Below are 288,358 nucleotides of genomic sequence, written 5' to 3'. Positions count from 1 at the left end.
GTAAAAATTAGGTTTATTTAGCTCACCAGAACATTAAATGCTCAAATAGAGCTATTATGCTTGCCCATTGAATATCGACTGTCGTTAAAATTCCACTGTTTACAGTTAATACGTCACGTAATGAAACTTTTTAGAATGTTTTTCTTAATAAAATCTTGAAAGAGTTGGAACAGGTAAAATCGTGGAAAATCTTTGTTAACCTTGCTTTTACTTTAGGTCATTTCTACTTATCTGACTATATATGCAAAAAGAGGCCTAGAAATTGCCTTTGATGAGGTTTCTTTTTTGTTAATGCTTATTTATTCTCACACGTTTTATACAAATGTAATTCATTATTTCAGTGAATGAGCCTAATGCGTACTATTATAAAAACATTTTGTAATGTTGCGCGTTGATATATTTTTATCTTTTCTGGTTTTAAAATATGGCTAATATTCAGTGTCAAGATACAAACTACGTTTTTCAAAATGCAGGCAATGTCAGCCTGTTAGATCAGAAAATTGTTACGATCTGATTCAGTATTTAATTTCAGTTACAATTTTTGTCTTGAAAAGGAAAAGGGAGTGTTTAAATAAAGTCTAGAATTAACAGACCATTACTCAAAATTAGAGAATTTCTTTAATAAAAGCTTTCACTTTAATTAACCCATAGCCTGCTGGCGGCAAGTGATTCTGCCTTTGCGACCAATGCAGACCAAGATCCGTGCAGGCTGATCATGGTAAGCACCCCTTTTAACAGTTAATGGTACTGCCCATATTGAAAGATGGACAGGTTCATTACAGAAAATTAGCAGGGTAAGGGTTAAGGACCAGATATTACTTCACAACGTCGTTTTAAAATACAAGTGTATGCTGAGGAAATAATATGATCGGACTACAGAATTCAATATCTGGGCCTTTTTAACATTCTAGGCTTTTCAGCAACTGGCGCTTTTCACACCAAAACTCGCACAGAAATTGCCATGTAATTGTTTGAAAAAAAAAAGAATTGTTATATGAGCTTGTTGATTCACTAGTTGTTATGGTGAAAAGAAACAGACAGCCATTTTCAGTCATTTTATTATTTACAACAGGTATCAAAAGGCTTTATAACACGCTTAAATGTCACAAAATAGTTTTCTTCAGTTTTGAACTTTGAGTACAATGGATGCACGACACCTGATGATATAACCTGCAAAAGCTTTCGCGTTTCAGACCCGGTTTTCTTATCTCCCAGTGTACTTTTCAACTACATGTATACGCAGTAATGACTAACACGACTGACGTATTTGGCCAGAATTGATAAGTTCAATTCACGCCTCAAATTCCTTTAAGCGGGAGTTGGTAAAACAAGAGCGCGCTCAAATAATCAAAACGACATAACAGCACGAAATGTAGTAAAACATCGTTTGGATAACAAGTGTACGCAGGTTTGGATGACTTAATTGCTTTATACGTTTGAGGTCTGATCTTACAATTTTAACTGCTAATTTTAAGACAATAACGTTTGTTTCTGTGTGATGTTTCCATATTTCACATGGAAAGCTTTAGTTTAGTTTCCAGAATTTAGTGACACATATTCAAATTATACTTCCGACAAACAGAGAGCCTCAATAGCTCGGTAGCTCAATGGTAAAGTGACCGCTTTGAGTGCGGGAGGTCGGGGGTCGATTTCCGGCCGCATCATACAAAAGACGTCGAAAATGGTAATGTTTGCTCCCTTGCTTGGCACTTGGTATTTCAAGGATTGTACCAGGAGGTAAAATAAGCCCAGGTAAATAATTGTTACTGGACACCATGTTTGTCGCACAGAAGTTTTATAGCTGATCATATGAAACTTTAGATAAAGCTTATATTCACCGTAAGCATCAAGCACTCGTTAAATTAGTGTAAACCGTACTTTCAAAGATAAACTCTTATGAATGGCTAATTCAACCACTGTATTTCATTAAACCGATGTTACAACTGACAACTTGGAATCCAGTATTTTCAAGGATTTTTTAAATGGGTATAAATTGTATACATGTCCTTACTATTAATCTGAAACATTTTGTTAAAACTAAACAAATGTTCAATGTATGCCTATGTCAGATTAAGTTTTATAGACGAACACCCAACAGCTAATATTTGCGAGTGGGACAAGATCTGTAATGGGAATGGCCTGTCAGATATACCTTAAGCGATATGTTGACTATTAAGTGATGGCTCTCCTAATTTACTTTATCACCTTTCCTTATATGCTGCTAAGTTTGTACTCTCCAGTGGTGATTCTGCTAACAGTTCGACAGTTCTAAGGTTGTTTGTTTGTTTCTTCTACGTCGTTTGTCTTTGTACTTTGTGTATAGTTTTATAATATACACATCCAGACATTCGTTGAGGTTGGGTTTCGTTTCGTTTTGAAGATTTCACATGGGGTGGCCGTGATTAGAAAAGTTAAGTGGATCTTTATTTAAATCACCAAATGATGATTATTTTCGTTATTAATTTATTAGAATTGTAAGTTATTATTGCCCAGAGTTGACCGTATTATCTTTTATACACAATTCATCGTAGCCCCATAAAATTGTAATTATCGGATACTGTAGCAGATATTAGACTCTCCTGTAGATGTAAAATGAAACTCGAAAAGTGCTTATTAAGAACCTAAATAAACTACTACCTGACGACACCAATTAACGGTTAGGTTAAAAACAATGTATTGGCAAAGTATTTGAAGGGAAGTTTGTGAAATATATACCATTTATGGATACCAGGAGTTCAATTGCAAGACTGATCACTAACAAATCAAAAGAGAGCCTACGCATGGTTGTCACAAGGAGTCCAAATATAAATAGCACTAATTTTTCTTCCGTGCCCATCCTCAATAGCGTCGTATTTTATTTTCAGTATAATTGAAAGCATTGTATCGAAATCTGCATGCTCCTATCCATGCTAGATAAAAGCGGTGGTGAAAGAATTTTATGTCTCGAAAAAAACATTGAAAGAAGCGAAAACGAGTAAACTCTTGGGGTTGTATTTAATGCATTATAACTTTCTTATATAAAAGTAAACAGCGCCTTTTATAATAGCGATATAGTTCTTTATGGGAATATCAGTCTCTGAAAAGCTGATATTTTCGAAATAATGCTGTTAAGTAAGTAGATTTTATATGAAATAAAGAACAGCCGGTTTTAGTGGTGTTCAACCTACAATATATAACCATAGAGCTGCCCTCCGTACATGAAAATACAAACTACCCAATTGGCGGTAGAAAGATATAACTATAGGATGCACGGCGTTCAACCCAAAACAAACAAACAAACAAAACCGATCCGAGAATGATCGTTTAGTACTCAGATCCCATAGTAAGCATAAAACCCTAGCAGCCCCTTAGTTACTGAAGCCCTGTTATAAAACACTGCAGAGATGACAAGAAATAATCATTTATTTACTTTACATGTTCCGACTTAACATATTTAAGACAAGTGTGAAAAAGATCGGATTCTTCTGTTAAGGAAAAAGAACTTCAAAAGTATTTAAACCTGTATTCCAAGAAACAGAAATGAAAATGTACTTTTAGTTCCAAAGCATTTACAGATAACTTTGAACAGCATGTAATTGGTTGGGAAGATACTTCATTTAAAAGAGTTAAAGCTGAATAAAATGGATATGACCAACACAAATTATAATTTTACAAAAACAGCTATTTTCTAGGTAATCACATAAGTTGATCTTTTTATCATACCTATTGTTATGTATAAATGTGTACTGCACAGGATTGTGTAAGTGCTATGGAAAATTTAAAGTGCATACTGCAGCCGCCATACTTAAAAAGTTATATGAGATTTTTGCAGTGTTAAGGTTTAGGAGTATATCACCAAAACACAGAAATATTTTATAAACGAATAAGTGTTGAAATTTCACAAAACTAGGCGGAACACAGTTTCCAGCAATTGTTTATTTTTTATTTCTTTACAAATGGCATTCATTTTCAAAGGGGGACAACTTTTTCAGAATATTTTCAGTACGGGACAGTACGGCAGAACATGTAATGGTCAGGTAAAATATCGGTAACGATGTTGTTCGTTTATAAAATATTTTTGTGTTTTGGTGATATACTCCTAAACCTTAAAGTATATTGGTATACTAAAAGTATACACAACACTTAACAAAGTATAATATAAAACTATTTTGAATTAAAATAGTTAATTTTATTTTTGTAAGAAATACTGTAATATTGGCTATTCCGCTACATACCGATGGTTACGCAATCGGTTTTGGTTCCCGGTCTGTTATAGTATATTTAGGTTAAAAATTAATAGCTCGGGCACACGCGTAATGCTAATCCAGTTGAATTGCTACAAGACAGAAGTCAAGTGCGGCGATTTCAATTTTAACCCATCCGCCACATGCAAAACATATTGTTTAAATGTTGATTTTAACAGAAAATGTAAATAATTAATTTTCATTGTTGCCTGAACGAATTCACTGCTTTTTCAAAATAGCTTTTATGTTTGCGGAAAGGTGCTGTATAACTAAGATCAGAAGGAGAAAATGGCGGCACAGACATTTAAGTGACAATGTTGATGTATCACGTATACTTGTCGAAATGAATCAGATGTGCTGAGATGAACTTTGAGGGAACAAGCCTATTAACTAAGTAGGAGAGCAATTCAGCTTCCTTAAAAGCAATATGTATACGTGTCTTCATATTTTTCTGTACCGCGAAGTGATAATTATTTTGCGTATTTTCAAGTAACTGTATACACACATCTCTTGTGGAGCCTGACCAAAGACCTATGAATCAAGTCACTCATTAATTATTTATTTATATCTAAGCCGGAAAAACTGTGTCGGTGTGTGTTATATTTTTGTAAAGGGATCTGAAAATTATTAACTGCGTTGCTTCGCAGTATATAGTTAACCGCTCAAATAGCTGAATGTACTTCGCGTCAGTCAGACAGCTTAATTATGTCTCCTATTTAGACAGCGTACATGTATCAGTGAAGAAAGTATCCAGTCTCTTTTCGGTCGACGGAATTTCTAACAATCTGGCGGGACATCCCGTCAGATCACAACATGCCATTTTCACATTTGTGTCCATGGTTTTATAGATTTGGGTATTGTATAATGTATAATCCCTAAAATTCGAGGTATTGATTGAATAAATAACAAAAGAATGATACTTTTGGTTTTCATTCATTTATTTAGAGTTATAAAATAATAGTACACTAATGATATAAAATGAGCAAATAAATAATAATAATAATCATATATAATATATAATAATGATGAATAAATAAATAAATATATAAACTCGTGCACAATAGATATTACTTTATGAAAACAATGAGATAAGGGGAAATGTCATTGGATTTTCTAACAACAACAGCAACAAAATTGATATAAACAGTTGTGTACAGATCTTTTACCAATGATATATACACTTGACATTAATGTCGCTTGAAGATGAGTAGAAACTACTGAATGATCTGAAATGATTTTGACCAACCATTATTGGTCAACAACTTGCAACACATTCTAACAACGCTAATAGGGGGAGGGGGATAATCCACAGTACTATTCCATAAACATTCAGGTGCCTTCTTCAAACACTCTGTGAGTGCAAAACATCATAGGAATTCAAGAGAGGACATGAGCTTTCATGCTTTCACAGGTAATCACAGACAGGAATTCATAGCTAGAAAGTGGCTTAGAACTTGACAAATTATTATTCTGAAAACAGTTAGTGGCTTGTAATAGTTACACTTAAGCTGATGCTAAGGGACGTGATTGGTGTTGCATATTTCATTACCTATCATGAGCGGACTCGGTCGGGTCGGGTCTACTGTTATTTTGCTTGATGGCATTATGTGATTCCAAAGGATCTTCTTAAAGATTTTATTGGTAAATAAAGTGTGGAAGAATTAACTAAAATACCAGTCCTTAATTATGTTTTATCGCTTAAAATTCGATAATTCAAAGCAAAATAATAATAATAATAATACAAACATATTTATCTGATCAAAACAGGATGGTAAAGTAAAAGTTATTCTGAACCTGAAAGTTCACTAAAAACAAACAATTCCAAACATAATAATTAATTTCTATTTTTGTTCAGTTGGCCTCTTAGAAGCTTTCCTCTCGACCCCATTCAGATAATCCGTAGAAAGTTACTTTCACCTTTCCATTAAGCTTAGAAGTATCAATTCACATATTAAGTGAGGGGATCACCAAACATTTACCAAAGTTTACAAAATACTTAAGCCTATTTATACCACTTAAAGGTCACTAGGTTACAGAAATATTGCCTATATTGATGGCAATAATGTCTTCAAGACAGTACATGTATTACCGGATATAAGTGTAAACAACATAGAAGCAGCCACAGACACTCTAAGTTTAACCACACACCCTGCAAAATCAGTTTCATACCAGCAAAACTTTGTGTTTCTTGGTTTTCTTTTGTGCTCAGAAACTAAACTCTGTAAACACCAGTAAGACAGTTCACAGCTATTAGGAAAATTTGTAGCATCTGAACCAGGAGTGGAATATGCACCTTTATTTCACAAACCACAGGAGAATGTAGAAGATGAAAACATTAACTTGTATACTGAAACAGAGGTCATGATAAATTTACGAAAAATTTTAAAACAACACAACATGAATTATTATTCAGTTTCAGATAGCAAATGCCCTTACAGTAAGCTACAAACTGGTTCTTTAGGAATCACCCTCAATAGAAATCAATAAACAAAATCAAAGACACCAAAAGCGAAACTGGATCTAAAGCAGATGAACTTGCATTGCATTCATATTGCAAGAACATTGCAAATAATAATATTGGAATTTATATGGACTGTATTAAAACTTGTTAATAAAAATTGGTGGGAAATCAAAATAATTATGAAAATAATTGATGGGAAATGGCAATAGAAAGAAAAATATATTTGAGTGCATCGTATCTTGCAGGATCATTTGATTTTGGAGGAGACAAAATGTCTTGAAAAACAAATAAAGACCAAGAATAGTGCTAATACACATCAATATTCAGCGATAAGCTGAGAGAAAGTCTTTAGAAAGACACTGACATTTTTTCTTCAAGATGATATTATTATGTTCCACAATTGTCATTTCAGGCAGCTCTTGCTACTTGGTCAGAGGGGCTTTATCATATCTTTCCACCTTTCAGCTTACTGTCAACTTCAAAAACAAAAGATAAACAATATATATATAAATAAATAAATGAATAAATAGAAGCACTATTAGTGGTATCAGTTTTGGCCATATAAGCAAAGTGATCATCCTTTCTTTATCTGATAACCGGATCATTATTTAAACTTCTTTGTACCCTCCACACAGACTAGAAATATTACATCGAGTGATATTGACTGTTTTTCGATTATATAGGAAACCTCTTGAAAACCAAGGAATACCAAAGGAAACTGCAGATCATACGTAAAAACAGAAAATTGGAAACCATGGAGAAAGCAACTAAAGCAGTATGACATTAAACATGGGTCAGCTCTTGTGACTACCATAAAATTCCTTTAAAACCCCATGCAAATACTGTTCTAGCATTTTTTTAAATGGACAGTGACTGAGTAGTGCATTATAAACAGCCAGATTAAATAATTGTCTGAATATTTCCAAATATTCTGTCTGTTGTGATGTTGAGATTGTTTTGTGATACCTGACTCGAGTAAAGGTAAGTTCCCTCCTCAAAACTTTGTACTCGAGTTTCCATCGTTACAGCTTAGGGCTGTCACATTTTGTACTGTTTGGACGTGGGAACAGTATGTAATCATACAGAAGTCCTTTGCCAGGAAGAATAAAATCTTTCTATCACATCAATGAGTCGCAATCCAATCTATTTTAAAATGGATAAAACAAACATTGCTTGAAGCTGCTATAAGCAAGCACTATGGTGCACATAGTGCATTGCTGCAAAGCAAAAAGTTACCAATTTAAAGTGTGAACAAAACGGGGAGGGGGAGGGGGTGAAAACTATATCAACCAGCAAAGAACGAGACAGCGTTCACATCAAGATGAGATTCAGAGAAGAAGCATGGATGCATAAAGGCTGTGTACTGATATGAAAACTTTCTATTTATGTTTTTAACAATCTTTTAAGAAGCATGATGTATAAATTGAGTTGGAAATCCCACTTCAATTTCAATTCAGATATTATCTGTTTTTTGAATATAAATATTCATACAGAATCAACTCTAAAATCTCTTAGGTGTCCACCAAGAGAGCTATACAGTTGATAAAATGAATAGATTAAACGAGGATTACTTTCGTAGATGGGATGTTGAAGTCTGATCGAGATTTTATAAGCTGTAAACTTCCTTGTGGATCACACACCCTTACAGTGTCCCACCCATATACTTAAACTTTGATTCTGTATTCATATAGTAGATCCTTGTGATAAATAAATTTTCATTCACAAGCATCTTATAGTTAGCCCTAAAAACTGGCCTACTCGGCGATATATGACCATTTTGTGTCGATTCGCCGTAAAACCCAGCTCACTCACTAAAGACTGGTCTGATGCTGTGATAAGCTATGGTGTATCTGTGTGATCCCCAAGAAAGTTTATAGTTGGTAAAATCTCGATCAAACTTCAACATCCCTTCTACTAAGGTAAGTCTCGTTTAATCTATCCATCTGCAATGCTATTCTAATTGTAGACTGTATAGAATTGATATAGAATTAGTTGGTTGTTAAATTATTGATTTGTTTGGGTTTGTTTCCGAGAATCTTCTGTACTTGTGAGATTGTGCGCACAAATTACATAATTACTGGTAGTTTTGCTTAAAATGAATCCTTTTGCTTGTAGGCACTTACACTTCCCTTCCCCCTTCTTCATTACACATAACTGCCACATGTACCATCACGTGTCATACTTCTGCTGACCACTGCTCTCCTGTTAGCGTGACAAATGGAAAAGACAAATAGTCCCGCATCTTAAGAAATTTCTCGGATAGGGTATACTTTCCAACTGGATTTGATTATAATCACAGATTATTTTGCTCAATATTTAATTGCCAAAATGATCTAAATGCAACATCCTACTTGAAGGATTTTAAAGTTCATCCCAATCCAACCCTGCCGAACCTATTCATCATGCTTCTGGACCCATGTCTTTGCAGGGCCACCTTATTTAGATTCAGACGACGTAGAAAACCGATAAGAAATAAGAAATGATAAATAGAAAAAGTGGAAACTCCACAGGTCGCTCAACACAACAAAAACGAAAATGTTGCAGGCTCGGTTTGATTGAGCCTGTTCATGAACGGTAGTGGAAATGCATGCTACCGTCCACGCCCTCTAGCTCCGGGTTGAGTAGAACTCAACATTTACACATGTTAAAAGTACAAAAAACAATTTAGAGACATCCGCAGATGTGTTCATACGGCGGTGCACATGGAACCTTCAATGCTACACTAGTGTGTAATTCCATGAAAAGCGGCGTATGGCCCCCAGTTAAAATAATGGGTTTGCCCTAAACGAGAAAACAATGAGCAGAACTAAACAAACTGGAATTTAGAAAGGGGATCTGAGGTTATGGAGCCTGCATATCACAGAAACTGCCAAAAGACAAAATTAAAAAGCAGGCGCCATATCCAAGGGCTGATTATACAATACCCAAAGCTTAAGCGGAAGTTTCCTTTTGATAACCAAAAAAAAATAGTTAGTTGTTCGTTTAGCAAATAAACACAAATTATCCTTAATACCTCTTTGTCAATACCTCCCACAACGAATAGTACCTTTAAAAAATCGCTCATCATGGTAGATTTTGGCCAGTAAGTTTTCCCCTCTCTCTGTTAATTAAATGCCGAAATTTCATACAGAAACAAACTAAATGTTTGCGTCATTCAAGAGATAACATCAAGTTGAAAAAAGTTCGATACTGGTAAAGATGCAAGAAGAATGTAAATTTTCTGCATTATTTTAAAAGCGTTGCAACGGTTTACTACCTTCTGCACATTATTTTTGGTTATTTATAAGAATATCTTACAAAAATCTTTAAGTTTATACCATTAGTCACTATTACAGTACTCGCTTTTGTATGGATTTTTGAGAGAAATTATATTTCGTCTAAAATGTGTGGATTAGTCCATTTAAGTCTTGTTAGTACAAAAATACCTTCACGAATGCGTTACTCTTAGGGAGCATGTCGACAGGACTACAATTTCAAAATCCTCGGCTACATTTCTCTTTTTCTTAATTTATCACCGTGATAAAAATTGGCAATTTGGTCAATTTTATACACTTGTTCTGGCATATGATACTCTTGAAACTTCACATTATAATTATAAAATATAAATCCGTTGAACTTCTTCTATATGTTTACATAATCCACATTTGACATTTTCCATTATGTGTAAAGTTAATATTTACGTTATTAAAACTATTTTTTTAAATTTCAAAACTTAATGTAAAGTAATATGTTTTGATGTTGAGTAGGAATTTGTTCAGCAATGCAGATCTAGGTCGCCATTATGTAGTAGAACCTGATTAGTGGCAGTAGGTTTGAGGTTCGAACTTAGTGCAGGACACGTCTAAAGTTTGGTAAATACGTCGCACTGGTACTAATATTGTCGCTCAACTCTCAAGAGTGCTAGCACATGGAGGGGCCAGTCTAAAGCCAGTACACATTAAGTGATCCATCAATGAAAAGTCAAACAAATAAATACTACAAAACCTACGGTTTAATTTACAGTGTCCATCAATAACAAACAGTAGTATAAAGTCCAACAGATATCTACAACAAAATATTTGAGCCGCACCATGAGAATACCAACATAGTGGGTTTGCGACCAGCATGGATCCAGACCAGCCTGTGCATCCGCGCAGTCTGGTCAGGATCCATGCTGTTCGCTTTTAAAGCCTATTGGAATTGGAGAAACTGTTAGCAAACAGCATGGATCCTGACCAGACTGCGCGGTTGCGCAGGCTGGTCTGGATCCATGCTGGTCGCAAACCCACTATGTTGGTTTTCTCATGGCGCAGCTCAAAATTTTGAAATTCAAGATGTGTAGCAGGTTATGATAAACAATTTGCTACCTTACAATAAAACACAAAGGTGATCAAGCACTTCAGTACCTGATTCGATGATGCTAATATAAGATTTATAAGATTTTAAAACCAAAAAAAAAGTAAACTAAATTAATGGAATAATTCAAAATAGTAAACAAAAACTAAACAGAAACAATCCAATGAATAAGTTGATACCTGACAATAATATATGTAAATATTAAGGGAACTCTTACTTAAAGCCTGTTTTCAGGCTTGACTGGCTTAATGTACTGGACCCATAAATAAAATGATAATCAGCATTTTTCATTCGATTATGTATTCTCCGTAATACCCCGTGTTTTTTCGGAATTCTCCGGTTGTTAAGAAAAATAATTTTCTGTTATGGCCGAGTGATGCCAAAATCGCATAATGAAATTACGTAATCGCATGGAAAATAACCAATATATTGTCATGACCCGTAATGACAATCTGCAATTTATGTTCGATTACGTATTTCGCTATATGTTTTTGGCATTCTCCGGTTGTTGTGAAAAAAAAATTCTGATATAGCCGAAGGATGTCGAAATCGTATACGAAGTATATGTACATTGCACTGAAAAAGCCGATTGTCAGTACTGATCCACTTCCTAAAGGTCCACAAATAACTTGAAATAAGCAAGTTCTATATAACTGTGCTATTAAAATATATCAAATATTGATGCCTGGTAAGCTCATATAATTTTGGTATCATTTGAAAGTGCATTTGCTACTGAAAAAGAAATAATAAACCAGATGAGAAAATATGTTATAGAATTTTTTTTTTACTTTATAGTTTTCAATGATACTTCAACAGAAGTCCAGTTATAACAGTGTAAGATTTATCATTTTGCAGTCATGACTGTTATGATTTGTGCATATTACTATGGTCGTTTTATTTACTAATTCTTGTTCAGCAGACACGTACCAAAAGACATGGGATCACCAGGCATCGAAATGTTATCTATTTGTGGATCAGATATCTTAATAAGAAGCTACCAGAATTAACAGGAATTCTAAAACAGTTTATAAGAAAATAACAAAAAATCATAACCAGATAAGTGTTAAATGGCTGATACCAGTAAAACCAGTGCAATATCTTATTCAGAATAACCATATTCACCATTTTACACAAATATAATTCATTCAAATATCAAGCATAATTAAATATCACAAATATTTAATGATTATTATGTAATTATACAATCAGGTAAAACTACTTCTTTATTACCCTAAATAGTATCTAGTGTACATTTAAATTATATTTTGGATATTGCAACGCTCAGTCCTTATTTATATGACAAAAATGACCATGATTAACAACCTCATAGTTTAACAAATTATCTATACACCTATTGTCATATTGTTTTTTACGAAAAACATGTCTCCTGCCACTAACCATGCAGAAATGCCACAAATTAAGGGCCATAACTCCAAGGAAAATCACTGAACCATAACATTCCAATGAAGTACACAACTAGGCTTTGCATTGAAAAGTTTGGTGGAATTCCAACCAGTGGTATAGGAGAAGCAGCACAAATCTAAGACTTTGACAAATCAAGGGTCACGACCTGGCTGAAAATCATTAACAGAACATGACGATAATATGCACAACTACGCTTCACACTAATCACTCGTGAGGTTTGGTGAAATTCAGCCTAATTATATGTATATACAGCATATTTGGTAGTTTATATGTATATATAACGAATGTATCTAACATGTTATTGGTCATTCAATAAATGAATTATAAGATACATAAAATCATTGCACACTCATAGACTAATTACTATCATAAAAGTCAGATTACCATCGCTAACCTTTATTTAAAAACTGCCATAAAATAAGTACTACTAATTAAGACACCGAGATTTGAAAACCATGGCACTATATGCGCGTTATAAAAAATGTCTTAAAAAGCAAATATCATCCATGATCAGATCAAAGGTGAACTGGATAGCGATGATAATCTAAACTAAGATAAAAACTTTCATTTATATATTTCTGTAAAAGTGGTTGTTTACATCTAGATATACTAAAATTCTTATCAACTTAAAAAGAGTAATGTTTTAAATGGGTTTAACGTTGCACCGACACAATTTAGATCATATGGTGACTTTCCAGCTTTGATGGTGGAGGAAGTCCCAAGGTGCCCCTCCATTCATTATTTCATCACGGGCGGGTACCTGGGTGGAACCACCGACCTTCCGTAAGCTGGATGGCTTCCTGACATGAAGAATTCAACGCCCCAAGTGAGGCTCCAACCCACATCAGAGAGGAGCATGTGATTTGAAGTCAGCGACCTTAACCACTCAATCACGGAGGCCCCTGACAAATCAAAGGCCATAACTCTGAACATGCTGATAATATGTATAAATAGCTAGGCTTGGTACTGATATCCCCTGTAAGGTCTGGTGAAAATCTGCCCAATGGTGTAAGAGAAGCTGCCAAAATATCACACCATTTGACAATTATAGGGCCATAACTCCTCTAAAAATCACTGAATCAGAACATGCCGATATTATGGCACTGATCATTTCTGTAAGGTTTGGTTGAAATAGTATTTTGTATGCTAAAGAGTAATAAACTTTGTGTATCAGGGGCCATTACACTGCTGCAAATCATCGAATTAGAAAATACAGACGATATGCACAACTAGACTTTGCAATTATTATTCTTGTGAAGTTTGGTGTTAATCTATCCAGTGGTGTCGGAGGAGTTGCGACAAACTTTGCAACAGATTGACATACAGACGGACAGCACTAAATCAATGTCTCCCCCACATGTGGAGACATAGTAAGTTACATATACACCTAAAGTAACAACTTACTAAGTTATCTATATACCAGAGGTCATAGCTTAATAAGTTATCTATACACCTTCTATCACAGTTCAATAAGTTATCTTTACATCTACCATTATAGTTTGATAAGTTAAAACAGAGGGATGGCAAATCTGATTTAACTTACTTGTCTATTTTTTGCCAGGAGCTTTTTTCCACTTGTCTGTTTCACGGTGTGAAATTCTACTTGTCCATTTAGGCTCTGGGATAGGCTAGGAAATTAGGACAATTATTGATTTTGTTGCCTCTGGGCCCTAAAGTCATACTTGTAAGTTATCTATACACCTACTATCACAGTTTAATCAGCTAACTATACACACACTATCACAATTGTTTTTACACCTGCTATCACAGTTAAATAAGTTACCTATACACCTATCATCACAGTTTAATAAGTAAGGTACCTATACACCTATCATCATAGTTCAATAAGTTTTCTATACACCTACGTTCATAGTGTTATAACTTATCAATACACCTACTGTGTCTATGTCATAGTTTAATATGTACATATGGTCACAGAGTAATAACTCATCTTTACACATACCATTACAGTTAAAGAAAATACCTATACACCTACTATCATAGCTTAATGAGTTATCTATACACCAACAGTATTAATTCAATAAATCATCTATCAGTGTCAAAAAAACAAGAAAATAAGATATAATGCATACTGCATTATCTCTTCAGCGCAAAAAGTTGATAACTGTAGCTTTATATCAAAGTATTTTATCCCTCAACAATATGTTAATTAAAAAAATAGTAGTAAACATTTTTTGGATTCCAGTTATTGTCCATTTAAAACAACATGAGATAAATTTCAATGTCTGATTTTTTTCAGTCATCAAATGTATTGTCCGTTTCAAGCAGCATTTGTTGTTTTCACTGTACATTTTAAATTTTTTCAACCAATAATAATATTGTCCAATGTAAACAACAGTATGGTGTCTGTTTCAAAAAATATGAGTTTTTTTTCACTTGATTTTCTTCAACCGCAATATATTCTGTCCCTTTCAAACAATATTATTTCTTTTCACTGGAAGTTTGATTTTCTTCAACCACTATGTCTATGTCCAATCTGTTGTAGCGTTCTTTTAAAAGTAAAAGTACGGGTAAACACACAAATATTGCACCAATCAAGCACCAATTCTCCCACATAGTTCCTGCAACAATAAAAACTGCTGTTAACATACATGTATAGTTAAAACAAGCAAATTCGATGAATTGGTATCCCCCGACGAAAGGGTTTGTGGTGAGGAATGGCAAAAAGATATATCCGGCAAAAAGTTAAGGATGTTAATAAGAAGCAAATAATTTCATTAGTCAAAATCAATTTAACAGAAAACAAATGTTTAATTAAAGAGTACATAATAAATGTATGATACTTTGATCCTGACTAAAGAATTTATTTTGAATGGGATATGCTTACTGTAATAAGCTTAGCTTTTAAAATTAAATGCAGTTAATTGAAATGTGAGCTTGAAGTTTAACTGGAACGAAATATTGTCTTTGAGTGGTTTGGCACCAGGTGTTCCTGTTTAACATGTACATTTAAAAGAACAGATGTGGTAAGATATCTTGAACATGGCTGAGGGCAAGGTTTGTGCAGTCACAACTTAACATGTTGAAGGTTTGAACAAAAAAAAAGGAATGGAAATATATATATATATATATATATATATATATGTATATATTTATTTTTTTAGTGGGTAGGGGTGCAGGGGAACGGGAGAGGAAACAAAATTTCACATGTTGATTATAAATATTGATTGAAAATTAAAAATGAAAAAAAAAGGGGGTAAAAGGGTGAAGTTGGGGGGGAGCAGAGGATGCATGATCAGTGGTGGACATGACTGGGTGGAGAAGTGAGGTGGGGGAATGGTACAACTTGGAAGGTTTGAAAAAAAATCTAAAATAAGAAATGAAAAAAAAATTTCGGGCGAGGGGGAGGAGTGGGGTTTGGAGGGGGAGGGGGTGTGACCAAGGCAAGTGGGTGACCAGGTGTGGGTGCGCAACTTCACATGTTTATAATAAATGTTCACAGAAAAGAATGAAAGATATTTAATGAAATTCTGCCAAATGGTAAGTTTGTTATGTACAAATATGTGGATTTTTAGACAATTAAAGGGCAATAACTCTGAAATTACAAAAGAAATCCGTACAAAATTGTCTGTGCACAACCACATTATAGTGCTCTAAATTCTGTTAAAGTTTCATAGTTCTAAGTCAAATATATCAAAAGTTATGACGCAGAAATTGCCATATCTATAGATCTATAGTACCGTATATAGTTAACACTAGAAACTTCTAAGGGCCATAACTCTAGTGTTACTTGGGCAATCTGTCTGAAACTTGATGGGCCCCATAACCTCATAGTGGTGAACATGTATATGAAGTTTGTTTGAAAAAGATCTAAAATAAGGAATGTTGTTGTTGTTTTTTAGGGGGGGGTGTGTCGGGGATAGGGGGGGGGGGAGGTGTGCGATCAAGGTAAGGGGGTGACCAGGTGTGGGTACACAACTTCACATGTTTAAAATAAATGTTCATGGAAAAGAATGAAAGACATTTAATGAAATTCTACCAAATGGTAGGTTTGTTATGTACAAATATGTGGATTTTTATACAATTAAAGGGCAATAACTCTTAATTTACAAATAAATCCGAATGAAATTGTGTGTACACAACCACATTATGGTGATCTAAATTCTGTTAAAGTTTCATAGTTCTAGGTCAAATATATCAAAAGTTATGATGCAGAAATTGCCATATTTATAGTACCCTATACAGTTAACACTAGAAACTTCTAAGGGCCATAACTCTGGTGTTACTTGGGCAATCTGACTGAAACTTGACGGACCGGAAGAACTCATAGTGGTGAACACGTATATGAAGTTTTAAATAAATATTCCCAACCATTTCCTAGATATGGCTCCGGACGGACGGACGGACGGAAAGACAGACGGACAACGCCAAAACTATATCCCTCCGACTTTCGTCGGGGGATAACAAGAGGGCCAAAATGGCCCTAGGTCGCTCACCTGAGAAACATACCATAACAGTGTAAACATGTTTGGCCTAGTGATTTCATGGAAACAAATATTTTGGCCAATTTTCATTAGAATTGGACCAAAAATGTGGTTTCTTGAGTTTAAACAAGTATTTTGATCCCAGATGACCCATACTCGAACTCGACCTAAATTTCATCAAGGCAATCATTCTGACCAAACTTCATGAAGATCAATTGAAAAATACAGCCTCTATCGCATACACAAGGTTTTTCTATGATTTTACCTAATGACCTAGTTTTTGATCCCAGATGACCCATATTCGAACTCGACCTAGATTTCATCAAGGCAATCATTCTGACCAAATTTCATGAAGATCAATTGAAAAGTACAGCTTCTATCGCATACACAATGTTTTTCTTTGATTTGACTTACTTTTATACCCTAAGAAAACCTATATTCGAACTCAACATAGATTTCATCAAGGCAATCATTCTGACCAAATTTCATGAAGATCAATTGAAAAGAACAGCCTCTATCGAATACACATGGTTTTTCTTTGATTTAACCTAGTGACCTAGTTTTTGATCCCAGATGACCCATACTCGAACTCGACCTAGATTTCATCAAAGCAATCATTCTGACCAAATTTCATGAAGGTCAATTGAAAAATACAGCATCTATCGCATACACAAGGCTTCTTTTTGATCTGACCTAGTGACCTAGTTTTTGACCCAAGATGACCCATATTCAAACGCGACCTAGAATTCATCAAGGCAATCATTCTGACCAAATTTTATGAAGATCAATTGAAAAATACAGCCTCTATCGCATACACAAGCTAAATGCTGACAGACGACAGACAGACAGACGGACGCCGGACATTGAGCGATCACAAAAACAACACTTTTTTATGTGTATTTTAAGCCCTCCCTTCAAAGGGTGACGTTTAACTATTTATTCGTATCTTGTGATATCCTAAATTAATTTTGTGATATTATAGATTCTTTTTATGTTATCATTAAATGTACTTTGTGATATTTTAAAACGTAGTGTATTTAATGATGTCACTAATATAATTAAAGATATTATTTATTGTATTCTGTGATATCCTAAAATGATTAAGATATCACAAAATGGTTCAAGGATATAAAATGGAATATTTGATATCGGTTAACACAGATACCTTTATTTTATATTCTTAATTCAATTTAATAATGCTCTAAATTCTTTTCAGGATATCACATAATACATTTAATGATATCAGAAATAATTGATATCAAAAAATGACGGTGATATCCATAAATCAATTAACAATATCACAAAATGAATCTGTGATATTCATAAATGAATTTAAGTATATCTATAATCCATAAATGAATTTGTGATATATATAAATGAATAAAAGATATCACAATATGAATTTGTGATATCTTTTAATGAATAAGGATATTCATAAATAAATTTAGAATATCACAAAATAGTGTCTAATTAGTAAACCAGCATTCCCTCTGCTTTAACTTTCCACTCAAGTGTCCATTTGTGGATGGCCTGGTCTGCTCAGGGTTAGAACCTGCATTTCATGTGCTCAGTTAATCTTCATTCGAGCATCAGTTCTCATATATTGTCTCTAAATTATGGTTTAAGAACAGCGAAGTACATATTTATGTAAAATAACTAAATAAACAGAATGAGCGGCCATATAAACAAAGATACAAGTTCACCCAAGTATGAAAAATAAAAGAACAATTGTTAAATAACATTTCTGGAGTAGTATACTATAATGCATCTCATCCTCCTTTAAAGTTATTAAGGTTTAGGAGTATATTACCAAAACACAGAAATATTTCATAAACGAACAACATCGTTACTAATATTTTACCTGACCATTACATGTTCTGCCGTACTGAAAATATTCTGAAAAAGTTGTCCCCCTTTGAAAATGAATGTCATTTGTAAAGAAATAAAAATAAGCAATTGCTGAAAACTGTGTTCCACCTAGTTATGCGAAATTTCAACACTCGCACACTATTACAAATGCATCAAAACAAACATGTGTAACAGTTCCTTGAAAATGGTGAGTTTTTAAAGGCGCTTGACTGTCTGGAAGTGGGGCCTATTGAGACAGACCTTTTTTTGGAATTCAATGCTTATATCAGTATACTGACACTTGTTTTGTAGAGTAATATACACGCTTTTATTACAAAAACAACAAAACAAAAAAGTTTTCAGCAATTGTTTATTTTTATTTCTTTACAAATGGCATTCATTTTCAAAGGGGGACAACTTTTTCAGAATATTTTCAGTACGGGACAGTACGGCAGAACATGTAATTGTTAGGTAAAATATTGGTAACGATGTTTTTCGTATATAAAATATTTCTGTGTTTTGGTGATATACTCCTAAACCTTAACAGGTGCATTAAATTTAACAGATAATCTGCATTTGCATGTTATCATGCACAACACAAAACCAGTTTCTGAGGTAATGGAGGTAGAAGTATAGAGAAGGAATGTCCAGGACAAAATCACTTCAAACGTACACATTTAGGCACCGCGGCTTTGTTGTCTATAATCATATTAATGAAAATCAGTACAATTAGGCATACCATATTTACAGAGACCCGAGTACATTCGGGTTATCCGATATAGGGTTAGGGATGTTTTTGGACAACACTAGAAATCCAAGAAAATCTCATTTTGGTGTTTTACGGTCATGAAGGTCATTAATTCCAGGCTAAATATTGAACTTATAGTCAAATTTGGAAGGTTTTGTTCGCGTTTCTTAACAAAAACAATAAGCAGACAAAATAAAGTGTGCAACGATCAACCAGATTGTACGAAAGGACAAATCTGTATTTGATCAAAGAGCGATAATTAGACATCTTTAGCGGTATTCTATAGGATTATAGTAGGGAACTATGTACATGTGGTATAAGAAAAAATTAGCACCAATTATTTTTCGCACTCCATCTCTGTTTTAACATTTCGGAAAATGAACTCTTAAATGCACTGCATTACCTCAACATTGTAAGACAGCAACATAAATAAATAAAATTTTAGATATCAGGAAGCAATTGCTATATTTCTTAAGAAGGCTTTGAAACTTAGTTACTGACAGATTATATGTTACGGAATTACAAAATAGTTAGTCGTTTTACTGATTTTTCTATTTAAAATTGAAAAGCGTTTGTAACGGGATACTGAATGTAAATTGACTTAATTATGTAGGGATAACGCATGTTTTTTCGTGTTACAACATCTGCAGAATCCCGAGGGATTTGTTGGTACCCGAGCCCGTTAGGGCGAGGGTACCAACGATTCCCGAGGGATTCTGAAGATGTTATAACACGAAAAGATCATGCGCTAACGCTATTCTAGCATAAAACGCGTAAAAACCAGGTAAATGAATATATTGTCCCTCAACGTCATTATATTTCCATGAAATGCGCGGTAAAGTCTACGTTGTTTTTTCACGTTGACGTCATTTCCTTTTGAATTATCCGTTTTGGGGCCGTAATACGTTTACGCTTTGCCACGGAAGGAGCATATATAACAAGAGGGCCAAGATGGCCCTAGGTCGCTCACCTAAGAAACACACCATAACAGTGTAAAACATGTTTGACCTAGTGATATCATGGAAACAAATATTCTGACCAATTTTCATTAAGACTGGACCAAAAACCTGGTCTCTCGAGATTAAACAAGCATTTTCTTAGATATGACCTAGTGACCTAGTTTTTGACCCTAGATGACCCATACTCAAAATCGACCTAGATTTTATCAAGGCAATCATTCTGACCAAAATTCATGAAGATCAATTGAAAAATACAGCCTCTATCACATACACAAGTTTTTTCTTTGATTTGACCAAGTGACCTAGTTTCTGACCCCAGATGACCCATATTCAAATTCGACCTAGATTTCATTAAGGCAATCATCCTGGCCAAATTTCATAAAAATAAATTGAAAAATATAGTCTCTATCGCATACACAAGATTTTTCTTTAATTTGACCTAGTGATCTAGTTTTTGACCCTAGATGACCCATGTTCAAACTCAGCCTAGATTTTATCAAGGCAATCATTCTGACCAAATTTAATGAAGATCAATTGAAAAATACAGCATCTATCGCATACACAAGGTTTTTCTTTAATTTGACCTAGTGACCTAGTTTTTGACCGAAGATGACCCATATTCAAACTCGACGTAGATTTCATCAAGGCAAACATCCTGACCAAATTTCATAAAAATCAACTGAAAAACACAGCCTCTATCGCATACACAAGTTTTTTCTTTAATTTGACCTAGTGACCTATTTTTTGATCTCAGATAAACCATATTCAAACTCGACCTAGATTTCATCAAGGCAATCACTCTGACCAAATTTCATGAAGATCAATTGAAAAATACAGCCTCTATTGCATACACAATGTTTTTCTTCGATTTGACCTAGTGACCTAGTTTTGATCCTAGATGACCCATGTTCAAATTCAGCATAGATTTCATCAATGTAATCATTCTGACTAAATTTCATGAAGATCAGTTAAAAAATACAGCCTCTTTCGCATACACAAGGTTTTTCTTCGATTTGACCTAGTGACCTAGTTTTTGACCCCAGATGACCCATTTTCAAACTCGGCCTAGATTCCATCAAGGTAATCATTCTGACCAACATTCATGAAGCTCAATTGAAAAATACAGCCTCTATCGCATACACAAGGTTTTTCCTTGATTTGACCTAGTGACCTACTTTTTGACCCAAGATGACCCATTTTCAAACTTGGCCTCGATTTCATGAAGGTAACCATTCTGACCAAATTTCATGAAGATCAATTGAAAAATACAGCCTCTATCGCATACACAAGGTTTTTCCTTGATTTGATCTAGTGACCTAGTTTTTGACCCCAGATAACCCATTTTCGAACTCGGCCTAGATTTCATCAAGGTAATCATTCTGACCAAATTTCATGAAGATCAGTTGAAAAATACAGTTTCTATCGCATACACAAGCTAAATGTTGATGGACGACAGACGACAGACAGACGACAGACGACGGACATCGAGCGATCAGAAAAACTCACCTGAGTGAGCTAAAAAGGTGTTATAACAGCACGTAAGCGCGAGAATCTCTCTGTTAACATACGTTTTCTCTCCTGTTAAACACCCCCGAAAAGTGACATTCTAGCATAAAACTTCTGTTCTTGTCACTTTTCGGGGGTGTTTTAACAATAAAGAAAACGTGTGTTAACAGAGATTCTCGCGCTCACGTGCTGTTATAACACCTTTTTATATATGCGCGTTCCGTGGCAAAGCATAAACGCATAACGGCCCCAAAACGGATAATTAAAACGGAAATGACGTCAACGTAAAAAAACCACGCAGACGTTCCCGCGCGTTTCATGGAATAATGACGCTGAGGGAGAATGTATTCATTTATTAGTGTTTTCTTTCGCTTTTTATGCTATAATAGCGTTAGCGCATGTTCTTTTCGTGTTATAACATCTTCAGAATCCCTCGGGATTCTGCAGGCGTTATAACACGAAAAAACATGCGTCATCCCTATAATAACAGCATGCAGTTTTATGCTAGAATAAAGCTTTATTCTCCGCGCCCACAGGCGCGGAATATTTGTGATGGCCTTTTTTGAGTACAATGTATGTTGTAAATGACGAGTTGGTCCTTTCGATTTGCAAAATTTAAAATTTTTATTGTCTGGCCTGGCCCATAATATTGGCATGATATTAAAAAACACAAACGAGAAAAATAAGTTTCATAAGAAGAAAAGAAGCAGGACAGAAATCATGTCGCAATGGTGGAGCTGGCGAGAATTGTTTTTCGGTTACGAAAATATCAAAGCATTGCAAGACTTATAGACCCGCTTGTGGTTCAATACCGAGGTTTGTGAGATACATTTTGATCGTTTTGTAAGAAGCATCATTCATTTCCTTTTGTTTGCCTGCTGTACATGAGTTTTACAGGTGATTTTCTATGATCGAACGGTGAACGCCATCTTGTTAGACTACACGTTTTTGATGAAAAAGTACGAGTTTCGCATCTCATTGTGCAAAAACGGTTTATGACAGCAAGAAATGAGAATGTGTTTTATGGATATTTATATTTAAGCAGTGTGAGGGCGTATCAGCTGGTATTTTAACGTTACAAATGAGACTTTTACAGCAGCTGATAATGACCATATACCAAAATTGCCATTCTGACAGCTGGATCCCTTGTCTATAAATAGGGGTTACTATACCCTTGACAACCCCAGAACCTTTATGTGATTACCCCTGTGGTTTGAATAGACTGTTTAGAAACTCATGTTCTTATATTCATAATATGCCCAAACTTCAGTTTTAAAGAAAGATCATTTTAGCCAAAGTCTGGGGTCCAGTGCCATTAAGTATTAGTACTTTAATTGTCCAGATGAAAAACCCACAGTGCGGCACATTGTCGATGTTTTCTAATTTCAAGCTATGGTGTGTGTGTTTGGGTTTAACTTCTTTTTCAAGATTTTTTCAGTCATATAAATGACGGTGTCTACTTGTTTTTGGGGGGTTTTTTGTTGGGTTTAACGCCGCACCGACACAATTATAGGTCATATGGCGACTTTCCAGCTTTGATGGTGGGGGAAGACCCCAGGTGCCCCTCTGTGCATTATTTCATCACGGTCAGGTACCTGGGTAGAACCACCGACCTTCAGTAAGCCAGCTTGATGGCTTCATCACATGAAGAATTCAACGCCCCGAGTGAGGCTCGAACCCACATCGATGAGGGGCAAGTGATTGGAAGTCAGCGACCTTAACCACTCGGCCACGGAGCCCCCGTGTCTACTTGTAGCAGTGAGCACAATGCCCAACTTTACAGTGCTGCCTCACTGGAATATCATGTGTCTACCTAGTCACATTACACAGGATTCTGAACAACTCACAGTGTCACAAATTGACATACGGGCCTTATTTTATCTGTAGTGTAAATGCAGGTATTGCATCATCTTTTTGTAAATTTTGAGTTATTGAGGTAAAAGTCAGATTTCACGCATAAAATACCTCTCATGTTTTTCTGTATTTCATAACTTAAATTTCCATGTAAATTTCATTAAATTCGGTTCAGTAATAAGAAAGTTGATATTTTATAAACTTCAGTAATTTATGTTTTTATCCCCAAAACCACTATAATGGGCCTCAAATTGTCAATTTCAATCCGCGCCAAAGTAGTTAGATTCCCCGGCTATATCGTGAATCCCGTGGAAATACAAATAGTCAAGAGTTTACGCATAGGCCGTGAATCCCATGAAATTTAGTATTTGGCGGGACATCACCCTTTAAATAGACTGGACTAGATATGCCTTGTGCACACCACCTTCCGACATTATAGACGAATCTATGTCTGAATTATTTTCTTGCTAGTGTAGCAGTGTGTATATAATGTATATAATTAGTCTATGATATCAATTGTCCGATTAGCTCAGTTGGTAGAGCATCTGACTTGCAAGCAGAAGGTCGCAGGTTCGAGTCCTGTATCGGGCTGCACATTTTTCCGCTCCTATTACATTGGTGCCGTGAGTGTGGTGACTAGCCTTGGAATCCTAGAGCTAGGGTGAAGCAATGGCTGGGTTAGTCAAAAGAACCTGAGTTTGTCTTTGAAAAAAAAAGGAGGGAGGAATGTAGCAGTGTGTATATAATGTATATAATTAGTCTATGATATCCATTGTCCGATTAGCTCAGTTGGTAGAGCATCTGACTTGTAAGCAGAAGGTCGCAGGTTCGAGTCCTGTATCGGGCTGCACATTTTTCCGCTCCTATTACACTAGAAATTTATGCTCGATCGAGCTTCTTCCGCCAGACGATTTTCCTGGTGATGTCATAACCCGGAAGTTTGTTTGTTTGTTTTGGGTTTGACGCCGTTTTTCAACAGTATTTCAGTCATGTAACGGCGGGCAGTTAACCTAACCAGTTTTCCTGGATTCTGTACCAGTACAAATCTGTTCTCCGCAAGTAACTGCCAACTTCCCCACATGAATCAGAGGTGCATAACCCGGAAGTACAATGCCCGAGGTTCATTTGTCTTCACTCGCCTGGATGTGATATTCCCAGCGCAGAGCTTTCGTACCATGGTTGTGCCGTAAACCGCAAAGACGCTGATTTTTGTTATCCTCTGAAGTCAGCTCAGGGATGCATTCACCTACCACCATAGGGAGCCAATACGGACTCAACGTATTCACGGTTTAAAGGGACTTTATTTCAAGATACGTTTTGATATTGTTTGTGCTACTTAAAGTTAGCAATTTAATAAAAGAACTGTGACACGTCACTTTAGAATGGAACTGTAAGATCTTTTGTATCCGGAGATACTGAACTTTGATTTTTTTTCTTTCTTATAATCAGTTTTTTTTCATATCATCTATGCATTGTTAATAATCATCTTATGTAAATAAATTTGTAAATATTGTAAAGGGTGTTGATGTTTTGATGGTTACTGTCGCCGGTACGGCCTTTCCTGTCACACACAGCAGGGAACAGCGTGTGATTTGATAAATAATTAGCATCAATTATCAAGTCTGCAGTCCATCTATACACTACGGTCATCGACATATCAAGTACATTTTCTTTATCTATATTAATTAATGGTAAAAATAAGAAACATTTACAACAGCATGAACCCTAAGTAGATATTCAAATCTCAATGAATCAGGTGAAGACTGCAGATACCCGGTCTCTCCAAAATTAGTTTATCATAAAATAATGAATTTATATAAATTCTACATCAGACAAAGCCATTAGTTTAAGAATACTGTGGTTTAAATCAAACTTTATATTGTTTTTGGTAAAATGACGGATTGGTGAACTGATATGGAATATCTACCATAACCCAGGTATTTGGCTCTAATAAGCTAAACCAAGAAAATAAACACGCAACAAACAGTATGAAAAACGTTGAATAAAAGAATGTGAAGGCAAATGACAGAGAGATTGATCATGAGATGGATGAGTGTTACAGATCAAGTCCGATTAAAAAATGTAAAAAAGTTTTTTTGAAGATGCACTCTTCTCTTAACTTCTATCAATAACCTATGTGAAGTGAATGCCGATATGTATGTTAGATAAAGAGCTAATAACATAAAGCAGTACAGATAAATGCAGCAATCATGTGTACAACACATTGTTAAATAAAAAGTGTAATTCACAAAGTTAGCATTAAAGAGTGCTAGGTAATTTTAAAACACACAGTTGACTTAATTTTACTTACCTATTGGAAGAAGCTGTACAAGCAGGAACAGTAACCCTGCAATGTTATTCACCAAAGTAAGGACAAGATTTGTCACCCCTTCAGCTACCGGATATGTTACTTCACATGCCATTTCGAAGAACAATGGAGATGCAGTACCCAAAAAAACGTTAGCACTGATATAGCTGGTATATATGGCAGCTGAAATTTAGATTGAAACTAGAATGTGTCTGTAGGACACAGGGTGTGCCCCCCACTGGTACATTTGTCACAAATAAGGGGCAATAATTCAAATGTTTGCAGTCTTAAGGGGGTATAGCCTCAACAAACATTTTATGAAAAGGATTCATTATTCTAGGCCATATACTTTTGAGCTATGAGCATCACAAACAAAAAATCCACTATTTCGGCTAGTTCAAGGGCCATAACTCTGTAATAAGCATTAAGATTCTCAAGAAGAATGCCAAGTGTGCAAGGTCACATCATGATAAAGACTCAAGCAAGGTTTCATGAATTTACATCAAATATTTTTTGAGCTAGGCACATAATTAGGTGAAAATATGCATTTTTTTACTATTTCTGGGGCCATAACTTTAACAAGAGATCACAGAGTGATCTTGGCGCCCACCAATGTGCCATTTTTGAGTGTTCCAAATTTCTAGACTTGACCAGCTCAAGGTCAAATTTCATTTCCGTACACAACACTGTGCATGTGGTCCAAATTCGAAAGCTGTAGCTTGAGAAATGTGAAAGTAGGTCACTAGGTCAATGTCAAGGTCAAAGTTTGTTTCGGTACACAATCCTATGTATGTGGTCTAAATTTGAAGCCTGTAGCTACGGAAATGTGAAAGTAGGTCACTAGGTCAATCTTAAGGTCAACGTTTGTTTCGGTACACAAAACTATGCAAGTGGTCTAAATTTGAAGGCTGTAGCTTGAGAAATGTAAAAGTAGGTCACTAGGTCAGAATCAAGGTCAAATTTTATTTTGGAATAAAAACTATGCATGTGGTCCAAATTTGAAGCCTGTACCTTCAAAAATGTGAAAGTAGGTCACTAGGTCAATGTAAAGGTCAAAGTTTGTTTCGGTATACAAAACTATGCATGTGGTCCAAATTTGAAGGCTGTAGCTTGAAAATGTAAAAGTAGGTCACTAGGTCAAAATCAAGGTCAAATTTTTTTTGGAATACAAAACTATGCATGTGGTCTAAATTTGAAGCCTGTACCTTAAAAATGTGAAAGTAGGTCACTAGGTCAATGTAAAGGTCAAGTTCATTTCAGTACACAAAACTATGCAAGTGGTCCAAATTTGAAGGCTGTAGCTTGAGAAATGTGAAAGTAGGTCACTAGGCCAAAATCAAGGTCAAATTACACTTCAGAACACAAATCTATGCATGTGGTCCAAATTCAAAGCCTGTACCTTCAAAAATGTGAAAGTAGGTCACTAGGTCAATGTGAAGGTCAAAGTTTTTTTCAGTACACAAAACTATGCATGTGGTCCAAATTTGAAGGCTGTAGCTCGAGAAATGTGAAAGTAGGTCACTAGGTCAAAATCAATGTCAAATTTAATTTTGAAACACGGAACTATGCATATGGTCCAAATTTGACGCCTGTACCTTCAAAAATGTGAAAGTAGGTCACTAGGTCAAAATCAAGGTCAAAGTTTTTTCCAGTGCACAAAAACTATGAATGTGGCCCAAATTTGTAGGCTGTAGCTACAGAAATGTGAAAGTAGGACACTAGGTCAAAATCAAGGTCAACTCATGTCAAGGTTCATCTTACCACTCAAAAATATACATGTGGTCCAAATTTGAAGGCTGTAGCTACAGAAATGTGAAAGTAGGTCAAAATCAAGGTCAACTCATGTCAAGGTTCATCTTGCCACTTAAAAATATACATCTGGTCCAAATTTGAATGTTATAGTTATTGACAAGAACATTTTAAAAGCTTTTCCCTATATAAGTCTATATGAACCATGTGACCCCCGTGGCGGGACCATTTTTGACCCTAGGGGCATAATTTGAACAAACTTGGTAGAGAACCACTAGATGATGCTACATTACAAGTATCAAAGCCCTAGGCTTTGTGGTTTGGACAAGAAGATTTTCAAAGTTTTTCCCTATATAAGTCTATGTAAACCATATGACCCCCAGGGCGGGGCCATATTTGACCCTAGGGGTATAATTTGAACAATCTTAGTTGAAGACCACTAGATGATGTCACATACAAAATATCAAAGCCCTAGGCCCTGTGGTTTTGGACACGAGGTTATTCAAAGTTTTTCCCTATATAAGTCTATATAAACCATGTGACCCCCAGGGTGGGGCGATATTTGACCCCAGAGAAATAATTTGAATACTTTTGGTAGAGGACCACTAGATGATGCTTCAAACCAAATATCAAAGCCCTAGGCTCTGTGGTTTTGGACAAGAAGGTTTTCAAAGTTTTTCCCTATATAAATCTACGTAAAATATAGAAATAAACAAAGGGCCATAACTCACTCATAAATTGTTGAACCAGTCTGATTTTCAGGGGGACACAACTAGGGTACCAATACATCATTCTGACAAAGATTGGTCAAAATCCCCCCAGTAGTTTCTGAGGAGATGCGATAACGAGAAATTGTTAACGGAAGGACGGAAGGACGGACGTCAGACCACGGACGCAGAGTGATTTGAATAGCCCACCATCTGATGATGGTGGGCTAAAAATAGGGGGTGGAGCCAGCCAAAAAATAAGAGGTATGCAAGTTTATATCATGATAAAGACTCATGCAAGTTTTCATCCATTTATATCATATACTTTTTGAGCTAGGTGCGTCTCAAGGTGAAAATGTTTTTTACTATTTCAGGGGCCATAACTCTGAAAATAGGGGGCGCACCCAGATGAAAAATAGAAGGTGCCCAAGTTTATATCATGATAAAGACTCATGCAAGGTTTAATAAATTTACATTAAACACTTTTTGAGCTAGGCGCATCACAAGGTGAAAATGTGCATTTTTGACTATTTCAGGGGCCATAACTCTGAAAATTGGGGGCGGACCCAGTTGAAAAATAGGAGGTGTGCAAGTTCATATCATGATTAAGACTCAAGGTTTCATGAATCAATATCAAATACTTTTTAAGCTAGGCGTGTCACAAGGTGAAAATGTGCTTCTTTTACTATTTCAGGGGCCATAACTCTGGAAATAGGGGACGGAGCCAGACGAAAAATAGGAGGTGCGCAAGTTCATATCATGATAAAGACTCATGCAAGGTTTCATCAATTTATATCAAATACCTTTTGAGCTAGGCGCATCACGAACTTCGGACAGATGGACGCACGCACGCACGCACGGACAAGACCAAATCTATATGCCCCCACCACTCATGGGGGGGCACAACAATTCACAGTATGTGTTTAAATAGTAAACTGATTCCATACCATGCAGAAACAACAGTCAAGTAAAGATTTTACCTCTATAAAGGGGCCTCCCTGGCCAAGCGGTTAATGTCACTGGCTTAAATCACTTGCCCCTCACCGCTGCGTGTTGGAAATTTCACTTAGGCATAGAATTCTTACGTGTGAGAAAATCATCCATTTGGCTTACAGTAGATTGGTGGTTCTACCCAGGTGTCCAGCTGTGACTCAAACAATGCCCATAGGGGCACCTAGGGTCTTTCTCCGCCTATCATTGTGACGTTATTCATCAACCATGTATGAAAAGGTTTTACAGAAAGAAAAGCATGACAAAAAGCTTAGAAACTGACTTATAAATCATTTAAATAATAAGAAATATACAATGCTGTGACAATTTCATTTAACCTTGTACTACAAAAAAATTTGTTTCAATAATTGTTAATACAGTTGATTTTAAAGAATGACACCTTATACCCAGAAGTTATTTGAGCCGCGCCATGAGAAAACCAACATAGTGGGTTTGCGACCAGCATGGATCCAGACCAGCCTGCGCATCCGCGCAGTCTGGTCAGGATCCATGCTGTTCGCTAACAGTTTCTCCAATTCCAATAGGCTTTAAAAGCGAACAGCATGGAGCCTGACCAGACTGCGCGGATGCGCAGGCTGGTCTGGATCCATGCTGGTCGCAAACCCACTATGTTGGTTTTCTCATGGCACGGCTCATTTCATGGGTTCTTATTTGGTTTGTATGGCAGGGAAGTAAAAGTGTTTGTTGACACACACTGTAATAATACAAATACATGTCTTTAAAAAAGCTGGTTAGAAACCAAAGTTTCCAACCAAAATACATTTTTGTTGCTACATTGACAACAATTTCAGATGCAGCAAAAACAACACCACATCAAGTCTTTTTAAACAAGAGCTGCCAGAGGACAGCAACATTTGACTGTTTAGCAGCCTTAGTCAAGTGAAGAAATATGAAAGTCTTAAAATAGGTGTATTTTTATAAAACTGCAAAACAGAGTTACAGAACCTGTGCAATAAACATCAACTCATCACAGTAGACATGTGTATGAAGTTTCAATCCATTCCCATTAGTGAGTACCGAGATACCAGCTTACACACAAAAACAAAACCAAAAATTTCTTAGCTGAAAAGGGGTACAATTTTGTAAAAACAAAAATGTAAACTTAATTATGAAACCTGTGCACTGCATGTCAGATCAACACTGTGAACAAGCTTGTTTCAATCCATTCCCAGCTACCAGCTGAGATACCAGCTTTTATATACAAAAGCATTACTAAAAATTGCTAAGTAGAAAAAGAGGCATAATTTTGTGAAGATGTACAGCAGAGTTGGAACCTGTGCACTGCATGTCAGACCATCACAGTGAACAAGTGTGTGAAGTTTCAATCCATTCCCATCAGTAGGTACATACAAAAACTTTACCAAAAAAGAGCTGTCCGTAAGACAGCCAATGCTCGACTATTCAAATTTTTGTCCCAGAAGCAGGAATATTACCATAAATCTTGAAATATCTAGAGAGTTTCAATTCAGTATCTGCATTAGTTTTGGAGAGAGTAACTTGCATGCAAAACTTTAACCCGGATTTTCGAAGTTCAAAAGGGGGCATAATTTGGCCCAAATGCATGTTACAGTTATGGGACTTGATGCTTTCACTAGTTTTAAACCCCAAAGACACATGTGAAGTTTCAATTCAATACCTGCATTAGTTTTGGAGACAGTAACTTGCATGCAAAACTTTAACTAGGATTTTCTTAGTCCAAAAGGGGGCACAATTTGGCCAAAATACAAGTCAGAGTTATAGGACTTGACCCAATGAGGTTGTAAATTGACCCAGAAAAGAATAAATAAGTTTCACAGCTATATACCTTTAAGTAATAGCTATATGTACTTGCATGCAAAACCATAACCAGGATTTTCTAAGTCCTAAAGGGGGCATAATTTGGCCAAAATGCATGTCAGAGGTATGGGACTTGATGCTATCACCTAGTTTTATAACCCCGAAGACACATGTGAAGTTTCAATTCAATATCTGCATTAGTTTTGGAGATAGTAACTTGCATGCAAAACTTTAACCAGGATTTTCTAAGTCCAAAAGGGGGCATAATTTGGCCAAAATACATGTCAGAGTTATGGGACTTGACCTAGTGAGGCTGGTAATTGACCTAGAAAAGAATAAATAAGTTTCAAAGCTGTATGCCTTTAAATGATAGCCATAATGTACTTGCATGCAAAACTTCAACCAGGAATTTCTAAGTCCACAAGGGGCATAATTTGGCCAAAATGCATGTAGTAAAGGCCTTTTATGAAAATAGGGGAAAAAACTCGCAAAGAATTGATTTTTGGTGTAAGCATTCTAAAAGACGTATGTAACAACATACTAAAAGTATAGAAAAGTATCATGGTGCAAAATGTATTTTTTGGGGTAAAACGTTAAATATATAATTGAAACTATGAATTTCTGGAATCGGCCCATAATAATTCCATTGTTTTTATTAAGAAAGCGAAATTTTGCGTGTTAGTAGAGAATTATAACACAAAAAAATTTAAGCTCAAGATTATTTTTTAAAAAACCAAGATGGCCACCAAAATCCAAGATGGCCGCCATTAAATTTTCATTATACAGGAAAACCGTTTAAGTATTTCAAAAACTTCAAATAGTGTGAAAGATGACCAGCATCATAGAACATACATACATTTTATTTCAAAACGCACAAACTTCAGTCTTAAACAAATTCAAGATGGCTTCCCGATTCCAAAATGGCCGCCACAAGATCATTTAGGAATACATACACTGAATAGGAAAATGGCTCTAAAATGGTTCGACTGAAAATATTTTTCTTGCATCAAACATGATCCCCGCTTTTCTTCTGATTTTTATTCAGGACTGAGGATATTCTTCAAGAAAATGTAAGTTACAGACACTTAAAGTAGGTCCAGATGTGTTCTGCAGCCATTGGAAATATGACAATTTTATCTAGAGTAAAGAAGAACAGCTATTTAGTGTGCTGTAACATACAAGGGCATATTGGTAAAAAATGAAATCTGGCCACATGGGAAAGATTTTCTTTGACTAGAATTGATAGAAAATGACAAAATTATTGCAATTTTGCGTTAAATATTGATACAACACAAAAAATATCACATTTTTAATGTTTTGGTTGTACAGTATTGTTTCTCAAAAACTGCACATTGGTATCCTAAATATTACTGATTTCTAGTACTCAGAGGTACAACCAACATATTTAACAGTTACTGCTTAAATGTGTAATTTGTATACAGATCCCAGTAGAAAATTACAAAACAGGGCAAAAGTAGGCTACAGTTATGATAACTGATTGAAAATTATGTTGTGACAGCTATTTTTGCCAAAATTTGACGAGTTGTCATACGTTACTGAAATTACCATAAAACCTTAGACCCTGTTGGTATCAGACTATAACCTTGTGTTTTTTACATGCATCTGGGATGTTTGTACATTTCAAATGAAACTGGCACAATGTTAGAGAAACAAGTTTATCTTATAGATCTAGGCATAAAGACACTAAATAGGCAAATGGCGCGAAAAATGGTATTCGCATAATGGCGGATTCATATAGTCCTCGATTTTATTTTTTGCTCTGTAGAACTATTTTCCTTATTTTCTTTTCAGTTCTTGCTGAAATCACATGACAAATCTATGCTTGACATGTTGGTAGCATTTTCATAATGAAATGATAACACTACAGTACTTGTCATGTATACTTAGACCGTACACAACCCTCTACAATTTAAGGATCTCATTCTTTAGCTAATTTAAAAATTTGCAGTTTAAAAAAATGTGTGTTTGACTGAAAATATTTTTTCTGCATCAAACATGACTCATGCTTTTTTCTTTTTCTTTATATTTAGTATTTGACAATTTTCTGCAAAACAATGTGAGTTATAAAAATTTAAAATATGCCCTGATGTGTGCTACAGTCATTGGAAATATATCAATTTTGTAAAAAATAAAGAAGAACGGCTTTGAAGTGTGTTATAACCTTTACCAAGAACACAAATTGATAAAATTTTACTAAAATATGTTTTGCAAAAGCAAAGAAACCTATATCATAACAACACTTCCACGTAGCATATATATATCAATATTATGTATGTCAAATTAGGTTACAATGTCTCAGACTAACTGACAAACTATGTAGAATGTCCTTTGTTAAAACACGTAGAGCTAGTGAAACCATATACCTCGTATATTTTTTTTTCTCTGACTATCTCGCCTAAATGATTTGTGTTCCAATATTTTATAAATAATTGCAGTTATCAGGGATAAAAACTAGCTATTTTTATTTAGGGACCCAGACTGTCAAAAATAAATATTCAACATTAGGTATATAAGCATTTTCTCAAACAATTTAGGGACCCAGCCCAAAATCTATATAGCCATGGGCTACTGGGCCCCTGCTAATTTGTATCCCTGGTTATGAGCTAGATAATTTCAGGGATCAGGCAAAAATCACTCAATGTTTCAAACTAACAACCTTCAACTAATGATAATCAGCTCAAACTTCTATAGGCTGGGGATGCTATATTTGACAGGTCTTTTTGTTGAAGTTCCGGTCAGACAATGTCTTTGAATGGACAACATACAAAAATAGAAAAAAATAGAAACTCCACAGGTTGCTCAACACAACAAACATGAAAATGTTGCAGGCTCGGTTTGATTGAGCCTGTTCATGGACGGTAGTGAAAATGCATGCTACCGTCCACGCCCTCTAGCCCCGGGTGAGCAGAACTCAACATATACACATGCTAAAAGTACAAAAAATGATTCAGAGACATCCACAGATGTGTTTTCACATAGATGTTCAGCCGATGTTCTCTTACTTGAAGTTGCAACTCAGTATGATTGCCCTGATTCTTGGATGCTCAGTGTTTATATGCTATAACATATAGCATTAAACCACCATATTGGTATGAATGTTGAACCCCGTCTGTGAGCATGAACTCTCTTACTGACTCAGAAGATTACCAAACCAAACGTCTCTGTCTCAACTTTCCAATGCTCAGCCTGTATTTGCTATCGTCTATCCCGTAAAGGTTTAATTTCTATGTGCTGGCCCTACCCTTACAGAAGCAAGCCTCTGTGGCGTACATGCTGCGTATTTGCTGTGTATATGCCGCGAACACAGTAGTACGCCAGAGGAGTACATTTTACATACACCGCATGCCGCGTACATGCCGTGTACTATTTCGACGAGTACACAGCATGTACGCAGGAGGTCACTAGTACACTTCAAGTACGCAGCACAGACTCTGAAAATTTAAGGAGTACACTGCATGTACGCAGGAGGGACTTCTACAAGAAAATAGTACACTGCATGTACACTGCAGATACTTTGAAATTTGTGCAGTACACTTCATATACGCGGGAAAGACTTGTACAATTTCTTTTGGCATTTATACTGTTTTTTTTTATAAGTTAAAAGTCTGAAGTAAACTTCATATACGCGGGAGGGACTTCATGCAGGAAGGATTTGTACATTTTTTTTTTTTGGAAGCAAGAACTTGATTTCCGAGTAACTTTTATCTTAATAGCATAGAATAGTTCAGATTACCGGTATTCTGAACAATAAAAATTTGCCAAACTATTTGCAATGTTCATTTGTGAAGCTTACATCTTAGTGATTTCTGAGCTGCACCTTGCATGCAGTGTAAAAATATATTCTTTTTCATTTCGAATTAATCCTGGAGCTTTCTAACTTGGATAATTGAAAAGCCTTATTTGAACTTTGTTGCATTACATTTTGTAATACATGAAATAATTACCAAGATAATGCCTCAACAGCGCCCGAATGAGAAGAATTAATAGCTCTCACTGTTATTTGAATACTCTTAAGCAAAACACCACTCTATCATGTTTTATAAAGGCTTTAATGCTCATTATGTTAACTCATTAAGGCCTCACCAAATTAAAAAGTTGTTCATCGGATTTGCCGCTCGTATATTTTCAGAACGTTTTTGGCTAACTGCGCTTGCCCCATTGGAAAAAATCAATCCAAAATTTTTTGGTGCGCTACTTTTTACGGACGTAAAAGTGTATAAATGCTTATATAATTCCAGTCCTAGATTGTTCTCAGGTGGATTTTAATCAAAATAAATACATACTACGCACACATCGTCTATAATAAATCATAACACTTATATTTAGTTGCATTAAAGTTGTTTCCCCTTGATGCAGTTACGCCATTTTCTTCTAATGTTTACCAAATTACATGCTACAAAAATTGATTTATTTCATTGAAAAGTGGATGGAGAAAAGCATACTAATTTATTTGATAACATCAATCTACATTATTTTGGTAAGGGTAAATACTTATAAATGCATGTCACTTATCTTTTTTCTGTTTTTTTCTGTCCAAATGATCAGCATTTGCATACGAAAGTTGGTAGGGTAAGGAATTTACATTATCACAGCAGTTTCGCCACAAGAGTACAGAGCATGTATGCAGCAGGAGTACACAGCATGTACGCCGCAGGACTCGGGCCAGGAGTACACAGCATGTACGCCGCAGGAGTACACAGCATGTACACCGCAGGAGTACACAGCATGTACGCCGCAGGGGTAGTACACCGCAGGCTCATTTGCATGTGAAAAGTGTATGTGCCGCGTACATGCTGCGTACTATTTCTCGCATACTAAATTCCTCCAGCGTACATCCTGTGTACTATGTAGTCCACAGCATGTACGCAGCAAGTAGTACGCGGCAGAGCTCATTTGCATGTCAAAAGTGTACTACAAACGTACTATCGGTGTATGTGCGGTGTATATCCTGCGTACTATTGATTTCAGTACACATCATGTACGCATCATATACGCTGTATGTACACAGCAAGAGTACGCAGCAGGCCTTTTTCTTCTGTAAGGGTAAAGCTCGAAACCTAGTTACAATACTGCAACTCTTTTTTAGTCTCAAATCTTCTTTTATGTAATTTATCTGCCATTTCAGTGTAGCTGCAATAGCTCATTTAAGGTACTTGAATAAATTATAAGTTGAATCCTCAATGTGTTTACATCAATCGCTGGATAGAAAATGACTTCATTGTAATCTGTCTTATTAACTTACCTAGCAGAGGTGTATTTTAATTGCAGCTATAACTTGTTTCTGATAGGTCCAAATTTTAACATATTTTACAACAAGAACATGAGTACTTGCTGTAATAAATAGTTGGTTCCCTTTTACTATTGTATATAACATCACGTGTGATGATGAAATCAAGTTATCACTGTAATTAACCATATACAACACACTAAATAGCTGTTCTTCTTTATTCTATATAAAATTCACATATTTGCAATGGCCGCAGCACACACCAGGACCAATTTAAAATGTAAAATGTCTGTAACTTACATTTTCTTAAAGAATATTGTCAGTTCTGAATAAAGAAATATAAAAAGTCGAGGTTAGGTCTGATGTGGGAAAATATTTTCAGTCAAACACTCAAACTACAAAATTAGCTAACAACGATCGAGACTGCAGATTGTAGAGGTGGTGTATGATCTAAGTATACATGGCAAATTCTGTAATGTTATTATTTCATTATGAAAAGGCTACCTACAGATGAAGCATAGATCTGTCATGTGATTTCAGCAAGAATTGAAAAGAAAATAATGAAACAAAACCTGAGGACAATTTGAATCCGCCATTATGCAACTATCATCTATTTCGCGCCATTTTTCTATTTAGTGAAAACAGAACTGTAAACAATTTCAATGTAATTTTTCCCAAAAACATGATTATCAGATAGGAAATGATCCTACTAAGAAAAGATGGGAAATGATCCTACTAAGAAAACAAATACTTGTACTCATATATGTTTTGTTAATAAATAAGGAAGGACAATTTCTACTGCTGAATGACTCAAAAAATTTGTCTGTATACTTCACTATTGACCCGTATTAAATCTTCTGGCAGTATGTTTTCCATCTTAAGCTGAATATAACAATAATCAACTTATTGTATGTAAAAGCAATGATATGAGACAATTTGACATAAAATCAATGATAATTCTGGTTTAAATGTCGTTTTTTATGGCGGCCATATTGGATTTAGGACGCCATCTTGCTTTTTTCAAAATTTCTAATTAATCTACGTTTTGTACAATATAGTAATCTAATGTTGTGCCAAATTTGGATCTCTTAAGATGCATAATTCTGTTGCTATAGGTCGATTCCAGAAATCCACAGTTTCATTTATTTTTTTAACATTTTTACCCCAAAATAGACATTTTGCATCATGCTTCTTTCCTACACTTTTAATATGTTGTTACATACATCCTGTAAAATACTTACACAAAAAATCAATTCTTTGCGAGTTTTTTCTTTTATTTGGCATTTCGGCCATAAATGGCCTTTACTAATGTCAGAGGTATGGGACTTGATCTAGTGAGGTTGGTAATTGACCTAGAAAAGAATAAATAAGTTTCAAAGTTATATGCCTTAAAGTAATAGCTATATATACTTGCTTGCAAAACTTTAACCAGGATTTTCTAAGTCCAAAAGGGAGCATTATTTGGCCAAAATGCATGTCAGAGGTATGGGACCTGATGCCATCACCTAGTTTTATAACCCCAAAGTTTCAATTCAATATCTGCATTACTTTTGGAGATAGCAACTTGCATGCAAAACTTTAACCAGGATTTTCTAAGTCCAAAAGGGGGCATAATTTGGCCAAAATACATGCCAGAGTTATGGGACTTGACCCAGTGAGGTTGGTAATTGACCTAGAAAAAGAAAAAATAAGTTTCAAAGCTATATGCCTTTAAATGATAGCCATATGTACTTGCATGCAAAACTTTAACCAAGGTGTGACGCCGATGCCGACGCCAACGCAAGGGTAAGTAGAATAGCTAGACTATTCTTTGAAAAGTCAAGCTAAAAATAATTTTCAAAGCTAAATGCCTTTAAATGATAGCCATATGTACTTGCATGCAAAACTTTAACCAAGATGTGACGCGGACGCCAACGCCAGGGTGAGCAGAAGTGCTAGACTATTCTTCGAATAGTCGAGCTAAAAACAAATTGGCGAGTCAAATAGCTCTTCCTATTCTTGGAATAGTCAAGCTAAAAATGCAAACAACTAAACAAACCTTTCATGACTGAATGACAGAGAATGGTCTGATAAATGGGCATCATGGATAACGGAACATATTCTTTATACTGTCTTCTTCCTATGAGCCAGGTTTCATGAAAAACAATCTTCAGTACTAAAAAAGGTATCTCTTGATCCGTATTAAGTGACTTACTAACTGACGGATGGACACACAGACAGACAGTTGCACAAATGAATGAATATGAAAAAATAAATTGATGTAAATATTATGACAAACAGGCAACAATGTGTCTCACAAGACTTTGGGCTAATGGGGCATCATTTCCTTGCAGCACACATTCTGTGATAATACAATGAAATAAATGGGGTGCTGTCTCCTTGCAGCATATGTTTTGTGAGTTTGTTTACTAATAACACAATGATTTATCTCTAAGTGATTTAACAAAATGAATAAATTTGACTAGATAATCAAATAATTACCGTCAGTATCTGGTACAACAGAGATCAAAGCAAGTGCAAACACAATAAAACATCCACCACCAGCAATATAGAGAACAACCAAAAACCACTTCATATGCTTGGCAAAAATATCAGCACATCTGAAAAAAAAACATAATAGGGAATACTCTAAAGCAATTAATAAAAATCAAATTCATATGTAAGAAGAATAGCCTGCCCTCCCCCACCCTCCTCAAGCTTTCTCAAAATAATTTAAACTAGAGCTATCACAAAAGGTGATTAATAAACATAGATGCCACACTGATACATGGAAAGTAAAATGTCACAATCATGACCTTTGACCTTCGAATGTGATCTTGACTCTGAATCTAGTGTACACAAGCTAACAACTGATGCTAGTTTTATGAAAATCCTTGCAGTAGTTATGGAACTGACATAAATTTAAGCTATTTGACCTTTGACCCATTGATGCGACCTTAACCTTGTACCTAATGACCTGTGTTGTACACTCTGCATGACCTCGGGTGAGTTTAACAAGTGAAATTTCATTCTAGTGGTTTATAAGATAAGGAGTGGACACAAATTTAAGCTAGCTGATCTTCGACCTTTATGTGTGACAAAGAGTTTCAACTTAGTGACCTGGACCATTTGCTCTACCCATCATCTTCATGAGCGGAACAATTGGAGATGCTTTTATGAAAAGCGGTTTAGATGACACTGAGCGGACATTTGACCTTTGACCTTCAGGTGTGACCTTGACCTTGGACGTAGTAACCAGGGTTATGTGCTCTGCATGTTGTCCTGATGAAGTAAATAATTTAATAATTTTTTATAAAAAGATTCCCTGCATTTTAAAGGCCAGGAGATGACAAAATTTTCAGCCCTTTAACTTCTGGCCACCCGTTGTGAACTTTGGACTTAGTGGCCTTGGTTGTCGCTCCACATGTCATCTTGCTCATAACAAAAACTGATGCTAATGGTATGAAAGTCTTCTGTATAGTTAAGAAGATACAGGGCAGATAAAAATTAAGCTTTTTGACCTTTGTTTTAAGTGTGGCCTTGACCTTAGACCTAGTGACCTAGGTTGTGCACTCTGCAAGTCCTCTTGTTGAGGTTACCAAATGGTACAAATTTTATGGAAACCTTTCAAGAGGTAAAAAAGGTATGGACCGGACACTAAAGAAAACTAGAATGTGTCTGTAGGAAACAGGGTGTGCCCCCCACTGGTACATTTGTCACAAATAAGGGGAAATAATTCAAATGTTTGCAGTCTTAATGGGGTATAATCTCAACAAACATTTTATGAAAAGGATTCATTATTCTAGGCCATATACTTTTTAAGCACATCACAAACAAAAAATCCACTATTTTGGCTATTTCAAGGGCCATAACCCTGTAATAAATGCCAAGATTCTAAGGAAGAATGCTAAGTGTGCAATGACACATCATGATAAAGACTCAAGCAAGGTTTCATGAATTTATATCAAATACTTTTTGAGCTAGGCACATAATTATGTGAAAATGTGCATTTTTTTAGTATTTCAGGGGCCATAACTAAAAATAGGGAGTGGAGCCAGCCAAAAATAAGAGGTGTGCAAGTTTATATCATGATAAAGACTTATGCAAGTTTTCAACCATTATATTACATACTTTTTGGGCTAGGTGCATCACAAGGTGAAAATGTGCATTTTTGACTATTTCAGGGGCCATAACTCTGAAAATAGGGGGCGGACCAAAATGAAAAATAGAAGGTGCGCAAGTTCATATCATGATTAAGACTCATGCAAGGTTTCATGAATCTATATCCAATACTTTTTGAGCGCTAGGCCTGACTAAGTTGAAAATGTGCATTTTTGACTATTTCGGGGGCCATAACTCTGAAAATAGGGGGCAGAGCCAGACGAAAAATAAGAGGTGCGCAAGTTCATATCATGATAAAGACTCAAGCAAGGTTTCATCAATTTATATCAAATACTTTTAGAGCTAGGTGCATCACATGGTGAAAATGTGCATTTTTGACTATTTCAGGGGCCATAACTTTAAAAATAGAGGGTGGAGCCTGCCAAAAAACAAGAGTTGTGCAAGTTTATATCATGATAAAGACTTATGCAAGATTTCAACCATTTATATTAAATACTTTTTGAGCTAGGTGCATCACAAGGTGAAAATGTGCATTTTTGACTATTTCAGGGGCCATAACTCTGGAAACAGGGGGGGCGGACCAAAATGAAAAATAGAAGGTGCGCAAGTTCATATCATGATTAAGACTCATGCAAAGTTTCATGAATCTATATCAAATACTTTTGAGCTAGGCATGTCACAAGGTGAAAAAGGCATTTTTGACTATTTCAGGGGCCATAACTCTGAAAATAGGGGGGCGGAGCCAGACGAAAAATAGGAGGTGCGCAAGTTCATATCATGATGAAGACTCAAGCAAAGTTTCATCAATTTATATCAAATACTTTTTGAGCTAGGCGCGTCACGAACTTCGGACGGACAGACGGATGCACAGACAAGACCAAATCTATATGCCCCTACCACTCATGGGGGTGGGGGGGGGGGCACAAAAAGACATGTGTGACCCAAATATAACCCTCATATACTTTGTATCTGGAGGTATAATAATAAAATGAGGTTCCAACAATATTTCTGTAGGGTTCGAGTATCTGCACATGATGCTTGCAGTTCACTTTTAAATGGATATAGCCTCTGGCAAAGGATATCAAACACTGTGCTATCATAACATGTTGTAGATACTGACTAATAATGGGGCTGATTGTGACTTTGCTCTATAAGCATTACACAAAATTGCAATTTGACAAGAATTAATTCTTTAAAACATCTTTGCAGTAAGTAATAGTGCAGCAAAGAGTATGGGCCCGGCACTTAGTAATCAAAGCAATATGTTAATACATTTTTCTCAATTTCTGTCACAAGTCTAAAATAAGATGTCCAGACCAATATTAGAACAAACTACCTATGGACACCAGATACCATATTCAGAATGAATCACTGAAATCTTAAATCCATGTAAAACTATTTAGTTTACAGCTATCTTTCCATGTATCTCAAATGGCTTTCACAAAATGTATCTCCTGACAGAAATCTGATCTCTTGTCCATCTAAGAAATGTGCTTAGTCTATTTCTTTCTTTTTGACAATTACAATCTGCCCATATATCATACTTATCACATGATTTTTCAGTGAACTACCAAAATATTAGAGTGAAATTTATCTGGTATTTTCAGAGTGAAAAATATCAAATATATTTTTCACTGGTGTGAAACTATGAAATGGATAAATTTAGTCAAAACATGAAATAAAAAGAAAATGTTTGTTTTACATGTATGATCAAAATATCTTTCACTCATGAACACAATATCTTACATTTTCACTCCCGGCTATGCCACTCATGAAAATATTGCATCTGGTGTTCATGCTGCGTTCACAGGTGAAAGATATTTACAATGAAACCAAAAAATATCCGCTATATATAACACAAATCATACTTTCCCACAACAATACAGGCAATACATGTACCAATAACACCGTAGAAACCCAGCCATGCTGCTTCCGTCTGAAATATATAAACAAGAGCAACATATTATTGTCCATAAGTACTGACCTGGCACTCATTAATTTTCACCAATATTTTCAAAAGTTTTAGTTAAAGAGATATTTATATCCTGAAAACATCTTTATTACATACTCATTTCTATTCTCCATTAAGTTACACTGGAACCGGAAAGGTCAATATTTTTCCATACACTGACGCCTGAATTTCATATTGTGTGCGTGACGTAATTCCATGTGTGTTGTTGCACTATTTTTTTTTCTATTTTGTTCAGTGTTGTCAATCATTTTCAGGCTATTTGCAAATTTATGATATTCACATTATATTTATACTTGTGGATGCGTATGTAATAAAAAGGTTATTATCTTTGCATCGGAAAATATGCACTCGTTCTTCAGTGGAAGAATATTGCGCTCCTAAAGTCGCGCAATATTTCCACTGAAGAACTCATGCATATTTCCCGATGCAAAATTTATAACCTATAAATATTGCTAAAATAACCTATATAGTTGACCGACAACATGATGTCATAGTGGTAAGGTGTCCGACTTCCATGCATATTACTACAGACATGTTTAAAACCTCAGACTGACCATTTTCTTTTTATTTCAATGTAAAGTACTGTCATAGATATTTATGCTTAAACACATATTTCACAAATTTTGTTTTCTCTTGTAGAGCTAGTAATTATTTTCTGGAAATACTGGAGACAAGTAATTTGTAATAAGATACTTTTAAAGATGTTTTGTTCAATATTTTCTACAATGGTGTACTTGAATATAAGTGTATTTCTTTCAATAAATGAGCCATAAAAATCATGGGGCCAGACTCCACGTATGTGCAGTCTGATCTGCACTGTTTACCATTCAATCAGTATTTACTTTTTGGTAAACACCCCTTTTAACCGCTATGGTACTGTCAAAATTGAAATATGGTTTTTTCATTATTTGACCTACTGACCTACTTTTTGATGGCACGTGACCCAATTTCGAACCTGACCTAGATGTCATCAAGATGAACATTCTGACTAATTTTTATGGAGATCCATTCACAAGTATGGCCTCTAGAGAGGTCACAAGGTTTTTCTATTTTTAGACCTACTGACCTAGTTTTTGACCGCACATGACCCTGTTTCAAACTTAACCTAGATATTATCAAGATGAACATTCAGACCAACTTTCATACAGATCCCATGAAAAATATGGCCTTTAGAGAGGTCACAAGGTTTTTCTATTATTTGACCTACTGACCTAGTTTTTGATGGCACGTGACCCACTTTCAAACTTGACCTAGATATCATCAAGATGAACATTCAGACCAACTTTCATACAGATCACATGAAAGATATGGCCTCTAGAGAGGTCACAAGGTTTTTCTATTATTTGACCTACTGACCTAGTTTTTGATGGCACGTGACCCACTTTCGAATTTGACCTAGATATCATCAAGGTGAACATTCTGACCAATTTTCATAAGATCTCATGAAATATATGGCCTCTAGAGAGGTCACAAGGTTTTTCTATTTTTAGACCTACTGACCTAGTTTTTGACCGCACGTGACCCAGTTTCAAACTTGACCTAGATATCATCAATATGAACATTCAGACCAACTTTCATACAGATCCCATGAAAAATATGGCCTTTAGAGAGGTCACAAGGTTTTTCTATTATCTGACCTACTGACCTAGTTTTTGAAGGCACCTGACCCAATTTCGAACTTGACCTAGATATCATCAAGATGAACGTTCTGACCAATTTTCATGAAGATCTTGTGAAATATATGGCCTCTAGAGAGGTCACAAGGTTTTTCTATTTTTAGACCTACTGACCTAGTTTTTGACCGCACGTGACCCAGTTTCGAACTTGACCTAGATATCACCAAGTTGAACATTCTGACCAACTTTCATAAAGATCCCGTGAAAAATGTGACCTCTAGAGTGGTCACAAGCAAAAGTTTACGCACGCACGCACAGACGGCAGACGCTGCGTGATCACAAAAGCTCACCTTGTCACTATGTGACAGGTTAGCTGAAAAATGATAACATTCCTTTCATGCAGAAAAATGTATACCTGCAGAACCAACTTTATTCAAGCTTTGAAGACATTTGCTTGGTGTATTATTGACTAGCTGAAATTAGCTAGTACATTCCAAGCCCACTAGCTATTCTCAAATTCCACTAGCATTTAGCTTGTATGCTTGTCTAAATTTGAACCCTGGTAAGGATTCCTCATACCTGTGATATGTCATGATCTTTGAGATTTACATCTAACACACCATTAAAACAACCAAGTATGCCCATAGATAACCCATAAATAAAGCATATCAACCAAAACGTCCGGTTTCTGAAAATCAAAATTTTACAATGAATAACATCAAAAAACATACGCTTTACATAAAACTGCAAACTGTTATGGAAACTTTCACATTAAATGTATTATGCTTTATGAAAACACCTCCATCATTCAGAAACTGAGATTTTTGCTGGTTTTTTTTTTTCATTTTAGATAATAAATATAAACTGAATCAAGATAATCAAATTCTTTTTGTATCTTTGTTTTGCTGGATTTTAAACAATTTTTCTTGTCTTTTCATAAAATTGTTAAACAAATAAAAAAGAATCAAATTCACACACTTTACCTTGCTAACTTGATAACACCGACTTTAAAGTCGAGCCTGACCATGGATGCCGTGGGGCTTGGAGGTAACGGCGGTTTCGAGGGGAAATATGTGAAGAACAACAAAAAACATAATGCTGACACACCAAATGCTAAAAATAAAAAAAAAAATTACAAATATACTAGATGTGTGCATCCATATGCCACTGGTGACCCCAATTCCTGTCGCCATATTGTTATATTTACTTATTGACAATGAATAACTAAATAAACTTTCATATTACCTCGGTTTGTTATGGACGACGGGATATGAATGATACAAATCATCGTAAAAAAACACAAAATGAAAGAATCTGAAAGAGTGAAAAAATATTCTTTTGTTGGTTCAGAAGGTGAGGAGTGTAAATACAAAACATGAGCTGTCGGAGGACTGTGAGCAACACTCAACTTGGAACAGACTTGTCTATTGAATTAAAATGAAAGGTGAAAACAGGGCAAAATTCGGTAAAAATTCAAAAAAGAGTTATGGAACCTGTTACATGCATGTCAGCTCATCACAGTGAACAAGTGTGTTTCAATCCATTCCCATTAGTGGGTACTGAAAATTATATTACCAGCCTTACATACAAAAACTTAACCAAAAACTGCTATGTCAAAAAGGGGGCATAATTTTGTAAAACTGCAAAATAGAGTTATGGAACTTGTGCAATGCAAGGCAATGTATTACAGTGAATAAGTGTGCGACGCTTCAATCCATTCCCACAAGTGTTACTGAGATACTAGCTTACATACAAAAACTTAACCAAAATGGGACGCTAACGCATGGGTGAGTCCCATTGCTTAACTATTCATTGAACAGTCAAGCTTATAAAATGCCAGGTGCACAACTTCATAAGCTGAACAACATTCAAACTGTTTTTCTGCAATAGTCTCAATTTCATTTGTATAGTACCAGTAACATATTTGCATGAAAAATACCAAGTTTCAGCTTGATTAGATTAGTTTTCAAGCTTTTATGGCATTTTCAGTAATGCGGGTCCCTGCGCCAATTTTCCTTCAAAATTGATGTTGCAACATATTCTTTAACCAGTTCTTCTAGCCAGAGGTGGTTTTTGCCCTATATCATAAATTTTCACTATAATTTGCATGCAAATTACACACTAACACTTTGAAATATACCAAATGTCTCCTCTAAAAGGTATATATAGGCAAAATTTAGAGTGTAAATGTGCATTTTTTTTTTTTTAAATACACCAAAAACAGTGAAAATGTGATTTTTTTGGTTTTTAGCATTTTTTGCAGCAAAATTTCAATGAAATGCTCATTTTTTAACAAAATCTGACAAACTAGTCCATTTATATCAATATCTGGACAAATCTCAATTTTTGCCCACATTTTCTTATAGGTCACAACCAGTTAAATAGTTTTCCCTATATATTCTATATAAAACCGACACTTTTTAAAGAGCTACCAAACATAGCTAGACCCATTTCAGAGAACAAATCCTTACCTCATTTTAAAGAGTTATGATAAAACTGATATAAAATGAAGAGAAAAGTAGGGTTAATGTATCTTCTAAGAGAGATTTCTCTAGTCACATTTGCTTACTGTAAACTGACATCAAAATCACACTGCTGTGACCTGGAAGTACTACTCATACTACAATTGAGATTCACTTCACCAAATACAACCTGCTCTCCCATCTTTCCTACCAAAATGTCACAAATACATCCACAATGAAATTTAAACAGAAACTAGCTTTAATTTAGACCTCTGTTGCCATGCCAAGTGAAAAATTAGTGTTCAAATACCTGGCAGCCATTACGCGACTAGACCAGATGGCTCCCAAGCTGGTTCCTTTAGTTTAGTTAGGCCAATAAAGTTTCACGACTGGATGAAATACTTTTCAAGATATGTGTGACACAAACTTTCAGACCCATTATGTATCTTTCTGACTAAGTCAAGGGACATACTTTGGCTTGCTGACTATATTCACAAACAAAACCCAGGTGCAAAACTTCATATCCTGAAAAATTATCTTATATGTTTTATGACTCTAGTTAAAATACTTTTTGAGACAAGTGCAACACAAACTTTTAAATCCTTTATGCATATTTTACCAAGTCAAGGGCCATAACTCTGGTCTGTCTGAGTGAAATTCCAGCAAAAATACCAGATTAACAGCTTCGTGAGCTATATAACAATTTTCTAATGTACTGTGAAATCATGTAATTTCGTCGGCACGAAATTTCGTGGTTTTGACCAAAACGGCTGTTTCGTGGGGACGTAAATTCGTGGATTTTCGTTTTTTTGAAAAAGAAAAAATCATAATTTCCACAGGAATAGATCTACTAGTACTTCTGCCCTTACAGGTGAAACCTACACGTGTCAAACAGCGCTACCATGGTTACCGAATTTGCAATCAACGCCGCGGGAATTTAGCGAGTGATCATGTGCCAATTAAAGACTGCGTTATCTATATTTATACGACCCCTAATTTGCAAAACTTTTTAAAACTGTGAAATATTCAATGAGAAAAGTTGGCGCCAATTAAAAAGTGTCAAAACCGTAGCACCTTGCACAATTAGCATTCATAATCGAAACAACATCTGATCGTGTTTTAAACAAGAACTATTTATTATACTGCAAATCAAAACACACCATTATAGATTTAAATAATGTAGTGCTAGTATAACCATAATAATTCTTACATAAACTATTATAAACTGGTCCGACTTTTTTTTTGGCAAAATGAATGCGCGTCTGCATCTAAAATTACAAGCTGTTGAACTTGTGCATGTGTTATTTCCTGCAGAGAAACGTGTAATGTGAATTAGGTATTAATGCACTGGATACAAATCTTACAATTAATTTGTAATATTTAATAGTTCCAAAGTCGTAGTTTTTTACTACATGTCAGCAAAAATAAAGGCTAGTGTATAAACATTGCATAGCGGGGCCGAAAAAAATCATATAACAGCCGTATTATAGTGTAGTTGGCACGTGGCGCTACGTCAAACTTCTATATTTAGTATCTACTTTCACTTTGACAAACATGTCATAAACAAACCACGGGTACATTTCTAAATGAAATAGTCGGTTTTGTTTCCACGCATACTTCTGTTTATCGTTGATGGAGTCTCCATAAACTACACGAAAGCTGCAGGTTAGTACTACCGCATGCATACAACTACGAATCAGATCGAATGGCTATGGTGTCTTTTTTGGCGACTTTGCGTACAATTAAAAATTATCGTGGGCATAATTTGTTCGTTGGGACTTAAATTTGTGGTTGAACTCAACCACGAAATCCACAAAAATTAATCCACCACGAATAATAATGATTTCACAGTATCAGGATTTCAGGTCAAATACTTTAGGTATCCTCAACACTTACTCAGATACTGTAAAAGCAGAAATTTCTATGGCGATTTAAATTTCGCTATATATGCGAGACCCTACATCTCGGAAAAATTAATCCTCACGTAAATATTCACCAAAACTATAATTCAAATTCAAGCAGGATACCAGTTTTACAATATCATGAATATTAAACCGCGCAAACTTGCAAATTTCTGACCCAGCGAAAATATGTGCTTTTACAGTCGATTGATGGACAGGACAAATGGACAAGGGTAAGTCTCTGGAAAAGTGCAAACATCAATAATTCAATACTTAGTTCTATATTTTTGCATTGTGTCTAAACAATAACATCGAGCTAGATAGACCATTAAAATGGCTGAAGAATTGATGTAAGTTGGTAAGTTTCAATAAACCGCATATCACTTACATTTTTGAAAAACTATTGAAATTCCTCTAAAGATGTTCAAAAGAACTGGATACATGCATTCTCATACCTAACACAGTCACATGACCCATTAAAGCACAAATTTTGCTGTCATGGAGGTTCTAAATTGTCACATAACTTTTAGGACAACCTCAGACTTCTTAAAATACGAAAGAACAAACAAAATATTTAAGCTTCTCATATGATATTTCAATAATAGTTCCCTATTTTATTTTCTTAACAAGAGCTGTCACTAATGGTGACAAATGCCCCCGCAGCGCCTTGACCTTTGACCTGGTGACCTTGACCTTTGACCTGGTGACCCCAAAGTCAATAGGGGTCGTGTACTCAATAAGTACTATCAGTATGTGAAGTCTGAAGGTCCCGGGTGCAGTGGTTCGCGAGTAAAGTGCCTTCATGCAAAAAGTTAACATTGTGACGAACGAACGAATGGATGGACAGTTGAAAACTAACATGCTTCCCTTCGGGGGCATAAACAAGAGGACCATGATGGTCCTGAATCGCTCACCTATCCCCACATGACCCAGTGTTGAACTGAGTATGACGTCGTTATTTCTATTATTTGACATAGTGACCTAGTTTTTGAGCACAAGTGACCTAGATATCATCAAGATAAAAAATTCTGACCAATTTTCATGAAGATCCATTGAAAAATATGGCCTCTAGAGAGGTTACAAGGTTTTTCTATTATTTGACCTAATGACCTAGTTTTTGGAGGCACGTGACCCACTTTTAAATTTGACCTAGATATCATCAAGCTGAACATTCTCACCAATTTTCATGAAGATCTCGTGAAAAATATGGCCTCTAGAGAGGTCACAAGGTTTTTCTATTTTTGACTACTGACTATTTCTTACCCATGACCCAGTTTCGAACTTGACCTAGATATCATCAAGTGAACATCTACCATTTTCTGAATCCATTGAAAAAGGCCTCTAAGAGGTCACAAGGTTTTCTATTTTCAGACCTACTGACCTAGTTTTGACCCACTGACCAGTTTCGAACTGACCTAGATATCATCAATGAACATTCTGACCAATTTCATGAGATCATGAAAATATGGCCTCTAGAGAGGTCACAAGGTTTTTCTATTTTTAGACCTACTGACCTAGTTTTTGACCCACGTGACCCAGTTTCGAACTTGACCTAGATATCATCAAGGTGAACATTCTGACCAATTTTCATGAAGATCCATTGAAAAATATGGCCTCTAGAGAGGTCACAAGGTTTTTCTATTTTTAGACCTACTGACCTAGTTTTTGACCGAAACGTGACCCAGTTTCGAACTTGACCTAGATATCATCAAGGTGAACATTCTGACCAATTTCATGAAGATCCATTGAAAAATATGGCCTCTAGAGAGGTCACAAGGTTTTCTATTTTTAGACCTACTGACCTAGTTTTTGACCGCACATGACCCAGTTTCGAACTTGACCTAGATATCATCAAGCTGAACATTCTGACCAATTTTCATGAAGATCCATTGAAAATATGGCCTCTAGAGAGGTCACAAGGTTTTTCTATTTTTAGACCTACTGACCTAGTTTTTGACCGCACTGACCCAGTTTCGAACTTGACCTAGATATCATCAAGTGAACATTCTGACCAATTTCATGAAGATCCATGAAAAATGGCCTCTAGAGTGGGTTTTCATTAACAGAAGTTTTTGACGACGTGACCCATCAACTTGACGATATCATCGTGACATTCTGACCCGAGTCTGATTGCTCAAAGTCACAAGTTTTCTATTTTGTGACCAGTTGAGCACATGACCCATTTCAACTGACCAGATATCATCAAGGTGAACATCTGACCAACTTTCATAAAGATCCCATGAAAATGGAGGCCTCTAGAGGGTCACGAAAGGTTTTCGACGGTACGACGGGACAGGACGTGCGAACAGGACCTGATCATCAAAGGGAATTCACTTGTCACTTAATACAGTGACTCAAAAGAAAGTCACAGATGGGAACACAGTACAAGAGGACAAGGATCAGCGGACACAAGGTACTACTTTACATAAATAGGAACGGGGAACAAGACAAAGAAAAGTGAATCAATCCTTACACACAGACCCAAAAAAACACAAAGGGAACTAGGTAAAAAGCAGAAAAACATTACAACTTAGGATCAGCCAACAAGTTATCAAACGTAGGGCACACTCCAAAACAAACCACTACTCAAAAACAGAAACAATCAACAATGGAACAACTGGATGGGCAACCAAAATAAGGGAGGCAGAAATACTTAGAAAGACGAGAAAGGGGATGCTAAACAAGGGATAAGCAATGGGAGGGGGCAATAGGGGGAGTGAGGAGAAAGAGGAAAGAGATGCTAACAATAAGCAAGACAACATATGCAACACAAATAACACGACAGAAAGCAAGTCCTAATACTCGAAAAATATCAAACGAAATATTGGCTATTTCAAACACAGCATAACCTCTTAACCTATAAATTCATCACTGGAAACACAGAAATGTTTTGTTCAAGAATTCATTTGTTTTGGGATAAAGCATCATTAAATTTTAGGAGCAGTATTTCAGTAAATATAATGGCAGACAGTGAATCTAACCAGTGTCCCTGGATTCTGTAACGGTGCTTATCTGTTCTTCGCAAGTATCTGCAAACATGACGGTCCTACTCAATCAAACTGTGAAAATATTCAACGTCACAGTTACTGATGGCAAACTGTGAATGTAAAGAGTCATAAACTAAAGGATGCATGGAAAAACAAACATGCAAGGATGGTCTGTCCCCACCGATAATATTTCACGTTTGTCATGAGACATAACCACGTGAATAACCATGTGAAAAGTAACAAGACTCAGTGATTTCACAAACTGTTTAAGAAAATTCTATGCACATATACTGATCAAAACTTAATTGTAAGGAGAGTCTTAAACTAAAGGATGCATGAAAATACAAACTCCAAAGATGTCTCCCCACCTTTGGATACATAATTTGCATGTTGGGGGTCATGAGGCCATAACCACGGAATAACATTCATGAAAATTTTAAACAATCATTTTTCCAATACTAAAGATTAAAAGAACAACTTCATCACTATAACAATTTTTATTAGAAATTATTTGTACGAGGAGATAGATGTTGTTAATTTATATAAAATTGAACATACAATTTTACAAATCTCATAACTGTCTCCCCTGACATATTTAGAGAAAATAACAACATAAATTTAGTGTTAGGAAGCAATCACTGACTCATATGGAAACAAAAAACATATTTTATGAAAATAAACAATTTCATTATTCTAATATACAAAAATAAAAAAACATTCTGGAACAACACTTCAAAGACGTTTGATTTTGAATTTTGATTGGGGAACATCAGAAGCTAATTTTCATTAAAATTCATTCAAGAGTAATGTTTCTGACTGAATTTTGCTGGAGCACACAAAATTCTAGAGAAAAAAACAAATCAATTGTAAGGAGGCTAAGGAACAATGAACCAAAAGAACAGACTCAATTAAGAAACAAACAAATAATAATATTGAAAGAAAAAATCAACGTATATTCTAGGACCAGAGCTAAAAGGGTACCGATAGGGTACGGACCATGAGAACCAATTTTTCCATTCCTCATGTTATAATAGCTAAAAACATGCTAAAAAAGAAGTTCAGGTGAGCCTAAAACCAAGACATACCATCACATAGCTCATTAAAAAAAGTTCTGGTCACAAAGAAGAGTGACTCATACCCCCACCATACGGTCTTGTCACAGAAGAATGGCAACCATAAGGAATCTTAAAAATACTTTGGAGTATTTCATCCTGGGCTTCCACATATAAGTAATACTAGTATAATACTAGTATAGTAATACTAGTAAATATATTAAATCTCTAATATTAGAGATACACTAAAAGTGAATACAAAAAAGTGTCTTACCGACCCATGTTACCACGGAAAAATGTTTTTACTTTTTACATAGGACTTATAATAAAAAAGTTAGAAAAATACCTGAAATATTGAAAATCTAAAAATAGGATTTCTAAAAATAGACTAATTCCTGGAATTTAAGGGGAAGAAACTCAGTACAAAGGTTAAAAAAAGGTTACTTCCCTTTGGCTCTAAGCCAATCAGAATAAGATATAGTGAAAATACATCAAAATTAACCTTAAATTCTAGGTAAAAGGGGACACAATTCAAGAAAAATAGTGTCAGAGTTATGCACCTTGTGTCACATGATGTGGGTGATGAGGTGGAACATCTATTTTAAGTCTGAATCAAATCCATTCAGTAGTAATTGAGATATAGTGAAAATACATCAAAATTAACCTTAAATTCTAAGTAAAAAGGGGCATAATTCATGAAAAATTGGTGTCAGAGTTATGCACCTTGTGTCACATGATGTGGGTGATGAGGTGGAACATCTATTTTAAGTTTGAATCAAATCCTTTTAGTAATAATTGAGATATAGTGAAAATACATCAAAATCAACCTTAAATTTAAAGTAAAAGGGGACATAATTCATAAAACATTTACGTCAGAGTTAAGCATCTTATGTCACATCATCTGGGTGATGAGGTGGAACAACTATTTTAAGTTTGAATCAAATCCATTTAGTAATAACTGAGATATAGTGAAAATACAACAAAATTAACCTTAAATTCTAAGTAAAAGGGGACATAATTCATGAAAACTTGGTGTCAGAGTTATGCACCTTGTGTCACATGATGTGGGCACATGATGTGGGTGATGAGGTGGAACATCTATTTTAAGTTTGAATCAAATCCTTTTAGTAGTAACTGAGATAAAGTGAAAATACATCAAAATCAACCTTAAATTCTTAGTAAAAAAGGGCATAATTCATAAAAAAAATGGTGTCAGAGTTATGCACCTTATGTCACATGATGTGGGTGATGAGGTGGAACATCTATTTTAAGTTTGAATCAAATCCATTTAGTAATAACTGAGATATAGTGAAAATACAACAAAATTAACCTTAAATTCTAAGTAAAAGGGGACATAATTCATGAAAACTTGGTGTCAAGAGTTATGCACCTTGTGTCACATGATGTGGGTGATAAGGTGGAACATGTATTTTAAGTTTGAATCAAATCCATTTGGTAATAACTGAGATAATAGATTTCGGGACGGGACGGGACGCGACGCGACGGGACGCGACAAAACTGACTCCTATATACCCCCCTCAAACATGTTTGGTGGGGGTATAAATATCATATTCTAGAAACAAGTAATAAATAATTATTCCCTGTGCAAAGAAACAAACGTTATCTCATAGGCTTTCAAAAGCATATTGCTTTTATGCTGACAAAGATATCTTAACAGTTTTTAGGAATCTGACAACACATTTTTGTTACTGTGGTAATTTATTTTTTCTTTATAAAGTATTCAATATGGTAAAAATTTACAACATAATTTATAAACAGATGTTTTGATAAATGCCACCTTCTGTAGAATGATTCTCTATGTCTAGTATGGCCCCAAACAGATGATTCAAAAAGAAATGAAGTCAGAGTGATAAAATAACACTCAGACATTCACCCGCATTTCATGGAAATTTAATGACATTGAGGAACAATATATTCATTTATTGGCTTTTACGACTTTTATGCTAGAATAGCATTAGCACATTTTCATTTCATTTTAAAACATCATCAGCATCCTTTGAGTTACTTTGGTACCCCTGAACTACTGGACTCGGGCACAAACCAATCTTTCAGGATTCGACAGATTTTAAAACATGAAAAAACATGCATAATCTCTATACTTCAGAATTATGACACAAACTCAATAATTATTATGAAAATTGAAGGTCATTATTGAAAAACATTGATATTTAAGCTTCCATTATAGCCTTACAGTCTTTATAATTGAGCATGTAAATGTAATAATAAATCAGCTATTATTTTAAAGCAAAAACAGCCATAACAGTATGCCATTTTAACACAGAAAGTATGAATCATTTCAGATATTCATTTGCGATATATAACTAATTTATAATTACCTGCGGATGAACTGTTTGATGAGTTTGATGCTGATGATAAACTTTCACCAATACTGAAAATCTGTAGACTGAAAATTAAAAACATTACAAAATTTATGCAATGTAAGAATGGAAAGGGTCATTAAAAGTAAATTTGTTAGTTATAGCTACAAATAGTTTTTTCTGAACACATTGCTATAAACTTTATTTATATTTGTATAAAATGTTTACAATCATTTCTTTCACTCCAAAAGAAGCAAAATTGAAAAACAAAAATGCAAGTTAACTTTGACATTATTCCATTTCTTTTTCATAAAATTTTGTGGTTTTGGCAAACTGCCTAATGTGTGGTGAAATGAATTAGTGAATTTCATATTTTATAGAAAAAGATAAAATCTATTATGGCATTTTGTACAGTTAATTTAATTCATGCGTTTGGTACAACATCATATTTGTGACTTTAAATAAATGGTTCCCCCATGAATATTAATACTTTAAGAAGGAACAAAAGCCAATTACAGTATACCTAGAATTCAGTGCCACTGTGTTATTCTTGTGTAGCTTCTGTACAGGTACAAGGTAAGGACCTGTAAAGAAAAGTTTTCTTCTTTAATCCTTAATTCTGCAAGTGCATGCTTACCACAAATAAATAAGTTGTAAGTTGTCCTATTTTTAGTAACACTGACTTTGACTTAAAGTGACCTTGACTCTAGAGGCCAAAAAAACAATAACCCATCCTTTCTTTCCTATTAAGCAAAGTAAATTCATAGTTCCATTGCAATATCTCATTCCTAACTATTGAGCGGAAATATTTTTTCTATTTCTAGTAACAGCAACCCCAAATACAATCTAAAGCTAATTCTGACAGCATATCAATTGTAAATAAAGTCATAAACCGGAAACAACTTTTCTGATGTCTCAAGCTAAAAAAGCTATTTTTAGTAACTAAGAAGTTGACCCGATGGCATCTAAATGGTTCCTGTTTTTTTAATTATCAAAAAAACAAACAAGAGGACCATGATGGTCCTGAATCGCTCACCTCTTCCCACATGACCCAGTTTTGAGTATGACGTCGTTTTTTCTATTATTTGACTTAGTGACCTAGTTTTTGAGCTCATGTGACCCAGTTTTGAACTTGACCTAGATATTATCATGATAAAAGTTCTGACCAATTTTCATGAAGATCCATTGAAAAATATGGTCTCTGGTAGAGAGGTCACAAGGTTTTTCTATTATTTGACCTATTTACCTAGTTTTCGAAGGTCATGACCTTGTTTTGAACTTAAGCTAGATATCATCAAGGTGAACATTCTCACTAATTTTCATGAAGATCTCATGAAAAGTATGGCCTCTAGAGAGGTCACAAGGTTTTTCTATTTTTATACCTACTGGCCTAGTTTTGAAACTGACCTAGATATCATCAAGGTGAACATTAAGATCAATTTTCATGAAGATCCATTGAAAAATATGGCCTCTAGAGAGGTCAAAAGATTTTTCTAATTTTAGACCTACTGACCTAGTTTGTGACCTCAGTTGACCGAGTTTCAAACTTGACCTAGATATCATCTTGATAAACATTCAGACCAACTTTCATACAGATCCCATGAAAAGTATGGCCTCTAGAGAGGTCACAAGGTTTTTTTATTATTTGACCTACTGACCTAGTTTTTTAGGGCACGTGACCCAGTTTCAAACTTGACCTAGATATCATCAAGGTGAACATTCTTACCAATTTTCATGAAGATCTATTCAAGGGTATGGCCTCTAGAGAGGTCACAAGGTTTCTCTATTTCAAGACCTACTGACCTAGTTTTTGATTGCAGTTGACCCAGTTTCAAACTTGACCTATATATCATCAAGATAAACATTCAGACTAACTATCATACAGATCACATGAAAAAATGGCCTCTAGAGAGGTCACAACGTTTTTTCATTATTTGACCTACTGACCTACTTTTTGAAGGCACGTGACCCACTTTCGAACTTGACCTAGATATCATCAAGATGAACACTCTCACCAATTTTTATGGAGATCCATTCACAAGTATGGCCTCTAGAGAGGTCACAAGGTTTCTCTATTTTTAGAACTACTGACCTAGTTTTTGACCGCACATGACCCTGTTTCAAACCTGACCTAGATATCATCAAGATGAACATTCAGACCAACTTTCATACAGATCCCACGAAAAATATGGCCTTTAGAGAGGTCACAAGGTTTTTCTATTATTTGACCTACTGACCTAGTTTTTGATGGCACGTGACCCACTTTCGAACTTGACCTAGATATCATCAAGATGAACATTCAGACCAACTTTCATACAGACCCCATGAAAAATATGGCCTCTAGAGAGGTCACAAGGTTTTTCCATTATTTGACCTACTGACCTAGTTTTTGAAGGCACATGATCCACTTTCGAACTTGACCTAGATATCATCAAGGTGAACATTCTCACCAATTTTCATGAAGATCTCATGAAATATATGGCCTCTAGAGAGGTCACAAGGTTTTTCTATTTTTAGACCTACTGACCTAGTTTTTGATCGCACGTGACCCAGTTTCGAACTTGACCTAGATATCATCAAGATGAACATTCAGACCAACTTTCATACAGATTCCGTGAAAAGTATGGCCTTTAGAGAGGTCACAAGGTTTTTCTATTATCTGACCTACTTACCTAGTTTTTGAAGGCACGTGACCCCGTTTCGAACTTGACCTAGATATCATCAAGATGAACATTCAGACCAACTTTCATACAGACCCCATGAAAAATATGGCCTCTAGAGAGGTCACAAGGTTTTTCTATTATTTGACCTACTGACCTAGTTTTTGAAGGCACATGACCCACATTCGAACTTGACCTAGATATCATCAAGGTGAACATTCTCACCAATTTTCATGAAGATCTCATGAAATATATGGCCTCTAGAGAGGTCACAAGGTTTTTCTATTTTTAGACCTACTGACCTAGTTTTTGATCGCACGTGACCCAGTTTCAAACTTGACCTAGATATCATCAAGATGAACATTCAGACCAACTTTCATACAGATTCCGTGAAAAGTATGGCCTTTAGAGAGGTCACAAGGTTTTTCTATTATCTGACCTACTGACCTAGTTTTTGAAGGCACGTGACCCAGTTTCGAACTTGACCTAGATATCATCAAGGTGAACTTTCTGACCAATTTTCATGAAGATCTTGTGAAATATATGGCCTCTAGAGAGGTCACAAGGTTTTTCTATTTTTAGACCTATTGACCTAGTTTTTGACGGCATGTGACCCAGTTTCGAACTTGACCTAGATATCATCAAGGTGAACTTCTGGCCAATTTTCATGAAGATCTTTTGAAATATATGGCTCTAGAGAGGTCACAAGGTTTTTCTATTTTTAGACCTACTGACCTAGTTTTTGATGGCATGTGACCCAGTTTCGAACTTGACCTAGATATCATCAAGGTGAACGTTCTGACCAATTTTCATGAAGATCTTGTGAAATATATGGCCTCTAGAGAGGTCACAAGGTTTTTCTATTTTTAGACCTACTGACCTAGTTTTTGACGGCATGTGACCCAGTTTCGAACTTGACCTAGATATCATCAAGGTGAACTTCTGGCCAATTTTCATGAAGATCTTTTGAAATATATGGCCTCTAGAGAGGTCACAAGGTTTTTCTATTTTTAGACCTACTGACCTAGTTTTTGATGGCACGTGACCCAGTTTCGAACTTGACCTAGATATCATCAAGATAAACATTTTGACCAACTTTCATAAAGATCCCACAAAAAATGTGACCTCTAGAGTGGTCACAAAAATGTTTACGGACGGACGCACGGACGGACGCACGGACGACGGACACTGCGCGATCACAAAAGCTCACCTTGTCACTTTGTGACAGGTGAGCTAAAAAACAAGAGCTGTCACTGATAGTGACAAATGCCCTCCACAGCACCTTGACCTTTGACCTGGTGACCTGGTGACCCCAAAGTCAGTAGGGGTCGTGTACTTAATAAGTACTATCAGCAAGTGAAGTTCGAAGGTCCTGGGTGCAGTGGTTTGTGTGTAAAGTGCCTTCATGCAAAAAGTTAACGTTGTGAAGAACGAACGAATGGACGGAGAGCTGAAAACTATAATATGCATAAAAAAAGAATCAAAAACAATAAAGTTCTGACCAGGACTAGAACCACTTCTTATATGTCACATTCCAAAATTACCATTGGTATACTACAAAAGGTACAATAGCCCAATGCCTTAGACCACTGTGCCACCATGGAATTTTCAAAGTATGCTTATTAGATAAGTTATGCTGACCTTGAACTTGATCTCACCTACCCCATATTTAATCCCAACCTTGGTTTTTCTATATGCCATGTTTGATTTCAACACATCAATCCAAACAAAAGTAATTGAGGGGAAACTGTTTTTTTTTTGTATTTTAAGTATCAGTCACTTTAACCCTGACTCCACTGACCCCAAATACAATCCCAACCTTGGGCTTACTATAAGCTACCTATAAGTCAAATTTCATTAGAATAATTCAACCCAAACCAAAGTTACTGAAAAGACATCAAACTTTGATGAATCCCGCATAAAATGAAAATGTATTTTTTAGTACAGTGAAACACCGCTCACTCGAGCATCGATGACTCGAGCACCCGGGCTCGCTCGAGCAATTCATGTGGTCCCGGCCGATTTCCTTCTATTTTCTATGTGAAATTACCATGGCTGGGTCGAGCATCGATAACTCGATCGCTCGTGCATGACACCTGGTCCCTGTGTATTAATTTACTCTTTGTTGCTTATGGCAAACTCGAGCAGAGGTGTCAAAAATTTTCACATCTTCGGCGGTCAGAATGTATCGGTTAATTTAAAACTTTCCCACGTCGTGAGAATTGCATGGTCTATTCCCGGACTATCTTAAATGTTTGTTTGTCGGTATATTTGATCTGATAATGAATTTAATTATTGATGAAAGGTGGAAGAAAAATTTTATTGATCAAAATTGTTATTAATTATTACTTTTTTCTGCGGGATCGAGAAGATCATTATGAGATCTTAATATTTTAATCATGCAAATACAGGAAATAAGATAGCCTTTTTATAAAATTGAGACGATAAAATGAGATCTTAATTTGGAGAAGAAAATTGCGAATTCGATTACAGTATTTCAAATAAAAAAAAATGTCTTAGCTGTTTCTTACGATCTATCATAAATAACGTTTGTAATAAGTTTTTTTTTAAATGTCACGAGTGTGTTATTATTATGCATCACCGTTTCCTCTGCAAATGGTCTCGATGACAATTCGTAAAACAAACTTCAACTTTCTTCGTATGTTGGTCAATGTTTGGGTCGCTCGAAACCATGGATAACTCGAGCATTTTGCTCATCCCCTTGCGACCTCGAGCGAGCGGTGTTTCACTGTAACTGTGACCTTGATCTTGACCCTTAAACGTGTAAATGGTTCTTTTTATTACCAAGAGAAAAAAGTTAAAGCTGGACTGGGATTAAAATCGCTACATGTCTATCACACTCCAAAATTACTACTGTAACATTACAAAAAGTTCAATGGTCCAACACCTTAGGTCACTGTGCCACAGTGGAATTTTCGAAATATGCATATTAAATCATGTATACTGACCTTGAACTTGACCCCACTGACACTATATGCAATCCCAGCCTTGGTTTTTCTGTAAGTTATTTTAATGTCATGTTTAACTTCAATAATTATTATATCAGTTGAAATTTAAGTTTCTATTTTTAGTGACCTTGCCCTTCACCCCACTGAACAAAAATTAAATCCCTATAGGTAGGCCTCTCATTTCAATTTTCATTTCAACATCTCAACCCAAACTAAATTTGAATGGAAACCAAATCTATCCACCCAACAACATCAATCTAATAACTAGGTTTTGAACTTTGCAAAACCTTGTTAAGAATGTTATCTGCAGTAACAAAAAACAGCAGATACTCACTTTGTAATAATTTGGTCTGAATATACACATATGTATAATATTAGCGGTATCCAAAAATAGTCATCCATCTCTACAGAAACAGTTGCAGAACATTTTATTCAGTTAACTGGTTAACAAAATTTAACAGTTGACTGGTAATTAAAATAACCAAGTATCAACATCCTTTATTTTCTTGTATTAGCAAAGAAAGAAAATCTTCAAACTTGTAAAAAAATGTAACCTTTTTCACCTTATCAGACAAAATTTGGTAAATCTGCCGACAATTTCAATTCCTGCATGTTTCTGTTTCGGTTTTGTTTAATGTTTTGTTTTGGTATATGAAATGACCTGTAAATGAAATGGCCTTAATATGAAATGGCCTGTATATGAAATGGCCTGTATATGAAATGTGTAATACCCAGTAAGAATGAGACAGCAAGGCCAAGAGTATTGGTTACAGTTGCTATGGCCGTGGCAGTTGTCCTCTGTTCCGGTGGAAACCATTCTGCCGACAGTGCTGGAGGTGCTCCCATTGCAATAGGTCCTGCCAAACCATTTAAAAACTGACCAAAATGGATCAATCTGTAAATAATCATAGAAAACATATAACCTTTCAATAATATTTAAATATCTACAAACTAATTTACTGACAATTCTTCAATTTTTTATTCGAGCCCAAACTGTTCTTAGTTGTTTTTTCACCATTTATATCAAACCTACTTATACTTGTTTAACTTAATAACATATTAGTTGTATTGTGTTCAATAGTTGCATTAAAGAAGCAATAAATCAGATATTGCATGTACATCAGTTAATATTCATTCAAATATGATTAAATTCAAAGTAGAAACTTAGTAGTGATTTAAGAAAGAACTAAAAGTTTCCAAAACTTTGGGCAATGATGGGTGGTGTACAACTTTAGATCACTCTGTCAAATCATCAGGTAATAGATTTTTGGTTGTGGGTTTACCCACTACCAAAGTTACAAGTGTAATTCTGACAATCATATAGCATCTTTATTTTATTCCAAATCACTTCCAAAAGATCTTCATGTGCTACACAAAATAGTTCCATTCATGAACAATGCGGATGAATTATCAATGATCAAGCAGTTCTGATTCAACCTGTATCCATTCACACTGACCATTTGAATTACATAAGATCTATCAATGATAAGGTTTTCCAGCCCATGGTTACATCACAAGCTAAGTCAGGCAGAGTTCATCTTAGATATGAGGCACATGTGTATATTTGATTCTCATTCATGTATATTTATAGACTGGAATTTAACCCTTAGCCTGCTGCAGGCGAATTTAACAGCCTTTGCAAACAGCTTGGAACCAGATCAGACGCCGATTAAATCGGCGTCTGATCAGGTTCCAAGCTGTTTGCTACTCTGATAATATTTCTTCCAATTTTGGAGCAAATTGAATGAACTTTACAATTTTAGCAGACGACATTTCCAGCAGACGACAATTTATCTAGCATGCTAAAGGTTAAACAGAAAATAAATTTAACAACACCCGCAACCACCATACATCTCAAGGCTTTGATTATTTGTTAGGTTTAACATCACACAAACACAAATACAAGTCATACGCTGGCTTTCCAGCTTTTGATGGTGGAGAAAGACCCCAGGTGTCTCCCAAGGCATTATTTATAAATCATAGGCCTGCATCTGGGTAGAACCTCCTACCTTCCATAAGACAGCTGGATGGCTCACTCACATGAAGATTTTATGCCCAAAATGAGAGATTGAGAGACATTAATATTATACCATTCAAAAATATATTACATACGGAGTTGCAACAGAAGATTTTGATGTGATACATCTTAAACCTGTTCCAGCCGCTACCAAAAATGCACTCAAAACACATGCTGGCCGTAAACCTGTGTAAAATGTAATTTATTATTAAAACAGAACTTTGAAAAAGGTACAATGTTCTCGGAATTTATTCAATTAAATCATCAATATTCGTGGCAGACTCATTTTTGTGGATATCGTGGTTGCATCAATCCACAAAATTAAATCACGTGGAACAATTAAAATTCCTATTCATTTTATATAAAAAAAAAGTTGAAAACAACAAACTTATATCCCCTTAAAAGAGCATTTTTTTGCCAAGACCACGAAGTTACATGCCCATAGAATTAAATATTTCACAGTATTTTGGTGCAAACTGAAAAGACTGGCTTTAATTTGACTTCTTTCCATAACTTACAGTCTGAATAAATAGCTTTTTTTCAAATGAATTAGTAATACTTTAAACACTCCATAAATCACGTAAATTGCAGCTCTTTATATACAATCGATAAACAGAAGTCCTTTATCACAATCAAAACATCTGATAAAAACAATACTGAACTGAACTGCTTTACGGCTCACTGTCACAAGGCTGTCAGTGACCAAACTTTGTAACCATTTATGAACTGAAAAATTACCTTTAAATGCATTACCATAGTAACAGTTGTCAACCTGAGTGAAGAAATCAAGTCTTGAAGAAATATATCTATCCTAATTTAATCTTTAGCCTGCTGGCAGCAAGTGATTTTCCCTTTGCGACCATTGCAGACCAAGATCATGGTCATGACCATATAATGAGTGCATCACTACCACAATTAACACTGAAAATCCTTGGACATTGACAAAATGTGTGAAAACGTTTTTCTTACCTTTTACATCAAGAAGCCATGAAAATGCGAATGTTCCAAGAAGGTATGCTATAGGCCCCCAGTTTGTGAGCAAGGACAGACCAGCAGTGTCCCAGCCAAATACTCTCTCGCCCACAGCAGAGATAGGACTGAATGTGTTCCACACAGCACACTGAGTCATTGCAAACATGCCATACACAAACAGTATATACCATCTTCTCTTATATACCTGGTCATGAAATGTCTATTATTACATTCTAGTTTATTAAACTTCGTTAAGTTTCAATGGAAATTAAAACGTCAATATTTTCCCATATTGACTTTCAAATTTCACATTGGGTGTGTGACATCATTTGTGACATCAGTTTAATGTATCTCATCACATTTAAAAGTTTTTCAAAGATGATATTTTCAGTTTTACCCAGGCTTAAGAACAAATTTATATCTGCAATTGAGAAATATGCACTCGTTCTTTCGTGGAATAACATTTACACTACTAAAGTCGTGCAATACTTTATATGTGTAGTGGGAGACATAATTACTTTCAGGAATTTTTATTTTAAAAACAATATATGTGGCCTTAAAATCTATGTTGTATAAAAATATATATACTGATCTGATACAACAAAGCCACAATGACAAAAAAAACAACATCACTAAACAAGGAGAATATAAATGATAATCTACCTTGATGTTAAGATCTTTCTGCTGTATCTGCTGGGCCTGACTGTACAGATCATCAGAGCTGCCATCTTGAGTCTCCTGTACTGTTCCATATTTCGTCTGCTTCTTGGTCACAATCAGTGCCTCTTCACTCTCTGTGAGCGTCATTTCAGAATGTTTTTTGCAGTTCTAGGTATGTGACTGACAAAAGATAAAAAGTATCCACATATTGTAAAATCATAATAATTTGTTGGGCACTAATTCTGCAAATTGCAGTCAAACTTCGTTCACTTGAACTCATCAGAACCAACAAACTTTGTTCCAACAACGGTAATTCCAGCTATCAAACAATATACATTTATATAAGGATTTTGCTGGGACCTGATGATGAGTTTGAGCAAAGATTGGTGTATGAATTTTCCAAGTTTGAGCTATCAAAGTTCGACTGTACATGCTTGTGCAAATCCATGAAATTAAATCCAGACAAACAAGAGCACCGCCTTGCGGGTGCTGACGCTCATCTGATTTTTTTTGTGTAATAGAAATATTGTCCTACCCATGATTTTCTAAGACTAAAAAGGGCCATCATTCTTGCAAAAAGCACGATAGAGTTATGTTTCTTGATGTACAGTGTCCACTTGTGATGGTGAAAAACTGTTGCAAGTTTTAAAGCAATAGCTTTGATAGTTTATGAGAAAAGTTGACTTAAACATAATACTCAACCAAGAAAATGATTTTCTAAGTCCAAAAGGGGCAATAATTATTGCAAAAAGCAGGATGGAGTTATGTTGCTTGCTGTACAGGGTCAGCTTATGATGGTGAACAAGTGTTGCAAGTTTCAAAGCAATAGCTTTGATAGTTTAAGAGAAAAAGTTGACCTAAACATAAAACTTAACCAAGAAATCTGATATTTTCTAAGTCCAAAAGGGGCCATAAATCTTGCAAAAAGCAGGACGGAGTTATGTTTCTTGCTATACAGGGTCAACTTATGATGGTGAACAAGTGTTGCAAGTTTTAAAGCAATAGCTTTGATAGTTTAGGATAAAAGCTGACCTAAACATAAAACTTAACCAAGAAAACTGATTTTCTAAGTCCAAAAGGGGCAATAAATCTTGCAAAAAGCAAGATGGAGTTATGTTTCTTGATGTACAGGGTCTGCTTATGATGGTGAACAAGTATTCCAAGTTTCAAAGCAATAGCTTTGATAGTTTAGGAGAAAAGTTGACCTAAACATAAAACTTAACCAAGAAATCTGATATTTTCTAAGTACAAAAGGGGCCATAAATCTTGCAAAAAGCAAGATGGAGTTATGTTTCTTGCTATACAGGGTCAGCTTATGATGGTGAACAAGTATTCCAAGTTTCAAAGCAATAGCTTTGATAGTTTAGGAGAAAAGCTGACCTAAACATAAAACTTAACCAGGCAACGCCGACGCAGACGCAGACGCCGACGCCGACAACCGCTCAAGTGATGACAATAACTCATCATTTTTTTTTCAAAAAATCAGATGAGCTAATAAAAACTACTTACATTTTGTACTTAAACCAAGAAATCCACATGTGATCACTAAATACTAAATAGCCTTTTTGGCCATACAGGTTCAAAACATAATTTTTAGATTGTTGCACTTCTCACAAATGACACATATGAAAGGTCTGTCTATTGATTACTTTAAACAGTGGCTGAGTGGCGCTGTGGGTTCAAGTGAGGAAGCCATCCAGCTGGCTTACGGAGGGTCGGTGGTTCTATCCAGGAGCCTGCCCATGATTAGATATTGCACAGAGGGGCACCTTGCGATTTCCTCCACAAACAAAGCTGGAAAGTTACCATATGACCTATAACTGGGTCAGTACAACAAAGAAAAAGAAAGAAAAAACTATGCGAAAGTTAAAACTATTCTATAATAAAACAAGTGTAGAAAACTTACATGATGGGTACAATGGACAGTCTCTCAAAACAACACTAGGAATTTAAGTGATTGGTATACACAAAATGTAGGTTCTACGGTGGAATATGATTGGTCTGTACAGATCTATCATGGGAAACCATTCTTAAAGGAAGTAGCTACAGGATGGAAGGAGACTGGCTACATATCAGTGAACCTGGAACATATCACAGAAGTTTCATGGAGACTGCTTTACAAAATATCAACATGAATACAAATTTTCAAAATTTCTTTATTTCCCCATATTTACCTGTAATGAAAATGCAATAAAACAGTAAAAAATATCATCATATGGTGTAAATGGTCAAATTCAAACCTCACCCTTACAATGAACCTAAACTATAGAATAATTCCTCGTTCACGCACATAATACAACTCAAATTATATTTTTCTTAGAACAATCAATTTGTGAAATACCCTTCCAACTAATGTGTTGTATCATGTACTTTTGATTATCTTCATGATCGTCACATGTGAATGCATGATATTAAATTTACCCACTCTCTGTAAAATGTTAGCAGTCTTCAGTAAATCTTAGAACTATACATGCTATAGCAATAAAAGTTTAAATGTTCTGTTATAATCCTCCCTCTATGGCAAGTACGATTCTGTGCATCTCAATTAAAGACATACGAAAATAAAACACTCTGTATAATAATAGTCAAGCTCCAGTCTTAGTTTATTTGCTGAGCTAGCTGCTGGCTACTTAAGCACCTCTTATTAAGGTATTGCTTTTAATTTTCAATTTAGCTGCTTATTTCTACCATGTCTGTTTCATATTTGGTTAGACCCTGTGTGAAATAGAAATGCTTTCATTGTCTGAAATCAATGTAAAGACTGCTTTAGATTTAATGTTGAAATTAATGGTAATTGATATGCCAGAAAATGTTTAAATTCCCCACCCCAATTCCCTGTAGGACAAAAGTGGAACTTTTACTTATTGTTTTGATGAGTTATTTGCCAAAAGTCTAAAGATGAGATATAAATATATCAAACAGAGTAAAAGTTAACCTTTAGCCTGCTAAATTTCTAAAATGGACTGGTCCATCATTCAATTTGGGCAGTATATATCATTCATAATTTCATTACTTGAAGGGGTGTTCACTGAAAATTTACTGACTAAATGGCCAACAGTGCGGACCAAGATCAGCCTGCACTTGGTCTGCACTGGTCGCAAAGGCAGAATCTGATGACGAGTTATACATACAAGTTTTAAATAGGTACCACTGTCTGTAATATTTTGTCAACCATTGCAGTTGTGATATATTCCAAACAAAAAAATACCCAATAAACACTGTCAATAAACACCATCCAAACCATGTTCCACAAGCAGGTTGTTAGTCCAATAAACACCATCAAAACCATGTTCCAATTTCACATGCAAATGAGCTAATGGATCTCTAAATAGTTTACAAATTAATATATCATTTAACAACACACTAATGGAGGGCAAATTAAACCGCTAATTTAATGGATCGCATGCCATAGCAGATTGTTAATTAATGGAATGCATTGCGGACCTCTTTAAATGGAACACGTAATAGATCACTTAATGGAATACACAATAAATTGCTTACTGGAATGCATAATAGATCTTTTCATGGATCACTTATTTATGGAACACATAATAGATTGCTTAATGGAAAGCATAATAGATCGCTCAATGTTTAATCATATTTTATTGCTTATTTATACATGTACATACAGAAACAAACATTTACGATACATTATTTATATTTCTTTGTCCTACAGCTTTTTCAATGTTGAAAGCATAAAAAACTAATAAGCTAGCTTACTCCTTGTCGAACTATTATCCGACACAATCATACGTATACAGTTTGTTTTATATTGTGACGGTCAAACTGTGGTGACTGCAAATGTCAGAAAATTAAAAAGCAGCCACTCAGCGACACAGTAAGCTTGTCTAGCTAGCTCTCATTGAAGTCAGGGGGTAACATGGTTTACTGGTTCTGATGATAAACCCAGACAGATGATGAAGTCAACCACCTGCGAATTATTCGATTGCAATCGGTTATATATTTATATAATTGAACACACCATCTAATAGTAACTACTTACAACACCAACTGGTGTAAACAAAAACAAAACTGGTAAATATTCTGTATAAATAAATGACTTACATTTATCTGTATAACAAAATATTTATCCAAAATTACTGGGGAAGGAAGTGTTTTTATATGCATGCTCACTGTCAACACATAAGGCCTGACAATGGGTTACTTTTCATTATTTGATCTGGAATGACTGTTGCAGCATTTTTGGGAAAGTTTCAATATAATATTCTATGAGGAAAATGTTGTAAATGACAATTAATTAATGGCAGTGGCTAGGATTATGGTACCGTAATCCTAGCCTCTGAGTCTAGGATTACGGAAGTTCCATATTTCTGGACAACCCTACGAGGATAGGCTAGGATTACGGATGTATTTAAGAGGCATCAAATATATTTTAGAACATGTATAAATTATGTTGTAAACATACTTTTTTCACTTAAAATAGCAATTTTTCATGCCTGTCATACTATTTTGTGTTATCATCGATCCGTTATTTTGGGTTACGATATATTAATGGTGGCGACTACAGACCCATTTTTTACAATTCCCTTACAGAAGCAAGCCTCTGTGGCGTACATGCTGCGTATTTGCTGTGTATATGCCGCGAACACAGTAGTACGCCAGAGGAGTACATTTTACATACACCGCATGCCGCGTACATGCCGTGTACTATTTCGACGAGTACACAGCATGTACGCAGGAGGTCACTAGTACACTTCAAGTACGCAGCACAGACTCTGAAAATTTAAGGAGTACACTGCATGTACGCAGGAGGGACTTGTACAAGAAAATAGTACACTGCATGTACACCGCAGATACTTTGAAATTTGTGCAGTACACTTCATATACGCGGGAAAGACTTGTACAATTTCTTTTGGCATTTATACTTAGTTTTTTTTTTATAAGTTAAAGTCTGAAGTAAACTTCATATACGCGGGAGGGACTTCATGCAGGAAGGATTTGTACATTTTTTTTTTTTTTGGAAGCAAGAACTTGATTTCCGAGTAACTTTTATCTTAATAGCATAGAATAGTTCAGATTACCGGTATTCTGAACAATAAAATTTGCCAAACTATTTGCAATGTTCATTTGTGAAGCTTACATCTTAGTGATTTCTGAGCTGCACCTTGCATGCAGTGTAAAAATATATTCTTTTTCGTTTTGAATTAATCCTGGAGCTTTCTAACTTGGATAATTGAAAAGCCTTATTTGAACTTCGTTGCATTACATTTTGTAATACATGAAATAATTACCAAGATAATGCCTCAACAGCGCCCAAATGAGAAGAATTAATAGCTCTCACTTTTATTTGAATACTCTTAAGCAAAACACCATTCTATCATGTTTTATAAAGGCTTTAATGCTCATTATGTTAACTCATTAAGGCCTCACGCACACATCGTCTATAATAAATCATAACACTTATATTTAGTTGCATTAAAGTTGTTTCCCCTTGATGCAGTTACGCCATTTTCTTCAAATGTTTACCAAATTACATGCTACAAAAACTGATTTATTTCATTGAAAAGTGGATGGAGAAAAGCATACTAATTTATTTGATAACATCAATCTACATTATTTTGGTAAGGGTAAATACTTATTGATGCATGTCACTTATCTTTTTTCTGTTTTTTTCTGTCCAAATGATCAGCATTTGCATACGAAAGTTGGTGGGGTAAGGAATTTACATTATCACAGCAGTTTCGCCACAAGAGTACACAGCATGTATGCAGCAGGAGTACACAGCATGTACGCCGCAGGACTCGGGCCAGGAGTACACAGCATGTACGCCGCAGGAGTACACAGCATGTACACCGCAGGAGTACACAGCATGTACGCCGCAGGGGTAGTACACCGCAGGCTCATTTGCATGTGAAAAGTGTATGTGCCGCGTACATGCTGCGTACTATTTCTCACATACTAAATTCCTCCAGCGTACATCCTGTGTACTATGTAGTCCACAGCATGTACGCAGCAAGTAGTACGCGGCAGAGCTCATTTGCATGTCAAAAGTGTACTACAAACGTACTATCGGTGTATGTGCGGTGTATATCCTGCGTACTATTGATTTCAGTACACATCATGTACGCATCATATACGCTGTATGTACACAGCAAGAGTACGCAGCAGGCCTTTTTCTTCTGTAAGGGTTTCCATAAAAAATGTTTGGTTTTTTTTGTTTTGTTTTTTTTGTGTGTGTGTGTTATAATTTTGCTTTTTTGTTAAAAGTATGTTATTATTTCTTATTAATGATTTTGCATTTTTTTCTTTCATTTTCATTGTTTCTTTTCGGGTACGCCTATAGTGCGCAATGGAGATAAAGCGCGCAATGGTGCGAAATGGAAGTAAAGTGCGCAATGGAGTCTTTTTTTTTTTAAGATTTTTCACGACAATTCCATTATTTCAAACAAGTTTACACAATAATAATCGTTCCTATACAACGACTATACAATAAAATTGATTGAATTTTTTTTAAGTCGGCAGTTATATAAGGGTTATTATTAATGATAGATATAATTATAATTATGATACATCTATCATTTTATTGCAATAGCATTTACCGAGAGTAAATAAAATCTTTCAAACAATTTTAAACAGACAACTGTGAGTATTTTCTAAATATTTGAACATCCAATTATCGCTCCTAAAAAGGTTCTTTGCACACTTCACCTCCATTGCGCACAATTTGAATTAGCACAAATATATGCTGCTTGTGTGCCATTTTCATTTCTTGGCATTTAACAACGTTTCCATTAACTATAGCCAGCTAGTTTACCCAATAATCGACTCTATAAAAAAAAATTGACTCCATTGCGCACTTTACCTCCATTTCGCACCACTGCGCACTTTACTCCCATTGCGCACTATAGGCGTACCGTTTCTTTTCTATTTTTTCTTTATTTTTTCTTTCTTTTCTTCTTTTTTATTGTTTTTTTCCATTCTTTTTTGGTGTCTGGACCCTTCTTTTAACATTTGACTACAGATTTTTAACAGCTGTTACTCTGTTTATACACCCGATAGCGATTGCTGCCATTAATATATCGTTAATCCTAGGCTAATTTAATGGCAGATCATGAACACGATACGACAAGCATGAAAAATCGCTATTTTAAGGGAAAAAAAGTAAGTCTAACATCATCATTTATGCATGTCCTAACATAGTTTTGATGCCTCTTAAATACTTCCGTAATCCTAGCCTATCCTCATAGGGTTGTCTAGGAATACGGAACTTCCGTAATCCTAGCCACTGCCTTAATTAATTAAAGTGGTCGAATTTATCATCAGTCAATGTTCGTACAGTCGGCAGACATCCCAACTCTCCCGATCCGATCGGGTTTCTCCCGATTCTGGTTGTAAAACCCGATCACCCCGATCAGAAGTCTCAATCTCCCGATTAAAAAAAAACAACATAAACACACAAAAATTATGAAATAATCCGCTTCTTTGCGCCTATCTGATACTGTATCACTACTGACGAGTCTGTAAACAACAGCTTTCGGATATTTTCGCACCTTATTCTACCCGTGCTAATTATTGTTTATTACACGATTTAACAAAGCCAGGAGTTGATTAATGTGTCACAGTTGAAATTAAAATCCAGACATTAGATATCTAATTAAATTCAATCAAATTTAGATTAGAAATTATACTGGCTTTACCTTTTTCTGTAACTTTTTGAAATCGAAAGTAGATGGTCGCCGAGTCAACCTGCTAGGTTTTAAAAAACATTTCTCTTAAAATCATTTTGATAAGAGGAAATGTCATGGTAAATTTTAATATCACTTACTATTAAATTATGTTAAACTGTCTTTGCATCATAACAATTTGTCAAACACATCCTTTTAACTGGAGATTTAGGCAAATCTACGAAAGTGTAACAATACCCGGACATTCAATTTTGGATAACAGGATTTTGATCAATAAAAGTATTTGAGCCAGGGGTTTTAAATACTGGTTGACAGGGATGAGAATCAAACAGGAAATTTTCTATTGCTTGAACTTTTATTCTTTTAGCTATACACATTTTGTTTTTACAGTTCTAACAGCTGTACTGTTTGTCATGTAAAATTCACCTGGGGAGTCTTCTTTCCAACAAAAGTGCAGGTTTAATTCTCAGTGGTGTTTTGAATTTAAACATAGTGCTTAAAGTGCCATAACTATTTAATTTTGCACAGAAGGCTTCATGTATTATTGTTCCAAAACATTAAAAATGCATGAATAATAAGATATAGACAAGTGAATTTTTTTAAGACTAGTGATTTTATAAGGGCAAATAAGTTTATATTATCATTAGATTTGTTAAAAGCTTCGTTATCATGAACATTATTACCGCAGTAAAATATCTCCCACTTGAACACCTCAATCTCCCACTTTGGAAAGCAAAAACTCCCACTTGGCATTCAGAAAAAGTTGGGATGTCTGCAGTCCCCATTTTACATACTTCTTTCAGGGCCTCACTAAATATAAATTTGAATTATGTAAAGTTTTCAGCAAACGTTAAGTTTTATTTTGATACCAACCATTGATAACAATTTGCAGAAATAAAAAAGTTACAGGTAAAAAAACTCATTTTCTGTCTGGGTTTATCATCAGTACCAGTAGAATACCCAATTCATTTTAGCCAATACCCAATTAATACAACCAAAATGACGTGTTAATAACCAATTCAATCTGAAAGCTTATCTGTCGCTCTGAATCTCTAATCTGTAGAACTTTTGGGAAAAAATTAATACCAAAACATTCGTCTACCATTTTGAAGTCATGTGACAGTCTTCATAAGTCACGTGAAAAAATGTAATTTGATTGGATAAATAATATTTTACGCATGCGCAGTATGAACTAGACGTAACTTCCGTAAACAGAACCAGGAAATAAAATTCGCATGGTTTTTATGAGGTGTATTTCATTATGTATGCGTTGACATTTAAAATGACGTATTTCTTAACAAATTGTTGATGATTTTCAATATGGCGGCGGACATCGATATGTCAGAAGATTGTGCTTTACCATCGAAATACGGCCACATCCCTCTGGAAGCATTGAATGCAAGTTGCAGGAGACAGCTAGCCTTGCATTTAAATTTAGAAGGATCTTTTAATGAAGACATTAACTTGATGAATGACTACAGGGGACTGGCAGAAATGGCTGGGTTTGGTTATTTAGAAATCAAAAACTTTGAAAGGGAGAGAAGCCCAACAGAGCAGCTGCTTGCTGACTGGACAGGGCGAGCAGATTTGACGCCTACTGTAGGGAATTTATGGAAACATTTGTTGACATTGGAAAGATTTGATGTTCTCACAGATACTAAAAACCTCATAGGTAATATGCAATAAAATATGACGGGGTTCTTTTAGCACAGCAGTTGGATATTAAAATCAAATTTTGTACTTAATTGATATTGTGTTTAGATGTGCTGACAGCTCCAGCTTTGTCAGACACATGTTGAGGTTTTGTCAGGTGTGACAATTTATATCAGCTTAGGTGTTTATGACACGTGATATCAGCAGTTTAGAGAATTTTTGACCTAGGTTTAATAAATTGATAACAAAGTTTACCGTTATAACATGTACATATTTGTTATGAAAAATACTTTGAATGTGACTGGCTCATTCTGTTAATTTTTTGAAATTATTGAGATTTTAAAGCTCTAAAATTTACAAATTTTCGGTTAAGCCATATACAGATGGATTTTTCTGTATTAGAAAACCAATCCACAGTAGGAAAATAAAGTTTTGGCATTATTTTAAATACATTTCTGAACGGCTTGTCTTACTGTAGTAACAGTTACAATATCCTCTTAACTAGAACACACTTGAATCTGTCAACATCATTGAAACATTATTTTGCAAAACAATATTGTCTCTAAAGTTCAAACAATTCTTAAAAAGAAAATTACTTTCACACAGATTTTAAGAGATCTGCGCACAATCAGCATTACAAAAATGACATAGTACATGGTTAATAGGCACTATGTTTGATGTAACATTTCATTTTAAAGTAATTAGATTTCCAAAAATATTATTGAAGAGTTGTATAAAACATAATTACAGAGTTGTTTTCTGTAATGAAATATATGTTGTTAATAATAAAATGTCATTTCTGTAATGACAACATTATTGGAATGACAGTTTCGGAAATGACAAATTGTTTAAAAGTTTGTCACATCACTGCTTCATTTACTTTAAATAAGTATTTTAAAAATACTTATTTAATAAATTCAAGGTGTGGGACAATGTATGCAAAATTTATTAGTGGGTGTTTTGCTCTTAAATCTAGATACAGTAATTTGGCTATAATAAGTGTTATGATAATGACAAATAAAAAGTATACCCACTAAAAATAGAACAGGTTAACCATCAACATGTGACTTTCCATATTGAATTTATCAAACTTGTTGAATAAAATTGATAAAATACTCTGCAGAGCCTCGCATTTTATTATTTTATTCAACTCTTCTAATAAAATTATAAATTCAATATGAATAGACACTCCTGTAATATCCTCTATTCTTGTCATTAAAATATAAAAAATATACTTTAAATGTTGGGGGACAGAGGTTTCTAAAACAAGTAAAACTTAGATGAGCCAGATATGGTGTAGTTTTGACATGTTTGTATTGTCTGGTAGGAAGTCAATTTTAATCTTACCAACATAGCTTTTGATTTGCACATACATGTACATGAAATAGATACTGATAGTAATGATATTTTTGCAGAGAGAGATTGTAACAAATATCTTGAGAACAAAGCAAGATTTCAAACAAGTCAAAAGCCAATTCAGGATAACACAGGTATGTTTGAACATTAGATAGCCCACAAATTGTGTTAAGAGTATTTAACTTTAAACATTACTATTTGCAGTAATTGTGAACACTACTATTTGCAGTAATTGTGAACACTACTATTTATTTTACAGTAAATGTGAACATTAATATTTGCAATAACTGTGAACAGAATTATTTGCAGTAATTGTATTCTATTAATGGCAAAGGATTTTTTTTCAAATAAACATAACTCCTATTTTAAATTACATCATTTGTAGAAAAACTTTTACTTACCTTTATAACTTAAAGTCTGTTTTTCATATCTACACTGGGAGTCATAAAAACAGCCAGCAAATTTTGCTGTCACTTGGATTTGGACTGCACCAAGAATTGTTTTTGCTATTATTTTAAGAAAATATATAAAAAATTACTGAAACAATAACATACATTGCTCCTGTACATATAAATAGTCTATATACATATAACTTAATATTTCACGCCCAAAAGGCTCATAAGTCTGCTCTGTTTGTCTGTTATTATGATGTGTAAATTGTATGTAATGTTTTTTCAGTGTCACAAACATTAGATCATAACGTGGATGAATCTGTTATCGTATCTGTGGATGACGGTATGTAAATTTTAGGAAACTGTACACATTAACCTTCACCCTGCTATATTTCTAAAATGGACTGTTCCATCATTCAGTCTGGACAGTATCACTATTTATTCAAAGGGGTGTTCACCATGATCATCCAGCACAGACTTGCAGGCTGATGTTAGTCTGCACTGGTAGCAAAGGTAAAATCACTTGCCTCCAGCAGGCTAAAGGTTAATGAATTGCACAGCTCAAATTTCTTGGGAAAATTAGCAGCTTGGACAAAGTGATACGTGTTTGTCTGAAAGCTTGTGAATATGTGATTTAACTCAGTAGATGAGACCCCATTCTTGTAAGAAGATCATTTGGTATATATTGCATTTGCCTCAGCAATATCAGTGCATGTACATTTTTATGCCCCCGAAGGGAGGCATATTAGTTTTCAACTGTCCGTCCATTCGTTTGTTCGTTAGTTCGTTCGTTCGTTAGTCACAACGTTAACTTTTTGCATGAAGGCACTTTACTCGCGAACCACTGCACCCAGGACCTTCAAACTTCACATGCTGATAGTACTTATTGAGTATACCACCCCTACTGACTTTGGGGTCACCAGGTCAAAGGTCATGGTCACAGGGGCCAACGTTAACTTTTTGCATGAAGGCACTTTACTCGCGAACCATTGCACCCAGGACCTTCAAACTTCACATGCTGATAGTACTTATTGAGTACACCACTCCTACTGACTTTGGGTTCACCAGGTCAAAGGTCAAGGTCACAGGGGCCAACATTAACTTTTTGCATGAAGGCACTTTACTCGCTAACCACTTCACCAAGGACCTTCAAACTCTACTTGCTGATAGTACTTTATGAGTCCACCAACCCTACTGACTTTGGGGTCACCAGGTCAAAGGTCAAGGTCACAGGGGCCAACGTTAACTTTTTGCATGAAGGCACTTTACATGCGAACCACTTCACCCAGGACCTTCAACCTTCACATGCTGATAGTACTTATTGAGTACACCACCCCTACTGACTTTGGGGTCACCAGGTCAAAGGTCAAGATGCTGCGGGGGCATTTGTCACCATTAGTGACAGCTCTTGTTGTACTTATCCAATGAGTCTATATTTGCTTGTTTGTGCCATCTTCCATAAAATACTTGTTTTACATTATACATTGTATAGAAAAATCCCTAAAATACTTATATTTACTTGGCCTCAGATATACAGCCTTGAACTTCAGTTGTTAAAGCATCAACTGCAAATGAAAGGTAGTCTTATTTGCAGTCCTGAGGTTATGAGACACATGATATTTACTTACTTGACAACAGTGATTGCTTGGATGGACTGAAACTTTTGATTATGAGAGCATTTTGGTTTTAGCATTTTCAAAATGTATGCTCTAGAAATTTATTTTATTGTCTCATTCACTTTTAGTGGAAGCGAGACTAAGCTATCCAAATCTGCTGTCGCCGGCATCTGGTGTAAGGCGAAAATACAATAATTGGAAATAACTCAAAAACCCTTACGCATATTTCTTTTAAACCTTGAAGGATGTTTTAGAAACTAATTTTACAACCCCTGATAGTCAGTAGTGACATTGACCTTGAAGACATTAGCGATTTTAGCTTATCTGATTTTTTAAAAAAAGATGATGAGTTATTGTCATCACTTGATCGGTGTCAGCGTCGGCGTTGCCTGGTTAAGTTTTATGTTTAGGTCAGCTTTTCTCCTAAACTATCAAAGCTATTGCTTTGAAACTTGGAACACTTGTTCACCATCATAAGCTGACCCTGTACAGCAAGAAACATAACTCCATCCTGCTTTTTGCAAGATTTATGGCCCCTTTTGTACTTAGAAAATATCAGATTTCTTGGTTAAGTTTTATGTTTAGGCCAACTTTTCTCCTAACCTATCAAAGCTATTGCTTTGAAACTTGCAACACTTGTTCACCATCATAAGCTGACCCTGTACCTCAAGAAACATAACTCCATCCTGCTTTTTGCAAGAATTATTGCCCCTTTTGGACTTAGAAAATCAGTTTTCTTGGTTAAGTTTTATGTTTAGGTCAGCTTTTCTCCTAAACTATCAAAGCTATTGCTTTAAAACTTGCACCACTTGTTCACCATCATAAGCTGACCCTGTACAGCAAGAAACATAACTCCATCCTGCTTTTTGCAAGATTTATGGCCCTTTTTGGACTTAGAAAATATCAGATTTCTTGGTTAAGTTTTATGTTAAGGTCAACTTTTTCTCTTAAACTATCAGAGCTATTGCTTTTTGAAACTTGCAACACTTGTTCAACATCATAAGCTGACCCTGTACATCAAGAAACATAACTCCATCATGCTTTTTGATGGGTGTGTGCGGTCCATATCTTTGTCATTCATGCATGGATTTTAAAATTATTGGGCATGAATGTGTACCACAGTAAGACGACGTGTCGCGCGCAAGACCCAGGTCCGTAGCTCAAAAGTCAAGGTCACACTTAGACGTTAAAGGTCATATTTCATGATAATGCAATGATGGGCATGTCCGGTCCATATCTTTGTCATTCATGCATGGATTTTAAAATAACTACGCATGAATGTGTGGCACAGTAAGACACCGTGTCGAGCGCAAGACCCAGGTCCGTAGGTCAAAGGTCCTAAACTCTAACATCGGCCATAACTATTCATTCAAAGTGCCATCGGGGGCATGTGTCATCCTATGGAGACAGCTCTTATTTGTTTTTTTTTGGATTTTTTGATGTCTGAAAATTCATAAAAATGACAATTTCTCAAAAAAAATTTCATTTATTACTTTGAAACCTTGTAGGATGGTTCGAAAATTCTTTTTACACCCCCATAGTGAGTCCTGGTGACTTAGTGACCTTGACCTTGAAGAAATTAGCATTTTTAGCTCATCTGATTTTTTGAAAAAAAATGATGAGTTATTGTCATCACTTGAGCGGTTGTCGGCGTCGGCGTCTGCGTCGGCGTTGCCTGGTTAAGTTTTATGTTTAGGTCAGCTTTTCTCCTAAACTATCAAAGCTATTGCTTTGAAACTTGGAATACTTGTTCACCATCATAAGCTGACCCTGTATAGCAAGAAACATAACTCCATCTTGCTTTTTGCAAGATTTATGGCCCCTTTTGTACTTAGAAATTATCAGATTTCTTGGTTAAGTTTTATGTTTAGGTCAACTTTTCTCCCAAACTGTCAAAGCTATTGCTTTGAAACTTGGAATACTTGTTCACCATCATAAGCTGACCCTGTACAGCAAGAAACATAACTCCATCTTGCTTTTTGCAAGATTTATTGCCCCTTTTGGACTTAGAAAATCAGTTTTCTTGGTTAAGTTTTATGTTTAGGTCAGCTTTTATCCTAAACTATCAAAACTATTGCTTTAAAACTTGCAACACTTGTTCACCATCATAAGTTGACCCTGTACAGCAAGAAACATAAGTCCATCCTGCTTTTTGCAAGATTTATGGCCCCTTTTGGACTTAGAAAATATCAGATTTCTTGGTTAAGTTTTATGTTTAGGTCAACTTTTTCTCTTAAACTATCAAAGCTATTGCTTTGAAACTTGCAACACTTGTTCACCATCATAAGCTGACCCTGTACAGCAAGCAGCGTAACTCCATCCTGATTTTTGCAATAATTATTGCCCCTTTTGGACTTAGAAAATCATTTTCTTGGTTGAGTATTATGTTTAAGTCAACTTTTCTCATAAACTATCAAAGCTATTGCTTTAAAACTTGCAACAGTTTTTCACCATCATAAGTGGACACTGTACATCAAGAAACATAACTCTATCCTGCTTTTTGCAAGAATGATGGCCCTTTTTAGACTTAGAAAATCATGGGTAGGACAATATTTCTATTACACAAAAAAAATCAGATGAGCGTCAGCACCCGCAAGGCGGTGCTCTTGTTTTAGATTTTTTTGACACCTTTGAAAATTCACAAAATGACAATTTCTCTGTACACATTAACCTTCGCCTTGCTACATTTCTAAAATGGACTGTTCCATCATTCAGTCTGGACAGTATCACTATTTATTCAAAGGGGTGTTCACTGAAAATTTTCTGACTGAATAGGGAACAGTGCAGACCATGATCATCCAGCACAGACTTGCAGGCTGATATTAGTCTGCACTGGTAGCAAAGGTAAAATCACTTGCCTCCAGCAGGCTAAAGGTTAATGAATTGCACAGCTCAAATTTCTTGGGAAAATTAGCAGCTTGGACAAAATGATACGTGTTTGTCTGAAAGCTTGTGAATATGTGATTTAACTCAGTAGATGAGACCCCATTCTTGTAAGAAGATCATTTGGTATATATTGCATATGCCTCAGCAATATCAGTGCATGTACATTTTTAGCTCACCTGTCACAAAGTGACAAGGTGAGCTTTTGTGATCGCGCGGTGTCCGTCGTCCGTCGTCAGTCCGTCCGTACGTCCGTCCGTCCGTAAACTTTTGCTTGTGACCACTCTAGAGGTCACATTTTTCATGGGATCTTTATGAAAGTTGGTCAGAATGTTCACCTTGATGATATCTAGGTCAAGTTCGAAACTGGGTCACGTGCCATCAAAAACTAGGTCAGTAGGTCTAAAAATAGAAAAACCTTGTGACCTCTCTAGAGGCCATAATTTTAAATGGATCTTCATGAAAATTGGTCAGAATGTTCATCTTGATGATATCTAGGTCAAGTTCGAAACTGGGTCACGTGCGGTCAAAAACTAGGTCAGTAGGTCTAAAAATAGAAAAACCTTGTGACCTCTCTAGAGGCCATATATTTCACAAGATCTTCATGAAAATTGGTCAGAACGTTCACCTTAATGATATCTAGGTCAAGTTCGAAACTGGATCACATGCCCTCAAAAACTAGGTCAGTAGGTCAAATAATAGAAAAACCTTGTGACCTCTCTAAAGGCCATATTTTTCATGGGATCTGTATGAAAGTTGGTCTGAATGTTCATCTTGATGATATCTAGGTCAAGTTCGAAACTGGGTCACATGCGGTCAAAAACTAGGTCAGTAGGTCTAAAAATAGAAAAACCTTGTGACCTATCTAGAGGCCATATATTTCACAAGATCTTCATGAAAATTGGTCAGAACGTTCACCTTGATGATATCTAGGTCAAGTTTGAAACTGGGTCACGTGCCTTCAAAAACTAGGTCAGTAGGTCAAATAATAGAAAAACCTTGTGACCTCTCTAAAGGCCATATTTTTCATGGGATCTGTATGAAAGTTGGTCAGAATGTTCATCTTGATGATATCTAGGTCAAGTTCGAAACTGGGTCACGTGCGTTCAAAAACTAGGTCAGTAGGTCTAAAAATAGAAAAACCTTGTGACCTCTCTAGAGGCCATATATTTCATGAAATCTTCATGAAAATTTGTCAGAATGTTCACCTTGATGATATCTAAGTCAAGTTCGAAAGTAGCTCACGTGCCGTCAAAAACTAGGTCAGTAGGTCAAATAATAGAAAAACCTTGTGACCTCCCTAGAGGCCATATTTTCCATGGGATCTGTATGAAAGTTGGTCTGAATGTTCATCTTGATGATATCTAGGTCAAGTTTGAAAGTGGGTCACGTGCCATCAAAAACTAGGTCAGTAGGTCAAATAATAGAAAAACCTTGTGACCTCTCTAAAGGCCATATTTTTCAATGGATCTTCATGAAAGTTGGTCTGAATGTTCATCTTGATGATATCTAGGTCAAGTTTGAAACAGGGTCATGTGCGGTCAAAAACTAGGTCAGTAGGTCTAAAAATAGAAAAACCTTGTGACCTCTCTAGAGGCCATAATTGTGAATGGATCTCCATAAAAATTGGTCAGAATGTTCATCTTGATGACATCTAGGTCAAGTTCGAAAGTGGGTCATGTGCCATCAAAAAGTAGGTCAGTAGGTCAAATAATGAAAAAACGTTGTGACCTCTCTAGAGGCCATATTTTTCATGGGATCTGTATGAAAGTTGGTCCTAATGTTTATCTTGATGATATCTAGGTCAAGTTTGAAACTGGGTCAACTGTGATCAAAAACTAGGTCAGTAGGTCTTGAAATAGAAAAACCTTGTGACCTCTCTAGAGGCCATACCCTTGAATGGATCTTCATGAAAATTGGTCAGAATGTTCACCTTGATGATATCTAGGTCAAGTTTGAAACTGGGTCACGTGCCTTAAAAAATTAGGTCAATAGGTCAAATAATAGAAAAACCTTGTGACCTCTCTAGAGACCATATTTTTCAATGGATCTTCATGAAAATTGGTCAGAATTTTTATCTTGATAATATCTAGGTCAAGTTCAAAACTGGGTCACATGAGCTCAAAAACTAGGTCACTATGTCAAATAATAGAAAAAAACGACGTCATACTCAAAATTGGATCATGTGGGAAGAGGTGAGCGATTCAGGACCATCATGGTCCTCTTGTTGTACTTATCCAACGAGTCTATATTTGCTTGTTTTGTGCCATCTTCCATAAAATACTTGTTTTACATTATACATTGTATAGAAAAATCCCTAAAATACTTATATTTACTTGGCCTCAGATATACAGCCTTGAACTTCATTTGTTAAAGCATCAGCTGCAAATGAAAGGTAGTCTTATTTGCAGTCCTGAGGTTATGAGACACATGATATTTACTTACTTGACAACAGTGATTGCTTGGATGGACTGAAACTTTTGATTATGAGAGCATTTTGGTTTTAGCATTTTCAAAATGTGTGCTCTAGAAAGTTATTTTATTGTCTCATTCACTTTTAGTGGAAGCAAGACTAAGCGATCCAAATCTGCTGCCGCCGGCATCTGGTGTAAGGCAAAAATACAATAATTGGAAATAACTCAAAAACCCTTACGCGTATTTCTTTTAAACCTTGAAGGATGTTTTAGAAACTAATTTTACAACCCCTGATAGTCAGTAGTGACATTGACCTTGAAGACATTAGCGATTTTAGCTCATCTGATTTTTTTTTTAAAAAAATGATGAGTTATTGTCATCACTTGATCAGCATCGGTGTCAGCGTCGGCGTTGCCTGGTTAAGTTTTATGTTTAGGTCAGCTTTTCTCCTAAACTATCAAAGCTATTGCTTTGAAACTTGGAACACTTGTTCACCATCATAAGCTGACCCTGTACAGCAAGAAACATAACTCCATCCTGCTTTTTGCAAGATTTATGGCCCCTTTTGTACTTAGAAAATATCAGATTTCTTGGTTAAGTTTTATGTTTAGGTCAACTTTTCTCCTAAACTATCAAAGCTATTGCTTTGAAACTTGCAACACCTGTTCACCATCATAAGCTGACCCTGTACATCAAGAAACATAACTCCATCCTGCTTTTTGCAAGAATTATTGCCCCTTTTGGACTTAGAAAATCAGTTTTCTTGGTTAAGTTTTATGTTTAGGTCAGCTTTTCTCCTAAACTATCAAAGCTATTGCTTTAAAACTTGCAACACTTGTTCACCATCATAAGCTGACCCTGTACAGCAAGAAACATAACTCCATCCTGCTTTTTGCAAGATTTATGGCCCTTTTTGGACTTAGAAAATATCAGATTTCTTGGTTAAGTTTTATGTTTAGGTCAACTTTTCTCCTAAACTATCAAAGCTATTGCTTTGAAACTTGCAACACCTGTTCACCATCATAAGCTGACCCTGTACATCAAGAAACATAACTCCATCCTGCTTTTTGCAAGAATTATTGCCCCTTTTGGACTTAGAAAATCAGTTTTCTTGGTTAAGTTTTATGTTTAGGTCAGCTTTTCTCCTAAACTATCAAAGCTATTGCTTTAAAACTTGCAACTCTTGTTCACCATCATAAGCTGACCCTGTACAGCAAGAAACATAACTCCATCCTGCTTTTTGCAAGATTTATGGCCCTTTTTGGACTTAGAAAATATCAGATTTCTTGGTTAAGTTTTATGTTAAGGTCAACTTTTTCTCTTAAACTATCAGAGCTATTGCTTTTTGAAACTTGCAACACTTGTTCAACATCATAAGCTGACCCTGTACATCAAGAAACATAACTCCATCATGCTTTTTGATGGGTGTGTGCGGTCCATATCTTTGTCATTCATGCATGGATTTTAAAATTATTGGGCATGAATGTGTACCACAGTAAGACGACGTGTAGTGCGCAAGACCCAGGTCCGTAGCTCAAAAGTCAAGGTCACACTTAGACGTTAAAGGTCATATTTCATGATAGTGCAATGATGGGCATGTCCGTCCCATATCTTTGTCATTCATGCATGGATTTTAAAATAACTACGCATGAATGTGTGGCACAGTAAGACGACGTGTCGCGCGCAAGACCCAGGTCCGTAGGTCAAAGGTCCTAAACTCTAACATTGGCCATAACTATTCATTCAAAGTGCCATCAGGGGCATGTGTCATCCTATGGAGACAGCTCTTGTTTTGTTTTTTTGTTTGATTTTTTGATGTCTGAAAATTCATAAAAATGACAATTTCTCAAAAAAAAATTCATTCATTAATTTGAAACCTTGTAGGATGGTTAGAAAATTCTTTTTACACCCCCATAGTGAGTCCTGGTGACCAAGTGACCTTGACCTTGAAGAAATTAGCATTTTTTTTTAGATTTTTTTGACACCTTTGAAAATTCACAAAATGACAATTTCTCGAAAAACATCACATATATTGCTTTGAACCCTTATGGGATGGTTCAAAAACTCATTTTACACCACCGTGGTGAGTCCTGGCCCCCTAGTGTCCTGGACCTTGAAGAAATCAGCCCTTGAAAGTTCACAAGAATTACAATTTTTCAAAACTTGTTACAGTTATAGCTTTGAAACTTTGGAAGATGGTTTTAAAACTCATTTTGCTCCTATTTCGTGAGTCAAAGCTCCTGTGGGCAAGACACTCAGGCGATAGCCTTGTTTTGTGATATGGAATAAGTTTTTGTGTCATAACACTGTATTTATTTCTGCAGTTATAAATGGAATCCCTACCATATATGATGCATTTATCTGCTACAACCCAGAAGGCGAGGACTTGGCATTTGTCCGTCAGCTAATTGAGATACTGGAGGTGGAAAACGGTCTCAAACTCTTTGTTCCGTGGAGGGATGATCTACCTGGTGCTTCACATAACACAGTTTGTGCAAAACTTATTGAACACAGGTACATGTAATTATGTAGGGATGGATTGCTAGAATATTGTTAAAGCTACTCTCCCACAGATGGGGTTGGAATTTCTCAGTATGATCATTTCCATCAAGTTGTCATAGAATATAAATATGACACTGAAAAATGATATTTCACAAACATTACAAGGGTTTTAAACTTTATTCTATTATGTACATTATTTTTGGTAGTTTCTCAGAATATTAAAGTTTGTAGCGCTAGTCACATTCACATGGCCCTGATTTTATTGATTTTTGAGAGGGAAAAACCTGAATGTAGAGGAAAATGTTGACATGTTTTTAAGAATAATACAACACACATTAAAATGACGTCATATACCTGGTTTCGAATTTAGATGTCGCTATGAAAAAAATATTGATGTTTCTTGTCCCATTGTAACTTAACAGATAGTTAAAACGGGTATGTTATATGTGTGTCTTTACTTTCAGATGTAAGAGGATGATAATAGTTATATCCCCTAGCTATCTAACTAGCCCAGCATGTGATTTCCAGACAAAATTTGCCCATGGCCTTTCACCAGGTTAGTAATGTTGTATATTAACCTTTAGCCTGCTGGCAACGAGTGGTTATGCCTTTGCAACCAGTGGAGACCAAGATTAGTCTGCACATCTGTGTAGGCTGATTATTGTCTGCACTGTTCGCAATTCAGTCAGTAAATTTTCAGTGACACCCCTTTGAATAATTAATGGTACTGCCCAAAATGAATGATGGAGTCCATTACAGAAATTTAGCAGGCTAAAGGTTAAATGTAGAGGTTCTGTAGATGCTTTAACAGGAAACAGACGTGCGTTGACACTGTTCTAAGATGAAACTTACGAAGCTGAATTAAATGAATACATGTATTACATGTTTATCAATAAGCTTTTATTTTATGGAAGACATTGTTTTTGTGTACACTGTCTGCCTGCCCTAATCTAACTTGTCTGTGCATCTTCTCTTATACCCCTGGACGGATTTCAGTGAAATGTCACAGGAGTGCTTTGGTATAAAATTTAGTTGTGCATGTCATTTGCATCTGCCAGTTGGATATTTTTATTGAGTTATGGCCCCTTAATGGTCAGTTTTTAAATACATATGTCTAGACTACACCTGTACTACTCAATACAACTGTCAGGGTTTAATTGAAAGTTCAAGGTCTGGAATGATCATTGTCAGGCCTATGGTTGAATGATTTCTTTTTCTGAGTTATTGGCCTTTGATTATTATATATGAAGTCATTGTAGAGATTCTTGTTCAAGCTTCATCTCCAAAACATCTGTCTAGATTTCAGTGAAACTTCAGAGTGATTGGTAAGAAGCCAGGTTGTGCATATCATCTGCATATTTAATGAAACATGTCATAATGATAGGTGACAATGAAAGGGACTATAGAGCAAAAGAACCATAACTCTGTCTTGAACAGTTTGAATCATAGCCCTTTAGGACAATTACTTAAAACTTAAAACTGCTGAAGGGAATATCATGTAACATGACATAATGATATATGGCAATGAGGGGTAGAGTGCAGATTTGATATAAAAACACAACGGCAGGCCGTAAGGCTATCTCTGTCTCTTGTTACTATTTCAAGGAAGTACTTTATCATAAAACTGATGGTAAAATATACTTTGCCATATTTCATTTACAAAATTATTCATATTGTATCCCAAAATGCAACAACTCAAAGTTCTTTTAATGCAAAGGTTTCTATTGCCTGTCAAATTCCTTTTCACTTAATATATGCATGTATGGTTTAATGCCCGGTAGAAAGCCTATTTCTGTCTATTATTGCCATCCAAACATTTAGCCCTTAATGCTTGTTATAATAATTATTTAATTCATCCATTTGATTTTCTTTGTTTCAATTCTTTCTTTCAAGTTTGTTGTTAAAACTCATATCTATTTTAGTAAGACTGTAGTATTTTATGTTTTGCTACACTTTTTATCATGTACAAATTAATTTTTCAGGCTCTCGAAATAAAAAGCTCATACCCGTGTTGATAGAAGATTGTACTATACCTGAAATACTACGCCATGTCACATGCTGCAATTACACCAAGAAGGAGCTACTTGAATGGTTTTGGAAAAGACTTGTCCATTCACTGAAGGCACCTCTAAATCCTGCAGAATGCCGGTTCCGCAATCAAAGCGAACTGAACCGGTTAAGTCTTGACACTTCATCGTCCGTGTCGTGCTGGTCAGGTTCCAGTTCAAGCTCTGGTGCAACATCATCAAGCTCTGGTTCAAGTTTATCAAGTACAGGATCCTCTACCCAACCGTCAGGTTCTGCACCTGAAACAAGAGGCAGTGATTATCTGCAGCCGACGGCAGCATACCCTACTTACCTGGAACTTTTGTCAGCTTCTCCACCGTTGCCAAGGCGATCTAACGATTATGAGCACATCAGTAATATTCGCCGCGCAAATAATAACACTTCAAATGGAACAGCTGTTGCTGGGCAGAATGCACATCATTACACACAGCCTATAGCTTCGCAAAACAGAAGTCAGTCGCCTAGCAACATGTCAAACAGGGGTAATGAAACATTGCAGAATAACAGCTCAATGCAAATAAATGGACAATATCAGCAGCTTATTTCCCCACTGGCCAGACAGGACCAGTCATCAAGGGGAAGTTCCCCAGCTATAAACAGGAGGCCCGTGCCACCAATCCCAACAGAAACTTCTACACAACAAAAAGAACAGAAAGAATATTTCTGCTGAAAGTAACATTACTTTCATTACATATATGGCATATCATGATACTGTAATGTGTTTACACATTCAGATTTAATATTCTAATATTACAATGCTCAAGTTTAATGCTGCATACTAACAAAGATGTCACAATGTTCTACTTGTAGCAAATAAGGAGTAAGTGCAGCAGCATTTGACTTACTATTTTGCTGTTTAAGACGGACAATAACTTATAGATAATTATATATCAGAAAGACATTTTATTTGGGTAAAACACTAATTATAAATTCCTTATGCAGTACAAAATTTTCCTTGTATGTGTGACAATAACCCTCCTTGTTGTGTTAGTAAGTTAAAACCTGTTGCGCTATATAGGATAATGTTTCAGAAGACTTATTTTCGAACTCAGAAGGTGAAAAGTAGAAAATATTTTACACTTTGTTATTTTGACTTTGTTTCATCTCCGACACATGATCATGTTGTTTGTCATGTCGTATCCTTTACAAGATGCGCATCATTTCTAATGCTCAGGGTGGCCAACCCACATGACTTTTGGATAAGAAAATGTCTTGATTTACGTAGCATTTTGCCTATATTTTCCTTATTACTTGACTTATTTTCATAAAGTGCGTCAAAGACAGCAAAACTCAGTACTTTTCTCCACACAAAGTGTCTGCCATCAGCTGTCAGTACTTTTCTAAAATACTTCTCCCAACAGCTTTTCATGGACTAACTATGTTGATAACATATACATTTCCACAGTTGAATGAAGTGTTTGAAAAACTAATGAGAATTGATTGCAGACATTTAGTAGAGAGGAAAGCACTCATTTTGCTGTTTTCGACGCGCATTATCCTTTGAAAATCCAGTAAGCAGTAAGGAAAATATAGGCAAAATGTCACCTTAAATGGAACATTTTCTGCATTTGAACAGTATCCAAAAGTCACCCTGAATGTTGGGAATAGATGAAATTGACTAGACAGTACAAAAATAGTTTGATTGTTGATACAGACCTACTTGGAAAATTTTATTCAAACAGCTAATGTTTTTAAAGTATGGGAAGTAAAAATGATTTTCAGCTGTTCTGCTTATTTCTCGCATTTCTGCCAAGTTAGAGAATTGGAGGGTCTGTGATCTGAACTGCTATATCATTTCAAATTTAGCTTACAAGTATGTGAGGGCATTGTAAAGAGATCGGAATGCATCAGATGAGGCCTAAAAAAATGCTTTGTTTCCAGTAACATGCTCAAGAAAATTAGTGTAGGTAGGTCGGAAAATGGTTCTATTTTTGGAATTTGTTTTTATTAAGTGAGACTTTTCGAAAATTATTTTTGTGTCAAAAAATGAATACAAATAAGGGGGTTATGCCTTTAGAGCATCAGTAAGTTGATTTCTAATATCACTGACCATGTTTAAAGCATAAAAAGTGCAGTTTTGCAACTTTTTATTAAGAAGTTGAAAAAAAAATTCTCCAAGGCCATAAAAACATTTAGGGTCTGGCCAAAAATTTAGGGTAGGTCGGGATACGGGAAACAAACAGTTCTTTTTTTTTAGCTCACCTGTCACATAGTGACAAGGTGAGCTTTTGTGATCACGCAGCATCCGTCGTCCGTGCGTTAGTCCGTCCGTCCGTTCGTAAACTTTTGCTTGTGACCACTCTAGAGGTCACATTTTTTGTGGGATCTTTATGAAAGTTGGTCAGAATGTTCATCTTGATGATATCTAGGTCAAGTTCGAAAGTGGGTCACGTGCCATCAAAAACTAGGTCAGTAGGTCTAAAAATAGAAAAACCTTGTGACCTCTCTAGAGGCCATATATTTCACAAAATCTTCATGAAAATTGGTCAGAATGTTCATCTTGATGATATCTAGGTCAAGTTCGAAACTGGGTCACATGCCATCAAAAACTAGGTCAATAGGTCTAAAAATAGAAAAACCTTGTGACCTCTCTACAGGCCATATATTACACAAGATCTTCATGAAAATTGGTCAGAACGTTCACCTTGATGATATCTAGACCAAGTTCGAAACTGGGTGACATGCCTTCAAAAACTAGGTCAGTAGATCTAAAAATAGAAAAACCTTGTGACCTCTCTAGAGGCCATATATTTCATGAGATCTTCATGAAAATTGGTCAGAATGTTCACCTTGATGATGTTAAGGTCAAGTTTGAAAGTGGGTCACGTGCCGTCAAAAACTAGGTCAGTAGGTCAAATAATAGAAAAACCTTGTGACCTCTCTAGAGGCCATATTTTTCATGGGATCTGTATGAAAATTGGTCAGAATGTTCACCTTGACGATATCTAGGTCAAGTTCGAAAGTGGGTCACGTGCCATCAAAAACTAGGTCAGTAGGTCAAATAATAGAAAAACCTTGTGACCTCTCTAGAGGCCATATTTTTCATGGGATCTGTATGAAAGTTGGTCTGAATGTTCATCTTGATGATATCTAGGTCAAGTTCGAAACAGGGTCATGTGCGGTCAAAAACTAGGTCAGTAGGTCTAAAAATAGAAAAACCTTGTTACCTCTCTAGAGGCCATACTTATGAATGGATCTCCATAAAAATTGGTCAGAATGTTCATCTTGATGATATGTAGGTCAAGTTCGAAAGTGGGTCACGTGCCTTCAAAAAGTAGGTCAGTAGGTGAAATAATGAAAAAACGTTGTGACCTCTCTAGAGGCCATATTTTTCATGGGATCTGTATGAAAGTTGGTCTGAATGTTAATCTTGATGATGTATAGGTCAAGTTTGAAACTGGGTCAACTGCGATCAAAAACTAGGTCAGTAGGTCTTGAAATAGAAAAACCTTGCGACCTCTCTAGAGGCCATACCCTTGAATGGATCTTCATGAAAATTGGTCAGAGTGTTCACCTTTATGATATCTAGGTCAAGTTTGAAACTTGGTCACGTGCCTTAAAAGCTAGGTCAGTAGGTCAAATAATAAAAAAACCTTGTGACCTCTCTAGAGGCCATACTTTTCATGGGATCTGCATGAAAGTTGATCTGAATGTTCATCTTGATGATATCTTGGTCAAGTTTGAAACTGGGTCAACTGCGGTCAAAAACTAGGTCAGTAGGTCTAAAATTATTAAAATCTTTTGACCTCTCTAGAGGCCATATTTTTCAATGGATCTTCATGAAAATTGATCTGAATGTTCACCTTGATGATATCTAGGTCAGTTTCAGAACTGGGTCACGTGCGATCAAAAACTAGGCCAGTAGATATAAAAATAGAAAAACCTTGTGACCTCTCTAAAGGCCATATTTTTCACGAGATCTTCATGAAAATTTGTGAGAATAATCACCTTGATGATATCTAGGTAAAGTTCAAAACAGGGTCACGTATCTTCGAAAACTAGGTCAATAGGTCAAATAATAGAAAAACCTTGTGACCTCTCTAGAGACCATATTTTTCAATGGATCTTCATGAAAATTGGTCAGAATTTGTATCTTGATAATATCTAGGTCAAGTTCAAAACTGGGTCATATGAGCTCAAAAACTAGGTCACTATGTCAAATAATAGAAAAAACGACGTCATACTCAAAACTGGGTCATGTGGGAAGAGGTGAGCGATTCAGGACCATCGTGGTCCTCTTGTTGTTTACACCTGATTACTTTTGTCAATATTCACATCATGTGTGCTGAATGTTTTATCGCACAAACATTCTTTCTGAACATACAATTACATGATCAAACTGTGGATATTTTTGTTGTACTTTCATGAATATTTTTTTCATTCTCGTAAATGTTATGTTTAATGATTTTTTACCAAATTTTGAATGTATAGATTGTTAAAATTGATAACTTTTGACTGTATTTTTGAAGTACTTCCCTGATTGGGACAAGTGCAGTTTCAGTTAATTGTTTAGCTCAACTATTTTAAGTTATTTTTTAAATAAAAAGCTATTGTCACACAATGGACCTCTGCATCACAGAAGCTTTGCATGTATGCATGTTTCTCTAAAATTACTGGGGAAAATGCTTTCAAATTTAACACAAATAATTGGCATCTTGAGTTCACCTCTTTTGACAATATACATAACTCTAAAGTTTTTATTTTTGTCAAAATTTTGCCCACTGATAATTAAAAAAATTCAGTCAGTTTTGCATGTAAGCAGATCTGTCAAAATTTTCAAGGTCAAATGCTTTCGAACTGTGTACATGTCTTTGACATCACAAGTTGACCTTACAAGGCGTGTTACATAATTCTTGCTTTATTTCTTTTTAAATTATGCCTTGTTTAAACTTAGAAAGTTCTGCATGTGAACAGGTTTCTTTGAAAGTATACTAGGCCAAATGCTTTCAAACTCTACACAAGTCTTTGACGTCATAAGATGACCTTACAGGGCAAGGGATATAACTATACCTTTATTTTGTTGAAATTATGCCCCATTTTAAGCAGTGGAAAGTGTGTATAAGCATTTTTATCAAGATCAAAAGAAGTGATTTTTATAGGTGCTATTTTCAATTAGTCCTGTTCTTTACAAGGAACAGCATCTTACTTTGTTTTATGCTGTATATAGGATAGATCTGTATATTTTGATTGTGAGTTTTTATACTGCCTTTACAAGGAACAGCATCTTACTTTGTTTTATACTGTATATAGGTTAGATCTGTATATTTTGATTGTGAGTTTTTATACTGCCTTTACAAGGAACAGCATCTTACTTTGTTTTATACTGTATATAGGTTAGATCTGTATATTTTGATTGTGAGTTTTTATACTGCCTTTACAAGGAACAGCATCTTACTTTGTTTTATACTGTATATAGGTTAGATCTGTATATTTTGATTGTGAGTTTTTATACTGGCTTTGTTCTTGTAATTCCGTCTTTTCATAAAGGCAGATGGTATTTCTCTTAGAGTCGCTTGATGTGTTTTTAGCTCACCTGTCACATAGTGACAGGGTGAGCCGTGATAGCCCTTTGTCCATTGTCCATCGTCCGTCCGTCCGTCCGTCCACAATTTCTTGTGAACACGATAGAGACCACATTTTGCAATCGATTTTAATAAATCTTGCACACAACTTGTATTGGCATAATATTTTGGTTGCTTTCGAAAACTGGCCAAATTCCTTCATGGGTTCCAGAGTTATGGCCCCTTAAAGGGCCAAAATTTGCTGTTTTTGGCTTGTGAACATGACAGAGACCACCGTTTGCAGTTGAATTAATAAAACTTGCACACAACTTGTATTGGCATGATATCTCGGTTCCTTTCGAAAACTGGCCAGATCCCATCATGTGTTCTAGAGTTATGGCCCCTTAAATGGCCAAAATTTGCTATTTTTGGCTTGTGAACACGATAGAGACCACATTTTGCAAATGATTTTAATTGAACTTGCAGAACTTGTATTGGTATAATATCACAGTTACTTTTGAAAACTGGCCACATCACATCATGGGTTCTAGAGTTGTGGCCCCTGAAAGGGCCAAAAATTGCTATTTTGGCTTTTGCAGCCATATAAAGACTTCAGTTATGGTTTTATTTGATACAAACTTGCAAAATACCTTTATCAACAATAGATCTTGGATTCCATGATGAATCCAGCAGATCCAATCATAGGTTCCAGAGTTACGGCCCCTTATTGACCCCTGAAAGAGCCAAAATTTGTTAATTTTACCTTGTGAATATTTTACCTAGGATTTTAACTACACTTACAACTTAAGTCACAATAATATCTTGGTTCCTTTCGAAAACCGGCTAGATTCTGTCATGGATTCTAGAGTTACTGCCGCTAAAAGGGGAAAACTTTCTGTATTGGCGCTTTCAGCCATATAGAGGTTTCATTTATGCTTTGATTTGAAATCAAAGAATAAGCTTGTTTTACACTCTAGGGGGCACATTTTTTATTCTATCTTCATAAAACTTGGTCAGAATGTTTGTTATCATAAAGTCTTGGATGATTTCAAATCTGGGTCACGTGGGGTCAAAAACTAGGTCACTAGTTCAAATCAAAGGAAAAGCTTGTATACATTTCTAGAGGGCATATTTATTACCCTATCTTCATGAAACTTGGTAAGAATGTTTATCTTGATGAATCCTAGGCCAAGTTCGAAACTGGGTCATGTGGGGTCAATTTTCCCTAAACTTTGTCAGGCTGTTTGTTTTCATGAAATCTTGGACAAGTTTGAATCTGGGTCATGTTGGGTAAAAAATTAGGTCACTAGGCCAAATCAAAGAAAATGCTTGTGTACACTCAAGAGGCCACATATTTGGTCCAATCTTGATGAAAATTGGTCAGAATATTTGTCTCCATGAAATCACTTGGTAAAACATGATTACACTGTTATGGTGTGTAACTCTGGTGAGCGACCTAGGGTCATCTTGGCCCTCTTGTATTGGTTTTTTTTTGGAGCATTTGATTCAGTTTTGTTTATGATTTGATCAGTCTTTAAATGGTTGAAAATCTACTTAACTTAGATTGAATGATAGTTATTGTGATCATCAATACGTAAAGTAGACAAAAGTTGTTGTTTTTTTTGTCTGTTTAAACCAAGGGTTCAGGGTGAGCTACTAGTGTAGGTGGCTGCAAGGCACTTGACCCCTTTTAGGGGCAAATAGAGCTAAAGATGGAAATACCTTTTAACAACTTCTCATGAACTTCTTGATGGAAAATCATCAAACTTGGTCTATGGCATCATTCTAAGGTCTTCTCTCAAATCTGTTCAGTTTGGGGTGCTCGGCCCCTTTCAGGAGCCACTAAAGCTACAAATATAAAATCTTATTAAATGAACACTTCTTATAAACCACTTGATGGATCTTCATCAAATTTTGTATGTAGAATCATTTTAAGTTACTCAGATTTGTTCTAAAGGGGGCACTTGACCTGTTTTATTTTTTGTATGCTAAACACGGGCTATACCATTAATGATTCAGTGTATCATACATATATTCAAGGTCAAATAGTCAAGGTCAGGCAAGTTATTTATTACTTACTTGCTTCAGCCAGCTTGTATAAACTACAGTTGCACTGTACTTTATGTTTGTGTAAGAATCTCTCAAAATGATCTCTCATTTGAAGGGAAACATTTACTTCTCTTAGGTCGCTTACAGCTGTTGATTTTTATGTTTATTTTTGAGGCACCAACATTTTTTGTGGAGGTGGGGAGTCAGAGTTGCCCTTGTCTGTCAGTCTGTCTGAATTTATGTCAGGCATGTCTGACCCAGAGTCATCAAACCTAACAGGGTTGTCGTTAAGTATGTGAAGTTGTGCACCATGTGTTTTAATTGAGTTTTCGCCAAACCAGCCCAGAGTTATAGCCCTTGACTTAGTCAAAAATATGCAAAAAAATGGCCTAAAAATTTTTTGTGGCATGTATCTCAAAAAGTATTTGACCTAGAATCATGAAACATTATAGAAATATTCTTCCTTCAGCTTATGAAGTTGTGCACCTAGGGTTTTGTTTGAGATTTCACTCAGCCAGACCAGACTTATGGACCTTGACTTAGTCAAGAATATGCATAAAAGGCATAAAAGTTGTGTCGAATGCATCTCAAAAAATATTTAGCTTAGAGTTGTAAAGCATTACAGGATTGTTATATAGCATGTGAAGTTGTGCACATGGTGTTCAGTTTTGGATTTCACTCAGCCAGACCAGAGTTATGGCCCTTGACTTAGTGAAAAATACACATTAAGTGTTTAAAATTTTGTGTTGCATGTGTCTTAAAAAGGTTTTGTCATTGAGTCATGAAACCATGAAGGAATGTTCTTCAGCATGTGAATTTAAGTGCATCTTTAGATTTTGGATTTCACGCAGTATGTAATGGTTGTTGACTTAGTCAAAAATAAGTATTTAGAGCATAAAAAATTTTGTCGCCTGCATCTCAAAATATATTTGACCTGGAGTCATAAAACATTAAAGGATTGTTGTATAGACTGTGAAGTTGTGCACTTGATGTACTGTTTTGGATCTCACTCAGCCAGACCAGAGTTATAGTTCTTGACTTACTTAAAAATATACATGAAGTACTTAAAAGTTCTAAGTTGCAGGTATCTTAAAAAGCATTTCATCTAGAGTCATACTGACTTTGGGATATTTTCGTCATGGTTAATTTTTCGCCTATTTCGCCACCCATATGAAGTGGCAAAAATATAAAGCTCAAAAATATACCTATGTCCAAAATTTGACACCATATAAACGTTAACACTGCAATACCTGTTTACATTGATTATCGATTGCAAATACCTTACATCGAGTATAAAAGGATAATTCCTTTTGTTTTACCTGTATTGTTACAAAAACAAGAAACCCGAGATTTTCTCACCTTGACCAATTTTTATTAAATCTATTGAATACGTGTAGTTGATAATTAATGTTAAAATTTTGATACACTTACTGTACATGGTTGTCACAGTGTGAAAACAAACATGTCTATTCTCAGATATTTTCAACAAAACATTTTAACGAATTTTATTGCTTTTGTTTTAATTCAATTCACAATTTTTTTATGTATATACCAGATATAATAAAGTCACATGTACGCAGTTTGTGTTGTGGATAATTGCAGAAAAGTAACCTAACATGGCAACTTTTCAAAAATGCGGGTAATGTTGTTGGATTTTGATGAAATTTTTGGGCAAATTTTCACCACCTATGTAAGAAGGCAAAAAATACACATGCCAAAATAAAAACACTACATTTTGGGTTGAAAGGGCGAAAATTTGCTGACACGAAAATATCCCAAAGTATGGTAATACCATGTAGAAAGACAGGATGGGGGCCCCAGTGTCCTATAGATACACATCTTGTCTCTTATTTTATCTATGAAATCATGTATGTGGAAAACTGGATGGCTGTTTTGTGTCACTTTGTACTTGAATTTGGTTTTTCTTATGTAATCTGGAGTATACTTTGAAAAGGGCATGTAAGTTGAAACATAAATGAAATAAGGCTCAAAGCAATTCTTGATATGAAGGTTTTATGCACAGCACCAACAAGTTCTTTTATAATATAGTTTGTCCACAATACCTCTCTATACTGTTGGCAAAATCCGAATGCAGTTAGTAAACATTTGGCACAAATATACCAGTATGTAGTTATGGCCCTTTGATTTTTATACATAAAGTCAACATAGTAATTTCATCTTGGAGTCAAAAATCTTGTTGCTGCATCACCTTGTAAACCACTGTTCAGATTACTAAAATAAATTTAACAGCAGTGAATGGTATGAACTGCATACTATCGAAACATCCTGTTAGAGTAGTTACTTCAGGGGTATGGCCCTTAGAAAGGACCTTTCGTAATAAAATTTATCTGGACTTCTTCTCCAGAACAGTATCTAGGCCTGTAATTTTTCAGGACAGTTCCTGATTTCAAGTTTTCGACTGCCATAATTTCCTCTATACAACTATTGAAAAAGGACATTACAGACTTTAGAATGTAGATTTTCAAGTCTTCTATTTTTGACTGAATCCCAGGCCCGAATGTAACTGGTGGTTTAACCTTTAGCCTGCTGGCAGCAAGTGATTCTGCCTTTGTGACCTTCGCTGTTCAGTTAGTAAATTTTCAGTGAACACCCCTTCGAATAATAAGTGGTACTGCTCAAATTGAATGATGGAACAGTTCATTTTAGGAATTTAGCAGGGTAAAGGTTAAAATAAAACTTCATACACATGATCAGTACAAGGTCTAGTTTGGCTTTATGGATTTTAGATCTGGATGATTTTATATGGAGTAATGACACTTTAATATTAAATTCTTACCGATTTTTTTTTCAAAAACAACCATCTAGGTCCTCATTTTAGTTCTTCGCCAGTTTTAACCGAATTTATATATCTTATGTAAAAAAAAGTCAGATCTTATATTTTTATGACCTTTTATCGAAAATTCTTTTCTCACCAATTTTACACCTGAATAGTATTGAATTTTCTTTGTATATCGTGGCAAAATGAATTAATTCTTTTTTTTTTTTTTGTAAATAAATTTAAATATTATCTTTACATGCATGTTGATCATAGTTTGAATTGTATAGTGTAAATTTATAGTTTTATATTTAAATGTGTTTGAGACATTGTTTTCTGCTCTATCTTGACCAGGAAATAAAAATATTAATATATTAGTCTTTTTTTTTTTGTTTGTGTGTGAATTATAGAAATGGAGAGATAAAATTTACCCAGTGAACATACAATCTCCCAGTGAAATTTTCACCAACATATACACCAGTGACATTTTAGTATTTTTAGCTCATCTGTACCATAGGTTCAGGGTGAGCTGTGTGATAAGGCTGCACCAGTCTTTTCTGTCATTCCTGGTCTGTCATCTGACTTAATTCTTTCCATGAACCGCTTGATGGATGATCAGTAAACTTGGTCTGTGGCATCCTTGTATGGTCTTCTTTCATATTTGTTTAAATGGTTCTGCTTGACTGATTTTAGTGGCCGCCAGAGCTGAATATTGAAAAACCTTTTTTAAAGGTTTCTGTTGACTGCTACAGCTCAAAGTAAAAATCTTTAACCCCTATCATGCTGGACACAAGTGATTCTGCCTTTGCGACCAGTGTAGATCATGGTCTGCACTGTTTGCCATTCAGTCAGTATTTTTTGGTAAGCTCCCCCTTTTAACAGTTAATGATACCGTTCAAATTGGAAGATGGACAAGTTCATTATAGAAATTTAGCAGGGTAAGGGTTAAACGAGGTGGGCAGTGGTCAAGTTGTAACACTGTCTGACTACTTAACCAGGGGTCATCAGTTTGATCGCCCACTCCCCTAACTAAAATTAACATTCGGTTAAGAGTCCCATTTACGGGTGTTTTACACCTGGCACGCTAAAGAACGGTCAACCAGGGAACCTGGACTGTATCTTGCACGATCCTCCAACTGAAAATTACTAATCTTCTGTAGGAGAAGCCCATCTGGTTGAACGGTGGCAGGTGTAAATGAGTCATGCACGCACGCACGCACATAAACACGCATAAAGCTGGTGTCGTTAAGGTAGATAAATAAAGAATATACGAGTATAAAGAAGATGCTGGAGCCGTATTTATGTATCAGATAACAGCGAATGTCGTTTGCGGGAAGTGTCGCATGTCTTATTTAAAGTTGCCATGGAAACAAAATGACTACCATTTTTAGCTCGACTATTCGAAGAATAAGTAGAGCTATCCTACTCACCACGGCGTCGGCGTCGGCGTCGGCGTCACACCTTGGGTTAAGTTTTTCGTACCAGTCCACATTTTGACAAAGTCTTTTGAGATAAAGCTTTGAAACTTTCAACACTTGTTTACCATCATCATGGCCAGTTATAGGCAAGAGCACATAACTCAGTCAAGGATTTTGGCTGAATTATGGCCCCTTTTGACTTAGAAATCATGGTTAAGTTTTTCGTACCAGTTCATATTTTGACAAAGTCTTTTGAGATAAAGCTTTGAAACTTTCAATATTTGTTTACCATCACCATGTCCAGTTATAGGCAAGAGCACATAACTCCATCAAGGATTTTGGCTGAATTATGGCCCTTTTTGACTTAGAAATCTGGGTTAATATTTCGTACCAGTTCATATTTTGACAGTCTTTTGAGATAAAGCTTTGAAACTTTCAACACCTGTTTACCATCACCATGTCCAGTTATAGGCAAGAGTACATAACTCCATCAAGGATTTTGGCTGGATTATGGCCCCTTTTGTCTTAGAAATCATGGTTAAGTTTTTCGTACCAGTTCATTTTTGACAAAGTCTTTTGAGATAAAGCTTTGAAACTTTCAATACTTGTTTACCATCACCATGTCCAGTTATAGGCAAGAGTACATAACTCCATCAAGGATTTTGGCTGAATTATGGCCCTTTTTGACTTAGAAATCTGGGTTAATATTTCGTACCAGTTCATATTTTGACAAAGTCTTTTGAGATAAAGCTTTGAAACTTTCAGCACCTGTTTACCATCACCATGTCCAGTTATAGGCAAGAGTACATAACTCCATCAAAGATTTTGGCTGAATTATGGCCCATTTTGACTTAGAAATCTTTGTTAAGTTTTTCTTACCAGTTCATATTTTTTGTAAAGTGTTTGACATGTGGCTTTGAAACTTTTATCACTTATTTAGTATAATAGTCTCTATCTGGAGGAAAGAGAACATAACTCTGTCATCTATTTTGGCTGAATTATAGTCCTTTTTGGATTTTGAAATTGGTTCTGTTTTCATACAAGTCCATGTTTTGTCAAAACTATTTGACATATGGCTTTTAAACTTTGAACACTTGTTTATCATTATGATTTCCATCTGTAGGCAAGAGATCATAACTATTTTGACTGAATTATGGCCCTTTTTGGACTTTGAAATTGGCTCATATATTGCCATTTAGTGCAAGACTAACCAAAATCAAAGTAATACAGGAACATTGTTTGTCTAATTTATTTATTCCTTTTGTCTGAATATCCGTGGAAATATTTTGACCCCATTCTTCAATCAATTCTTCGAATAGTCGAGCGCGCTGTCATCAGACAGCTCTTGTTATAAAGTGGCTGTCACAGTTTATGTTATCTGCATAAAATATGTTTATTTCTTACTGAATCCTATTTGCGGTAATTGTTTCTCATATATTTTCCAAAGGTATGATGTAGACAAATAATACTGAATCCATTTTTATGATTGCCTCCCCCAGTTACTCTAACTCGGGCTTCAAAAATTTATATTGCAGTTTCTGTTGCGTTATTTTTATTTGAATAACATACTGCAAAAAATAAAATACATTTGGTAATTTGAATTGCGAACTGATTTTGTATTTGAAATTCAAGAAATCCGAACGCTTAGCCCGATAGCGCAGATCTCGGAATCTCGGGATCGTTAGTTCGGTCAACGGGCGAGGAGTATCTTCTTGGAAACGATACGAAATTGTGTCTCAAAGAATTCGTCATCCAACTTTGATTCATGTGGGTATTTTGGAGTTACTTACGGAGACGGCTTATTACTTGAAATTTGAATTAAAAACTTCAAAATATTTTGCATTGCGCGATTTGAACTGCAATGAGTTTTTGCTTTGCAATTCAAAAACACATTGTACGGTGGCATAAAGGTGACACGTGAACGTTTTTTGTAAGAAAAAATCGCGATAACAAGGTGTTCTTTTCCTTTTTTTATAAAACATTGCGAATTGACTAAGTTAGCATTCTTTCGCGATTTTATTTTTAAGTAAAAAATGCGAAACTACGGTACCAAAGTGATGTGCAAATTTTCTTTCTTTATTTATTTTTTAGTAAAATAAAAAAAAAAACATGTCTTTACCACAGTATTCAAGTATGGAAGAATATTAGTACCAGTTGATGATATTTATGAAATACAATCTCGAAATTTAGACTTACTTTATTTGAAATTTAGGCTTACTTACTACCATATGGGCCCTGGCCAGGATCAAGTGCCTTGGGTAGCTATAGAGGGTCATGACTGGTGAACGGTCAGTTTTCACATTTACTAAATATAGCTATTTCGACCATGATTATGTCTGAAATGATTTCAGCCTGGTTCGAACCCTATGACAAGGAGTCCTAGGACCTTGCTACATTCCAGAGCAAAATCGGGAACCTCGGAAATCTCTACAGGCGAATGCAATTCATAGAAGTTGGTCGGATAGTGTTCGAACTTATTCGAGTATTTCATCATTTTGACCGTACCTGAAATGTTTACGACCTTGTTCCAAGAGACGATATAGTCATACTATACATGGATATATAGGTACTAGTATTCGTCCTGGCTACAATTTAAGATCTGTTATATGAAGAAGCTCTAGATGCCAGGACAACTTACACATGGATGTATGATAGGGTCATTTTAAGTATATGTAGACGCTATATTATGCTTTGACCCTTGTTCGAGTCCGTGCATGCTGGGTACCAACAAGTACCATTTATGAATGTGTAGTCAGGTGTATCCTCTATATAATTTTACTATTTAAGTGTCAATAAAATGTTTTCCAAGCTCAGAAATTTAGTATAAGTAGCCGAAACAAACTTATTCATTAACCATTTCATTTCGACATTTGACAGTCGAGCGGAAGCTCAAAATTTGAGGATAAGGATCGAGGCAATGTACAAAGTTGTAAATTCGAGTAAGTCGAAATTTCGAGGTAGCATACCAAAATTTCGCGTTTATAAAACACCCACATGGCACTCTTTCATACATGAGTACTGTAGTAAAGACATGACAATCTAGGGCTACTCAAGGTACCTGATCCAGGGCCTATGCATATACGTCTATCTATGGTAGTAAGCTGAAATTTCGAATAAAGTCGAAATTTTGAGATATCAAGCCTAAATTTCAAGACTGCATATCAAAATTTCGATTTAATAAATGACAACTAACTGGCACTAATACTCTCCCATACTTTAGTACTGTAGTAAAGACATGTGATGCTTTTTTACTTTGGTACTTAGGCCACACCAAATTAATTTCTTGGTCATTGGATTTTTCAAAAAAAAAATAGGAGCGGGCAAGCGAAATAAAAGTAAAAGTTGTTTTTTTTTGGATTTCACCTATTTTTGGAGCGGGCGAGGAGCGATTTGAAGAAAAAAAAAAAAAACTCGTCACAAGAATCAACCAGCACTGCCAAAACATATCAAAACGGCTTGAAAATACATAAAAGAACCAAAGAAGGCAGACCAACGGGAGAAACACCATTAAAGCCCGACGAAACGGGACAGAAGTCAGAGCAATAAGAAAAACATGATAAAGGGCCCGAGAAAAAAAGGACAAAAGGCAGATTAACGAGAAAAACAGCTTTAATTGCATAGCAACAGAAGAAACACCACTGAGGACCCTACGAAACGGGACAGAAGGCATAGCAACAGGACAAACACCATTAAAGGCCTATGAAACGGGACAGAAGGCAAACCAACAGGACAAACACCATTAAAGGCCTATGAAACGGGACAGAAGGCAAAGCAACAGGAGAAACACCATTAAAGGCCCGACCAAACGGAACAGAAGGCATAGCAACAGGAGAAACACCATAAAGGGTCCGACGGAACGGGACAGGAAGAAATACAAATTAAAGGCCCGAGGAAACAGGACAGGAGACAGAGCAACAGGAAAAAAGACTATTAAGGGCCCGACGAAACAGAACAGAAGGCTGAGCAACAGAAGAAACACCATTAAATGCCCGGCGAAACGGGACAGAAGGAAGAGCTACAGACGAAACACCATAAAGGCCCGACGAAACAGGACAGAATGCTGAGCAACAGGAGAAACACCATTAAAGGCCCGGCGAAACGGGACAGAAGGAAGAGCTACAGACGAAACACCATAAAGGCCCGACGCAACAGGACAGAAGGCTGAGCAACAGGAGAAACACCATTAATGCCAAACGAAACAGGACAGAAGGCAGAGCAACAAAAGAAACACCATTAATGCCAAACAAAACAGAACAGAAGGCTGAGCAACAGAAGAAACACCATAAAAGACCAGACGAAACAGGACAGAAGGCAGAGCGACAAAAGAAACATCATAAAGGACCAGAAGAAACAGGACAGAAGGCAGAGCAACAGAAGAAATACAATAAAGGACCAGACGAAACAGGACAGAAGGCAGCAGAGGAACAGAAGAAACACAATAAAGGACCAACCGTCTGCCAGACATTCTTAATACTTTCTCAAACACTTCGGTTCAAGGTTTTTTTCACAGACCAAATGTGTAGATATATCCAGTACAAACTGGGATTTGGGCGAAGTGTTTGAAGAAAGTATTGAGACTGTGAAGCAGACGCTTTTTTGCCGAGGAAAACACTCATTTTTCCGCTCTTTTTATCTTATTAAAGTCCAATTTAGGTCATGTGGTGACTTTCCCCCGCTTTTAATGGTGAAGGAAGACCACAGGTGCCCCTCCGGGTATTATTGGTAGAACCTCCTTCGGTAAGCAAGCTGGATGGTTTCCATAGTTGAAGAGTTCTAATTAAGGGGTGCAGTGGTCTAGTGGTCTAAGGTGTCGGCCGTTCTACCCTGGGGTCGTGGTTTAAAGCCCCACTAGGGCTACGACCATATCTTCTCACATGTTAACAGTAAACATGCAACAAATGAATTCTGTGCAGTGTATTTGTTTCCAGTCGTATCACGTCTTCATGTAATAAAGCTGCCGTCTCAATGGCACAGTTAATTGATTTTCTTTACTGATCAATAACTTAACTCTTTGTCTTAAAAGACCGCGATAAATACTTTATGTCCAATTTAAACTACTAGTATATATCTAATTTTGTTAATGCAGTTGAATATGTACATTTATTAAAGCATAACCAGGTCATTGTATTGGAATGTAATTAGCAAGAAGTTACACCTTTCAAAATGAGACACTGCGACATATCAATTGGCGTAAAAAAAAATGTTACTCCATTGACAATAAAATGAATATTTTTACACCGGATAATCTGCCTATTGAATTGTGATAACGGACACACAAAGCCGTTTTTAATATCATGCAATCACAGTTAAAATATATTCGACAAATATCATAGAAAATACCAGTTTTAAACTGGAATGTTATTCCAAACAGACCGAAACAATTTTAATTTTGCATGGTCATTATTTACTCTCATGCAGCTATCAATGTATTTTATGATTTGATTTTATCATATAAACTCAAAATTAACCGTTGTATTGTACACAAGTAATATTATTATGGGATAATCGCAGCTAATCTTTCGTGTAAACAACCTGAAATGATTGTTAAGTAAATAGAAATAATAACAAGGCAAGTACAATTCAGAAAAAAAAACACTATGGAAGTATAAAAATTTGTATTTTTTTTATGTTTATCTATCTGATTATACAATGTGTCCGTGATTTTATTCACCCTGTGTAACGTGCACTGACTTTCGTCCATGACGTTGCACGGCAGTATTGAACCGTGTTCCGATTTGACCTAGGCGCCCAGTAGCCTAACCAGACGTAATCGCATGTTACGCCTGCGTTGGACGCGGCGTTATTTACGCTAGACGCTTGCGCTGTGGGACCAGAGTGCATTTTAGCGATGAATCTCGCTTCAGTTTAAAATTTACAGATCTTACGATTCGTGTTTACCGTAAAATGGGGGAAATATTTGCTAATATGTGTCTTCTTTAACGTTACCGTTTTGGTGTTCAGAGTATCATGGTCTGGGATGGAATTATGGGAGGAAGAAAAACTTACCTTGTTGTCATCAGTGGGGTTTCAAAGTTCAACGTTATGTGTCCTGTGGTTCTTGCAGGACTAACGTTCATGTTTCGCGGTAGTCCACATATTCCCCAAATTGTAATCCCATAGAACATATCTGGCACCTTTTGGGAAGGAAAGTCAGAAAGAAAACACGTTTTGAATAACCCCGAGACGTTAAGTCAGGTCAGTGCGATCTCGTTTATTGGTAGTTATTTGTCGAAAACACTAGATAAATTATGAGCTAGTTTAGAAGAAAAACGCTGTATTGAAGTTATCCTACAGTTTTTCTAATTAATACTTTCTTTTTGAAATAAACCCTACCTTTATAAATCACTGATAAAATTCACATTTTTCTGAAAACACATACACAGAAAAAAATGATGCCATCATATGGACCATGAATTAACCTTTTATTCGATGCAAACTATGCGTATGTGTCAGCTATTTGTCGGAGCAAATTTTCGTCAAAGAGCCAGTAGATCTAGTCAACTGGTAGGCGTTCATGTATTATTTCATTGGATACAGTAAGCATTTCAAAACATTGGCAGTCAATAATTTCCATGTAGTGATATAATCGGACGTTAATTTATTGTGTAGGTCTACCCGTTCACGTACACGTCTCTTTATATACCTTATATTATATAGACTTTTAATCTGTACAATATGGTGTCTCTGTGGAACCGAAAAAAGTCTGCTGGTAATAAAGTCGAAACAATATTGATGAGAAATCCATGTAGTTTGTTTTATTATATAGAGGGACATAGTGAGATAAAGCTAAAGAACAGATAGAGATACAGATATGCAGATACAGGCTTGTCTAGCTCTTTGCGAATAGACTGGTTCTTTAACGTACCCGGTGTTTAGCACCGATACACGTGACGCCGTCTGGGAAGAACCAATACAGGCCTCTTAGTTAGATGGGCCTCTTAGTTAGATGAGAGAAACTCAAGAGCATCTCAGAAATTTCCAGTGGCTGGACCGGGATTCGAACCCCGGACCTCTGGATTGGCAGTCAAGAGTGTTACCCACCTATAATCGTTGAATGAATAATGGATACTAGACTTAAGTGATAATTATAATTATTATAGGATACAAAAATATTGAGTAAAGTACGCCAAAATGTAATGAAATGTTTATGACGTCATATGTATCATAACGTCATTTAACGCTTAACGCACATGAATAATATTTAGCCGAGGAAGAACACGTTGTAGTTGTAAAAAGGAATTCTTCAATAAACTTTAGATATTCAAATATTTTACAGGTACGTGCAGTTAACACTACAACTTATGGTGAGCACTCCTACAGATATGCTGCTCCTGTGTTGTGGAACTCTCTCCCAGATGAAGGCTACTAACTTTAGTCAGTTTAAAAATCTTATTCAGTCATGGAATGGTTCAAATTATAAAATAATATTCCTCCTGCTCCTTTGGGGGTGGGGGGGGGGGGAGGGAGGATACATAACACAGGCATAGCATAAAAGTTAAGTGCATGTTTGGCATATAGTAGATTTCTGTATTCTCAAGCATAAGTTTGCTTTTTGTTTCTTTTCATTTTATTTTGTTCTGATGCTTTATATAGCTACAAGCTATTGATTTTGCTTTTGTAAGTCTGTTTATTGCTGTTGTGTTTGCTTATTTACTTTAGCTGAATGTTGAGTCTATTTAACACCTGCCAGGATTAGCATGTTTCTCATGGATTTTATGTTGTAAATTATCATTTCTTATTTGTAGCCTATTTACTTTTTGTTAACCTTTGTTATGTAGTCGGTTAAAAAAGCTCTTCAGAGCTTATGTTACTTGTAATTGTCCTGCCGACTCAAAATAAATCTTATCTTAATATAATGAAATAATGAATTTCAAAATTTACTATAGTTCCAATGTTTCAGCTACATGCCTTCTTCAGGGAATAATAATAATAATAAACAACGGAAATAACGTCATACATAGTACGTTACGTTACTCTAAAATAGCGGGAAACAGACGACAGTAAAAATGTGACGGACGTCACATGTATGACTTGTAACGTCTTATAATGAAAAAATACATGTACTTGTAAATAATTGATACCTACAGTATAATTAAGTAAATAAATACGTATAGCAGCAATAATGCAGATAAATTATCATCGGATCTAAAAGATAAACATGTTCCTATAAAGAATTTGAAAAAAATAGCTTAATATGAAACTCCTAGATAATATGTTCTCGAATATTTGACGTCTTCAAGATCTTCTCAGGCCAGAGAGTCGTCGTGTTACCAAGTTGAGACCATCTACCGGCCAATACTAATATCAGTGTAGCGTATACACAAGAGTGGATATACCCGATTTTAATTATTTTATAGGTGATATACACAGCGGGCGGACATACCACTTTTTCTCTGAACGTACCTGAACGTGGAAAAGGTTGTGGGAGGAACATGTGTTTTAAAGTCAACTGTGAAAATTGTAACAAGCCAACATGGAAAGGTAAGCGTATTTTATTTTTGATTATCAGTAATTTTGGGTCATATCACGACATATGCCATGTTGTCATTCATTATTGCTCTCGCACGATAATTTAAACGACAGCATGTTTATGTTATTGTTTGATTGTTATGGTTCTCGTGCATTGTTGAACTCAAAAAGGTTGTCAATGATAGAAGTTATGTGCCTACTGTAATGTTATACAAAAATATTTTCTGCATTGAAACGTTTTAATGCAGAAAAATCATAATTATTAAACATGTTATCGTTTGAGTTATCGTGCGGGATTTATACATGCATATATTATCGGTTATCATTTTACGTATATCATACGCTAGCATTTTAGAAACTCTAGGCGTAGGTCGGATGTAGACATCTTGTACTTTTAAAATGGTTAATACCTACGTATATTAATGGTTCTACATTATAATTAAATACAATTTACGTACGTTTATATTTAATGGTTTCAAGGATCAGTAAACAAAAAATGAACTGTTCAATATCAATCGAAGTATTTATAAATATTACACCTACAAATCTATTCTCACGTAACTTTAAAAGTACAGTATAATCAAAATAATTCGACGGTCAGATTGTTTTAGATTTGTGACGGGCAATCTTACGAGTGGAGATATTGCCCATAAGAAAAATAACTCAATATTTTCTAGGATCGCATCAAATTTGTACTGTAATAAGCTGAATCAATGTGAATTATATGTCCGTGTGGCCGGATGTTCTCGAATTCATGTCTTTCACTCGTGAATTTTCTTTTAATTTTAATTTTTATGAAGCGTATATCTTTACGCCTTTGTGGGTAGTTATATACTTATGTCTCTTTATTGATGTATATTTTATATCTTTATTTATGTATATTTGGAAAGACTTTCCGATTATTCATATTTCAAAATATTCGCGTTCAAGAGTAGTGTTCCATAACAGTGAAAATCACACTGAAACAGTGAATACACCCTTAAAGGTGGATAATCAGATTTTGGCCATGTAACGGATTTGTTCGAAACTTTAGCATCTGATCATTTACACTCATTTATGTTCACTTAACACTTAATACAAATTAGATTTTTACTGAAGGTATTTTTAAAATTTCATTTTCCTATCCTGGTTGCCCAACCAAGATAGAGTTATTTTATCATAAGTATAAATTTGATAAACATACTTTGCCATAGGATATGTATAAATATTAGACATATTGTAATATATTTGTAAAATATTTGCATTAAAAATTATGTATTTAGATGGAATTCATTAGAAACGCAAGTTTGAAAAATTATTATTAACTCCCTTTGCCTATCTTGGTTGCGCAACCAAGATAGATTGGAAATAAATGAATTCAGAAGCTACACACAGCTTTAAAACTTGCATTTTGGTTCAGATTGTTCAATAGTTGATATGTCTATCAAACGCAAATGTAAAACTAGACATTGTATCGAAATAAAAAGAAATACCCAGCTTTTTATATACTTTCATATTAAAGGGGAGTAATTACAAAATTTTATAAAAATAATAAAAAATACATTTCAAATAGGAATCTAACTCTATGTAATCGGTCTTTTTGTTCCTTAAATAATTCTCTACCAGAATATACAAAAAGTAAAAAATGTCATTAAATGTTGTTTAAATGTGATTGACCACCTTTAAATTCCAATAAACAGCCGAAAATTATAAATATAAATGTCTGCAATTATTATGTGCATAAACAGAAGTCAGTATAAGACTTACTACATGCAAGCACATATCTTTTCATTTCTTCAATGAACAGTGCATGTGCTTTTTCCCGTTTAAGGATGTAGAATACCTTGTCACCTGGGTAGATTCAAATGTAACGAGCAATTACCTCTGTCCCTTCAGGTAAAGCTTTATGACCATCTAAAGACATTTTATGTTGAAAGAAGAAGGAAAACTTATCCGTAGAAATCAGCGTTGTTGATGATTTTGTTAACTCGACTATTAGAAGAATTTGGTGGAGCTGTTGCACTAACCCGTTTTTCGGCGTCGGCTTCTTCGTTCCGATTTGGTTAAGTGTTGTATGTAAGATCCGGCAGAGACAGACAGATAACTTTAATTTCACCCAACGAATTATGCAAATTTAAGAGGATATGTAGATATGTTTAGTTAAAGCCAAAGCAAGTTCCGATAGGAATCAGCTAACAGAGAATTTTTATAATCAACGATGTATATGTATCAAGGGGAAAATCGTTTAGTCCTGTAACAATTCAAAATTGTAACAAATGCAAGAAAATAAGTAAAAAAAAAAACCCACTAAAGATATGTACTCCAACTTGTGGGAAAGGATTGAAATTTCACACTCTTGTCCAGCGTGATAAGCTGACATGCAATGTTTAATAACTATTTTGGATTTTTACAAAGTTATGCACCTTTACCGACTTAGCAATTTTTGATTTGGTTTTTTTAAAAAGTTATACCCTTTTATCGTCTTTGCAAGTGTTTGGTTCAGTTTTTATGTGAGCTGGTATCTCGGTATCCACCAATGGGAATGGATTGAAACTTTACACATTTGTTCACTGTGATGATCTGATATGCAATGCACATGTTTCATAACTCTATTTTGCTTTTCACAAAGTTATGCTTCTTCCTTTACTGTTGTAATATGAAATGTGATAAGCTTCATTAGAGTGTAAAGTTTTACAACTCAAAACTGACTGAATGGTGTTACGCAACTATTTGCAGGTGCAAATCGAGCGACATCATGTACACGTTTTGTTTTTCTATGACAGATTTACTGAACCTTTTTGCAAACAGAAAATCACATTTCACATTTAATTCGACTCGTTGACAAATTTGATTTCCGTGCATAACAATAACACTTTAATAGGCGCAATAACATCGGTCAAACAAACTTAATGTTATCCTGTTAACTGCATCATTTTACAACTGAACGAAAATCTAAAACGTTTTATATATGTTCTATAACTATCGTTATTCTTTTTCAGTCGAAACAAAATTCTATTCGCCATTGATCATAGCAAGTAGTTGTCTCATTAATTAGACATCATAACTGAATAAAACATCGCACTCTACCACTCTTATCTGTTGTTACATTTTATTGTATAGGTTGTGGCGCGCATATCGAGCAGGTTTTGAAAGATGTACCAGAGGCGGACAGATGCAAATGTCCCCGGAGCTAGGCTCGTCCTGTTGTAGTCAGGTAACTTAAATGCTATAATTGATAAAATAAACGTTAGTTTCGTTTTTAGTGCGGAGAAGTCATTTCTACTGTGGTAAAAAGTTGGCATGCGTTTTTTTGTTGTTTTTTTTTTTGTTTTGGTTAAAAAAATTCGCGAAACGCTGACTTGTGAATTTCTGTTTGGCGTTTTTATTGCTTAAAATGCGAAACAAACCAATGTGTCAATTTGTTTTTGTAAGAAATAAAAAATCAAAAATCAAATCTTTATTACTCTCTACTAGAGCATTAGTGTCAGGTGGATGTTATCTATTAACTCGGAATTTCAAATACTTACTCAGTATTTCGACTGTTTTACTTCGACTTACTATCAGCAAATTTCGACTTACTGGAAATTTCGACTTACTATCTTGCCTCTGGATTTTCTGTCTGTCAAATGTCAAAAAAGATTAATTAATAAGTTTGTCATGGCTACTTCTTCTTAACGCATCGGGGGCCTCCGTGGCTGAGTGGTTAAGGCTGCTGACTTCAAATCACTTGCCCCTCATCGATGCGGATTCGAGCCTCTCTCAGGGCGTTGAATTCTTCATGTGAGGAAGCCATCCAGCTGGCTTACGGAAGGTCGGTGGTTCTACCCAGGTGCCCGCTCGTGATGAAATAATGCACGGAGGGGCACCTGGGGTCTTCCTCCACCATCAAAGCTGGAAAGTCGCCATATGACCTATAATTGTGTCGGTGCGACGTTAAACCCAACAAAATATACAAATAAATCTTAACGCATATATATACTTGTAGGTGTGCAGTGTGTAGGACTCGAACAAGAGTCAAAGCGCAACACATTACCTATATATACTTAAATCACCCTACCATACATGTATATTTGATATACCCACTCCAGGTAACGGTCTTTGTTTTAAACTCTAGCTAGAACCCATACCTTTATGTTCATTTGAAGTATGGTTATTTCTTCTGGTCGAAGGGGCTTTTTTCTTTTTATGAAATCTAGTAGCCTCTAGAACTACCCAGGGTACCTGATCTTGACCATAACCTATACATATACTTCCATATATAGTAGTTAGTAGGTCGAAATTTCAGGTAACGTACGTCGAAATTTCGAGAAAGTAAGTCGAAATTTCAAGATAATATATATCGAGATTTTAAGTTCATTAATAACACCCACCTGACACTAGTAGATCTTTTTTTTTTTTTACTTAAAAATATCACACACCACTTTAGGGAATTTTCTAGACTTTTTTTACAAAATAGAATTGATGAAAATAAGTGTAGAATAAATAAAAAATCACATGTCAGCGTTTTGCGATTTTTAAACAACAACAACAAAAAAAAAGACATGCATCGATCAATATTTCATGAAGCTAATCTAAAATTCTGCGCATGCCCTGTGATACAAAAAACACACGTCTACATGTTTAATAGTTTTACTCTAGATAAACTATCAAACACTAGCTACTAGTAAAACAGATTTTAACGATTACCAATAATCCATGTTACTTGATGCTTTGTCATATCACAGGTGCTTGAAGCTTAATCAATAAAATATACAGTCAGACCTGCTTAAGAGACCACCTGTATTAAGCAAAAACCTGTGTTATAAGACCATTTATTTTAGGTCCCTCTATAGTAAATTTCATATAGATTGAATCTGTATTAAAAGACCACCTGTCTTACGAGACCACTTTTTGGCTCTCCCTTAAGTGATCTCTAAAAACGGGTTTCACTGTATATGCAGGTTAGATCTCTTGAAGAGTATATTAAGTGGGTTGGTGTAATTATGCATTATTTTATATTAACAGAGCTTCAAGCGCCAGTGGTCATATACGTATACATGTTTTTTTTCCTGCTGCAACTGACTTAAGGACGTATGCTAGAATTTGGTGCGAAAATTTTCCCAATAACAGAATTTCTTCAAACTTTGGATTTTGAAGGACAATCATCTAAGAAACAAAAATATGCAATAAAAATCATAGGTCACCGGTATCGAAAAAGAGTTATCTGCCCTTGAAAACGGCATTTCCCCCAAAAAATGACGTTTTCAAGGGCAGATAACTCTTTTTCGAATCCGGTGACCTATGATTTTTATTGCAATTCTTTGTTTCTTAGATGATTGGCCTTCAATATCCAAAGTTTAAAGAAATTCTGTTATTGGGAAAATTTTCGCGCATCCCATATACAGGGAATTCTAGCGTACGCCTTTAAGCCTTACTACTTTAGTGACTTATACAGTGTATATTTATTTTATAGGTCCAGTATTGGCGGACATTCTAAAGAGAGCGGATCATTTTCGATTCGGACAATGTTGTAAATAGTGTTGTTCTTTCATTTCTTGCTCAAATGTGTTTTTTTTTTCTATTTATTCATATGATGTTTGAACTGATTTTCGAGCAATATTTATTTTCTCAATGATTATCATTATCAAAATAAAAGTGTGTGTATAAACACTTTATTGTTTTCTTTTTATATGTCTATAAATTCAGCAATTTAATCAACATGTGAATTTGCGTTAATCATTGAGATCCACAATAATATTCCTGTTTTACTAAGTCCATCAAGGAGGGTCGTTTTCCTATGGATGTCCCTTTTATACAGGTAACTTGGTTTTAGTCAGAAATGAAATCCAATTTCAATTGATTGTTGTTAAATCCTTTTTACCATAAACTATTATTGTATGAATCGAATGATTTTAAGGAGCAATATTTTTTCATTGACACGTATTTAGTATAGGATAGTGTTTATTTATGTGTATTTACAAAGTTTAATCAGCTATGAGTTTTGTAAATACTAACACTAACTACTTGTGTTTGAAATTATTTTTGTTTCCGGATGACGTCAGAGCGAATAAACCCTTCTATATATACACACTGAATACATGGCAGCAACTCAACACCTGACTCCAATATTTCTTTTTGTTTACCGGGACGCACTACATTGTTATATTTACAAACATTGAGAGATGTAAACAAGCTGAAAGGACAGCAGGCAGAGATACAAGAAAATCTGGCAATTTAACCGTATTTGTAGTGTAAAGAACTAATGTGTTGGCTAAGTTTGTATCCTAGGCAAACCAGTGCCCTAGCCAAATAAACAAAGGGTTTCTCCTTGGATTTTATCTCATTACATAAGAATAAGAAAGCTGTTACTCTCATATAGTGTATAACAGAAATCATTATATATATATATATATATGGAAAACACTGCAATCACCTCAACAGTACATTAGGTACCCATGATCATGATGCAATTTCGCCTGATGCCAGGAAATCCATCATCCACTGATGACCCAATTCACTTGTAAATTCAATGACTAATTTTTCAGTTTCTGTTGCTATTTGTTTTAACATTTAACTTTGGCAGAAAAGGAAAGACATACTAATGATGCTTTTGATGCAATTCATAACAATAAATGACTTGAAAATAATAAAAAAAAAGTAAGCCTTTAATGCATGTTTTCTTGGATTGAGAGTTTGTAAGCTCTTTAGGATTTTGCCTTAATTAAGTTCCATGTGTGTACCCCTTCTCCGCTGGAACATTGTGTTCATTTTACATAGCTGATATAAGCTATATAACATTTCTTAAAATCAAAGTTATGTCAACAATACTTTATTTCTTACAAGTTATGAGGGTAAACAATAGGACAAACATAAAATATTTTATGCCTCTGGCTCTGCATAACTTTTGGATTAGGTGAATGTGCGGATGTCAAAGGCTTGAACCCTAAATAAACTCAAAAGCATGTATTTTACAAATGTCACATAGTATTACACAAACACATGCATGTAGGTCCATTGCCCTTACTATATTTGTCCTAAAAATGCACAAACAGACTAGGCAACAGACTTGTTCAATTTTTATCACGTTTTTACCCATTTTTGGTCTCAAGGTAAGGTATTCACATCATGGATTCATCGTGGACTGGGTAGGTTAGAGAACTTAATTCTTCCGTGTATACAAAAAGTATTAAAATTGCCGAAATTGAAATCCGCTCGAAACCATAATATAATTTTGATGGGCAATCTGATCAACATTTTAGAATGAAAAAAAAACATGTGAGGATATTTAGAAACTGTACTTGATACGAGTCTTTTTTACGACTAAGAGATATAGCGAAATTTGCAGTTTGTAAACAATACCTACTGCCTTCTTGCTGAAGGGCTCAAGGGATAATGTGTAATCACAACAAATTTCTGCTGATAAAATCATTATTACTATAGCTGCCTGAAACAATTACAGCAAACTGTTGTACCACACATACAGAATTTGATAGCAGTTAAATTATATATAGGCGGTATAATTCAATTTGGACTACATATCCAGTGTTACATCATGTATATATGCATTTTAAGGATCGCAGCAAAACTTTTGTTCTTATCACCAATAATCATTTGACGACACTGTTTTAAATAAATGAGATGTTGATGTTCATCTCATCTTGAGAAGAAAATGACTCGCGAAAACTCTTCCTAAAGACCATTCCCAGGTTTATTTACACAATCTAACTGTCATATCGGCTGTCAATTTTGCATACTGGTGCATTGTTGAGACAAATACAGAGGCTGAAACATGTTCCCTTGGTGTTTTAATGGGCAATTATGATTAAAAGTATTAAATTCTATGAATTCCTGTCGCTACACAGTGAAAAAAAAGGCCCCTACACAGTGAAAAAAGGCCCGCTCTGAAATTTTGAAATGAGTCTGCAAAAATTGAAGCGAGTGGAAGCTGATTTTCCAAAAAAAAAAAAAATTTTAATTATTCTGAAAAACAATGGAGCGGGAAATCCGTTGACCAAGTAATTAATCTGGCGTGGCCTTAGGTATTTAGTTTCATGCAAAGGAGACTGAAATGTTCAATTCTGAAGCCTGAAATGATACCATCTTTTTGAGAACCTGCATAACTGAAATTCTGATAATTTTTGCAGACCTGTGTTCACAAAGAATGACAACTACATGTAATGCCTCAGGCTTAGAAGTGTATACGAGGCAAAAGTTGTCATTCTTTGTTTTCATTTTAAGTGCAAGAGAAGTAAACTAATAGACATTATATAATTAACTTCCCGCAGCGATTACTTCCCCTTACGGTACATTCAACGCAAGGAAAGGTAACCGCTGTGAGGAGCTTGATAAAATTATATTTTTAGTTTACTTCCCTTTCACTTAAAATGACAGTTCCAAACATGACGTCATAATTTATTTCGCGACAAATGGTAATTAGGATGATTTAGGGAATGTTTCTCATTGCAGAGTTGGTGCAGCCGTTCTGCGCATGCGCGGAATTATTATCAAATGGCACGCACGGCAAAAATACTCATTTTTTGCATGTCTGCACGCATTTAGTGTATAATATGCATAATATACTGACTAAAGGTTAGGGTTAGAATCACCATGGTTACAAAATATATACATTTAAGATATTTTTGTTCAAATTTAGTAAATCCGGTATATACCGGAGTTTGTAATATATCACAGGCGCACCAACTCTGTATTTAGTCACAGCCTGATTTAGGCCTACTCTTACCACACAGCTTCAGATGTGATGTTTGTTTTATATGGGAAAAAACATTTTACAATTTTATAGCAAAATGAAGTATCATTCAGTATTTTCTAGTGAATATACTCCAATTTTTGCTTGAAACAAAATGATACGATTATGAAGAGGTGTGCTAATAGAATCTATATGAAAGGTAGATTTACTAAAGATATAATTATATTGTTATGTATCAATATTGATAAGTTATTAATTTGTAGTGCAGTTGCTACTGAACAATGTACAGCAAGTAGCATTCATAGTGCAATGAACACTAACAGCTGAGCAATGTTCAGCAAGAAGCTTTCATAGTGCAATGAACACTAGCAACTGAGCAATGTACAGTAAATGGCATTCACAGTGCAACAAACACTAACAACTGAGCAATGTACAGTAAGTAGCATTTACAGTGCAACGAACATTAGAAACTGAACAATGTACAGCAAGTAGCATTCACAGTGCAACGAACACTAGCAACTGAACAATGTTCAGCAAGTAGCATTCACAGTGCTATGAACACTAGCAACTGAGCAATGTACAGCAAGTAACATTCACAGTGCAACGAACACTAGCAACTGAGCAATGTTCAGCAAGTAACATTCACAGTGCAAGTAACACTAGCAGCTGAGCAATGTTCAGCAAGTAGCTTTCACAGTGCAATGAACACTAGCAACTGAACAATGTACAGCAAGTAGCTTTCACAGTGCAACGAACACTAGCAACTGAGCAATGTTCGGCAAGTAGCATTCACAGTGCAACGAACACTAGCAGCTCAGCAATGTTAAACAAGAAGCTTTCACAGAGCAACGAACAATAGCAACTGAACAATATTCGGCAAGTAGCTTTCACAGTGCAACGAACACTAGCAGCTGAGCAATGTACAGCAAGTAGCATTCAAAGTGCAACGAAAACTAGCAGCTGAGCAATGTTCAGCAAGAAGCTTTCACAGTGCAATGAACACTAGCAACTGAACAATGTTCAGCAAGTAGCTTTCCCAATGCAATGAACACTAGCAACATAACAATGTTCAGCAGGTAGCTTTCGCAGTGCGTACATTGAACACTAGCAGCTGAGCAATATTCAGCAAGTAGCATTCACAGTGCAATGAACACTAGCAACTGAGTAATGTACAGCATGTAGCCTTCACAGTGCAATGAACTCTAGCAACTGAGCAATGTACAGCAATTAGCTTTCACAGTGCAATGAACACTAGCAGCTGAGCAATGTTCAGCAAAAAGCTTTCACAGTGCAATGAACACTAGCAGCTGAGCAATGTACAGCAAGTAGCTTTCCCAGTGCAATGAACACTAGCAACTGAGCAATGTTTAGCAAGTAGCATCCAGTTTCAAAGAACACTAGCAACTGAGCAATGTACAGGAAATGACATTCACAGTGCAACGAACCCCTAACAATGGCAATGTACAGCAAGTAGCATTCACAGTGCAATGAACACTAGAAACTGAACAATGTTCAGCAATTAGTGTTCACAGTGCTATGAACACTAGCAACTGAACAATGTACAGCAAGTAGCTTTCACAGTGCAATGAACACTAGCAACTGAGCAATGTACAGTAAATGGCATTCACAGTGCAAAGAACACTAGCAGCTGAGCAATGTTCAGCAAGTAGCTTTCACAGTGCAATGAACACTAACAACTGAGCAATGTACAGTAAATGGCATTCACAGTGCAACAAACACTAACAACTGATCAATGTACAGTAAGTAGCATTCACAGTGCAACGGAAACTAGCAACTGAACAATGTACAGCAAGCAGCATTCACAGTGCAATGAACACTAGCAACTGAACAATGTTCAGCAAGTAGCATTCACAGTGCTACGAACACTAGCAACTGAGCAATGTTCAGCAAGTAGCATTCACAGTGCTACGAACACTAGCAACTGAGCAATGTTCAGCAAGTAGCATTCACAGTGCTACGAACACTAGCATCTGAGCAATGTACAGCAAGTAGCATTCACAGTGCAACGACCACTAGCAACTGAGCAATGTTCAGCAAGTAGCATTCACAGTGCTATGAACACTAGCAACTGAACAATGTACAGCAAGTAGCATTCACAATGCTATGAACACTAGCAACTGAGCAATGTTCAGAAAGTGGCATTCACAGTGCAAGAACACTAGCAACTGAGCAATGTACAGCAAGTAGCATTCACAGTGCAATGAACACTAGCAACTGAGCAGTGTTCAGCAAGTAGCATTTACAGTGCAACGAATACTAGCAAATGAGCAATATACAGTAAGAAGCATTCACAGTGCAATGAACACTAGCAGCTGAGCAATGTACAGCACGTAGCTTTCACAGTGCAATGAACACTAGCAACTGAACAATGTTCATCAAGTTGCTTTCACAGTGCAATGAACACTAGCAACTGATCAATGTTCAGCAAGTAGCTTTCGCAGTGCAATGAACACTAGCAACTGAACAATGTTACAGTAGCATTTTACAGTGCAATGAATCACTAGCAATGAGCAATTTACAGTAAGAGGCATTCACAGTGCAAGAACACTAGCAACTGAGCAATGTACACAGTAAGCTTTCACAGTGCAACGAACACTAGCAACTGACAATGTTCAGACAAGTAGCTTCCACAGTGCAATGAACACTAGCAACTGATCAATGTTCAGGAAGTAGCTTTCCCCAGTGCAATGAACACTAGCAACGAACAATGTTCAACAAATAGCATTTTGCAGTGCAACGAAAAACTAGCAACTGAACAATGTTCAGCAAGTAGCTTTCGCAGTGCAATGAACAGTAGCAAATGAACAATGTTCAGCAAGTAGCTTTCGCAGTGCAATGAACACTAGCACTGAGCAATGTTCAGCAAGTAGCTTTCACAGTGCAATGAACACTAGCAACTGAAGCATGTACAGTAAAATGGTATTCACAGTGCAACAAAAATAACAACTGAGCATTGTACAGCAAGTAGCATTCACGTGCTAATGAACACTAAAAACTGACAATGTTCAGCAAGAAGCATTCAAAGTGCAATGAACACTAGAAGCTGAGCAATGTTCAGCAAGTAGCTTTCACGGTGCAATGAACACTAGCAACTGAGCAATGTACAGTAAATGGCATTCACAGTGCATACGACACACTAGCAACTGAGCAATGTACTAAATGGCATTCAAGTGCAACGAACACTAAGCAACTGAGCAATGTACAGCAAGTACATTACAGTGCAACAAACTAGCAACTGAGCAATGTTCACAAGTAGCATTCACAGTGCAACGAACACTAGCAACTGAACAATGTTCAGCAAGTAGCATTCACAGTGCTACGAACACTAGCAACGGAACAATGTTCAGCAAGTAGCATTCACAGTGCTACGAACACTAGCAACTGAGCAATGTTCGGCAAGTAGCATTCACAGTGCTATGAACACTAGCATCTGAGCAATGTACGGCAAGTAGCATTCACAGTGCAACGACCACTAGCAACTGAGCAATGTTCAGCAAGTAGCATTCACAGTGCTATAAACACTAGCAACTGAACAATGTACAGCAAGTAGCATTCACAATGCTATGAACACTAGCAACTGAGCAATGTTCAGAAAGTATCATTCACAGTGCTATGAATACTAGCAACTGAGCAATGTACAGCAAGTAGCATTCACAGTGCAATGAACACTAGCAACTGAGCAATGTTCAGCAAGTATCATTCACTGTGCTATGAACACTAGCAACTGAGCAATGTACAGACAGTGCAATGAACATAAGCAACTGAGCAATGTTCAGCAAGTAGCATTCACAGTGCAACGAACACTAGCAAATGAGCAATATACAGTAAGTAGCATTCACAGTGCAATGAACACTAGCAGCTGAGCAATGTACAGCAAGTAGCTTTCACAGTGCAATGAACACTAGCAACTGAACAATGTTCATCAAGTTGCTTTCACAGTGCAATGAACACTAGCAACTGATCAATGTTCAGCAAGCAGCTTTCGCAGTGCAATGAACACTAGCAACTGAACAATGTTCAACAAGTAGCTTTCGCAGTGCAAGGAACACTAGCAACTGAACAATGTTCAGCAAGTAGCTTTCATAGTGCAATGAACAGTAGCAAATGAACAATGTTCAGCAAGTAGCTTTCGCAGTGCCATGAACACTAGCAGCTGAGCAATGTTCAGCAAGTAGCTTTCACAGTGCATTGAACACTAGCAACTGAGCAATGTACAGTAAATGATATTCACAGTGCAACAAACACTAGCAACTGAGCAATGTTCAGCAAGTAGCATTCACTGTGCTATGAACACTAGCAACTGAGCAATGTACAGACAGTGCAATGAACATAAGCAACTGAGCAATGTTCAGCAAGTAGCATTCACAGTGCAACGAATACTAGCAAATGAGCAATATACAGTAAGAACCATTCACAGTGCAATGAACACTAGCAGTTGAGCAATGTACAGCATGTAGCATTCACAGTGCTATGAACACATGCAAATGAGCAATGAACAGTTAGTAGCATTCACAGTGCAATGAACACTAGCAACTGAGCAATGTTCAGCAAGTAGCATTCACAGTGCAACAAACACTAGCAACTGAGCAATGTACAGTAAGTAGCATTCACAGTGCAATGAACACTAGCAGCTGAGCGATGTTTAGCAAGTAGCATTCACAGTGCATTGAACACTAGCAACAGAGCAATGTACAGTAAATGACATTCACAGTGCAACAAACACTAACAACTGAGCAATGCACAGTAAGTAGCATTCACAGTTCAATGAACACTAGAAACTGAGCAATGTTCAGCAAGTAGCATTACAGTTATGAACACAGCAGATGAGCATGAACAGACATTCACAGTGCAATGAACATAGCAACTGAGCAATGTTCAGCAAGTAGCATTCACAGTGCAATGAACACTAGCAGCTGAGCAATGTTCAGCAAGTAGCTTTCACAGTGCAATGAACACTAGCAACTGAGCAATGTACAGTAAGTAGCATTCACAGTGCTATGAACACTAGCAGCTGAGCAATGTACAGTAAAAAGCATTCACAGTGCTATCAACACTAGCAACTGAGCAATGTACAGCAAGTAGCATTCACTGTGCTATGAACACTAACAACTGAGCAATGTTTAGCATGTAGCATTCACAGTGCTATGATCACTAGCAAATGAGCAATGAACAGTAAGTAGCATTCACAGTGCAATGAACATTAGCAACACATTAGCAACTGAGCAATATACAATAAGTGGCATTCACAGTGCAATGAACACTAGCAACTGACAAATATACAGTAAGTAGCATTCGCAATGCAATGAACACTAGCAACTGAGCAATGTTCAGCAAGTAGCATTCACAGTGCAACGAACACTAGCAACTGAGCAATGTACAGTAAGTAGCATTCACAGTGCAATGAACACTAGCAACTGAGCAATGTTTAGCATGTAGCATTCACAGTGCAATGAACACTAGCAACTGAGCAATGTACAGGAATGACATTCACAGTGCAATGAACACTAACAACTGAGCAATGTACAGCAAGTAGCATTCACAGTGCAATGAACACTAGAAAACTGAACAATGTTTCAGCAATAAGTTTCCAGTGTATGACACTAGAGCTTAACATGTACAGCAAGTACTTTCACAGCAATGAACAAGCTCTGAGCAATGTACAGTAAATAGCTTTCACAGTGCAATGAACACTAGCAACTGAGCAATGTCAGCAATGTAGCTTTCACAGTGCAAGAACAGACATAGCAGTGAGCAATGTTCAGTAAAGTAGCATTCACAGTGCAAACTGAACACTAACAACTGAGCAATGTACAGTAAGTAACATTCACAGTGCAACGGAAACTAGCAACTGAACAATGTACAGCAAGCAGCATTCACAGTGCAATGGACACTAGCAACTGGACAATGTTCAGCAAGTAGCATTCACAGTGCTACGAACACTAGCAACTGAGCAATGTTCGGCAAGTAGCATTCACAGTGCTACGAACACTAGCAACTGAGCAATGTTCGGCAAGTAGCATTCACAGTGCTATGAACACTTGCATCTGAGCAATGTACGGCAAGTAGCATTCACAGTGCTATAAACACTAGCAACTGAACAATGTACAGCAAGTAGCATTCACAATGCTATGAACACTAGCAACTGAGCAATGTTCAGCAAGTAGCATTCACAGTGCTATGAACACTAGCAACTGAGCAATGTACAAAGTATCATTCACAGTGCTATGAATACTAGCAACTGAGCAATGTACAGCAAGTAGCATTCACAGTGCAATGAACACTAGCAACTGAGCAATGTTCAGCAAGTAGCATTCACTGTGCTATGAACACTAGCAACTGAGCAATGTACAGACAGTGCAATGAACATAAGCAACTGAGCAATGTTCAGCAAGTAGCATTCACAGTGCAACGAACACTAGCAAATGAGCAATATACAATAAGAAGCATTCACAGTGCAATGAACACTAGCAGCTGAGCAATGTACAGCACGTAGCTTTCACAGTGCAATGAACACTAGCAACTGAACAATGTTCATCAAGTTGCTTTCACAGTGCAATGAACACTAGCAACTGATCAATGTTCAGCAAGCAGCTTTCGCAGTGCAATGAACACTAGCAACTGAACAATGTTCAACAAGTAGCTTTCGCAGTGCAAGGAACACTAGCAACTGAACAGTGTTCAGCAAGTAGCTTTCACAGTGCAATGAACAGTAGCAAATGAACAATGTTCAGCAAGTAGCTTTCGCAGTGCCATGAACACTAGCAGCTGAGCAATGTTCAGCAAGTAGCTTTCACAGTGCATTGAACACTAGCAACTGAGCAATGTACAGTAAATGATATTCACAGTGCAACAAACACTAACAACTGAGCAATGTACAGTAAGTAGCATTCACTGTGCTATGAACACTAGCAACTGAGCAATGTCAGATTACAGTGCAATGAACATAAGCAACTGAGCAATGTTCAGCAAGTAGCATTCACAGTGCAACGAACACTAGCAACTGAGCAATGTACAGTAAGAACATTCACAGTGCAACGAACACTAGCAATTGAGCAATGTACAGCAGTAGCATTCACAGTGCTAGAACACTAGCAAATGGAGCAATGAACAGTAGTAGCATTCACAGTGCAAAGAAACACTAGCAACTGAACAATGTTCAGCAAGTAGCATTCACAGTGCAACAAACACTAACAACTGAGAACAATGTACAGCAAGTAGCATTCACAGTGACAATGACACTAGCACGACATGTTCAGCAGTGCTTTCGCAGGTACGAACATAGCAACTGAACAATGTCGCAAGTGCTTTCACAGTGCATCTGAACACTAGCAACTAGAGCAATGTACGCAAGTAAGCATTCACAGTGCAACAACACTAACAACTGAGCAATGAACAGTTGCAAGTAGCATTCACAGTGCAAGACACTAGCAACTGAGCAATGTTCAGCAAGTAGCATTCACAGTGCAAGAAACATAGCAACTGAGCAATGTTCAGCAAGTTAGCATTCACAGTGCAATGAACACTAGCAACTGGCAATGTACAGCAAGTAGCATTCACAGTGCTAGAACACTAGCAGACTGAGCAATGTTCGCAATAGCATTCACGTGCTATCAACACTAGCAACTGAGCAATGTACAGCAAGTTAGCATTCCAAACAGGTGCTATGAACTACTAGCAACTGAGCAATGTACGCAGTAGCATTCACAGTGCAATGACACTAACAAATGAGCAATGAACAGTAAGTAGCATTCACAGTGCATATGAACACTGCAACTGGCAATACAGCATGTAGCAAACTGAGCAATATACAATAAGTCATTCACAGTGCAATGAACACTAGCAACTGACAATATACAGTAAGTAGCATTCACAGTGCAATGAACACTAGCAAACTGAGCAATGTTCAGCAAGTAGCTATTCACAGTGCAATGAAACACTAGCAACTGAGCAATGTACAGTAATAGCATTCACAGTGCAATGAACACTAGCAACTGAGCAATGTTCAGCATGTAGCATTCACAGTGCAATGAACACTAGCAACTGAGCAATGTACAGGAAGTAGCATTCACAGTGCAATGAACACTAACAACTGAGCAATGTACAGCAAGTAGCATTCACAGTGCAATGAACACTAGAAACTGAACAATGTTCAGCAATAAGTGTTCACAGTGCTATGAACACTAGCAACTTAACAATGTACAGCAAGTAGCTTTCACAGTGCAATGAACACTAGCATCTGAGCAATGTACAGTAAATGGCATTCACAGTGCAAAGAACACTAGCAGCTGAGCAATGTTCAGCAAGTAGCTTTCACAGTGCAATGAACACTAACAACTGAGCAATGTACAGTAAGTAACATTCACAGTGCAACGGAAACTAGCAAGCTGAACAATGTTCAGCAAGCAGCATTTCACAGTGCAATGACACTAGCAACTGGACAATGTCAGAAAGTACATTCACAGTGCACAACACTAGCAACTGAGAATGTTCGGAAGTAGCATTTCACAGTGCAACAGAACACTAGCAACTGAACAATGTTCAGCAAGTAGCATTCACAGTGCTATGAACACTTGCACTTGAGCAATGTTCAGCAAGTAGCATTTCACAGTGCTATGAACACATAGCAACTGACAATGTACAGCAAAGTAGCATTCACAGTGCTACGAACACTAGCAACTGAGCAATTGTCAGAAAGTGCATTCACAGTGCTATGAACACTAGCAACTGAGCAATGTACAGCAAGTAGCATTCACAGTGCAACAGAACACTAGCAACTGAGCAATGTTCAGCAAGTAGCATTCACTAGTGCTATGAACACTAGCAACTGGCAATGTACAGACAGTGCAATGAAATATCAAACTGACTAATGTTCAGCAAGTAGCATTCACAGTGCTACGAACACTAGCAAATGAGCATTACAGAAGAGCATTCACAGTGCATGAAACTAGGCTGAGCAATGTACAGCAGTAGCTTTCACAGTGCAATGAACCACTAGCAACTGAACAATGTTCACAAGTGCTTTCACAGTGCAATGAACACTAGCAAACTGATCAAATGTTCAGCAAGAGCTTTCCAGTGCAATGAACACTAGCAACTGACAATGTTCACAGTAGCTTTCGCAGTGCAAGGAACACTAGCAACTGAACAATGTTCAGCAAGTAGCTTTCACAGTGCAATGAACAGTAGCAAATGAACAATGTTCAGCAAGTAGCTTTCGCAGTGCTATGAACACTAGCAGCTGAGCAATGTTCAGCAAGTAGCTTTCACAGTGAACTGAGCAATGTACAGTAAATGGTATTCACAGTGCAACAAACACTAACAACTGAGCAATGTACAGTAAGTAGCATTAACAGTGCAATGAACACTAGAAACTGAACAATGTTCAGCAAGTAGCGTTCACAGTGCAATGAACACTAGCAGCTGAGCAATGTTCAGCAAGTAGTTTTCACGGTGCAATGAACACTAGCAACTGAGCAATGTACAGTAAATGGCATTCACAGTGCAACGAACACTAGCAACTGAGCAATGTACAGTAAATGGCATTCACAGTGCAACAAACACTAGCAACTGAGCAATGTACAGCAAGTAGCATTCACAGTGCAACAAACACTAGCAACTGAACAATGTACAGCAAGTAGCATTCACAGTGCTACGAACACTAGCAACGGAACAATGTTCAGCAAGTAGCATTCGCAGTGCTACGAACACTAGCAACGGAACAATGTTCAGCAAGTAGCATTCGCAGTGCTACGAACACTAGCAACGGAACAATGTACAGCAAGTAGCTTTCGCAGTGCTACGACCACTAGCAACTGAATAGTGTTCAGCAAGTAGCTTTCGCAGTGCAACGAACACTAGCAACTGAACAGTGTTCAGCAAGTAGCTTTCGCAGTGCAACGAACACTAGCAACTGAACAGCTTTCGCAGTGCAACGAACACTAGCAACTGAACAGTGTTCAGCAAGTAGCTTTCGCAGTGCAACGAACACTAGCAACTGAACAGTGTTCAGCAAGTAGCTTTCGCAGTGCAACGAACACTATCAACTGAACAGTGTTCAGCAAGTAGCTTTCGCAGTGCAACGAACACTAGCAACTGAAGTGTTCAGCAAGTAGCTTTCGCAGTGCAACGAACACTAGCAACTGAACAGTGTTCAGCAAGTAGCTTTCGCAGTGCAATGAACAGTAGCAACTGAACAATGTTCAGCAAGTAGCTTTCGCAGTGCAACGAACACTAGCAGCTGAGCAATGTTCAGCAAGTAGCTTTCACAGTGCAACGAACACTAGCAACTGAACAATGTACAGCAAGTAGCATTCACAGTGCAATGAACACTAGCAGCTGAGCAATGTTCAGCAATGTACAGTAAATGGCATTCACAGTGCAACAAACACTAACAACTGAATGAACAGTAGAAGCTGGGCAATAGTTTACAAGTGGCATTCAGAGTGAAACGAACATTAGCAACTGAGCAATGTTCAGCAAGTAGCATTCATAGTGCTGTGAACACTAGCAACTGAGCAATGTACAGTAAGTAGCATTCACAGTGCTATGAACACTAGCAACTGAGCAATGTTCAGCAAGTAGCATTCACAGTGCTATGAACACTAGCAACTGAGCAATGTACAGCAAGTAGCATTCACAGTGCTATGAACACTAGCAACTGAGCAATGTTCAGCAAGTAGCATTCACAGTGCTATGAACACTAGCAACTGAGCAATGTTCAGCAAGTAGCATTCAGAATGTTATGAACACTAGCAACTGAGCAATGTACAGACAGTGCAATGAACATAAGCAACTGAGCAATGTTCAGCAAGTAGCATTCACAGTGCAACGAATACTAGCAAATGAGCAATATACAGTAAGTAGCATTCACAGTGCAATGAACACTAGCAGCTGAGCAAACTTGTCGGACATGCAACGGGCAGACAATAAAACTAAAACTGTCTTTGGGGTCTCCGTTGCCGAGAGGTTAAGGTCGCTGACTTCAAATCACTTGCCCCTTACCAATGCGGGTTCGAGCCTCACTCGGTGCGTTGAATTCTTCATGTGAGGAAGCCATCCAGCTGGCTTACGGAAGGTCGGTGGTTCTACCCAGGTACCCGCTCGTGATGAAATAATTCACGGAGGGGTACATGGGGTCTTTCCCTACCATAAGAGCTGGAAAGTCACCATATGACATATAATTGTGTCGGTGCGACGTTAAACCCAACAAATATATATACAAAAAACTGTCTTTTGCATTTTCACAAAGTTATGCCCCTTTTTGTACGTAGAAAAGTTTGGTTAAGTCTTTGCTTGCAAGCTGGTATCCCTGTAATCACTTGTTGGAATGAACTGAAACTTCACACATTTCTGTTCTGTAATGATACAGGTGCGATACATAGATTTCACAACTCTAGTTTGCTTTCTCACAAAGTTATGCCCCTTTTTAAGCAAATTTTGTTTAAGCTTTTGAATAACTAGTGTTGCAGGCACGGTTTGATTGAGCCTGTTCATGGACGGTAGAGAAAATGCAAGCTACCGCCCACGCCATCTAGCACAAAGCTGAACAGAACTCAACATTTACAAATGTTATAAGTACCAAAATATAATTTAAAGACACCCGCAGATGTATTCATACGGCGATGCACATGGAACCTTCAATAATACACAAAGTGCAATATTCCATGAAAAACGGCGCATGTTCCCCTTGTTTTGGGCATTTTTTGTTCGTGTGAAGAAGCCATCCAGCTAGCTAATATAAAGGTAAGTGGGCCTAGGTCTGGAAAGGGACAACTAAAAAGGGACCACTGACTTCAAATCACTTGGCCAAATTGCTTTAGGTTGTAAACATTGTTTGGAATATACTAGTATAATCTTTTCATATCATGAAGACATCCAGCTTGTGACATATGTGTAGACACATCTCAGACTTGTTTATGTGTATATGTCTGTCGTTTCCACATATATATACATACGATGCTGTGGGGTTTTGGTTTGGAGTTCTGTTATTCCTGTTAGATTCATGTCATAGTTTTTACGGAAGGTCATTGGTTTAACCCAGGTGTATTTCCATGCCTTAAATAATTACAGGAGGGGCACTTGGTTTCGTGGCGTTAAACCCAACAAAAACAAGTAGACAACTAGGGGAAGAGATTCCAACGACACATACAGTCATATAGGTAAATCAACGCTAGAAACTTATCTATTATTATTAAAGATTGCTTTATACGTCACTGACAATAAAATTTATATAAAAAAAAACATCTTCTGGAAGCATAGAACGCATCAAAGAAAAATAATTGCAAACTCGGTTTCAATGAATATGTTCAAGAGGGGTAAACTACAAACTACTAATTTTGCATGGACTCCATGATCTGAAGAAATCATGCATTATAACAACATTGAGTCACGGTAATATATATATATATTATATATATATATATATTATATATGGTATAATTATAGTTTGATTCGTTGCTGCGTTCGTACTCTAATAAGAAGCACTCTAAAATGTTACATTAAAATAAGGCCTGGAAATAGAATGTAGTAAGTAGTTGGACAACAGGTCATTGTAATGAATTTATAAAGCTTGACACGAAAGAAGTAAGAACGTTTGATTCATTGCTGGGGTTGAATTATAATATGAAGTACTCTAAAATGTAACTTTAGAGTAAGGCCCGTAAACTACATGTAGTAAGTAATTGGTCAACAGGTCATTGTAATGAATTTATAAGGCTTTAATTAAAGTATTAAGTTCCTATTTTAGTTGTTATTCTTATCTTTTTGACATAAATAATCACCTTTGTTAAATTAGATCTATAGAGTCATTGTTGAGTGGAGATTTTAATACAGTTTTATTGTTGGAAATGTATTTATTAGGTAAGTTTGTTGTAAAATGTTTATTTTCGGGTATTTTAATGGATGAAATAATCTTTAAATCTTCAATGCTTGTCGAATGGTGTCTCAATTTCACAAATAAAGGCTTTTCGGCTTATCTCTTATATCACGAATAGTAAGATAGGCCCTTTCCTGCAGTACCTACGAGTCATACTATTATTTAAACAACCTTTTGAGCATCAGATGGTGTCTGTATCATAAATAGTAAAATAGGATTGTCGAATGGTGCCCCTATGTCACATATATTCAAATAAGTAAAATAGACTTTTCGTATGGTGTTTATTACAAATAGTGACATAGCCATGTCGGATGGTGTCTCTGTGTAACAAATAGTAAAACTGGTTTGTTGGAGATGCCTCTATGTCACATACACAATGTGTCGGATGGTGTCTCTATGTCACATACACAATGTGTCGGATGGTGTCTCTATGTCACATACACAATGTGTCGTATGGTGTCTCTATGTCACATACACAATGTGTCGGATGGTGTCTCTATGTCACATACACAATGTGTCGGATGGTGTCTCTATGTCACATACACAATGTGTCGGATGGTGTCTCTATGTCACATACACAATGTGTCGGATGGTGTCTCTATGTCACATACACAATGTGTCGTACTAGTATGGTGTTTCTATGTCACATACACATACACAGTGTGTCGTATGCTGACTCTGTGTCACATACACAATGTGTCGTATGATGACTCTATGTCACATACACAATATGTCGTATGGTGTCTATATGTCACATACACAATGTGTCGTATGGTGTCTCTATGTCACATACACAATGTGTCGTATGGTGACTCTATGTCACATACACAATGTGTCGTATGGTGTCTCTGTGTCACATACACAATGTGTCGTATGGTGTCTCTATGTCACATACACAATATGTCGGATGGTGTCTCTATGTCACATATATAATGTGTAACATATACAAAGTGTCTTATGGTGTCTCTATGTCACATATAAAATGTGTCGTATGGTGTCTCTATGTCACATACACAATGTGACGTATGGTGTCTCTATGTCACATATAAAATGTGTTGTATGGTGTCTCTATGTCACATACACAATGTGTCGTATGGTGTCTCTGTGTCACATACACAATGTGTCGTATGGTGTCTCTGTGTCACATACAAAATGTGTCGTATGGTGTCTCTGTGTTACATATAAAATGTGTCGTATGGTGTTTCTATGTCACGTACACAATGTGTCGTATGGTTTTTCTATATCACATACACAGTGTGTCGTGTGGTGTTTCTATGTCACAACAGTATAATAGTCGCGTTGGATGGTGTCTTTATATCACAAATAATAAAAATACGATTACTGCGAACCTAAATATTAATGTTATCTTGCTTCTTTGCTATCAAAAAGAAAAAGAAAGGAAAAAGAGAACAACGGAAATAGTAAATTATTATTTGTTTAAGTGAATATCGAAATTGCTGAGATAATACTTTTCAATTATTTCTGGGGATACTTTTGGACAGAAAGCGGGTGAATAACAGATGGAATATTTACACGTGTGACGTGGACACGTGGGGAAATATGTAACCTTGAGTTCATGCGTTAAAGTTCTTTATATCATGGCTACCTTTGTTTCAATATAATTATTTCGTTCATAATAATATAAGCATAATTTTATTTCCTGAAAAATTAGGTAACAGGGCGTGGTTAATTTGAGTGCTCTAACTTATAGCGCGAGTTTTCAATTCTGTGCTCTCTATGGATTTAATTTGAGATCGCCTTGTCAGTAACGACTATACATGCCTTCGTCTTTTTTTATGTCTTACCAATTGATTATGAATGGTTTTGTTATAAAATAGATAGCAAAATACAAACACCTAGGTATCTGATGTAATATGTTCTCGCTTTCAAATCAGTGTAGTTCCGTACCAGTAAAATCATATTTGACTATATCAATGTAAAACTATCAGATTTATCCATCGTTATATTTCAAAAATGCACTATAAATTTGTAAACAAGATATTTTTTAAATCATAACAATGTGAACAATATTTTTTTTCTGATTTCAGTTATTGTCAGCAATGTGGTTCTGCTGAGTGCAGCCGCCAATGAAAACGGTATCATTCTTTTATAACCTTTTAACATTTACCCTGCTAACTTGTCCATCTTCCAATTTGGACAGTACCATTAATAGTTAAAAGGGGTGCTTACCAAAAAGATACTGGCTGAATGGCGAACTGTAAAGTGCATAAACAATCATTCAATGACAGTAAAACGCTTTTCAACTAATTAAAGTCGACAATCTACGAATAGATACAATCTTTATTTCTCAACAGCAGAAACTGCACTAAGCAGTACTGATTGTTTTTGTTTTGTTGCATTTGGCAGCGCATCGTTCCAAACACTATCCAGATCGTCAACACAACTTTTATTACATTTTAAATCTAGTATATTAATAACATAAATACACATTTTAGTTATAACACAGAGTATGACATCAATGCCAACAAACGGACAATCAAGTGAAATGCCAACAAGCGGGCAATTCAGTGAAATGTCAACAACAAGGCAATCCAGTAAAATGCCAACAAACGGGCAATTCAGTGAAATCCCAACAACAGAGCAATCCAGCGAGAAATCGAGTATTTTGCCTACAAGTTGTCCAAGTGGGTTTGTTCAATGTGTCGATGGTAAATGTGAACCATTTGAAGCTCTCTGTGGAGAAGGAGGTACTGTAATTGAATTCACATTAAATCTGGCATCTCATGTCCGTGAAATTTATAAAAAGATAAAATATTCGAAAGAGACAAATCCTCCGATTATAAAGTGAAAGGATATGGTGCCAGTCACATTTATATGTCCTTTTTATACACATTTGATTTCGAAACGACCAAACACCGTGCAAATACAATAATAAACTCAATTTTAGATATAAATTTCCAAGTACAGATTGCTTTTTTGTTAATTATCTTATTTTCTTTATTGTCCGAGGAATTCAACCCGGAAATGACTGTAGTATTCAACATAGAACATGTCTACAGAGCAATCTGCGTATCCGCTGTAATATAGTGAAATAAACCGTGGTTTGGTAGTTGGTGTGTTAGAGGGTGTGAAGGTGCATTTCATATCAAAATTTAATAAAAAAAAATATGTTCCTTTATATCCATGAATATGATTTAGTTACTTGAGTATTTATGTAATGTAGTATATCATTACTAGTATTGACAATTGTTCATGTTGTTTGTTTTTGTTTTTGTATGTGCTCGTTAATCATGTTTTGCTAATGGTATGCTAATGCAGTTTGCTAAGTATATGCCCTGGAAAACACTTGTTTATGTATCAGTTTAGTTCCAGTAAACAACTTGTATTTGTATTAATAAACTACAAGTTTTTTATTCTTTCACATCGTTTTCATTAATCAGAAGTCGATTTTTGACGTTCTATGTCTCTTAAATGTCAGAATAGTCATCTAGCGGTCGCTGCTGGAATAGCAAAAAATCTAATACCGCATCACAACGCACGCTTTCTGTGGGTAATGTCAGTTAAATATGTACGTATCTTAAGTGACGGCGTGGCATATGTAAACAATCGCAGTTATTTCTTGATTGCTCTGCTGTTCAGTTACATGATGGACATACCAATTCATAAGAAACTCTACGATACCATGATTGTATTACAATGTAGAAGCAATTCAAAATCTATTAATGTAACATAATAGAACATATGTGGTGGATATTTATTTTTGCTAGGTGTAGTGACTGTGTCTTTTCCACTTGAGGCAACAACGGAAATGGCACTTAGCAGCTCTGCAAGACCTTCAGCCACCATTGGTATAAACACTAATATTGTATCAAAACTTTAACTGCATTTTGTTCGGCCGCAGCACAAGGGATGGTAACGGCTTCAGCAAGGCCGTTTATAATACAAAAACGCAAGTAGCCTAAGGACTTTACGAACATTATTAAATAGCATGAAGATGTTCTAAACTTTAATGCCCAGTAGATAATACTTTACTATATTTTCCTAGTTTGGTCATACTTGGGCAAATATGCTATAATGTAATAGGCTACAAACTTTATATCAAAACAAACGATTCAATACAATAACTTACGTGCTTTAGCAAAAGATATAGATAAAGGTAGATTTCTCGGAAACATAGAACACCGCAAACACTGTCCCAGAGGCACGCATTTACAGCTCGTTGAAATGGGTCAACCGTGTTGTTGCACTTATAAAATGGAATGGCCCGGTTTATATGTTGGTCAGGGCTTCGGATATGCATTGTACTTTGCCATCGAAATATTTCTATAAAAGGCTTCTTCCCCTTCCGTTTGGATCCGTTCATGTTGACAAACACGTTTGTTTATTTTATGGATTGTACAAAGTAGGCACACAACAACAACAAAAGCTGTAACGGAAAAATAACTATTCCAGTTACTCTGTGTTCAGTCATATAAGACCGGCAGATCGAGTACATGTACTTTCGCATTTTCCAGACAGTTCAGGAGAGTCTGCTGTTGTCACAATAACAAACACACTGGCTGCAACAACACCGACAGTTTCTGTTACAACAACACCTGTTATCATAGCAACAGACAGCAGTAGGCAGCCATTTTTACTTTTTTATATTAAAACTTTTCATTCAAGCATTTGATAAAATCATTTTTATTTAAAACAGAAAAATATATAATGTTCCAGAAATACAATAACTTCATGCAGGTCTGAAAATAAATTGCTATGCAAGACAACCTGTATAATTACTTCAATAATACTGAAAAGTTTAGTAACGTAGATGGTTATTTCAGATGGACAGGAAATTTGTTTAGACGGCTGGGAGTTGTGTCTGGATGGAACATGTGAACCTTTCCACTGGCTCTGTGCGGAACATGACGGCTCCGCAAATTTCACAAGTTAGTTCTTAAACTATTCATCACATGAATCCTTAACATTTGTACAGCAGTAACACCAAGTTTTTTTGTTTTTTTTTAAAGTCATTGGATAATAGATAGGCACAGCAGTTGAATCGATGAATGCATTTCAAGAATAAAATCTGTTCTGTTTCTTAAAATTTTAACATAGATCAAACTACAAGCCAGTTACTTACGTATCCGGACCACAACTGTATGGTCTTAAAATATTACACAATTGTTTTCTCTGTTTCTATGATTCATGTAGCTATAAAAACAACACAGGCACCATCAACGAAAGCTGTTGAGACGACCCCTCCGATAGTAACAGAAACCATGATAAAAACGACAGGTAGGTCAAGTGGTAAAGTTAGTTCAAGAATAACCTAGGCAAAAGAAAGTTGTATTTGCAAATTTAGTTTACTCTTATATCTCCCATATTGCCAGAGCTTGTTGACCGAAGTTGTCAGGGTGGTGGTGTGTAGGATTGGACGTGGAATGTAAGTACTTCAAGAATATTCGATTATTTTTTTTCCAATATACAATGTAATTTAATTCGTGGCGTTTCTTACAACCAGAATATTTGATCTTTTTGTACATTATTCATTACAGCGAATAAACATTGTGCCTGCATCCATGCTCTCGTGATTTAATGATACATTATATAGAGGATATTACATGAGTGTCTTTTCATATTGAATTTATTAAACAAGTTGAATAAAATAATAAAATACCAGGCTCTGTCGAGTTTTTATCAATTTTATTCAACGAGTTTAATAAATTCAATGTGGAAAGTCACAATGTAATATTCTTTTTATCACATGTAAGCTTTTCCTGTCGAAACATAAAAAATTCTACTTTCCTTCACTATATAAACAAGTCAATTTGACCAACGTCTCCTATACTATAAACGACGTCGACGTCAAAGCTTTATTACACTAATTAGTGAGTAGTATAGGCGTCACTTTGTGTCTAAACAATCGGGCGCCATCTTGGATGACCTAGTTACTATAATTAGTAACTCATTTGCATATAAGAATTCGTAATAAGTGCGCGTGTGCGGCGGCCATTTTGAATTCTAATGACGTATTTATGAAAATGCTTAGGAATGTTTTGTATACTTATCTAGGGCGTGTTCGCGCATATCGAGGGTCAGCCCTACAGGTCACAATAGCCTAAATAGTTTTCCCTATATATTCTATATAAAACTGACTTTTTTCAAAGAGCTAGCAAACAGAGCTAGACCCATTTCAGAGAACAAATCCTTTCCTCATTTTAAAGAGTTATGATAAAACTGATATAAAATGAAGAGAAAAGTAGGGGTCATGTATCTTCTAAGAGAGATTTCTCTGGTCACATTACTGTAAACTGACATCAAAATCACACTTCTGTGACCCAGAAGTACTACTCATTCTAAAATTGAGCTTGACTTCACCGAATACGACCTGCTCTCCCACGTTTCCTACCAAAATGTCAACAATACATCCGAAGTGGAATTTAAACAAAAACTAGCCTCAATTTAGACCTCTGTTAAGTGAAAAATTAGTATTCAAATACTTGACAGCCATTACGCGACTAGACCAGATGGCTCACACGCTGGTTCCTTTTAGTTTAATAAGGCCCGGAGATAACACGAAAACAAAGCTATACGCATGCGTTATAAAGAACCTCTAGTATAAAAATCATTCGAAAGAAAATGTATAATATAATTACGTACTGCTGACCAGTCATTAAAACTATACGAGAATACCTACTTATAAAATGAAATTAAAAGACAAACTATTACGCACTCAACGGATGTAAACCCGTCGATATCCCACGCTAAAATGAACCAACACTTTTAGAATACAGATTAATACCGTCGTTTCTAAACATAAAATAGCCAATCAGAAGGCAGGGAAACGAACCAATAAAACATCTCCAATAAAGTCGTTTTGACCAATGAAAACGTCGAAATTTTAACCAATCAATCCTCTCCCTCCTCCACTCCTCCTCCTCCTCCTCCTCCACTTCACTCCTCCTCCTCCTCTACTCCTCCTCCTCCTCCTCCTCCTCTTCCACTCCTCCTCCTCCTCCTCCACTCCTCCTCCTCCTCCTCTTCCTCCTCCACTCCTCCTCCTCCTCCTCCTCCTCTTCTTCCTCCTCCTCCTCCTCCTCCACTCCTCCTCCTCCTCCTCTTCCTCCTCCTCCTCCTCCTCCTCCTCCACGCCTCTCCTCCACTCCTCCTCCTCCTCCACTCCTCCTCCTCCTCCACTCCCCCTCCTCCTCCTCCTCCTCTCCTCCTCCTCCTCCTCCTCCTCCTCCTCCTCCTCCTCCTCCTCCTCCTCCACGCCTCTCCTCCACCTCCTCCACTCCTCCTCCACTCCTCCTCCTCCTCCACTCCCCCTCCTCCACTCCTCCTCCTCTACTCCTCCTTCACTCCTCCTCCACTTCACTCCTCCTCCTCCACTTCACTCCTCCTCCTCCTCCACTCCTCCTCCTCTTGTCCTCCTCCTCCACTCCTCCTCCTCCTCCTCCTCCCCTTCTTTCTCCTCTGCCCCAAGAAAGCGTAAGAATGGTAAACAGAATAAAGCAGTGTCTTTTTGATAAAAGATACTTACATCGATTTCACAAATGCATCAGTGTCCTGTTTGCCATCAGTCTTTCTCTAGGATCGACAACATGCGGAGACATCAACGTTATGTCCACGGAAATGACGAAGCCACTGACAGTTTTTCACCGCCATTACAAGCATGGGACATCTCAAGAGAGATCACGTTTCAACATCCATTTTCTATGGTCGTTTCAGGACCAAGTGGTAGTGGAAAAACTGAATGGACAAGAAAACTGTTATCATCAAATCTTGTAAGACCTCAGCCTCAGCGTATCATATGGTGTTTTGGACAATGGCAACCATTGTATGATGAACTTCGGCGCGAAATTTCCGGGGTCGAATTTGTACACGGTATTCCAGACTACCTAAACGATTCCCAATATATAAATGTTAATCGAAGGAACCTGCTGGTCTTTGACGACTTGATGACTGAAGCTAAATGTGATCAAAGAATTGCTGATCTCTTTACTAAGGGCAGTCACCACAGGAACATCTCTGTCGTATATCTCACCCAAAATTTGTTCCCTCAAGGTAAAGCTTGTAGAGATATCGCTTTGAATACGCAGTATCTGGTGCTATTTAATAATCCTATTGACAGACAACAAATTGCTACATTGGCGAGAAGAATTTACCCTTCGTCTAGTAACATCTTTATGAAACGGTTTGAACGAGCGACATCAAGACCGCACGGTTATTTGGTAATAGACTTAAAATCGAGCACCCCAGAACAACACCGTTTACGCGATAACATTTTCGAGGCGAACAATCCAGAAAAGAGAAAACGAACGGATGATGAAAATAAACAAGAAGACTATTTCAATGGAGAAGGATACTTACCTGACAAAAATGATGACAAGGATGAAGATGAGGAGGAGGATTATGATGACCATGATGATGATAGTGATAATGAAACAGAAAATAGAAATAATGACACAAGCTTTGTAAAGAAACGATCTTTGATCAAGGGACCTCCCGGTAAACGTAGAAAAGTTGAGATTATAGAAGAGCGATCACGCCGTGAGATATGGCATAAGCGTTTTCAGGATCCTCTCAGACAATCTATTAAAGAACAATTCAGAGCTAAAGTTAACAATTATACGGAACAAGGTCTCTCTTTTGAAGAAGCTTACCGTCACACCGCTAATGACGTGCTGCCTGAACTAAGAAAGAAACTGAGACAAAATTATGCCCGATTTCTAATCGACTTTTATGAGCTACAAAACGACCCTACTCAGCAGCAGATTATACAGTCGGCTAAGAAACTTAAAAATCAGCACGGGATGACTGTCAAAGAATCTATTCGGCAAGCCATTGCCCTTAGAAAAGACCTTTTTGTTGAGTTGTGGCCCGATCATAAAACCAAAGAAGACTATTCAATGGAGGATAATAATAAAGAAAGTGATGACGATCAAGAATCGGATGATGATGAATGAACGTTGTAAGAAGGATTGGCGTGCTTTAACTTTCACCGTGTCAAAATGGGTTCCATAGAAGTGTACGATTATAAACAAGAACAATGGGTCCCGGATAAACCGGACCCTGAAAAATGGATACAACATTTCAAAGACCTGAGGGACGGATACGTACGGCCTGATCATATGGGCCGTTACTTTGTAGGAAGCGGTGCATATCGAAGAAAAATGGCCGAATTAAAAGAGGAACGAGAAAGAGAAGCACAAGAACAAAAAGGGGAAGATCTCCCCGTAGTAAAACTTGTGACACCCGTAGCCCAAGCGGTTGATATTGCTAGGTCGGAAATAAGACAGTAAGAAAGCATAGTGATCTGAAGCGACATAGGTATAAAATGGACACACCTTTGAGTCGTGATTTAGACAGCCCAAGACGTAAGAAATATCGCGAAAGCATGACCCAAGATACTATAGATTGGAACACCTATACATTTTAAAATGAATAACTACGAACTCGAGGAAATGTTACAAGAGTACCCTGTGACAATATGCGCCGCGGACCAACTTCAAATACGTAGAGGACAATACGTCATTTCGAATACAGACACGAGCCAGGGATCAGGAAAACATTGGGTGGTCTTTTACTTTCCAAAAAGAGGGCCCGACGAATTTTTCGATTCACTAGGTAATAGACCGGAGCACTACAAAGTTCATTTTGAGCAAGCGTTAAAGAAGCGTTATTGGATGAACTTCAGTCAAATACAGGATACGGATTCAAACATATGCGGGCTGTATTGCGTATATTATATTATGAACCGATGTTCCGGACGAAAAATGAAGGACATTTTAAAACCGTTTGATGCGTATCGCAAGAAGTCGAATGATGAATTTATTGTTTCTTATTTTAGTTGATACATGTAGCCTGTTTTAGTAATACAAGCTTTGGCAATAAAAAATTAAAAGAACAATATGTCTTTGTTATTTTTAACCTATAAATTCGAATATGATTTGACGGAAAAGATTAGGCGTCGGTAGGTGTACTAAAATAAAACGACATATTCCTTTATTGTATTTTATTTCGTTTCACAAATCCATATTATGCTTTTTAATAAGCGTCTCTCGCAGTTCTAAATGAAGAACTACATCAATGATATCTACAGTAAAATAAAATCATGTTTATTATTCTTCTCTCGAACTGGAAACCAATCGTATTGAAATTCTTGGCCACCCCCTCGTATCACATCGTTGACATGAAGCGCTATTTCCTCGTTCTCAGGAATATAAGTCATCCAGTCACTTTCGCCCCAATATTGAAATTCATCTGATGAAAACGACGATCAAAGTGTCTTTAAAAGATATGCTCTTTTGCTTTAACCACTGTTTAATGCATAGGTTGGAAAATTTTTGTGTCGTTATTTTACTAAGAGCCATTCTATACGGCTCATAGTCCAACATGTAACATAACGATATATACGGTCTTTCTACACAGCCAGAAAATAGTTTTCTACAGAGATCCGATGGTAACACATCCATCATTTACACTATTTAAAACTGCCTCTTTAGCCTGTCTTTCATACAAATTTCGTGTAACTGATCAATACAATTCAGCAACTAGTTCAACGCTTTAAAATGCTCTTTTCTACCAATTTCTGTTTGCATGATGATCACAGAGCATAGTTAGTACATCTATGTAGATATTTCCGGGTCCTTCGGGTTCCGTGCTGATGTTACAGGGGCAATAGGAATTTGGTTGCAAGCTATGTTCGCACCACTTGAGTTCTATTTTCGGATGATATTTGCTCATGTATTGTCGGAGCATATATACCCATGTAGAGTAATTCATATCGAACTCTATTCTCGTTTTTGTTATGTCCTTGTACTTAACATAGAGACACCCCTTCGCTTCCAGAAAGTCGCGTAAAGCACACTCTATGTCTACCAAATAATGTTCGTCAGGCAAATTAATCTCCATGTCCGTATACGGATCACCAGTGTGGATGATGGAGAAGTCTACATTCAAATTCGTCCTGTTTCTTATATAGCTTGTCAATAATTCTACCCAAATGTCTTCCGAAAACCCAAAATGTACTTTACTGTAATGCACTTCGTAAAGCCATACTTTGTGATGTACCGGACACACTTCCTTTAGGTCCGCAGCGAAGGAATTCATCATATTCTCGAATACTCCCGAGCTAATTTCCATGATTTGACTTCTGAATGATTTTGTCTGATGAAAGCGCTATTATATGCTCGCCACAAAGCCTCGATTTCAAAAGGAGGCTTGTATTTTTAGTAAGAACGTCATTTATCTCAATTCTGATTGGTCAATTAAAATAGTAATACTGGATTAAACCGGTAAAAACCAGATAAGAGGCACTTATTTTCAATAATTCTTATTTAAAGGACAAATATTAAACTTTCCCTGCGGTTTTATCTCAGTATTGGAAAACAAAGTCGATCCGTGTTATCGCTTGTCAAAATTCTGCTTCCTGATTGGTTGTAGGTAGCGAAGTGTTATATACTGGAGTTCTACAGGTAAATATCATTCGATTCGAGGATCTCAGGTAGAGCGCACATCACGGTTTATGCTGTATGAACGATTATAAATTAGGTATTTCTATTTCATTTTTCGTATCGGGTTTATTAAAGTCATTTTGCTATAATCATTTCTATACTTATGTATAAAGCGTTAACGCGTTGTTTAAAATCGATAAATATGTAGCGCGGAGTAGACGTAAAGCGATACGTGTCTTAACCTGTCTAGTGTATTGGGAAAATGTTACCGCTTGTCAAAATACTGCATTCCGATTGGCTGATGGTAGTGATGTGTTATATACTGGAGTTCTACAGGTAATATCATTCGATTAGAGGATCTAGTAAAGCGCACATCACGGTTTATGCTGTATGAACGATTAAATTAGGTATTTCTATTTCATTTTTCGTATCGGGTTTATTAAAGACATTTTGCTATAATCATTTCTATAATTATGTATGAAGCGTTAACGCGCTGTTTAAAATCGATATATGTGTAGCGTGGAGTAGACGCAAAGCGATACGGGTCTTAACCTGTCAGGTGTATTGGAAAAACGCTACCGCTTGTCAAAATACTGCATTCCGATTGGCTGTTGTTAGTTAAACGATATTTCTATTCAACCATCTAAAGATTTGATTCATTAGGCGAATTTATCCGGACAGGTAAGTTGTATGAACGATTAAATTAGGTATTTCTGTTTCATTTTTTCGTATCGGGTTTATTAAAGACATTTTGCTATAATCATTTCTATAATTATGTATAAAGCGTTAACGGCGCTCTTTAAAATCAATATATGTGTAGCGTGGAGTAGACGTAAAGCGATACGTGTCTCAACCTGTATTGGAAAAACGTTACCGCTTGTCAAAATACTGCATTCCGATCGGCTGTTGGTAGTGAAACGATATTTCTATTCAACCATTGATTCATTAGGCGAATTTATCCGGACTGGTAAGTTGTATGAATAATTTAGTGAATTATTTCTATTGTATTTCGTATCGGGTTTATTAGAGAAATTGTAATCATTATATTAATGCGCTCATAAATCGCGCTATGTAAAAATCATCGTATTTGTACGTTATAGAACAGGTTTAACGGTAAAGTTTTCCGTGTCACCCGTATGAATTCCAGTGGATGACGGCTGTGCACTCTCTTATATACGATTCGCTTTCTGAATTCGCGATGTCATTCGTTAATAATATTGAGCGTTGATTGGTTAAAATTTCGACGTTTTCATTGGTCAAAACGACTTTATTGGAGATGTTACATTGGTTCGTTTTCCTGCCTTCTGATTGGCTATTTTATGTTTAGAAACGACGGTATTAATCTGTATTCTAAAAGTGTTGGTTCATTTTAGCGTGGGATATCGACGGGTTTACATCCGTTGAGTGCGTAATAGTTTGTCCTTTAATTTCATTTTATAAATAGGTATTCTCGTATAGTTTTAATGACTGGTCAGCAGTACGTAATTATATTATACATTTTCTTTCGAATGAATTTTATACTAGAGGTTCTTTATAACGCATGCGTATAGCTTTGTTTTCGTGTTATCTCCGGGCCTAACTAAACTAAAAGGAACCAGCGTGTGAGCTATCTGGTCTAGTCGCGTAATGGCTGTCAAGTATTTGAATACTAATTTTTCGCTTAACAGAGGTCTAAACTGAGGCTAGTTTTTGTTTAAATTTCACTGTGGATGTATTGTTGACATTTTGGTAGGAAACGTGGGAAAGCAGGTTGTAGTCGGTGAAGTCAAGCTCAATTTTAGTATGAGTAGTACTTCTGGGTCACAGAAGTGTGATTTTGATGTCAGTTTACAGTAATGTGACCAGAGACATCTCTCTTAGAAGATACATGACCCCTACTTTTCTCTTCATTTTATATCAGTTTTATCATAACTCTTTAAAATGAGGAAAGGATTTGTTCTCTGAAATGGGTCAAGCTATGTTTGCTAGCTCTTTGAAAAAAAAATCAGTTTTATATAGAATATATAGGGAAACTATTTAGGCTATTGTGACCTGTAGGGCTGACCCTCGATATGCGCGAACACGCCCTAGATAAGTATACAAGACATTCCTAAGCATTTTCATAAATACGTCATTAGAATTCAAAATGGCCGCCGCACACGCGCACTTATTACGAATTCTTATATGCAAATGAGTTACTAATTATAGTAACTAGGTCATCCAAGATGGCGCCCGATTGTTTAGACACAAAGTGACGCCTATACTACTTTAGTGTATTACCATTTTTAAATAATGGCTTTATTACACTCCCGCGACGTCAAACGTGATAATTACTGATGAGATATACAAACACATTTATTCTATCGATTATCGCAAAAAAGCACCATCTGTCAAACTACATTTTACATTCGGTCCAAACCACATCCTAATGGCCCGCAGCCATCTACAAATGTTTAAAAGAAGTTGACAATACACACCATGAAATGACAATACTTGTGATGCCGTAACTAAATTGAATATTCTAACACGATCCGATTCATTTTTCTATTAAACAAAGAAGGCAGAAAACAGTGAATTATTATACAACAAATCACTGCTCTGACGTCACAGTTATTACGTCAAGGCGTCAAACGGCATAGCGGCGCGCTGGAAAAGAAACCGATTGAAAACGGGCAAGTATTTAATGAATGTCATTAAGGATGTACTTAAAATCCTTGGTAACGTGTTAGAATCGAAATAATATATCTCATTTAGTGATTTGCTCTTGAATAAATCATTGTTTGTGGTTCAGATGCGTATTATTATATCACTCGGGCTGCACCCTCGTGATATAATTCCTTCGCATCTGAACTCCAAACAATGATTTATTCAACGACAAATCACTGGATGAGATATATTATTTCTTAAATAAAACATATATCAATACAATTATAATATCAAGGTTATCAATTCTTTTAACAAAAGCAGATTTCATGGAAGAAAATAATTCACTTACTTTTCAAAAACATCGAATGAATAAATATATCTAAAATTTTACCAGAATATCTGCCTAAGACACCGAACAAGGTATGCATGTTCTTAAATTCAACCCTTTTTATAACAACATTTGAACATACGATTTGCCTTATCCATTCAAGTGTACTTACCTAGGCTAAGTCAGTTTCAAGGTAGTGTCACCATAACTAAAGAATAATTCTAATAATGTCTAAGTAAGGTGAATACCAACAAGAAATATCTTTAAAAATGATGGTCGGCGAATTGTAATAAGGAAAGAAGTTTATGAATTTTTCATCTAACATTCATCATTTTTCAAATTGCAAAACTAAACACCGCACTTTAACAATTTAAATGGTTCTCTTTTAATTTTTCTTAAAGGTTTCGTAGGGTTGCAATTTTGTTTCGTTTATCCTTAGACGAATAATTCAACAGTAGTTTGATGAAGATTCATGAAGCGGTTCATGAGAAGAGGTCATTAAACGTGTTTATATTTTAGCTAAATTGGTCCCTATCCCCATTTGTAACAAAATAGCAGGAGACCTTACGATATTGTTACACATCGAGTTTGATAAATATCCATTACATTTTAGTGGTTAATGCGAAGAAAGGCATATCTACTTTTAGCTATAGTGGTCCTTAATAGGGCCTAAGTTCCTATATAAATAAATTTGGAAGAGGACCTTATAATGATGCTCCAGACCAAGTATGACAAAGATCCACCAAGCTGTTCATGAGACGTTGTATAAAAGCATTTCTAGTTTTACCTCTAGCAACCCCTAAAAGGGGTCAAATGTCCCAGCTGAACAAAGTTGGCTGCGGGCCTAATAAAGATGCTACAAATCAAGTTTGATTAGAATACATGAGAAAAAATCAATTAAAGAATTTTTTTATTAATTATTTTTATTTATTTCTAAAATAGGCCAACTGATCCCGCTTTAACAAATTCATGAATCTTTGGACAATGACGTCACACCTATAAAAAAGTGAAGGTCAAGCAAAACATACAATTATAATTATTTCAATATTTCTGTTTCATAAGCAAAGTTTGACCGTAGTCATATCACATAGATAAACTGTATGCAGCGTACCTTCATTTCAGTGTAATGAGATTCATTCATTATATAGCATATATATAATAAAACAGATTTCAGCTGAGTTCAATATTTGCATACCACACTAAAGAAAAATATTCATATATAATAAATCAGTTAAATAATTTATAACAAATATATCAAAGCAAACAAGTACTCATTTTAATATGCAATCTGAATAAGTCACACAAGCAAGAAACCTTTTCATATACAGACGACAACTTTAACAAGGAAAATCTTTTAAAAAGCACTTCTCTATATAAAAGACTCTTATCACACCCTTATTCATGTGATACGCAGACAGTATTCAGCTCTTTCTTTAATTTGATATAAGTTGGTATTTGAACAGGTTTTTATCATATTTGTTAAACTTACTTATCATTTTGAGATATATCAATATTCTTGCTAAATATACTGAGCCAAAGTTAGCTTTAAAACTGTGAACAGCGTCGTTTAGGATAAACGCTTTGTCTACATTCCACTCAGCGTAGCATAATCAACAGAGTGAAAGAAATTGACACTCTCGTCCAATCAGGCAGAGTGTTGCATAAATCTTCCATTTTGATAAATTATCTATAATGCGTTATCAAGTAGTTTGATTTGCAAACTGAAGTCACGTGGCATAGGTAACGAAAACGAATTTAGACGGCGTCGCCGAAAAATTACATCTAACTCAAATTAGACACGTCATTACCCCTATACCCAGTTATATCAGTTAAGTTGACATTATATAAATACCATATGGCAGCGTGTGTGACATTGATATTGTCAACCCGAGGGCAGAATGTCACCCGAGGCGATAGCCGAGTGGTGACATTCTGTTCCGAGGGTTGACAATATCAATGTCACACACGCTGCCATATGGTATTTATTTTATTATACCGAACAAAACTAAACACATAAAAAAAGTTTTAAAAATGTTTCTGGTTCATTTAATTCAACAGTTTCATCTTTAGCGCGGTAATCAGTTGTGTACACACTGAATAGCGACGTCATTACAATATGACACTGTGTACAAGGGAGGCAATCATATGGCTAAAAACCTGAAGCAGTTATTTGCCCTTATATGACATTCAAAATATCAGCGCGGTCACATGACCTGACAGTCACTTTCGCTTGGTCACGTGTCAAAAAGACTGAAAATGTTTCTGATAGTCAAAATATCTCCTTTTCGGGTAATGGGATTTTACCATTGTAGACAGAAGTGAGGTATAATAATGTTTTCTGTTCAAGCCATAGAAGTTGTTGCATCGACATTATCGCCCAGATTTACTCAAAATATCAAATTGCACTGTAAAAACATATTTTTTAAACATTTTTCAAATCGCCAAAATATGGTATAAATAATCCAGTCCTGGATTTGATGAGCAGGTAATTTTAGTTCATCCTAATACGACCCTGTATATTTCCGTCTTAAACAAAGGAGACATTATGCAACACATGCACTGTTTACAAGTACGTCACAGCTATAACGTCATGGCGTCATACGTCATATTAATGGCGGCGCGCTTGAAAATCAGGCTAATATTTGGTGAATATTTTCGAAGAACTAGAAAGTTATCTTTAATAACGTATTGGAATCGATATAATATGTCTCGGACCGTGATTTGCTCTTGAATAAAATAAATCTTTGTCGTACAGATGCACCCTCGTGTTTTATTCAACGGCAAATTACTGGTTGGGATATTAAACAGTTATTGCCTTTTGGCGAGGTCGATATGTGGATATGTGGATTTATCGACCTGATAAAAGCGATATCAACCTCGGGTGTCGATATTTGGATTTATCGACCTCATAAAAGCGATATCGACTGAGGGCGCAGTGATATCGACCGAACCTAAAAGGCAACAATTGTTTCATTATTAAATCCAGCCTACTTGTAAGTATAAAGAAATACAAATATCTACAGCCTTTGGTCAATGTTTTAGTAAATTGTGTACGACGTCGCATCATTTTGACGTCAAACCGTGATAACGTCACAGTTTGAGGTCAATACGTGTTTTTGGCCCCGCCTTTGAGTCAATACGTACGACTTTTTGTCATGTAACTACACTTAGACCAATGGAAAGGACTATAAGTATGGATTTGATAATAAATTATTTACAAACATTGCTCGATTTGATTTCCAGTTAAAAGAAGAAGGATATCAAGCGATAAACTACAGTTGACGCGTGGACCAGTAAGAAAGTATAATGACGTCAATTATGACGTCAAATTGCCACATGACGTCCGGTTCATTACTCCTCGGGTATATGCATAATGTATCTATTTATTGAAATATTTCAATGAGCATGTCAGAATGAAGATTGTGATTTATCGTCTAATTCACCACGGTTTCATCGTTCGGATGCTTAGGTATTTAGCGCTAACGTCCTCGTCGTTCAATTCCTACGCATCTGAACTCTGAACCCTGGTAAATTAGACGACAAACCACTCGAAGGCCTTGATTATTTGTTAATTAAAACATATGACACTCAGTAGTTACTTTTGCTAGTTTTAGTGCCTGTTGGTTTCCCAACTGACGCAACAACGGAGATTGCACTTAGCAGCTCTGCAAGACCTTTAGTCAGCGGATCCGCCATTGGTATAAACATTTATATTTTATTTAAACTATAATTGAAAACTATACTCTGTTCAAATTTTCCCAATTATGAGTAATTCAAGGGTCATCACTCCAGAAAGACTTAGAGGATCCAGCTGGTATATGGATGATTTATTATGTGGATAAACGGTTTGATGAACATTGGATGAGAAATGCTCAAGTTAGAGAGCGTACACAGTCAGCTTTCACGAGTTTGAGTAACTCAAAGACCATATCTCTAGAGAGACTTTCAAGAGCTGGCTGGTTATCGAATGTTGTCGAGGTATTGTGCCTATATACATTGCAACAAAGTTTGGTGAACATTGGATCAAAACTGCTTTGTCAACGAGCCGACAATTTTTTTAATCGTCTCCATATCTTAGTTAATTAGTTAGATAATAAGGATATTAGGACGTATTTGTGGCTCCGAACATGAGTCAGTGCGACGTCTGATTCAGTGCGGCGTTTTATCAGTACTGTGTGGCTATGATTTTTAAAAATGTTCTTTTGCTAGACACTGAAATAGTCTGGATATAATGTAATATAATGGAAGAGAGAAAGACCTGTAAGAATGATATATGTGTTGTTTCAGTCCAAAATAAAATCTGAAAAGTAGATCCCAAGTCATATATTAAAGGCTTGGTATTACTACGCCCTTAAAACGTAGTAAAACGCAGACAATACGCGTAGTTAAACGTGTAACATGAAAAAGATAGTCACATCTTACACACGTGTATGCAAACATATCAACTGATGATTATCCTGACGTTTCAGTTCCACAAGAAATAACCACATCGTTTCCATCTGGTGTAACTAGCGTATCAGGAACATGTCCAAGTGGTTTTGTTCTATGTGTCGATGGTACTTGTGAACCATTCGAAGCATTGTGTGGAGAAGGAGGTGAACGTCTAATTATCTTTTCAATTTTTGTTATTTGAATTTGTAAATTATTTTATTTGTATGCTCAGTACATCTAAAAACGCAACGTTTTTACCCTCGATTTTTTCAATCTTTCCTTGTACATGTATATTTGAAATTTGTGTAGAAGTATTGTAAAATCGTGTAGAAACCTGACCATCATCCAAAACCAAAAGCAGAAAAACAATCGAGCAAGTGCAGTTTTCTTGTCAATTATCAGGTTAAAAAATATTGACCGTAGAACAAGTGTTGCGTTTCTAGATGTAAACAGTATCTTTGGGAAATTATTAGTAAACTTACAGATCCAGAACTGGAAAGACTGAATAGGTTATCTGGCTGTTAAAATATTATAGACTTGGCTTGCAAGCAGTACCATCTGTTTGACTCATTTCTTTATTCGAACTTATTTTGTTGCCTGTAATAGATTATATTGAAGGGGTGCTTAGTGAATTTCAGGTTCTGTATGCAGAGTATTAAAGTAAACTGCATGTTTGTATATTTTGAATCATATTTGCAGGAGTTGTAACTGTTACATTTCCAACAGATTTGACAACAAAAGGAACGGTACCTTCAGCCTCAGGAAGCCCTATACCAACGATGTCAACATCCGGTAATGTATATGTTTCAACTCGCTAGATGTACATTTTCATGTGACTTTGCTTTGCATTTTCAAATGAATGTGTTTTTCTTGGTTTTTCTTGGTTTTATTTTGACGTGTGTTGATGACTTGATAGACCCATGTCTCAAACTTAGCATATAAATTATATTTATGAAACTAACTCCGTAACTGAGTGGTTATGGTCTCTGATTTCAAATCACTTGCCCCGGACCGATGTTCGACCGAAAACTCGCTTAGACTGTAAAAATTTTAATGTGAGGAAGCAATACAGCTGGATTGCGGAATGTCGGTGGTTCTACCCAGGTCACCGCCCATGTTTAAATAAGGTCCGATAGGGCTCTACCATCAAAACCTGGAAAAGTGGCCGTTCATCCTAAATTATATCAGTGAAACTCAAAATCCAACAAAAGTCTGTATTGTATATATTAATTTAAAATTTGCTTATTTACAAAGGGATAAATCTAAAGGTCTGTATAAATGCACCATAGCACAGATACATACATGGACTAAGCTTGCCTAAATTTTCAGTTGCTTTAAACACTTGGATCTGTTACTAATTACTAATTACTGCTATCTTATTCATTTTTTTTTTTGTTGGGTTTATCGTCGCACCGACACAATTACAGGTCATTTCGCTACTTTCACGCTTTGATGATGGAGGAAGACCCCAAATGCACTTCCGTGCTAATTCATCACGAGCGGGCGCCTGTGTAGAACCACCGATCTTCTGTAAGCCAGCTGGATGGCTTCCTCACATGAATAACTCAATGCGTCTAGTGAGCCTCAAACCCACATCGATGAGGGGCAAGTGGTTTCAAGTCAGCGCTCTTAACCACTCTGCCACGAACGTCTCTAAGATTTAGGAATAAAAGATAGTAATATGTCTGTCTTAGTGATATTACTAAGAATTGTCAGTGACATCCTTAATGACATTTGCCTAATTTTAGTGGTTTTCTTTTCCAGTGCGCAGCTCTGACGTTTGACGCTGTGACGTATAAGATCTAGCAGTGATTTTGTTTTAGAAACAGTATATCTCAAACAGTGATTTGTCGTTGAATAAAGTCATTATTTGGAGTTTAGATGCGAAGGAATTATATCATGAGGACGCAGCGTGAGCGATGCAATAATACGCATCTGGGGTAAGACGACAAACAATGCTTTTATTCAAGAGCAAATCACTGTTTGTGATATAATATTTCAATTCTATTATTATTCTTGAAGATATCCACCAAATATATACCCGTTTAGTGCAATTTTCTTTTCCTGCGCGCCGCCGTAACGTTTGGCGCTGTGACGTAATACTTGCGCCGTACAATCAGTGAATGTGTTACATAATAACAAACAGTTTTAATCTTCTGAAATAAATCGCGTCACGCTAGGATTGAAATAAAGATCACCAAAATATATCTAGTGCGTATATATAAATGATACAATCAGTCAAGGATTTCATCAAGTTGACTTTTTTCAGTTCGAGCCTTCAGATCATATGCACAAGCATTTTTGCTCAGTTTTACCCGAACCTTTATAGATTTATTACTCTGTAAAACCAATTATCCGACATTTTAATGGCAAAATATGTTTCAATTAAGGCCACAGGGAACTAACTGGATTTCTATAGGCACAAATTGTAGTGCTTTTGATAATATTTAGTCCTTTCCTAACATTTAAACTTAAATGCCACCTACTCAAGATAAAAGAACTATGCAAGGCATCATGAAAGTGCAAAGAATTTAGCTGCTGACCATCACTTTTGGGCACTTTTTCTCCTTGATTTTGGTAACCCGCATTCCGGCAGTGATTGTTTTTATCATCATGAACATGCTGTTTCGGTAAAACATGTAGTTTTATCACACAATTTGTATCAGTCTATATATTTTGGCCAGTAATTCATGGATTAGAATTTAAATCTATGAAATAAAATAGTTATCGAAAACACCGAACATATTTTACACCAATGATAGAAAATTTTACGTGGTAAATATACACCGTGGAATACCCTATATAACATGATTCAAGCTGATCTAAATCGCAAATCTAACCAACAACATCTTACCGTCGTGAACGTAAGAAAAAGCCTCCAACCCAACCACGCAAAAAACAAAACAAAAACAAAACTATATATCTTGTTTTGTAGCAATTTTATCTGGAGTATGAGTACGTTAAGTTAGCAAACAGCACCCATTTTACATTTGATATAAAAATTCTGTTCTTTTATGTTTTTTCTTTTAAATACATTAAACATATTTTTCAGAGAGTTTAGCTCCTTCCACAACGGTTCCGACCACGACAACAACGTTTGCAGTACCAACAGATAGTAGTAAGTTAGATAGAGCTAACCTTTTTCTTTTTAAATTTGTATCCGAGTATCTAATGTTTCATTTTTAAGGCCAGTATTGTATATATAAGCATGGCTTTAAAAAGATAAATCGGTTTTCAAGAAAGCAACACTGCTCCCTTATGAGCTATTCTTAATGTCCTAAACATAATTAGATCTGTGTGTTCACAGTTATTAGCTAAAAACAATTTGATTGTATTGATGGAACAGAAAATAGAAGATATCTTTAAAATTTCTTGTTTATTCTAATTCTGGTAGAGACACCTAAGGCCAATATTGTGCATATTCTCGTCCTGAAAATGTATGAAAGTTTTAAGTTAGGACTACTGGGTTCCAAAATCTAAAATGCATTCAGTTTAAAGCTCAATGGCTTTTGCCAACTTAAGTTGAATTCCATGAAGAAAAGATACAAAGCCAAGAAGAAAAAACTAGTATCCACTTTGGGGTCCTTTTGTTCAAAAGGTCGGTAAAATTCAAGAATATGCCTCCATTTAAATTTAGTTTGTTTCTAAAACGTTTTATTCCAGGAGACAAAAAGTAGGTACATAAAAAAATAAGTTGCATAAGAGAAGTTATGGAACTCCACTGAGTTAACAAACACTCGAAGTGGTTTAAATCCACTTCCTCACAGCTTTTCACACCATAAACAAGGGCGATAGAGCTTTTGGTCACAATTATGATAATCGAGCAAACATCTTTTAATCAAACATCAAACTGTCAAAAAAAATGCATCTGTAGCTGCTGTAGCTACTGTACTATGACGTCCTTGATTTAGTTTAGTTTACTTGTTTGCATTCTGTATTCTTCATATTGTAGTTTCCGATATTTTATGAATGATATAATTAAATGCATATACTCAACACGTGCAAAGCAAATTGCCGCGAACTTCCCGCGAACAAGTAGCTGTGAACTTCCCGCGAACAAGTTGCTGCGAACATGCCGCGAACTAGCTGAAAACCATTATTACAGAAATTGTGTACAAAAAAGCATTTACAGAAAAAGTGCAAAAACAAATAAATTAATAGGAATCAGGGAGGATATAAATTTATTGAATAAACTTGAATATTGAGGTTGTAACAAATTCAAATTGTCAATGTCTGAACAGCATTTTGTGTTTTAATGATAAAATATGTTTGAATTCTAACTCTTAATTGTCATTTCAATAACAGTGTCTGAGTGCATGTATTCATTTCATCCCAATGTTTTTTCTTCACACTGCTTATAAGTTATATGTATCACTACAAATCTGTCATAGTTTTACATCAGTGAATCATCAGACTTATGAAGCTTAGAAATTGTCAAAATAAGCTAGTTTTATATTTCTGTTTAGATATCTGATACAGCTCTGCAAAAATTTAAGCATATCTATTTCATTTTCAAAATTCCTTATATTTATTGAGATATATGAGTATAGATATTAAACATAAATTTTCTGACTTACCACAAAAAAGCATATATTCCTATCAGCCTCTAAGAATCACTTATGAAAACTGTCTGTAATACACAGATTTCCTTCTAAACATGTCCAGAATATCTAGTTGTAATTAACTTATCAGACTCATACTGTGACCTTACAGATAACCTTACAAATAATTTGATCTACAGTTACCTGCTCTTATAAAAGCTCTTCATTAACAGTTTACCAAAAGATTATAATCTTCTAAGTTCTTCTCGCGAACATGCAGCGATCATTGGTCTTCCTGCGAATATCATGCGAACTAGTATCAAATCAATCGCGGCATGATCGCGGTAGCAGCGAATATCCCGCGAATACTTCCTGCGAATAGGTATGTTCGCGGCATGTTCGCAACATGTTCGCGGCATGTTCGCAGCTTTTTGGCCATTTCGTAAGGGTATGTTAAACCTAACCCTAACCTTTAGTCAGTATAATGTCCAGTCAAAACGTGCGTACAACCAATAGGGGCGATTTAATGTTGACCCGAAAATAGTCGCCATCTAACTCGAATGAAGTCCAACGAAACAAACACCGACGAACACAGACTTTTATTATAATTTCAGGCGGGAAAGAGGTTTGTGCTGATGGCTGGGAGCAATGCAAGGATGGCACGTGCGAACCTTTCCATTGGCTGTGTACAGAACATGACGGCAGTGCGCCAATTATCGGTTAATTGAAAATTTATTGATAAATCGATTGTTGTTTTTTAATTACATAAATGAAGATTGGAAATCATCTTGCTATTTTGTGAACAAAACAAAAACATCATAGTCCTAAAATGAAAATTGACTGTAAGAACACATTTGAAAGTTGCAAACCCCAAAGTATATTAAATTAATATTTTAAAGCAGATTTAAGAGTAGAAAACATTGGGAAATATAAATAAACAATATCAAAGTGTTTTTATTCACATATCTGTCTTTAATCGTGGGCCGAAAGCGAAACTACGGTAACTGTACATAAAGAAAGACAAGATACAATAGTTTCACGCTTAGCCCCCAAAATGAGTCTTAAGTGTAATGTTTAAACAACTAATACACATCACAACTGCACATCATGGTTGTTTTCTTCACATTTTGCTGAGTAAATGTGTGGGGTGTTTTGTAATTAATACTGTCTAAGATATACTGAATATCACAGCAAAGTGCTTTCTAAATTAAGAAGTATTAGTTCCTTGCTGCTTTAATTGTTACCGCTGAAATGCTGAAATTTAGTGTTAGAAAGCCATCTTAATGACACTAAAACTATTTCTGACAAATCAATTTATGGTTCAATATTTGGACACATTGGAAGCATGAAGCCAAAGACTAATGGTAACATGCTGTCAAGCTCAGCTAATTTATACTACAATCTTCCTGATACTCGATACACATCAATATATCCAGTACATTTCAGAAAATGAGACAATTGCGTGCCGGCATGTTTTATCCATTACCCTAGTTCCTCCGATAAGAATAAATCGGGTCACAAAAAAAAAGGAAAAAAAAACATTGGAAAATAAAATAAAAGAGTTAAAATCACAAAGATCTATATAATGTCTTCCTTACAGGAGAATCAATGTAAACATTGTATCAATTGTGTTATATTGTTATTGTATCCACATTTTTTCTTTACGATATTGGTGCAACTTTATTTCTGTTGGACTTTCCAAACTCCCGAATGAGACAAACTGTCAGTATCCACAGCACAATCTGAAATAATATCAACATTCATTTTTTAATAACTGTATACAAACAGCATAGAGCAGTATACACACAACTCAGTGATATAAATGTGTTGACTGTCGCTCGCCAAAACGTGTTGGTCATATTGTGTGTAGCCGATGTTCATGTCGTGTTCTGAAGGGGTTTTTTCCGCTTTATTTTAGTCATATTTCTTGCGCAAACGACTGGCGCTTAAGAAAGTAGCTAAACTATCAAATACAAGTTGAAAAGCAATGAAAAGCGGACTGGGTGTTCATTGATTTTTGCTTTGTTTGTGTATACAATAGAGGTACTTGAAATGATTTTAGGCTAAAAGGGAAAGGCAACGTTTTTCTAAAGTTTGTTTCGTCTGCTGGGATTTCTTAAATCATTTAAAGAAGTGAAAGAATTTTCAAAATCGAAGTAAAATTGAGAAAGTTATGAGCATTTAGATATTTGGTCAAATAGGTGGTCATTTTGTTTCCATGGCAACAAAAACAAAATAGCGGATTTATTAAACTTTTAGATACACATTTAAACTGTATTTACTGATTTCTGTAAAATAATTTTTCTACTTTTTCCAGCTATAGTGTAAGAAGTTATAATGTTTTACACCTTACACTCGAGAAACTTATGAAATTTAATCAAATTAAAAGGTTGTTTAATAAATAAAGAATTCAGCAGTGTGACGTCATAAACACACTAAAATGGCTGCCTCCTTGATCAGCCATTTTCTTAAATTTCAAACTGCCATATCTTTTTCAATAGTGGTCCGATTTAAGAAAAAAATATTTTAGCTTTATGAAAGGCTTGATGATGGCTTTCATAATAGAATTAACTTATTGTTAGGATTTCCTTACCCTTTAAGTTAACATGGATTCATATACTAATATTGTCTATTAAATATTTAGGCTTTTAGCCAATACATGTGAAAGCCATGGAAAGCTTTTAAAGTTTAAGTTAACATGTTTTCATTCCTCTTGTCTCTGAACCTTTTTGTAATGCAGCAATTAAAGTAAGTCTCACCCGTTTTCAACTTTTTGAGTGGCGTCTTACCATAAACACTATGACAGGTTTTCCAGATCAGAAAATAAATATGTGATAATAGAAACATTTCAGAGTGGTTGAAAATTTTTACAAAGTCTAGATCATACAAAACATTTTCATCACTAACTGGACTTTTCTCTGAAAGCCTTATCAGGAAGCTCAAAAAGGACTGCAATATGCAAAGAGGGTGGACTTAAGGTTTGAATTTCCTAACTAATACAATTTAGACTGTCCCTAATCATTTCAAGAAATTCTACGGAAGCCGATAGATGTCCGACTTTAATGCAAGTATATTTTTAACTATTGATAATTCATTTATCCGAAAACCAGAAGACACTTGATATGAAAGATTATAACGGTCAGCTTAGTTTTATCAAATAAATATCCTTTACTTACGACATTAAACATTCCAGTGTTTCTAGCGATCTAAAAAGATATAATGACGAAAATGTCGAAAGTGTAAATGCCTTATACCCGTCTTACGATTATATTTCTTTACTTACTTTGTGGATTTGTGTAAAATAAATCCTGCATTACCTGAAAAGCCCCTAAACCGGCAAATATACCAATAGCAATTCCTTGGTGTCTTTCAATTTCTGTCCAAATGGCTTCGTAACAACCGATCTACAACAAGATGACTATCTTTTGATATCACAATATATCATCTCAACACTGAGACACATGTACAACGAGTATTTGTACATATATATTATTTACATATATAATATATTATATTTTCGTAATAAGTTACTTGTTTTTAAGTACCGGAACAGACAATTTATTTTAGAAGTTGTCCACCAATTGAACTGATAATGTTATATATTTAGCAGTCTTCATTTTTGAATTTTATTTTTCAGACGCATGCATCATTCCTTTTTGTTAATTTGTGGCAATATTATAACTGCATTGGACATAGTTATGGTACAGACTGATTCATCTTACAATTAATAGACTTGTTGATATCATATCGCGTTTTAGAATATTTAAAGAATGTTTCTGGATGTGTTCACATTTGAACCCAGTTTATACTTCATTAAATGCGTAACAAAACATCTTTGTTTACAAATTCTTCTTAAGAATCTACAAATATTTACCTGAATGTATTTCACACTTGACGCCCCGTTATTCAAAATAGTCTGTATGGCCGCTGCCTTATCCTTGGTACACACAACTGGTGCAGCGATAGTTACTGGTGTTACAATACCTGCCGATGCTACCTGATTTGGAAATTCGTTAGGATCAAGCTTGTGGTTCCAGACTTTCGCTTTCTTGAAATCGTCTGGTCCGTCCACCCCACAACATCCAAGCTAACAACACATTAGAAGAAACTGCACTTAAAAACAACTAGATAAAGATCTCGTCAACACAGTTTATTCCAGTCTGAATATACATGTATTAAATACCTGAATGTACAATATACATTAAAATTGCACTGAATGCATTAAATTTACAAGAGGCTTATGTCTTATTAAATTTAATCTGTCATTGAAACGCGATTTCAGAATTTGAAACAAGATGTTGCTGCTAAAGCGTGATCAAAATCCCAGCATCTGTTATCTCCCTTAGCGCTTCATTATTTGTTGTGGACCGTGAAAATCACATGACCATTGGACAGGAAAAAGAATTTCAAATAGAGCTTTGTTATTTCCGACTTTATCTTTTCCTTCATCACATTGCCCTTAGAAAATCTGAACAAAATATTGAAACGATTTCAGTAACTATAAACCCGAATTTACTGTAAGGGGACACTACTGCGTAGGAGATTAAATCGTGATACTAAAATTATAAAGGATAGATCTGAAAACTGTCGTAACTCAAAAAAAAAAAAGAAAAAAGAAGTTACAACAGCTTTTCATTCAACCCTCGAAATGTGAGCTAATATTTCTAGGATGAAGAGCATATAACGCTCCACTAAAATATATGTTGATATCGCCTCAGTTCAAATACAGCTAATCTTATTAGCGAATGGCTCTTTCCCTCCTTATTATACAAAATTAAAGAACATATTTAAACAATGTTTGAATCTCATTTACACAGATAAAACATTCTTTATTTCAAAACTGGTAATTAATCTTAGAAACCTGAAACAATTGAGAAATATTTCAGTTTATCCAAATATGAAAATGTAAAAAAAAAAATACAATCAGGATCGACTTTTACTGCTTTTTAATGGTTAAATGGTATATCAGCGCACAAACTGCAGTTTAAAAAGAAAGAAGAAGATTTTCTGACTCTATGTTACTGCAAAACATTCTAAAGCCATGTTCTCATACCTGTTTATTTCAGTAACAACAGCGTTGTTACATTATAATTTGACAAAGGAATTTTATGCTAAATCTTAAGTCACAAACCTGTTTTAGCAACGAAAAAATCAGTTTAGCCCACAGTGCTATTACTTTGTTTATTTGAGATGGTGGTGTATTTAAAAAGACGAATCAAAAGCAACAAATACATGCCCACTGCAATACTAAATGTGGTTTCCAGACAATATTACCACCAGTGCGGCACTTTCAAACACAGGTATATATTATAAAGATTATAAAGAAAAATGCTCAGTGAGACATAAAAACCTTAAAAATCTCTTGAGGTGTTAACTTATATATAGATATAAAAAGTCAACTTTACAAACCAGTCCCATAAGTGCATTCCAAGCTAACGAAATGGCGCTGTTGGATGTACTTCCTTCATACAGATCTAAAGAATCTAAAAGCGGCTGTTTAATCTTCTCGTCTATCTGAAATGTCATGAAATTCTTCTTTTGGTAAAAGACATTGCTACAGGCATTTTAAAATCCTACTGTCAAAATAAAAGGGGTCTCTGCGGCCGAGTAGTTATGGTCATTGCCTCTCACCGATGTGGATGTGAAACATCGCTTGGAGTGTTGAGTGTTGAATACTTCCATGTAAGGACGCTGGCTTTAGAAGGTCGATGGTCAACCTAGGTGCCCGCCCGTGCCCTAAATAATGCTTGAACGGACACTTGACGTCTTCCTCCACCATCAAAATCTGCCGTATGATCTATAATTATGTCAGAGCTGTTATATTTCGATCACTTCAGATCGTTTATAACGACATTTATGTTGTGTTAGAGTACTTTTTGAATTTTTCAGCTCGAATAATTCGGCTTGGGTGGTTCTAATACTCTTGCTTTAATAGCTTTGGGTATTGTTTAATCACCCGTTGGATAAGGTGCCTGCTTTTTAATTTTGACATTTGGCAGTGTCTGTGATATGCAGGTTACGTAACGTCAAATCCCATCTCTAAATTCCAGTTTGTTTAATTCTACCGATTGTTTTCTCATATAGGGTAAAACCATTATTTCAACTGGGGACCACACGCCGCATTTCATGGAATTGCACTTGTGTTTATTATTGAAGGTTCCGTGTGCACCGCCATATGAATACTACTGCGGGAGTCTTTAAATTATATTCTGGTACTTGTAACATGTGTACATGTTGAGTTCTGCTCAACCTGAAACTACAGAGCGTGGACGCTAGCTGACATTCCCACTACTGTCAAGGAACAGGCTCAAACAAACCGATCCTGTAACATTTTCGTTTATGCCGTGTGTGGCTATCTGTGGTTTTTCACTTTTTCTGTTTCAATATAATATTAAACCTTACCTACTGTCACAAATATACATTCCTTCCTGGTTTCGCTATCAGGACAAGGACGTTGGGCACTATTTTCTAACAGAGTTCAGGACGAAGATGCTGCATTTTCCAGTACCTTTCATGGGTACCCAGGGTCAATAAAAGCTATATCTGCTAATCAATATTTTCTTCTTCCCAATGATCTTCAGACAGTATTTTTAACAAAATTAAACATATATTTGAAACTCGAGGCCAAGTCAGTTTGTTTATAAAAAAATGAAACACTAAACTTAAAGAGTCATCCATCTCTATAATGCTTAATTTGGAATCAAGGCCTCGGTCTTTTAGAACTGAGTTAATTATGTCGAGTTGTAAATAGACTATAAATGTGGACATTTTGCATGCTTTTCCACTGACAGTCAGTAGGTGGTGTGTGTAGAGGTGGTGGTGGAACCATTAGTAACTTACCTGTCTACAGTATCTTCTATCAATTTAAGGGTAGAACTTTTTATACAGGCAACTCACCATACTCCTATTTGTTGCGAACAAAATGGCAACCGTGGCTTCGCCAATAATTATCGCTGTAAGGAGAGCCGCATACTGCAAAAACATTTCATACGCATACAGTTTTGCCACAATATAAAAATCAAAATGTCAATAGAGATCGGTATTGCGATAAGTTTTTGTTTGAAAAACAAATAAATAGGCCGAAGTTTTTTAGTCTAATGGAGACCTTTTACTTTGCTTCTGTGCGAGCAATTGCAAATGCACTGACAAATGCATTGGCAAGCTGAGAACCAGGTAAGTCAATATATAAGCCCAAAGAGACTCTTTCTAAATCAGAGTTGTTTCCTTTTATGTAACTTGTCGTTGGTATACCAGGATATGTACTTCACAAATCCCTCAGTCTCAGTTATGTTGAACATTTGCATGATAAACGCTTGTAGAAAAGGCTAATCTTTTTTTCCGGTGTGTAGAACTTGTTTCCCGATTCAGCTTTGTCAATATAAGATTATGAGATTTATATTAAAAAAGTATTAAATGTCTAAAATAAGGATATGATATCAATATTCTAGTTTAACCTTACAACTATAAGCATCCACTTTGACTGGCAGCAAATTCCGCAGTAAGCCCAGACAACCAGAGTCAGAACCGCCACGCCCACAATGATAAATGCCGTAGATGCTCCTCCCACAAACTCGGAAATCTTTACATTCTAAAATGAATTATCGACGGGGATAATATCCACATATAATGGCAACAGATTGTTAAGTTTGCTGCTCTACCACCAATTTCGAGACAAATATATCTTTACACCTTAGGAAGAACGGCTATCAGGTCCTAAAATATATTTAATGCCAACTAAACCCATATAATAATTACTGTTATTATAAATCCATAAATAACTTGCGGCATTGTATGTACTACTTTCATTTTAATACAAATATAAACTGACAAAATAAAAATCTGTATCAAACAAATAGAAAACCGCGTATCACGCATTTGTCTAGACTCTTTTTTGTAAAATTCTTGAACCTTTCCTGCAAGAAGTTAAAAAATGCATAATAATAAATGTCACGATATGGCCTTCCTGGCTTAAAATTACAAAATGCTATTCTAGTTCGTTTAAGCATTTTGTTACGTTTTTCGATCGCGGGAATCCATCAATGTTACATCATTAGATCATAACGTTTCAACAGTGTGCGTACTTGATCTGGAATTTTGTATTCGGCTCTCGTCGATCCATGTCTGGTAATATCCACTCTGTTATAAAACATCGCAGATAATAACAAGTCGAAAGATTTCGTTATACAAACCAGAAGTTGTTTTAGAGGGGTGATTTAATGTCCGTGCTTTAATTGTTCCGGTTGTTGCTAGGCATTGCTAAATATTATTATTATTACCTCATTGTTTTCCGAAAATCACGTTAAACTGAAAGCATACCCAAAATACCAGGTCGCAAGAGGGTAATAAACATTGTCATATTGGACATGACTATATAACGTTAGGAAGGTGTTCTCTTTTGTGAGATATTTCAACGGGAATCGTCGAGGAGTGGAGAGAGTGGTAGTGTAGTCGAAGAGATACTACATGTAATACATTATATAGGATCATCGATCGATATCCTTTTAAAGTATTCTCGTTTCACAAGACTTTTCAACGGGTATCGTTGCGGGGCGCGGAAGGGTATAGATTGTAACCCTTAAAACAGTGGATGAGATACTTTTAGCAATATATTAAACGGGACCATCGATTCATGTCCTTATGTCCTTATCTACCAGGTCACAGTAATACGTGTGTTCGAATACCTATAGAGTTAGTATAGTTTAGACTAAGTTTTATTAACATTTACCCTGCTAAATTTCTAAAATGGACTTGTCTCATGATCATTCAATTTGGGCAGTGCCACTTCTTATTCAAAGAGGTGTTTATTGAAAATATACTGACGAATAGCGAACAGTGCTTGCACGGAGATGCAGGCTGATCTTGGTCTGCACTGGTCACAAAGGCAAAATTACTTGCCGCCAGCAGGCTAAATGTTAAGGATAGCTTTTGTAAAATAAAGTCCATCTTAATACTAGTAGAAAAGGAAACGTTAAATCGAACCTCTAATTTATCTCCAATTGCTGCTGGAAGTTTGTCTTGAAATTTTGAAATTAGCTCCTTTCCATATTTGTCGACATAATCAGTTGCATACTTCACAAAGAATCCAGCAACGAGCAATACAAGACCAATCACCTGAAATACAAAAAAAAAAGAACACTAAACACCCCAAAAAATTGAACACAACGATACAAACACAGTTTTCATCTTTGTTAACTTGAGGAAATATTTTCATTCACAGCCCGGAGGTTTCGAAATCAGGTTACCCGTACTAGTATCACCCGTTCATTGAACCAAAGTAAGAAATATCTCATGCCGTGACCACAAGACGAACCATCCGTTAAAAGTAAGATTGTTTCTAAGTATACTACAAAAAAATGAAAGTGTTTCTTGAACATCTTGTATTATAAAGATAAAACATACGGCTATTAGTGTCAAGCTTTGTTGAAAAGTGCTACAGTTTCCGCTGTAAATATTCGATTTAAGAAATATTCTCAGCACTATCTCAGGTGCGAAATTCAACAGCATGCAGGTGAATTACGTCGAACATGCTTGAAAGAGCATGAAATGAGGAAAAAGTCTAAAAGATTAATAAATTTTGAAACTGAGAGAAAAACGTACAAAGATCACATATAGTACAATTTACATTGATACATTACCGAATAAGATCAGAATAATTATTCAGAGTTATTAATGATGCAAATTTAAATAAAACCGTGCCAGGTGATACAATATTATTCTCATAAGAACTTCCTAGAAATGATGGCACAGAATGCACCAAAAGCAAAGGAACTCTAGCACATAAATTAGATATTTTTTTTCAGTTGGATGACTTACTCCAAAAAATGTATTTAGAAGAACAATAATAGGTGATCCATACTTCTTGGCGGCACCCATTGCTAACTCGCAGAAACGGTCTTTTATGACAACGATGTATTTTATGTCGATACCATTTATCTCAGTGGTCCAAGCTTGTTGTTGAATATTTACTCACTACATGACAAATATATCAAAGTAATCTTTGAGGGCAATATGTTTCGTTTTTATCTCGCAAAATATACTGAAGCAGCATCCAAATATTATTTAAATGTTTTGTTGAAGCCTTGAGCGTATCTACCATTTTTGTGAAAATCTGTTTAAAACTTGCCTTTAAAATGTGTTTTAAGTCTGCATAATATTTTTATCAAATCGCGTAGTTACATAAGGATTATAAATATTGAAAGTATCGGCTGCTAAAATGAAAAAATCTAGTATATTTGTAATAAAAATAAACACTTTTAGCATATTTGATAAGAACATTTCCCTGAAAATGTTACATTCATAAATATGTATTGCATAAACACAAAGTCTTGCCAAACAAAAATCTACTTATACTAATTACTCCTTAATTAATCCTCGTTTTAGCTTTTTCACCTTATATATCTGAACTAAATATAAAATTATGCTCGTTTATGAAAAAAGCAAAACTTAAACTACATATTGTCTTCTGTGACTATGAAAAAATCAAAATCTTGACTAATCGTGAAATTGATATGTCATATCAAAAAAAAAATTGATTTCCAGTAAGCTTTTCTCTTGTTTTATTGATTTAAACAAAGCCTTTTATCCCATCTGTCTGAAATTTGGGAATATCTCTAATCCGGCATCAAAATGATACGTAGGTATTCCTGCACTGCAGGATGTTTTAAAATAAACATAAGCTATCAAGTTAGGCTATGAAATTACGATACAGGTATATGTGATAATGTTGTTTAAAGACTCGGTAAAATTAAATAACGTTGAATTGCAGACTTAATTATGTTAAGTAGTTGTTGTTGTTTTCCATATGCGATCGATTAAATGGTTTAACTGGAACAGATTCAGAAGCAAACTAATAAAAATAATGCTCATTTGACGGTATTGTTGCGATGACCTTAAGATAACATTCAGGTACAAATCTCTGTCAATGGTACAATCGTGTGTTAGCAAGGAGACCAAACGCTATTAATTCAAACACATATTTTTATATGTTGTATATGAGTGACCCACAACAAAACACAAGCATATATCATAATCAAGACAAAATATCTTTTTAGCATTCAATGCTAGGCAATCATGAACACATAATTGTTTTCTGTTATGACATCCGCAGAATCCCGAGAAAAGCTAGACAAAAGCTGAATAAATACACTGGGTAGGTTGGCTGCGCGGAATAGAAGTGGTTGGAGGCGAGATTGCTTCATTTCTATTACCAGTGTGCGCATATGCAGAAAAGACTGAATATGACTTAGTGCCATTCCACTTTACACAGCCTTTGTGTCCAAAATCTTCAGTTTTATCAACCTTTATTCTGCTGGCGGCATGTGTTTCTGCCTTTGAGGCAACGCAACAAAGATCAGCCTGCACTCCATGCAGGCACTGTTCACTATCCAGTCAGTATATTTTCAGTGAACATGCCTTAGAATAATAAATGGTATTGCCCAAGTTGAATAATGGACCGACCAGTCCATTTTAGAAATAAATTTAGCAGGCTAAATGTTAAGAATCACTGCGAACAGCACATGTAACCGTTGCTATGTTAGGGAAACACAATTCTCGTGCCAAAACAATTTCAATTCACATAACCTTTTACAGATTACTTCATTATTACTGGTTGGAATTTCATGAAACGAAGGTGACAAAAAAAGTCCACCTCCGTAAAAAGATGTATCATTTGCACAAAATAATTTACTTATGTATTTCTTCAGAAAGTGCAACCGCGCAAAGGGAACAGAAATCAAAGCACACAAAACGCCGTCTTTTTTAATGAAAATTCAACTGTGTGGTTTCAGTCATTATTATAATGTTTATATCTTTTTACTTTCACACATAAAATGTATTGAAAGCTAACATTATGAGTTTTCATCCATCTACTATGGACTTCATCAGCCAACTGATTTTCTTTACATTGACTGGGCATTAAGATTAACACCACCCGAGGGCGTGAGTGATGTTAATGCTTTGTCCCATATGTGGGAGAGCTGAAAACGACCCCAGATTCGATCACTTTAAGACTCAGTGATGATGATTTAAAAACAACAGTATTTCGGAAACCAACACATACTGATCAGTATCTTGATTTTAACCCAGCGCACCCAGAAGAACACAAACTTGGAGTTATAAGAACTTTACACCAAAGAGCGGAAGTGGTGACCTCAGATCTTATAGATCTAAAGGCTGAAATAAAACATGTGAATAAAGCCCTAAATGTGTACAATTACCCAAGATGGTCAATTTACAAAGTTAAAAAACATCTGTTGAAGAAGAAAGAAGACAGTAAAGGAGAACATCGGATAGTAAAGTTGCAAAGGGAAGTGTCATCCCCCCGGCCCCTCTCCCCCATAAATGAAAGGTAAGAGTGAACATCTGAAGTGAATTTTCAATAAACACAAGATAAATGTGTGCTTTAAACCACAGCTCACTCCTGGACAAATTCTTGTAAAACAAAAAGAATAAAACAAGTAAACAATAAATCAGCGTCCCAATTTACCATATAAAATGTGAAGGACATGAAAAGTTACAATGTAACAATATCTACATAGGTGAAACGGAACGAACACTGAGAGCAAGAGTCATGGAACATATACGACCTCATTCTAGTAGTAGCAAGGAACCACGCCACAAACATCAAGACAGCCCAGGTCACGCTGTCTCGTTGGAATCCGTGCGTATCCTTGACCGGGAACCCTCTTGGTTTGAAAGGGGGTCAAGGAAGCGGTGTACATAAATAATTATAATTATTGTAACGTAGAAGATAGATGTAGGGTATGGATTTGGGCATAGCTGACTTGCTGTTTCTCATAAAACCTCGTTGATATAGACATATATAATATATACAAGTACCTTTGATTCGAATATGTCGAATTAAGTATGCAGTGAGTGCGGTAAAATCCTGAACACGAGTTAGTGGAATTGCACTCTGTGTATCATTGAAGGTTCAATGTGCACCGCCGTTTGAATCCATCAGCGGGTGTCTTTAAATTATGTTTCAGTACTTATAACGTTTGTGAATGTGAAGCCCTGTTCAACCTGGGGCTAGAGGGCGGGGACGGTAGCTTGCAATTCCGCTAAAGGTCAACGAACAGACTCAATCAAACCGAGCCTACAACATTTTCATTTATGTCGTGTTGGGTGACCTTTGATGTTCCACTTTGTTCTATTTTATTTTCAAAACAGAGTTCTATTATCAAAACAGAGTTGTTTATGTAAAAGCTCTCCCCGTGCCTTCGGTCAGAGCTGTTATATTTCAATCTCTTCATATCGTTCAGTACGACATTTATGTTGTGTTAAGTATACTGTTTAATATTTCAGCTAAACCGTTAAGGCTGGGTGGTTCAATACTCCCGCTTTAACAGCTTTGGGTATTGTTTATTCACCACTTGGGTATAGTGTCTGTTTTTAATTTTGTCTGTTGGCAATTTCTGTGATATGCAGGCTCCATAACATCTAAGTCACACTCTAATAGTTAGTTTATTTATATAATCCGCCCATTGTTTTCTGGTTTAGGGCAAGGCCATTATTTTATCTGGGGACCAAACTCCGCATTTCATGGCATTGCACCCTGTTTATCATTGAAGGGTCCATTTACGCTGCCGTATGATACATCTGCAGATGTCTCTAAATTATATATCCGTACTTATAACTGGTAAATGTTGAGCTCTGCTCAACCTGGAGCCAGAAGACGTGAATAGTAGCTTGCATTTCCACTAACCTAACGTCCATGAACAGGTTAAATCGTTCAACCGGGCATATTTTGTGTTGGGCGACCTGTGATATTCCTTTTTATATTTTATTTTAGATTGTTGTCTGAAAACAGGGGCGTTATTTTGTTTTGGCAAGGCTTAACAGGAATCATACCACTTAGAGCACATAGAGCTTCAAAACACGGTGGTCCAAAACCTGTGTCTATACAAAATGTGGAAAAGACTTCATTAGTAAGGATACTCTAAAAAAGGGAGAAATGAGGTTTTGAGAAATATGAAGTTTGTAAGTTTAATGCCAACAAAAGCCGTGCTATGAAATGTGCGACAAAGTTTATAAACGCAAAAGTAGCGTTTCTTTACTTATAATCGTTAGGCACTGTTGAAAAAAAATGGCATCGTCTGTATACTAGTATGATGAGATTTGGAGTTGTTATAATTTCATTACAATATTGACGTTCCGCAGCGTTAAAGAAATAAGTGATACGAAATGTGTTCAACTTAGAGGGTTAAATATACATTGGTCGATTGGTTACCTCTCCTCCTCTGCAGTCTGGTCAGGATCCATGCTGTTCACTAACGGTTTCTCTAATTGCAAAAGGCTTTGAAAGCGAACAGCATAGATCCTGGCAAGACTGCGCGGATGCGCAGGCTGGTCTGGATCCATGCTGGTCGCAAACGCACTATATTTGTATTTTCATGGTGCGGTTCAATAAACGGTGATGTCTAAGAAATGCAATTAAGTTTTATATTGGCGTAATTTCTAATTACAGATCTTATCCTTTGTTGTATAAAGTAATTATTGTTTTGCTTTGGTTGTTACAAAATGTTAATTTGTTTATTGCATACTTCATTAAATGTAAAACGCTTGCGTCCACATACCCCGCCCTCCATATTAGTACATATAGTTTTGCTGAAAGTCTTCAAAACTCGTAATCAGTTACAAAGAAGTATTATCATCATGTATTCAAACAATTCTCTGTCATTTTTCCGTTTCCCCATTCCACCATGGTGGAGTGTTCTGTCCTCTATGACAGCTCTTGTTATGAAATCACAATTACAGTTGACCTACTACCAGAGGATTATTATTAATTTACGCCCATTTGACTTTTCTGCACTGGATAGGCTCGCTTGAATAACAAAGCTAATGTATAATGACTTTTTTGCACTGCCTCAAAATCACCCTGTATCTCTATTACACGTATATGCAGTTGTTTTGTTGATATCAATAAAGGAAAGAAAAGATTATGATTATATACGCCTTCAGGCATACAGACACTAAATAGCATAATGGCGGATACAAATAGTCTTCATATGTTTGCTCTGTAGAGCTATTTTCCTTATTTTCTTTGCATTTTATTTTTGCTAAAATCACATGACAGATCTATGCTTGACATGTAGGTAGCATTTTCATAATGAAATAACAACATGACAAAATTTTTCATTGAAACTTAGATCATATACCACTAGTATAATTTGGGGTCTCATTTTTAGCTGATTTTGCAGTTTGTTTGTTTGACTGAAATTATTTTTCTTGCTCCAAACATGACCCCCACATTTCTTTTGATTTATATTTAGCACAAACAATACTCTTTGAGAAAAAGTAGGTTACAGACATTTAAAATGGGTCCTGATGTGTGCTGCGGTCATTGGAAATAAGTCAATTTTATAAAGAATAGAGAACAACAACTATTTAGTGTGTTATAACCTTCAAAGTATTAAAGAACCAGTTCCAGAGATTATTGAAGTGTGCTTTTCAGTCCGTCCTGCATTCATTCATCATGTCATCCATTTTCGCTTTGTCCGTCATTCTGTCTTTCATGTCTAAATCTTTAATCTGCTCCTCTTCTATGCAAAAATGTAAAGATATATTTTATTACATTCCTTGTAAGGTCACTTCATTTATATCTCATGGAAAACAGACTTCATGATTTTGTGCTGAGATAACACTTCACGAATTTGTGCGACCTGTTTTGCTATTCTATGTAAAACAGGTACGCTTTGCATGAACATGATGAAAAGAATGAAAAGACACAAGATACAATTAATTAAACTTTAGCCTGCTGTCGGCAAGTGATTCTGCCTTTGCGAACAGTGCAGACTAAGATCAACCTGCACATTTGGCAGGCTGATTATCGTCTGCACTGATCGTTATTCAGTCAGTAAATTTTCTGTTAACACCTCTTCAAATAATATTGCTGGACAAGTCCATTTTGTAACTGTAGCAGGCAAAGGTTATAAAGATTAAAAAATATACGAGTGCTATTCGAACAAGACATACATACATACGAAGAGTTTCAGGGAAAACAGTTCTATATTAGCTTGAATATACTTACCCCCTCCCCACACCCCCCCCTCCCCGCCCCGCGTATAATATGACGGAATATACTGCACTTCTGTCTCGAGAGTATGCGTTACAAACCAGTAAAAATATATTTCCGTTAAATAGTTATTTACTTTTTTATATTGCAGACATTTTTAGTTAAACTCATTAAGTATTTCATAATTCATTGTTAAAATTAAACTCGAAAACTCACTTTTTTTTTAACTCGAATCTCACTTTTTTAAAATTTAACTCGAAACTCACTTTTTTAACTCGAAACTCACTTTTTTTAACTCGAAACACACTTCTTTAACTCGAAACTCACTTTTTAAAGTTTAACTCGAAACTCACTTTTTTTTAACTCGAAACTCACTTTTCCAACTCGAAACTCACTCGAAACTTTTTAACTCGAAACTCACTACTCGAAAAAAAGAAATCCTCGTTATTATGTCATCACAATACTACGTACGTTCCACACAGTGATAAAGAACTAAGGGATACCAGATGTGTTTCGCTTAGAGGGTTAAAATATACATTGGTCGATTGGTTACATCCTCCCTCCCAACCCCAACCCCCCAGAAAATGAAAGTTTTGACGCCTAAAAGAAATCGTTGTTTCCAGTAACATGCTCAAAAATTTTAGGGTAGGTAGGTCGGAAACCTTTTTGGAGGAATTTCTTTATTAAGTGAGACTTTTCGGAAATTAATTTATGTCAAAAAATGAATACAAATAAGGGGTTATGCTTTTAGAGCATCGGTAAGATGATTTCTAACATCAATGGCCATGTTTAAAGCATAAAAGGTGCAATTTTGCAACTGTTTTGTTAAAAAGTTGAAAAGAATATTCTCCAAGGCCATAAAACATTTATGGTCGGGCCAAAAATTTAGAATAGGTCGAGATATCGGAAACAAACAATTTTTACGCCTAACCCAGAAAACCGGCAAAGTTTGTGCTATATCAGTGTTTTACTATCCTTCAAGCAACTTAAAAGGGTGGATATCAGTCTGAGCAACATGGCAGTAAAAATCAACGATGATATAAACGTTGATGTCTGAGAAATGTAATTAAGTTTTATATTGGCGTGACTTTTAATTACAGATCTTATCTTTTGTTGTATAAAGTAATTTTAAATGTTTTGCTTTGGTTGTTACAAAATGCTACTTTGTTTATTGCATACTTAATAAAATGAGCCGTGCCATGAGAAAACCAACATAGTGGGTTTGCGACCAGCATGGATCCAGACCAGCCTGCGCATCCGCGCAGTCTGGTCAGGCTCCATGCTGTTCGCTTTTAAAGCCTATTGGAATTGGAGAAACTGTTAGCGAACAGCATGGATCCTGACCAGACTGCGCGGATGCTGGTCGCACACCCACTATGTTGGTTTTCCCATGGCACGGCTCATATTGTTTTTTTTGAAAGTCTTCAAAAGATATTAGGTAAAACTCGTAATCAGTTACAAAGAAGTAATATCATCGCGTGTTTTTCCAATACAGAAAACAAAAGTAAGTAATTTTAACTAAAAAATCAATTATAATTGTATCCTAAAGCAAGTCGGTATAAACCATAGTTCGCATTTCATTTCCATGCTATTTGCATACCGAAATAATAATAATAAAATAAACTCCACAGGTTGCCTAACACGACAAAAACTGAGCTCATACCAGAGGTTTACCATGGTTTCCTAGTTGAACTCTCGGGATTTTGACGAACTTCTGATGGATGAGAATGGATTGAGCCCGTTTATGGAGAAGGCATGGTAACGTTCACGACCTCTAACCCCGAACTGAGCAGAACTCAATTGCATATATTAAATGTACCAAAATACAATTTAGAGACATCAGTAAATATGTTCATAAGGTGGGGTACATAGAACCTTCAGTGATATACAAGAGCACAATACTACGAAGAGCGGCATATGGTACCCAGTTAAAATAATGAACTAAAAGACTTATTTTCCACTAGTTGGTAAGAAATTATGGAAAGTGTGTAAACGTTGATACAAGCACAGAACTTTGAAAATTAGGTACAATAGTACTAGCTATGTAAGCAAGCAGCACTTCCTGGCTAATCGTACAATGGTCGGAAAGAAAGAATCCCCCATTTTCCTCCAGTTAAAGTTGCATTTTCATGTTTTATGTAAGCCAGATCCTGTTTCTATTTCATTATGGACCTATACTTGACATTTTGGTAACATTTTCAAGGAGATTTTATTTGCTTTTATAGAAATGTAAACAAACATACTTACACATGTGTTCGTACCAATATTCTACTATGAGCTGTCAGTTAGGAAGATATTCCGTAGTGTTGAATTGTCAGACAAAAAAACTCTCTTAGAAGATACACGACCCCTACTTTCTTGGTGTTCTTTTATGGTGTGTATGTCATTATTTTAGTTATATTTTATTGTACATATATACAGAAACACAAACAAAAATCACATACATCACATATGTCATATATACAAATGGGTTGGGCCAAAAGGTATGACAACATTATCGAGGGCCCTTCCCAGATGTATGTCATTTAAGACCATAGGGCTAGTAATCCTTTTTACAATAGGCCTGGCTATGTGTTGCAGCTCTCAGAATATTGCTAATTTTATATAGAACATATAGCAAATTTATTTACTACTATATACCCATAACATAGCCAGTCCTCGAGTACATCAAAAGGGAAGCAAAATCTAAAAGTGTAAATATTCAGTCACGATGGCGGTAATTTAAAACTGGCTTCCTGAAATTTATCAAAAACTATTATAAATACACATGATCGAGCTGGTTACACAAACTGAGAATATCAAAATTAAGATGGCCACTATTTCAAAATGTCTGCCTTAAATTCTATCAAATACGAATAGTTCAAAGAGGTGAAGCTGTATAACGGAAATCATTCCTGAAAATACGTTTAAAATATATTATCTAAATGCTGCTTTTTTATTTATTTCCAAAAAAGCTGAACGTATTTTTTTTCAAGTTTTATTCATAAGTTTTTTAATATAATAAATATTTATTTTACTGAAACATGTTTTACTTTAAGTTATGTATGTTTCTGTACCTTAATGAAGCTGTCTATATATATATATATATATTCTGTGGGAAAGAAAAGCAGTATTTGCAATATTCGTGTACATAAAAAATTACGTCAGTAACTTTGAACCCACCCAAACAAATTTTTTTTCTAATAAACACTATAAAAACACTTTATAAACACTGTCAAAACCGCTTTTTTGGTGTTTGTTAGTGCGTTCCATTAGTGATCCATTGAAACAATCAAGAAATGGTTGCAGTGGATCGCTAACGGAACGTGTTCCATTAAATGGATCGTGATTTTGAAGCGAGTTATTAACTTTACAGAGCCATTCAGGAGGCGTTCTCCTCTTTTATCAGGAAACATATGGTTTAAATCCATCCAAGGTACCGTAACAGCAGATCTTCTAGTTGCTATGGTTATGTTATGTAATCTCATCTAAGGTATAATATAGAGGGACAGAAATTAGTGCATTTTGTAGGTTGTAAGTGAAGGGGTTGGAGATACGGATTTACTGAAGAGAAAATGGTGGTTGTTATTTCATTTAATTTCTATGATTTACAACTAAAGGTATTTTCTTAATACATGTACTTAAAATTCAGTATAAATAAATGCAAGTTAACATTGTGATTCGATCTTTATAGAGATTTCATTGTATGTTAGAATTCAAAGATTTATCAAATGCATAACACATTCGTTTTTGAAATGCTGATTCTAATGACCTGTATATTACTTTCTTATATTGAAACTAGTTAATAAATATATGTTTCTCTTTGTCTATATCCATATTTCACAAAATTTAAGATGGAATTTCTGTTAGCTGCAGGATTTATCAAATGATTTGTATATAACTGCATCCAAATGATCATGAAAATGTTGAATGATTGCTATATACATTATTTAACAAATTACCGTAATATTTGAATAATTTTAACAGAAAAATCTTTTCAACAGTTGCTGCATATCTCTGCAAATCCAGGCTATATTATATACCCATTCACATAAACGATTTGCCAAAATTGAATGCATCAGGTTTTTTTTTGTTTGGGCATAGACCGATAATGTCAGTAAAAAATAGAATTTGACCTGCTACTGCTAGGCAGATATCTTAGGAATTTTTTAGAAGCAACAAGTTACATAGCCTTACTTATTTGGCTTATTTTACGATCTGTTATTTTATAGTTTTCATCCCTCTAAGCGACTGTCAGAGGTTATCACGCTGTCCCAAAACTTATCATTTGGCATACAAATTAGATCTAAAGTACATTTCCTATGAAATATCAAAACACAAACACATTGAAATACAAGAGCTGCTGTCATTAAGCTGCCAGTGTACATTGCCCTTGCTTTAAACGTTCTGCGTAATTTTGGAATGTGCATCAGCTGAGACAAACAATTTTCGTTCCATTCAGTCCGGTAAAGCCGTACCGTACGTGACGTGTTTTATTGCAGACCTTTAGTAGGTCAGCATGTCACGGTCAAGACGACACTGTTATGGTTAATAAATTACGGATAAATGTGGATTTATTTATTCATAGATGGTATGTCAGCCTTTACTTTGGTAAAAAAATATGTATTTTACCATGCGAAAACTGTCATGTTGAGAATTTCCTGTTTTGTGAATGGTTTGAATGTTCAGATCAAAGCTTTTACGTGGATTGTTGTTAAAAGTGCACCTGTATTCGGACTTGTATAGTTTTTCTTCTTCCAGTAAAGTGCACATCGTCACGTGAGCACAAAAAATGCTTCTTTTATGTCTATGCACTTGTCCAAGTTTTGCAATATCAGTTTGCAGTTTTGTCAGCAAATTGGCCGATAAAGTTATGATCGTGAATTAGATAGAATTTGTTGTTGATAATTTTGGCAGGGCCAGGTATCTGTAAGCGTAACTAAACCTAGAGGTCTGGTTACTGGACTTCTAGAAGGCCTGTATAAGATAATACCGAAACTGGTATTTGAATGGAGAAGTATATGTTTAACAGATGATTTTGAAAATCCAAGTTTCAAATAAGGCAGGAACCAGTTCCCTAGACAGCAAACTTATAAGTATATGTGCATAGGCTAGGGAACCAGAAGTTTATTTCTATGCATAAAGTAGTCAAAATAATCTGATGTTTAGATTGTTTTATATTTGTGATCTGCATTATCTAAATGCTGCATTATCTAAATGCTTGTGCGTACAGCGTATAGAAATGGTTAACATCAATCTTGTACTGTACATACATAGGTTTAAATCACCAGAAAATTTGTATCTTTGGAAATTATTTGTTAATTTTTATATAAATTAATGAGAATTGAATCCCCTTTGATACAACATAAGTTTTATTTGAATTTATCTCGTATTTGCAACAAAATCAGCATTTAAACCCCCATATCGGCAGTGATGAAAATTTCATTGGAATTTTCCTCCACTACTTTGATCTTTCGAGTGTTAGACGGGAGTGGAGATATTGCCCGTAAGAAAAAATAACTTAATATTTCCTAGGATTGTGTCAGATTAGGTAGACTATGCATAAGCTGCCGAAATTCACATTGGTTCTTTTAGTAAGTATCATGCATATTACTAAACTTGATTAATTTTACCATTTCAGCAAGTCATGCCCTCGCATAAATTTATCTGGCGTGTTTATCATGTCATCAAAGTGTCATCAGCGCATACTATAAAATTTATAATTTGTCAAATTCACGACCATATTTTTCTTGGGTTTAAAGGATTATAAATAGATCTACTTCTGCAAATTATTTGAAGGCAGTGGCTAGAGAACTGGAACCAGTTCTCAAGACAGCAAACTTATTCGTCTGGAATCTGGTTAAAGTAAATTTCAGTGATCTACAAAATGTATTTTATGTTGAACATGTTGAAAGATAAACTTGTAAATATCTATTCTGATGAGCTATAGGTGTCAAATTGAAATTTTATTAAAGACATAGATGGTATACCTGGTGCATAAAATTGAAATCAAGGTTTGACAATAAAAAATGCTCTCTTTAAAATTTTAAAAAGCTCGAAATGCAACAGGATACATAGCAATAAAAGTGCAGATCTGTTTTTTAAGTCTATGGTATTAACCGGGTATATGCAATATAGGAGCTGATCTTGAAGATTCATTTTAACCTTAAGCCTGCTAAATTTTTAGAATGGACTGGTCCATCATACAATTAGGGCCAGTACCATTTATTATCTGAAGGGGTGTTCACTGAAAATATCTGACTGAGTAGCGAACAGTGCAGACAATGATCAGCCTGCACTGATTGCAAAGGCAGAATCACTTGCCGCCAGCAGGCTAAATGTTAAAAAAATTCAACAGTGGATTTAGTTTTGCGGGGGTACTGTGACTCAACTTTAGATATGATCATATTGAAAATGGTTTAAAATTTTGCAAATTTGACTTGAGCCGCGTCATGAGAAAATCAACATAGTGGCTTTGCGACTAGCAGTCCGCGCAGTCTGGTCAGGATCCATGCTGTTCGCTAAGTTTCTCTAATTCCAATAGGCTTTGAAAGCGAACAGCATGGATCCTGACCAGACTGTGCAGATGTGCAGGCTGGTCTGGATCCATGCTGGTCACAAAGCCACTGTTGATTTTCTCATGGCACGGCTCACTTGTTCTGGTACCAGGAAGGGAGATTAGACAAAAAATGCATGGAGTACTATGTACATTCTCACTTCTGTTTAATTATTAATTTCCCAGTAGACATGATAAACATCAGATCTTTTTAGCAATAAACAGTAGAGATGTACAACAATCATGGCAGAGGTTTCATTAATTATTGAAGTAGCAAGTGGAAGTAGCAAAGTACAAAATGTAATGTGTGGGTCCTTTCATTTAGAACTTGACTTACTACAGGAGAAGTCTCCAGGAACTGACTAAGAAATATTTAATTCAATTTCAGCTGGAAAAGGCAATGAAAATAAGGCCTGTATTCCAGGCCTTGTTTTGCTTTTCCTACATGTCCTACAGTCCTAGGCAACAAAAATGTAGCTCATGAATAAGTTACGACTGGTCATCAAATGTCTATTAAATAACTGTCTTATATAGAACTTTGGCTAAGTGCATCAGGGTTATCAAGCGCTGTTTCCTTTGAATTTGACTCTTATGTATTTATACCCCCACCAGGGCTCGTCTGTCATTTGCCAATGTAGCCAAATGCTACAAATTCAAAGAACTGGCTACAGATTTTTGAAAGTGGCAGCTTTAGAATTTGATTAAAATCTGGCCAAATTTTAGCATTTCAGTTTCAATTTGGCAGTTCTCTTAAAAAAAAAGTGGCTACAACTTTCTGAGGCGACAGTGGGGGCCCTGCCCCACCAAACATGTTTTGGGGAGCTATATAGGAGTCAGTTTGGCATGTCCCGTTGCGTTGCGTCCTGTCCCGAAATCTATATGCCTGGAAGGATTTTAATTTAATTTCACATTATTATTCCTCAAGACCAGATGACGTGTAACTGTTGAACACATCATCTATGCCTGATGGTCAAAGGTCAAGGTCACAATTCAATGTCAAAGGTTAGGTGTTTGGTTTTTGCTCCATAACTTCTATGTGCCTGGAAGGGTTTTATTACTAGATGGATTTGATTCAAACTTAAAATAGTTGTTCAGCATCATCACCCATATCATATGACACAAGGGCCATAACTCTTGCACCGATATTTCTTAAATGATGCCCCCCTTTTTACTTAGAATTTCAGGTTAATGTTTTGATACACTTTCACTTTATCTCAGTTATTACTAAATGGATTTGATTCAAATTTAAAATAGATGTTCCACCTTATCACCCCCATCATGTGACTCAAGGTGCATAACTCTGACACCAATTTTTCATGAATTATGCCCTCTTTACTTAGAATTTCAGGTTAATTTTGATGCATTTTCACTATATCTCATTTATTATGAAATGGCAGAAATGTATTTGATTCAAACTTAAAGTAGTTGTTCCACATCATCACCCTAATCATATGACACAAGGTGCATAACTCTTGCACCAATATTTCCTGAATTATGCCCCCTTTTTGCTTAGAATTATACTTATATAGTGTTTTGATACACTTTATCTGTACCTCTTTTATTATTTGATATTTTTTAGCACAGACTCAAGCTATTGTGCAATATTCATCCACCATGGATAGTTTGAGATTGGCTACAAACCACTAATTTTTATGCCCCCAAAGGGAGGCATATTAGTTTTCAACTGTCCGTCCGTTCGTTAGTTTGTTTGTTCGTTCGTCACAACGTTAACTTCTTGCATGAAGGCACTTTACTCACGAACCAATGCACCCAGGACCTTCAAACTTCACATGCTGATAGTACTTATTGAGTACACCACCCCTACTGACTTTGGGGTCACCAGGTCAAAGGTCAAGGTGCTGCAGGGGCATTTGTCACAATTAGTGACAGCTCTTGTTTTATGCAGTTATGGCCCCTTTCCAACTTAAAATTTGCTAAACTCATGGTTCCTGGACAATAACTCAGTGAAAGGCTTGACAGATTTAGATAAATTTTGGTACATAGGTTTAACAACATAAAATGTAGGTCAAATTAGATATAAATTGCATCTTCTTGTGACCATGTCTTTCTTATGGTTGCCATTCATCTGTGACAAGACTGTAATGTGGTGGTATTCACTACTCCTGTGACAGTTCTACTTTTTCTTGTTTTATAGCTTTGGAGTCATTGTTTATGTACTTAACAGGAATATTTTGAAAAACAAAATAAATATGTTAATGAAATACTTTGGCCTATTTTACAAAATACTACAAGTACAATATATAAACACATGAAGAGATGACTTCATATTTGCAATAAAGATGCGAACAGTCCAATTCAACAGGCCAACCATTTACATGTAGCTCAGCTTAGCTTAGGAAGAGCCCAGATTTGCGGATCATAGGGCCATGAGTTCAGTCCTGGGATAAGACGTTGTAGTCCATGATGTTTTGGTAAAGACATTGTATCTGAAATCATTCATCCTCCTCTTCAGATTCATGTGGAGAAGTTGGCAGTTACTTGCTGTGATCGGGTTAGTACTGGTACAGAATCCAGCAACACTCTTAAACTTACTTCCACTGTAAAGCATACCTGAAAACTGTTGAAAAATGGTGCTATAAACCCGAAGCAAACAAACAAATTTATCAACATGTGACAGAATAAATCTGATAGAGTGGAACTCATGAAACCTAACTCAAATAAAAGGATGTTTACAGACATTGCTGAGACAACCTGATATATTTTAATTGTCACTGTCCTGTCTCATCCTATAGAGGGGTAGCAACTATGAAATATCAGATCAGAATATAAGGCATCCCGATAATCCTAAGCCAAATGAGTAAGCTACTGGAAACCAATCTACATCACATTGTATTAACCCTTGTCATGCTGAACATGACTGATTCTGCCTTTGTGACCAGTGTACATCATGATCAGCCTACACATCCATGCAGTCTGATCAAGATCTGCACTGTTCGCCATTCAGTCAGTATCTTTTTGGTAAGCGACCCTTTTAATAGTTAATGGTACTGTCCAAATTGAAAGATTATAGAAATTTAGCAGAGTAAGGGTTAATCAGTTTCTGCCACCAACAAACTATCATAATGTATATTGAATACTGGCCTAGTACAATGTATGAATTTGTTTTCTTTAAATTTACCAAATGTTTGTATTATTACAGAGCTTAAGGGCAATTAGAAGGTCATAATCGTTTAATGATTAATCCATTTATCGGTACTATAAGGTCATATGGTCAGTTCTTTGAAAGGGAAATTTAATTCATGCCATTTAGGTGTATAAATTTCAGAAGACAAGTTTGTCTTGATTTGGATTTTAACATAATATCTTTAGGCTTTTGGATAACATCTAGACTTGCCTGTTTCTCTGAAACTACTAGTATTGAACATATTTCAGCAAAATTTATTATCATAGGTCAGTACCTAGCTATCAGCATTTTGTGGTTACTTGTCTCTTTGTCTGTCTGTGTATGCAGAGTTTCCTTTGGGTCAATTTCACTTTGTGCCAAAAGATTCGCCAATCACAAAAAGTTTGCACCAGTGGCTCCAAAGTGGGAGCCAATAGACGTAGTCTGTGAGAGGCGACATACCACTTTTGTTCGATATAATAATAATTACAGGCATTCAGAAACAAACATGTATTTATAGTTATTAAAACTGATTTCAATCATTTAGATACCAGTTAACTGTGTTGGCTTCATCACGAGTGACATTTCTTTTCATTGTTTTAACTTCGCTACAAACAACATTAACCAACACCTGGTACCGTAATTATCTAATCAGCTGGGTAATTAAACTTGTCATTTAATCCAATAATACAATTAATTTTACCCAACACAATGTCACTAGCTACTCAAAACACTTTTTTCAAGTGTTATACAGGTGAAATTTATAAACAAAACATCATCTATAACTGATCACATGCGACCTTTACCTTGCATCCCCGATATCTGGTCTGTGAGAAAGATCAGATCGCTTTTTTTTTGCTTTTTTGTGGGCGCCACTAATTTTTAGCACCAGAATTTATTTTTGTCGCATTTTGTGTCATTGGCGACCAACAGCAGGAATCCTGTGTCTGTTATGGTGTCTGGTCTGGTCTGGTCTCAGTCTTGACCCTTGACATGTGTTTTCATGAGGCTCGACAAATCAAATCTTTTGTTCATAAAATTCATGAGCAGAAGTCAGCTGCAGGCAAGTGTGATTTCTGAACAAAATATAGTAAGTTCAATAAAAATGTAGCCAGATAGCTAAACGACCTAAAACACAACTCTTAAATCTGCTCCTCACAGTTATGGTATCACATTAGAGTCACTTTAGCTAGATGCTTGATAGTGCAGAACCAGATTCCAGTATGTGCCAATTTTAATGGACTTAAAAATAGACGCTATTTTGTAAAAGTTGTTTTTCCTAGTTAATTGCAGGATTCAGACCATGTAGCAGGACAAGTGAACATTCTAGGAGGCCTAGACTAGCTACTAGTCTGATAATAAGTTTTTTTTATATACTAATGTATTTCCTTGTCAGATATCTTTCATTTATAGACAGCTCCCTGTTATAGACTGCTCCCTTTTGAATATCTGGCTGTATTATCATTACATTCGGCAGCAAGAAAAGGTAACCATGTTATAACTATGAAGGGAAGTAATTTAACATAAAATATGAGAAGAGACTATGACTGGCAAATGTAAGGACTGAGACCAGTCTATAGGAGGCCCACCTTTGAGGATGAGTTGTGTTTTTAAAGACCCGCCACAACATAGTGACCTACTTTTTTCTTCCACATATATAATGCAGCAATATTACACGATGTCAGGTGGACAATTTAGGCCCTCCCTGAATAATTGTGTTTACAAAACTTCATCTGCAAACTTATTCATTCATTCTCTTTTCAGTATAGTTTTATAAACATAGAATAATAACTGTCTTACACTGTAGAAACAATGTGGCCTAAAGTCACCTTAATACATCAAGTACTGTGCATAATATTACATTAATTTAACAATATATTGAGACATTAAACACATTGTCTTGGCCTTATATAATATTATGTTACTGTCAATTTATAACTAGATACTTTCTTCATGCAAAGCATGTATATTTAGTTTAAAAATTACCATCATGGAAATACAAAATCTGTGGCGTGTCTTTAAGAATTTGTCAGCCCTGCTTTGTCTTAAATGTCTGCCCTTGGTGTTTATCTTGTCTTGTCTAGGTATAACTGACTTGTACTGCAGATTGAATTTCAGCCACAATTGATATAAAGTTTCAATTCGAGTATAATTTTGCAAATCATCAAAGTGATATATTGTACAGTGTTCTAGTATTTTGATATTCGCAGACTGATCAAAGGAATCTTTTGAAGGAAGTAAACTAACAGTAGAACAAGGAAGTTAAAATTATAGTCTCTGCTGTAACAGAATAGAAAGATAATGATGATATGAGCTGCGCCATGAGAAAACTAACATAGTGCATTTGCGACCAGCATGGATCCAGACCAGCCTGCACATCCGCTCAGTCTGGTCAGGATCCATGCTGTTCGCTTTCAAAGCCTATTGTAATTTGAGAAACCGTTAAACAGCATGGATCCTGACCAGACTGCACGGATGTTGGTTTGCTCATGGCGCGGCTCATATGTAAATCATGTTTCTGTTTCAAATAGCTCAGGTGCTGGTTCCATTTTTCAATAAAGTCTGTAAATGATTGAAATTCATGTAATATGTGTGATTTATGCCTCTATAAATACATGATAGGCAGGTGTTTTATGTAATAAAGGAAGACAGTATTTTATCTAAATAATAATTAATGTACTATGAAATGGACCTGATGTCTGTATACAATCCTAAACCATGTGCATTCATCAGATCTGTAGGGTTTGCAGTTGCATAAGAGAAAGCATTTTACTTTTTAAAGTTATGGAAATGATTGTCTGTGTGTGATTGGAAAAAAGCAACGCTGTAAGAACACTTTTCAGGGGTTATCAAGAGGGGAAAGGGCCCAAGTCTGTGATTTGGGCGGAAAAATAACTCAATATTTGGGCAAAGGGGAATAAAACACCTAATGTAAAGTCAGTTTGGGGGGAAAACTGCATGATTTTAAAGAAATTTTCTGAGGGGACAGCCCCTATTATAGAAGAGGAAAAAAAACCTGCTTTTATATAATCTGGCCCTATATTCAATTTATCTCTTTATGTTATATTCCAATAATTATAATTGCACATTTATTATAAAATATTGTATATAAATTAAGAAATAATTTATAGCAAAAGAGTGTTTTGACTATTTATGCACGATGGGTTGTTATACGTTGGGCGTAATAATATCACGAGGGCACAGTCCAAGTGAAATTATTAGTATGACGTATTACCGCCTGAGTGTATAAATAGAGTTAAAACACAGTTTTGCTAAAAATTATTTCGATTCTAATGTGCCCTTAATCTAAAACAGTAGATAAAATGTAGAACCTATACTGTGTTGGTGCGCCATAAAACCCAAATAAATAAATAAATAAAATGCAGAAGCGCTCTTTCTTTGTCGCAACAAAAGGTTTGACGTCATCGCACGTTAACATGACATCATTCTAGGATTAGAGTGTTTTAACAGAGACAGGCATATTAGAATATAAGGTTATGGTCTCTTTTACTGTTATGACCTTTTATATTAATATGATACTAGCAGAAAATTATTTGTCAATAAAATTAAATTAAAATCAAGTTTAATTCTTGAACAAATAGAAAGATGTAGAGAGTTATTTGATATATGCATTTTTGGAAACAATTGCTATTCATTGTACGCTGATCATGCTGATATAATGTCTCGGTAACTATTGCAGTCATGTTTTGGATTGAAACTACACAAGACATCCAGGCATCAAATATACTTACAGAAGTTAACGAAGTATGATAACTCTTATTTCAATTTAATGGAAATTTTGGCCCATTTTCAAGAGATAAGATTTGGTAAAAAGCGGTAAAAGTAAAATTTGCTAGAAATTGACTGTCAAGTTGTATCATGAAACTACACACACAGCTTCTTACACATTAACTTAAATTTACATGGCTAAATTTCTAAAATGGACTGGCATATCATAGAATTTGGGCAGTACCATTTATTATTCAAAGGGGTGTTCACTGAAAATTTACTGACTGAACAGTAAACAGCGCAGATCAATATGAGCCAGTGCAGATCTCGGTCTGCACTGACCGCAAAGGCAGAATCACTTGCCACCAGCAGACTGTCAAAAGGTTAAACAAAATTATTCATAATATCGAGGGGTGAATGGGAAAGAGTTCTAAGTGCATATAAATAAAGAAGCACTTAGAACTTTTTCGCATTCACCCCTCGATATGTATACTTGCATTTCCAAGTTATTCTTGAATCAGATAGTTTCCTTCTGCATCTAATACAAGTGACAGACTGTTATGATACAGATAGGTAAATATAACCTGACATGAAATCTACTAGTAGTCAGCATTAATATAACTCTTTCTTTTCACAGTGCACTTTTATGTCAGAACTACACAAAAAGATGCTACTGGCTGAGTAGCGAGCCTTTTTTTTTTTTTATCATTTTGAGGCTACTACCAACGCTGGTAATATTGGGAAAATACCTCTTTAAATTGTCCAAATTGAGAAAAATGGAAACTTTATAAAGTATAATTGATGTCTTTTTGAGTAACATGTTAAAATGTGTAATGGTATTTTAATAACTGATTACTAAACCTTATTGAGTTTAAAAAAAGCAAAACAACAAAAAAAAAACTAGGTTATAACAATGTGGTGGGGAGTTACAGGCATGGTCCCCGCCCATCCTTCTGTCCGTCCATAACAAGTGTCTGCTCCATATAACTTAAACCCCTTGAAGGGTTTTCATGAAACTTGGGGTAAATGATCACCTCATCAAGATGATGTGCAGAACTCATGAGTCAGCCATGTAGGTGCAAGGTCAAGGCTGCAACTCAAGGTCAAAGGTTTGAGCCTTCCATTTTGAGTCTGCTCTGTATCTCCGTCATACATGGACTATAAAGTATACTTAACAGCATCAATGCTTTCATCCAATACATGTATCATCAACCCTTTCACTATCTTTAACAGGGGCTGGGGATATAACTGTTTTTCAGACTGCCTTGTTGGTTTGGGATTGTCTCCCTATACATGTGATAGCTTTGTAGGGAAAAAAGCCCGGAGTAGACATTTTGTGACTGGTCGTATTGTAGACATTTTTTCAAAAAGGTCAGCCTTAGCAACAGTATGGTAGAGGTCGTCATAGCAGAAATAACGCTGTTCTGTTTGATGAGATTTTGGCCACTGGTTCAAGCTTGGCTAGTTCCTCATTTTTAGCTTGACTATTCGAAGAATAGGGGAGCTATCCTACTCGCCCCGGCGTTAGCATGAGCGTCACACAAATGTTAAAGTTTACGTACCACCCCAAATATTTTCAAAGTCCATTGAGATATTGCTTTCATATTTTGCAAACTTGTCTACCATCATGACCTCAGTCTGTAAACAGGAGCAGACAACTCTATCAAGCATTTTGACTGAATTATGGCCCCTTTTCGACTAAGAATATGCTTATTGTAATGTTAAAGTTTGCGTACCACCCCAAATATTTTCCAAGTCCATTGAGATATTGCTTTCATTTGCATACTTGTTTACCATCATGACCCCAGTCTGTAGACAGGAGCAGACAACTCTATCAAGCATTTTGACTGAATTATAATTTGAACAACCTTGGTAGAGGGTGACATAAGGACCATATGTGTGGAATTATTTCAAAATCGGACAATTGGTTTAGGAGGAGCTTTGGTAGAGGACCACCCAAGAAACATCATGGCCAAGTTTCATCAAAATCCATTCAGTGGTTTTGGAGGAGATGTTGTTTAAACACAAATGTTGACGACGGACGTTTTTGACGTACGGATGCATACACAGACGATGGACAATGCATGATCACAATACCTCACCATGAGCACTTTGTGCTCAGGTGAGCTTACAAGAGCTGTCAGTTGATAGCGCGCTCAACTGTTCTCAGTGCTTGGTAGTATAATATAAGCTATGAGTAAAACTTTATCATTACAATAAGCATATTCTAAGTCGAAAAGGGGCCATAATTCAGTCAAAATGCTTGACAGAGTTGCCTCCTCCTTTTTACAGACTGCGGTCATGATGGTAAACAAGTATGCAAAATATGAAAGCAATATCTCAATGGACTTTGAAAATATTTGGGGTGGTACGCAAACTTTAACATTACAATAAGCATATTCTAAGTCGAAAAGGGGCCATAATTCAGTCAAAATGCTTGATAGAGTTGTCTGCTCCTGTCTACAGACTGGGGTCATGATGGTAAACAAGTATGCAGTTCGACATGTTCAAACTGTACTGTGGTCACAAACAGGAACATTTGAACATTTTATTTCCGTAATAAGCCATTTCTGGCCCATGAACATTTACAAAACATGTTTACAATAAATACTAGTATGACATGCAGGTCAGATGGCGAACAGAAACACATACAAAACACTACTAAGCATCAGAACATTACAGGTAAATAGTTTTCCCTATATTTTCTATATAAAACTAACATTTTTTAAAGAGCTACCAAACTTAGCTAGATCCATTTCAGAGAACAAATCCTTACCTCATTTTAAAGAGTTATGATAAAACTGATATAAAATGAAGAGAAAAGTAGGGGTCATGTATCTTCTAAGAGAGATTTCTCTGGTCACATTTGTATACTGTAAAATTACATCAAAATCACACTGCTGTGACCTGGAAGTACTACTCATATTAAAATTGAGCTTCATTTCACCAAATACAACCAAGCACTGAGAACAGTTGAGCGCGCTATCAACTGACAGCTCTTGTTAGCTCACCTGAGCACAAAGTGCTCATGGTGAGGTATTGTGATCATGCATTGTCCGTCGTCTGTGTATGCATCCGTACGTCAAAAACGTCCGTCGTCAACATTTATGTTTAAACAACATCTCCTCCAAAACCACTGAATGGATTTTGATGAAACTTGGCCATGATGTTTCTTGGGTGGTCCTCTACCAAAGCTCCTCCTAAACCGATGGTCCGATTTTGAAATAATTCCACACATATGGTCCTTATGTCACCCTCTACCAAGGTTGTTCAAATTATACCGATTCGTCAAAAAACATGGCCGCTAGAGGGCTTGGTCACTTTTCCCTATATAGTAGAAACTAGTTTCTGTTTAAATTTCATTGTGGATATATTTTTGACATTTTGGTAGGAACAATGGGAGAGCTGGTTGTATTTGGTGAAATGAAGCTCAATTTTAATATGAGTAGTACTTCCAGGTCACAGCAGTGTGATTTTGATGTAATTTTACAGTATACAAATGTGACCAGAGAAATCTCTCTTAGAAGATACATGACCCCTACTTTTCTCTTCATTTTATATCAGTTTTATCATAACTCTTTAAAATGAGGTAAGGATTTGTTCTCTGAAATGGATCTAGCTATGTTTGGTAGCTCTTTAAAAAATGTTAGTTTTATATAGAAAATATAGGGAAAACTATTTACCTGTAATGTTCTGATGCTAAGTAGTGTTTTGTATGTGTTTCTGTTCGCCATCTGACCTGCATGTCATACTAGTATTTATTGTAAACATGTTTTGTAAATGTTCATGGGCCAGAAATGGCTTATTACGGAAATAAAATGTTCAAATGTTCCTGTTTGTGACCACAGTACAGTTTGAACATGTCGAACTAAACTGCCTGAAAATTGTAATGTTCAGAAAGGTTAATAATGTACATGTAGGATCTCTGAATATCTGGTAGTTCTACAGTAATGTTCGCTTTATTTCCCTTAGCCAGTTAATATTTTATTGCATATTGACACCATTTTAAGACATAATAAAAGACACCTGTGACCTGGCTATCACAACAGCTATCTTGAATACATCATTGCTCTGCTAAATGATTCAGGCCATGAAAATATTAATATTTTCCAGGAAAAGATTTTGTGGTTCCCAGTGTCAGTCCAGAAAAAACAAATTTGTTTGTTTTGTTTTCGGTTTAATGCTGTTTTTCAACAGTATTTCAGGTATATACATGTAGTTACGGGCAGTTAACCTATTAACCAGTGTTTCTGGATTCTGTACCAGTACAAACCTGTTCTCCGCAAATGCCAACTTCCTCACATGAATCAGAGGTGGGGGACAAATGATTTCAGACACAATGTCTTTTATCAAATTCTCAGGGAGAATTTACCATACGCCTCGCCCAGGGCTCGAACTCCTGACCCCTCGATCCATCGATCTGCACTTTTTCTATTGAGCTAAGCGGGATGGCTGCGAATTTATGTATCTCAAGGTCCCTGAACACAGGCAATCATTAGACCCTTGTGTTAAGTTATTGATCTGGAACCAGAATAATGGTCTACAGACAAACATACAGACAGACTTGAGCAAAACCTTTATTACACTTGGCAGTATAAGAAAAGATTATAAAAAGACCCTAATACAAAATGTTATGTACTTCTTGATGACGGCCACCTTGCTCTTAAGACACTGGGTTTCATTTCCGATTTTGAAATTAACGGTGGTTAATTAGTTTTTGGTCAAATAATTTATTTATTTGAAACTCTACAACTGAACATTTACATATTATTATGTTCACTGAGTGCTGATTAAATTCATTAGTGGTGGATCATTTAGGTACCGGTATATATTATTAATTAATCAAGGTTGCCGGCTTAAAGTTTTATTAATTAATCAAGGCTTAAAGTTTCTTACATGCCAGACTGGAATGAAGGAAACTGAAATAATAAGATGATAATGTGTTTACTTTCAACCATTGTGAAGTTTTTTGATAAATATGTTTGCATTTAAGTTACCTTCCACGAAATTGCAAGCATTTATATCTTTATTTATGATTTCCGACTATGCAGATAGCAATTGTTACATTTAAATTCCATTTTGTTAACTTGTAATCATGAAGTACCGAAACCCTATGTTTAGAACGTGAAATTGAAAGTATAGTATTTTTATCGGTTTTCCCATACGGCAGAAAAACAAAACTCCCTGGATGTAAACTAATATGAAATAAGGCAATGCCTCAATCAGGAATGGTTACAGTCCATCAGCTTGACCAGAAATATTCGTTTGTATCAATTTAAAGGTAGATTTTGGAATAAAAAACAATACTGCCCATATTTGTACTGATGTGCGAGATGTGGTTCGGACAAGTTATGTGGACGCTTATTACGCTTATTATGTACTAATCCAAAGCCAGACACTCTGTGCACATGCCGGAAGACCACGTTTTTTAATTCAATAGTATAATATCTCATTCGGTATATATCGCATGTTACCATAGAGGGATTGAACCCAATTTTCGTCGCAAAGAAAATCGATAGGATCAATTCCCTACCAACAAAGCAGAACTTGCCAGAAGTTCTGAGATTTCGGTGAGATTTGCCCGTAACTCGTATGCATTGGTTTACAAAGTGCTCATAATTTTTACCTCACCTGAGTCTGTCAGAGCTTTTGTGATCACCCTGTGTCCGTCGTCCATCCATTAGTCCATCCGTCGTCAACAGTTTGACTGTTAACACTCTAGAGGTCACAATTTTGACCTAATCTTAATGAAACTTGGTCAGAATGTTATCCTCAATAAAATCTTGGACGAGTTCAATATTGGGTCATCTGGGGTCAAAAACTAGGTCACCAGGTCAAATCAAAGGAAAAGCTTGTTAACACTCTAGAGGTCACAATTTTGACCCAATCTTAATGAAACTTGGTCAGAATGTTACCCTCAATAAAATCTTGGACGAGTTCAATATTGGGTCATCTGGGGTCAAAAACTAGGTCACCAGGTCAGATCAAAGGAAAAGCTTGTTAACACTCTAGAGGTCACAATTTTGGCCCAATCTTAATGAAACTTGGTCAGAATGTTACCCTCAATAAAATCTTGGACGAGTTCGATATTGGGTCATCTGGGGTCAAAAACTAGGTCACCAGGTCAAATCAAAGGAAAAACTTGTTAACACTGTAGAGGTCACATTTATGACTGTATCTTCATGAATTTGGTCGAATTGTAATCTTGTATGATCTCAAGTGCTCAATTTTGAAATCTGGTTGATGTAGGATCAACCCTAGTCACTATGTAGATCAAAGGCAAAGTTAGTTAACACCTAGAGGCCACATTTATGACCCAATCTTAATGAAACTTGGTCAGAATGTTACATCTGTGATCCATGGTCAAGTTCAAATTGGGTCAGGTGGGGTCAAAAACTAGGTCATCAGGTTAAATCAAAGGAAAAGCTTGTTAGCATTCTAGAGGTCACAATTTTGGCCCAATCTTAATGAAACTTGGTCAGAATGTTACCCTCAATAAAATCTTGGACGAGTTCAATATTGGGTCATCTGGGGTCAAAAACTAGGTCACCAGGTCAAATCAAAGGAAAGCTTTTTAACACTGTAGAGGTCACATTTATGACTATATCTTCATGAAACTTGGTCAGAATGTTAATCTTGATAATCTCAAGGTCCAGTTTGAATCAGGGTCATGTAGGGTCAAAAACTAGGTCACTAGATCAAATCAAACGAAAAGCTAGTTAACACTCTAGAGGCCACATTTATGACCATATCTAAATGAAACTTGGTCAGAAAGTTAATCTTGATGATCCATAGGTCAAGTTCAAATCTGGGTCAGGTGGGATCAAAAACTAGGCCACCAGGTTAAATCAAAGGAAAAGCTTGTTAACACTCTAGAGGTCACAGTTTTTGCCCAATCTTGATGAAACTTGGTCGGAATGTTACCCTCAATAAAATCTTGGACGAGTTTGATATTGGGTCATCTGGGGTCAAAAACTAGGTCACCAGGTCAAATCAAAGGAAAAGCTTTTTAACACTGTATAGGCCACATTTATGACCATATCGTAATGAAACTTAGTCAGAATGTTTCTCTTGATGATCTATAGGTCCATTTTAAATCTAGGTCAGGTGGGGGTCAAAAACTAGGTCAGTAGGTCAAATCAAAGGAAAAGCTTGTTAACACTGTAGAGGCCACATTTATGACTGTATCTTCATGAAACTTAATCAGAATGTTAATCTTGATGATCTTTAGGTCAATAGGTCAGGTGAGCGATACAGGGCCTTCATGGCCCTCTTGTTTATCATTTTTGTCTTTTTTACATTGGAAATTAGATGTCTGGTCATGCCCCAAAATTAATTGTTTATTTTTAAGTGCCATGGACGACAGTTAGTGATTTGGTGGTATTTCCAATTGAAATCATAGAAGTATACGTAAAATTTAACAGTTTTCACTGCTTCAGTAGTGCAACTGAAAACAAAATTGTTTGATCATGTACAAGTACAACAATTCTTTTCTGTAACGAAATTTAATTGTTCTGTGGAAAGTAGCATCGAAAATAGATTTCAAACCAAATTGTGCACAGGGTGAATTTGCTTTTGTTGCTTCACATAACAAAAATACAGCCATTGCAATATTTAGGTTGTTGGAGCAGAGGTCAGAAAACCTCAGAGAAATATCTGGGTTTCAGATGCAAAGGGTTACTACTGTAAAAGCAGAAATGTTTGCGAGAGTTTAATTTTCGCTATATTAGCGAGGTCCCGTATCTCGCGAACATTAATCCTCGTGTAAATATTTACTATAAGTGTAATACAAAGGAAGCAAACCTCATCACTACACAAACCTTCCCCAGTGTGTCATATTTACAAAAATTGGCTATGTATATTGTTTCTGTATAATGTTAAGACAGACAGAATAAACCATATGCATGTTGCCATTAAATTTAGAACGAAATGGTAATTTTTGTTTGCAGTGTATTTAAAGCCCTGACTCGCGGCTATTCAAGTTCTGTGGTGTGTATGCAACCCATGATTACAATAGGTAACAGTTAACGACCATGCTCCACACTTTAGCAAGCAGAAACACAGGTATTTTATGTAGAATTTTATGTAAAATAGACTCTTGTTTGACAGTTGTCACTATTCATTGTTAAGATTTTCATGCTTTTTCAGTGACAATTTAAGGTTAAAGGGTAGGACTGGAGCAGGTCTTTAATTAGACGAACATTGATATCTTTGTCCCTGGATATAGATTACATGTAAAGCCTATAGCCTATAATGTAAATACTTACTAAAGACCTGCTCCAGTCCTACCTTTTAACCTTAAATTGTCACTGAAAAAGCATGAAAATCCTGACTATGAACAGTGACGCCTGTCAAAGCAGAGTCTATTTATGTAAACTTCTATATGAAATACCTCTGGCTTTGCGTGCTAAAGTATGGCGCGTGGCCGTTAACTGTTACCTATGGTAACACAATAGAATTTGAATAGCTGGGCTTTAAAAAGCTGAAACCACAGCAGATTTACTTTTTAGCACACCAAAGCACAAAGTGCTCAAGGTGAGCTATTGTGACCGATCATTGTTCGCGTCGTCTGTCAACATTTGCCTTGTGAACACTCTAGAGGCCACATTTGTGACCCAATCTTTATGAAACTTGGTCAGAATGTAAGTCTCGATGATCTCTAAGTCAGATTCGAAACTGGGTCATGTGGGATCAAAAACTAGGTCACTAGGCCAGATCAAAGGAAAAGCTTGTGAACACTCTATAGGTCACAGTTGTGACCCAATCTTTATGAAACTTGATCAGAATGTTTGTCTTGATGATCTCTAGGTCCAGTTTCAATCTGGGTCATGTGGGGTCAAAAACTAGGTCACATGGTCAAATCAAAGGAAAAGTTTGTGAACACTCTAAAGGCAACAGTTTTGACTCAATCTATATGAAACTTGGTCAGAATGTTTGTCTTGATGATCTTTAGATTAAATATGAAACTGGGTCATGTGGGATCAGAAACTAGGTCAGTAGACCAGATCAACTCTGGTGAGCAATATAGGGCCATCATGGCCCACTTGTTTTACAATTTCGCAGTTACAAAACTTCGCTTACATACTTAATATTTCAAATGAATTTGAGAACTTTTGACCCAGCAAAAATATGTGCTTTTACAATAGCTGAAAAAATTCACTAAGTGCAATATCTGGGTTACAGCAGTAGAGGTCCACAAGCTGTTAAAATACACCCAGTGCAGGAGCAGAGGTTATCTAGGTTCAAAAATACACCCAAAGATTCTATTTTGTAATGTAACCATGTTGCATAATATTAAAATTTATAATAACTTAATCAGAACATAAATATAAATATATTTGCTTTGTACGCCTTTGTCATTGTATGTTTCACTTGAATGGGTTTCTAAAATGCTATAAATAAGGACATTTCTTACATGTTATTTATTAGTACATTAATTAAATATAATAGAGAAATGTATCTTTTTTCATATTGACAAAAATATCATGTATTTGCTCACTGGTACAGAACTTGCATTTAGGAAGAATGTGAATTTGTATGATATAGTTAATTATGTCTCCCACCAGACATGTTCTTCAGTCTGTCTGTCCGTCACACTTCATTTCCGATCAATAACTGGAAAACCATTTCAGCTAGAACCAATCACTTGAGAACCACTTGACCCAGAATGTTGAAACTTCATAGAATGATTGTGTGCAGAGTAGATGACCGTTATTGATTTTGGGGTCACTCCATAAAAGGTCAAGTTCACAGGGGCCAGAGTCTGTCACACTTTATTTCTGATCAATAACTGGAGAACCATTTGACCTAGAACCTTCAAAGTTTGTAGGATGGTAGGGCTTTTGGATTAGATAACCCTTAATGTTTTTTTGAGTGACTCCATTCAAGGTCAATGTCACAGGGGCTTCAACATGGAAAACGCTTTTTGATCAATAACTTGAGAACCACCTTACCCAGAATGTTTAAACTTCATCAGTATGATGACTGGACATGCAGAGTAGATGACCCCTATTGATTTTGGGTTCACTTGATCAAAGGTCAAGGTCACAGGGGCCAGAACATGAAAAATCATTTCTGATCAATAACTTGACAACCATTTAACCCAGAACCTTCAAAATTCATAAGGTAATAGGACTTGTAGAGTAGATGACCCCTTTTGTTGTTGTGGTCACTTGATCAAAGGTCAAGGTCATAGGGGCTTGGTATGGAAAACTGTTTCTGATCAATATCTTGAGAACCGCTTGACCTAGAACATTGAAACTTTATAGGATGATTTGATATACAGAATAGTTGACCTCTATTGATTTTGGTTTCAATTGATCTAAGGTCAAGGTCACAGGAGCCAGAACATTGAAAGCTTGTGGGATGATTGGACATGCTGAGTAGATGATTCCTGTTGCATTTCAGTCAATAAGCCAACTATCAGCGTCTCTTTGATTTTTGCTCCTGTCCCTTATTGACATCTTGCTTGTTACTACTGTGCTTTAGGGGAGACATGCGCTTTTCTACAAAAGCATCTTATACTTTAAAATATTTTTATTTCAATAAAATGATATCCATAATCTATGACAAGAACATGAAAATATTTGTGCCTTCGTGACATCCTTGTGTCTAACAGAACTATTTTTAAAGGCATTGTCCTAGAGATTGTTTGACAACAAAATAGAAGAGAAAAAAATTGGTATCAGGAGGTTAATACAATATTTCTTAGGAAAGCATTGAAATTTGATTGCTGACAGAATATTTATTATGGAAACACATGAGAATTAGTTGTTTTTACTAACTTTAGCATTGAAAATCGAAAAGCGTTTGTAACGCTTTGCTCGGTGGTAAACTGCCTTAATTTTAAACATATCTGTATTTAGCGCACTTAATAAATAGTCCTCTGTGGCTGTACTGGTAAAGGCAGCAAAGTTTTAATTGCCATAGAGGGCCAAGTTTGATTCCCAACATGAGCATCTTTTTTTTTTTATTTGGCATTTTTAGGTCACTTGTCAGGTAATGTGAGGGTGAGCTTTTCTGGTCATCTGTATGTCATCCATCTGTCCGCAATTTCTTGTAAACACAGTAGAGACTGTATTTTGCAATCAATTTTAATAAAACTTGCACACAACTTGTATTGGCATGATATCTCAGTTCCTTTAGAAAACTGGCCAGATCCCATCATGGGTTCAAGAGTTATGGTACCTTAACTCATTCTGCCCGCACGACGCATTAATGCGTCGGCCAATTGTTATCTGAATACCGCGTGACGCTTCTAGGCGGTCTTGTTATCTACATCTGGAAACCGCACGCCGCGTACATGCGTCTTTACAGTAACAGCTCTGAATTCCGCATGACGCATTCAGTCGTCACATTTCAATTGGTCTTAAATAAAATCTTTTAGTTCTTTCTAACAAGTTGGACCAATCAAATTTTTTGTTGCCTAACATTTTCAAAACATAAATAAAATCGGCTTAGCGAGCGTCGTTCGAGTTAAAATTTGTGATTTCTCGAAGCCTGGAAATTACGGATGATTCTTTATATGATCGAAACATAAAAAAATGAATGAATAAATAAATAGATACCAACAAATATTCTTTCATAAATGACAGTTGAAATAATGCAACCCAAAAGTATATACTTTTTCGCTCGTCGCTATGAGGAAAATAATGCCATCTGCGGGATCAAACAATTTTACGGATAAATGAGTTTTATTCTCATTATTATCATTCTTACGTTTTATTACAATAAAATCATCATTAAAATTGTGCCAGAATTTTATTTAAATCTGTCCAAATCTAGCAGAGATAAGTATAAAATCCCAGCTATGGAGCTAGAAAAGGTGTTGAGTATATTCTTCATAAGTACGGTTCTAAACATTTGAGTGCGGAAAAAAATTGAATTTTATTATAAATGATCGGGTATTGTTATAAAAATACACGTCAGTAATGACAGACGTACGATATAACAATGCTCATGCGTGTATGAAAAAGTAAAAACATCTTCGTTGGTATCTATTTATTTATTTATTTATTCATCTATTTATTTTGTTGTTAAACTTCGAGACTGCCTCTTGATCTATAGAATGAAGTGTTAATAATAACTCAATTATTTCGACAGTTTGTTTGTGATACTTTAGAAACTCCACAAAATTGTTTCAAAATTCAAATTTTCATAAAGTACATGTACATGTTTTCTGAAAATTAGCCCAAAATAATCTCATTTTTAGTACAATAATTTCCGTCTAAAATAGCTAAAATATTTATTTTATTACATCTTCATACTAAACACATACGCTATTTTTTATGAGAAATAATTTTATTTGGATGCGGTTTGATAGCCTGGATGCGTATAAATGAGTAAAATCAGTGTTAGAAAATGACAATAATATGTATTTAAAATTATTTTTAAGAGTTGTTCATATTTGTTGTTTAAATATGTGCATGATAAAATTTAGCATTTTATAAATGTTGTTTAGCCAAAACAAAATCTGATGAGAGAGTACGGTCATTTGTTTTGTGTCTTTAATTCAACAGTCTGTTGAAATGATTGTACTACAAAGCTGCATGAAATTAACTTTGTTGCGTAGCTACTTAATTTACTTACAAAGAGTGCAAATTCCATATCTATTAGCACATATTTTATGTCATATGTCACTAATTAACAACACTATCCCAAACAAAAAACTACAAAATCTATGTTATCTCTCAAAACATCTCTCGGTATTCAGGGTAGATTGGCTTATCAGCCTCCTAGGTGGCTGAAAGATAAATATCAGCAGGGTAGAAGTGGAGATAACGCTTTAGGGCAGAATGAGTTAAAGGGTCAAAATTTGCTATTTTTGGCTTTTGAACACGATAGAGACCACATCTTGCAATTGATTTTAATAAAACTTGCACACAACTTGTATTGGCATAATATCTTGATTTCTTTCAAAAACTGACCAGTCCCTACATGGGTTTCAGGGTTATGGCCCCTTAAAGGGCCAAAATTTGCTATTTTTTTAGCTTGTGAACACCATAGAGGCCAATAGAATTTTGAAGGCCATTGAAACGACAAGAAATAAAAGAAACTTTGTTGGTTTTATATTTGAGATCAAAATAAAATGATATAAGATTTGTTAAAGTACATATCTAGCTAAATATTGTAGGATCATTGAGCCATTCACCTTTAAATATTAAAAAAATCCTATGGCCTTGGGTTTGTATTTCCAAGGTAAGGTTGAAACACAGAATTTATTGAAACAATTTATAGGCCTTGGGGCCCATGGTTGCCAGTATGCCTGCCCTTACCTGCTTAAGTGTCAGGTCAACAGTTGTGGTCTCTGATCTGGAGAAAACCTGTTATTAGAGAATGATTGGATCTGTGGAATTCAAACTTCAAGGAATGACTGTCTTTTGTCAGGAATTCACTTAAACTGTAAAGATTGATTGTCTGAATTAAATAGCAACCTGTTGTCAGAAGATAACCTAGTCTGCATAGACTGATTGCCTGTGCCAGTGGATATCCCAGTCTGCAACAATGATTTCCTGATGTTAATAGATGACCCAGTCTACATAGAATGAATGCCTGTTGTTTTTGGATATCACAATTTGCATCAGTGAGTTCCCGTTGTTAGTAGATGACCCAGTCTACATAGAATGAATACCTGTTGTCAGAAGCTGACCCAGTCTACATAGAATGATTGCCTGTTGTCAGTGTATATCCCAGTCTGCATCAGTGAGTTCCTGTTATAAGTAGATGACCCAGTCTACATAGAATGAATGCCTGTTGTCAGAAAATGACCCAGTCCACATAGAATGATTGCCTGTTGTCAGTGGATATCCAATTGTACATAGAATTATTACCTGTTGTGAGCAGATATCTCAGTCTGCATCAGCGAATTGCTGTTGTCAGTACATGTAGATGATCCACTCTGCATAGAATGATTGCCTGTTGTTACTGTTGTTAGTAGCTGACCCAATCTGCATAGAATGGTTGCCTGTTGTTAGTAGGTGACCCAATCTGCATAGAAAGGTTGTCTGTTGTTAGTAGGTGACCCAATCTGCATAGAATAATTGTCTGTTGTTGGTAGCTGCCTCAATCTGCATAGAAGATTGTCTGTTGTTAGTAGGCGACCCAATCTGCATAAAATGGTTGCCTGTTGTTAGTAGGTGACCCAATCTGCATAGAATGGTTGCCTGTTGTTAGTAGATGACCCAATCTGCATAGAATGATTGCCTGTTGTTAGTAGATGACCCAATCTGCATAGAATGGTTGTCTGTTGTTAGTAGATGACCCAGTCTTCATAGAATGGTTGTCTGTTGTTAGTAGATGACCCAATCTGCATAGAATGGTTGCCTGTTGTTAGTAGATGACCCAATCTGCATCGAATGGTTGCCTGTTGTTAGAAGATGACCCAGTCTGCATAAAATGATTTCCTGTTATCTTATGACCCATTCTGCATAGAATGGTTGCCTGTTGTTAGAAGATGACCCAGTCTGCATAAAATGATTTCCTGTTAGAAGATGACCCATTCTGCATAGAATGGTTGCATGTTGTTAGTGTATGATCCATTCTACATACACGTACATTGATTGTCTGTTGTCAGCAGATGGCCCGTAGAATTATCGCCATGTTGTTTGTAGGTGGCTCAAAGGTCCAATAGCAGTCAAGCTTCATTATTTGCTTATGGTCAGTAGGTAACCTTTATTGTTTTGGAGATCAGTTGGGGGTAACGATACACAATACGCATCGGGATACTGATGCAACGATATGGTACATATCACTATACAAATTGAGTACCACAAGGAAGCATTCATGTGACAAAGTGAAAAAAAAAATCAATGTTCCTACTAGGAGTGCATACCGGTTCTTGATACATGTATGTATTGAATACCAGTATTCAGGGTTCGATTGATACATCAGATCAAACGTTCCTGTATCGAGCAGAATATCAATCAAAAACAAACTAACTATAATGGTAAATCGCCTCAGTAATAGTTATCCTCCAATTATTAGCGTAATTGTTTACTACAGAAATGCTTTTTTATGACGTCACACCTGACGGCCAATCAGCGTTCACCAGCATCAGAAAAATGTAAGTATACGGTACCCAGAACAGTACTCTTCCCGTAAGAGATGCATTTTGCGATGATTATGTTTTCGTCTGCAAATTCTTAAGCATACTGTACAAATTAAGAATAAATTTCCATCATAAGCATGCTGCTACCAAAAAGTAAAGTCTGGTAGTACTTTGATAAAACTAACAGAGGGGCAGACTGCAAGTTATGCATCAAAAATGATGTTAGCAAGGGTGGAAACACTAGAAATCCTGGCACACTTGGGAAGAGCGCACAAAATTAAATGTATGCCTCATCCATCTGGGCCAAGTTAGAAAATGGGTCATCTGGGGTCAAGAACTAGATCACTAGGTCAAATCAAAGAAAAACCTTGTGTATGTGATAGAGGCTGTATTTTTCAATTGATCTTCCATGAATTTTGGTCAGAATGATAACCCTGATGAAATCTAGGCCAAGATTGAAAATGGGTCACCTAGGGTCAAAAACTAGGTCCATAGGCCAAATCAAAGAAAAACCTTGTGTATGCGATAGAGGCTTTATTTTCAACTGATCTTCATGAAATTTTGTCTGAATGATTGCCTTGCTGAAATCTAGGATAATTTTGAAAATGGGTCATCTGAAGTCAAAAAGTAGGTCACTAGGTCAAATCAAAGAAAACCCTTGTGTGTGCAATAGAGGTTGTATTTTTCAATTGGTCTTCATGAAATTTGGTCGGAATGATTGCCTTGATGAAATCTAGGCCGAGATTTAATATAGGTCATCTGAGATTAAAAACTAGGCCACTAGGTCAAATTATAGAAAAGACTTGTGTATGCGATAGAGGCTGTATTTTTCAGTTGATTTCCATGAAATTTGGTCAGAATGATTGCCTTGAAGAAAACTAGATTGAATTTGAATATGGGTCATCCGGGGGTCAAAAAGTAGGTCACTAGGTCAAATCAAAGAAAAACCTTGTGTATGCGATAGAGTCTGTATTTTTCAATTGATCTTCATGAAATTTGGTCAGAATAATTGCCTTGATTGAATCTAGGCCAGGTTCGAATATGGATCATCTGGATCAGAAACTAGGTCACTAGGTCGAGTCAAAGAAAAACATTTTGTATTTGATAGAGGCTATATTTTTCAAATGGTCTTCAAGAAATTTTATCAGAATGATTGCCTTGATGAAATCTAGGTCAAGTTTGAATATGGGTCATCTTGGGTAAAAAACTAGGTCACTAGGTCAAATCAAAGAAAAACCTTGTGTATGTGATCGAGACTGTATTTTTCAATTGATCTTCATGAAATTTGGTCAGAATGATGCCTTGATAAAATCTAGGTCAAGTTTAAAAATGAGTTATCTGGGATCAAAAACTAGGTCACTATAACAGACCACATTTTTGGTCCAATCTTAATGAAAATTGGCCAGAATATTTGTTTCCATAAGTCACTAGGTCAAACATTTTTACACTGTTATGGTGTGTTTTTCAGGTGAGTGACCGAGGGCCATCTTGGCCGTCTTGTTATTCTGTCTTCATAAAACTTGGTTTGTTATCATAAAGTCTGTGATGATTTCACATCTGGTCATGTGGGGTCAAAAACTAGGTCACTAGGTCAAATCTAAAAAAAATTTTATTTACACTCAAGAGACCACAAATTTGGTCCAATCTTAATGAAAATTGGTCAGAATATTTGTCTCCATGAAATCCCTAGGTCAAACATGTTTACATTGTTATGGTGTATTATACCCCAGTCACATATATAGCGCAGATAGCTACGTCTAACCACGGATAGAAACGCAGTAATCTGTATTGATCCGTACCGGAGGCGTACAGATTGATACGGATTACTACTTTAAGGTACGCTCCGGTACGGATCGATACGGATTACTATGTTTCTATCCGTGGTTAGACGTAGCTATCCACGCTGTATGTGTGACTGGGGTATTACTCAGGTGAGCGACCTAAGGCAGTCTTGGTCCTCTTGTTTTAAATCTTGGGATGGGGGGTGGGGGGCATGGTTTTAAAGGGTTTTTTTAGTATAAATTATGAATAGGCTTAACATGTTATTATTATTGATATTATTATTATCATGCATATATATTGTTTTAATTTAGTGCTCAAATATTGGCAATATTAAACAAGAGCTTATACACGAAAATAGAAATGCAGGAGAGACTGGAAAATTTCACACAAAGTAATGTTGTAGGGATATTTTGTAAAGTAATATAATTATATATCTTTACACCCCCACCCCACACAAAAAATAATGAATTTTGTACTCTATGGAAGGTAACCAATCATAAAACTTGTCTATGGTTTTCAGCCAGGCAGTTAAATGAACTTCTTTAATTAATAACTCATTGATACAGGTTTTTTTGTATTAATGGTAGCTATGGGAAGTATCTTTTAAGATGATCTTTCGATTAACATTGTTTGTAATTACATGTGTTCTTGCTGAGAATGACTTTCTGACAAGAAAGTAGGTCATAAAATAAAACATAATTGATTTGGCAGTTAACCTAATTGTTTCCTCTACAGCTGTTACAGATAAGGCTTGAAACTTGATGAGAAAATCGCCATAACCTTCATTCTGGACACCATTGATTCTGCCTTTGCGACCAGTGTAGATCATGATCAGCCTGCACATCCTTGCAATCTGATCAAGATCTGCACTGTTTGCCATTCAGTCAGTATCTTTTTAGCTCACCTGTCACAAAGTGACAAGGTGAGCTTTTGTGATTGCGTGTCGTCCGTTGTCCGTCCGTCAGTCTGTAAACTTTTGCTTGTGACCACTCTAGAGGTCACATTTTTCATGGGATCTTTATGTAAGTTGGTCAGAATGTTAATCTTGATGATATCTAGGTCAAGTTTGAAACTGGGTCAGCTGCGGTCAAAAACTAGGTCAGTAGGTCTAAAAATAGAAAAACCTTGTGACCTCTCTAGAGGCCATACTTTTCAATGGATCTTCATGAAAATAGGTCAGAATGTTCACCTTGATAAGTTCGAAACTGGGTCACATGCTGTCAAAAACTAGGTCAGTAGGTCAAATAATAGAAAAACCTTGTGACCTCTCTAGAGGTCATACTTTTCATGGGATCTGTATGAAAGTTGGTCTGAATGTTCATCTTGATGATATCTAGGTCAAGTTCGAAACTGGGTCAACTGCGGTCAAAAACTAGGTCAGTAGGTCTAAAAATAGAAAAACCTTGTGACCTCTCTAGAGGCCATACTTTTCAATGGATCTTCATGAAAATTGTTTCGAATGTTCATCTTGATGATATCTAGGTCAAGTTTGAAACTGGGTCACGTGCTTCAAAAACTAGGCCAGTAGGTCAAATAATAAAAAAGCCTTGTGTCCTCTCTAGAGGCCATATTTTTCACGGGATCTGTATGAAAGTTGGTCTGAATATTCATCTTGATGATATCTAGGTCAAGTTTGAAACTGGGTCAACTGCGGTCAAAAACTAGGTCAGTAGGTCTAAAAATAGAAAAACCTTTTGACCACTCTAGAGGCCATATTTTTCAATGGATCTTCATGAAAATTTGTCTGAATGTTCACCTTGATGATATCTAGATAAAGTTTGAAACTGGGTCACGTGTGGTCAAAACTAGGTCAGTAGGTATAAAAATAGAAAATCCTTGTGACCTCTCTAGAGGCCATACTCTTCATGAGATCTTTGAAAATTGGTGAGAATGTTCACCTTGATAATATCTAGGTCAAGTTCAAAACTGGGTCATGTGCTCTCAAAAACTAGGTCATTAGGTCAAATAATAGAAAAACCTTGTGACCTCTCTAGAAGCCATATTTTTCAATGGATCTTCATGAAAATTGGGTCATGTGGAGACAGGTGAGCGATTCAGGACCATGGTCCTCTTGTTTGGTAAGCAACCCTTTTAACAGTTAATAGTACTGTCTGTCAAAACTGAAGGATGGACAAGTTCATTATGGAAATTTAGCAGGGTAAGGGTTAAGGACATTTCTGATATAAATCATGTCCTAAAACCTTATGCATAAAGATCTTACCATGTATGTACATGGGCGTAGGAGCGAGTTTAACTTTGGGGGGGCCAAACCTTTTCGACTGGCGGTTTGTGTGTGGGAAGTGGGGGGGGGGAGGGGGGGGGGTTAGCGGCAAGGTATCCTCAGTACATTATTCGTGACAAAGCCTCAAAGCCTTGTACAGGGATTAATTGGGCCATAGGCCCCTCAAACCTTTATGTTTTAGCAATCATTGACTTATTCTGATGATACACATACAACTAGGCACTGAACTGTCATAATCAGTCATATTATGTGTTGTTCTAATTAAGTGTGCCATTTTTTTTACATTCTTCTGTTGAAGCCCTGGACATACAATGAATTAGCACTGCATTTGTCTAATTGTGGTATAAAGTTGTGGAAATATCATTTCCCTTGAATGAACAATGAAAAACAAAAAAATACATAATGTTTACATGCGTAAACAGGCTTAATAGTTAGGCCTACATTGATTTTGCAGACGCTCAAACCGGAACTGTAGTGATTGCGCTCAATGATATATTATTTTTATAAAATGTAAACAATTCTTGGCGTGGCGCGTACAGATTTCCGTACTCACACTACGGAAAGAGACATTTTTAGTCAGAATACAAGGGAAGGCCAAATGCAAATCAGAAATCGGGTTGAAAAGAATTATATGATGCTAAGTAAATGTTATATTAGACTGCAATTTATATCTCTTTTCCAAAATATTCGGGGGGCCAAACTATACTTTGGCCCCCCCTCTCCTAGCTTTGGGGGGGGCCTGGCCCCCGCTGGTCCCCCCCTGCTCCTACGCCTATGATGTATACATTCTTAGACTCAAATTGCACCTTAGAGAAGAATATAAGAATCTTTCACTGGTTGCAGGTAAAGATGGGAATATCCGGCAAGAGGGTAACTTTTTAGACGGTAACGAGGCTCCTGCCGATGCCGGATATTCCCATCTTTACCCCCTGCCAGTGATTGATTCTTTTTCTTACATGCCTTATTCTTCAGTTTGTAGAAGAAGGCACTATTTTGTTACTGTAGCGTATGAATTTACGCATTCATTCATAAATTATAGCACAAGAGTCATCTTACACCCCTTGGTTTTTCTAGCACCGGAAAAGCTCCGGGAAAATCCTGTCCGGCATAGAAGAGGATATATTATTGCTGTCAGATGTCAGTTGATATGTCAGTTTGTCTTTCTGCCTGTCTAGCCATTGGTTTCTGATCAATATCTCACCATTGATCTATGACTGTCAGTACTCATAGGATCACTCAGGTCAGCATTATAACCAACATGTCAGTAAGTCAAACAAGTAACCTGGAGTCCTACAGTTTTTCATTGTATATGGTTATGTGTAATGTGCCATCACCATTTTGTTCAGAAACATTTTGATAGAATCTAGTACAATAATTTGCGGGATTGGGTTGGGGGGTGCTGATAATTAAAAAAAGTTTATGGTGCCATTTTGTATTAACCCAGTAACTTATGTTTTTCAATATATCTCTGTATGTAATTCAGCTTGACTACTCAAAGAGTAGTCAAGCTATTTCTAATTACACAGGCATCACACCTTGGTTAAAGTTTTGCATGCAAGTTCTTATAGCTATTACTAAAAGGCATATAGCTTTAAAACTTTTTTCCTTCTTTCTCAAGGTCAATTACGAACCACACTCAGTTAAATCCCATAACTCTGATATGTATTTTGGGCAAATTATGCCACCTCTTGGACTTAGAAGTTTTACATGCAAGTTTAACTATCTCCTAGAATAATGCAGTTATTGAACTGAAACTTCCTATGTATCTTCGGGGTTATAAAACTAGGTGATAGCATCAAGTCCCATAACTCTGACTTGCATTTTGGCCAAATTATGCTCCCTTTTGAACTTAGAAAATCCTGGTTAAAGTTTTGCATGCAAGTACATATTGCTATTACTTAAAGGCATATAGCTTTGAAACATATTTTTTTCTTTTTTTTTAGGTCAATTACTAAGGTTACTGGGTCAGGTCCATTAACTCTGACATATATTTTGGACAAATTATGCCCCCTTTTGGACATAGAAAATCCTGTTTAAGTTTTGCGTGCAAGTTTAACTATCTCCAAAACAAATGTAAGTATTGAATTGAAACTTCAAAGTGTCCTCAGTGTTATAAAACTAGATGATATCATCAAGGCCCATCACTCTGACATGCATTTTGGCCAAGTGTATCCCCCTTTTGAACTTAAAACTTCTGGTTAACAGGGGTGTAAAATTCTTTTTCACACCACTCGCCCTGCAGGACTAGTAGCTAGTAAAATCTACTCGCCCTTAGTGAACAGTCACTCGCCCTAATAATTGACATTTTTAATACGGTCACTTTTTATACGTTTTATTGAATTAGTATTATACAACAAGCAAATTTCAAATATAACACATAGCTCGTACACTACGCTTACTTTTTGTCCTAAAAACAAGTATGGACACAATAATCATCATCCACCTACCCATCTTGAAAGCAAAAAAAAAAAGTTGACAATCATCGGTAATTATTCTGTTGATAAACTAAGTAATTGTCCTTGTTTTCATCATCAATTAACATCCTCTCAAAGAGCTAAAAGAAGTGTGTTGGTATCATGACATCTGAAGTGGAGATCAAAGCGGTATTGTCGCACGAGATTGTCATGGCATTACGTCACAGTTACAGTTTTCACGCCATGTGACACATCACTGTCTGATCGTACCGCCTCGATTCTTTAAATTGATGAGAAGCAGAAGTCAATAAAAAAATTTCTTCCTTAATTTGTTATTAAAAGCGAATGTGCAATATCGCGTATAAACTGACAAGTAAATGTCTCGAATGATAATAGTGCAAATCCTACCTCTGTGACCTGTTTGCCTTCAAAGAATTTACATTATCGTTTGAGAAGAATATTTTATCAAAAAGTACATGTACAAAGCTAACAGAAACCGTTTTGCCAAAAAAATCGTTTTACTCAATGTATTTAAATTACTGCAGCTTTTTCATTATTTAAGATTTTTTTATTCTGTTTTTTGTTCTTTCTGGTCAAAAGTCTGAATTTTATGCCCATAGTATGTATCACTTATTTTCTCTTAGAAAGAAATAAGTAATTAAGATCGCGCTGTTTGAAATTTAGCAAATGATTATATGAAAATTCAACCGTTTTTATACAAATTTACCTACATTTCCGTCGATATTTTATTGAAATCTTAATAGAATTCAAATTGTATTACTTCTCAAGCGGTGTTGAAAAATTGAAGTGATAATGTTAAAAAATGAATGCACTAATTGTGTTCGTGTCGATAAACAAAAGTAACGGCGATGTAAATTAGATATTACGATAGGTAGCACGTGCTCTCGGAATGGAAAATTACCGGCATGACGTTTTGATATCTTTACGATTCGCGGGTAAATTTCAGTCAATCAAAGTAGCAACTGAACCATCTCAAAGTTTGTTGACGTTTTTCGAGGTGTACCGTATTTTCCCGAATTAAGGCCCCCCCTCTAATTAACGCCCCCCACCCATTTTGGAGGGGGAAAAAAGTCAACAAGAACGGGAAAAAATCACCTACCTCATTTTTATAAGTCCACATAATAAGTAATTTACAGTACTAAAGTCCAATGTATTAAAAATTAAACACACTTTTAAACAGTCCATGTACCGTAAGTCCAAAACATTTGTACTAAGTACGGTACGTAACAGAAAATTAAACGGTAAATACATTTTTGATTTGTTTTTACACCACTCGCGCACACGCTTCCTGCCGACTTTAAACAAACTTGCAGCAATGTGTTTACGATATACCCTTTTCTTCGGCAGTTTTAAGAACTTTTAATTTAAAAGCAGGCACAGCAGCGTGTCAAACCATTGACATTGTGTATTGCGCAATTAGCTACCCGCATGTACTAAGGAAAATGTTATCGGAGTACACAGCTGTTAAATGCATAAAAGACACACTGCATTAAATTGGATGCCAAATAATTACGTTTTGGGGGGATTAAACAACACAGAAACACTTTACAGCTAGTTTGAACGATGTTTTTAAGTTTTGTAAAGAATTTCATTTTTTTATTTTTTTACCTCAAATAAACGCCCCCTCTTTGGAAAATGTAAAGCCCCCGGGGGCGTTAATACGGGAAAATACGGTAATTTCTGAATTTCATTAAAGCTACGACGTAAAAACCACTCGCCCGATCGGTCGAGTATACAGCGAGGTCCACTCGTCCTATCCAAACTGTAACTCGCCAATGCGAGCGGGCGAGTGGAATTTTACACCCCTGCTTAAAGTTTTGCATGCAAGTTACTATCTCCAAAACTAATGAAGATACTGGATTTAAACTCTATAGATATTTTAACATTTAGGGTAATATTCCTGTTTCTGGGACAACAGTTCGAATAGTCAGGCATAATGGCTGTCTTACGGACAGCTCTTGTTTCAGTTGTGTGCCGCAGTGGCTGCCAAGTGGTTAAGGTCACTGACTTTGAATCACTTGCCCCTCACCGGTGTTGTTAGTTAGCTAGAAACATCACTTGCCCCTCACCGGTGTTGTTAGTTAGCTAGAAACATCACTTGCCCCTCACATGTGTTGTTAGTTAGCTAGAAACATCACTTGCCCCACACCGGTGTTGTTAGTTAGCTAGAAACATCACTTGCCCCACACTGGTGTTGTTAGTCAGCTAGAAACATCACTTGCCCCACACCGGTGTTGTTAGTTAGCTAGAAACATCACTTGCCCCTCACCGGTGTTGTTAGTCAGCTAGAAACATCACTTGCCCCACACCGGTGTTGTTAGTCAGCTAGAAACATCACTTGCCCCTCACCCGTGTTGTTAGTTAGCTAGAAACATCACTTGGGGTGTACAATTCTTCATGTGCCTGCCTGTGTTGAAACAATGTCTGGAGAGTCACCTTATGTCTTCCTTCATCATGATAAGCTGGAAAAGTTGCAATATGACCTAAATAGGGTTGGTATGTCACTCTTAACCACAAAAGCAAAAACAAAATTATAAGTTGAATGGTCTGTTTTGCTGAGCAGTTAAAGTTTCTGATTTAATAATCTTCCTCTCACTGACTGCTGTACAAAACCCTACTATTCAGTGTTAAATGCAGTTTATTGATGTGAGGATTGGTAATAGGTACTTAGGTGTTGATCCATCTAAAGTTGCTCTTTACTAGGTCTGCCTCCCCAATGGTAACTTAAACAAGTTGTCATGATGACATGAAATGACCTGATTTCTAATAAGATGAAGCACTTCGCATATATACCGCAAAAAGCACGATAATTGCAAAATAATTATTGTAAATGGATCTTAATGTCTTATCTAATTTTTTACTGATTTATACAGCCAGAAGATATAAGACAATAATGTATTGTAAAATATACGTCACAAGAAATTATTGATTGTATAGCTAGAACAGTCTGTTCTTAAGCAAGTGTTGCTCTGCTCTATGCCAATTTAGCATGATTTTACCTTGGATTATGAAATGTGTTTATCTGTAGAAAAAGTGACAGGAAAAAACACAACATGGATTTACTAGAGAGCAGTATTAGTTTTCATGGAAAGCTGCATATAAAAGTAGGCTTGAAAGTATCTTGATAGATGTAATTTATATTTTAAATATGCCATTGAGAAAATACGTGGAGATGATTTTAAAGTGTCTCGTCTGCAGATTTGAAGGAATTTGTTTAATTATATGCTTGAATATAATAGATAATAATTGTTATTATTATTTTATCAAGGTGAAGTAGTAGGGATGTACTACATGAATCCTAGCAGATTTTTTACTATTGAAGCTTGTATTACACCAATTTCTATTCAGAAATTAAGAGATTTAGTTGTCCGAAATGAAATAATGACTAGCTCCTAGACTATGATATATATATTTTTTAGCTCACTTGAGCATGAAGTGCTCAAGGTGAGCTATTGTCCAGCACCCATCAGCGTGCGTCATGCGTCATCTGTCAACATTTGCCTTGTGAACACTCTAGAGGCCACAGTTGTGAACCAGTCTTTATGGAATTTGGTCAGGATGTTTGTCTTGATGATCTCTAGGTCTAGTTTGAATCTGGGTCATGTGGGGTCAAAAACTAGGTCAGTAAATCAGATCAAAAGAAAAGCTTGTGAAACCTCTAGAGGCCACAGTTGTGACCCAATATTTATGGAACTTGGCCAGAATGTTTATCTTGATGATTTCTAGTTCAAATTTGAAACTGGGTCATGTGGTTCAAAAACTAGGTCAGTAGGCCAGATCAAAGGAAAAGCTTGTGAACACTCTGTAAGCCACAGTTGTGACTCAATCTTTATGAAACTTTGTCAGAATGTTTTTCTTGATGATCTCTAGGTCCAGTTTTATTTTGGGTCATTTGGGATCAAAAACTATGTCATATGGTCAAATCAAAGGAAAAGTTAGGCAACAGTTGTGACTCAATCTATATGAAACTTGGTCAGAATGTTTGTCTTGATGATCTTTAGGTTAAATTCAAAACTGGGTCATATGGGGTCAAAAACTAGGTCAGTATGCCAGATCAACTCTGTTGAGGGATATAGGGCCATCATCATCATGGCCCTCTTGTTTTAACAAAGGCATTATGAGACTTTAAACTAAAGGACACTTTGAGGAATGGATGTTAAGCTGACTGATTGAGGTCAGAAACAAATTCAAAAATTGTGCTGGCCTGATTGTAAAATAATTTCACACAAATGGTCCTTGTGCGACTCTGTACCAGTGTATTTAAAAATATTACGATTCATAAAAAATATGGTCGTCAGCAGGCGTTGTCATTTTCCCCTATAAGGTGGAAACTTTAAAAAATGTTCTTGTTTGAAACTGTGCTGCTTGGCCTGATTTTAAAATAACTTCACACAAATGGTATTTGAATGACCCTCTACCAATTAAGATTGTTCAAATAATTTCAGTTTGTCAAAAAACTTGGCCCCTGGGGAGCATGGTCATTTTTATGCCCCCGAAGGGAGGCATATTAGTTTTCAACTGTCCGTTTGTTCGTTAGTCACAACGTTAACTTTTTGCATGAAGGCACTTTACTCGCGAACCACTGCACACAGGACCTTCAAACTTCACATGCTGATAGTACTTATTGAGTATACCACCCCTACTGACTTTGGGGTCACCAGGTCAAAGGTCAAGGTCATGGGCCAACGTTATCTTTTTGTATGAAGGCCTTTTACTTGCGAACCACTGCACCTAGGACCTTCAAACTTCACATGCTGATAGTACTTATTGAGTACACCATATCTACTGACTTTGGGGTCACCAGGTCAAAGGTCAAGGTCACAGGGGCCAACGTTAACTTTTTGCATGAAGGCACTTTACTCGCGAACCACTGCACCCAGGACCTTCAAACTTCACATGCTGATAGTATTTATTATATTGAGTGCACCACCCCTACTGACTTTGGGATCACCAGGTCAAAGGTCAAGGTCACAGGGGCCAACGTTAACTTTTTGCATGAAGGCACTTTACTCGCGAACCACTTCACCCAGGACCTTCAAACTTCACATGCTGATAGTACTTATTGAGTACACCACCCCTACTGACTTTGGGGTCCCCAAGTCAAAGGTCAAGGTCACAGGGGCCAACGTTAACTTTTTGCATGAAGGCACTTTACTCGCGAACCACTTCACCCAGGACCTTCAAACTTCACATGCTGATAGTACTTATTGAGTACACCAACCCTATTGACTTTGGGGTCACCAGGTCAAAGGTCAAGGTCACAGGGGCCAACGTTAACTTTTTGCATGAAGGCACTTTACTCGCGAACCACTTCACCCAGGACCTTCAAACTTTACATGCTGATAGTACTTTATGAGTACACCAACCCTACTGACTTTGGGGTCACCAGGTCAAAGGTCAAGGTGCTGTGGGAGCATTTGTCACCATTAGTGACAGCTCTTGTTCCCTATATGTATGTATTGGAAACTTTAAAGCTCTTCTTGTGGGAAACATTAGGCCCAACTTTGAAATAATTTTACACAAAACTTATGTAATCATGTAAATTAAAATTATTCAAAACAGCTATTCGAATAGATGATTTTTTTTTTCAAGGTAAAAGCTGAGATTTAATATTGTCAGTGGCCAATATTATCACTCTCATAAATGGATGTGTAAATGCATAATTATTTTGGTCAGGTTTAGAAATAAGGATGATATTACATTCTGGACAGATATTTTTCATTTGCATGTCTTTGTTATCAAGCATGAAGGATCCTATTATGTTAAATCATGTCTTAGTTACTTTAATTGACAGACCAGAATAATGATTGAGAGGTTATAGGACTTAGTTCAGATGTCCTTAAACTGGATTATTTTATACATGGAATTTTTTTTTCAAAGTGAGTCCAAGAGTTGTGGGTTTATGTGCAAGTGGACAAATGTGTGTAGATTATTGGTACATATAAACTTTGATCACTGTGAAGTGTAGATGTGGCAGACTTTTTCCACATTCATTGCTGAAGTAAGAGCCTTTAGACTCACAAATATGTATACCGGCATCATTTGTGCACACTTCTGCCACAGTTCTAAAACTGATTTCAATGAAACTTCATTATGCAAGGTAACCATGAATTACAGATTTGGTTGACATTATATTGTTTGGGTTAGTTGAGGAATTGCAGGGTTAAACACCCTTGAACTTTATAGTGCAATATTGTACAAACTTATGTGACATTATTTCATGGATTTCAATAAAACTTGGTACACGGAATATCCATGAAATGTTGATGTGCTGCTGGAGTTCTTTTTCTATTCCTCTTACAATCTGACTAAAGTACTTGATCTTCTAAATGATGATGACATATTCACATTCATCTTTCTGTATATTTGGATTTCTGATATTGCTATTTTTATTTTCGCAAATCTATTTTTATTTGAACCAGTCAGACAACTTGTTTCAACAAGAAATTGGCTGAACCATCAAAATAGCGTAGAATGTTACAGGGTCAGAAAAATGTGCAGTCAGTCTGGTGCTCGGACCCCGGACCCCTCGCTTACAGGGCGAGTGCTCTACCGACTGAGCTAACCGGCTGCCTGACACATATTTTCACCTTACGTGACCAAATCTGAACCATGACATATGATACCTCTCAAAACACGAGGGCGCAGTCATGATATTTTTAAATTCATTTTACTTCAAAATGTGAAAGCACGATTGGTACAGAAGGCGTCAGTCAGAATCAGTAGTCTATCAATACAATCTAGTCCAAAGTTCGTTTAATGTAACTGATTGTGAAGAACTGTCAATGTTATCAGATCATGCATCTCATTACAAAGAGGTATTCAGAGGTGAACTATTCTTTAGTATAGCTCTGTATCCTCTTACAAAGAGGTATTGCGAGAGTAACTAATCTCTTTGAGTGATAGCTCTAGTTTTTGTTTGTAATGCTTGAAATAACTACAACTGAAATTACTATTGTAATATATTATTCTTATCAGTTAAAGGTTATAGTGTGCAAAAAAGACAACAACCAGAACCAAGGGATATATAAAGAAGCAGATGGAACAATAAAGGCACTGACCTCCAGATTTGGCTAAAAATAATCTTTCCTTCAATTTGAAGTTTCAGGTCATATTATGAACATTAGAATATGAGTTTTAATTTTTAAAATACTTTAAAAATTCCAAATCAAGAAAAAAGAAGACCATGTCAGGAATTGAACCCCAGACCGTCGCGACAATAAAGACAATTTCCCATCGTCGTAACCAATAGTTCTATAGCGAAAGTAGTGAATTATGACTTTAAAATGTAGATATTTATAACGGAGACAGTTTACCAGGAGTAAAGCGTTACAAACACTTCTTGATTTTCATCATAAAAAGAAGTAAAAACAGCAAATTCTCATGTGTTTCCGGATTCGTAACTTATAGTTTGTCTGTAATTAAGTTTTAAAGCCTTCTTAAGAAATATAGCATTTATTTCAAAATATCTAAAAACAGATATAATTTTTTTTTGTTGTCAAACAATCTGGAGGCCAAACCCTTTTACTGATTTTGCAAAAACTGGCATTATTTAAGGTTTTAGAATCCCACTTTGTTGGAAGAAGCCGGATATTATGTTTAATAGCTTTTATAAAAATACAGATTTCTGCTACATTTATCAAAGAATTTTGAACTTAGGTGACTTTTCTCTGTTTGATAAATTATTTAACGAAATAATTCCTGAGCATTGTTTGTTATGTATTTGGGTGCTCAATAATTCATGTAATCATTTGTAGTTGCCATGAGCTTAGCTGTTGGTACTATGTGCAGATGTTTCATTTCATATTTGGGCCTGATTTTGCAATGACCAGTCAGTTTTACATGGAACTTAGTCTGTTGTATAATTTTTGCGCTTAGTATTCTTAGAGAGAAACTAGGTCAGTCAGTCTGTAAGATGATAAAAGAAAGTATTTTCATCAACCACTTTAGATCACTGGAATGAGAGATCACAAATTGCACGCATTTTGATAATTTTTAGCTATTCGAAGAATAGTCCAAGCTTTTTTACTCACCCTGTTGTCCGCATTGCCATTGGCATAGGCGTCAAACCTTGACTAAAGTTTTGCATACATGTAATATGTAAAGCTTTTGTTTAAAGGCATCTTATTTTTTCTTTTTCTAGGTCAATAACCAACCTCACAGGATCATTGGTCCCATAACTCTGACATTTATTTTGGCCATATTATGCCCCCCTTTGGACTTAAAATATCCTGGTTAAAGTTTTACTTGCTTAAAGTTACTATCTCCAAAACTAACGCAGGTACTGGATTGGAACTCTATAGGTATTTTAACATTTAGGGTAATATTCCTGCTTCTGGGACAACAATTCGAATAGTCGAGCATTGGCTATCACTACCACCTGCTATTTAAACAGTTTCATATAACTGCATAAGGTAGCACCTAGCTGATATAAACAGGCTAATTTTGATTGTCTTCATCAGAATTTGCAATGTAAAGTTATGTTAGTTGACACTGTCTGAGGTTTCAGACATGTTTGAATTTTGTTCAAGCCTTTCTTGCAATATAATCTTTAGGAGGGAAATCTAGGACCATCATCATGATGCTGTTAAGTGTTTTTGAAGGCCAGCTCATGCAAATATTATGTGAAATTGATGCTGTGATACCAGTATTTCTGGGGGACTTCTTTCTTTAGATTTTTGTTGATGCCTCAGTCTGATGTAATTTTAATGAAAAAGTTATAAATAATTTATTCTTTTAAATCCACTTATTCATGTCCATGTGGCGAAGAATTAAAAATTTACGAGTATTACAAAAATTGTTCTAACAAAATTCATTCATGTACGCTACAGCAAGGCATCAGTTTTCCCAGTTAAATCTCACTGGAGCTTCCAGTAAAGATTAGTTTAATATTTAAATCAAAATAATGAAATTTTAAATTTGTTTTAGATATATATTTGGTGGCTGCTAGCTGCCACCAGTGTCAAAAAGAATACTCCGTTTGAAAAATCTTGTCAGTTCTTAAGACCATCCTAACAACACAACCAAAAATAGTTCCAAGCTTTCTAGGTAAACAGTTATCTACACAACGTGCATAATTTGAAAAGCTACAATATATGCCTTAATACCATTTTTAATGTAAATTCGGCAACTAAAATCAATACAAACTGAGGTAAACGTTTTAATTAAAACAACGTGTATGAATACAAATATGCAAATTTATGGTCACATGAATAAACGATGACCTCATGTCACCTGAACTGGAGCGATGATATTGTTTAGCTATTGCATAGTACTGCCCCAGAGGTCACGTAGCTTATAACGTTGAAAAAGGTAGCTTATGTATAAAGAAACCTAGCCTTGGAATCCAGACTGACAATTCAAAAATGTTTCCTAACCGCAGTGTCACATGTATAACTTCCGAAATTTAAGGCTTTATTTGATAAAGAACAATGACTTCTGATAGCAATAATCTGCAGCTAAAAATAGAAACGAAATTTCAACGGAAAAGTTTCAAAACATTTCCGGTCCATAGACAATACCAGTTTGTACTGCTGATAGCTTTTCCAGCAAGTTGTAATACTTTTCAATTATGCCAGAACAAACTTAAATTTCGTCATAGCTATCAAATTGTAAGATATTATATTAATGCAACCCTAGTGATCTAAAAATGTTACTGAATTTTCGCTGCATTGTCTCGTTTTCGTTTCAAGCACGCAAAATATGACCGCATGTTGATTAGGCTATTATAGAAAATCGATAATCAGCGTGATATGGATTTCCTCAGGCGTGATACTGCCAATTAACACTAATTAGCGCAAATTTAGTGAGATGATTTATGAACAGAACAGTACTTTATTGATATAACTTGAACATGTTCAGTTCATCGTTATATCAAGAACAAAATATACTGAAACATGCTTACAATACGAGAGTGAACAAAAATGAAAGAACATTCAGTTAAAATTCATTCGATATTGTTTGCAATGTGACCTGCCGTGAGAATCAAAGACATGTATGTTTTTAGCTCACCTGTCACAAAGTGACAAGGTGAGCTTTTGTGATCGCGCGGTGTCCGTCGTCCGTCCGTGCGTCCGTGCGTCCGTAAACTTTTGCTTGTGACCACTCTAGAGGTCACATTTTTCATGGGATCTTTATGAAAATTGGTCAGAATGTTCATCTTGATGATATCTAGGTCAAGTTCGAAACTGGGTCACGTGCCATCAAAAACTAGGTCAGTAGGTCTAAAAATAGAAAAACCTTGTGACCTCTCTAGAGGCCATATATTTCACAAGATCTTCATGAAAATTGGTCAGAATGTTCACCTTGATGATATCTAGGTCAGGTTCGAAACTGGGTCACGTGGGGTCAAAAACTAGGTCGTAGGTCTAAAATAGAAAAACCTTGTGACCTCTCTAGAGGCATATTTTTCATGAGATCTTCATGAGTATTGGTCAGAATGTTTATCTTGATGATATCTAGGTCAAGTTCGAAACTGGGTCACGTAGGGTCAAAAACTAGGTCATTAGTTAAAAATAGAAAAACTTGTGTCCTCTCAGAGGCCTATTTCTCAATGACATCTTCATGAAAATTGGTCAGAATGTCATCTTGATGATATCTAGGTCAGGTTCGCACTGGGTCACGTGGGGTTAAAAAAACTAGGTCAGTAGGTCTAAAAATAGGAAACCTGTGACCTCCTTAGAGGCATATTTTTCATGCGATCTTCAGGAATATTGGTCTGAATGTTTATCTTGATGATATCTAGGTCAAGGTCGAACTGGGTCACGTAGGGTCAAAAAACTAGGTGCAATTAGGTTCTAAAAATAGAAAAACTTGTGACCTCTCTAGAGGCCATATTTCTCAATGCAATCTTCATTGAAAATTGGTCAGAATGTTCTTCTTGTTGATATCTAGGTTAAAGTTCGAAACTGGGTTCTCGTGGGGTTAAAAAACTTAGGTCAGTAGATCTAAAAATAGAAACCTTGTGACCTCTCTAGAGGCGATATTTTTCATGAGATATTCATGAATATTGGTCCTGAATGTTCTCCTTGAGATATTAGTCAAGTTCGAAATGGGTCATGTGGGTTCAAAAACTAGGTCAGTAGATCTAAAATTAGAAAAACTTGTGACCTCTCTAGTGCCATATTTCTCAATGGATCTTCATGAAAATTGGTCAGAATGTTTCACCTTGATGATATCTAGTCAAGTTCGAACTGGGTCAGTGCGGTCAAAAACTAGGTCAGTAGGTCTAAAAATAGGAAAACCTTGTGACCCTCTCATAGAGGCGATATTTTTCTATTGGTGCTTCATGAAAATTGGTCAGAAGGTTTACCCCTTGAATATTTCTAGGTCAAGTTCGAAATGGGTCACGTTGGGGTTAAAAACTGGTCAGTAGATCTAAAGAGAAAAACCTTGTGAACTCTTAAGAGGCTATTTTTTCATGAGATCTTCATTGAATTATTGGTCAGAATGTTCATCTTGATGATATCTTAGGTTCTGATTCGAAACTGGGTCACGGTGGGGTCAATAACTAGGTCAGTAGGTCTAAAATAGAAAATACCTTGTTGACCTCTCTAGAGGCCTTATTTTATCAATGGTTCTTCATGAAAAATGGGGATGAATGTTCAGCTTGATGTTATCTAGGTCAGGTTAATAACTGGGTTCATGTGCCCCACGGTTCAAATAACTAGGTCAGTAGGTCGAAAAATAGAAAAAACTTGTGGACCCCTCTAGAGGCCATATTTTTCCGAAGATCTTCATGAAAATTGGTGGGAAATGTTCACCTGTGGATATCTAGGTCCAAGTTTAAATGTGGGTCACGTGCCTTCAAAAACTAGGTCATTAGGTCAAATAATAGAAGAACCTTGGGACCTCTCTAGAGGCCATAGCTTTTTCAATGGAATCTTCATGAAAATTTGGTCAGAATTTTTTATCCTTGATGATATCTAGGTCACATGTGCCAATAAACTAGGTCACTATGTCAAATAATAGAAATAACTCCGGGATGTCATACTCAGTTGATAACACTGGGTCATGGGTGAAGGTGAGCGATTCGGACCATCATGGTCCTCTTGGTCTAAATAATATTCCCTCTCGGATAATCTTTTCAGCAAATGTACAAGATAAGATACTATTGTATCATGATACACATGTGATTTACGGTATAATTTCGTCAGAACCAAACACACGTAATTCGAATTATCAACGTGGGAAACCCACAGGTCGCCCAAGCTGTGATGTGTTTCAAGCTCGGCTTTGACTAAGTGGTGCTACTGTATCTCGATTTCATCAACTGTGTTAGGCCCATGAAAGTGGGCGCTGCGATGATACTCATTCGCCGTTTTGAAAAGGCATTGTGTCAAGACTGTAGCAAAGGCGTGGTTAACAGATTGACCACTTAAAAATTGAATCGTTTCAAGTCAGATTCTGCTCCTTCAGTAAATTCATTCGCACCATGGAAAAACAACAGAGTGATTTGTCACCAGCATGGGCCCAAATCAAACTGGGATCCATACACCACTCTGGTCAGAATCATTGCTGTTCGCTAACGACTATGCTGGGTTTTCTCAATGGGGCGTCTCAATATATCTGGTATACAAGTATATGTATTAAAAAGTAAAACTTCAGTTTCTGTTTCGCCAGTTACATATTTCGACTTTTTTCTCAGTCTGACTAAGTTGTTAGTTTGTTGACATAATTTCCCAGCATTTTTGCAAGGAGTGATATTTATTCCACTCTTATATACACTTGCTGCAGAACTGACATTTGAGGTGCATCTGTGTGCATGTTTGTGTTGTTTTCTTCACACAAGTCTCATAGAAACCACAGCTTTTGATACGGACTATAAATCAGTGTGTATAATAATTCATGACAGACACTGCCCAAAAGCTTTAAAAAGAAATCGTAAAAGCTGAATGATTTAATTGGAGAAAAAGCTTATATTTTTTTATTGGAGTTATGCCTTTGAAATTTGATTCTAATGTGTTACTATGCTTTAGAATGGTATTTTGTTCTGAGATGGCAATTTATATTATTATGCCTCCCTTTGAAGAAGGAGGGGTATATTGTTTTACAATGCTGGTCTGTCTGTCAGTTGGTATGTAGACCAATCCGTTTACTGATGATAACTCAAGACCGCTTGGGCTTAAGATCATGAAAGTTGATAAGATGGTTGGTCATAACCAGCAGATGACCACTACTGATTTTGAGATCAGTAGGTCAAAGGTCAAGGTCACAGTGACCCAGAACAGTGAAACAGTTTCTGGATGATAACTGAAGAACGCTTGGGCCCAGGATCATGAAAATGAATAGGACGGTTAGTTATAACCGCAGATGATCCTTTTGATTTGGGGATCATAGGCAAAGGCAGGACACAGGGCCGGGAAAATTTTAAAAAGGGTTTCCCGATGATGATGAAAAACGCTTGGGCCCTGGGGATCATGAAGTTGTAGGAAGGTTGATTATACCAGTAGATACCCCTTCGATTTTAAGGTCTTTGGAAAAAGGGTAAAGGTACAGTGACCAGAACAGTTTAACGTTTTCCGGTTATAACTCAAGAATTTTTGGCCTGGATCACAAAGTTGTTGGGAAGGGTTTGTTCATGACCACAAGACCCTTTGATTTGAGATCGTGGGCCAAAGGTCAAGGCACAGGAGCCGGGAAATATTAAAAAACGTTCCAGAGGGTAAAATTAGAACATTTGGGTTTTTAGAATCCAAAATTCAATGGGGATTGATCATTACCAGCAATGACCCCTTTTGATTTGGGTCAGTAGGTAAAAAGTAAAGGGTCCAGTGACCGGAAACATTAAAAATGGCCCGGATGACAACTTGAAAATGTGGGCCTAGGATCAGAAACTTAAAAGGGGGGGTTTTATCATGCCACAGTGACCCCTTTGATTTTGATTCAATGGTTAAAAGGTCAAGCATTTGCCCAAGCAGTAAAAACTTTTGTGAAAGTGACCATATAATTTCTTTTCCCGGGCAATACTGAAAGCATCGGGGAGGCATTTCGTGTTCTACTATTTTGTTAAACTAAGTGACTTAACCCTTACCCTGAAATTTCTATAATGGATTGTCCATCTTTTTTTTTTAACAGTACCATTAAAGTTAAAAGGGGTGCAAAAAAAAAAAATTTCGCTGAATGGCAAACGAGAGATCTGGCTACACGGGCGCAAGGCAGAATCAACGTGTCCAGTTGAAAAAGGGGTTTAAATCTTGTCTCTTGAACTTCTTCTGATTTCCACAATTTTTGCAGTATTTCGCCCTAAAAAAATTATAGAAAGTATAGTCAAAATTAAAAAAAATGATTGCCTAAACCATTTAGGACCAGGGTAGGCCCCCGAGGCACATTTACAATTTGCCCTAAAAGCCAGTTCTGAACCACTTTATGAAATTCAAACAGATTTGGTTGTGTAGGTGCCCTATAATTATGTGGTTTTGGGATTAAAAATTTAACCAAGAAAGGCTGTGATCCCCTTTGGAACAAGGTGAAGTGGTCTTTAATTAAAAGGTGTCTGATGATAATGAGTTTCTTTAAACAACTTCTTTCTTGGAATTGTTTTATGAAATGAAGGGGAACATTGTGGATTGAATGGGGTTTCAAGGTCATCATGTGCATTTTTGCTAACATTTTGTTTGGGCAGTAGGCAATGGTGTGTTACGGTTTTTAACATTTTAAATAAATTGTTATTTTTACATTTACCCGCCCTTCTTTAACCCTTGGGAAATTTATTGCATTGTTTTTTCATTGACATTTGCTGTCTTTTGTGGCTTTTACATGTCTTTCATTTAAAATCGTGCCATTGCTGCAATGGGCTCCATGTTGTTATTCAGACCAGTTTGTTATTAACACTGCCGCATTTCCGTTTTTTGTCAAATTTTCCATGTCATTGTCATTTTTTTTTTGAAATCTTTTTCATTTTCGGGCTGTCATTTTTGCTGACATTGTCCGTATTATTGACATTTGCCATCTCGCATTTTACATTGGTTTCCATTATTGTTTAAAATTTTCATGACATTTTAGGGCCCTCAAAAATTTTGTTAATTGCAATTGGCCCCCTTTTGTTGACATTGTCATTGACATTTGGTCCCCCATTTTCGCTCAATTGAATATTGGCCCATTATTTTTGAATTAGGGCCCCCTTATTTTTTATTTTACATTTTGGCCCCCTTATTGTGACATTGTCATTGACATTTAAGGCCCCTCAATTTTGCTTCAGTTGACATATTGGCCCATTATTGTTGACATTGACATTTAAGGCCCCGCAATTTCGCTTCAGTTGACATATTGGCCTACTATTGTTGACATTTAAGACCCCTCATTTTCGCTTCAATTGACATATTGGCCCATTATTGTTGACATTGTTGATGACATTTAGGGCCCCTCATTTTCGCTTCTGTTGACATATTGGCCCATTATTGTTGACATTGTCATTGACATTTAAGGCCCCTCATTTTTGCTTTAATTGACATATTGGCCCATTATTGGTGACATTGTCATTGACTTAAATATTTAAGGCCCCTCATTTTTTGCTTCAATTGACATATTGGCCCATTGTTGTTGACATTGTCATTGACATTTAAGGCCCCTCATTTTCGCTTCAGTTGACATATTGGCCCATTATTGTTGACATTGTTGTTGACATTAAGGGCCCCTCATTTTCGCTTCAGTTAACATATTGGCCCATTATTGTTGACATTTAGGGCCCCTCATTTTCGCTTCAATTGACATTGGCATTTGCTTGCTTTATCATAAACATTGACCTGGCGTTGTCATTAAAATTGGCCCAGTCTGTTATCGTTCGCGTTGGCCTTTCATTGTCATATTTTTCAGAAATTTTTTTTGAAGATTCAGGGAAGTTTTAATTTCCCATTTGAGAAATGTCAAAACTGTGTTAAGAATATATTGTTTCGAGGATAAATTATATTCCCTCTTGGCAGTGACAATTTTCACCATACTCAAATCAGAATCTTCACGCAAATTTTAAATGTCTTATTGGGGATGTTGTTCTCATTAGATCTTTATTTTAAGTCATCTGTGGATTGGGATCACCTTGCCAGTCATTAGAAAATTATTCAAATGTTTTGTAATCTAGCAGTTTTGTATTACAAATTTTATTGCAGTATATTGGTTTTTACTGGCAGAAAATGTTACTGTCAATTTCATTGTAATGTTTTTTCTTAGCACCAAGTGGAGGTATTGATAAAAATCAAGATGCAGATAATTATTTTCAAGGATTCCACATAAATTAGTTTTCTAATTCAAAAAGTTGTTAAAGGGATTATTCCTTGTTTTAACATTACTAGAATTACAATATGGTTAAAAAACTTACACAGGTTGAAATTGACTTTAATATTCTGTGAAAATTAGTCACAGAGAAATAGCATTAGGTATTATAAGCTTGTTAGAAATGATATAATAGACCTTGATTTGGAGGTATTCTTCTGGTGGACATTGTTGGCCTACGACATTGTGGGTACAGTTCGTTTACTAGGTCATGCGTATTTACACTTTTTCAAACTAAACTTTCTCTACTTATAAAATGATCTTTCTACTTTCTGATTATGTTTTGTTTTAGCTTGAACTCACGTTTTTCTTATACTAGAAATTTAAATTATGGAAGCCAGAGTTAAGGTTACAAAACGTAATTTTTAATGTTTACAAACACGATGTTTACAAAAATGAACTGTATGTAGTGACATCTTATTTTACGTAAATTACATGGGCTTATTTACTGATACACATGCTTAACAATGTGTAGATAGGAGCCTGAAGTGCTTATTGGAAGCTGAACTCATGTAGGGCATAAGAATTGAAATTCTTGTTGTCAGCAAATCAAAGTTCTATGTATTCTATATAATGGCAGAGATATTGTGAGAAAGGTTTAAATATACTATAAATGTAAATTGACAGAGGCGATAATATTATCTGATTATGCTTATGGCAATAGAATATTGTGTAATCATAATGGATTCAATTAACATATAAGTATAGAGGTGTGATATAAGTAAGACTGTTAGTATAATAAAGGAACGGAATGTGTAATGGAAAAAGTCCTTCTAAACAGGTATTATTTTTATTATGGTAAATTGTAATCATTTGTCAAAACATGGCAATATTAGCATCAGGTCATCTTCACTCACTGTGTCTGTGATTAACATGGTTGCCACCTACCTTGAAAAGTCAGGGAAAAAATGATTTTTTTTTCAAGGTCAGTGAATTGTCAGGGAAATCTTGATAATGGTCAGTGAAAAATGAAATTTTAGAAAAGTCAGGGAAAAATGAAATTCTGGGCCGATTTTTAAAATATTCAGTGGCTATGGCAGTCTTAAGCAGTATCCAAACACATTTTGGTGTAATTGTGTATAAACATAATTTAAATGTGTTTAATCAATTTTGTTATTAAGTTATTTTTGTATTCATTAATGAAAGTAAAAAATTGTTACATCTGAAGAAAAATGAATATAAAAGCGCGGATTGGATGGCTGTAGGGGAGAAGGAGGCTGAAAAAATATTGTGGTATCGGTCAGTGAAAAGTACGGTTTAGTCAGGGAAAAGTCAGTGAAAAGTCAGCGAATTTCATTTTCTCAACATAGTGGCAACCCTGAATTATTTAAGGCTGCATATTTAAAAATAACTAATTAGAATGGTGTTTACACACTTAAGTTGCATTTCTCTCCTATTAAGTTATAACACTGTTGAAACATGCTTCACAGACCAGTGTTTCTGGTTTCCCCACCAGTTACTAGTAACTGACCAGTGTTACTTGTTCAGCACCAGTTCTGACCAGTGTTCCGAGTTTCCTGACCTTCACTGACCAGTTTAATTCTTACCAGTAATCACCAGTGAATCCTTACATACACAAAAAACTGACCAGTTCGCTTCCCCTCCATCCTCAATGAAAGTGAGATAGATACCATATTCGAAATGACCATAAATGACGTAATGATACTAAACCATACCCCTCACCTGGAATTTGAAACTACGACCTCCCATTGAATTGGATATTTTGTGCTCATTCTGACCTTGAGGTTCTTTTGTATCTTGCAGTAATTATATTTCAGAAGCTGCTAGTACTATCAACCAAAAACTAGGGGGAAAAATGAAGTTTCTTGTTCCGATGAGCAAAGATTTCAAAGATTTTTTTCATATAAATAAGGTTGAAAAAATGTTGGTAGACTGGGTAGGTCGAAAATTTAATAAAAACATGAAAAATGGTACCAATAGCTCTAATGCTTGGCACTCAACATTGAGGGAATCGGGCTTCTGAACTCCCTTCTCTCATACCCTTGTAGTGATGAATACCATCAGGATTGAGGTGATAAGAGTAACATAAGTGGTATAGAACTTGTTTTATAATTCTGATATATTTTCTTGTATATTTACAGGATGAGAAACGCCTGAGTCCGGACTCTGTGGTCGGACCAATGTTATGTAATCAGAAGAAGGACAAGACATGCCTTGTATGCGGGGACAAAGCCCTCGGCTATAATTTCAATGCAGTATCATGTGAATCGTGTAAAGCCTTCTTCAGGAGAAATGCTCACAAGGTTAGTTACTGGCTACCAGGTTACTGTTAAAACAGAAATTTTTGCGAGGACTTAAATTTCGCTATATTTGCAAGGCCCTACATATCACGAAAATTAAACCTTGCATAAATATTGCATAAATATTAACCATTAGTATTATTCAAATTCTAGGAGGATAGTATTTTTACAATTTCACAAATATTTAACCTTGCGAACATACTCAGAATTTCAAATTTGTGAAATTTTGACCCAGCTAAAATATGTGCTTTTACAGTATGAAGATGAGATTAGAGTCCAGTTATATGATTGGTCATTTTCAAGATTTGATGAGATCTGACCTATCAGATGACTTGGGTGTTGGGACTGGTCTCCAGATTTAATGAATAATGTCGGCCTTGAGTCCTGTTCTTAATTTGGGTTCATTCCCTAAATGGGTTATACCAAAGACGTGAGAAATGGTACTACATGGTAGTAGCTTCCTCACTTGGTGCTCAGCTTAAAGAGGGTAGTATGGGGTAGCATGTGGTGTGTCTATGGCGTGATATTCCAGTGAGGCCTAAAAAAAAAATATGTTTGTTTCCTGTAACCCAACCGACCGTAAGTTTTTACCGCCTACTGCAATTTTTTTATGGGCTGAAATTCGAGATTCTGATCATATCTTTATTGATTATAGGGATAATTTAGTTGTACCCGACCTCGTTGTGCATAGTCACGAACGTTCCTGGTTCTGTCGACATGAAACAACATGGCGAAAAGCCTGTTTGTCGGCAGACTCGAGGTTCCGGGTTTTCACCCGCGAAAATCGAGAAGTTTTCTTTGATGCATATCGAGTTCAAAAGTTCTGCCCCTTGTCAGTCAAAATCTCGGTGAATTTCAATACTATTCGCCGCCACAAGCGGAAGTATGGCAGTAGGTGGAGCGTCATATACTAATTAGCTACTGACAGATGTCAATCACGCCACACGCCGACTGACACGTGGTTATCTCGCTGTTTGTATTTAGTACTTCATTATGAAAGGTGTTTATCGATCAAGGTGTAAACGTTAATTGATAAACAGTTCGTAGAAGAGCAGTCTATTATCATGTTTGTACCACTTGTTCAGGGGTCACGCTGTCGGTTGCACTTGAGCCATTTGCGACAAAAGATTAATTGTGGCCATGAAAATCTCTAATTGGCAAAAACGGCCCGAAGCTATGTCTGTCTGCAAAACTATGAACTTTGCCTTTTACACAATGTTTACTGAACAAAAGGAATCAGTGTAGAAAAAAAACTTGTATGAACAACATCTGTTATTGAAAGGCAGGAGCAAATTTTCAACAATTTTATTTGATTAGTTATTTAATTTACAGGCCTCGACCTTAGAGGTGGACCGTTGGACCGACGCAACCAAAAATATCGGCAGGTCCACTATCAAAAGTTGGGTAGACCGACGGTCAACCAATTTTCAGTCACGGTCTGCAAATAAAATAAAACCCTTAAAAGTGAAAAAATAGGGGGGGTGGGGGATCGTACCCATATCGGCCAATTCACAAAACGAAAGTTGATTTTGCCTTAGTACGGCATTCTACAGTTATAAGCATTGGCGAGTTAAAGTAAGGATAGCATGAATGGACTACTCCACCGATCGGGTGAGTGGTTTTTACGTGGTAACTTTACCAAATTGAGTAATTACATCAGGCAAAATTACCTGGATTGACTGGAATTTACCCGCGAATCGTAAAAATATCAAAACGTCATGCTGGTAATTTTCAATTCCACAAGCACGTGCGCCCTATCGTAATACTTAATTTACATTGCAGTTACTTTTGACACAAAAAATGCGCGTAGTGCATTCATTTTTAGCTTACCTGTCACAAAGTGACAAGGTGAGCTTTTGTGATCGTGCGGTGTCCGTCGTCCGTGCGTCCGTGCATCCGTCCGTAAACTTTTGCTTGTGACCACTCTAGAGGTCACATTTTTCATGGGATCTTTATGAAAGTTGGTCAGAATGTTCATCTTGATGATATCTAGGTCAAGTTCTGAACTGGGTCACGTGCCATCAAAAACTAGGTCAGTAGGTCTAAAAATAGAAAAACCTTGTGACCTCTCTAGAGGCCAAATATTTCACAAGATCTTCATGAAAATTGGTCAGAATGTTCACCTTGATGATATCTAGGTCAAGTTCGAAACTGGGTCACGTGCCTCAAAAACTAGGTCAGTAGGTCTAAAAATAGAAAAACCTTGTGACCTCTCTAGAGGCCATATATTTCACAAGATCTTCATGGAAATTCATCAGAATGTTCACCTTGATGATATCTAGGTCAAGTTTGAAACTGGGTCACGTGCCTTCAAAAACTAGGTCAGTAGGTCTAAAAATAGAAAAACCTTGTGACCTCTCTAGAAGCCATATATTTCACAAGATCTTCATGAAAGTTGGTCAGAACGTTCACCTTGATGATATCTAGGTCAAGTTCGAAACTGGGTTACGTGCCATCAAAAACTAGGTCAGTAGGTCAAATAATAGAAAAACCTTGTGACCTCTCTAAAGGCCATATTTTTCATGGGATCTGTATGAAAGTTGGTCTGAATGTTCATCTTGATAATATCTAGGTTAGGTTCGAAACTGGGTCACGTGCAGTCAAAAACTAGGTCAGTAGGTCTAAAAATAGAAAAAAATTGTGACCTCTCTAGAGGCCATATATTTCATGAGATCTTCATGAAAATTGGTCAGAATGTTCACCTTGATGATATCTAGGTCAAGTTCGAAAATGGGTCACGTGCCTTCAAAAACTAGGTCAGTAGGTCAAATAATAGAAAAACCTTGTGACCTCTCTAGAGGCCATATATTTCATGGGATCTGTATGAAAGTTTGTCTGAATGTTCATCTTGATGATATCTAGGTCAAGTTCGAAACTGGGTCACGTGCCATCAAAAACTAGGTCAGTAGGTCAAATAATAGAAAAACATTGTGACCTCTCTAAAGGCCATATTTTTCATGGGATCTGTATGAAAATTGGTCTGAATGTTCATCTTGATGATATCTAGGTCAAGTTTGAAACAGGGTCATGTGCGGTCAAAAACTAGGTCATTAGGTCTAAAAATAGAAAAACCTTGTGACCTCTCTAGAGGCCATACTTGTGAATGGATCTCCATAAAAATTGGTCAGAATGTTCACCTTGATGATATCTAGGTCAAGTTTGAAACTGGGTCACGTGCCTTAAAAAACTAGGTCAGTAGGTCAAATAATAAAAAAACCTTTTGACCTCTCTAGAGGCCATACTTTTCATGGGATCTGTATGAAAGTTGGTCTGAATGTTCATCATGATGATATCTAGGTCAAGGTTGAAACTGGGTCAACTGCGGTCAAAAACTAGGTCAGTAGGTCTAAAATTATTAAAATCTTTTGACCTCTCTAGAAGCCATATTTTCAATGGATCTTCATGAAAATTGATCTGAATGTTCACCTTGATGATATCTAGGTCAATTTCGAAACTGGGTCACGTGCAATCAAAAACTGGGCCAGTAGGTATAAAAATAGAAAAACCTTGTGACCTCTCTAGAGGCCATATTTTTCATGAGATCTTAATGAAAATTAGTGAGAATGTTCACCTTGATGATATCTAGATAAAGTTCAAAACAGGGTCACGTACCTTCGAAAACTAGGTCAATAGGTCAAATAATAGAAAAACCTTGTGACCTCTCTAGAGACCATATTTTTCAATGGATCTTCATGAAAATTGGTCAGAATTTTTATCTTGATAATATCTAGGTCAAGTTCAAAACTGGGTCACATGAGCTCAAAAACTAGGTCACTATGTCAAGTAATAGAAAAAACGACGTCATACTCAAAACTGGATCATGTGGGAAGAGGTGAGTGATTCAGGACCATTATGGTCCTCTTGTTTAATATAATCACTTGAGATATTCAACACCGCTTGAGAACTAATACAGTTTGAATTCTATATCAATTTTAATAAGATATCGACAGGAATGTAGGCAAAATTCTTTTAAAACGATCAAATTTTCATATAATGTTTTGTAAAATTTCAAACAGCGCGATCTTGATTATTTATTTCCTTTTTAAAGTAAATAAAAGGTACATACTATGGTAATAAAATTCAGACTTTTGACCAGAAAGTACAAAAAACACAATTAAAAAATCTTAAATAATGAAAAAGCGGCAGCAATTTAAATACATTGAGTAAAACGATTTTTTGGCAAACAGATTTCTGTTAGCACAGCAGAATAGATTACGTGACCTCATGAACGTAAATAGAAATGTGGTTTTAAAATGAGGCAGATGTCGTTGCGATTTTTAATAAGTTTTAAATGAGTCTTCGTACATATATTTTTTGACACAACAATTTGTAAGATATTCTTCTCAAACAATAATGTAAATTTCTTGAGGGCAAATAGGTCAGCATCATTCACGGTCTGACACATTTACATGTCAGTTTATTCGTGATATTGCACATTCGCTTTTAAAAAATTAAAGAAAAAACTTTTTACTGATTTCTTCTCAACAATTAAAGGAATCGAGAAAGTACGATCAGACAGTGATGTGTCACATGGCGGGAAAACATGACGTAATGCAATGACAATCTCGTGGAAACTATACCGCTTTGATCTCCACTGCAGATGCCACAATAACCGACACACTTCTTTTAGCTCTTTGAGGGGGGTGTTAATTGATGATGAAAACGAGGCCAATTACTTAGTTTATCATCAGAAGGATTACCGATAATTGTTGATGTTTTTTTTATTTTCACTTTCAACACTGGTGCTGATTGTGTCCATATTTTGGGACACTTTTCAAAATAATTATGTCTCCCCCAGGAGACATATTGTTTTTGCCCTGTCCGTCCGTCCGTCCGTCCGTCCGTATGTCAAACTTCATTTCCGAGCAATAACTGGAGAACCATTTGACCTAGAACCTTTAAACTTCACAGGGTTGTAGGGCTGCTGTAGTAGACAACCCCTATTGATTTTGGGGTCACTCCGTCAAAGGTCAAGGTCACAGGGGCCTGAACATTGAAAACCATTTCCGATCAATTACTAGAGAACCACTTGACCCAGAATGTTGAAACTTCATAGGATGATTGGCCATGAAGAGTAGATGACCCCATATTGATTTTGGGGTCACTCTGTCAAAGGTCAAGGTCACAGGGGCCTGAACATTGAAAACCATTTCCGATCAATAACTAGAGAACCACTTGACCCAGAATGTTGAAACTTCATAGGATGATTGGTCATGAAGAGTAGATGACCCCTATTGATTTTGGGGTCACTCCGTCAAAGGTCAAGGTCACAGGGGCCTGAACATTGAAAACCATTTCCGATCAATTACTAGAGAACCACTTGACCCAGAATGTTGAAACTTCATAGGATGATTGATAATGAAGAGTAGATGACCCCTATTGATTTTGGGGTCACTCCATCAAAGGTCAAGGTCACAGGGGCCTGGACATGGAAAATCATTTGATCAATAACTAGAGAACCACTTGACCCAGAATGTTGAAACTTCATAGGATGATTGTACATGCAAAGTAGATGACCCCTATTGATTTTGGGGTCACTCCATTAAAGGTCAAGGTCACAGGGGCCTGAACATTGAAAACCATTTCCGGTCAGTAACTTGAGAACCACTTGACCCAGAATGTTGAAACTTAATAGGATGATTGCTCATGCAGAGTAGATGACCCCTAACAATTTTGGGGTCACTCTGTGAAAGGTCAAGGTCACAGGGGCCTGAACATTGAAAACCATTTCCGGTCAGTAACTTGAGAACCACTTGACCCAGAATGATGAAACTTCATAGGATGATTGGTCATGCAGAGTAGATGACCCCTACCGATTTAAGGGTGACTCTGTTAAAGGTCAAGGCCACAGGGGCCTGAACATGGAAAACCATTTCCAATCAATAACTTGAGAACCTCTTGACCCAGAATGTTGAAACTTCATAGGATGATTGTTCATGCAGAGTAAATGACCCCTAATGTTTTTGGGGTCACTCCGTTAAAGGTCAAGGTCACAGAGGTCTGAACATTGATAACCAGTTCATATCAATAACTTGAGAACCACTTGACCCAGAATGTTGAAACTTCATAGGATGATTGAACATGCAGAGTAGATGACCCTATTGATTTTGGGGTCAGTCTATTAAAGGTCAAGGTCACAGTGGCCTGTTCATGTAAAATCATTTTTTTTGGAAATAACTTGAGAACCACTTGACCTACAATGTTGAAACTTAATAGGATGATTGGACATGCAGAGTAGATGACCCCTACTTATTTTGAGGTCACTTGATCAAAGGTCAAGGTCACAGGAGCCTGAACAGTGACTTGAGAACCACTAGGCCAAGAGTGTTGAAATTTAGCGGGATGACTAGACATGCCAAGTAGATGATCCCTATTGCAGCCAACCATCAGTGTCTCTTTGACTTTCGCTCCTGACCCCTATTAACTTCTTGCCTATAGGACTTTGCATTGGGGGAGACATGCGCTTTTTTACAAAAGCATTTTCTAGTTATTTTTCGGGATAACAGGTTGCTACAGTCTTCCATTTTTTAGCCCACCATCATCAGATGGTGGGCTATTCAAATCACTCTGCGTCCATGGTCCGTCGTCCTTTCATCCGTCCGTCAGTCAGTCCGTCCTTCCGTCCGTTAACAATTTCTCGTTATCGCATCTCCTCAGAAACTACCTGGGGGATTTTGACCAAACTTTGTCAGAATGATGTATTGGTACCCTAGTTGTGTCCCCCTGAAAATCAGACTGGTTCAACAATTTTTTAGTAAGTTATGGCCCTTTGTTTATTTCTATAATTTACATAGATCTATATAGGGAAAAACTTTGAAAATCTTCTTGTCCAAAACCACAGAGTATAGGGCTTTGATATTTGGTATGAAGCATCATCTAGTGGTCCTCTACCAAGATGATTCAAAATATTTCCTTGGGGTCTAATATGGCCCCGCCCCGGGGGTCACATGGTTTATATAGACTTATATAGGGAAAAACTTTGAAAAACCTCTTGTTCAAAACCACAGGGCCTAGGGCTTTGATATTTTGTATATGACATCATCTAGTGGTCTTCTACTAAGATTGTTAAAATTATCCCCCTAGGGTCAAATATGGCTCCGCCCCAGGGGTCACATGGTTTACATAGACTTACATAGGGAAAAACGTTGAAAATCTACTTGTCCAAACCACAAAGCCTAGGGCTTTGGCATTTGTAATGTAGCATCATCTAGTGGTTCTCTACCAAGTTTGTTCAAATTATCCCCCTAGGGTCAAATATGTCCCAGCCCTGGGGGGTCACATGGTTCATATAGACTTATATAGGGAAAAGATTTTAAAATCTTCTTGTCAATAACCTACAACATTCAAATTTGGACCACATATATGGTTTTGAGTGGCAAGATGAACCTTGACATGAGTTGACCTTGATTTCAACCTAGTGACCTACTTTCACATTTCTGTAGCTACAGCCTTCAGATTTGGACCACTTGCATAGTTTTGTGCACTGAAAAAAACTTTGACCTTGACTTTGACCTAGTGACCTACGTTCACATTTTTGAAGGTACAGGCTTCAAATTTGGACCACATGCATATTTTCGTGTTCTGAATTGGAATTTGACCTTGATTTTGACCTACTGACCTACTTTCACATTTCTCAAGCTACAGCCTTCAAATTTGGACCACCTGCATAGTTTTGTGTACCGAAACAAACTTTGACCTTTACATTGACCTAGTGACCTACTTTCACATTTTTGAAGGTACAGGCTTCAAATTTGGAACACATGCATAGTTCTGTGTTCCGAAATAAAATTTGACCTTGATTTTGACCTAGTGACCTACTTTCACATTTCTCAAGCTACAGCCTTCAAATTTGGACCACATGCATAGTTTTGTGTACCGAAATGAACTTTGACCTTAAGATTGACCTACTGACCTACTTTCACATTTCTGTAGCTACAGGCTTCAAATTTAGACCACATGCATAGGATTGTGTACCGAAACAAACTTTGACCTTGACATTGACCTAGTGACCTACTTCCACATTTTTGAAGGTACAGGCTTTAAATTTGGACCACATGCATAAATTTGTGTTCTGAAGTGTAATTTGACCTTGATTTTGACCTAGTGACCTACTTTCACATTTCGTCCTTGAAATTGATCTAGTGACCTACTTTCACATTTCTCAAGCTACAGCTTTCGAATTTGGACCACATGCAAAGTGTTGTGTACGGAAATGAAATTTGACCTTGAGCTAGTCAGTAAGTCTTGAAATTTGGAACACTCAAAAATGGCACATTGGTGGGCGCCAAGATCACTCTGTGATCTCTTGTAATTATTTAGAAATAAGTCCTGTTTCTTTGAGTCATATGAAGTTATGACGTCTACAGCATCACAATTTATGAGATAGAATTGGAGGTCCACTAAAGTCTGAGCAGGTCTACTAGATTTTAGCAGTTGGTGAACCTGCTGGCAACTGCTGAAAAAAGTTAAGGTCGAGGCCTGATTAGGCAGTTAATTGGCGATAATAAGGTTACTAAACACAGAAATGTTCTGACACCTACTAAAAAAAAAAATTAAAAAAAAAAAAAAATTCCCTACCTACCGACCCCAATTTTCTTCAGCATGTTACAGGAAACAAACATATTTTTTTTTTAGGCCTGAGGTAACACTATAAAGTTGGGCATTGTGCCCCTGCTTCAAGTAGACACTTTTGTTTATATGACAGAAAAAAAAACGTTCTAATCATGTCTCCCCATTTCATAGGAGACATATTGTTCTTGCCTTTGCCGTCTGTCCATCTGTCTGTTTGCCCGAAACTTGTCCATAACTTTTCTCAAAAGATATTGGTCAGGATCTCATTGAGACTTAGTATAAAGCCTAGTTGTGCAATTTTTATGCCCCCGAAGGGAGGCATATAGTTTTTAAACCGTCTGTCGGTCTGATGGTCTGTTCACAATTTTCGTGTCCGGTCCATATCTTTGTCATCGATGGATGGACTCACATGAAGCTTTACAGAACAGATAGTGATAATTTCTTTACGCTAAGCCAGAATGAGAGCATGATCAGAAACTTAAAGGAAATATGCAAGAACTGATGTAAGGAAATATTTTTTTGCAAATCATGTTGTTGGCCCATGGAATAAATTACCACAAAGCATGGGCTCAGCGCCGTCCTTGAGCAGTTTTAAGAAGAAATTGAATCAACACCAGATGGCAAAGTGGATAATCCGGAAAAGTAAAGTAAAGTATGTGAGGGGCAGTGCATACCTAATTTACAAACAGCTCATGTTTTCTTCATTTATGTTCCTTTTGAGCTCCACTATTAGGAGAATAGGGGTGCTATTCTACTCGCCCCGGTGTTGGCTTCGGCGTGTCCTATCTTGGTTAAAGTTTTTCGGCAACCTTTGTTTTTCTGTCATATCTGTGTTGCTATTATATTGCTTATATCTTACTGTAACTTAACATAAACATTGTCCACCATACAAAGAAAGTATGTGCATGGGCTGGGTCCATTATACATAAGGTCAAGGTCACCAAGGTGTTATACAGATAGCTCTTGTTACTCTAACACAATTCTTGGATGTCAATGCTTAAGATTACAGAACTGTATTATGAAAAAAAATTTCAAGCAATTTCTTCTATACTATACAATATCTTAATAATACCCATATGGGAAGTTACACAGTAATCAAAGATAGATACAAAATTGTTTTTGTTTTGAAGAAAACTATTAAAAAAGTTCTGTCATTTTTCCATTTCCCCATTCCACCATGAGGTAGTGACAGCTCTAATGTTTTGAAATCACAATTAGCATTGACCTATTACCAGAGGGTTATTTATGTCCATGTGACTTTTCTGCACTGAACAGGCTCTCCATTGAATAACAAGGCTAATGTATCATGACTTTTTTGCACTGCATCCAAATCACCGTTTATCTCTATTACAGGTATTATGTGCTGTTGTTTTGCTGTCAGATATCTATAAAGGAATTATTATAGGCCTTCAAAGTATTAGTCCAGTGTTAGGCGTAAAAAAAAAAATTGTTTGTTTCCGGTATCCCGACCTACCCTAAATTTTTGGCCCGACCCTAAATGTTTTTATGGCCTTGGAGTATATTTTTTTCAACTTTTTAATAAAAAGTTGAAAAACTGCACACTTTTTATGCTTTAAACATGGCCAGTGATGTTAGAAATCAACTTACTGATGCTCTAAAGGCATAACCCCCTTATTTGTACTCATTTTTTGACACAAGAATAATTTCCGAAAAGTCTCCTTTAATAAAAAAAAAAATCCCCCCCAAAAAAAATTTCCGACCTACCTACCCTAATTTTTTTGAGCATGTTACCGGAAACAAAGAATTTTTTTTTTTAGGCCTTAGTTGAAAACCAGTTTTAGAGACTATTGGAGTGTGTTTTTCCATCCGTCCTGCATTCATCCATCATGTCGTCTGTTTTCATTCTGTCTGTCAGTCTGTCCTCACTTTCATGTCTGAATGTTTAACAGAGATTCTTTAATCTGGTTTTCTTCATACAAAATTGATAGACATAGGCCCACTTTTATGAATTTGTGCTGAGATAAATGTGGGACCTTTTTATACTCCCATTTGAAAAAAGGGGATGTATTATGGGAATGCCACTTGCGGGCGGGTGGCGTCCACAGACTTTGTCCGGAGCATTATATATATAGATGGAGGGATTTTTAGCTCGACAATACGAAGTGTAAGGGGAGCTATCCTACTCGCCCTGGCGTCTGCGTCTTTCCGCATCCCCACCTTGGTTAAAGTTTTGGTGCACTTTCTCTTTTTTCAACTTATCTCTGTAATTACTTGATGGATTTGATTCAAACTTTAAATACTTATTCCTCATCATCATCCACATCATCTGACATAAGGGCCATAACTCTGGCACCAATATTTCATGAATTATCCCTCCTTTTCCCTTAGATTTTCAGGTTAAAGTTTTGATGCAGTTTCACTCTATCTCTCTTATTACTGAATGGATTTGATTCAAACTTAAAATAGTTGTTCAGCATCATCACCCACATCATATGACACAAGGTGCATAACTCTGGCACCATTTTTTCATGAATTATTCCCCCTTTTTACTTAGAATTTCAGGTTAAAGTTTTGGTGCGCTTTCACTCTACCTCTGTTATTACTGAATGGATTTGATTCAGACTTAAAATAGTTGTTCAGCATCATCACCCACACTATATGACACAAGATGCATAACTCTGGCACAATTTTTCATGAATTATTCCCCTTTTTACTTAGAATTTCAGGTTAAAGTTTTATGCACTTTCACTCTGTCTCTGTTATTACTGAATCGATCTGATTCAAACTTAAACAATTGTTCAACATCATTACCATTATCATATGACACAAGGTGCATAACTCTGGGACCTATTTTTCATTAATTATTCCCCCTTTTTACTTAGAATTTTAGATTAAAGTTTTGATGCACTTTCACTCTGTCTCTGTTATTACTGAATGGATTTGATTCAAACTTAAAATAGTTGTTCAACATTATCACCCACACTATATGACACAAGGTGCATAACTCTGGCACCAATATTTAATGAATTATGCCCCTTTTTGCTTAGGATATACTTATATAGTGTTTTGATACATTTTATTTTTACCTCTCTTATTACTTTAAGTTGATATTTTTGACATAGGCTCGGGCTATTGTGCAATATCTTCATCCACAATTGGAGTCATTAAACACTCCAGTGACAGCTCTAGTTTCCTCATATGTGCCCAGTTTCACAATCCAGCATTGAAATAGTCGAGCGCGCTGTCTCCTGTGACAGCTCTTGTTATGAAACTTGGCGCAATTGTTCACCATCATGAGACGGAGTGTCATTCACAAGAACCAGGTCCCTAGATTTAAGGTCAAGGTTAGACTTAGAGGTCAAAGGTCAAATTCAAGAATTACTGTCCGGAGCATATCTTCTTCATGCATGGAGGGATTTTGATGTAACTTTGCACAATGGTTCACCATCATGAGATGGAGTGTCATGTGCAAGAACCAGGTCCCTAGATCTAAGGTCACGGTCACACTTAGAAGTCAAAGGATACACGAATGAAAACTGTCTGGTGCATTTCTTCTTCATGCATGGAGAGATTTTGATGTAACTTTGCACAATGGTTCACCATCATGGACCAAGTGTCATGCGCAAGAACCAGGTCCCTAGGTCTAAGGTCAAGGTCACACTTAGAGGTAAAGGATACAAGAATGAAAATTTTGTCCAGAGCATTTCTTCTTCATGCATGGAGGGATTTTGATATAACTTGGCACAAGTGTTCACCACCACGAGACGGAATGTCGTGTGCAAGAACCAGGTCCCTAGGTCTAAGGTTAAGGTCACTTAGAGGCCAAAGGTCAGATACAAGAACGACTTTGTCCGGAGCATTTCTTCTTCATGCATGGAGGGATTTTGATGTAACTTTGCACCATGAGACAAAGTGTCATGCGCAGGTCCCTTCTTTAGAATTACTTCCCTTTGTTGTTACTATAAATAGCTTATATTGTAACTTTTTCATTACTAGTCATAGGGAATCGAGACTTTTCTGTAGTACAACATGCATGTTACAACCAATTTGAGGTATATTTGACCGACCTCTTACCTTGTAAGGATTTTTGTGTGGACTAAATACAACTGGCACTCTTGTTTGCTATTTTATGTAAAAGATACACTTTGCACGAGCATGTTGATTTACGCAGAACAAAAAAAGGCACAGAACACTAGTTAAAAAACATCTGAAAGTATACGAGAGGGACTCAAACTGTTTGTCTACATAACTGTGTAAACTTACTCATTTGGCTTATCGGGATGACTTGTATTATCTGATATTTATGTCTCCCCCCCTCTGGGGAAGACATATTGTTTTTGCCCTGTCCGTCCAAACGTCACACTTCATTTCCGAGCAATAACTGGAGAACCATTTGACCTAGAATCTTCAAACTTCATAAGGTTGTAGGGCTGCTAGAGTAGATGACCCCTAATGTTTTTGGGGTCACTCCGTCAAAGGTCAAGGTCACAGGGTCCTGAACATTGAAAACCATTTCCGATCAATAACTAGAGAACCACTTGACCCAGAATGTTGAAACTTCATAGGGTGATTGGTCATGAAGAGTAGATGACCCCTATTGATTTTGGGGTCACTCCGTCAAAGGTCAAGGTCACAGGGGCCTGAACATTGAAAACCATTTCCGATCAATAACTAGAGAACCACTTGACCCAGAACGTTGAAACTTCATAGGATGATTGGTCACGAAGAGTAGATGACCCCTATTGATTTTGGGGTCACTCCGTCAAAGGTCAAGGTCACAGGGGCCTGAACATTGAAAACCATTTCCGATCAATAACTAGAGAACCACTTGACCCAGAATGTTGAAACTTCATAGGATGATTGATCATGAAGAGTAGATGACCCCTATCGGTTTTGGGGTCACTCTGTCAAAGGTCAAGGTGACAAGGGCCTGAACATTGAAAACCATTTCCGATCAATAACTAGAGAACCGCTTGATGCAGAATGTTGAAACTTCATAGGATGATTGGTCATAAATAGTAGATGACCCCTATTGATTTTGGGGTCTCTCCATTAAAGGTCAAGGTCACAGGGGCCTGAACATTGAAAACCATTTCCAATCAGTAACTTGAGTACCACTTGACCCAGAATGTTGAAACTTCACAGGATGATTGTACATGCCCAGTAGATGACCCCTATCAATTTTGGGGTCACTCCCTTAAAGGTCAAGGTCACAGGGGCCTGAACATTGAAAACCATTTCCGGTCAGTAACTTGAGGACCACTTGACCCAGAATGTTGAAACTTAATAAGATGATTGGTCATGCAGAGTAGATGACCCCTAACGATTTTGGGGTCACTCCGTTAAAGGTGAAGATCACAGGGGCCCGAACATTGAAAACCATTTCCGGTCAGTAGCTTGAGAACCACTTGACCCAGAATGATGTAATTTCATAGGATGATTGGTCATGCAGAGTAGATGCCCCCTAACAATTTTGGGGTCACTCTGTTAAAGGTCAAGGTCACAGGGGCCTGAACATGGAAAACCATTTCTAATCTATAACTTGAGAACCTCTCGACCCAGAATGTTGAAACTTCAAAAGATGATTGTTCATGCAGAATAAATGACCCCTATTGTTTTTGGGGTCACTCTGTTAAAGGTCAAGGTCACAGGGGCCTGAACATTGATAACCAGTTGCGATCAATAACTTGAGAACCACTTGACCCAGAATGTTGAAACTTCATAGGATGATTGAACATGCAGAGTAGACGACCCCTATCGATTTTGGGATCAGTCTATTAAAGGTCAAGGTCACAAGGGCCTGGTCATGTAAATATTTTTTATGGAAATAACTTGAGAACCACTTGACCTAGAATGTTGAAACTTAATAGGATGATTGGACATGCAGAGTAGATGACCCCTATTTATTTTGAGGTCACTTGATCAAAGGTCAAGGTCACAGGAGCCTGAACAGTGACTTGAGAACCACTAGGCCAAGAATGTTGAAATTTAGCAGGATGACTGGACATGCCAAGTAGATGATCTCTATTGCAGCCAACCATCAGTGTCTCCTTGACTTTGCTCTTGACCCCTATTGACTTCCTGCTTATAGGACTTTGCATTGGGGGAGACATGGGCTTTTTTACAAAAGCAATTTCTAGTTTATACTTGTCATCCCTCTAAGCCTTACTCATATATGCATTTTACTGAAATGAAGACATAACATGGGTGGTAAACACGCAATCCAATTCCCACTGGGAATTGTGAAGGTGTTGCGCATCAATATATACAAAATTGAGGTAGGTGGGTTTTTGTTTTTGTAAATAATGACACATTTACGAATGTTTTCGAAAAACACAAAAATGAATAAAGATCATATGTGTGAAATTCCAACTTATTGATTTAAGGATCAGCTCTGTTATCACGAAAACTCTGCTGGCTCGAACTGTCAAAAAAGCGTGAAATCATGAAAAATGCCAATTTTCTAACTCTTGTGCCTTTTTTCTGGGAATGTGATGCTTCTAATGATCAAACACGTGTAAAACAGTCATGAATATTACATACACTTGAATGAAATGTTGCTTTAGGGGGAAAAGATTGGCAAAAAAATAATCGGGAATGGGGTTGCGCCCCGGGAATTGAGTTGCGCGTATACATTATATACATATATGTATACGATTATTTTTTTGTCAATTATGTCCCCGTAAGCAGGATTTGAAGCAAATAATTTTGATATTCGTTACTTTATAACAGTTGAGTTATCATAAAAAGCATCAAATGTCCTCAGATTAGGCATATGAGGTCAGAAACGTCCATTTTTGTTGATTTCATACTTTTTTCACGCTTATTGTCGCCTGAGTTTTTGTGATAATAGAGCCGAGTCATAACTTACAAACCACATATTTTACACATAATTATGATATATTATTATATTTGTGTCGAATAGCATTTTGCTTTTTTCGAGAAAATTCATTTTTGTCTCATACCAAGCAAAATCATAACTTCACATACCTCAATTTCGTCTTTTTTTACATGCAACACCAGCACCGGACGTTGCGCAACCCATTTTAAGCGTATTCCCAGCAGGAATTGGATTGCGCGTTTACCACCCGTGCATTAAAAAATCCAAGTCAAGTCATAATATGCTGGACAGACTTACTTGCTCTCATAAATTAGACATTAATATTCATGTAGAAACTTCAAATGAGTTGAATTTAACTCATAATTTTAAAAAAGAGACTTAAATCTTTCAAAAATATGATGTGACAGGTGCGAGGAGATATCTACACCATTTTCAATACACAGCAGACTGCCGATGACAATAAATTGCAGAAACAAAACACAAAATATACATTCATAAAATGTCAGCAAGGCAAGTTTATGCTTTAATCAACATGAATTCATTACCAAAGATGTAATCATTACAAATACTTTGTACATGTACCAGAAAATGTTCCCAACGGGTTACATTTGAGATTTCCTAACAGAAAAATGCAGAATAAGCTTGGACGTGACGGCGACAGTCAGAAATTATCACGCTGTCCCGAGACGTTCTATTATTATGACTACTACAGGACATTGTGTAATGTGTTTACTTTAAACATAACATAACAACCCATTAACCAGGAAGAGACTATGATACTATTTTAAACTGCAGTTACGGCTCAGTGCAGTGACAAATTAACTAAAATAGTCCGCTTTATAAATGTCAGGTTGACACAGGATCAGTATGTAAGACATCTGTTACATTAGTTTAAGATTTTATGAGATATAGAATACATAACGCTTACCATGCTAAATTTCTATAATGGACTGGTCCATCTTCCAATTTGGGCAGTACCATTTATCATTTGAAGGGGTGTTTATTAAAAATTTACTGACTGAATAGCGAACAGTGCAGACCATTATCAGACTGCACGGATGTGCAGGCTGATCTTGGTCTGCACTGGTCGCAAAGGCAGAATCACTTGCTGCCACTGCAGCAAGCTAAGAGTTAATATGTATTCATATAAAATGTTGGGTTTATATTCATAGATATGCTGACCTTGATACAATTTTTACTTACAATTTACTACAAGTCAGTATTTAAGCCTCATTAATAATGAGTTATTATACACCCAAAGTGACTTATTATATTATGAAGTTGGTTCGTCTACTCATCTTTGTATCTGCTGTCCTTCCGTTAGCAATTTTGTATCAGCTCTGTAACTCTTTGAAAAGCCCTTGAAGGATTTCTAAGAAACTTGACACAAATGGGCACCACATCAAGACGATGTGCAAAGCACGTTTTTATTGGCTCACTTCAAGGTCAAGGTCACACTTAGGGATCAAAGGTAATATGATTTTGTTTCGTGTCTGCTCGGTAACTGTTGAACTGTTTGAAGGATTTTAAAGAAACTTGGCACAAATGTTCACCACCTTGAGACGACGTGCAGAGCGCATTTTTTGGATGGCTGGCTTAAAGATCAAGGTCACACTAAAGGGGGTCAAAGGTCATACTTTCAGGCATATATTGCTCCTCATTGCGGTGCACTTGTTTCATGATAACTGCCCGCAAGGTATTCATAATTCTTATGAACTTTTTTTAAACTTTAAATAAGTAATTTATGTGTTACTAGTTGACTAAGGCCAGAGCTCTTTGTTTTTACTCAGACCCGCCGACCGTGTTTTCTGTCATTTTCGAAAAAAAAAATGAAATTTCAAAAATTTCAAAATTATTTTCGGCCAACGATCGATGTTTTGCTGCATTCTTATAACCACAACATCGATATTCGTCAGGGCATTATCCGTCAGTGTCATATTAGTGCAATTTCCGCTCAAGTGGAAGCGTCTCCCGTACGTAAACAAAAACTTGTGTGAAATTTAAGATTGTCTTTGAAACGATTTATGCGCGATGGAAAAGCTGAATATTTGGTTTGTGATCTAGCATATAGACAATAAAACAATGAAAAACAAGTAAAGGCCAAGAAGATGAAAGCTAGGAAAAACTTCAGCGAAACTTAGATAACGAAATGTTTACGGTCAGTAACGGTGTCTCAAAATGCTAGAAAAACATAGATTCACCCGACGTAAATAACAACAGCAACATTGAATGCGAATTTGACATGCCTTTGGCAGTTATATATTACATGGGGATGAGGTATAAGAGCAACAAAGTGCTGCCAAACAAAGGAGTCATCCGTTTCAGATTTTGGGTTGTTGTTTTTTTTTACCAGGAAGGAAAGGGGCCCAGGCCTGTGATTTGGGGCAAAAATAGCTCGGTGCTTGGGCAAAGGGGAATAAAAAAACCTGATGTAAAGTAAATTTTTGGGGAAAACTGCATAATTTAAAGGAAGGACCCTATTATGAAGGGGAAAAACCCTGTGATATGCTTATGAAGACATATGACAAGTTGCCTGATTGGAGGTATTTATTTATATATTCCATTGCATACAAATCCCCTTCAGGGACCTTTCTAGCTACTTATGCTTTCAGTCATTTTCTGACCATCGAATATAAAATAAAGAGTGGCCCGACTTTGAATCACTTGCCCCTAACCAATGTGGGTTCGAGCCCCACTCAGGTCATCATGTGAGAAAGATATCCAGCTGGCTGACGGAAGGTAGGCCGTTCTACCCAGATGCCCAGTCTTGCCTGAGATGATGCCCGGAGGGGTACCTGGGGTCTTCCTGCATCATTTAAATCTGGAAAGTCACCATATGACCTATAAAATTGTGTCATTGTGACTTAAAACACAACAAATACACTCAATGTAAATATTAAAATGTATTAAATAAAGATCTTCGTCAGAAAAGTTTGTGAATTAGAAATAAAAGTATGTACATGTTAAAAATGAAACCAGCCAATCAGACCATTGAAAATTGAAAATGACAGATGGTTTGCTATTCAATCATCAATTTAATACTGGCCAGAGATTTAATGACCAAGGGCAAATAGTACCCATGCCCTAAGAGTGATTTTGTTAAAGTTTTTGAAATCATCAATTTTATGTTCAAGATAAATAAAAAAGTTAAACACGGAATGGTAATTTTCTTTGTATTACAGGTTAAATGCATATTAAAGTAGTGTTAAAATCCATTCAGGCAACACATTTTGAAGTGATCACTTATAGTCTGTTGTTTTAGTAACTTTTACTGCCTTTTTTCCCCCCCTCCTGTCAACATTTTTCTGCCCAGAATCCGAGTAACAAAAAATAAAAAAAACTCTGGCCTAAGTCAAAATGATACTGCAAGGGACAAAGTCTCAGGTTATTAGAGTCATGAAACCAAAAAGGAATATTATTTGTGCATCAGGGTTTGGGATTTCACTGTACAAGACCAGAGTTTAAATGATGACCCTTGACTTAGTCACAATTTTGCATTAAGTGCAAACCTCTGACTTAGACTCATCAAACTAAAGGTTTGTTATTCCGCTGGTGTAGTTGTGCATTTGTGGTTTTATTTTGGTTTTCGGTCTCCCTTTCCTGTTCCACATTCCCAAAATGTTACTCTTTCAGTTTCTTTTATCTGATGTTTGTTTTAGTATCTGTACCATTTCCCCTTTCTACTAAGTACTCTCAACATCAACATGATGTAATATGAAAGTTTGCCAAGTCTTGCATGGTCATGATGGTCATGGTTCTTGGAACCTCATACACATTCAGCATAATATTGTGCACTTCCTTGAAATAAAATGACCAAATCAACAGCAGACAGCTGTTTGTCAACAGATGGTCTTCCATTTATTGTTGCACAGTATAGAAAATGTTGATCTTTCCAAGCTGTTTTCATTTTTATGGTCTGTTGTTTTTTTTTTATCCCCAGAGGGATATTGTTTTGGCATTGTCCATCTGGATGTAAAATTATCCATCCGTCTGTGTGTCCATCTGTCTGAAATTGAAAATGCTTGTAATTCAAAAAGTACTTAAGTTAGAATCACCAAACCTAATTAATGAGCACATGACCTTTGCTCACACATAGTATTATCTGCCTTGACCCTGAATGAAAGTAGAGATTTTCCCCTTGATTAGTTCTGAAAAAACAACAATTCAGCTGGAATCACCAAACCTCACAAAATTATTAATTAGCATGTGCCCTTTGCTTAGTTTTAGTATTATCCCCTTTGATATGGTAAAAAAAGGAAATTCACTAAATTTGCCCAATTTTTAGCTTGACTATTCAAAGAATAGGTAGAGCTGTTGGACTCACCCGCGTCCTCATTTGGTTAAGTTTTTGTATGTAGGCTGGTATATCAGTAACCGCTTATGGGAATGGATTAAAACTTCACACATTTATTGACTATGATAAACTGACTTACATTGCACAGGTTCCATATCTCTATTTTGGTCTTTTACCAAAATTATGCCCCTTGACTTTGAAATTTTTATGCCCTCAAAGGTGGGCATATTAAAATTGCACTGTCCGTCTGTCCGTGCGTCTGGTAAATTCTTGTCCAGGCTGTAACTCTTCTATTCATAAAGGGATTTTGAAATAACTTGGCATAAATGTTCACCATAATGAGACGACATGTCATGCTCAAGACCCAGACCTCTAGCTCCAAGGTCAAGGTCACACTTAGAAATCAAAGGTTAACATGGTCTGTTTCGTGTCTGGTCCATAACTCTGCCATCCATGAAGGGATTTTGAGACAACTTGGCATAAATGTTTACCATAATAAGACGACATGTCATGCGCAAGACCCAGACCCCTAGCTCCAAGGTCAAGGTCACACTTAGAAGTCCAAGGTTAACAGGGTTTGTTTCGTGTCCGGTCCATAGCTGCCATTTATTAAGGGATTTTGAAATTACTTGGCATAAATGTTCCTCATAATGAGACGAAGTGTCATGAGCAAGACCCAGACCCCTAGCTCCAAGGTCAAGGTCACACTTAGAGGTCAAAGGTAAACTTGGTCTGTTTCTTGTCCGGTCCATAACTCTGCCATTTATCAAGGGATTTGAAAATAATTTGACACAAATGTTAACCATATTGAGAAGATGGGGTCAAGGTAAAGGTCACAAAATGATATGTGATTAAGAATTAACAACTGTGGCATTCTTGGGACTGCTTCAGGGGCATTTGTTACCAATAGTGACAGCTCTTGTTGGTTAATTTTAATATGTAAGCTGGTATCTCAGTACCCACTAATGGGAATGAATTGAAACTTCACACACTTGTTCACTTTCATGATCTTACATGCAGTGCACAGGTTCCATAACTCTATTTTGCATTTTTATAAAATTATGTCCCGTTTCCGACTTAGCAGTTAAGTTAAGTTTGGTTAAGTTTTTAGCTTACCTGTCACGAAGTGACAAGGTGAGCTATTGTGACTGCTTGATGTCCGTCGTGCGACGGACCAAGGTGAGCTATTGTGACTGCTTGATGTCCATCGTGCGACGGACTTGGTCAGAATGTTAATCTTGATGATCTTTAGGTCACATTCAAATCTGGATCAGGTGGGGTAAAAAACTAGGTCACTAGGTCAAATCAAAGGAAAAGCTTGTTAACACTCTAGAGGCCACATTTATGACTGTATCATCATGAAACTTGGTCAGAATGTTAATCTTGATGATCTTTAGGTCAAGTTCAAATCTGTGTCATGTGGGGTCAAAAACTAGGTCACCAGGTCAAATCAAAGGAAAAGCTTGTTAACACTCTAGAGGCCACATTTATGATTGTATCGTCATGAAACTTAGTCAGAATGTTAATCTTGATGATCTTTAGGTCAAGTTCAAATCTGTGTCATGTGGGGTCAAAAACTAGGTCACCGGGTCAAATCAGAGGAAAAGTTAGTTTACACTTTAGAGGCCAAATTTAAGACCATATCTTAAAGAAATTTGGTCAGAATGTTAATCTTGATGATCTTTAGGTCAACAGGTCAGGTGAGAGATACAGTGCCTTCATGGCCCTCTTGTACAAAATTATGCCCCTTTTTAGCTCACCTGAGTACAAAGTGCTCAAGGTGAGCTTTTGTGATGGTCCTGTGTACATCTTCTGTCGTCGTCGGTGGCGGCGGCAGCGTCGTCAACAATTTGACTGTTAACACTCTAGAGGTCACATATTTGGCCCAATCTTAATGAAACTTGGTCAGAATGTTACCCGCAATAAAATCTTGGACGAGTTTGATATTGGGTCATCTGGGGTCAAAAACTAGGTCACCAGGTCAAATCAAAGGAAAATCTTGTTAACACTCTAGAGGTCACATATTTGGCCCAATGTTAATGAAACTTGGCCAGAATGTTACCCTCAATAAAATCTTGGACGAGTTTGATATTGGGTCATCTGGGGTCAAAAACTAGGTCACCAGGTCAAATCAAAGGAAAAGCTTGTTAGCACTCTAGAGGTCACAATTTCGGCCCAATCTTAATGAAGCTTTGTCAGAATGTTACCCTCAATAAAATCTTGGACGAGTTCGATATTGGGTCATCTGGGGTCAAAAACTAGGTCACCAGGTCAAATCAAAGGAAAATCTTGTTAACACTCTAGAGGTCACATATTTGGCCCAATGTTAATGAAACTTGGTCAGAATGTTACCCTCAATAAAGTCTTGGACGAGTTTGAAATCGGGTCATCCAGGGTCAAAAACTAGGTCACCAGGTCAGATCAAAGGAAAAGCTAGTTAACACTCTAGATGCCACATTTATGACTGTATCTTCATGACACTTGGTCAGAATGTTAATCTTGATGATCACAAGGTCCAGATTGAATATGGATCATGTAGGATCAAAAACTACGTCACCAGGTCAAATCAAAGGAAAAGCTAGTTTACACTGTAGAGGCCACATTTATGACCATATCTTAATGAAACTTGGTCAGAACGTTAAGCTTGATGATCTGTAGGTCAAGTTCAAATCTGGGTCAGATGGGGTCAAAAACCAGGTCACAATCAGTTCAAAGGAAAAGCTTGTTAACACTCTAGAGGCCACATTAATGACTGTATCTTCATGAAACTTAGTCAGAATGTTAATCTTGATGATCTTTAGGTCAAATTCGAATCTGGGACATGTGGGGTCAAAAACTAGGTCACAGGGTCAAATCAAAGGAAAAGCTATTTAACACTTTAGAGGCCACATTTATGAGCATATCTTAATGAAACTTGGTCAGAATGTTAATCTTGATGATCTTTAAGTCAATAGGTCAGGTGAGCAATACAGGGCCTTCATGGCCGTCTTGTTTGACATTTATATTCATTCAACTGACAAGGCTTTTGAATAGGTGAGCATTGCTGTCCTCTGACAGCCCTTGATTTCTGAGATCTGGTCTTTAGCGCAGGTGTGACTGTATTATGCATGATCATCGGTCAAGTAAATCAACTTTACTGAGTAACATTTGACTAATGCCTCCTATAAAATTATCTTTAAATAAGCAAGTGTTGCAATTTTTTCTGAAATTTTAAAGGACTTATCAGTCACGGTTAAAACAATAGAATCCAGTCCACTTAATTCAGAATTATTGTCTGTTTCCTTTACTGTCATAATGCAGAAATATTACAACATATTATACCAGATTTATTTGCACGTGCAAGGTAATGCCTGGATGTCATAATTGTTCCATTTGTGGGAATACCTTTCTTCCATATAGGACCTATGTCACTGTGGTATAATTTTCTCGTATTAGTATGAATTACATTATATAAAAAAATTATGAGCTTTGCTGCTTTACAAAAAGAACTACTTTCTAAGAAGTGTTATAAAAATCAAATTAGCAGTTGACATTAGAGCTTATTTAAGAACAAAATGACATTACACGTATTTGAACTGTAGCAGTACTTATAGATTTTATGGCTTTTCTTAGAAACAGATCAATGTGGAGTTGTTCAGTAGAAAGTTAAATGTCAAACACGATAAAGTACATTAGAGTATTGCAAAAGTAAAGCCAGTTCACAGAAAATGTCAAGGACACATATGCATTTAAGTCCACCTTAGAGATGTGCGATAAATTGTAAATGGTATTATCCAACAAAAAAACATTATAAATTTTGAAACTCATACTGTTCACATCACGGGGAACATTTTTAAGTGGACTCTGCATCATGGTCAGGTCTACCTTGAGAAGCAGGCACGTGGCCTGCAAATCAGACTACAAGTACGGTCTTGAAGGGCCACCCATAATGATATAGGACACTTTCGTGGACCTAAAGTTATCTCAGCCCAGAATTACGGCTATCTCGAAGATGTTGTTTTTAAGTCCCGTCCTGAAAACATGCATATCATTTTCAGTCAAATTTCGGTTATTTTGTCTCCCACACCACAGTAGATGGAGACATATTGATTTACTCCTGTCTTTCAGTCTGTCTGTCACTTTAAGTCGAACATTTTCCATCTGATCTTCACGAAACTTGAACAGAATGTGTTTGCCAATAAGTCCTCGGCCAAGTTTGATAACTAGCCAAATCAGCCCAGGCACTTCGGAATTATGGCCCTTGAATTACCTAAAATACTGATGCCAGTGATACAGGTCTTGGTGCATGGTTGACTCGGATACATAATGGAGAAGAAATGCCAATTTAGATGATTAGGCAGTTGTGGGAGACATGCGCTTTTCTCAAAAGCAGCTCTAGTTTCGACCTATAATGCTCATTCACTTGGAATTAAAGATACTGAGTTTAACTGTGTTTTGAAAAGACAGAATGAGCTGCGCCATGAGAAAACCAACATAGTGTATTTGTGTCCAGCATGGATCCAGACCAGCCTGCGCATCTGCGCAGTCTGGTCAGAATCCATACTGGTCACTTTCAACTATTGCATTTAGAGAAACTGTTAGCGAATAGCATGGATCCTGACCAGACTGCTAATGGAAAGTATTATTTAACAGTAAAAAATAAAACACAATAAATTGATTTTATCATGTTAAGATATAATTCCTGTTGCTGTGGTTGCACCTTTATGAGTTAATGTAAATATAAAGGTAAGATCACTTTCACTTGTTTAACCTTTTACAGTACTACGATACTGGTGGTTTTGTTTGTCAACAAAATCAAATTATGGAGTTTTCACTTTACTTGTAAACATGTGTTGCCGTTTTAAGTTTTAATGGGTGCACATGAACTGCAAAATCGCGTTTAGTTTTGCTAATTTTCCATGCATGAAATGTGCATCAATTTACATTTATGTTTTTCACACTTATTAAACCCTGTCTACACAATGTCTGCAACATGTGCTTTTAGTGCTATGTGCATTGAATTTAAACTGCTGTTGTTGTTTTTTTCCATACATCTTGTGGTGGGCATCAGCTTTCCTTCTGAGTGCATCTGGAATTTGTTGTAACGGACACAAAAAACAGTAACAGCTTATAGTGCATATTTTCTGACCTGGCGAAGATATTTTTAGTACTGACTTTACCATTAAAATCAATAGGTACCTTGTGCATATCGGATTTATTCGTATGGAATGAAACCAAATCTAACGATGTAGCCGATAACCCTAAACTAAATGATAGAATGGCCCATTTATGACCTTTCTATAAATATCTCCGCCAGGTCAGAAAATATGCACTATACGTAGCCACACAAGTTTCTAGAAATCTTGTCGAGTGTCCTTTTCAACTAGATTTACAGGACATAGGAGGCACAATCTGCTCAATGTGGAGACATGGTCTGCTCTATTAGGAGATGCGATCTGCCCTATTTGGATGCATGATCTGCCCTATGTGGAGGCATGATCTGTCCTATGTGGAGGCATGATCTGCTGTTTGTGGAGGCATGATCTTCCCTATGTGGAGGCATGACCTGCCCTATGTGGAGGCATGATTTATCCTAGGTGGAGGTATGTTCTGCCCTATGTGGAGGCATGGTCTGCCCTGTGTAGGGGCATAATCTGCCCTATGTGGTGGCAGGATCTGTCCTGTATGGAGGCATGATTGGACTAATGGAGGCATGATCTGCTGTATGTAAAGGTATGGTCTACTCTATGTGTAGGCACGATCTGCCCAAATAGAAGCATGATCTGCCCTATATGGAGGTATGATCTGCCCTATGTGGAGGCATGATTTGCCCAATGTGGAGGCATGGTCTGTCCTGTATGGAGGCATGATCTTCCCTATGTGTAGGCACAATCTGCCCTATGTGGATCGAGGTATGATCTGACCTATATGGAGGCATGTTTAGCCCTATGTGGAGGCATGGCCTGCCCTATTTGTAGGCATGGTCTGCCCTGTGTGGAGGCACGATCTGCTCTATGTGGAGGCATACTCTGCCGTATGTGGGGACATACTCTGCCCTGTGTGGAGGAAGGATCTGCTCTATGTGGAGGTATGATCTGCCTTATATGGAGGCATGTTCTGCACTATGTGGGGTATGATCTGCCCTATATGGAGGCTTGTTCTGCCCTGTGTTGAGGTATAATCTGGCCTATGCAGAGGCATACAGTGCCCTGTGTGGAGGAAATATCTGCCCTATGTTGAGGTATGATCATGATTCATAAACCCAGCTGAGTTGGAAACATTACTCTGCATGGAGTGTGGCCAACATTTTTAGCTCATCTGATTTTTGAAAAAAAATGATGAGTTATTGTCATCACTTGAGCGGTTGTCGGCGTCGGCGTCGGCGTCTGCGTCGGCGTTGCCTGGTTAAGTTTTATGTTTAGGTTAGCTTTTCTCCTAAACTATCAAAGCTATTGCTTTGAAACTTGGAATACTTGTTCACCATCATAAGCTGACCCTGTATAGCAAGAAACATAACTCCATCTTGCTTTTTGCAAGATTTATGGCCCCTTTTGTACTTAGAAAATATCAGATTTCTTGGTTAAGTTTTATGTTTAGGTCAACTTTTCTCCTAAACTATCAATACTATTGCTTTGAAACTTGGAATACTTGTTCACCATCATAAGCAGACCCTGTACATCAAGAAACATAACTCCATCTTGCTTTTTGCAAGAATTATTGCCCCTTTTGGACTTAGAAAATCAGTTTTCTTGGTTAAGTTTTATGTTTAGGTCAGCTTTTATCCTAAACTATCAAAGCTATTGCTTTAAAACTTGCAACACTTGTTCACCATCATAAGCTGACCCTGTACAGCAAGAAACATAACTCCATCCTGCTTTTTGCAAGATTTATGGCCCCTTTTGGACTTAGAAAATATCTAGATTTCTTGGTTAAGTTTTATGTTTAGGTCAACTTTTTCTCTTAAACTATCAAAGCTATTGCTTTGAAACTTGCAACACTTGTTCACCATCATAAGCTGACCCTGTATAGCAAGCAACATAACTCCATCCTGCTTTTTGCAATAATTATTGCCCCTTTTTGACTGAGAAAATCAGTTTTCTTGGTTGAGTATTATGTTTAAGTTGACTTTTCTCATAAACTATCAAAGCTATTGCTTTAAAACTTGCAACAGTTTTTCACCATCATAAGTGGACACTGTACATCAAGAAACATAACTCTATCCAGCTTTTTGCAAGCATGATGGCCCATTTTATACTTAGAAAATCGTGGGTAGGACAATATTTCTATTACACAAAAAAAATCAGATGAGCGTCAGCACCCGCAAGGCGGTGCTCTTGTTCCATATACAATAAGCGCCGAGAGTAGCTTCCCTTACCAAAATGGCCAAAATTGTAAACAAACTTGTTTTGAAGTTGGAAAATTGTCTGTAACAATTTTTGTTGTAAAAAAACACGCCAGAGTTTTAGATTGCTAAGAAGACCATTCGTATTGCAAAGGTAAATGCACGTCATTGTATCCGATCAGCGGTCACCTGGCTTAAGCGGCCAAATTGTCTGCTTCCCCTGGCTGGCTGCTTAAGACAGGTTAGACTGTAGATCATTTCTTCTTGTCTTAGATTTTGAATTTCTCAGCAGAAATGTTGGAAGCGTCAGACTTCAAAACTTGTATGAGGTACCACTTAGATCTGTGTTCCTTCAATCTATTAGTTTTATGGGGCTATTAGAGACATGCATAATTTTCTTTAATATTTTGATGGATTGAAATGCCTCAAAGTAATAATCATTATCATAAAATTGTAGACAAATCTTACAGATAGCCTGCTTCAAAGAAATTTGGTTTTTGCTGCCAACTTAATAAAGAGCACAATAAACTGAGTGCAAACAATTGTTTGAATTTAAGGAATGTAATATCAATGACCACTTTAACATTACCTGCAGAATATTAAAGGAGAATCTTATCATTATTTTAGACTGATCAGTTTAATGAAGGTTAAGTCTGTACTTCACTTCTGTGGGTTCAAGCCCTGCTGGGGTCATCATGCGAGGAAACTATCTAACTTGCTTGTGGTGGGTCCGTTGCTCTAACCAAATGAATAGTATGTTAGGAGTAGCACTTCGATTCTACATCCACCATAAAAGCTTTTAGCTGTAATTATTAAATCAGTTTTAAGATAATTGTTGAATACAAAAAATCATGTGTGGAATATTTCCCTGTCTCATTTTTCACTGTGACAGAACTACTTTTTTCTTAAAACGACTACCAGTATATAAAGTATACATCAGTATTCTGTTTACGTTACCTATTTACAAATGCTTAAATACCTCATTAAATGGCAGGCATTTTCATCCTGACTGGACTTTACTTTCTTAGGAAATTTGCCACAAACGTAATCGTTGTTGCACCACAGACTGATTGTTCTACAGCAAAATATTATTTAAAAAAAAAACAAACTTATTTATAAAATTAATTATTTGTGTATTTTCAGACAATACGGGGTAGATGTGAAGGGAAATGTGATATAAATGTCGAGTCGAGATCATTCTGTAAAAGATGTCGCCTTGCAAAATGTTTCACGGTTGGAATGAGGAAGGATATGATATTAGGTAAGCCATTTTACACAAGTGATGAAGGATATGATATTAAGGTAAGCCATTTTACATCACCAGTGAGGAAGGATATGATATTAGGTAAGCCATTTTACATCACCAGTGAGGAAGGATATGATATTAGGTAAGCCATTTTACATCACCAGTAGCATGCCAGTTTAGCTCAGTAGGGATAGCTCAGAGACCTATCAATCATGGGGTCATGAGTTTGGTCCATGAGTGAGGCATATGTTCTCTGTGATGATTTGATAAAGGGAAAAGAACTAGTTAGTACTCGTAAGGATTCCTTGAAACTGGTTAGGTTAACTGGCCACCTTTTACATAACTGAAATACTGTTGAAAAATGGCACAAAACTCAAACCAGACAAATACATCAGCATTATTATTGCTGACTGAGAATTCTGGTACTTTGTAACATGAATCATAGTCAATGTAACATTTTTTTTGTAACATGAATCATAGTCAATGTAACATTTTTTGACTTTTTGATTTTCATCAGTGTACATAAAAAGTAGATTATTGCTTTTTTCTTTCACATAAGTCTATTGAAAATAGAAAGTAAACACAGAATGCCTGAAAGCACAACAAGAGCAATAAGTTGTCAAAAAAGTCACAGTCAGATTGAAACTGTAGACATTGCATATCAAACAGTATCGACAAAAAGTAGCTTGTAATTCGGGACAGTGCCTTCCATGCATCAGTTGTTTTTAGCCCACCATCATCAGATGGTGGGCTATTAAAATCACTCTGCGTCCGTGGTCCGTCCGTCCGTCATTCCGTCCGTCCGTCCGTCCGTCCGTCCATCCGTCCGTCCGTTAACAATTTCTCGTTATCGCATCTCCTCAGAAACTACTGGGGGGATTTTGACCAAACTATGTCAGAATGATGTATTGGTACCCTAGTTGTGTCCCCCTGAAAATCAGACTGGTTCAACAATTTATGAGTGAGTTATTGCCCTTTGTTTATTTCTATAATTTACATAGATTTATATAGGGAAAAACTTTGAAAACCTTCTTGTCCAAAACCACAGAGCCTAGGGCTTTGATATTTGGTATGAAGTATTATCTAGTGGTCCTCTACCAAGATGATTAAAATTATTTCTCTGGGGTCAAATATGGCCCCGCCCTGGGGGTCACATGGTTTATATAGACTTGTATAGAGAAAAACTTTGAAAAACCTCTTGTCCAAAACTACAGGGCCTAGGGTTTTGATATTTTGTATGTGACATCATCTAGTGGTCTTCAACTAAGATTATTCAAATTATACCCCTAGGGTCAAATATGGCCCCACCCTGGGGGTCATATGGTTTACATAGACTTACATAGGGAAAAACTTTGAAAATCTTCTTGTCAAACCACAAAGCCTAGGGCTTTGATACTTGTAATGTAGCATCATCTTGTGGTTCTCTACCAAGTTTGTTCAAATTATCCCCCTAGGGTCAAATATGGCCCCGCTCCGGGGGTCACATGGTTCATATAGACTTATATAGGGAAAAGCTTTTAAAATCTTCTTGTCAATAACTACAACATTCAAATTTGGACATGTATATTTTTGAGTGGCAAGATGAACCTTGACATGAGTTGACCTTGATTTTGACCTAGTGACCTACTTTCACATTTCTGTAGCTACAGCCTTCAAATTTGGACCACATGCATAGTTTTGTGCACTTGAAAAAACTTTGACCTTGATTTTGACCTAGTGACCTACTTTCACATTTTTGAAGGAAAAGGTATCAAATTTGGACCATATGCATAGTTCCGTGTTTCAAAATGAAATTTGACATTGATTTTGACCTAGTGACCTACTTTCACATTTTTGAAGGTACAGTCTTCAAATTTGGACCACATGCATAGTTTTGTGTTCCGAAATGAAATTTGACCTTGATTTTGACCCAGTGACCTACTTTCTCATTTCTCAAGCTACAGCCTTCAAATTTGGACCACATGCATGGTTTTATGTACCGAAACAAACTTTGACCTTTACATTGACCTAGTGACGTACTTTCACATTTTTGAAGGTACAAGCTTCAAATTTGGACCACATGCATAGTTCTGTATTCTGAAATAAAATTTGACCTTGATTTTGACCTAGTGACCTATTTTCACATTTCTCAAGCTACAGCCTTCAAATTCGGACCACATGCATAGTTTTGTGTACCGAAATGAACTTTGACCTTAAGATTGACCTAGTGACCTACTTTCACATTTCTGTAGCTACAGGCTTCAAATTTAGACCACATGCATAGGATTGTGTACCAAAACAAACTTTGACCTTGACATTGACCTAGTGACCTACTTTCACATTTTTGAAGGTACAGGCTTCAGATTTGGACCACATGCATAGATTTGTGTTCTGAAGTGAAATTTGACCCTTGATTTTGACCTAGTGACCTACTTACACATTTCTCAAGCTAAGCCTTCAAATTTGGACCACTTGCATAGTTTTGTGAACCAAATTAAACTTTGACCTTAAGATTGATCTAGTGACCTACTTTCACATTTCTCAAGCTACAGCTTTCGAATTTGGACCACATGCACAGTGTTACATGTGTACGGAAATGAAATTTGACCTTGAGCTAGTCAGTAAGTCTTGAAATTTGGAACACTCCAAAATGGCACATTGGTGGGCGCCAAGATCACTCTGTGATCTCTTGTCTTTGGGTGTAATCAGGTTTGAGGCTAATGAATCTCAATCTTGCCCTGAATTTTTAGCTTACCTGGGTTGAGCTATTAGCATAGGTGGATTGGTCCAGAGTCCATTGCCTTGTGTCAACATTTTTACTTTAACATCTTCACTGAAACTACAGGTCAGAATTACACCAAACTTGATCAGTAGCATACTAGCATGGACCTACCTCTATTGGGCTTGTTCAAATGGTTTAACTTTGCCCATGAGCCGCTTGGTGGATCTTCATCAGACTTTACCTGTAGCATCATTATAAGGTCTTCTCCCAATCTTATTCAAATGGGGGCACTTGGCCCCTTTTAATGCCGCTAGAGCTAAAATTAAAAATACCTATAAACAACTTTGTTTCATGAACCACAAGATGGATCTTCATAAACTTGGTCAGTAGCATCATTATAAGGCCCTCTCCCAAATTTGTTTAAATGAGGACACTTGGCAGCTTTTTGTAGCAGCTAGAGTTAAAAATAGAAATACCACTAAAAGACTACTTCTCCTGAACCACTCAATGGATCTTCATTAAACTTGGCCTGTAGCATCATTATTAGGTCCCAACTTTATGCAAATGCAGGAAGGATCCTCATCAGACATATTTTATAGCATTATTATAATGTCCACTCCCAAATTTGTTCAAATAGGAGCAATCTATGCCTTTAAATGACTTCTCATAGTCTTCATCAGACTTGATATGTAGCATCATTAGGTCCTTCAACAACATTGCTCAATTGGGGTCACTAGGCCTCTTTTAGGGGCTGCTGAAATTAAAAATAGAAATACTTTTAAACAAGAGGGCCATGATGGCCGTATATCGCTCACCGGAGTACTATTGCTTTAACCAAAAACAAAAAGAAAAAATTCTTACAAGGTACAGATATGTCAAAATACACCTAAAAATTGGAGGTACCATCCATGTTGTACCACAGAAAAGTGGTCTCAGTTTTTCCCTATGGCCAGTAATAAAAAAGTTACTAAATAAGCTATTTATAGTAACATAAAAGGAAGTAATAAAAAAAAAATATTGTAAGTGAACAAAAGAAGAATCTGCCAAATAAAAACAAGAGCACTGCAATGCAACGCAAAAGCAGAGCAATATTCACATAAAACAAAGTCATATGACCTTTGACCCCAAAGTGTGACCTTGACATTGAATTTAGCCATCCGAAACATGCGCTCTGCACATCCTTTTAAAGGAGTGAACATTTGTGTAAGGTTTCTCTGAAATCCATCAAGGGGTTCAAGAGTTTCAGAGCGGAAGGGTAATTGCTAACCAACACACAGACAGACAGACGGACACCGAGGCGATAACATAATAAGTCCCTGCAGGCATATAAAAAAGAATCAAGATCTTATGGTGATACAAGTTGTGTGCCAGTTTGGTTAAAATCAAATCATAAATGAAGCTGCTATTGTGCAGACAAGGTCAAAATAGCTAATTTTGGCCCTTTCAGGGGCCATAACTCTGGAACCCATAATGGGATCTGGCCAATTCAAGAAAGGAACCGAGATCTTATAGTGATACAAGTTGTGTGCAAGTTTGGTTAAAATAAAATCATAAATGAAACCACTATCGTGCAGACAAGAAATTGTTGACGGACGCACGGATGGACGCACGGACTGACAACTGATGAAGGGTGATCACAAAAGCTTACCTTTTCGCTATGTGACAGGTGAGCTAAAAACCTCTTCCCATGAATTGCTTGATAGATCTTCATCAAACCAGGTCTTGAGCATCATTATTAGTTCCTTTCTCAAGTTTGTTCAGTTGGTTGCACTTGGCCCCTTTTAGGGGCCACTAGTGCTAAAAATAGAAATACCTTTAATCAACTTCTTTTCATGAACTGCTCAATGGATCTTCATCAGTCTTGGTCTGTAGCATCATTTTACTGTCCTCTCCAAAATGTGTTCATGGGGGGGGGGGGGGGGGGGGGGGGGGGTTAGGAGGCTGCTAGAGTTAAAAATAGAAATGCCTTTAAATGACTTCTTCTCATGAACGGCTTGATCTATCTTCATCAAACTTGATTTATAGCATCATTGTAAGGTCCTTTCAACAAATTTATGCAAGTGGAGACTCTTGGCCCCTTTTAGGGGCTGCTAGAGTTAAAAATAGGAATGTCTTTAAATAACTTCTCATGCACTGCTTGATAGGTCTTCATCAAATATTTCTGGAGCATAATTATAAGGTCCTTTACCAAGTTTGATCAATTTGGGGTGCTTGGCCCCTCTTAGGGGCCACTAGAGCTTAAAATAGAAATACCATTAAAGTTCTTCTTCTCATGAATGGCTTGATCAGTATTCTCCAAACTAATGGTCTGTAACATTGTTATAAGGTCTTATGCCAAATTGTTCAAGTGGGTGCACTTAGGCCCTCTTAGGGGCCACTAGAGTTAAAATAGAATTTTTTTAAATGATTTCTTCTGAGGGTTATGCGTTCTTAGTGTGTGACAGCAAAATGTAGAAAAAAATATGATCAGCTTAAAGTATTTTTACCAAACCTAGTTAAAAGCAAAGTCTGATGGTTAAAGTTCTTTTCAGGTGAGCGACTTGGGCCCATTTGGGTCTCTTGTTGGTAAGTTTGTATGTTTATTTGTTTGTTCTGGGTTTAACACCATTTTTCAACAGTATTTCAGTCATGTAACGGCTGGCACTTAACCTAAACAGTTTTCCTGGATTCTGTACCAGTACAAACCTGTTCTCCGCAAGTAACTGCCAACTTCCCCACATGAATTATCAGAGGTGGAGGAGAAATGATTTCAGACACAATGTCTTTTATCAACCTACGGGCGGGCTCTTGTTGGTAAGATAGTTTAATAAAACAATTCACAGCTTAGCTTATCCCAGACACTTACCACAGAGGGAAGCCTTATGCAGTAAAGTAAGAAATAGCTTTCACAGGTACATGGTAAAATCAATAATCTTTTGTGGTTTTGTCAAAACCACATATTTCATGGAGACATGAATTTATGGATTTCAAATTTCAAGGACACACTAAGGAGTGAGTGGGTGCATTGCTTTAACATGGTTTTCTTCCACTTTTCCAAAGGAAAAGCATGCAGAATACTAAAATGAAAGGGAAAGATTAAAGCCCTGCTCCGCGGCTATTCAAATTCTACTGTGTGTATACAATCCATGATTACAAAAGGTAACAGTTAACAGCCAATGGCCACACTTCAGCACGAAAACCACAGGTATTTTATATAGAATTTTATATAAAATAGACTCTATTTTGACAGGTGTCACTGTTCATAGTCTGGATTTTCATGCTTTTTCAGTGACAGTTCTAGGTTAAAAGGTAGGATGGGAGCAGGTCTTTAAGCTATACTATTGTAGTATTCTAAGAAGATTTTATGCATCAAGAGTCTGTTAAGATAATGAATTACGTAAAACTCTATTGTAATCTTCAAACATATTCAATTTTCCCATCTGTTCTTCAAGTGAACCAAACTTTTGTTTGCATAAACTACCAAAGCGTATCTTCATTTTTAGCTCACCTGTCACATAGTGACAAGGTGAGCTTTTGTGATCACCCTTCGTCCGTCATCCGTCGTCAGTCTGTCCGTGCGTCTCGTGCGTCTGTGCGTCAACAATTTCTTGTCTGCACGATAGTGGTTTCATTTATGATTTTATTTTAACCAAACTTGCACACAACTTGTAGCACCATAAGATCTCAGTTCCTTTCTTGAACTGGCCAGATCCCGTTATAGGGTCCAGAGTTATGGCCCCTGAAAGGGCCAAAATTAGCTATTTTGACCTTGTCTGCACAATAGCAGCTTTATTTATGATTTGATTTTTACCAAACTGGCACACAACTTGTATCACCATAAGATCTTGGTTCCTTTCTTGAACTGGTCAGATTCCTTTATGGGTTCCAGAGTTATGGCCCCTGAAAGGGCCAAAATTAGCTATTTTGACCTTGTCTGCACAATAGCAGCTTCATTTATGATTTTATTTTAACCAAACTTGCACAAAACTTGTATCACCATAACATCTTGGTTCCTTTCTTGAACTGGCCGGATTCCTTTATTGGTTCCAGAGTTATGGCCCCTGAAAGGGCCAAAATTAGCTATTTTGACCTTGTCTGCGCAATAGCAGCTTCATTTATGATTTGATTTTAACCAAACTTGCACAAAACTTGTATCACCACAAGATCTTAGTTCCTTTCTTGAACTGGCCAGATTCCATCATGGGTTCCAGAGTTATAGCCCCTTGAAGGTCCAAAATTGGCTATTTTGGCTTTTGCAGCCATATAGAGACTTCATTTATGGTTTTATTTGATATAAACTTCCAAAATATCTTCAACAACAATAAATCTTGGATTCCATGACAAATCCGATCCATTCGTAGGTTCCAGAGTTATTTTATATCTGATTACCTCCCCTGATTGTAATCAAAATGGATTTATATCAGTAAGTACTTATAGGACTTATTTGAAATTTCATTATTGTCATATGTTGGACTGAGCCAATGAGGGTAGATAACTATCGACTGATTTTATGTCAGATTACCTCCCTTTATTTCAAATTAAAATGGATATATCTCCGTAACTAATGAAGATACTGATCTGAAATTTCATTTATGTCAACAGATTTATTTGGCAGATCCTTCTTTTGTTCACTTACAATATTTTTTTTTTAATTACTTCCCTTTTACCTTACTATAAATATCTTATTTTTAGTAACATTTTTGTTATTGGCCATAGGGAAAAACCGAGACCACTTTTCTGTGGTACAACATGGATGGTACCTCCAATATTAAGGTGTATTTTGACATATCTGTACCTTGTAAGAATTTTTTTTTCTTTTTGGTTAAATTTCTTCCCTTTGTTGTTCCTGTCCTTTGGATTTAGATATTTTTTCTGAGGACCTTCTTGTCCTCAAGAGCAATGATAACAGGTGAGCGATATAGGGCCATCATGGCCCTCTTGTCTTAAGATTGCCAGAGAAAAGAGTTATAATTATTTTTGGGTCTCAGATTCTTTCCTGACTTAATTCAAAATGATATACATGTAATTATCCCTATTTTATGAACTGATGCAACCTTGAAATATTAGAAATATTTGTGGGGGACTAGTTTTTCCGAGTAGCTTCACAAATAGGTTTGTCAATCCTTGATATATTCTAGCTGGGCCTCAGTGGTTCAAGTTGTTAATTTCAATTCTCTTGCCTCACACCTCTTTTGAGAAATACACCCTGCTTCGAGTGAAGATATCTTTAATATGAGAAAGCTGTGTGGCTGGCTTGCTTGTAAGTTTTTGGTTCTACCAGGCCAGTTCATGTCAGACACATTGTCCCGAGGGGCAGCTTGGGTCTTCCTTTACCATTTAAGCCGTTGTATTTGTGTGACTAAATACCCAGCATAACAAACAATACAATGTTTACAAACAGTTTAAAAGAGATGTATCATTATTAGCATTGTTGGTACGTTTCTCTTTGCTTGTTCTGCAGCATTTTTCTTTGAAAAGCTATCTTCTTAAAAAAAAAGCAATTTCAGCAACTTAATTCAAAACATTGTTAAAATGATAATTGTTTCTCAATTTGTTTTTGCAGATGACAATCAGAAAAAACTTAGGAAGCAGAAAATACTCATTAACAAATTACGTCGACATGGAACTCTTCCTCCGGAAGACACATATGCTGTATCGGAGACTGATGTACAATCTGCAAACAGTACAAAACTTGCTTCACAGAGCAAAGAATCCCTTAGGGAACAATTTCCAAATCTCTCAGAGACTGAAATTCAAATACTTCATGGTGTTGGTAAAACAGATTCAGAGGATAAAAAAGCAAAGTCAGATTTACAAGAAAAAAAATTGCAAATTTATCACTCATGGCATGATGTGCAAGACACACTTGATGATGTGACTAATAAAATGGACGATGTTGAGAAATCAATATTGCTTGAGATGAACAAAGCTCACGAAAATTCTTCATTCCTTTCTAATACTCAGACAAGATTAAAAAATCCTCCTAAAAATTCGACTGAAGTGTTCAACATTGCAGATGGATTTGTTCGTAGAATTATCAAAGTTGCAAAGCAGCTTAGTTATTTCCGTTCAGTTGACAAGGATGATCAAGTTGCGTTGTTAAAGGGATCAGTAGTAGAAATAATGATGCTCAGATCGGCAGTGAATTTTGATGTGAAAACTGAGACCTGGAATTTAAGTACAGCAAGCTGTATAAAAAATACAGCTGGTAGTGACTTATCATCAAACTCGTCGTCACCAGGATCAGCAGGTAGTATGTCTAATTCCTCTTTCGAATTTTCTCCACCACCAGGAGGCCTGGATATTAACAAACTTAGAGAGGCTGCTATGAGTGGAGCAGATTTAAATACTCTGCGTAACATGGCTAGACAGTCATCTCATGCAGAAAATAAATCTTCTGAACACCATGGATTACCAGCAGGTAGTGATGTTGAAACTTTGAAACAGAAGTACCATGGATTGCCAGCAGGTAGTGATGTTGAAACTTTGAAACAGAAGTACCATGGATTACCAGCAGGTAGTGATGTTGAAACTTTGGAACAGAAGTACCATGGATTGCCAGCAGGTAGTGATGTTGAAACTTTGAAACAGAAGTACTATGGAATATCAGCGAGTAGTGATGCTGAAACTCTAAAACAGAAGTACCATGGATTGCCAGCAGGTGTAGATGCTGAAACTCTGAAACAGAAGTACCGTGGAATATCAGCGAGTAGTGATGCTGAAACTCTGAAACAGAAGTACCATGGATTGCCAGCAGGTGTAGATGCTGAAACTCTGAAACATAAGTATGGTTTAAGCATTGAACAGATGAAACAGAAACTTGGCATGAAGGAAGAAGCGCAGAGAGATTACAGTGGTCTTGATGGTCTAAGGAATGCTGCTAAAGCTGCGGGGTTTGACGTTGATGCTCTCAGAAAGGCAGCAATGGGTGGTGCATCTTTGGAGCAACTTTCTCAATTGGCTCATGGAGGTAGAGCTGGTGGCTCACAGGAAATGCCTTTAAACTTGCAGATGAAAGAAGAGACAGCACAGTCTACATCTGGGACAAGCATCTCTTCGGAGTTTCTAAAACTAGGAAACAGTGAAACTAAGACAATGTTTCTCACTTACATCAAGTTCATAAAATCATTAATGAGCACAATATCTGGAGATTTGATGATTCTGAAATTCTTAGTAATGTTGGCATTGTTTTCGCCGGATAGACAAGGTATTCAGAACCCTAGTGTCATAGAAAGATACCAAGAACTATATGCGAACACATTGAAAAAGTATATTGACCTTGTGTTTCCGAATGAGAGGAACATGTTCGCACGCTGCATAATGAAATTGACTGATTTACGTAATGTAAATGAAGTTCATACAAAAATGCTCCTCAAGATGCAAGTTGAAGATATTGAACCACTGCTTGTTGAAATCTTCGATCTTCCACAGTAAGGGAAAAAAGCCATTTCGAGCGCTGCTGTGTGAAAAGCAACATTAGGACTTTGCCAACAGCAAGTGCCCAGCTCATTGTACATCCATACTTTTCATTTATCCCCATATCCAGCCTGTTGATTTATCAGTTTATCAGTTACAGCCTGTTGTGTGCAACAGTTACTGATAAGTGAACAGTATGGATCCAAATCAGACGGTGCAGATGTGCAGGCTGATCTTGATCCAAACAGGTCACAAAGCCCTAATGCTGGTTTACAAACAGCAACGCTCATTTACAATACCTCATCATTACAAAAGTGAACTTCTGAACATATGTCTATTTTCTTGCAAGTAATATTTTTATACATCTACACCTTTGGTATGTTTTGCTTAAAAAAATGTAATTCACAGGATGGGCTTTTGAATGGCTGCATTTAAAAGTCTTCACAATACAGTATAATGTATTCTAAACATTGTGGAAATGGCACAAAAGCCATTCTTGAGAGCAGTATCTCAGATTCTAATTGGTATCTCAATGTCGTCAGTTTATTAAAAGGAACTTTAGGCGTTGAAAGCCATTTACAGTGTATAAATTTCTAAGCAACTTTGCCCTTTTGAATTCAGTCACAAATTAAGGTTCAGTACTTGTCAACAAAATATTATTTGAGCTGGCCTTGAGAAATCCAACATAATGCGTTTGTGACCAGCATGGATCTAGACCAGCCTGCGCATCCATACAGTCTGCTCAGGATCCATGCTGTTCGCTTTTAAAGCCTATTGCACTTAGAGAAACCGTCGGCGAACAGCATGGATCCTGACCAGTCTGCGCAGATGCGTAGGCTGGTCTGGACCCAAGCTTGACACAAAAGCACCAGGTTGGTTTTCTCGTGGCGCGGCTCATTTACAGATATTAATCAATCCTGGGAGATTTTAATTTTTGACAAGTTGTTTTTATTGTTGTGATGTGTGCGTTAAAAGGTTTCCTTAGAAAATTTAAAGTAATAGCGAATGGTTCTTAGGATTAATAGAGATACATTAATTTGTCTGTATTTTGTACCAGTTAAGGAAGAAAAGTGCCCTTAGTAGAGTTCCCAGTAATTAATGGGAATGCAGAATTTAGTCTTCATTTAACAGAAAATGTTGATTCCCTTGAGATACTGAGATGCCTCTGCAAAATTGCGTAATTCACAAAGCTCTACATAAGTTAAAAGTTCTCTTGATTTAGTGCTGTAGACATAGTGCTGTGTAATATAGTGCTTTATACATATTAATCAATGTGTAGTGCTCTGCATATAGTGCTCTTAATACAGTGCTCTATATGTAATGTTTTACACATATTGATTTATATGTAGTGCTTTATGCGTCTTGATCTTTATACATATTGATCTAAATGTACATACTGATCTAAATGTAGTGCTCTACTTAAAGATTTAAAGATGCTGTAGATTTAATGCTCTATATGTAGTTTTTTTACACATATAGATTCATATGTAGTGTTTAACATACAGTATGTAGTGCATTACACATATTGATCTATATGTAGCTTTTTACATGAAGTGCTCTATAGGTAGTGCTTTACACATACCGGTATTGATCCGTATATAATACTCTAAATACAGTGCTCTGTACAAAGTGCTCTAAAATATGTCATCTGTATACAGTGCTCTATTCATAGTGCTTAAATTAAAATATTACCGCAAATATTGTTCTTACTTATCATGAAATGATATTTTGTGTGAGAAATTCCTAGCTCTCTGTGATAGATAAGTAGAATGAGATATTGGCTTCCATTGATTGCCAAGTATATATGAGCCGCACCATGAGAAAACCAGCCCCATGTGGTTCTGGGATGATCTATGTATGAAAAGAATTGGAACCACTGCCTTTACCATTGCATGATCGTAAGAGGTGACTAATAGGGTCTTAACACTTGGTTTTGCTGTAACTCTGTGATTCCAGCAGGTATGCAAATTTTGATTCCATACCTCATGTTTTTATTTCGATGTAAATGAGATGTGAAACCAAAATTTACAGTCCTGATTGGCGCCATATAACCTATACTGTGTTGGTGTGCCGTAAAACCCAAATAAATAGATAAAATGAGAAAACCAGCATAGTGCATCTGCTTTCAAACCCTATTGCACTTAGAGTGACCATAAGTGAACAGCATTGATCTAGGTCCTTGCTGGTCGCAAATGCATTATGTTGGTTTTCTCATGGTGCAGCTCAAATTATTATTGATATTTCTTGCATAGTGAACAAGAGGTTGTGGTATTTTCTCTACTCTAGAGTTGCTGAAACTTCTCTTACACCCTGGGCTGAAGGATGATTCTCATGCTGTAAATTACTTCATTTATGACACTGTTATTACATTATTTGAGCTGCGCCATGAGAAAACCAACATAGTGGCTATGCGACCGCGCAGTCTGGTCAGGATCCATGCTGGTCACAAAGCCATTATGTTGGTTTCCTCATGGTGCGGCTCATTTATAAATGATTGCTTAACCATTATCATGCTGGACATGTTTGATTCTGCCTTTGCGACCTGTGTAGATCATGATCAGCCTATACTTCCATGCAGTCTGATCATGGTCTGCACTTTGCGATATCAGGGGTGTAAAATTCCACTCGCCCACACGCATTGGCATTGTAAAGTCTGAGTAGGACGAGTGGACCTCGCTGTATACTCGACCGATCGGGCGAGTGTTTTTTTTTACATCCTTCCTTTACCAAAGTTCAGAAATTACATCTCCAAAACGTCAACAAACTTTGAGATGGTTCAGTCCCTACCTGGATTGACTGGAATTTACCCGCGAATCGTAAAGATATCAAAACGTCATGCCGGTAATTTTCCATTCCACAAGCACGTGCGACCTATCGTAGTATCTAATTTACATCGACACGTACACAAAAACCGTGCGTAGTGCATTCATTTTTTAACATTTTCGCTTCAATTTTTGAACACCCCTTGAGAAATAATACAATTTGAATTCTATAATGATTTTAATAAGATATCGACAGAAATGTAGGCAAAATTCTATAAAAACGGTCAAATTTTCATATAATCATTTGTAAAATTTCAAACAGCGCAATCTTCGTTACTTATTTCTTCCTAAAAGTAAATAAATGATGAATACTCTGGGCATAAAATTCAGACTTTTGACCAGAAAGTACAACAAACAGAATAAAAAATCATAAATAATGAAAAAGCGGCAGCAATTACAATACATGGAGTAATACGATTTTTGGCAAACAGATTTCTGTTAATGCGGCAGAATAGGTTACGTGACCTCTTGAACGTAAATAGAAATGCGATTTTAAAATAAAGCAATGTGATGTCCTTGCAGTTTTTAATAAGTTTTAAATGAATCTTTGTACATGTATTTTTTGGCAGACAATTTAAAAGTTTTTCTTGTCAAACAATAATGTAAATTCCTTGAGGGCAAATAGGTCACAGAGGTAGGATATCCACTACTATCGTTTGAGACATTTTCGTTTTATACGGGATATAGCAAATTTGCTTTCGATAACAAATTAAAGAAGGAACTTTTTATTGATTTCTATTTCTCAGCAATTTTAAGAACCGAGGCGGTACGATCAGACAGTGATGTGTCACATGGCGCGAAAACATGACGTAATGTCATGACAATCTCGAGCAGAAATACCGCTTTGATCTCCACTTCAGATGTCAAGATACCGACACACTTCTTTTAACTCTTTAAGGGGGTGTAAATTGATAATGAAAACAAGGTCAATTACTTAGTTTATCCAAAGAGCTATCAACTGAATAATTACTGATAATCGTTAACGTTTTTTTTTTTGTCTCTTTCAAAACGGGTGGATGGACGATGATTATTGTGTCCAATTTTTTTAGACACTTTTCAAAATAAATATTTTTCAGGAAATAATAATTTTGTACATAATACTCCTTTCATAAAAGTGACAGTATTAAAAGTGTCATTAGGGCGAATGGCTGTTCACTAAGGGCGAGTAGATATTACTGGCTACTAGTCCTGCAGGGCGAGTGGTGTGAAAAATTTTTTTACACCCCTGGATATTCAGTCAGTATCTTTTTGGTAAGCACCCCTTTTAACAATTAATGGTACTGTCCAAATTGAAAGATGGAAAAGTTCATTCTATTTTAGAAATTTAGCACTGGTCACAAAGGCAGAATCAATCATGTCCAGCATGAGAATGGTTAATATAATTATGGATGTTGTTTTCAAAGCAAGGATAGCTTTATATAATAGTACAGTGCACTTCTTTAAATGCATTACTTGCCTGAGGATTCAAAAGAGATTATGTATTTAAAAAAAAACATGAAGAAACTATTGTAACTTTTTGAGGTACAATCCAAGCTCTGTCCTCAAAAATACTTCAACATGAATACTTGTGATGTGTGCTTCATATTAGTAGAGTAAACTTGAGGATGCATGTAATGAAACTCAAAATGTGTACAAGGATTTAACTTTCTTATTGTTACAGTACATATGTGTTGATCATGTTTGATGGCTGAGTTTTGAAGATTTTAGATGCTTTTTTTTAGCTCACCTGTCACAAAGTGACAAGGTGAGCTTTTGTGATCGTGCGGTGTCCGTCGTCCGTCGTGCGTACGTGCGTCCGTGCGTCCGTAAACTTTTGCTTGTGACCACTCTAGAGGTCACATTTTTTGTGGGATCTTTATGAAAGTTGGTCAGAATGTTCATCTTGATGATATCTAGGTCAAGTTCGAAACTGGGTCACGTGCGTTCAAAAACTAGGTCAGTAGGTCTAAAAATAGAAAAACCTTGTGACCTCTCTAGAGGCCATATATTTCATGAGATCTTCATGAAAATTGGTCTGAATGTTCACCTTGATGATATCTAGTTCAGGTTCGAAAGTGGGTCACGTGCCTTCAAAAACTAGGTCAGTAGGTCAAATAATAGAAAAACCTTGTGACCTCTCTAGAGGCCATATTTTTCATGGGATCTATATGAAAGTTAGTCTGAATGTTCATCTTGATGATATCTAGGTCAGGTTCGAAAGTGGTTCACGTGCCTTCAAAAACTAGGTCAGTAGGTCAAATAATAGAAAAACCTTATGACCTCTCTGAAGACCATATTTTTCATGGGATCTGTATGAAAGTTGGTCTGAATGTTCATCTTGATGATATCTAGGTCAAGTTCGAAACAGGGTCATGTGCGGTCAAAAACTAGGTCAGTAGGTCTAAAAATAGAAAAACCTTGTGACCTCTCTAGAGGCCATACTTGTGAATGGATCTCCATAAAAATTGGTCAGAATGTTCATCTTGATGATATCTAGGTCAAGTTTGAAAGTTGGTTACGTGCCCTCAAAAAGTAGGTCAGTAGGTCAAATAATGAAAAAACGTTGTGACCTCTCTAGAGGCCATATTTTTCATGGGATCTGTATGAAAGTCGGTCTGAATGTTGATCTTGATGATATATAGGTCAGGTTTGAAACTGGGTCAATTGTGATCAAAAACTAGGTCAGTAGGTCTTGAAATAGAAAAACCTTGTGACCTCTCTAGAGGCCATACCCTTGAATGGATCTTCATGAAAATTGGTCAGAATGTTCACCTTTATGATATCTAGGTCAAGTTTGAAATGGGTCACGTGCCTTAAAAAACTAGGTCAGTAGGTCAGATAATAAAAAAACCTTGTGACCTCTCTAGAGGCCATACTTTTCATGGGATCTGTATGAAAGTTGGTCTGAATGTTCATCTTGATGATATCTAGGTCAAGTTTGAAATTGGGTCAACTGCGGTCAAAAACTAGGTCAGTAGGTCTAAAATTAGAAAAATCTTTTGACCTCTCTAGAGGCCATATTTTTCAATGGATCTTTATAAAAATTGATCTGAATGTTCACCTTGATGATATCTAGGTCAGTTTAGAAACTGGGTCACGTGCAGTCAAAAACTAGGCCAGTAGATATAAAAATAGAAAAACCTTGTGACCTCTCTAGAGGCCATATTTTTCATGAGATCTTCATGAAAATTAGTGAGAATGTTCACCTTGATGATATCTAGGTAAAGTTCAAAACAGGGTCATGTACCTTCGAAAACTAGGTCAATAGGTCAAATAATAGAAAAACCTTGTGACCTCTCTAGAGACCATATTTTTCAATGGATCTTCATGAAAATTGGTCAGCATTTTTATCTTGATAATATCTAGGTCAAGTTCAAAACTGGGTCACATGAGCTCAAAAACTAGGTCACTATGTCAAATAATAGAAAAAACGACGTCATACTCAAAACTGGGTCATGTGGGAAGAGGTGAGCGATTCAGGACCATCATGGTCCTCTTGTTTTTTTTATAAATCTTCCTAAATTTGAAGGATTTCTAGGATGACAGGAAAACATGTTATTTAATTATTAAGTAACAGATTCTTTATTTCGCTATAACATAGAAAGTTTTATGAGTCCATAAACCACTAGCTAGCTTATAGAAAGTCTTGTTCAACCCAGATACTTGCCCCTGATGAAATAATGCCCAGAGGGACACTTTGGGTCTTCCTCCACCATGGAATAGCTGGAAAAGTCACCATATGACCTAATTTGTGTCTCTGTGACTCTAAACCAAAAGCAAAAAAATAAATAAAATTGATGCATATTGAACAAAGATTGTTATCATTTGGCTTTTAAAGATAACATCATTATTTACATTACCATAACATAGACTTTTATCATTTGTTTGTTAACTTAATTGATCAATTGACATGTTGTGTCTTCTGGTGTTCTTTTCAATTTATCTGAAATGGTTATTGTTTACCTGGGATATTTTAAGTCAATTAAATTGACTTCTTACAGAATAAGGAGTGTTTATGACATATTGGTTAAGACGGCTGACTTTGAATCACTTGCCTCTTCCAGCTGTTTGTTTGTACACTGCTTGTTAGTGTAGAATTCTGTCCTATGTGGGAGCTGTCCTAGTTGCTTGCCTAAACCTTTTGATTCTTACCCATGAGTATGACATTCTAGCATTTGCGGGAGCTATCCATTTAGCTTGCACAAACTCATTGGTTCTCACCTTTGTTAAAATTTTGTCCGATGTGGGAGCTGTCCAGTTAGTTTGCCCAAAATCATTGCTACCTCTTAAGAATAGATTTTTGTCTATCTGATTAGATTGTTCAAAACCATTATATCTCACCTTTGTGCGGAGAATTCTGTTATGTCTAGGAGTCATCCTATTACCTTATCCAAAACCATTTGTTCTCCTCTCTTGAAAGCAGAATTCTATCATGTTTGGGGGCTTTTCCATCAAATTATCCAAAACCGTTGTTTCCCACCCATGAGAGTGAATTCTTTCTAGTGGGGCAACTATTGGTTCTCACCTCTGTGCATAGTATTTTGTTTGGTGAGGTTGACCCAGGTCAAGGTCAAGGTTACATTGGCAGTCAAAGGTTGAATAGGTTAACTTCTTCTGTGTTTCATATCTCTGCAGGAAGGATTTTTCTAAAGGTAGCATATCATTCTTTTTAACCTCATTGAACTGATATGCACTGCCAACAACACAGGTCACTTGGTCTAAGGTCAAGGTCAAGCATGATGGTTGGTCAGACAGCTTTATTTCGAACTGTTAATAGATTTTAAAATCAGGTCACATGAATGGTAACCATCATTATACAACGAGATATACATGCTACCAATGTCACCAGGTCAAAGATAAAGATCATACTTGTATGTCGAAGGTCAAATAGCTTGATTTTGTGTCAACTCCATGTCTTATAACATGCTAGAAGGATTTTCATTAGCCTGCTGGAGGCAACTGATCTTGTGTTTGCGACCAGTGCAGACCAAGATTAGCTTGCACATCTGTGCAGGCTGATATGGTCTTCACTGTTCGCTACTCAGTCTGTAAATTTTCACTGAACACCCCTTTGAACATTAAATGGTATTGCCAAAATTAAATGATGGACCAATCCATTTTAGAAATTTAGCAGGATAAAAGTTAAACATTTCACTTATTTACCTCATTGATTAAACCAATGTGCATGCACAACAAAGGTAACTTAAGTCCAAGATCAAGGTCATTCTTGGAGGTCAAAGGTTATGATCACAACATTGTACCTTCCCTGTGTCAAAGTAGCTTCCGGGGCTGTTATTAACTTTCAGTGATTGCTCTAGTTCCGTAAGATTTGGACAGAATGCTTCTGAGTTTGAGCTTATCACTATAACAGTGTCAGTACTTTTGAAAACAAAAATTACTCTTCAACAATAGAGATACTGAGATTTCAGGATTACATATATAAAAAAATCCTAATATTTATCTTGCAAAAAGTTATTGGGGATTTATTTAAATTTCTTTAGGCCTGACAAAAACTGGTATATTTTGTATTTCATATGCAGTTTACTCTGGTAAAAAGACATTCCTGATTATTTCTTGAAACTTTGTGTCAGATAGTCAAAGTATTACTAATTTATAACTGGTATAGTTATAACCAAGGCCTAAAATACAGGATCGGAAAATTTTTACAGTCTTGCCATCTCATTCTTGCCTTCCAAACATTTTTTAAGGTTGTGCACAGGTTATGATAATCAAAAATTGACACGTTCTCTATATACAGTTTTATATTCTTAGATTATAATAGAAAGTCCTTTGGGCATTCAGCAAAATTTGTGTGCGAAGAAAGTTAAAAATTCATGACCGGAGTACCTAATCATACGGAAATTGCCATGTGTTATTATCAGTCCGCTACTTAAGAAAAGTCTTCCCAATTTTAGGTATCACAAACAATATATTTGGACCTGGATCTATTTTGACAAAAATGTAAAGGAACACAATATCATTTCCCATTATGTTTCATACGAAGCTGTTCTTAGTACAAAAGAGTTTCATTTTTGATAATAGAAAGTTGTATTATTTGCAAAATTTAATCATTACTCTTTATATTGGGACAGATTAAACCCTTTGGGCAAAAAATATTTATTGAGCATTTAATTGCTTGTGTAATTAAACAGAAATAAGTAAATGAAGTATTTATTGATTTACCTATGGTGAACTTGTTATGAAAGATATATTGGACTGCAATAAATCTTGTTTTGTTAGTCAAAAGTGTAAAAAGGTTAACTAGAGGCAATGTCACTTAGGCTCTCTCATGGGAGGATTTTCTCTGGAGTCATATAAAAAACTGACAAGGTGACAAATATTGTCATAAATAACCAATGATTATGGTGTATATTTGTAATTATGTTCTGACAGAGTTTCATGTTAACTGTCATTTTCTGATTGTTTCTTATTCATGGGTATAAGAAATGATTATCAGACAAACTTGTTTTTATATACTATGTGTGAAGCTTAGTGTTATTAGATTCATAGCCAAAGCAGTAGACTTGACTACTGTGTAGAATTTATTCAATAAACATTTTTATCTCCTTGAATAAAAAAAATACTCATTAAAAGCATAATCATGGATTGAATCCCCAAGTTCCTTTATATACTACAAAGTTACTGATATTAATTAAATATTTATTCATGCATAAGTTTTTCTATATTTCATTTATAAAAGTATTAGTTTACTACTTGTCAATACAAGCAGTAATAGCCATGGTATTATGAGTTTGCAGCATTTATGTTGTCAGTTTTGTCAGAGGTTGCCAAATTAACTTCAGTTATATTGTCAGTTCTGTCTCAGAGTAACATGGAAGTTTGCTTCAGTTATATTGTCAGTTCTGATTCTGGTTGTCAGTTTGATCTGCTTCATAACTATTGTAAATACTGTCTCGAAGGGAAATATTATGTGATACCCCCGGTGTCCGTCTGTTAGCAATTTCGTGTCCGCTCTGTAACTCTTGAACCCCTTGAAGGATTTCAGAGAAACTTGACACAAATGTTCACCACACCAAGATGACGTGCAGAGCCCATGTTTTGGATGTCTCGCTTCAAGGTCAAGGTCACACTTACTTGGCGGCGCTGTTGTCAGTTCTGTCGCAGGCTGCTAGTTTGCTTTATTCATGTTATCATTTGTATCACTGGTTACCAGTTTGCTTCATTTATTTTGTCAGTTCTGTCACAAGTTACCAGTTGCTACATTTGTATTGTCAGTACTGTCACAGGTTACCAGTTGCTACATTTATATTGACAGTACTGTCACAGGTTACCAGTTTGCTACATTTATATTGTCAGTTCTGACACAGGTTACCAGTTTGCTACATTTATATTGTCAGTTCTGTCCCAGGTTACCAGTTTGCTACATTTGTATTGTCAGTACTGTCACAGGTTACCAGTTTGCTACATTTCTATTGTCAGTTCTGACACAGGTTACCAGTTTGCTACATTTATATTGTCAGTGCTGTCACAGGTTACCAGTTTGCTTCATTTATATTGTCAGTACTGTCACAGGTTACCAGTTTGCTTCATTTATATTGTCAGTTCTGTCACAGGTTACCAGTTTGCTACATTTATATTGTCAGTTCTGTCACAGGTTACCAGCAAACTTACATTTATATTGTCAGTTCTGACACAGGTTACCAGTTTGCTTCATTTATATTGTCAGTTCTGACAGGTTACCAGTTTGCTACATTTATATTGTCAGTTCTGTCACAGGTTACCAACAAACTTACATTTATATTGTTAGTTCTGACACAGGTTACCAGTTTGCTACATTTATATTGCCAGTTCTGTCACAGGTTACCAGTTTGATGCATTTTTATTGTCAGTTCTGACACAGGTTACCAGCAAACTTACATTTATATTGTCAGTTCTGACACAGGTTACCAGTTTGCTACATTTATATTGTCAGTTCTGTCACAGGTTACCAGTTTGATGCATTTTTATTGTCAGTTCTGACACAGGTTACCAGTTTGATGCATTTTTATTGTCAGTCACCAGTTTCATTCATTTATATTTTTGATGAACTTGTATGGAAAATACCAACTTAATTCTTAATTCATATAACTAACTATATTATCAATACTGGCTAAGCAGATTTAGTAAATAAGGTTTCATTGCATCTCTAGTGTTATTGAAAAAGATTATTTTAACTACAATCCAAAAACAATATATTTGCATGATTCAGATTGTTATTTATAGAGATTTGATTCAATACTTGACTTGATATTTAAACGGTTAATTACATTGTAAGCTTAGAAAATGAGATTTGTTTTCAGTTATTTACCAGTACTTCGGATTAAAGAGCATTCAAAAGGTTCAACAACCCATTTAGCCTGTAGTGAATGATTGAACTTTTTATGTCAAATATTAGATATAACATGTCAGCTTCAGTGACTTCTTTGAAAATCAATTTTTATCCTGTGCACAAGGGATCCAAATTCAGGGAATGCTGACAGGAATAACAAAAAAGGTTGGTCAGCTGGTGAAAAAAAAAAAAATTGGACATAACATTAATATGAAAAAGTTTTATATATTTATCCATCCTTAAAAAACATAGGAAACTTCAACTCAGTTGCCATTCTGCCCTGTTGGTTCTATGCCACTCCCTCTCCAGTACACACAAAACCATCCTCCACCTGCACGCAACTGCCCTCACCCCCTCCCCATCCCCACACCTCAAGAATGAAGAATATTCATTGATATAAGGAAGCTGTTTTGACTGTAATGTCTCTATCCATCTTTAAATGTCAGCCAACAAAAAACAGAAGTACATATAGCAGTTTATGTAAGTCTTCCAGGAAATTATAAGTGTGGCTGAGTGACATATTGGAGAAAATGATTATGTCTTAAAAGCGGAACATTATGCATGGAGAAATTCTATTGGCTGACAAGATTGTTAGTATCATTGTACTTTAATGTCAGTTTCGGAGGATTGTCAAAGTCGGGAATAAAGAAACAAAGGGAAAACAAAAAAGACATTGAAAATTAGTGATTAACCACATTCCGAAATTTATACTTTTTGCTACATTGTTTACATAATCTTCTTCAGTTGTTTCCTTGTAAACAATTGTTACCTTTAGTCATGTTTACCATTCTGTAACCTAGGAGATTTTAGAAAATCTATTCTTGGAAATGGTTAAAGTTTGATATACAATAATTTTATGCTCATGTCAATTTTGTGATTTTGTTATTTTTCCCCCCCCGGTGAAAATGTTTTTAATTGTTACATAGTTTGTTACAGAGTTTTGTAGTTGTATTTACAAAATGAATTGTTAACATAATTTTATGAGTATTTTAAAGAAACCGGTTTATAAGAATATAGATCTGCAGAAGTGATTGTTATAGAATTTAGTCTTTTTTTCTGCTGTTAAGAGTATGTTTATGTATTTAACTGACTGGTTCATATCTAATGGGTTAGACATGTTTGATATTAAGTCATATTTTATGAAAGGCGTCCTTGTAATATTCAATAATTGTACATTGTTAGATTTATTTTGAGAAAATGCATGAGTTCTTTAATGGAGATATTGCACAACTTTAGAAACACAATATTATCCCACAAAAGAATGAGTGTGTATTTCTCAATGTAACTTTAATGACCCTTTAATTATATAATTATATATATATATATATATATATCTACACTTACCATTAATGATTGTTAAAAATGTGTTCTTTAGCCAAATGAGTATATAATAATGAATGCTTCAAGAGAAGTAATAAGTTAAAAACAATAAACATGCAATGTTTTGGTCTTTCAAAGTATCTGGGATGTTTTTCATGTTTTTCTAAAAAGAAAAAAAGAAACATTATATGTAAGTTTTAATATTAATCACTAATTTTTCTGTATTTTATCATATCACCTGAACTTGTCTAGTCTAGGGTAAGCTTTATGTATAGGTAGTTTGTCTGGCATCTGTCATCCACCATTAGCATTTTAACTCAAACATCTCCAAAACTACAGTCCAGAATTACACCAAACTTGGTCTGTAGCATCCTGGCAAGGTCCTGTTTCAATTTTTTTAATGGGGCATTTGGCCCCTTTTAAGGGCCACTAATGTGAAAATGCTAAAAAAGAAAACCTTTGAACAACTTCTTCTCAGGAAACATTTGATGGATCTTAATCAAACTTTTAAGGTTGCTAGAGGTAAAAAGTTGTAATGTTGTTAAATGAACTCATGAAGAGCTTGATGGATCTTCATCAGACTTTCTCTGTAGCATTCTTCTTAAGTCCTGTATTAAATTTCTAAAGGGCCTTTAGAGCTAAAAATAGAAATATCTTTAAATGACTTTCCCTTGAACTACATGACGGAGCTTCATTAAACTTAGTCTGTAGCCCTCTCTCAGATTTGTTCAAACTGGGGCACTTGAACCTTTTTGTGCTTTTGATACAAAACACAATTGTTATTTGTGATTCTGTTTGTTAAACATGTATTCAAAGGTCAGGTGCGTGACTTAGGGTCACTGTTGCCCGTTTGTTTTATGTTATACAATTTGATGAAATACTGTGTATTTTCAGTGAAATATATAAAATTCATATCTCTCACATTGTGAATAATACAGTGTTTGATTATTTTTTTAATGTTTTCTTTTTTATCAGTTCAACAAAGAATAAAAAGACCTTTTTGTTTCACAGTAATATAGAAATGTGCACATTTTGGTATAGTTTTCCTGTATCTGTGTGAGTCCAACAGGTGTAAATGTTTTAATTGCACACCTCATTTTTTTATTATGCCCCCCTTCGAAGAAGGAGGGGTATATTATTCTGCAGATGTCTGTCGGTAAGTTGCTCGGTTGGTCTATCGGTCGGTATGTAGACCAATCCGTTTCCAGATGTTAACTCAAGAACGCTTGGGCCTAGGATCATGAAAACTGATATAGAGGTTGGTCATGACCAGCAGATGACCCCTATTGATTTTGAGATCAGTAGATCAAAGGTCAAGGTCACAGTGATCTGGAAGAGTTAAAAGGTTTCTTGATGATAACTCAAGAATACTTTGGCCTAGGATCGTGGAAGTTGATAGGGAGGTTGGCCATGACCAGCAGATGACCCCTATTGATTTTAAGGTTAGTAGGTCAAAGGTTAAGGTCACAGTGACCCGGAATAGTTAAACGGTTTCCAGACAATAACTCAAGAAATCTCGGTCCTAGGATCATGAATGTTGATAAGGAGGTTAGTCATGACAGCAGATGACCCCTATTGATTTTGAGGTCAGTAGATGCAAGTTCAAGGTCACAGTGACAGTGAACAGTTGAACCGTTTCCGGATGATAACTTAAGAATGCTTGGACCTAGGATCACGAAACTGGATAGGGAAGTTGATCATGATCAGCAGATGACCCCTATTGATTTTGAGGTCAGTATGCAAAGGGTCAAGGTCACATTGACCCAGAACAGTTAAGCATTTTTTTTATGATAACTTGAGAATGCTTGGGCCTAGGATCATGAAAGTTGATAGGGAGCTTGTTCATGACCAGCAGATGACTCCTATTGATTTTGAGGTCAGTAAGTCAAAGGTCAAGGTCACATACCAGGAACAGTGAAACATTTTCCGGATGATAACACAAGAACGCTTGGGCCTAGGGTCATGAAAGTTGATAGGGAGGTTAATCGTGACCAGCAGATGACCCCTATTGATTTTAAGGTCAGTAGGTCAAAGGTCAAGGTCACAGTGACCTGAAACATTTACACCGTTTCCAAACGATTACTTGAGAACGCTTGGGCCTAGTATCACGAAACTTGATAGGGAGGTTGATTATGATCAGCAGATGACCCCTATTGATTTTGAGGCCAGTAGGTCAAAGGTCAAGGTCACATTGACCCAGAACAGTAGAACGTTTGTGTACAGTGACCAAATAATTTCTGTTCTTTGAGCAATTACTGAATGCATCAATGGGGGGCATTTTGTGTTCTACGAGCTCTTGTTTCAATGTAAGTGAGATGGGAAAACAAAACTTTTCAGTCCTTTTTTTGCATCATATTAATTGTTCTATGGTACTCTGTAAAATCCATATCAGTAAATCAGTATTCACAAAAAAAGAGACATGATGTTAAATGTAGATTTCTAATTAAAGTCCATGTAGATGAAAATATTTAAAGTTTTCACCCAAAATCTGCATAAAGGATAATTATACAAATTTTCACCTTATATTTGCATAAATGATATTCAAATTTTTCACCTTATATTTGCATTAAGGATGTTCAAATGTTTCACCTTATATCTGCATAGTGGATATATTTTTGCCCTATCTTCCCCCCCAAAAAAGCTGTCTAAAAATATTCCAATTTTTCAATTCATGTAAATGAAGATATACAACAAATTTTTCACTTAAAATGAGATAAACCATAATGTTCAAACCAAGCTGTGAACAAGAAGCTGAAATGTGAAAACTGACTTTATAGAAAACCAGTTGAGAATTTTCTTCTCGAGAGAAGAAAATAACTATTTGTTATCTTTTGTTTGTATGTAAGTTTATTTATAGTCCCCAATGGTAACATAAGGGACACTCCTCCAGAATACTGTTAGTAATGTTAGTAGGAAGATAGTGCAAGATAAAGAAGACACTCCTATTCCTGGAGCTTCCCTGGTTCTTTTAACATGACAGGTGTAAAGCATCCATACACGGGACTCTTATCCCAATGTTAGTAAATTTTAGTTGCAGGAGAGGGGGCTCAAACTCACAACCCTTGTTTCGTAGTCAAACAGTGTTACCATTGGACCGCTGCATCCACTCTCTATTTATTTGCTATCATGTTTGGTGTGCCTTTTTAAGGAACTATTGTAGAAAGCATAAAACTGTGAAATTATTAATACATGTAAAAATGAGACAATTTTCGTAGATTTTGTGGTTGCTTCAAAAGGTTTCAAGCCCAAGCCAACAATTAAAATTTCCAATAATATTAGCCTTCAAATTTTGAAATCCACATGTCTATGTCCCTGCAATGTAGATTCATGGTTGAAATTATTTTTATTTTTTTGCAGAGTCAGTATATTTTGGGGTTAATGAAGCAAAAATATTCTTACATATATATATATATATATATATATATATATATTTTTTTTTGTATGCACATGTATTATACTTTGTTTTAAAAAAATATGTTGAATGTTTTATTTACTCACGATTCTGTTTTTGTTTTGTTGTTGAATCATTCCTTGTTGTGAGGTGACAATAGAATGTAGCCAAGCAAGCATGTTATAATTGATTTACACACGGCAAAGAGGTTATATGTCTGGCAGTATAGTTTCATTAGAGCATAACCTGAATAAATTATATTGAGCAGCATCAAACTATTTAGGGTGTTTAAAATCAATTAAAGCATGCTAAAATTTGCTGTATAATATTTGGTATGTAATATGATTATAAATTATATGTAAAATAGTAGAACAAATATGGAAGCACTATTTCTTAGTGATTACATGTTGTAGGTTGATGTAACAACATTGTTAGCATGTATTATTGAGAAATAAAACATGATTTGTCACATTAGAATTTGACATGTTAAACATGTTAATATAGAATATCCCATACTGCAGATTGCATAATACTGGCATTTTTATATTTTTCACATTTAGAATTTAGAAAACTCATGAATATTAAACTGTGTCCAGTAACATATTTAGCTTAAAGTAACCAATTTGTAACAACACAAATAAACTGCCAGCAATATCAAACATTGCAAAGCTATGACACGCGAAACGAGAAGAAGAAGAAACATTGTGAAATTAGCAAGAAAAAACATTATAGTTACACTGACAATAAAATTGCTAAATAAAAGCAAATTCAACAATGCTCAGTGTGCAGTATTCAATTGCTCTGTCTTTTTCATGCCCCCACAGAGGCTGGCATATAGTTATCACACTTTCCTTAGTAAGTTTACACATCTAAAACAACTTGGCTATGCCTTTTGAAGGTTTCAAGGATTCAAGGGTACCCATTTGAAATTTTGCACAAATGTTTTGCATGATTATAAACTGTGTTGTGCACAAGGGTTGGTTCCTCAGAGAAGAACCTACACATTTCTTTGTTTATTTATGTAACGGTTGTGAAGGCCATGGTTTTGCTTCTGTGTTGGTATTCATAATAAATATATTATGTACATTGCAAAATAAGTTATCATTTATTTATAAGAGAGTTTGTTATGCCTACTGCTTAAGTACTGTGTAAGGACAAGTAATTCAAGATTTGGTGTAACAAAGATGAAAGGAATTGTTAAAGAATTGATGTGACAAAGCAAACAAAGAATTATTCATAGATAACAAGGTCAAAACAAAGGCGTTAAAGAAAATGGTTGAGGAATGGTTAAGAAAAGTAATGGCAGAAAAACCTGTGCCGACTTTAAACTGGTATAACTTGCATAAAACCTCTCTCTTAATTATTATCATGTTTCAGTGATACAGGATAGTGTAAATGCAAAGACATGGTGTGTTTTTTCATGTTAGGTGTGGATCCCCAGGGATTGGTCGGAGCCGAAGCCAAGTAGGTCAAGGGAACCAACTAATTATCCCCGAGGATTTTAGCAGATTCTTTAACAGAAAACAAAGATCTTATTCTAGCATAAAACCTGTTAAAAGCTAAAAAATGATACGGTGAAATCATTAATATTCTTGGGGGACTAATTTTCGTGGATTTCGTGGTTGAGTCAATCCACGAAATTTAATCCCAACGAACAAGTAAAATTCCCATTCATTTTATGTTCAAAAGTTGAAATCCACGAATTCATATCCCCACAAAATTGCCCTTTTGACCAAAACCACGAAATTTCATGCCCACGAAATTAAATGATTTTACAGTATAATGCTGTGATATAATGTTAACAACTCGATATGACTGTTAACTGCTTAATTCTGACGTTTGGATAATGAATGGCTAACATTATTTAAGTAATTTATATACACCTGTTTTTCGGTAAGTTGTTTCGTTAATACACTAATACCGTGTTCACACTAGCAGAACGGTTTTATTTTTATTAGGCACTAATTGGCTATAATTGGTATTTGACATACAAAACCCATCAAAATATAATCTAGTTTGCGTCCACACTAGGCAAAGAAATGTGGTTTAAATATATAATGCAATGTTGGAAGTTAACAAATATCTTGCAATAAGCAAACAAGGTTACAAAGAATTGAGGCTAACAGAAACAAGAAGGGATCATCAATATTTAAACTTATGTGTTCATCTAAGAATTTCTTTTCATTTCATTTATTGTCCATTTTGAGCGTCAGCATGACTCCATATCGCAATTTAATGTCTTTGTTTCAACAACAGTCCAATTACTTTTGCCAGCCATAGCATCAATTGTTTGATACAAAAGAGAAACACATGGTATTCACCCTCCAAAAGGTAAGATCTGTGGATTTGGGATTGTAAAACCAGTTATAACCCACATTTGCGTTCACATTTGTAAAATAATATAGCATTACTTTTTAATGTAGTATTAAAACCACCTTCCGAGGTAGTTTTAATGCTACATTACAGAAACCACTTGACCTTTACAAAATTCACGTTTTACACCACATATAGTGTGGACGCAAACGAGTTTAAAAAATAAACCCAAGTTAATGTAGGATTAAAAACGTAGTCTGAACGCGGTATAAAGGTAACAATTTTGCCCACACTTAAACAAAGTCAGAAGTTTGTCCTAATAAAAGTTTGGTCATGTGGGATCAGAAACAAGATCACTATGTCAAATTATAAAAAAAAAAAAATGTTAACATTATTAGCATATTTTCTACCTCACCTATGAAACCTGGTCTAGGTCAAGTTTGAAACTTCATCATCTGGGATCAAAAAGTAGGCCACTAGGTGAAATAATAGAACAACATTGTTAATATTTAGAGGTCATATTTTCTACGTAATCATGAAAATTGGTAAAAATACTTGTCTTTATGAAATCTACATCCAGTGTGAAACTGTGCCATTTGGGTAAAAAAAAAAAATAGGTCACTATGTAAAATCATAGAAAAACCTTACAGTATAACGGTTATATTTCCTACTGATTTATACATTGTATGAAACTTGTTCAGAATGTTTGTCTGTATGAAATCTAGGAAAGCTTTGGAAATGGCTTAATTGGTGTCAAAAACTACTACTAGATCTTAGAAAAACCTTGTTAACTCTCTAAATGCCATATTTTCTTCTTGAATTATATGAAACTTGATTGGGATGTTTGTTTTCATCCAATTTAAGAGGTTGAAACTCTGTCAGTTGGTGGTCAGGAACTAAGTCACTAGGTTGACTAGTACAAAAAACTTGTAACTCTCCAGAGGCCATATTTCTACTTGATTAATATTATAGATCCTCCTCTATGAAATCTAGCTTAAGTTTAAAACTTGTTCATCATTATATATTTTCAAGGGGGTCCATTATGGCCTATAATGGCCCTCTTATAAGAATCTAAAGGGCTTGTGGTTGCATCAGTCCAGGAAATAAAGTCCAAGAATCAATCTACTTAACATAATATTCATTAAATATTAAGAGCCTGTATATTAGTACACAAATTGGCACATTAACAAGAGTGATATTCAGGGAGATTATAAGGATGTTTTAATGGTTAATATTGATTTTAAGTGCTATATCCTTTCCGCAGCCTTAACGTACTAAAACGTATTAGCGTCTGATGGCCCTTTTACGCTTCCGTAGAAACAACATTTATTACACGAAACTTATTTTGAAAATATTTCTGAGATGTCTAGGTCTGCAGCTCTCAAATACGGTTATATCTTACATCTAAGGCATATACTGACACTCTCAGACAACATCAAAAATGACATTTTGAGCGATTTGATGAAGTTCCAAAATTATAGATGGACCCGTGGGATTTCTGTTTATCCAGAGCTCAAATATTTTTTCATAGATTAAAAGCTGACATGCTGTACTAAAGCCCAGGTAATTTCAATTCGTAATAAAGTGCTGAAAATTGGCTCCCCAATAGCAAAAAAAAAAAAAAAAAAAAAAGAAGTCCATGCGCATACATTTAGACGGGGTGACCCCTGCGCGTGACCCCTGACTATCTACGAATCAAAATGCGGCTTTCGTTTTCAAGTTTAGCATTTCTACTTTCATTTTATTTACTTCCGGAAATAGCTGAAGGTCGAGTGACGTCATTTTCTGTGTTGTCAAAAACATACATGTGCCTGGCGAGATTGCATAAATATGTGCTGGCCATCCTAAGGATATGAGAAAGAAGGCAATATTGAAGGCAATGATTTTTAGCTCATCTGATTTTTTGAGAAAAAATGATCAGTTATTGTCATCATTTGATTGGCGTTGGCATTGCCTGGTTAAGTTTTATGTTTAGGTCAGCTTTTCTCCTAAACTATCAAAGCTATTGCTTTAAAACTTGCAACACTTGTTCACCATTAATTAGCTGACTCTGTACAGCAAGAAAAATAACTCTATCCTGCTTTTTGCAAGAATTATGGCCCTTTTAGGACTAAGAAATTATCAGATTTCTTGGTTAAGTTTTATGTTTAGTTCAACTTTTCTCCTAAACTATCAAAGCTATTGCTTTGAAACTTGTAGCACTTGTTCACCATCAAAAGCTGACTTTGTATGGCAAGAAACATAACTCCATCCTGTTTTTTGCAAGAATTATGGCCCCTTTTGGACTCAGAAAATATCAGATTTCTTGCTTACGTTTTGCGTTAAGTCAACTTTTCTCCTTTATGGTCAAAGCCATTGCTTTAAAACTTGGAGCAGTTATTCACCATTAACAGCAAGTGTTGTAACTCTGCATTGCTTTTTGCAACAATTATGGCCCCTTTTTGACTTAGAAAAAATCATGGGTAGGTCAATATTTCTATTATACGGAGACAAAAAAATCAGATGAGGGTCTGCACCTGCTCTTGTTAGTAGAATACCGGTATGATAAAGCAGTTATGTCAGTATGTTTCAATACATTACTAACACCAGTATTCTAACATGGGACGAAGGGGGTGGGGGGGGTGAATAGAGATAAGTACTTTTTTCTGAAAAAAAAACACAACATGACACTGATGAAAACTTGAAACATAAGGAGAGTCTCTGAAGAAAGAAGTATTGAGAAAACATGTGTGGTGCATGATTGAAGGTAGTTATTAGTTGTCAAATATGCATAGTACTCATTTGTTGAACTATTCATTTAAGGTAAGAAATTCGTGACTGAAATAATCTAGTATTTATTCTTGACCATACATAAGGTTAGAGTATCATGTACAATGACTTTTTATTTCTGGTTTGGTACCAGTGGTTACTACACATGGTCTCATGGCACAGGTTACACTGATTCTAAAAGTAATAAGGCACTGGTGAGACTGGGCTTAAGAATAGTCAAAAGGCACAGGTTAGACTGGGTCTAAAAATAGAAGGCACAGGTTGGACTGGGTCTGAAAATAATTAGAAGGCACAGGTGAGACTGGGTCTGAAAGTAATCAGAAGGCACCAGTAAGACTGCATTCAGTGGGTCTAAAAATAGTTGGGAGGCACGGGTTAGACTTGGTCTATAATAATCAGAAGGCACAGGTTAAACTGGGTCTAAAACTTGTCAGAAGGCATAGATGAAACTTGGTCTAAAAATAGTCAGAAGGCACATGTTAGACTGGGTCCAAAAATAGTCAGACGGCACAGGTTAGACTGGGTCCGAAAATTGTCAAAAGGTATTGGTTAGACTGGGTTTAAAATAGTCTAAAGGCACAGATTAGACTGGGTCCAAAAATAGTCAGAAGGCACTGGCTAGACTGGGTCTAAAATAGTCAGAAGGCACTGGCTAGACTGGGTCTAAAATAGTCAGAAGGCACAGGATTGACTGGGTCTAAAATAGTCAGAAGGCAAGGATTGACTGGGTTTAAAAAGAGTCAAAAGGCACAGGTTAGAATCTTCCTATAAATAGACATGTTTGGTACAGGTTTGTGTATTATACTGGTTGTATGAATAATGACTGGTATAGTAATTATGGTACACAGAAATCAAATAAGAAGAAGATTACTGATATTGATCTAGGAAAGGATTGGCATGAATATTTTATTCTTACCCTGAAGTGTTTGACCTTTATTTACTGTCCCATTAACAACAAAACCGGTTCTAAAATATTCTATTATTTGAACAGTCATTTTAGGGTGAGCTATTTTGATACTCCAGTTTCAGTTGTGTGTCATTAACAGTTTAATGTTAACACTCCAGAGGTCCCAGTTTTAGCCCAGTCTTATCAAACTTGTTCAGAATGTTTCCCATTGTAAAAATCTTGGATGAGTTTGGAATTTTCCCAGGCAAAATGTTTGTTTTATATAGATAGAACACAAGACTTTTAATTAGAAAGTAAACTGTTGTTACTTAGAATCCCAGGCAAGGTGTTTGTTTTATATAGGTAGAACACCAGTCTTATGATTGCAAGTTTGTATGTTAGAATTCCATGCAAGGTGTTTGTTCAATGTAGGTATATAACAAGACTTATAATCAGAAGATTGTTGGTGAGAATCTCAGACAAGGTATTTGTTCTGTATAGGTAAAACACAAAACTTTTAATTGGAAGGTTGTAGGTTAGAGTCCCATGCAAAATGCTTGTTCTGTGTAGGTAGAGCACAGCACTTAATCAGAAGGTTATATGTTAGAATCCCATGCAAAGTGTTTGTTCTATATAGTAAGGTTGCAGCATAGAATCCAAGGCAAGGTGTTTGTTCTATATAGTAAGGTTACAGCATAGAATTCAAGGCAAGGTGTTTGTTCTATATAGTAAGGTTGGCGTTAGAATCCAAGGCAAGGTGTTTGTTCTATATAAGTAAGGGTTGCAGATAGAATCAAGAGCAAGGTGTTTGTCTATAAGAGTTGCAGCAAAATCCAAGCAAGGTGTTTGTTCTATACAGTAAGGTTGCAGCATAGAATCCAAGGCAAGGTGTTTGTTCTATATAGTAAGGTTGTGGTTTAGAATCCAAGGCAAGGTGTTTGTTCTATATAGTAAGGTTGCAGCATAGAATCCAAGGCAAGGTGTTTGTTCTATATAGTAAGGTTGCAGCATAGAATCCAAGGCAAGGTGTTTGTTCTATACAGTAAGGTTGCAGCATAGAATCCAAGGCAAGGTGTTTGTTCTATATAGTAAGGTTGTGGTTTAGAATCCAAGGCAAGGTGTTTGTTCTATACAGGTGGAACACAAGACTTTTAATTGGAAGGTTGTAGGTTAGAATCCCAGACAAGGTGTTTGCTCTATAGAAGTTAAGCACAAAACTTTTAATCAGGAGGTTGTAGGTTAGAATTTTGTGTGAGGTTTATGTTCACATAGAGGACAGTATGTCTAAAGTCATTTGCTGTGGTCCCTGATTCATGTAGGGGGAGTTGTCAGTTACCATTAGAGGGCAATAATGTTCCATTGGGTTTGCTTTTTTAAGAATTACCACTTCAGTTTGCAAGATCCAGATTAAGTTGTACATCTTTCTTAAGGTCTTTAGAGCTGGCAGTAGGATCTTCTTGAGCATTTAAGGTGTCTTAAATAATGATGAATTGATGGCTAAAATGCACTTTTCCTTGTAAAACACTGCAGTTTAAGACTAGCCTGTAACTAGGTACCGGCCAGTCCCTTAGGTTTAGGTTTCTGCAGATGTTATAACATGAAATACCATGCGTTACACTTGCATTGATCTGGTAACTGAACAAAACAATTAATATATCAATACATGTATGTCACTTTTGTCACTTGTCATTTGATAAGGTGGCAAATCATCTTTGATAAGGTATGTGATAAATTGTGTCATTTTTCATGTAATTAAAGCATAATTAATGTCCATGCTATCATTAAATGGAAAATGTGTGTGTGTATGTGTGTTCTGGTTGAATGTCTTTTTCAAAACAATTTCAGTCATATAAATGACAGTGTCTACTTGTAGCAGTGAGCACAATGTCCAGTTTTATAGTGCTGCCTCACTGGAATATCATGTCATAGACAAGTGACATATTGCCCCACCCAGTCTTATTATACTGACACCAGGCTGACCAGTTCTAGAACAATCCTCTTAATGCTGAGTGCCAAGCAATGAAACTACCAGTACCTTTTTTAGCTCCACTATTCAGAGAATAGGGGTGCTATTCTACGCTCTGGCATTGGCGTGCACTTCATGTTAATGTTATTGGCAACTTTGTTTTTCTGCATTCTTTGTTACTATTGCTATATCTTACTGAAACTTCACATAAACATTGTCCAGCATACAAACAAAGTATATGCAGGGGCTCGGCCCATTTTACCCAAGGTCAAGGTCAGCAAGTTGATATACTTGGAATTATTTTCATGTTAAATTTTTTCGAAAGCTTTGTTAAAAGATAATGACTTGAAATTAACAAGATAATGACTTGAAATTTAAAATGTATCTTTATCATCATTATCTGCATGTGTGGTAACAATACCCATAACTCTGATTTGTATTTTTGACCAAATTATGCCCCTTTCTTACTTAATTTTTTTCTTATTTAAATTGAGACATAAATTCATTTTACTGTCAAATCGCCGAATAGTGTCTTACGGACAGCTCTTGTTCACTTCTTTAGTATGACTTGTCCAAGGAGCTACCCCAAGATCTTCTGCATTCAGAGTAGGCATTCTACCTCTAGTCAAATAAAGATCTTTTATCAGTTTCACAAGTACATTTGTTTCCTAGTTGACATGCAATCTTCTCTGGACTGTTACAACCCACCTTATTGTGTAAATTAACCTTTTCCGTGCTAAATTTCTAAAATGGTTTGGTCTATCATTCAATTTGTGCAGTACCATTTATTATTCGAAGGAGTGTTCACTGAAAATTTACTGACTGAATAGCGAAAACAGTGCAGACCATGATCAGCCAGCAGACCATGATCTTGGTCTGAGCTGATCACAAAGGCAAAATCACTTGTCAACAGCAGGCTAAAGGTTAAAATGACATTCTTATTTGAGGAGTGCTTAACTAGGATATTAACAGACAGCCTTACAGCTGCACTGAGATAAAGTATATTTTATGCTAATTTTATTTCATGTCTTTGACTTTAATCAAGACACTATCATTAGATGTGCACAGTTATTTAAATGAAGTATATAATTATACAAAATATACATGTGATGTCATTATTCTATGGTCTTAAATTGTTTAATCTGTAAATTGCTCATTTGTTTGTTGTCACAGACATAATATGTATATATTTGGTTTGTTTGTCAATGGTTTGAATATATTTATTGTGGTTTAAGTTTACTTATGATACTGTAAGAAATATTTGTTACAATTTGTCTCTGCAGTTCAATCATATTTCTTCCATTTGATCAAAAATTTATATAATGTCCTTTAATCATGTTTTGATTGTAGCATAATGACTATTATGCTAATGTGTCATTTGTACAATCATTATGTATTGAATGTAGCATAATAACTGTTATGCTAATGTGTCATTTGTACAATCATTATGTATTGAATGTAGCATAATAACTGTTATGCTAATGTGTCATTTGTACCATCATTATATAATGAATGTAGCATAATAACTGCTATGCTAATGTGTCATTTGTACAATCATTATGTATTGAATGTAGCATAATAACTGTTACGCTAATGTGTCATTTGTACCATCATTATATAATGAATGTAGCATAATAACTGTTATGCTAATGTGTCATTTGTACAATCATTATATAATGAATGTAGCATAATGACAGTGTGTATTACTATTGTGTCATGTAATAACTGTAGCATTATGAGTCTATGGTAATATTTAGTATGTAGCTCTAGTAACTGTAGAATAATGACTGTATGCTAACATTTTGTTTTTGTCATCATTATGTAATTACAGTACTAGCAAAAGTTTTCATTTGCATTAACATATGTAATGACTTAAGCATAATTTTTGTAACATAAAATGTGTACATTGATTTTGAAGTGTCTGTAGTTAGTACATACCAGTAATGCCTGCTAGCTAACATGTGGGCCCAGTTGTTTAAAACCTTAATGGGCTGTTAAAATAACTGCCTGTTAAATTTTTTATTCAAAATATTAGTCTTGGTGGGAAACACTAGTATGATGTTTTAGTTTTACTGCAAAAATGTTTTAATGTTCATAATCGTAAAGTCGTACTAATAATATGTTTTTCTAAATTTTCTAAAATGTCAAAATAAAAGTTAATAAACCCTTACCTTAATCACCTATTAAAGTTTCGAAAAACTGGATCCTGGTTTTTTAAGTTTTTAGCACAAAAAAGTTCATGCTAACATTAAGCATAATGAATGAATGCTCAGATTTCATATGTTTGATTATCATGATATGACTGTATCATAATATGTGTATGCTAACATTAAATCTAATGAATATATGCTGACATTTAATATATACAGTCATTATGTAATGAATGTAGCATGATTATATTGTATGCCAACATTTACTGTTTTCCATTGTCACATAATGGCTGTAGCATAATCAGTATATGATAACATTTAATATATCCATTGTAATATTCTGACTGTAGCATAAGGTATGTATGCTAACATTGACTATGAAATACTTTGTGATTGTTACTGTAAATAATTATCATTGTAAAGGTTTTATGTAGGCCTTTCTTAAATGTTGATCTTAAAATGTTTTGCTTTGTTTTCATTATGTCATTGATAACAAACTGCGGTGGTCAGCTTTGAAAATTGTCAAAGTTTGCTGGTATTCACAATGTGTTATTAACAACCATTACAAACTGATTAAAATATTCATCAATAAATCACTGTGTTTTTATATATTTATGTCTCTTTCCCTCGCCTCCTTCCCCCCCCCCCTACACACACACACGGGGAGACATATTGTTTTTGCCCAGTCCATTTGTCCCTCTGATCAATAACTGGAGAACCATTTGACCTAGACTCTTCAAACTTCATAGGATGGCAGGGCTTATGGAGTAGACAACTCCTATCGTTTTTGGGGTCACTACGTCAAAGGTCAAGGTCACAGGGGCCTGGAAAACCGTTTCTGATCAAAACTTGAGAATGACTTGACCCAGAATGTTGAAACTTCATAGGATGATTGGACATGCAGAGTAGATGACCCCTATTGATTTTGGGGTCACTCGATCAAAGGTCAAGGTCACAGGGGCCGGAACATGGAAAACCATTTCCAATCCATAACTTGAGAATCACTAGGCCCAGAATGTTAAAACTACGCGGGATGATTGGACATGCCCAGTCGATAATCTCTTTGCAGCCTATCATCAGTGTATCTTTGACTTTATCTCTTGTCACTTATTGACTTTTAAAGGTCAAGGTCACAGGAGTCTAATCATGGAAAACCACTTCCGATCAATAACTTGTGGTTCCTAGGATTATTGGACATGCAGAGTAGATGACCCCAATTGATTTTGGGATCACTCTTTTTAAGGTCAAGGTCTCAGGCCAGAACAGGGAAATCCATTTCCGATCATTAACTTGAGAACTTTTTGACCTAGAACCTTCAAATTTCATAGGGTGATAGGACTTACAGAGTAGATGACCCTATTTTTTGGGGGGGCTGGGGTGGGGAGAGGTTTGTCACTCTGTCAAAGGTCAAGGTCCCACATGGGGCATCCGTCTGTCTGCCACACTTAATTTTCAATCAATAACTGCAGAATCTTCAAACTTTATAGGATGATAGGACTTACAGAGTAGATGACCCTTATTGTTTTTTGGGTCACTTGGGCAAATGTCAAGGTCACAAGGGCCAGAACATGGAAAACCATTTCCAATCAATACCTTGAGAACCCCTTGACCGAGAATGTTGAAACTTCATAGGATGATTGGACATGCAGAGTAAATGACTCTTATTGTTTTTGGGGTCACTCGATCAAAGGTCAAGGTCACAGGGGCCAGAACATGGAAAACCATTTCCAATCCATAACTTGAGAACCACTAGGCCCAGAATGTTAAAACTTCGTGGGATGATTGGACATGCCCAGTCGATAATCTCATTGCAGCCAACCATCAGTGTATCTTTGACTTTCGCTCCTGTCCCTTATTGACTTTTTGTCTGTTACTACTAAGCATTGGGGGAAACATGCGCTTTTCTACAAAAGCATCTTCTAGTTTGATAATATTCTTGAGCAAAATGCAGGACACATTTACTGTAAGAAGGGATAATTTTATTCCTTGCCCTGATTTTCTAAGTGTATGTTCTTGGGAAATAATATACTCTTTACCTCTCCAGAGTGCAAGGTGTTTTGTCACTCGCTATGCATCATTGGTCCTAGATCATCATTAGTCCTAGATATATATCTGTCTGTTTACTTGTTCACAGGATCGAACAACAAAACACCTTGTGTAGTTAACATCAGATAAGAACATATGGCTTATATCAGAGTATTTTTATACAGGTAGGCTTAAAAAGTAGCATTATATATCAATTTCAACTATATTGTTACATATTCGACCAAACTTGCAAACGTCACATAAATTGTTCATTTAGTATAGAAAATGCATTTTCATACAAGGTATAGTTTTTACATCAGTTTGAGATGGCAATGTACCCTCTGTTACGTTTTAACTTACTAAGATCACTGTGAGGACAAGTACACTGGATATAGCCCGAAAAGTGATATATAAACAAACATATCTGCCTTCTATTCCCACCCTAATAGGCAAGATCTTGCTTTATCAATGCTTGTTTACCAATATATGAAACTATAGTTTTGATTAACAAGAGCACTTCCTCAGAGCGCCAACGCCTATCTGTAAGTGCTTTACATAAGGCAACATGCAAGAAAACGGTTAGGGGTTTTTGGCCTTTTCACTCACCTGAGGAAAAATGAATCAAGTTTCAAAAGTATAATAGAATATAAGAAAGAAAAATGAACTTAAACAAAAAAGAACACCAAGAAACCGATTTTTTTT

At 36.1% G+C, this 288,358-nt stretch overlaps 5 protein-coding genes, 1 long non-coding RNA gene and 1 other non-coding gene across 11 annotated transcripts; 5 read left to right on the top strand and 2 right to left on the bottom strand.

Moving 5' to 3' along the window:
* Positions 1–11,123: 11,123 nt before the first annotated feature.
* Positions 11,124–68,653, bottom strand: LOC123559751 (solute carrier family 49 member 4 homolog). Its single transcript, XM_053516783.1, has 15 exons — positions 68,032–68,653; positions 66,218–66,392; positions 64,315–64,491; positions 63,649–63,856; positions 62,775–62,865; positions 61,394–61,557; positions 55,557–55,617; positions 55,052–55,119; positions 51,637–51,684; positions 45,276–45,405; positions 44,872–44,980; positions 42,573–42,640; positions 39,085–39,203; positions 26,116–26,295; positions 11,124–15,026 (listed from the first exon to the last, which is right to left on the bottom strand). The coding sequence occupies exons 3-15, from the start codon at positions 64,456–64,458 to the stop codon at positions 14,887–14,889; spliced, it is 1,530 nt and encodes a 509-aa protein (XP_053372758.1). The 5' UTR covers positions 64,459–64,491; positions 66,218–66,392; positions 68,032–68,653; the 3' UTR covers positions 11,124–14,886.
* Trnat-ugu (transfer RNA threonine (anticodon UGU)) lies at positions 24,579–24,651 on the top strand. Its single transcript has one exon. It is a non-coding gene; the product is annotated as a tRNA-Thr (tRNA).
* A 4,495-nt stretch (positions 68,654–73,148) lies between the features above and the next one.
* Positions 73,149–97,544, top strand: LOC123560922 (myeloid differentiation primary response protein MyD88-like). The gene is made up of 6 exons (XM_045353073.2): positions 73,149–73,629; positions 75,026–75,100; positions 75,645–75,701; positions 84,597–84,786; positions 85,239–85,330; positions 86,757–97,544. Exons 1-6 carry the CDS (start codon positions 73,266–73,268, stop codon positions 87,509–87,511), a joined length of 1,533 nt encoding a protein of 510 aa, XP_045209008.2. The 5' UTR covers positions 73,149–73,265; the 3' UTR covers positions 87,512–97,544.
* An 8,182-nt stretch (positions 97,545–105,726) lies between these two features.
* Positions 105,727–112,682, top strand: LOC123559750 (uncharacterized). Its single transcript, XR_006687997.2, has 4 exons — positions 105,727–105,861; positions 106,943–107,066; positions 110,154–110,247; positions 112,486–112,682. It is a non-coding gene; the product is annotated as an uncharacterized LOC123559750 (long non-coding RNA).
* Positions 112,683–128,509: 15,827 nt separating this feature from the next.
* On the top strand, positions 128,510–152,775 carry LOC123559748 (mucin-5AC-like). Of its 3 annotated transcripts, none has more exons than XM_053552342.1 (12): positions 128,510–128,598; positions 130,663–130,710; positions 131,071–131,322; positions 132,349–132,423; positions 133,090–133,194; positions 133,399–133,503; positions 133,769–133,852; positions 146,578–146,667; positions 147,439–147,564; positions 148,100–148,192; positions 150,453–150,518; positions 152,556–152,775. In XM_053552342.1, the coding sequence occupies exons 1-12, from the start codon at positions 128,586–128,588 to the stop codon at positions 152,663–152,665; spliced, it is 1,167 nt and encodes a 388-aa protein (XP_053408317.1). In that variant the 5' UTR covers positions 128,510–128,585; the 3' UTR covers positions 152,666–152,775. The 3 variants fall into 3 exon arrangements, with proteins under 3 accessions (XP_053408317.1, XP_053408318.1, XP_045207745.2); XM_053552343.1 differs by having other exon boundaries at positions 132,343–132,423; positions 146,584–146,667; XM_045351810.2 differs by having other exon boundaries at positions 132,343–132,423.
* Positions 152,685–162,438, bottom strand: LOC123559749 (tetraspanin-18-like). 2 transcript variants are annotated; one of them, XM_045351813.2, is made up of 9 exons: positions 162,331–162,438; positions 161,755–161,910; positions 160,921–161,052; positions 159,401–159,529; positions 158,839–158,913; positions 157,351–157,455; positions 155,816–156,028; positions 155,259–155,345; positions 152,685–153,683 (listed from the first exon to the last, which is right to left on the bottom strand). In XM_045351813.2, exons 2-9 carry the CDS (start codon positions 161,812–161,814, stop codon positions 153,603–153,605), a joined length of 882 nt encoding a protein of 293 aa, XP_045207748.2. In that variant the 5' UTR covers positions 161,815–161,910; positions 162,331–162,438; the 3' UTR covers positions 152,685–153,602. The 2 variants fall into 2 exon arrangements, with proteins under 2 accessions (XP_045207748.2, XP_045207747.2); XM_045351812.2 differs by having other exon boundaries at positions 162,299–162,401.
* Positions 162,439–172,425: 9,987 nt separating this feature from the next.
* Positions 172,426–279,495, top strand: LOC123559747 (nuclear receptor subfamily 1 group I member 2-like). 2 transcript variants are annotated; one of them, XM_045351808.2, is made up of 4 exons: positions 172,426–172,526; positions 221,218–221,379; positions 249,508–249,625; positions 257,854–279,495. In XM_045351808.2, the coding sequence occupies exons 1-4, from the start codon at positions 172,524–172,526 to the stop codon at positions 259,722–259,724; spliced, it is 2,154 nt and encodes a 717-aa protein (XP_045207743.2). In that variant the 5' UTR covers positions 172,426–172,523; the 3' UTR covers positions 259,725–279,495. The 2 variants fall into 2 exon arrangements, with proteins under 2 accessions (XP_045207743.2, XP_053408316.1); XM_053552341.1 differs by lacking the exons at positions 172,426–172,526; positions 221,218–221,379; positions 249,508–249,625 and adding an exon at positions 249,738–249,752.
* Positions 279,496–288,358: the final 8,863 nt, after the last annotated feature.

Source organism: Mercenaria mercenaria, chromosome 10 (genome assembly GCF_021730395.1).
Source record: "Mercenaria mercenaria strain notata chromosome 10, MADL_Memer_1, whole genome shotgun sequence".
NCBI classification, from domain to species: Eukaryota; Metazoa; Mollusca; class Bivalvia; order Venerida; family Veneridae; genus Mercenaria; species Mercenaria mercenaria.
The sequence above is the reverse complement of the archived record's forward strand: the minus strand, read 5'-3'. Positions and strand labels throughout refer to the sequence as shown.

Coding starts and splice junctions, on each gene's coding strand:
- LOC123559751 (XM_053516783.1), bottom strand. CDS start 64,458: ATGACGCTCACAGAGAGTGAAGAGGCACTGATTGTGACCAAGAAGCAG. Junction 55,618..61,393: donor TGCTGTCTCATTCTTACTGG/GTATTACACATT, acceptor TTTTCTTTACAG/GTCCTTACCTTGTACCTGTA. Junction 39,204..42,572: donor GCCTGTATTGTTGTGGGAAA/GTATGATTTGTG, acceptor TTTTTTTTTCAG/ATGTGCTGATATTTTTGCCA.
- LOC123560922 (XM_045353073.2), top strand. CDS start 73,266: ATGATTTTCAATATGGCGGCGGACATCGATATGTCAGAAGATTGTGCT. Junction 75,702..84,596: donor TATCGTATCTGTGGATGACG/GTATGTAAATTT, acceptor TTATTTCTGCAG/TTATAAATGGAATCCCTACC. Junction 85,331..86,756: donor TGCCCATGGCCTTTCACCAG/GTTAGTAATGTT, acceptor TTAATTTTTCAG/GCTCTCGAAATAAAAAGCTC.
- LOC123559748 (XM_045351810.2), top strand. Junction 131,323..132,342: donor AGCTCTCTGTGGAGAAGGAG/GTACTGTAATTG, acceptor TATTTTTGCTAG/GTGTAGTGACTGTGTCTTTT. Junction 146,668..147,438: donor AGTCAGCGGATCCGCCATTG/GTATAAACATTT, acceptor CTGACGTTTCAG/TTCCACAAGAAATAACCACA.
- LOC123559749 (XM_045351813.2), bottom strand. CDS start 161,814: ATGGGTGCCGCCAAGAAGTATGGATCACCTATTATTGTTCTTCTAAAT. Junction 158,914..159,400: donor CAAAGTGGATGCTTATAGTT/GTAAGGTTAAAC, acceptor ATGTTTTTGCAG/TATGCGGCTCTCCTTACAGC. Junction 157,456..158,838: donor TCGCAACAAATAGGAGTATG/GTGAGTTGCCTG, acceptor ATGACATTTCAG/ATAGACGAGAAGATTAAACA.
- LOC123559747 (XM_045351808.2), top strand. Junction 221,380..249,507: donor TCAGGAGAAATGCTCACAAG/GTTAGTTACTGG, acceptor GTGTATTTTCAG/ACAATACGGGGTAGATGTGA. Junction 249,626..257,853: donor GAGGAAGGATATGATATTAG/GTAAGCCATTTT, acceptor TTGTTTTTGCAG/ATGACAATCAGAAAAAACTT.